Source organism: Mastigoproctus giganteus, chromosome 5 (genome assembly GCF_048544385.1).
Source record: "Mastigoproctus giganteus isolate SK-2022 chromosome 5, ASM4854438v1, whole genome shotgun sequence".
NCBI classification, from domain to species: Eukaryota; Metazoa; Arthropoda; class Arachnida; order Uropygi; family Thelyphonidae; genus Mastigoproctus; species Mastigoproctus giganteus.
The window spans coordinates 42,132,656-42,376,448 of record NC_143579.1 but is presented as its reverse complement, the minus strand read 5'-3'; the positions used below and the strand labels follow the sequence as shown (position 1 = coordinate 42,376,448).

The 243,793-nt window shown below is 38.0% G+C and overlaps 1 protein-coding gene across 1 annotated transcript; it reads right to left on the bottom strand.

Moving 5' to 3' along the window:
* Positions 1 to 1,607: 1,607 nt before the first annotated feature.
* Positions 1,608 to 133,878, bottom strand: LOC150085327 (uncharacterized). The gene is made up of 10 exons (XM_090373152.1): positions 133,669 to 133,878; positions 126,949 to 127,035; positions 120,441 to 120,723; positions 120,103 to 120,206; positions 93,909 to 94,032; positions 82,396 to 82,506; positions 71,399 to 71,513; positions 46,001 to 47,971; positions 12,230 to 12,286; positions 1,608 to 1,826 (listed from the first exon to the last, which is right to left on the bottom strand). Exons 1-10 carry the CDS (start codon positions 133,842 to 133,844, stop codon positions 1,702 to 1,704), a joined length of 3,153 nt encoding a protein of 1,050 aa, XP_090229278.1. The 5' UTR covers positions 133,845 to 133,878; the 3' UTR covers positions 1,608 to 1,701.
* Between the last annotated feature and the right edge of the window lie 109,915 nt (positions 133,879 to 243,793).

The window sequence follows — 243,793 nt, the reverse complement described above, 5'->3', positions numbered from 1 at the left end:
ATAATACCATTCCTTAACTTGAATACTGTGCCATACCCTGGAACCCAGTTTCAGTTTATAAACTCACCCGTGGTTTGCTGTTTTTACTTCTTTTGTGTATATATGTAATCACGAGCCAATAGAGGTTTTGAAACATTGTTTAGTCTATACGTTTCAAAGAATAACCTTAGTTTATTATTTCTATATGAATGAAAGTGCTCGATAGTGGTCTTTTGGCAAGATATAAAAGATTCTGAAATTTCTTATATCAATGTAATTGCTTACATTACATTTATTTATTTTTAAATGCATTAACATTAAAGGTTGTAAACTGCAGGAATGGAGATTTGTGATTAAACAGCACTTTGAAATTTTGAATTATATTTTTAGTTATCAAATATTTAAAAATGATTGTCAATGGTGTAATACAAAGAAAATTAATATGTCAAGACAACCTTTTAGTGAGGCAATATTAAAAGCATTTATTATGTGATTAAAACCTTGTTGTTATGTTTTGGAATTCAATTCAGCTGAATAAAGAAAACAAAATTTCCTTTTAAAAAGTTTCAAATCATATGATTAAACTGAAGAAAGCATTTAACCCATATATTTATTTTATGAGATTCTATTTTTTAAAGTTTGAATGACACATGCAAGCTGAATTTAAAAAATTCTAGAAAATATGTTTGAAATTTTCAACCAACTGATTAAATGAAAAGTGGTTCACAATAACATTTTTGAATAGAACCAAATTTGATTAAATACCCATGGCATTTTTGTAAACTTTCATATAAATGCTCTTATTTCATACACTAATGTACAGTATTTTATAAATACAGAAATGCAAGAGATTTTATTAGAGCCATGCAGAATATTTACATGTAATCAAACAGGAAGCACTCAATGGAAATCAAAATGAGAACATTAAAATAAAATGACTTAAAATTTTTGGGGAAAAAAAAAAAAAGTTCATAAATATTCATGATTTTAAATAAACATTTCAAACTATGCCCATTTCTAAAATCAAAATTTCAATAATTAAGGACTGCCTTTTTACAAATACCATGCTTCAAGAACAATTCAAAACCTGTATTATTTTATTATTATTTTTTTAAAGGCAAGCATAAATGCCTCTAGTAAAAATTAAGACACTGAAATAATAAAATGCAACCTTCATTCAATGAAAAATGGAGATTGTGCCTTATAAAACCAATGCAAGAAAAATTAATTTATTCACAAGAGATTATCTTGTTTTATTATTATTTTTTATATTACTATATCAATTTATGTTAATCTTATATAATGAAGAAAAACACACGCACAATAAAATATTTTAGGTCTTTTTTAAAAATGATATCCAGCCACCAACAAAAATTAAATAGTAGTAGTTTTGCCATTAAAAATTATAGTTTTGAACTTTTGATGGTATAATGATTGAATTATTTATGTAATTTAATTTTTTTGATTGTAGAATAAGTAATATATTATATATCGAAATACACTTTATTTATTTTGAAAATAAACTAGTCAGTTAATTAATTTATACTGAATGGAAAATCATAGAGGTTAAACAATCACCACTATCTGAATCCTGAGGTATTTGAAATTCAATGTATTTTCTGGGTATACAAAGGTGTCTAAACCATAAAACAGTAAGTGCAACAAAATACCTGAAAATCTTTGCACATTATACAAATATATACATATAATGAAATATAAATGTCACTTTCTTGGTAATCGTCTTCTTGCAGTGATTCCTTTCTTTTCAGATTTGCTAACTGTACCAATAGAAAAAAGAGCTCCTGAAGTGGCACTTGGAGTACCTGTTGAACCAAAAGGTGCAGGTGCTGCCAATAGAAAAGAAAAGGGATATACAATAAAACTCATTTAAAGCAACCTCAGAAATAATTCAGTTTTGATTTGGAAGTACAGAAATCAAAGTACATTAATTAAAAAAAATTAAGCCTGTTAGATCTTAATTAAAATATCTTAGATCTAAGATATTTAGATCTTAGTTAAAAAAATTAAGCCTGTTAGTTTGATAACACTGCATCTATGGAATTGTTTTTCTTTTTTATGATAACTCTGAACATGAAAGGAACCAAGGTAAGCAGCAGAACATCCGGCCAAGTTCTTAATGCGCTGCCTGCATCTTTCACTTGAACCAACAAATGCCTGTTTCCGCACCTCTGTATCTCTGAACATGAAAAAGCCAGATTAAAATCTTGGATTTTTGGGAGAATTTATACTTGAGACAAAATATGGCAAATTTTATTTCTCTGGGAAGAACCAACCACAGAGCCTCAAAGATGGTAGTTTTTGCTGTGTGACTAACTGACTCACTCACTACGTCAATTTATCTAGGGGCATCACGCATTAAAATAACAGCACGAGTGATAGTTTTTTTAATTAATACAAATGATCCATTTGTATTAGTTAAAAACTAAGTGCTCAGGTCCATGAGGCTGTCACATCCTCTTGGGTATGTTAAGTTGGGCTTCCTACTTGGGAGTTTAAAATGCTGATGGAACTGATATTTGGATGACACACAAATCAAGTGGATTTAATTTCAACAAAGTCCATTCAGTCTGTGACAGCTAAATCCTCTGTTTGCACCTTCACAATGGTGGTAGGGCTGTTAGTAACCTTGGGTATAACCATGTGCAAACCCTGAAATATGGCATCTAGTATACTGGAGGTGACCACATGGTGCAACCCATTGTAAGCAGGGGTCGAGATGTGGTGCCAAAATGGCATGGAGGAATGCCGCACCTCTGTGTTACCATGCAATACTAGGTGGTAGATAACTCTCATCAACCAGTGCAATATCACTACTTTGCTTACTGGGGGCTTGAAGTGGTGGAAACCATGTACAGTCTTCCAGAGCAAAGCTCTAGCAACCCCACAACACCATTCCTTTCATCGTGCAGAACGACTGATGTCTTTTGAGGTTATGATAGACATCCTGGAGAGATTCAACCTTCCTTACACTTCAAGGGTACAGATTTAAAACAGAGTTAGTAGGATGGCCGCTAGATAGTCCACCGGACCAGCTAGTGTATAACCTCGCTCCCTCTACACTGCCAGATAGTGACTGGAGGGAGTCCTAGTAGTGTGTATATGGGGTGCATTGTAGAGGCCACATTATGTCAAGGAGCTGGGTACATTCTTGCCATGTGTATGTTGTATCCAAGAATTTCATTACTTCATACACAGCATGTCACCCCACCCCCAACCTTTTCTTACTACATCATGAATTGTCAAACTAATAGAACAAACTTATCTGTAAAAAGATCTAATCCTCTCAAACACTGCCTCATTCATTTCACAAATATACATGGTCTCAGTTCTACTCTCGTTGACGTCCATTTCTGCATACAGTCTGCTATATCCCATGTACTCTTTTTGACATAATCTCAATCATCAGTTGATTCAACCACTGTCCATCTCAGTTGTTCAATTATTCACTGTATGATTCTTTTTGCTTCAAAGGTGGTACTTGTGCATATGTTTGCTCTGATATTCCCATTCCCTGTCAAAGACTTGGTAATTTGGAATCTCCTCTTTTCGATCTTCTGTGGCTTAAAACCTCTTTACCCTATTCAGTCAAATTCATCTGTTTCCTCTATTGATCTCTCAATTCCACTAATCACTTGGAACTCCTATTTGAAGCTTGGCTTTCTCCAGTCCAACATTCCTAACGGTGAGGTAATTTTCCTTGGTGGGTTTGAAGTTCACAACTCCAGCTGGCTTCCGTTTTCTAGCCACACAAACTCAGGTGGTGGTCAAGATGCTGTCTTTTACAATTACCAATGACTTGGCATAGATTGTTCATTTACCTAAAAAGAATACCAAACAACCCTTCTAAGTACACAGTCAAGGTGACTGGTCCTCTAGGTACTTCAGATCACAACCTGGTGATGGTCTCTTCTCCAATGGAGCTCTTCTCCAATTTCTCTTGTGGCCATTCTCAGCCCCCATGTTGTTTGGCATTACAAGAATGCAAAATGGGATGATCTGCAAGATTTATTTTATTCGTTTCCTTGGTCTGATTACTGTTTAAAATTTTATGATGTCAACGTTTGCTCAGATTGTGTCAGTGAAATTATTCTTGTAAGGATGAAATCCTTTATTCCACATTTAAATCTCATCCTTTATCTAAACCTTGGTTTTCCAATAAATGTGCTAAGGCTTTTGCAGATAAAAATGTTGCATATTGCAATTGGTGTGTATCCAAATCTCCAGTTTCATTTTCTGCCTAGACCAAAAGCACACAACAATTGTAAAGCAGTTATTAATCAGTCCACACTAGATTTTGAACATGCTAAGAGTAGAAACTTGCTTCTTGTCCAAATTGTAGTCGAGCATTTTGGTCTTTTGTCAAAGCAATTGGCTGCAACTTTTGCCCATCTCTATTCCCACCTTTGTCAAACCAGATAGTTCTATTGCCACTTTAGCTAAAGATAAAGCTGACCTGCTAGCATCCTACTTTTCTTCTAACTCACGTATTGATGATCTTGGTAAACCACCTCCTACCATTCCCAGTACACTCCACTCAATGCCTCCTGTGGTCTTCTGTCAAAAGTATTTTGAATAATCTTGATGCTAAGAAAGCTCCTGGTCCTAATGGTATTTCTCCACTTGTTCTCAAAAGCAGTGCTCCTGAGCTTACCCCTGTTCTGTGTTTCCTTTTTTCACTTTCTTATTCCAAAGGTGTTTTCCCTTCTGTTTGGAAATTTGGTCTTATTCAGCCAGTTCCCAAAAAGGGCAACAAATCCATCCCATTAAATTATCATCCCATTGCATTCTCTACTCTTTCTAAAGTAATTGAGAATTTAATTAACAGTGGTGCCAACTGAAGCTAACTAGAAACCTTTCATCTGAACAATTGCCAGTACAGATTCAGTCGGTGTTGATCCACTGGTGATATTCTGGCTTATGATCGTGTTTGGCATAAAGGTTTTCCAACTATTATGGAATTGGATATCCAGTTTTCTCTCTGACTGCTCACTGCAGGTAATGGTAAATAGCTCTCTGCATTCTAACTTCTCCATTAATGCTTGTGTTCCCCAAGGTTCAGTTTTCTCCCACTCTTCTCAATTTGTATATTAATGGCCTTCTTCCATAGTTTTTCTGATGATAGCACATTGCATTCCACCTTCCAGTTTGAGAAACCTTGCCCTGCACAAACAGCTTCAACTTGCCGAATATCCACTACTAATTCGTTAAATGCCGATCTATCTCCAGATAATTCTCTAGTGGGGCAAAGATAACTTAGTTAATTTCAATCCTTCTAAAACTTGGCCCTGTTTTATGTCTTGCAAAAAGGAGGATTCTTCTCCTCCCGTGCTATCTTCAACAACACTAAGATTTCTGGGAAGGTTCATGTATCTTTATCAGGAATTACCTAGACCTCTAATCCCTTTTGGCATAGCACACCACAAATACTGCTTCCCCTCCATCTAAAAAACTGGATTTTCTCAGTAAGAGTACTTAAACAGTTTTATAATTCAAAGAAATTCCAGACCATGAAACTTCATGTTTTAAGCATATGAATGCAAACCATCACAGGAACAGTTGTGAAGAATGGTGCCCTATTTTCTGGATCACAATATGTTTTACTTATACAACTCAAGTTCCTAAAGTGCCAAACTATGTTTTCTTCTGAGATGGTTAACAAATCCCACTCCACTAGAAGTGTTCAGTGTAGCATAAAGAGTGACCACAACTGGTAGTCCACCCAAAGTTGTTTGTCTTTCAGATCTCATGGCCAAAACCTTTTAACTATTTTGAGGCAACTTCACAATATTTTTTTGTACAAGGAATGGTGAAAGCTTGCTTAGAGGTTAGTAACTAGTAAGTACAGCACCAGGAAAGTTTTTTTTTTTAATCCTTTTTGGTTGGAAGGTAAAAAAAAAAATCCCTCTTTTATTGGTATTCATATCAGGGCATGCTCTATTTGTAAAAATGTCAATTTTACCTCCTTTACCAAGGCTACCAGCAATGCCAACAAGGAGGCAGAAATATCACAGATTGGTTTGTTTGGGGATTTTTTTGGCGCATGGGCGTCTATGGCCATAGTGTGCCATACATAGGTTAGTATTTATGCTATTTCTTTATGGATCGAGAGTCAGGAAACTGATTGTTGACTAGCTAAAGGAGGTGGTATACATTGATCGTTTTGAGAAAGGTAAAAATCTTTGAGACATCTGTTTTATTGTGAACCAAAAGTGAACTAAGCATTAGTGGGTTTTCAGTTGTGGCTGGAGTGAAGTGATTCTGGCGTTCTATTGCAAATTTTGTGCATTCCATAAGGATGTTTCACTGAAAGCACTGTTTTACAGTGATCACACTGGGGGTGAATCACCCCTCTTAAAAGGTAACCATGAGTAATATTAGTGTGACCTATACGGAGATGAGCTAGTATTACCTCCTGTTGTCGAATTGCACTGAGGCTTGAAGGCCATTGCTCAAGATTTGGCTTGATACTTCGAAGATTATTTTCAAGTTGGTTTTGCCATGTTGATTGCCACTGGTACATGCATTTTTCCTGTATTATTCGTCTATAGTCTTGATGTGGAACTCTCCACTGTACGTCAGGTGGTAAGTCGGCCGCTTTTGCGGCATTGTCCGCTAATTCATTTCCCGGAATTCCCATGTGTCCTGGGACCCAACAGAAGTGTATGGTTCTTCCAAGCTCAGATAAGGTATATAGAGAGTTTGTTATTTCTTTTACGACTGGGTGGGTGATGTTCATGGTGTTTTCCAGGGCTTGAAGTGCACTTAGAGAATCAGAGAAAATTATACTGTTTTCAATATTGGAGGTCTCGATATGCTTCAGTGTAACCTGAATTGCCAACAGTTCGGCAGAAAATATACTGAACTCATGTGGCAGTTGGTAGGCCAATGTTATGTTCGGGAAAACTGCGGCGATTCCAACGTGGGTGTCATTCTTTGACCCATCTGTATGAACTACAACAAAGTTTGGAAACTGCTTCACCACTGCATGGTACAATTGCAAGAAATTTTCTTTATGTAGTGCAGATTTATCCCATTTATGAAGGTATTTATCACATAAAGGTGGAGTAATGCTCCACGGAGCAAGGAGTAGTGGAGGGGTATTTGAGATATTATCAAATCTCAGATTAAGTTCTTCTAGAAGATGTCTTATTCTTATACCTAACAGTCTGTTAGCAGTAGGGTGGTTATGGAATAACCTGCTGTGTTGGGGGGTGAAAAGTAATTCCCAATTTGGGTGTTCAGGCATAGATCTTATTTTATATGCATAGCGTAATATAATTTGTTGCCTTCTGATAGAGAGAGGGGGTTCGTGAGCTTCAGCATATAGACTATGTATTGGAGACGTGGGATATGCTCCTAGAGCAATGCGTATTGCACTATGATGGAGAGGATCAAGCCAGCAAAGGACACTAGGCCTTGCTGAGCTATACACTGGTGCCCCATAGTCAAGTTTTGATCTTATTAAAGATCTGTATAGCCGTAATAAGGTAAGGCGATCAGCTCCCCACTTTGTTGCTGAGAGAACCCGGATGATATTTAATTTTTGTTGGTAGAATGTTATGATCTAAGGTGATTCCTAAGAATCGTATGCTGGGTTGAACTGCTATTAGTTGTCCATTCAATTGTAGTTCCGGGTGTGGGTGCAATTTACGTTGTCGGCAAAAATGGATGCACGTTTTTTGAGAACAAAGCTGAAATGTACTGATCTTATTTATTGCCCCTTGTAACTGTCTCTCGATCGTATTCATGTTTTTCCCATGGCAAGAAATACTAAGGTCATCTACGAACAGTGCCTTATCGATAGTGTTTGGAAGTTGTTCAGCAATGGTGTTTATCGCAATTATAAAGAGTGTAGCACTGAGTACAGAGCCCTGGGGAACTCCTTCTTCTTGAAAAAAAAAAAAACAGTTCAGACAACGAAGTTTTAAATCGAACCTGGAAAGTTCGCTTGTCTAGGAAGTTGCGTATGAAAATTGGGAGATGGCCCCGAAGTCCATGGCGATGTAATTCGCGGAGTATTCCATACTTCCACGTGGAATCATAGGCCTTGCTGATGTCAAAGCAAACCATTACATGGTGTTCCGATCTAAGGAATGCATTCCGAATGGAATTCTCTAGTCTTACTAGTATATCTAATGTTGATCTGTTTTGTCGAATGCCAAATTCTGCAGAATGTAAGAGATTGAAATTTTTCAGGTACCATATCAGTCGACGGTTCACCATCTTTTCCAGAATTTTGCAAAGCCAACTGGTCAAGGCAATGGGTCTATAGCTAGTAGGGTTTGTCGGGTCTTTTCCTATTTTAAGGAAGGCAAGGACTGTAGCGTGGTGCCATTGTTTAGGGAATGTGTCTTCCCAGTAGAGCCTATTGAACAGATCAAGAAGTGACTGCAGTGATTCAGCACTTAGTTCCTGTATCATCGAATAATGGATATTATCTGGTCCTACAGCGCTACGCCTAGATGTTGACAAGGCTCTATGTAGTTCGTGGATAGTGAATGGTAAGTTATATTGTTTTTGAAGAAAAGTTTAACTTTTGTTTTTCTGAATTTGCTTTGAATCTTCTGAAGGCCGGTATGTAACTTTCTGTTGCTGATGTTTTAGCAAAAGTTTCCCCTAGTATATTGGCAATTTCGGTAGGGTTAGAAATGTTCTGCCCTCTCCATTCCATGATAGGCTGAGGTGTCGTTTGATATTTACCACTCATTTTCCTGATTGTTTTCCAAATTTTATGTGTGGGAGTTGCTTGATTGATGGTTGAAGTGAAGCGATTCCAAGCAGCCTTTTTATTACTGCGTCTAATATACCTCGCTCTTGCTCTAACGCATTTAAACTGAATGAGATTAGCTGTGGTTGGATAGCGCCTAAAAGTATTCCAAGCTTTATTTTGGTCTCTTTTTGCTGCACGGCATTCGTCACTCCACCATATTTTTGGGTGTTCAGGTAATTTTGAGGAGGATTTTGGTATAGCTTGTCCTACTGCATGTAATATAGTTTTTGTGACATACTCAACCGCTTCCCTGGTTGGGGATTTTTGTATAATTTCAGGGTCCAGTTTAGCTAATTTTTTATACATCTTCCAGTCTGCTTTATCAATTAGCCACTGAGGAATTCTAGTAAGATGATAAGAGGGCTTATTTAGTAATTCAATTGTAATGGGAAAATGATCACTATGCAGTGGATCATTGTTTGCCGTCCACTTTAGGGTAGGATACAAAGTTGCTGAACAGATAGACAAGTCTATTGCAGTATATGTTCCGGAAGGAAGGTGAACATAAGTAGGTGACCCGTCATTTAGGAGGAGAAGGTTGTTATCATCTAAACATTTTTCAATTAGTTTTCCTCTTTGGCCGATATTGTTGTTACCCCATAGTGTGTGATGACCATTTAAGTCTCCCAGAATGAGGAAAGGTGTGGGGAGTTGAGCTATGAGGTTGTTTAGATCATTTTGTTGGATGGAAAAGCTTGGTGGAATATATAAGGAGCAGATTGTAATATGGATGTCAGCAGCTACACGGACCGCTATTGCCTCGAGGGGAGAGTTCAGTAAGACCTGTTTGACAGGAACATATGGGTTTGTTATAACAGCTACACCACCATGTGCAGTATTTTGATCGGTTCTATCTTTTCTAAAGATATTGTAATAAGACAGTTTTGGTGTGTCTTGAATTTTGAAATACGTCTCTTGGAGGCAGACACATATTGGTGTGTATTTAGAGGTAAGGTCGTACAGGTCATTTATATTGGCACGGAAACCACGACAATTCCATTGAATTATTGTGTTCATTGTTCATCTCTAGTTAGACTTTCCGAGCGTTTTCTTGGTGCTGAGGTTCTCTGTTTTTCACTCTTGTTTTTATCTTTCTTTCGAAAGTAGGGCCTTTCTGTTTCCATGTCTTCTACAAAAATATGTAGGACCGGGTCGTCTGGGGGTATTTCCTTAGTATCCATTTCCTGTTGGTGACCAGAAGTTACGATTTGTTTTTCTTTGCATCCTTCGTCCGAGGAGTGGAGATTTTCGATTGGTATAGAAACTGGTGTATTGACTGCCTGAGTTTGAGTTGTGTTGTACAGTGTTTTTAAGTAGTTTGAGAAAGACTCTTTTGGGGGTACTGTTAGTTCAGTTTGCGATGCGGTTGATTGGAATTTTTTGGTGATTTGAGCATACGTAGATCTATTTGCAAGGGTTGGTGGTGAGATGTTTCGCTTTGCTTCTTGGTAGGACACATTATGATCGGTTTTATGAATCTGAATAAGTTTCTCAGTTTTCCAGCGATCGCATGTTCTAGCGTAAGCGGGATGATCTTTTTTGCAGTTTGGGCATATCGGTTGGGGAGCAGTACAGGCTTCGCAGTTGTGTTCAACTGACCCGCACTTTGCACAAGCAGGAGTTCCCCGGCAAGCTATCTGGGAATGTCCGTACTTCTGACATTGGAAACACTGTAGTGGGTTTGGATTATAAGGTCTGACATTACAGACCAGATATCCAGCCTTAATGGATGCTGGGCGATGTGGTGTATTAAAGGTCAAAATTAGATTGCGTGTACGAGTCAGAACTCCTTCTTTTCTGGTTGAAATTCTCTTGACCTGTATAACGCCGTCTTCTTTAAGTTCTTCAAGCATCTCCTCTTCGGACACATCTATTAAATCCCAGTCAGAGATCACTCCTTTAGAGGTGTTCAGTGATCTATGGGGTGTCACAGTAACTGGTATTCCAGCAAAGAGATTAATATTCAAGAGCCGCTCAGAGTGTTTACTATTAGAGGTCTCGATCAGAATATCTCCTGACCTAAGTCTTTTTACAGACTTAGGAGCTCCAGCTCTGCTTTCTAATTCCTTTTGTATTCTAAATGGCGAGATTTTGCCAATTGCACTTTCACCAGTTGAGTGCATGATCAGGAAAGCTGGAGAAGGATAGATGTCAGAGTCAGTTTTCTGCCGTTTTGAAGTTCCTGCAATAGAACTATCTTTCTTTTTTGATGTCTGGGGTGCATCTGGCGGCCTAGATAAGTCCGAGTTCGATTTACTCATGACGTGCTCTTTTTGGCCCCGGGAGATTATCTTTTTCTCCCAGGTTACCAGCCCCGCCACGTGGAGGCAAGAGCGGTGCCACCTAGTGACCCAAGCGAAGAGAAGGTTAGTATTAACGAAAAATAAAAAAGGGGGTTAAAGAAAGGTACTTTCCTTTCTAGGTTATATAATTTGAAAGATCTATTTAATTATAATGCTCAAGAGTTAACGGACTTGCGAAACTCAGGAGAAACGTATTTACAGTAAAGCGTATCAGATAATCACTATGAAAAGGCGCTGTGGTCACTAATATCGCTTGGCACTCGGGGCCAATGTCACAGAAAGGCCAATCAAATAGAGGTTAGTATGCTATGTAAAAGTAGAAAATAAAAGTGATTCTTCACTTTCGATTTTTTGGATAACGAGCTACTATCGAAGTACATTTACTGGCTGTATTTGAATTCCCGCTTCTCTGATTAGTTAGTTCTTTCACTTTGGTTTAACATAGGTTGTATAGGGGCACCAGTGGATGTTTGGCTGCATTTCAGCAGTTCATTATGGAAATACAACCTTATGGGTATTGACAGGTGTGGGTGCTTTCTGAAGAAATCATGCATGTGATAGCCCTATTCTTTCTTAATATCTTATGATTTTATTTTAGATTTCATTTTACCTCTTATTTCGGAGTCTGCTTTGATCTTGGGATTGGTTTTCTTCAGTCTTTTTGGATAATATAGGTTGCAGCACTGTGCCAACCTTGTGAAGATCTGAGGGGCTCTTCCACGGTACAGGTAGGTTTGCCTTGTTTAATTAATTTAGATGGTTTGTTAATTTTTTTTTGTTATGGTAACAGCAATAGTTACCTAATACGTAATATGCTAGAGTTACAGTATTATTACTTTTTGCATGGTTTAAGCAAGATTATTTATTTAACTGTTTATTTATTTGGGTAAATATACCATGTAAGTTTTTTTTACTTATTTGAAGGAAGTAAATTTAAATTTAATAGTGATTTAATTCTCGAGAATTATATCACTTATGAGGAGCTCTTTTAAAGTAAACTGCTTGGATGAGAAATTCTTAACACCCATAACTTCTTAACTCTGTAATGCAATTATGGAATATTTGTGTATATACACAAAGCTGACATTTATATAATAAAAATTCTCATTTAACCAATCTTTCTTAAGTTGTACGAAAAGAAGACACTAAACTTTACCTCTAGAGAAAACAAATGGCTGAGTTGGTTGAGCAAACCCACTGTTTGGAGCAGCAGCTGAAACAGATAATTATTTTATTTAGCCTCACTGAAACAGAATGAACTATTTAACAGATGTATACATAAATTGTATAAATCACTATAAATTAATGGAAGAGTGGAAAATAAAATGAAATACATGAGGATGATTTAATTTTATTCATTTATAATATAAAAAAATTTCATATAATCATTTTAAGTTGGCCTACAAAACAATAAAATTTACCAAGAGAAAGCAAATGGAACAGCTGCAAAAGTTGGAATTAACATTGTTTAAAAAAAAGTCGGAATTTAATATCTTGGTTCAAGCATGGGTGAAGAGACAACATTATGGTTACAGCAAAAGTATTTTTAATCAAACTATAAAAGCATTAAAAGGTGACTGATGTAAATTCTTTTTAATACCCAAATAGCCAGAGGCATTTACACCAGTGAGCAGTCAATGTGTATAATGTTACTATGACCTAGTTTTAGAGTTCTCAGCAACTTCAGTGTGAGAATAAATCAGTTAGCACATGCTTGAAGTTAATAAAAGAAGTTTTTTCTATCAATAATGGAATACAAACATGGATTTCCCGCCCCTCACCAAGGTGGCAAAGTAAATTCAGATATTTTATAATGTCTAAACAAAAGAGGAAAAATCACTGAGAATTATATTAGATCTAATAGTCACCGAATGAAAATATGGCATGACAAAATACTGAAAAATACATACCGAGACATTGTTTACATGGTTGTAAAGCACGTTTTATCAGACACAATACAAGACAATACACAGGCATTTAGGTGCACCAGTGCAAAGTACAAAGAATAGAAATAATTGGTGACAATGGGTAATGCTAACTTGTAAAAGGGTGGTAAAAGTGGCAGTGTCAGTAAGGTTAGCACAAGAATGCAAGATGAAACACTTGGAAAAATGCATAATTTTATTAAAATTCCCAGGATAGTTCTAAGATGGAATATTTAGTATTCTCTTCTTCAGTAAGATACTGGATATATTCATATCAGAATCTCAATAATGGTAGAACTTTTATTCTAAGTATTAAATTGTACAGACTGACCTCAATTAATGTGATTAATTCGACCTGCAAGAGCATCGCACAAAACGGAAATGCGTTAATCGAATATAATAATCAATAGGAAAAATTATAATTGGTCGCCCTTCAGGAATGTCCATAAAGAATTTTAAAAATACCTATTAAATAACTTTTTAACTGTATACCATGTAAAAGATAATGAAAATAATTACGGCAAATGTTTATTGCATAAAACATTGGTTCCCAAACAGTGCGTCGCGGAATATTTTAAATTTTTGAGGGAAACAGCGATATTCGACGTCTGTCGGACACTGTGTTAACTATTAGCTCAAGGTAGTTCACAGTTTCAACATTTCTTATTAAGTTGTTTGGACCTAACTACTTAATAAATGGAACTGTTAGGTATTTCTTTTGGTCTAGGTGTGCTGTGAAAAAATTACTGAGATGCTAAGGGTGCTGTGAACCGAGAAAGTTTGGGAACCTCTGACATAAAATAGACAATGAAGAAACAATTTGTTATTTGAAGGGGAATACAGTCCATTCCGGTTATTTAGGACACATCAGGACTAGTGCATTTTGGCCCGATTAAGCAGCTGCCCCAATTATCCGAAGTTTCACGTAAATAGTTAAAAATACAATGTATCCCCCCACACCCCTTTACAACTGGTTCACTGTACAATCAAATCACGTTACGACGAACTCAACATAGTAAAGTACCGTTCACTATACGATGTGCAGTAAGCAACGGTCATTGCGATCACGTTTGTGAATTGAATTTTAATCCTATCAAACAGCGATTCTAATTAGCGAAAATAGGAGGAATATTATCCACAGGCTATAAAAGTAAAGATATATTAAGCACAAATTTACCCTTTATTACCTTACCAATTAAAAAAATTAAATGATACCTGAAAATCAGAAGAATATATGTGATAATCGGAATAATTAATACATACCGTAATATGTACATACTAACTAGTTGACATTTCTGTTCACAGATATTTGTGGGTGGGGGTTAAAATTTAAAACAGTAAAAAGATAAGCAATCAATAACAAAGAACACAGCACACACAAATTGCAAGTAACACAACACGCGCAAGTGAGAATGGAGTAACGAGTTACAAAGCTTTAATAATAGGAACGAAGAGAAGATCTGAAAATAAATTTTTTTATATGATTGAAGATTTTGTGGAAGTGTAAACACATTTCACCATAATAACCCACAGAATTCCAGCTGTTGGTATTATCGCAAATTCAGTATGATCGAGTTTACTGTCCGTTTATGATAGATTGCACTAACAGAAAAGCCCAATAAACAGGTGACTGCTAATTGTTTTATGGTTGTGACCCCCAGAACTTTGATCGAACCATATGGTACTGTTGGAGACAATCGTAGGGTAATCTCCAGTGCTGCGGTCTCCTGCCCCGATTAAACGAAGTAAACCCTAGCTATTTTCTTGACTGGTTTCTGTTTTTTAAGATTTGCCCCAAATAAACGGTGGCCCAAATAACCGGAATCCACTGTATTTGAATAGAGTCGTTTGAACAGCGTTGACTTTCTCTTTTCATCAATCAATTTCTGATAGCAGACAACAATCTTCTCTGGGCCTGGTGAAATAAATATCGCAAAGAACCTCAAACCTTTTGTTTGAGGTTCTCTGCATTACGAAAGATTTCATCTAGTTCTTTTATCATTATCTCCTTCGTGGTAACATTTTCATCTGGATCATTTAAAAATTAGAATTTTTAAATGCAAGTCTGCATTGACTTTATTAGCGGAAGACAAACAAGTAACAAGTCTTCTTCCGATGGTTGATGGAACACACTGAGGTGGGCAGCAGGCAAACGCTTACTTATTGCCCGTCCGACGCGCGGTTCAAATCTTTTAACGCACGATTCAAATCTTTTTAAACTATCACAAAAAAAAAAAAAAAATAGAATCGCGGTAACTGAAAAACGCGTTAATTGAACTCGCGTTATGCAAGGCCTGGCTGTACTCCATCTAATAGGAATGCTTTACTATTATTGATATTTATCGCATTTTGATAATTCCTTTTCAATCGGATTCCCATCAGAACCTGTGAAATCTTAGATTTTCTGTGTCATTTTTCAGATATTTTATGCTATATTATTTATGTTGGCCTTACTGTCTAAGCCACTTTTTGTTCTTTGGTTAGTCAATGTCAGCAATTGCTGCCAACTATTTCTTCTTTTGGATGCTGGTGTAATTAATACACCAGCATCCAAATTATGAGACCAATTTTTTAATTTTTAATTATTTGGATGCTGGTGTATTAATGTTGCTGAGCTCTGCAACATGACTTCTTAGAATAACATTCCTTGATTTGATTTAATCCTTGTCATAAAAAGAGTGGGAGGAAAGAATTTATTCTCCAGGTCCGCATAAATAAAATTTATAATAATAAAAGACGCGTGTGAATGTGTTGGTCCAGTAGCTGAAACTAAGGGCAAATAAGGGATTTCATTTTTATTTTTTAAATGCATCAATTTTTTTATAAGCTACTAAAATTTATCATTTATAATTAGTGGCATATCAATTACAATTTTAATTAAATGGCATCATTGTAAGCAAAAGAAAACACTATATATTTCAATTTACCAACTTACAAAGTTAAGTGAATAAATAAATTTTCTCAGAAAATGTGATATTAATCAATGGCAATCTTACAAAGGAATCAAGTGAATTACATAACGTACACATATCCACTCTTAATAAATGAAACATTATAATTCACATGTGTAAATTACATGAAACCTTATACAGTGTATTTAATTTGCAAAATTAAATAAACAGACGTTTAATTGATGTCAATGTTGTGAACAAAAGAGTTGTTATTTGGTTTTTAGGGGCATTAGCAATATATAATACCAACGTTCATTTTATCTTTCAAAAATTGAAACATTTGCTGAGGCAAAGCTTCAAATCAATTTGCTGGAAATTTTGCAATTTTAATGTTATCAAATGTGAAACAAAAAAGGATGTCATCAATTAATGCCAATGTTATAAATGAATGAAGTAAAGTAAACGTTTTCTCTTAATAAATGAAACAACCTTGCAGCGGTTCCCAAACTGTGTGCCGCAACTCCTCAGGGCGCTGCAGCGAACTCACACGGGCACCGCGGGATATTTTAAATTTTCGAGGAAAACACAGCGATACTTGATATCTGTTGGACACCGCAAACTACTGGCTCTAGGTAGTTTACAGTTTCAGCATTACTTATTATGTTGTTTGGACTTAACTAATTAATAAATGGAACTGTTAGGTATTTCTTTTGGTTAAAAAATTAATGACACTAAGGGCGCCACGAACTGAGAAAGTTTGGGAACCCCTGAACTTTAAAGCAGTGAATTTACTCTGAAATTTATGATATTAATACCACAGGCGTGCACAGCCTAAAACAAGAAGGGGGCTAGCCACATTTTGTGTCCCCCATAAAAAATAAAATTTTTTATTTTTAAATAAATATTTTTATAAATACAATTTTGTATATATATTAAAACTTTTATTTATTTAAAAAATAAATTTATAATTTATTTAAAAACATATACATTAAAATACATTACAATAGTTTGTAACTAATAAATATTCAATCTTTTTAGGTTTACAATGTTTTTAGGTCTATTTATTTATTTATTATAATAATATTCTACGTTCAAAAAGAACAAAGACGAAGAATTCGTGAATCACTTCTACAGTGACTGCAACAGCTAAATCCTGTTCCACGTATGAAAGCAATAAATAGTTCGACAGTCCTTGTGTCATGACGCTTCTTAATTTTGTTTTTATATGATTCATTTTGGAAAAACTTCGTTCAGAAGTGCAACTTGTAACACCCAAAACCTGAAAGTTCTATCTTACTTTTGTGAAATTTGGATAATTTATATTGATCGGCATCATTAAGCCACTTGCTCTAGGTTAAAAGATTTTTGCAGTTTAGATGATTAGTGGCTTTTAACAATGATATTTCTGTCTGTAAATCCATCAAAGATAACTGAAAACAGTCGCAGAGTATTTCCACATATTCAGATGTAAGATAGATTCCCCATAGCTCTGATTACTAGGATTATTTCTTGATTAAATCTGCTCTCTACAGCATTCATTAGGGTATCAAGAAGTGGGATAAAATTTTATTCATAAATCTTCTAAATTTTCAAAGTGATGTTGAGTATTTCCATTTCCGAGGGCCCCTTCAAGATTTCAGGCCCCTCCCCTGCGCACAAGTCTATGATTAATACCAATGTTATAAATGAAAAATGATGCCATAATTTAAGTTAAAGAAAGTTTTAATTCGGCTGATTACTCACATTACATGTTTGAATGGGACAATCCAGCTTGGTAACCTCTCTGAATAGCACTGCAAATTTGCTAATGTAAAATAAAAGAAAGCTTTAAATCAATGCGATTAATACTTGAATAAAATTTTTAATCCTTCATTATTCAGGTCAATGGTTCCAATTTAAAAAAAAGCAACCTGCCAAAAAGAGATTTCAAAAACCATAGCAAGGGCAGTTGAAGTGGCTACAGCCAGGAACCAGTTATGGAGGGAATAAGAAGTCTGTATTGTGGTTCTGATCCATTAATTGCAACTGGCACAATGTCAACTCTTTCATCCATTGCTAAGCAATAAGGAAAAGGAACTCTAGGTATTTGTTGCAATAATAGCAAAGTGTGGCTGTCTCAAACAAAAGATCTACCCAAGTCTCTTATATGCTATACGCTGGTCAGTAAAAAAAAAAAGAAAAGTAAATTGCAGCCATTATCAACCCACTGCAGGATGGAAGCCTCCTCAACAATTCATGCTGAGGGAAATGGACCATAATTTGCCACGCTGGTCCAGTGCGGGTTGGCAGATCGATCATATTCAGCAGTCAGGGGCTTGAACCCCGGTCTACTCAAAGAGCGTGTGCTACTGCACTCCCGCTCCTGACCACTCAGCTACGGTCAGATGCTACTCCAAATGCATATTTCCAAAACATTAAAAAATACAATTCATGCTTCCATACGGCATCTTTTTTTTGGAACCACAAAAAGAGATCAAAGAATCTGACTACACACACCCACATTTAAAGTTCAGAGCTAGGCTTATCACTAGATTGTCAACTGCAGTCATTACCAAATGAAGGACCCAGATTATTTCAAGTGTGTGAATAAAGGGAATAAATATGCAGGAATCACAAATTACTCACATAATATATTACTCTGCATTAAAATAGAAAGAAACAAATGTATTTGTGTACTTTTGTAAGTGATTCTAAAATCAATTCTTAGTATTTAATACGAAGCACACTAAGCAGCAACATTTTTGCATTATTCACGAGAAAAACAAATATTCAGAGTTTGAAGTACCTACTATGATACTGACCAGCTAACTAAGTGAATACATAAGAAAATTAATCTGATTATAGATCAGATTCATTTTCTTGCTTCACTGTGATGATCAGATAAAATTTTCACTGGTAGAGAAATTTACTATGGGACAAAATCAGTATTCCCCTCCCCCATTTATTTCAGTTCTATACTGCAGAAAAAAAAATAAATCACCTATAGAATTATTATTTGTATCAGCAGGGAGGGTACTAGAAGCATGAATATTCTAGATCTGATTAATATTCACAGTGGTGTCACACCACTAATTAACCATTAGTGGTGTCACTTTTTTGAGATGCATGATAGAGGATTAAGAAATAGCATAGGGAGGATGGCCAAAGTGAATGAATAAGAAACTGGCTAATGATGAAAATCTCTGATGTATATAATAATTGATCTGTAATAGTAACTACAGAAATGGTTAGACTGGGAAAGGCTAAGTGTGAAAAATCACTGGCTAAAAAAAGCAAATAATGACAAGGAATTTTACACGTATTTAAATTCAAAGAAAAGAGCAAATCAGACTGGACCCTTATGTAAAGGATTTGGGAAAGTTATCAATAATTGAGCTGATGAACTGAATGAGTGTTTGGTATCAATCTTTATATATGAAAGCCCCTTCACCTCAGGGAGAAATTGTGCTAGTGAACTGTGAAATAAGTAATATGAAATTTACAGAGGATTGTTTAATTATCTATAAAAACTTGTCTTCAGGCAAGTAAAGCTCTAGGATAGCATATATTTTTGAGGATTACACTGATTTCTAATCTGTCTTGGCACAAGCACATTACAAATATTGCTTCCTCTACATCTAAAAAACTTTTTTCTCTTTTGCACTTAACAGCTGCTTTCTCTGTACAAATCAGAAATCCACCCTATATTGGAATATTTCTCCCAAAACCTCCCTCAGGCTTCTAGATTCCATTCAGAAGAGGGGAGTTAGGTTAATTAATGACTCATCGCTAACAGTCTCTCCACCCTCTGTCTCACAGATGTTCTGTTTCTGCTGCATGCCCCTTTTCTAAAGATACTTCCACGGGCACTGTTCTTTTGAATTGGCTTCTATAGTTCCCGCTCTCTCTCTTCCGAACACATGCCGCCACCGGCCAACATCCATTTACTGTACATCTTCAAACTCACAGAACCAACTTTTCATCTTCCTCGTTTATTCATTCAACTGCCGTTTTCTGGAACAACCTTCCTTTATATGTATTTCCTGAAAATTACAGTCCACAGAAGTTCAAGTCTAATGTCTGAGTCTGAGGACGAGAGTTGCCGGTGCGGACGTGCCTTTCTGCCACTCTTGGAACAGAGAAGTTTTTTCTGATTTATTTTCTGCTTTATTATTTTAAATTGACATATTAACTTATTTTCTAGAGTAGCTTTATATTCCTATTTACGGTTTTTAAGTTTAAAGTAACTTAGATAGAGATTTTGTAGGTATTACTTAGTATCGGAAAGGGTATCAAATCCACGTGTTTACCGTTCGTAAATAGCTGCCATTGTTACGGGAAAATTAATCAGTAAAATCTATTAATCTTGTCGAACTTCATTGGCAATTAAAACACTCGTTATTGAAACATAAATATTTCGTAGATAACACTCGTTACTGAAACATAAATATTTCGTAGATAACACTCGTTACTGAAACATAAATATAGCGTTATAACTGTGTTGGGATACAAGTTTTGGTTTTAATTTTATACTGAAATTGAAATTTTATTGAAAGTAAATCAAAATCATGACTCAAACAAGAGCAGCAAAGCAAAAGGCTCAAGTTAATGGGAATGCTGTGGCTCAGGGGAGAACTGAGGGGGGGGGGGCAGTTGCCCTCTGAATCACAGCCTTTAAAGATGTACTATTTGCTTGATGTTTGCAGAGCAGTCAGGTATGGGACATGATACTGCCATGGGGGATGTCTTTGTATGTGTGCGATACAAGGAGTGTAAGGAAATCAGGCGACAACTCAGCGTTGTTATGGGCCTATATGACAGCTTGAAGGACAGGGTGGATGCCCTCGAAGGATTACAAGTGAGGGGCCCATCAAGCTCTCAGCTGCCCACACCAATGCCAGAGCTTGCACTTGGTCATCGCGCAACACAGCGGCAACCCCCAAAGCAGAATGCGCTGGTCCCAAAGGAACTAGTAGTTGTTGGTGACTCTATTGTCAGGGAAACGGGAAACATGCTTTGTAAAAAGGATAGGTGGAACAGGGCCAGGGTATGTCTGCCAGGGGCAAAGGTTGATGACGTTGTAGAGCGGATATCATCTTTTAAGGGCACAAAAGGTGATATAGTTGTACACGTTGGCACTAATGATATTAAGAGTAGGAGACTGGTGGAATTACTTAACAAGTACAGGTCACTGATGAAAAAAAGCTGTGAATTAGGGTTGAATTTGAAAGTGTCTGCAATTCTGCACAGACACGATAGGAGGGAGTATATGATGAGAGCACTGTCTATCAATTCGGCCCTGGAAAGATTGTGCAGGGCTCAAGGGGTAGAATTTTTTTCAGCCTGGTCTGTACTTGTTAACAGGAGAGACTGCTTCTACAGGGATGGGATACACTTAAATAGAAAGGGTGCAAGAATGTTTGCTGATGCTATCGAGGCAGTGTTAACAGTAGCCACTGACAGAGGAGAAAGTGATTCTTGCACTGCTTCTATTGGAATGAGCAGCAGCCTGGAAAATAAGATGCAGGATATTTCAGAGACTGCTGGGAATCATGGGGGTACAAGTAAACACATGGGTTGTGTTAGGGTGACTAAGAGGAAGAGAAATAGGTGCATGTATACTTGCAAGTACACCAACGCTAGGAGTTTAGTAAATAAATTTGATGAATTTGAGGTATTGCTCAAAACATCAAAGGCAGATATTGTTGGGATTTCAGAGACGTGGTGTCACACAGATATAAGGAATGCAGAACTGGAATTTGGGGAGTACAATGTCTACAGAAAAGATAGACAGGATAGGAAGGGAGGAGGGGTTATGCTATTAGTTAAGAAACACATAAAATCCAAGGAAGTGAAGCCAGTCGACATCGCTGGACAGTGCAGTGTCGAGTCAGTTTGGGAGATCAAAATTGAGAGTAGGAGTGTGCTATACGCCTAATGACTCTGATGAGTATAATAAGAAACTGTACAGAGAAATAGAGTGGGCCAGTAAATCAGAGAGTCTTATAATGGGGGATTTTAATTTCCCAGATATTGACTGGAATTTGGGGGCTGGTCACTCACACACTAGCAAGGCTTTTGTGGATTTACTGGATGATTGTTTTCTACATCAGCATGTTCGGGAGGCAACTAGAGGGTTTGGTTTGGTTTGGTTTTATTGGCGCATTAGCATCTAAGGCTATAATGCGCCAAGACCAGGTAATATATAAAAATTTAACATCTCAGTGACCTAATTAATTAGGCCACCGTGTCCAGATCTAATTACAATGATAAATCAATAAACGAAATAATAATAACATGAATTTTAAATACGATTAAAAACGTTTATTGCTTTCAAAAAGCTAAAAATAGCAGACACATTGTCATTGTCAGATAAAATCTGACTGAGTGTATACGGCTCAGTCAGATGGCTAAAAGCGGTAAAACGGATATTGCTAAAATCTGGACAGTCAACTAAAATGTGTCTAATTGATAAAATTGTGCCACAGGACTCACACATAGGAGGGTCATCAGCCCTCAGCAAAAACGAATGAGTCAAATGACTATGTCCTATGCGGGTCCGGGCGAGAACAACTTCCTCTTTACGATTCCTGCGCAGACTAGACTGCCACGGTTCAATTAAAGGCTTTATAAGATATAATTTATTCGCAGTCTGTCTATTCCACGAATCCTGCCATTGGGAGTGTATCTTTTCGTGTATTATTCGCCTGCAGTCTGTATAAGGGACTGACAGGCAGCGATTATTATTGGGAACTGCTGATTTGGCTGCATTGTCAGCCAAATCATTTCCCTTAATCCCAATGTGGCTGGGAATCCAGCAGAAGCGGATATCATATTCACGTTCTCGGAGGAAGTGAATCTTCTGCTGAATGCTAGACAGAACTGGATGAGAATTATATCTCACAGATATTAAAGCCTGTAACACGCTGAGAGCGTCGGTATACAAAATGAACCGTTGGTATTCGCATTTACTAATGTGATCCAAGGCTAACTCTATAGCGAGCAGCTCTGCAGTAAATATGCTGCATTCAGAGGGAATCTGCTCTGATGTAATGCTGTCTGTAAAGACAGCAGCAGATCCCACATATGATTCCGACTTCGAGCCGTCTGTGTAAACTGGCGCGAAGTCAGAATATTCAGCTCGGTGTGCTGAATAAAGCTGCAGGTAGACAGACGATGGAGTGTCCGACTTTCCCCAATTTCTAAGTGACAAGTCACATGCCGGGAAATGAGCATGCCAGGGTGGAAGGGGTTGCTTCGGTGTTTGGGCAACCTTGTCTACCTTGATATTAAATTCTTTGAGTAGCTCTTGGACACGAATACCAAAAGGTCGGTTGGCAGTCTTACGTGTGTTATACAAATTTTCCCATCGTGGCTCAAAAACGGATAGCCACGTAGGATGGTCTGGCAGGGATTTCAGTTTGAAAACGTAGTTTAGAGACAACTGCTTACGACGAAGCGATAACGGCGGTTCGTTTGCTTCGACGTATAAGCTCTGGACTGGAGATGTTCGATATGCTCCAATAGCGGTACGGAGTGCCAGATGATGGACAGGATCCAGCCACCGAAGTACACTGTCTCTGGCCGAATTGTATACCAGGGACCCGTAATCTAGTCTGGATCGCACAAGTGCACGGTAAAGCCGAAGGAGGGTACATCGGTCTGCTCCCCAAGATGTAGAGGAGAGAGAGCGGAGGATATTTAGCCCTCTTGTGCACTTGGTGCGGAGTTGACGAATGTGATCAAGAAAGGTCAACTTTTTATCAAATACGAGTCCCAGAAATTTTGTATCCGCCGCAACTGGAATAGCATTTTGTCCGAGCCTTAATTCAGGTTCAGGATGAAGATTACGCTTACGACAAAAGTGTACGCAAACGGTCTTCTCCGGCGAGAACCTGAAACCATTTTCAAGTGCCCAGGAGTTGAGGCAATCAATGGCTTTCTGCAGTTGTCTTTCAATAACCCTCATGTTGCATGACTGACAAAATATGCTAAAGTCATCAACATAGAGGGCACCGTTTACGGTTGGAGGAAGTTGTTCTGTGATGGAATTTACTTTGATGGCGAAAAGCGTGACACTTAAAACTGATCCCTGTGGTACTCCCTCCTCTTGGCTAAAGGAACGAGAGAGTGAGGATCCCACACGAACTTGGAAAGATCGATCGGCTAAAAAGTTTTCAATAAAAATGGGGAGTCGTCCCCTAAGACCAAGGCTATGCAGATCTTTTATGATGCCAAATCTCCAAGTTGTGTCATACGCTTTCTCCATGTCAAAGAACACCGACACCAAGTGTTCGCGTTTTAGGAAAGCATCCCGGATGGATGTTTCCAATCTAATAAGATGGTCCAAAGTGGACCGGTTCCTTCGGAAGCCGCACTGGATGTTGGAGAGAAGGTCATTTGTTTCTAAGTACCATATTAAACGAGAATTAACCATTCTCTCCAGGATTTTGCACAGACAGCTAGTCAGAGCTATAGGACGATAATTGGTGGTGACTTTTGGATCCTTTCCTGGCTTAGGAAAAGCAAGGACGATTGCCTTCCGCCAGGAGTCCGGAAACTGCCCTTCAATAAAGATTCTGTTATAAAGAAGGAGCAGATAATCCATAGATTTTGGTGAAAGCCGTTTAATCATTTCATAATGGATGCCATCTGGTCCAACAGCACTTGCATTAGAAAGAGTGAGGGCTCTCTTCAGTTCCTGCATAGTGAATGCCCCGTTGTAGGGATAGAGGCCCTTGGACTTGAAATTAAGTGCCTGCTTTTCAATTTTATGTTTCAGGACCAGGAACTCTGGGGAATACGAAGATGTTGCGGAGATGTTAGAGAATGTTTCCCCAAGAGCATTGGCTATTGCAGTTGGATCTGCAATAGCGCATCCATTATAATCTAGGATTGAAGAAGGGTGGGATGTATATTTTCCCTTCATTTTCCGGATTTTATCCCAGACTACCTTAGAATTGGTAGCCTGGTTAATAGATGATGTAAAACGGATCCATGATTCCTTTTGACTCTGACGGCGAATGTAGCGTGCTTTGGCTCGTGCACGTTTGAAGGCTATTAGATTACAAGTGGTAGGATATCGACGGAATATCCCCCACGCTTTGTTTTGAGCCTTTTTTGCTGCCGTGCATTGTGAATTCCACCAAGGTTTGGGAAATGGTGGAAACCGGGCAGATGTTTTTGGAACAGCATTCGCAGCTGCTTGGACAATGATTTCTGTGATGTACGTTACTGCGTCATTGATAGGCTCCTGACTGACTGTACTGAGTTCAAAATTTGCCTGATGTTGGAAGGCATTCCAGTCAGCCTGATCAAACTTCCACCGTGGTAACCTAAAAGGAAGACATGGTCTCCCACTGTGTAACAAGGTTATCACAGGGAAGTGATCACTTCCGTATGGATTCTCCTCCACTTCCCAAGTGAGTGATGGGAGTAGAGAAGGGGAGCAGATAGAGAGATCAATGGCAGAAAAAGTACGGGTAGGCATATGGAAGAAGGTGTTTGTTCCAGTATTTAGAAGGGAAAGGGCATTGTCATTGAGCATACGCTCTATGACCCGCCCCCTTCCATTGATGTTAGCACTACCCCACAGGGTGTTATGTCCATTAAAATCCCCAAGAAGTAAGAAAGGGGGTGGCAACTGCGTTAGAAGATCATCAAGGTCTTCCTGGGAGATGTCAGTCCCAGGTGGCAAATAAATAGAGCAGACCGTTAATAAAAATCCCACTGTAAGGCGAATTGCAACAGCCTCTATGCTGGTTGTAATTAGCAAAGGCTGAACTGGGGTCTGATTACTCACAAGGATAGCCACTCCTCCATGAGCAGGACCATCCGCAATTCTATCCTTACGAAAGATTGTGATGTTATGCATGGTAGGATCATCATTTGCCTTTAGATATGTCTCCTGCAAGCAAAAGCAAACTGGCTCATGCTTTTGCAGGAGGGCCTTGATATCATCTGTATTTCGCCGGAATCCACGACAATTCCATTGTAGGAATTTAGCCATTATTTTGGCTTGGTGGGTCCATCAGGCGGCTTCCGAGGTGCTGAGGGCTTACTTTTATCAGTCTTGGCTTTATCTTTTTTGGGGAAGAATGGACGCTGTCCGGTGTCCATTTCTTCCTCCACGAAGAGTTGCAAGACTGAATCGTCCGGTACCTCCTTGTCCTCTACATCCATTGATTCTGTTAATTTTGGTTGCTCTTTTTTACCACTTGGTTTTGTTAGTGGTGGAGCACTAGGAGGTACGGATATTGGAGTAGCAGCTGATTGTGTTTTTGTGGTGGGCTTTTGTGAACTCAATAAATAGCGTGCAATCGGCGTGAATGACTCTCTTGGTGGTATAGTCATATCTGTTTGTGTACCGATAGTGCACTTCGCAGAAACCTTCTGAGCATATGAAGGCTTTCCGCTATTTATTGGTTGTATGCGTTTTCTGGCCTCTGGGTAGGAGATGTTTAGCTCCGTTTTTAACTTTTGTATCTCCTTTTCGTCCTTCCACCGCTGGCATGCTCGAGAGTATGCAGGGTGCTCTCCTTGGCAGTTAATACAGTTAGGCTTAGGAGCTATACATTCCTTGCTCTCGTGATCTTTAGCACCACATCGAGCACAGGCAGGGTTACCACGACAAGCTGTTTGTGAGTGGCCGTACTTTTGACATTTAAAACACCTCAGTGGGTTTGGAACGTAAATCCTCACTGGGCAGTTTAAGTACCCTGCCTTGATGGAACTTGGAGGCCTTGGGGTGTTGAATGTTAGGATGAGAACTCGGGTAGGGACAAGATTCCCATCCTTACGCATGGATATTCGCTTGACAGCTGTTACTCCTTGTTCTTTTAATTCAGAGCAGATCTCTTCTTCAGAAACGTGAAGAAGATCCCACTCTGATATCACACCTCTTGAAGAGTTCAAAGTTTTGTGAGGGGTTGTGATGATGGGTATTCCCCCTATAGATGTGGCTTTCAAAAACTTTTCAGCTTGATTTACATTTGATGCTTCTATTAGAATATCTCCAGAACGCAGCCGTTTTACGGATTTGGGTGAACCTGCCATCCCTTCTAATCCTTTCTGGATGAAGAAGGGTGACATTTTCCCAAGTGACTGCTCTCCGGTGGAATGGAGAATGAGGAAAAGAGGTGTCACAGATGTTGTTTTCTCCTCAGTTCTGGCTCTTTTAGCTGAATTACTTTCACTCTCATCTAACGATCGATTAGGTAGGGGCCTTGTTGGGGCCCCAGAAGAAGGATTTAAATTACTCATGAGAGTAAAGAAAAAATGTCTGATGCCTAAGTACCTCACCCACCACGGAGCCCTACGAGGGGGCGCCCACCCGTGAACTAGCAGGTACTGCGTACACGAATGGGACGCCGAGTTCGCTTAGAACACCATACCCACGTTACCAATAAGTCTTTATCCCGTCCCAGGACCAAAGGGAGGGAGACTTATTGGAACGCAGTTGACCCTAGCAGTATAGAACCACCCGCCGATTGATCCCAGTCGAGCCGGTCCGGGACCGCCCGTCTTGTCGAAGCAGGGGCCAAAGTGGTGTATTAAGGCTGGGCCCCTCAACCACCAGGATCCCCCTTTCCGCTTCCACGGGTCGCGGCGCACGGCTGCACACGCCGGATTCCAAAGATGTAACCCTGGAACCAAGGTATGGGCGTTAGATCCCAGTGATGCTAATCTGGAAACCCAGCAGCATCACTGGGAGGTCCCCTCACCACGTACAGGTGCCCACGTTGAGGGGCAACTAGAGGGAGTAATACTCTTGATCTGATTATCAGGAGTGATTCTTCATGCATTAAGAATCTGCAGATAAAGGAACCACCTAGGCGGAAGTGATCACAGTGTGCTGAAGGGGGAGTTACTCAAAGAGGTAACTACCATCAGGGGTAAAGGGAAGGGTTTTTGCTTTTGTAAAGGCGACCACGATGGTCTGAGACAGTATTTAAATTCTATACAGTGGGATCAACTGATGATGTTACCAACAGCAAATTCAAAATGGGAAGCATTCAAAGAACTTATTTGCAAGCTACTAGGCTTTACATACCAACTAAGAAATATTGTTCAAGGTTTAGGCCTAAATGGATGTCAGATGAACTAATGAGGCATATGGCAGAGAAGAAAAATGCATGGGATACATACAAATTAACACGTGACACAGAAGCCTACGATAGATACAAGTTGATCTGTAACAAAGTTACAAAGGAGGTTAGGCAGGCGAAGGCAGATCACGAGAAATCCTTGGCAAGGGATGCAAAGAAAAACAGCAAAGAGTTCTTTACTTATGTAAACTCTAGAAGGAAGGGGATGAATCAGATTGGTCCACTTGATATTGATGGGTCAACTGTTGATGATCCTGCTCAGGTAGCTAACAAACTAAATGAATATTTTGCATCGACATTCACACATGAGGAGTTATTCAGCGAGGGGAATGCCAGAGGTGTATTCAACTCTAGCAGTAAGCTAGAGAATCTTGTAATAACTGAGAGTTAAGTGGAGGAGAAATTGTTGAAGATAAACACAAGAAAGGCACCTGGGGTGGATGGGATCTATCCAGTTATATTAAAGGAGGCAGCAATGGAAGTAAGCAAACCCTTAGCTATAATTATGAGAGCTTTCTTGGACTCAGGGGGGAGGTACCCATGGACTGGAGATGTGCAAATGTGACCCCAATTCACAAGGGAGGATCAAAGGCTGACACAAGTAATTATAGACCTGTGTGTTTAACTTCTGTTCCCGGAAAATTAATGGAGGCACTGGTTAAAGAAGCACTGCAGGATCATCTAGACAAGACTTCAGTTATAGCTCGGACACAGCATGGTTTTGTTGAGGGGAAGTCTTGCCTGACCAATTTGATTGGATACTATGATGCAGTCACAAAGGAACTGGATGCAGGGAATAACTTTGATATTATATACTTGGATCTTAGAAAGGCTTTTGATACTGTTGCACATGGAAGACTGCTGCACAAATTGGAGCAGTGTGGCACTGGAGGCAAATTGCTGCTATGGATAAAGGGATGGTTGAGGCGGAGAAGACAGAAAGTGGTAATCAATGGACACTGCTCATCGTGGACTAATGTTATTAGTGGAGTCTCTCGGGGCTCAGTATTGGGTCCTTTATTGTTCTCTGCATTTATAAATGATATTGATGATGGTATATCAAGCTTAATGTCCAAGTTTGCAGACGATACGAAGGTTGGCAGGGTTGTCAAGGACACTACTGACACTATGGTGCTGTAACAGGATATCTGGAAAGGTTGAGCAGATGGGCTGAGAGGTGGCAAATGAAGTTTAACATTGACAAATGTAAAGTACTACATATGGGAAACAGCAACCCCAGAGCAACATATCAACTCTGTGGTACTACACTGACAGTGGTAGAGAATGAAAGGGACCTGGGGGTGGTTTTGCAGGCAGATATGAAGTTCTCTGAGCAGTGCAGACGGGCTGCAAGAGTAGCTCATGGTGTATTGTCAATGATATATAGGAATTTTTCTAGCAGGGATATGGAGGTGATTATTCCCTTGTATAAGGCAATGGTCAGGCCACAGCTCGAGTACTGTATACAGACCTGGAAGCCTCATTTCAAGAAGGATGTAGAGCTGCTGGAACGAGTACAGAGAAGGGCAACAAGATTAGTGAATGGAACAAAGGGGTGCTCTTACGAAGAAAGGCTTAAGTTTTGCGAATTACAGTGTCTGGAGACTAGGCACCAGCGAGGTGATCTGATAGAGGTGTACAAAACCTTGAATGGTTTGAGCATGCTCAATGCTGATGGGATTCTTCCTCTTGCTCAGAATAATCACCTGAGAGGGCATAAATTCAAATTGAGGAAAGACAGATGTACGATAGATGTGCGGAAATTTGCCTTTAGCCAGCGGGTGGTTGGTAGGTGGAACAGACTTCCATCCCTTGTCGTGGAAGTTGATAGCCTAAATAAGTTTAAGGCTCAGCCGGACAGGTATTTCGAATGAACAGAGGGGTGAAGTGGTAGTGGTTATTTTTTATTTATTTATTTTACTTTTTTTTTTTTGGCTGATGCTGCATAAGCTTGCTTTCTTGCATCAAATGCCTCTACTAATACTAATGCTAATGTCAACAAATATCTTCTTTCGTGCTCTCAACCTCCAACCCATGCACAGTACTAAGTATTATAGGTTCTAATATCTCTTGTGTTTGGGGTTTTCATAAAATACTTACCTAGTTATTTTGAGGGAAGCAGTGAGGAACTGCATCAAACCATTAAGGTTAATTATGAGAGTTTCACTAGACTGGGTGGGTGGGAATGAGTGACTCCTTTGGACTGGAGAAGTACCAATGTACTTCCAATTCATAAAAGTAGCTCTCCAATCCAAGGGAACAGCTCCCACCTCACTCCCGAAATCTAAGGAAATTCTCATGTTTAACTGTGATTACCTACTTTTTCTTAGAACAAAGCAGATAATTACAGATTGATCAGTCTGACATCAGTAGTAGAGAAAACCATGGAAGTAATGCTTAAGAATGGAATATAGGGATACCTGGATGGAAATGGTTTTCCCATGAGAACGCTGTACAATTCTTGAGTGCTGTTCATGAGTTGGATGCAGAAAACAAATGACGTTTTTTGGATGTTAGTAAAAGCATCTGACTCAATCCCACACAAAAGATTGTTATATATGCTATAAGGTTTAGGATCACAAAATGAGATGGGGATCAGAAAAACCAGGGATCAGTGCTGGGCTGACTCCTGTTCCCCATTTTCTTAAATGATATTGATTAAGGGATGCAGGTTATCATGCCAAAATTTGTAGATTATGTGAAGATTGGGAGGGTGGCAATGACCAGTGCCAGACAGCTCTTCTTTAGGATAACTTATATAGGCTTGAGGGATAATCATATAGGTGGATATGATTAATGCTGCAAAATGCAAGGATTTTATGTTTGGAAAATAATAATCCCAAAATAACTTGTACACCTGAATTTGTTGAATTAAAAGCAGTAAAGGAAGAAAGGGATTTTGTGTTATGCCCCAGAACTCTCCATAGAGTGTAAATAGTTGCCAGGGAGGAATCATAGTATGCCGTCAATGATTTATTGAACACTGCTGCTTGTAGAGATAGGGAGGCTATAATTCCAGCATATAAGATAATTGCAAGATTATCACCAACCCCAAACACTATATTTAGCTTCTCGAAAGGACCCAAAGATGGACAACATGCCTGGAGAGACTGGCAAAGGTGAATATGCAACTTTGACTTTGAATATAGAGCTTAGTAACAAGGTACTTTTACAGAAGCCTATGAAGGGAGAGTAAAATAAAGATGAAAGAGTTATAAAGACCAAATTACAGGAAATTTTACTGTATTTAGCAAGCCATTAATTATTAGAATAAGTTGCTTCCACAAGTAGTTGATGCTGAAGACCATCTGGACCTATATCTGAAGGAGGGGAAACAGCAGGTGTTTTATTTTTTTTTTTGGCTGATATAGCAAAAACCTGAATTAGCATTAATACTAAGTAAGAATTAAGTAATTTAAAACTAAAAAGGGTATGAGGAAATTCACTAGACGAACAAGTTGTTGTTGTTATTTGGTTTTTAGGAGCATTAGCAACTAAGGCCATATTGCTCCGGGGATATGTGGTGGTCATTCCCTGACCTTTCCACATCCTCTGTATTTGGTGGGTACAGGCTTGAACCCCGGTCTAAACGAACAAATTAGTGCCAGGCATAATTTTAGTTACATCTCATATAGTGAACAGTTTCACAAGCTGCCATGATATTCTCTTCTTCTTCCAGTCACATAGCTCCCTGAGGAGCTGTTGTGGCCACCAACTGCATCGATGTTGCTCATATAGCACATGATTGTGTGCTATATGAGCAGCATCACAAAGTGTCATGCCCAGAAGTTCACTGATCCCATCCCTCCACCTAGTTGCAGGTCTTCCTCTGCACCTCTTCCCCTCGGTTTTTCCTTCCATTATATTCTTCAACAGAAAGTTTTCCTTTCTTACTATATGACCAAAAAACTCAAGTTTTCTTTTGTTGATGCTATGAAGAAGAATTTTAGGCCTGCCAATTTTATTCAATACTAACTCATTTGTTCTTCGATCCAAGTAAGAAATACGCAGTATTCTCCTGTAACACCACATTTCAAATGCCTCAATTTTCTTCCTGTCAACTCTTTTCAGATTCCATCCTTCACATCCATAAATGGCAACTGGAAAAATTAATGAATCAATGATTCTCAGTTTCGTCTTTAGGGGCAGATCATGATCTCTCCATAATTTTATCAGATCAGCGATCAACGTTTTAGCAATTGCCTGTCCTCTCTTTACATCATTTGAGCAGTCACTATTTTTATTTATTCTTGACCCTAAGTAATCAAATTCAACAACTTCTTCAATATCTTGCCCATTAACCTTCACTTTACTGGAATCAAGATTATCACTAATCACCATAATTTTAGTTTTACACACATTCAGAAACAATCCTTTTTTCTTACTTGCTTCACATACTCTGCTCAGAGTTTCTTTAAGATGATTCTTAGTATTAAAAATTAGCACAGTATCATCTGCATAACAAAGGTTGTTTATCTTCTGTCTTCCAATTCTTCCAAAGCTTCACGCATGATATCTTCGGCATAAAGATTAAAAAGGTGAGGTGACAAAATACAGCCCTGCCTGACACTGTTACCTATTGTGAAAAAGTCCGTGTTTCCCACATTCATTCTCACAGTTCCTTCCTGTTCCTGGTACAGGAAGGAACTGTGATGATATTGTACTGAGGTAGCGCCATGATATTGCACTACCTCAAATAAGCAATGCTTCGCCAGTGGAGAAGACACTTATTCTTGATGGATACCACCACTCAGACAGCACTGTTTCAAAGCTTGTTGGCTTCTCATTGGTGGGCAGGTAGGTACCAGGGCAATATGAGTGACAACCCAGTTAAGAAGTATGTATATCACTCACTGTATCACTGGGGTACCTACCTGCCCACTAACTAGAAGCCCACAAGCTTCAAAATGGTGCTGTCAGGCTGGTGGTATCAGCTGAGAATAAGTAACATAACAGCCTTCTCTACTGGCAAAGCATTGCTTATTCAAGGTAGTGTAATATCATGGCAACACTTTGTTACACCTCACAATATGAGATGTAACAAAAATGCTGCCATTTCATCTACTTTAGTGATTAATACAAACTAAAATGGTGCTTTGCACTAACTCATTTGTCTAGTAATTTAAAACTTTATGAAGAATTATTGTATGACTTATTAGTGTGTGTGCAAGATAAATATCTGATTTTATGTTGTTTATGATTTCAAGAAATCAAACTTGGGGATGTTTATTAGGAAGAATATTTTCAAGTAAAGGCATTATACATTTATTTATTTTTAGTAAGTACCATTACAGAGATGGACTGATTCATGGATTACTGTCCTTCACTGGTGGATAATTAGGTACTCTAAGTGTTAAGAGCTGACAATGCAGTTGCAATCAAGTTCTACAATATGAGAAATGACAAAAGGTGTAGATGATTTAAATGTAAACAGTTTTAAGGCTATAAAACTTCAAGCTACAGAAGATGTATATTTTTAAACAAGTAATTCATCATTCTGTATGTAGCCATAATGGCAAACTATATTTGAAGTTTGCACATAAAAAAATTCCATGTTGTAAAATAATTACAATGGGTTACTTCACTGTTAATTTTTGAACAACTAGCACTTCCCTATAAATAGATGTATATTACGAATTTATTCTTAGGAAGTGTCATTACCAGTCAGATTATTTCAAAGATTGTTCCTTCACTGGTGGGTAATAGGTACCTTCAGTCTAAGAGCAGCCACAACTAGGTTGTGAGATTTTATTTATTTTTTTTTATCTTTTACATTGTGGAAACCCAACTGGGTTGTCAGCTCTTACAGTGAATGTAATCTAGCTGCCATAAACGAAAGGGCATTAATTAGAAATGGCTTGTTCAGGTAATGGTACTTGCTCAGAATAAATAGCAACGTATTCCTCTTTTATTTTTATTTTTTTTACAGAACAGCGTTATTTATTGGAAGGTTAAGGACTAAGATAACCCATTGTGATTTGCTTCACAATATGAGCTGTATGATGCTTTATAAATATGTCCCATAAAAGTTGTAACGGAACAATGTTTCAATAGTGAAGAATCTACTGTAATGGCATCCCAAGGCTATTTGTATTATATCTCCTCTGTTTATTTATATAATATAATTTTTCACAGGATTACTTTTTTTTTTTTTTTATGAAAACCCCAAACACGAAAGGTATCAAAACCTATAGTACTTAGTACCGTGCATGGGTTGAAGGAGAAGTACGGGGGGAGGGGGATGCCGGAAACTTTGCTCTAGAGACTAAACATGGGTTTCACCACTTCAAGCCTCCAATAAGCAAAGTGGTGGTATTTCACCAGTTGATGAAAGTCATCTACCAACTTGAGCATATTGGCTTTAAATTTATTGATACTCAGGACAGATGCTTTCTGAACTTATACAAAGGAAACATTTGGAATTAACTTGTATTTTCTTTATGGTATCTAATCTACTTTAGCACAACCTTGAAATCTTTAGCATGCTCTACTTAGATGGTATGAACGTTGCAATATATTAAGTGCTTTACAACCATGCAGGAACAGTGTCTCAGTTTTATTTTCCAGTAATAGCATATCCTTTAACTCATGCTATATTATTTCTTGTTTTCAATTTTAATGCATAAGAAACACTTTCATTTATTTCAACCTTTCTTAGGTACATTCCGTCCCTTTACTATTAGATCCAATATCAGTTTTATAAATCACGTGATTTTGCATAGCACATACTGAGTTTCATCATTTGCTCTTAACTCTATTAATAATATTTCCATGAACACAAGTATACTGAATTTCTAAATCACTTCATAAATTCAAAATATTTTTCTCTATTTCAATTTTGGTGAAATATTTATTTCATGTGTTAATGGGTTATGCTCACAGATATAACCTTTAAGTAAAACCCATACATTTTTAAGTATAACCCACTAACACATGAAAGATACCATACTTAAAATGTGTTTGCATTTGAGGGCTTGGATGTAAATGGACTATTATTATTATTCTTTATTTAATTTCTTGGAAAGAAATTTAACATAATTATAAATATTTATGAATATACATAGACTAAACTAACACATAACAGTCTAAGAATAGGCACATACTAAAATAACAACAAGATTAATTCATAATGACTATGGATTTCAAGTTGTATGATCTCAAATTGTGGAAATTTTTTTGACAATATTCATTAAAGTAGTATTCAATGTTTTTCTGAAATAACACATTATTTCAAAAAAAAAAAAAAAAAAAAAAAGCAAATATCAAACCATTTTTCTTTATATTAAAAGGCCTCCTTAACTGCTTTTATTAACACTGTTTCAAAGTTATGTTGTTTAAGAATTACATTCCAGACTCAAAATTTGAACCGAGTCCCTGGGAAAATTTCTTGCATGTGATAACAAGACTGTTACATTTTGTTTTTGTCACTGTTACTAATCACACAGTTCAATGTATACAAGCTGTATGTTAACTGAATATCCAAATGGAAAATGCCTAAGCAACTACATGGAATGAGCTAATGTGAACATGCTTGTATATTAATGCTAGGTCTATAATTAATAATGAATAATGATGAATTCATCATTTTCATCCCTTTAATGCTGCCAAACATAAAGTGGTTACATTTTTTTTTGAAGGTCACAAGCCTTTATGTAAATGCAGAGTGGAGGGACTCTCATTCACAATTTTGTAAGTTGTTGCAGTAATATTTAATTGTAGTGTTAATGGTAAGTGCTATGCTCAATTAAATCGACTTTTATTTAAGCGTTAGGCAAAGATCTGCAGCAAGATGTCATTTATCTTGACATTGTTAAAGCCTTTGATTCCATAAATCACATGGTATTATTAGATAAATTACATTCTTATGGCATTCAAGGACTGGAATTTAGCTAGATTAATAGTTTTTGATTTATTTATCAAACCTCAATATCAGTCTAAATTTGAACGTCCAACATTCTTCACTTATAAAATGTGAACGTGGTGTTCCGCAAGGATTTTACTTGGGACCGCTTTTATTTTACATTCATTTGAATGATATCGTAACAATAATAAGCACCTCAATATAAAAATACTGACCTAAGCATATGACGTAAAAATATACTTCAATGCATTCTTTGGATGATTGCTTATTACTAAACATATATATATATACATATATATATACACTAAATATAAGTTATATAATATATATATTATATATATATATAAGATATATATATAAATATATATATATATATATATATCAGGTACAGGTGTACCCTGCTTAACTGCAGGGTACACCTGTACACAAGCATATGACATGAGTGCAATATGGCATTGAAGTCATTGCTTCATTGTAGTCTTGGTTCATCTCATCTCATCACAGGGAAAGCAAACAAAAACCAACTGCCTAAGCCAACAGTTGTGTTCTCTACAGATGACTGATTCTGTTTGCTTCAGTAAAAAGTGTCTACAAATCAATGTGCTATCCAGTTTTTGTTTATGTTAAATTATCATTTTAATGACATTTTAAGTCTCATTCAAAAAACTCTTCACTCAAAATATCAAGTGAGATCATTATGTGTAGCTAACCACTTGTGTGAATATTATCTATAAACATAATAATAATCATGATTTCAGTGGGTCAGTATTTGTGAAAGAAAAATTTGTGTCTGAAAAACAAACTTGAATTTGTACGTGTGTTGGGGGAGGGGTCTCATTAAATTGCAGAGGACAGACCTTTTTTTGTAAATTCTGTAAAAGTTGGTAGGTATGTACAGATATTACTGATTATAGTTTGCTTTTTTTTTTTTTTTTTTTTTTTTTTGTTAGTTGTTGGCACATTGGCTTCTGTAGCCATACTGCACCTCCCAAGGTTTTTGCATTTTTCTACTCTGATTCAAGCCCGAGGCGGAATTCGAACCCGCGACCTTTGGGTTGACAGGCAGGCACTTTACCACCCGGCTAGCCCGGTCGGCTTGCTTATTTGTAGTTTTCCTTTTATTCTGCAGTAGTTCCATCATTTGCAAATGATGCAAGGGGGCAAGCTTGGAGCATCAGCTAAAAATATGCAAACAGGGTGGGGGAAGAGACATTTAAGGCACTTCAAGTCTATGTTTTTTAATCATTACCTTATATGGTAAACAGCACTACTAGGTGTTGTTTAATATATTGAACTAACTGCAAACGTTAGACCCAGTTAGTTCTGTTTCATGAATATATTTGAAATAAATCACCAATAATGTTTAAAATAGCTGAAACTGAATCTTTCTTAATAAAAAATAAAAAACTAAAGCAAACTTCAGAGGTAGCAAAAAGCATATTCCTCTACATGATGCTTGAAATATAAAAATTAGAATGATAATTAAATAAAAATAATGCCAGCAGCATGGCAAGACAGAAGAGCAAAAATATAAATGCAAAGATAATAAAATAATAATCAATTAAATTTTGAATGCCAATTAAATAGAAATTTAACAGAGCCCCATGATAGGCACCATGTCCAAATTTATGTGAAATATCACCAACAGAGATGTAAACCAACTACAATAAAATAAAACAAAAATAGACTGATCATTACGCCAATAATGGTCAGGGAATTGCTGCATTTTGATCACTAGACAAATTGCCGCAAAGGCGAGTTGACCGAATGATCAGTCCATCATCCGATCTGGGGATCCTGATGCAGCGAAAATTAAAAATAGGACAGATACATGAACTCCAATGCAAAGCCACACCACTGACAAAAACGTAACCTTAAGTAACCAGATTATATAGCCGAATAATAAACTATATTTGGCAGCACGGGTGCAGCATTAGTGGAATTTTTTTGCAAAACATTGCAAAATTGCACCTTGAAATGAAATTATATGTAAAATTAACCCCATATAATGAAGTGTTAGTCTCTCTATAATGAATTTTTAAAAAAAAATTAGTAAAAGCATTTTTGAAGATTTTCAAGCATTTACTGCTAAACAGCCACTCAAATATACGGCCCCTCCTAATTGCGCATTAGCATCTGGAATTAATCATCCTTTTAGTGAATACTTGTGGCCATTGACGCCCATAGGATGGTCTTTGTTTCATTTTTGTTATAGTTATAAAACTAAATGGGATTCTTAAAAGTGGTCATAAACTTGACAATAAATAGGGTAGATTTGTAAATTGATGTTGGCTCAGAGGAAAATGAAATTCGCTGCGGTAAACCTTTAATGTGCTGCGGCGGCAATACATAGAATGCTACCATAGTCGGATTTTAGTAATGCCTACTGAGTGACATTTGCTTCTCACGTCAACTGTACCATGTGACCTTCCTGTCAATCATTATATGATATGTCCATTCTCATCTAACTGGACTTCCAGTAGATGGTTTTCATGATTTTTTTTTTTTTTAATTTCGTTCTTTTAGAACAATTTGTCATCAATCACATAGGCTATATGCTCTTGTTTTTTTTTTTTTTTTCCTGAAAAGTAACATACAGCATACATTAACTATAAATTTTCTTTCGTATACATATGAACGAAAGCAGAATAAAAGAAATTCAAAAAGTCGTATATTTCTTCAAAGTGATTGATAGGAAAGGTCACGTGATACTGTTGAATTGGCAAGTGAACATCATTGAGTAGGCAGTACTAACAATTCACTGTATGGCCAGTGCACAAAGTTTGCAGTGTGTGTATCAGCAAGAGCTGCAGTTGAGTAATTTTTACAATTGCGGAAACAATGTTGAAGAGAAAGTGTTTAAGTATTAATGATAAAGTAAAGATTCTTCATGATATTGACCAGGGTTTTAAGAAAAAAGATGTTGCGGAGAAAATGGCATACCTGCAAGCAGCTTATCTACGATTTTAAAAAATCGAGAATAAATTTTAAATGCAATTGAAGGAGGAGCAGACAAGAAGTAAATTAAGTTTTGTATATACCAAGATGTTGATACCAAGCTGTTCTAAAATGGATGCAAATGATACACGAAAAGAATATACAAATATCGGGTCCAATAATTAAGCAACAAGCTCTGAAATTTGCATAGTCCCTTGGACATACAGAATTTAATGTGAGCACTGGGTGGCTAGATAAATTTAAGAAGCACCACAGAATTGTGGAAAAGGTTATTTGTGGAGAAAGTGTTAATGTAAGCGAAGAAGATTGCAACAGTTGGAGGAACAATACCTTAAAGAAGATTTTGGAAGAATATGAACCTAAGGATGTTTTTAATGCTGACGAAATGGGTTTATTCTTTAAATGTTTACCGAATAGAACACTTGCTTTTAAGGATGATAAATGTTTTGGGGCAAATATGACAGGAAGTGAAAATTCAAGACTTTTAGTCATTGGAAAATCAAAAAACCCAAGATGTTTTAGAGGCACAAAATCTTTGGAAGTTGACTACACCTTTAATAAAAAAGCATGGATGGCAAGTGATATCTTTGAAGACTGGATATTAAAACTAGACAGGTGTATAACAAAAGAAAAAAGGAAAATCGTGTTGGTAACTGACAACTGTCTGGCACATCCTGCCAAACTTGTGTGAAGTTGTTGTTTTTACCACCAAACTTAACGTCAAAGCTCCAGCCGATGGACCAAGGCATTATTAAAAATTTTAAATTTCATTATCGAAAGAGAATAATAATGAAGATTGTCATTGCGCTATCAGAAAATAGAAACTTGGAGGTTACAATTAACCTTAGAGGTTGCATCTCTGAACTGGCAAAAGTTTGGACAAAAAATGTCACTGAATACACTATTTAAAATTGTTTTTCGAAAGCAGTATTTGCATTGAATACAGAAGCCGAACAACTCAGCATTGTTATGGGCCTATATGAGAGTTTGAAGGACAGGGTGGATGCCCTCGAAAGATCTAAATTGAGGGGCCCATCAGGCTCTCAGCTGCCCACATCAACGCCAGAGCTTGCACTTGGTCATCACGCAACACAGCAGCAACCCCCAGGGCAGAAAGCGCTGGTCCCTCAGGAACTAATAGTTGTTGGAGACTCTATTGTCAGGGAAACGGGAAACATGCTTTGTAAAAAGGATAGGTGGAACATGACCAGGGTATGTCTGCCAGGGGCAAAGGTTGATGAAGTTGTAGAGCAGATATCATCTTTTAAGGGCACAAAAGGTGATATAGTTGTACACGTTGGTACTAATGATATTAGGAGTAGGAGACTGGCAGAATTACTTAACAAGTACAGGTCACTGTCGAACAAAAGCCGAGAATTAGGGTTGAATTTGAAAGTGTCTGCAATTCTGCCCAGACATGATAGAAGGGAGTATATGATGAGAGCCTTGTTGATCGATTTGGCCCTGGAAAGAATGTGCAAGGCTCAAGGGGTAGAATTTTTTTTCAGCCTGGACTGTACTTGTCAACAGGAGAGACTGCTTCTATAGGGATGGGATACACTTAAATAGAAAGGGTGCAAGAATATTTGCTGATGCTATCGAGGCAGTGTTAGGTGGGTCGGAAAACTGCTAGCTTGGGGGGGGATACAAGGACTAATAGTTTAACAGTAGCCGTAGGCAGAAGTGAAGGTGATTCTTGCACAACTTCTATTAGAATAAGTAGCGACCTGGAGCGTGGGGTGTTGGGGGTTTCAGGGACGGATGGCAGTCATCCTGAAACAGGTGGGTATATGGGATGTGTTAGGGTAACTAAGAATAGGAGTATGTATGCTTGCATGTACACCAATGCTAGAAGTATAGTAAATAAATTTGATGAATTTGAAGTGTTGGTCAAGACATCAAAGGCGGATATTGTTGGGATAGCAGAGACGTGGTGTCACACAGATATAAGGAATGCTGAACTGGAATTTGGGGAGTACAATGTGTACAGAAAGGATAGACAGGATAGAAAGGGAGGAGGTGTTATGCTGTTAATTAAGAAAAACATAATCAAAAGAAGTGCATCCAGTTGATATGGATGAACAGTGCACTGTTGAGTCAGTTTGGTGTGACATAAGCACTGCGAAAGCAAAAATAAGAGTAGGAGTGTGTTATAGGCCTAATGACTTGAATGAGTACAATGAACAATTGTACAAAGAAATAGAGTGGGCTAGCCGAGTGGGTAAAGCACCTACCCGGCAACCCAAAGGTCGCGGGTTCGATTCCCGCCTCGGGCTTGGATCAAAGTACTGCAAAAACCTTGGGAGGTGCAATATGGCCACAGAAGCCGATGCGCCAACAACTACCAAATCAAAAAAAAAAAAAAAAAAAGAGTGGGCTAGTAAATTGGAATGTCTTATAATGGGGAATTTGAACTTCCCAGATATTGACTGGAACTTGTGGGTTGGTCACTCACACACTAGTCAGACTTTTGTGGATTTATTGGATGATTGTTTTCTGCCGCAGCATGTTCGAGAGGCAACCAGAGAAAGTAATACTCTTGATCTGGTTATCAGAAGTGATCATTCGTGTATTAAGAATTTGCAGATAAAGGAACCACTAGGTGGCAGTGATCACAGTGTACTGATGTGGGATTTCCTTAAAGATTTAATTACCACCAGGGGTAAAGGAAAGGATTTTTGCTTCCGTAAAGGTGAGTACAGTGGTCTCCGACAGTTTTTAAATTCTGTACAGTGGGATCAACTGACGATGTTACCAACAGTAAATTCTAAGTGGGAAGCATTCAAGGAATTAATCGTGGAAGCTACTAAAAGTTTCATACCTATTAAGAAATACTGTTCAAGGTTTAGGCCTAAATGGTTATCTAATGAACTAATGAGACTCGTAATAGAGAAGAAAAATGCATGGGATGCATATAAATTATCAAGCGACTCAGAAGCCTATGGCATATATAAGCTAGTCTGTAATCAGGTGACAAAGGAGGTTAGGCAGGCGAAGGCAGATTACGAGAAATCCTTGGCAAAAGATGCTAAGAAAAACAGCAAGGATTTCTTTACTTATATAAACTCTAAAAGGAAGGGGATGAATCTGATTGGTCTACTTGACATCGATGGTTCGACTGTTGATGATCCTGCTCAGATAGCAAACAAACTGAATGAGTATTTTGCATCTACATTCACAGGAGGAATTATTAAGGTTTGAAAATTGCAGAAGGTTATCAAATTGTAGCAGGATACTTAATGATTTTGTAATAACTGAAAGCAAAGTGGAGGAGAAATTGTTGAAGTTAAACATAAGAAAAGCACCTGGGGTGGATGGGATCTATCCAGTTATATTAAAGGAGGTGGCAAAACAACTAAGCAAACCCTTAGCCATAATTATGAGAGCGCACTTGGACTCAGGGGAGGTTCCCACGGACTGGAGATGTGCAAATGTATCCCCAATTCACAAAGGGGGATCGAACGGTGACACGAGTAATTACAGACCAGTTAGTTTAACTTCTGTTCCGGGTAAAATAATGGAGTCACTTGTTAAAGATGCATTGCAGGATCATCTAGACAAGACTGCAGCAATAATTCAGACACAGCATGGGTTTGTTAAGGGAAAGTCTTGTCTGACAAATTTGATAGGATATTATGTTGTGGTTACAAAGGAACTGGATGCAAAAAATAATTTTGATATCATATATTTGGATTTCAGGAAAGCTTTTGACACTGTTGCGCATGGAAGACTATTGTACAAATTGGAGCAGAATGGTTTAAGGGTAAGTTGCTACAATGGATAAAAGGATGGTTAAGTGGGAGAAGACAGAGGGTGGTAATCAATGGGTGCTGCTCTTCATGGACTAATGTTATTAGTGGAGTCCCACAGGGTTCAGTGTTAGGTCCACTGTTGTTTTGTATATTTATCAATGATATTGATGAAGGTATATCAGGCTTAATGTCGAAGTTTGCAGATGATACAAAGGTTGGCAGGGTTGTTAATGACAGTAATGGCAGTGCGCTACTCTAACAGGATCTAGATAATTTGGGCAGATGGGCTAAGAAGTGGCAACTGAAGTTTAACCTTGACAAATGCAAAGTACTGTATATGGGAAGAAGTAACCCCAGAGAAACGTACCAACTGTGTGGTACTACACTTAAGGTGGTAGAAAATGAAAAAGACCTGGGAGTAATTGTGCAGTCAGATATGAAATTTTCTGAGCAATGCAGACAGGCTGCCAGGGCAGGTCATGGGGTTTTGTCAATGATATATAGGAATTTTGCTAGCAGGGAAAAGGAGGTGATTATTCCTCTGTATAAGGCAATGGTCAGGCCACGCCTTGAGTACTGCGTACAGGTCTGGAGGCCTCATTTTAGGAAGGATGTAGATTTACTTGAGCATGTACAGAGAAGGGCAACAAGATTGGTGAGGGGAATGAAGGGATCCTCTTACCAAGAGAGGCTTAAGTTCTGCAAAGTGCAGTGGCTGGAGACTAGGCACCTGCACGGTGATGTGATTGAGGTATATAAGGCCTTGAATGGGTTGAGCACACTGAATTCTGATGGGATCCTTCCACTTGTTCAGATTACGAACCTAAGGGGGCATAAATTCAAATTAAGAAAAGACAGATGTAGATTAGATGTGCAGAAATTTGCCTTTAGCCAGCGGGTGGTTAATTGCTGGAACAAACTTCCATCTGTCGTTGTGGAAGTTGATAGGTTGAATAAATTTAAGGAGGAACTGGACAGGCATTTGGAGGGAATGGCGGTGTGATTTTTTTTTTGGCTGATGCTGCATAAGCTCATACACTTGCTTTCTTGCATCACATGCCACTACTACTACAAGATTAATTGCCCCTTTTACAACTGAAAAACTTTTGGACATTATTAGAACTGTCTGGAAACATCGAAAATGAAATAACACTGGATAGTTATGTTTATGTAGATCAAGATCTGACTACAACAGAACATCCAAATGAAGATGAAATACTGCTAAACAGTGTTAGACACGACCATGATCACGAAGAAATTAACGATAATGCTGAAGATGCATCAGAACAACCTGTAGAAAAGCCAACTCGCGAAGAAATGATTAACACTTTTAAAATGATTCGTATGGGTCTACAATTTGTGGAAATGTTCCTGATAATGTTTTTAATGCTCTGAACAAATGTGAGGTTTTCTTTGAGAATCAGACATTTAATTGTACTGTGCAAACAAAAATTACAAATTTTTTTAAATTTGTGATACTTACAGCCGAAAATTGTGTAAACGTAATTTAAATAGTGTTTTTGAAATAAAATACATTAAAAATAAATGTAGATTCATTTTCATTTTCTAATTAAATAACAATTTTTAATAAAAAAGATTCTCTGTATAACGAAATTTCTCTATAACGAATTTTTTCGCTGGATTTATTGAATTCATCATAGGGAAGTTCGCCTGTGTTTAAATAATGTTAAAATAGTTGAAACTGAATCTTTCATAATAAAAAATAAAAAACTAAAGCAAACATCAGAGGTTGCAAAAAGCACTTTCCTCTACATGATGCTTGAAATATAAAAATTAGAATGATAATAAAATATCAATAAAAATGCCAGGAGCATGGCAAGACAGAAGAGCGAAAATAGTCAAAATTAAACCAAAAAATAAAAATTGGCCTTGTGGTCCTCTGTTGAGATGGGGCGTAATGGCCAGTCTATTTTTGTTTTATTTTATTGTAGTTGGTTTACATCTCTGTTGGTGATATTTCACATAAATTTGGACATTGTGAAAGTCAGGGATAGGAGGGGGGCACTGTTAAATTTCTATTTAAGTGGCATTCAAAATTTAATTTATTATTATTTTATTATCTTTGCATTTAGATTTTCTAAATTATCTTGGAGAGTTTCTGCAACAATATTTTTACTCATGTTACCCTTCTCTTCCCTCCCTGTTGGTTTGATTGTTATGTTCAATTTTGACTATTTTTGCTCTTCTGTCTTGCCATGCTGCTGGTATTATTTTTATTTAATTATCATTCTAATATATATATATATATATATATATATATATATATATTATACTTTTGGTACAGGTTACACAACCCCAGACTGCCCGAGTACTACTACATATCCCTTCTTCCACTTACTTTCTGCTGTTCTTAAACTATACATCTTATATCTCATGCACGATTAAGCTGGCTGAAAGCAATATTCAAGATATTAGTTTTCTGCTATTACTCCTTTTTTCTTCTAAAGCAAAGTTGAGTCTTTTCAATGTTAATTTGTTAGACTAGATCACTGTGCCTCATTTGTTTAATTGCAGATTTCCCCGTCACACGGGTACGGTTCACTCTGACCAATTTACACCTCCTCTCCACACACTTTGGGTTACTTTTGTTGTTATAAATTTGCTGGGAGCTATCAGCTTACTTCTTTGGTCTCCATTACAGCCTTGTTGCTTTTGTTTCCCTTGGTTTGTGAGTAAGTTGTCATTTTTTTTTTTTTTTTTCATCCTGAAATTATGCTTTTTTGTTAAATTTCATATAGGATTGTTTGGCATCTTTAACTGAAATCATATGATTTTAATTTTAGCATAATTTTGCATTTTACTTTTTATTAATTTAATATTATATTTGTTTAGTTATTAATTCCTTTTCTGTCTGGTCTCTGTCGGGTCGGCAATGATGTATACGTGTGCCATATATACATCATAACAGAAACAGAGACCTTGATGTAGTTAAAATCTTAGAACATACAGCATTAAGCACCACTTATATATTTTAATTTAATTTAATTATATAAATTTTTTGTGTAATTTTCCTTTTTATTTTTCAGGCTCTTTTAATTGTTTCCATTGTTGCCACACCTGTCAGGTCAGCACCCCTACCCATACACTTAAAAAAAAAAAAAAAAAAAAAAGGGTAAACTGCAGCCATTATCAACCCACTGCAGGATGGAAGCCTCCTCAACAATTCATGTGGAGGGAAATGGACCATAATTTGCCATGCTGGTCCAGTGCGGGTTGACAGATTGACCGTATTTAGCAGTCAGGGGCTTGAACCCTGGTCTACTCAAGGAACGTGTGCTACTGCACTCCCACTCCTGACCACTCGGCTACGGAGGCCTCTACACTTACCTAAGGAGGCCCATACACTTACCTAATCTATTTTTCTATATATTTATATATATATATATACACACACACACACACACACACACACACACACAAGACAATTCCTTACCAAAATCCAATTTGGGTGTGGCACTGAAGTTAAAACCAGTCGAATTAGGTGAAGTTGCTGAAAAAGAAAATGTCCCTGGATTCTGACTACTACTACTGCCACCACCACCACTGCCAAACTGGAAAGGCATGGAAGAATTACCAATTCTATTTGGAGATGTAAAAAAGTTCTGTCCTGAGGTGGATGGCGGTGTATTAATGCTAGCAGTAGTAAGAACACTGTTAGAAGTGGCATCAAATAAATCTTTTGTAGTGGAGGGCACACCAAATGTAGGTTGGCTTGTTAAGCCAAATACTGTCTGTGTTTGTCCAAAGGCACTATTAGATAAATTTCCAGAGGGGAACCCACTCTGGATGTTAGTTGTACCTGGAGTCTGCTGATCTTTATTAGAAGAGAGCAAACTAACATTTGCTTGATTTCCCAAACCATTTTCTTTTTGAACTGATAAACCAAAAGAAGGTAATTTAAGGTCACTAGATCCAAACAATCTTGTGGCAGATTTCGCTGAACTTGATGTCTGGGAACCAAAAATATTTGATGGCGTAGCTAATGCATGAGTATTAGCACATTGGCTGTTAGAACCAAAAGCATTTTCAGACAAAGTAGTTGCTAATCCCAGTGAAAATGGCTTGGCAGATTTACTTTGCACAGTTCCACCAAATGGTGACAGGCCATCTAATTTTCCTTGATCAAGTGATAATGGGTTATTATTTGATAACTGTGGTTGAATAGGTGTAGAAAAGGGGCTTTGAAATGTTGATCCAAAACTATTGGAAGGGGTATTTACAGTGCCAAAAGTCTGATTTTGAATGGCTGTTGCAAAAAGTGGTGAACTCTGACTGCTATTTGCTAATGAAAATGGAGATGATAGCATTGGATTTGAATGAGTGGGAATTCCTGGTGATGAAAACACTTTCTGATTACTGGAAGAAACTGTAACTGAATTGCCAGCCACTTGATTTGTGTTTTGCACACCTCCTGATGAAAATAAGGATGAGCCAAATTTAGGTAGCTGTTCAGTGCATGACACAACTGTTTTAGTAGTATTCTGAATGACCAAAGATGAACCAGTGGAAACCGCAACTTGAAATGGGGTAGTCACACTTCCTGATGTAGTTAATGTAGACTGCACAGTTTTTGCGACATTTTCTAAAGGCTTACTATTAGTTCCAAAGTTAAACTGAAATCCACCACTAGTAGGCAAATTACTTGAACTAGTAAAAGGTGTAGTTGACCTGGCAAAAGAAAACTGGAATCCACCTAATCCTGCTGAAGAAGTTGATGGCAAAAAGCTCTTATTTTCAATTGAAGTAGAAGTAGGTAATTTATCTGCAGCTGCTGTTGTCAATAAACCTGCTTCTTTACTGTTAGTAACAATATCAGAACCTTGAATTGATACTGGTGCCAAATTTGAATTACACTGAGTCAATTCTCTAACACCTTTATCTGGTGAGACAGACACCACAGTACTTGCTGTTGTAATTTCACTGGAGGAAGACATGAGAATTTCAGTTTGTCCATTCTTAGGTTTTGTGAAAAGACCATGTTGATTAGTACCCTTAGAAGATTCTTGTTCTTTAGTTGCCAAATTCAATGATAATGAGCTGTTATTTACAGTTGAAGAGAGGTCATCTGATTTAGTGCTTGCTAATGCAGGAGCTGAAAATGAGGAGCTGTTACAAGTGCTAGAATTAACAGTAGTTATCCCAGTTGACATGACTGATGAGACAATAGACTGTGTGACAGAAGTGTTCAATGATGATAATGATTCTTCAGCTGTAGTTGGTGATGACACAAGACTGTTTTTAGGCATTGATATACCAAGAGGAGATGACATCAATAAACCTGTTGGAAAGGGACTGGAAGATGATGTAGATAAAGAAACAGGAGTAACTGTATTTTCAACATCTGATCCTCTTTTAGTAATGCCAATGGATTCTAGGACAAATGGTGTCTTACCACTCTGTGAATCTGGAAAATAAAAAATAGGGAAGATAAAATTAAAAATAGAAATTTTAGAGTGATACAAGGAAAAAAGACAAATCAACATGTTATATTCTTGCATAAAATAAAATGATAAATCCGAAAAATTAAATACTGCATGTTAACTTTATCTTGTTTTCTGAAGAAATGTTGAAAATTTATCAAAATAGATTGATCTAATCTTTACATATTAAACTATAATCAATTAGGCACTCTATCCTGTGAATTATGAAACTAAAAATTTATTCTCTTTTGAATAAGAAAGAAAGAATCCAAGCAGTTTTATTTCCTATCTGACTGGATTACCAAAAATCACTAATTTTCTCCATACACACTAGGGTTTTCACATAAGGACATTACAACATTTCCATAGTGTACCTAATATTTCTGCTTGTTAGAACTGATGACCAGGACAAATCATAGTTCTTAAATTATGTTTGCTGTGCATGTATTGAAAATGCAAGACAATAGGTTAATGGATGATGAAAAGCTCTTACATTTGGTGCACCTATGGTATAGCATGAAAGCAGAGACCATACACTGGATTGTTATTTTGCATGTGTGATATTACAGGATACAGCACCAAAAAAAAAAAGCAGCTATACAATATCCAAATCTGCAATTAGCTGTTCATCTCTTGTCAGAGCAAAAATATATCAATTCCAGCTAAACCTGAACATTTGATACTTACAGCACACACTATGATTCTGACTGTTTCCCAAGTAAAACAGTGAATCTAAAAGTATTGATAAGGAGCTGAAGCCAGGTCAAATGTGGTACAATAGGTGACACAAGAAAAATGCTATGATCTTGTACAGGACTTGGATACTGAAGAATTTCAGCACAGATGTTAGGCTATAGGTTGAGTGAAAAAAATCTGTTGGCACTACCTTTGTTTGGTACAGGAACAGAGAAAAAGAATTAATTCCATTCTACTCCTTTGCATTCTGTACTTATGTAAATGCACTTGGATGCACTTGGTATTACATATGGTCTAACAGAATAGAGACTGAGTTTAAAAGAAATTTTGCTATACAATGGGAACATCTTACCTCAGCCCTGGCCAACAATGCCAGAGGTTTTTACACTAGGGTTCTGTGAGAGCTTGTTGGAGTTTTATGAGACTTTGAGTGAAAGACTTTTATAATCTTTGTTATTTTTTTAAATAAAAGATGGGTAGGCAGTATATATAAAAAAGTCTGAGTTAAAAGTTTTTGAGATATAATAAAAATATTTTAAGGTGATTTTTAAAGTGTGTTCCATGAAACCCTAGGGTGCCACAAATGTTCCATTAATTTTTTTAATTTGTAAGCATGTATTGCTGATTTTTATTAATATGTTTAATGGATCTGCAATGGAGTTAGACTTTTATAAGGATTCCAAACGGTTTGAAAAGAGATTTGAGCAATGACCATGAGCCAGTTTTAACAAAGTGCAAAATAATTAATATACTCAGATGACTGAGTATCCAAATTTTTTTTTTTTTGAAATCCCAAACATGAAAGATATTGGAACCTACAGTATTTACTGCCATGAATGAGATGAAGGCTGAGAAGACAAAAAGATTAGACTTGAAATTCTCTAAGCTGTAAATTTTGGAAAATACATGTGGAGGAAGGTTGTTTCAGAGAAAATAGAAGCAGAAGGGATAAATGAGGAAAAGGAAACGTTGACTCTGTAAGTTTGGATTGGACAGCGAATGGATGATGACTGGTTGTAGCAAGTGTTTGTTGGTTTGGAAGGGAATGGAGGAATTACAGATGCCAATTCCGAAGAATGACACCCACAGAAGTACTTATAGAAATGGTGGTGGTTGTTGTTATTTGGTTTTTAGGAGCATTAACAACTAAGGCCATATTGCTCCGGGGATATGCGATGGTCATTCCCTGACCTTTCCGCATCCTCCGTATTTGGTGGTCATGGGCTCGAACCCCCGGTCTAATCAAGAAGTGTGTGCTATGCACTACTGCTCCTGCCCACCTGGCTACAGAGCAGCCTATACAGGGTGATTCACTACCAGTGCGACAAACTTGCAGGAGGTGTAGGGGGCACAAAGACGAATCGGAATCACATAGCATTGCAGGGTCTGAAATGCCTTTGTCATGCGGTAGAGGACGTTGAACGGGAGGTCGCGTGGAAAGCGATCCCGCTGGAAGTCAGCATTTGCGAACTGGTTCCCGAGGCAGTAGGATGGACGAGTATTCAAACGTTGAACTGGCCAACATGCACCTCGCGTACGAAGCTGTGGACTGTAACAGGCACGACGCTCTGCGCTTGTACCAGGAATGTTTCCCGTACAGGCGTGCTCCTCATCATACGATTTTCACACGTGTGCACAGAAGGTTACGTGAGACTGGTTGTTTCATGAGAGGTACCATGAATCGAGAGCAAACGACGAGGATGCCAGACAATGAGGAGAATGTCCTATGTCTTGCAGAAGGCAATCCGAGTAAGAGTACTTGAGCGATAGGCCAACGATTGGTTATTTCCCGATCCACTGTATTGAGGATACTGTCAACAAACCAAATGAGTTCATACCACCTGCAACGTGTCCAATCATTGGAGCCTGCGGATTATCCACTCCGGAGGACTTTTGCTACTTGGTTTCTTCAACAAAAATGGTTCGCAAATGCTGACTTCCAGCGGGATCGCTGTTCACGCAACCTCCCGTTCAACGTCCTCTACCGCACGACGAAGGCATTTCGGACCCTGCAATGCTATGTGATTCCGATTCGTCTTTGTGCCCCCTACACCTCCTGCAAGTTTGTCACACTGGTAGTGAATCACCCTGTATATAGAAATGGTGAGCAGCAGGTTATGTTAGCAGAACTGGAATGTTCTTTGAGATAGAGTGGAGAGGCATAGTAAGAGACAGGCCATTAATTAACCTGACTGCTCTCTTTTGAATAGTCTAGAAGCTTGAGAGGGATTTTAAGGCACACAGATGTGGGAACAATATTTCAAAGTAGGACAGATTTTAGATTTGTACAGAATGAGTAGTTGTTATTTCTTTTCTTCTAAACAACTATGAGTGTTGATAGAAAAGAAACAATGAGATAAAAAAGAAACCCAATTTTTTTGATACAGTGGAAGAAATATTTGTAATGTGCTTGTGCCAAAACAGATTAGCAGTCAGGGTGATCCCTAATAGAGATAGGTGATCTTGCCTATACACAAAACAGGACAGTTTTAGGATTAAAGTTATCCAAGTTTTCTTTGCTCCACTGGAGAATTTCCTGGAGGTCATCGATTAAGGAAGTGATGGTGGTCAAGAAGCTGAAGTTGTTTGTATAGCAAGGTTTTTCTCAATCAACAGGATTACACTAACATTGGTTAAGAAGTTGGAAGAAAAAAAAAAAAAAAAAAAAAAACACCAGATGGAAATCCATAAGATGGGAGTTTGTTTAGAAGATTTTTATGCTAAATACTATCAAAAGCCTTAGACATGTCAAAAGCAACTGCTTGAATTTCAAACTTTTTTTTAATGAATTTGTCCAAAGATGAGTAACATAAGCCAATATACCCAACCACAGGATCAACACTGATGGAATCCAAATTGGGGATAATTTGATCAGATGAAAAGTTTTGAGATAGCTTAAGGGTTGGTGGTTGATGGATTTCTTCAGTCCTTTGGAAAGAGGAGATGAAATGGGGCAATAACTAGAGGGAAGGAGGGAGGGATTTTTCACTTTTTAGGAAATAGCTGAATATGAGCAATTTTCTAAGCAGAAGAAAAACATCCGTTGAAATAAAGTGTAAAAAAGGTAACACAGGTTTTTTAGAATAAGTGGAGAAATGCCACCAGGACATGGAAATTTCTCAGTGAAATAACTATTTCATTAAATGTTGCTTCATTGAGAGGAAAATATACAGGTGAGTTATGTTTTTCAATTATAGCAGCAAATGGATACCTTGTAGGTTTAAAGTTGTATATTATATCAGATTGAATGCCATTTATCATTAGCTCTTTTTACAACCAAACAATGTACTAATATTTTATCTACTCCAAAAGTAGTAGTAGTAGCATGTGATGCAAGAAAGCAAATGTATGAGCTTATGCAGCATCAGCCAAAAAAAAAAAAAAAACATCACACCATTCCCTCCAAATGCCCGTCCAGTTCCTCCTTAAATTTATTCAAGTTCCACAACGACAGATGGAAGTTTGTTCCAGCAATTAACCACCCGCTGGCTAAAGGCAAATTTCCGCACATCTATTCTACATCTGTCTTTTCTTAATTTGAATTTATGCCCCCTTAGGTTCGTAATCTGAACAAGTGGAAGGATCCCATCAGAATTCAGCGTGCTCAATCCATTCAAGGCCTTATATACCTCAATCAGATCACCGCGCAGGTGCCTAGTCTCCAGCCACTGCAATTTGCAGAACTTACGCCTCTCTTGGTAAGAGGATTCCTTCATTCCCCTCACCAATCTTGTTGCCCTTCTCTGTACCCGCTCAAGTAAATCTACATCCTTCCTAAAATGAGGTCTCCAGACCTGTACGCAGTACTCAAGGCGTGGCCCGACCATTGCCTTATACAGAGGGATAATCACCTCCTTTTCCCTGCTAGCAAAATTCCTATATATCATTGACAAAACCCCATGACCTGCCCTGGCAGCCTGTCTGCATTGCTCAAAGAACTTCATATCTGACTGCACAATTACTCCCAGGTCTTTCATTTTCTACCACCTTAAGTGTAGTACCACACAGTTGGTACGTTTCTTTGGGGTTATTTCTACCCATATACAGTACTTTGCATTTGTCAAGGTTAAACTTCAGTTGCCACTTCTTAGCCCATCTGCCCAAATTATCTAGATCCTGTTGCAGTAGCGCACTGCCATTACTGTCATTAACAACCCTGCCAACCTTTGTATCACCTGCAAATTTCGACATTAAGCCTGATATACCTTCATCAATATCATTGATAAATATACAAAACAACAGTGGACCTAACACTGAACCCTGTGGGACTCCACTAATAACATTAGTCCATGAAGAGCAGCACCCATTGATTACCACCCTCTGTCTTCTCGCACTTAACCATCCTTTTATCCATTGTAGCAACTTACCCTTAATACCATTCTGCTCCAATTTGTACAATAGTCTTCCATGCGCAACAGTGTCAAAAGCTTTCCTGAAATCCAAATATATGATATCAAAATTGTTTTTTGCATCCAGTTCCTTTGTAACCACATCATAATATCCTATCAAATTTGTTAGACAAGACTTTCCCTTAAGAAACCCATGCTGTGTCTGAATTATTGCTGCAGTCTTGTCTAGATGATCCTGCAATGCATCCTTAACCAGCGACTCCATTATTTTACCCGGAACAGAAGTTAAACTAACTGGTCTGTAATTACTCGTGTCACCCTTCGATCCCCCTTTGTGAATTGGGGATACATTTGCACATCTCCAGTCCGTGGGAACCTCTCCTGAGTCCAAGGATGCTCTCATAATTATGGCTAAGGGTTTGCTTAGTTGCCTTGCCGCCTCCTTTAATATAACTGGATAGATCCCATCCACCCCAGGTGCTTTTCTTACGTTTAACTTCAACAATTTCTCTTCCACTTTGCTCTCAGTTATTACAAGATCATTAAGCACCCTGCTACAATTTGATAACCTTCTGCCATTTTCAAACCTTAATAATTCCTCACGTGTGAATGTAGATGCAAAATACTCATTCAGTTTGTTTGCTATCTGAGCAGGATCATCAACAGTCGAACCATCGATGTCAAGTGGACCAATCAGATTCATTCCCTTCCTTTTAGAGTTAATATAAGTAAAGAAATCCTTGCTGTTTTTCTTAGCATCTTTTGCCAAGGATTTCTCATAATCTGCCTTCGCCTGCCGAACCTCCTTTGTGACCTGATTACAGATTAACTTATACCTGCCATAGGCTTCTGAGTCGCTTGATAATTTATATGCATCCCATGCATTTTTCTTCTCTAATATTAGGTGTATATGTAATATTAATAATATATGTACTAGTATATGTATACGTATATGTATAGTGTATATGTATTAGTAATATTAGGTGTATATGTAACTTCATTTATTCTATCTTTATATAACCTTTGTTCAAACCCTAACACAATATATAACTTCTCTTCTGAAAAGCCAGTTCCATAACCTTCATCTGTCTGCATGGAGATTCTTAGTTAAATTAAACTAAGAATCTCCATGCGGACAAATTACTGTCAAAAACAATAGGTGCTTTTTCTGAATCAAAATGAAGTTTTAAATAATCATTAAAGAAATCTAATTCATAAATGCCACCAGGAACCATTATTAATTTCCATTCATGACTATCAAAATACTTGAAGTGATCATTATCACATTAAACCATGAATAATATGTACAGGAACTCCCGACTTATGTAATACTCAACTTATGGTGAGTCTGTTGGTGACTCTATTGTCAGGGAAACGGGAAACATGCTTTGTAAAAAGGATAGGTGGAATAGGACCAGGGTATGTCTGCCAGGGGCAAAAGTTGATGACGTTGTAGAGCGGATATCATCTTTTAAGGGCACAAAAGGTGATATAGTTGTACACGTTGGCACTAATGACATTAAGAGTAGGAGACCGGCGGAATTACTTGACAAGTACAGGTCACTGATGAAAAAAAGCCGTGAATTAGGGTTGACATTGAAAGTGTCTGCAATTCTGCCCAGACACGATAGGAGGGAGTATATGATGAGAGCCCTGTCAATCAATTCGGCCCTGGAAAGATTGTGCAGGGCTCAAGGGGTAGAATTTTTTTCAGCCTGGTCTGTACTTGTTAACAGGAGAGACTGCTTCTACAGGGATGGGATACACTTAAATAGAAAGGGTGCAAGAATGTTTGCTGATGCTATCGAGGCAATGTTAGGTGGGTCGGAAAACTGCTAGATTGGGGGGATACAAGGACTAATAGATTAACAGTAGCCACTGGCAGAGGTGAAAGTGATTCTTGCACTGCTTCTATTGGAATGAGCCGCAGCCTGGAAAATAAGATGCAGGATATTTCAGAGACTGCTGGGAATCATTGGGGTACAAGTAAACACATGGGTTGTGTTAGGGTAGCTAAGAAAAAGAACAGGTGCATGTATACTTGTGTGTACACCAATGCTAGGAGTTTAGTAAATAAATTTGATGAATTTGAGGTATTGCTCAAAACATCAAAGGCAGATATTGTGGGGATTTCAGAGACGTGGTGTCACACAGATATAAGAAATGCAGAACTGGAATTTGGGGAGTACAATGTCTACAGAAAGGATAGACAGGATAGGAAGGGAGGAGGGGTTATGCTATTAGTTAAAAAACACAAAAAATCCAAGGAAGTGAAGCCAGTCGACATCGCTGGACAGTGCAGTGTCGAGTCAGTTTGGTGTGACATAAGCATTGGGAGATCAAAATTGAGAGTAGGAGTGTGCTATAGGCCTAATGACTCTGATGAGTATAATAAGAAACTGTTCGGAGAAATAGAGTGGGCCAGTAAATCAGAGAGTCTTATAATGGGGGATTTTAATTTCCCAGATATTGACTGGAATTTGGGGGCTGGTCACTCACACAGTAGCAAGGCTTTTGTGGATTTATTGGATGATTGTTTTCTACATCAGCATGTTCGGGAGGCAACTAGAGGGAGTAATACTCTTGATTTGATTATCAGTAGTGATTCTTCATGCATTAAGAATCTGCAGATAAATGAACCACTTGGTGGCAGTGATCACAGTGTGCTGAAGTGGGAGTTACTCAAAGAGGTAACTACCATTAGGGGTAAAGGGAAGGGGTATTGCTTTCGTAAAGTCGACTACAATGGACTGAGACAGTATTTAAATTCTATACAGTGGGATCAACTGATGATATTGCCAACAGCAAATTCAAAATGGGAAGCATTCAAAGAACTTATCGTGGAAGCTACTAGGCTTTACATACCAACTAAGAAATATTGTTCAAGGTTTAGGCCTAAATGGTTGTCAGATGAACTAATGAGGCATATGGCAGAGAAGAAAAATGCATGGGATACATACAAATTAACGCGTGACACGGACGCCTATGATAGATACAAGTTGATCTGTAACCAAGTTACAAAGGAGGTTAGGCAGGCGAAGGCAGATTACGAGAGATCCTTGGCAAGGGATGCGAAGAAAAACAGCAAAGAGTTCTTTACTTATGTAAACTCTAGAAGGAAGGGGATGAATCAGATTGGTCCACTTGAGATCGATGGGTCAACTGTTGATGACCCTGCTCGGGTAGCTAACAAACTAAATGAATATTTTGCATCGACATTCACACATGAGGAGTTATTCAGCGAGGGGAATGCCAGAGGTGTATTCAACTCTAGCAGTAAGCTAGAGAATCTTGTAATAACTGAGAGCAAAGTGGAGGAGAAATTGTTGAAGATAAACACAAGAAAGGCACCTGGGGTGGATGGGATCTATCCAGTTATATTAAAGGAGGCAGCAAAGGAGGTAAGCAAACCCTTAGCCATAATTATGAGAGCTTCCTTGGACTCAGGGGAGGTACCCATTGACTGGAGATGTGCAAATGTGACCCCAATTCACAAAGGGGGATCAAAGGCTGACACAAGTAATTATAGACCTGTGAGTTTAACTTCTGTTCCCGGAAAATTAATGGAGGCACTGGTGAAAGAAGCACTGCAGGATCATCTAGACAAGACTTCAGTTATAGCTAGGACACAGCATGGTTTTGTTAAGGGGAAGTCTTGCCTGACCAATTTGATTGGATACTATGATGCAGTCACAAAAGAACTGGATGCAGGGAATAACTTTGATATTATATACTTGGATCTTAGAAAGGCTTTTGATACTATTGCACATGGAAGACTGCTGCACAAATTGGAGCAGTGTGGCATTGGAGGCAAGTTGCTGCTATGGATAAAGGGGTGGTTGAGGGGGAGAAGACAGAGAGTGGTAATCAATGGACACTGCTCATCGTGGACTAATGTTATTAGTGGAGTCCCTCAGGGTTCAGTATTGGGGCCTTTATTGTTTTCTGTATTTATAAATGATATTGATGATGGTATATCAGGCTTAATGTCCAAGTTTGCAGACGATACGAAGGTTGGCAGGGTTGTCAAGGACACTACTGACACTATGCTGCTGCAACAGGATTTGGAAAGGTTGAGCAGATGGGCTTCGAGGTGGCAAATGAAGTTTAACATTGACAAATGTAAAGTACTACATATGGGAAACAGCAACCCCAGAGCAACGTATCAACTCTGTGGTACTACACTGACAGTGGTAGAGAATGAAAGGGACCTGGGGGTGGTGGTGCAGGCAGATATGAAGTTCTCTGAGCAGTGCAGACGAGCTGCAAGAGTAGCTCATGGTGTATTGTCAATGATATATAGGAATTTTTCTAGCAGGGATAAGGAGGTGATTATTCCCTTGTATAAGGCAATGGTCAGGCCACACCTAGAGTACTGTATACAGGCCTGGAGGCCTCATTTCAGGAAGGATGTAGAGCTGCTGGAACGAGTACAGAGAAGGGCAACTAGATTGGTGAATGGGACAAAGGGGTTCTCTTACGAAGAAAGGCTTAAGTTTTGCAAATTACAGTGTCTGGAAACCAGGCACCAGCGGGGTGATCTGATAGAGGTGTACAAAGCCTTGAATGGTTTGAGCATGCTCAATGCTGATGGGATTCTTCCTCTAGCTCAGAAAAATCACCTGAGAGGGCATAAATTCAAATTGAGGAAAGACAGATGTAGGATAGATGTGCGGAAATTTGCCTTTAGCCAGCGGGTGGTTGGTGGGTGGAACAGACTTCCATCCCTTGTCGTGGAAGTTGATAGCCTAAATAAGTTTAAGGCTCAGCTGGACAGGTATTTCGAACGAACAGAGGGGTGAAGTGGAAGTGGTTATTTTTATTTATTTATGTTACTTTTTTTTTTTTTTTTTTGGCTGATGCTGCATAAGCTTGCTTTCTTGCATCAAATGCCTTTACTAATGCTAATGCTAATGCTATGCAAATTTGACTTTATGTAAGTTTTTGCCGGCCAGCGCAACCTGAAAAAATATGGAAACTTATTTTGCATCTGTAGGGATAAATGGATGTTCTGTGAAAATACTGTAATGTGAACCCAATAACACTTTTTTTTTTTTTGTAATTCGTTCCAAGTCCTTGGAAGTTGAATATTTTTGCTATATTACTAAGTTTTTTTATCTCTCTAAAAGGTCATATTTATAATGAAAATTGAACTGCTTTCATTGTTTTCATATGTTCCCATTATAGGAATCAATTTTGAATGCCTTTGTGATATTTTTCTAAAGCACGTTTCTGGAGGTCATTACCATAAAATAATAAAAACAATTTGCATGTTCCAGTTTATTGGGTTTTTCGGTTAGTGCATCTAATTATAAACGGGTAGTCAACTCTATCTGATTGCATTTGTGATAATACTGATAACTGCAATTGTGTGGGTTTTTACGTTATTACGGTGAAATGTGTCCCCCTTTACTAAAATCTTCAATCATATAAAAAACAAATTTTCAGAAACTTCTCTTCATACCTAACCTATTCATGTACTACAACGATGAAGGGAAAGTGACCAACAGAAAGTGCAAGTGGTGGTAGTGTCAGAAAACGAAACAAAATTGATTTAGAAATGAAGATGAAAATGATTAAGTACGAAGCAGGACAAAGTTTTGTCATCTATTGCAAGGGAATTAGGTCTCGCTGCTTAAACAGTGAATACTATTTTAAAGGACAGTGCGCGTATAAAAGAACATGTCAAAGGACCAATGCACTTAAGATCAACAGTGACCACAAAACAGTGTTCAGGTGCTATATTGAAGGTGGAACAGCTGTTTAATAATATGGATGGAAAATGAGAATCAGAAGTGAGTGCCCCTGAGTCTAATGACCATTCAAGCAAAAGCAACAAGTATTTATGAAGATATTAAGGATAAGTATGACGAACGCCAACCAAAGTTCGTGGCAAGCAATGGGTGGTTTAACAGGTTCAAGCATCGTGCTGGTTTCCACAATGATAAAGTATGTTGGTGAAGTTGCCAGTGCTGATTCTGCAGCTGTAGAGAAATTTTGTGATGCGTTGGAAAAAATTATTGATGAAGTTGGCTATCCAACACAGCAAATTATTAACGTTGACAAGACTGCTCTGTACTGGAAAAAAATGCCAGATCAAACATACATTGCAAAAGAGGAAAAGACAATGCCAGGTTTCAAGGCTTCAAACGATAGGGTCATGCTCTTGTTTGGGGCTAATGCAGCGGGAGATTACAGATTAAAAACACTGCTTGTGTACCATTCTGGAAATCCTCGTGCATTTAAGGGCATCAATAAAACCACCCTACCCATTCATTTCTGATCAAACCAGACAACATGGATAACAATATCTCTCTTTGAGGATTGGTTTAAATGCTGCTTCATTCCTGAGGTTGAAAAATATTGTAAAGACAACGATGTTCCTTTCAAGATTTTGTTTCTATTAGATAATGCTCCTGGACATCTTATGCATTTAGATGATTTCAATTTGACCCGAGAGTCATATTTCTACCGCCAAACACAACTTCACTCATCCAACCTATGGATCAGGGTGTTATTTCGAATTTAAAAGCATACTATTTACGCACATTTGCTCAGGCATTGTCTGCAGTAGATGATGAGAAAAATTTTATGTCAAGAGACTTTTGGAAATCTTAGTTGTTTAAATGGCGAATGGAAGAAAACATGCCCACAGCATGTAAGAAGCTTCGAAGGATTTGAAAAAACGAATCGTATGAAGAGGTTACATATAAGACCGTAAAGGTTGCAGAGCCACTCAAGTTAGAGGTTGATGCCAAAGACATAGAGGAGTTAATAGAGGAAGAAGAGAAGGAATTATTGACCGAAGAACTTATTGGTTTGCAGGCAGCAATAGCAAAAGAAGAAAATGCTGACGAAGCTCAAGCTGAACCAAATGAGGACCCGAGATGCTTCATCACCAGAGAGATGGCAATGGTAAGGTTTGAGAAGATGGATCCTGACAGCAAACGATTCTTAAAAGTTAACAGAGGGGTGAATGATATGCTTGCTTGCTACAAAGAAATCTATGATGAAAAGAAAAAAAGTCACTATCCAGTCATCCATTAATATGTTCTTTCGTAAGGTTGAGCAGCCAAACCCTTCTAAATCTCCACAGTCCCCAACCTCTGCAGCAGCAGTGTACTTATCATCTGAAGATGTCAATTCTGGCGACGATGCTCGAGAGGGAAAACTTACTGATGCCCATTGCACGCTTTTGTAATTTTTCCTACACATGAGATAAAAAATTGAATAAATACAATAAATAATTCTATTTACATGTTCGTTGAACACTTCTTTTTTGGTTCAATCAATTCAGCGAGCATGGTTGCATGGTGCTGCACAAGAATGGGGAAAATTCCGACCTCCATAGAGTTCCGCAGAACGCAACCCTTACATAAGTTGGGGAGTTGCCATATTTAGCATTAGCAGGGCATATGATGCAAGAAAGCAAGCTTATAGAGCATCAGCCAAACCCCCTCCCCTTCCCATTTCACTCCAAATGTTTGTCTAGTTCTGCCTTGAACTTATTTAAGTTGCTGACCTCCACTAGAAGAGATGGAAGTTTGTTCCAACTATCAACCACCTGCTGGCTAAAGGCGAATTTCCGCACATCTATTCTTCAATTGTCTTTTCTCAATTTGAATTTATGCTCTCTCTCAGGTGAGAAATCTGAGTAAGAGGAAGAATCCCATTAGCATTGAGCTTGCTCAATCCATTCAAGGCCTTATACACCTCAATTAGATCACCTTGCAGGTGCCTGGTCTCCAGAAGCTGCAATTTGCAGAACTTGCCTTTCTTGGTAACACCAACCTTTTGTTACACTCACCAATCTCATTGCCCTTCTCTGTCTCGTTCCAGCAGCTTTACATCCTTCCTAAAATGAGACCTCCAGACCTGTATACAGTACTCAAAGTGTGGCATTATACAAGGGGACAATCACCCCCTTATCCATTCTAGCAAAATTCCTGTATATCACTGACAAGACACCATGATATACTCTTACAGCTTTTTTTGCACTGTTCAGAAAACTTCACATCTGACTGCACAATTACCCCAGATCCTTTTCGTTATGTAGCCGAGTGGTCAGGAGCGGGAGTGCAGTAGCACACGCTCTTTGAGTAGACCGGGGTTCAAGCCCCTGACTGCTAAATACAATCGATCTGCCAAACTGCACTGGGCCAGCGTGGCAGATTACGGTCCATTTCTCTCAGCATGAATTGTTGAGGAGGCTTCCATCTTGCAGTGGGTTGATAATGGCTGCAGTTTACCCTTTTTTTTTTTTTTTTTTATCTTTTCGTTCTCCATCTCCTGAGTATAATACCACCCAGTTTATATGGTACTCTGGGGTCACTGCTACCCATATGCAGTACTTTACATTTATCAATGTTAAACTTCAGTTGCCACCTCTCAGCTCAACTTTTCCAGATCCTGTTGCAGTAGTGTACTGTCATTAACAACCTGGCAACTTTTGTATTGTCTGCAAACTTAGGCATTAACCATGATATACCTTCATCAATATCATTGATAAATACCAAAAACAGCAATGGGCCCAACATCAAACCTTGGGGCACTCCACTAATAACATTAGTCCACGAAGAGCGGTGTCAATTGATAACCACTCTGTCTTCTCCCACTCAACCATCCTTTTATCCATTGTACCAACTTGCCCTTAATGCCATGCTGCTGCAATTTGTACAGTAGTCTTCCATGTACCACGGTATCAAAAGCTTTCCTAAAATCCAAGTATATGATATCAAAATAATTTTTTGCACCAAATTCCTTTGTCACCACACCATAGTATCCAATCAAATTTGTCAGAAAAGACTTCCCCTTAACAAACCCACGATGCGTCTAAACTATAACTGCAGTCTTGTCTAGATGATCCTGCATCGCTTCCTTAACCAGTGACCCCATTATTTTCTCTGGAACACAAGTCAAACTAACAGGTCTGTAATTATTCGTGTCACCCTTTGATCCCCCTTTGTGAATTGTGGATACATTTGCACATCTCCAGTCCATGGGGACCTCCCCAGAGTCCAAGGAAGCTTTCATAATTATGGTTAAAGGTTTGCTTACTTCCTTTGCTGCCTCCTTTAATATAACTAGATAAATCCCATCCATCCCAGGTGCCTTCCTTATGTTTAACTTCAACAATTTCTCCTCCACTTTGCTCTCGGTTATTACAAAATTATGTAGCTCCCTGTTAGAGTTTAATAAACTTCTGGCATTCCCCTGCTTGAATAACTCCTCATGTGTGAATGTAGCTGCAAAATACTCATTCAGTTTATCAGCAAACTGAGCATGATCATCAATAGTCAAACCATCTATGTTACGTGGACTAATCTGATTCATCCTTTTCCTTCTAGAGTTTACATAAGTAAAGAACTCGTTGCTGTTTTTCTTTGCATCTTTTGCCAAATATTTCTCATAATCTGCCTTCGCTTGCCTAATCTTCTTGGTTAACATAATCTCCTTATTTAACTTGGTTAAGGCAATAACAAAATTCTGTTTGATAAATATGACATATTTTTGCATTATTATAGTTTAACTGTTCTTGATTTGAAGGGGATATCATACCTTCTTTAATGCTATGGATTCTAAATACTGTTTTTACATCTTCAACTAACCATTCTATATTTTAGAAGCATCTACAGCTCTGTATAATCTAGGTGCTTCATATTCAATATCATTAATGTATTTTATTTAATAACAGAAACTCATAGGTTTATGTTTTTGATAATTCCTTGTATAGGAATCATTGTTATCATTAGTCTATCAGTAGGTATTTTTTCTGTGTTACAATAAAAATCTGCATAAATAACAAATGGAATTTTTAATGAGTGTTTATATTTTTTGAAAAACACTGAATCAGTTTCAGTCATCTTAACTTTTACAGGTTTGTGTAAAATGAATTAAATTTTCTCTATTCAAATTTGCAGTATTTACAAATATCTTTTAGTCACTAACAGTCATTTGACTTAATACAAAAATAAAAATCACTTAAAAATTAATTACTTGATTTTTTTCAACTTTTTTATGGGTAAAATGAGTAAAAAAATTCAATGATTTTCTTATATTTTTAAAATTAATTAATTTTTCTCATATTTTTCCTATAAGATTCATTCTATGTTGTTCTGATTTTCTATGATTATATATACTTAATTTCCGAACTTTCATTTCACATTCACAACCTATGACATAATTATACTTGTAATGCGATGATATTTTGCACATTCTTTATACACAATACTGTATGATACTTTTCAATCCTTGAATATTTTGGAAATCGTGAAACAGTTTTTCTTTTTGACATTATTTGCATATCTTTCCCCCTTTAATTTCCATAAGACTTCTTACGTGTAAATCTGCATTTCTATGTTCCTCCAAACAATTTTTTGCACTTATCTTTCACATTCACATAAAATGCCTTCTTTGATTTTAAGTGATATTTTGGATTTATAATATTCTTTTTGATATGATTTATTACAATCTCTACAACAGGGGGTTCTTAACCTTTTGCTTTAAGTGAGCAAGATTTTGAAGCTTACAATACATGCAAGCACCATATATTAAAATATAAATTTTCTTGTTTAAAAATTAAAAATGCATTTTTAATTAATTTTTTAGCCGTATTATGCATACAAGAATTAGTTTCCTCCAGCAGTTTCCTCCAGACATTTTTAAGAGTAGGAAAATGAAGCAAATTTCCTTTTAAAACTTGGAAGTTTTTTTCTCAAATGCAATAATCTCCTCATATAAAACTATCACAAATTTATCTTTTCCCTGTAGCCTCAAATTAACTCATTTAAATGACAAGATGTCAACCATGAATGAAAGTGTAATCTTGGAATCTTAGCGACCAACAGAAACATCCAAGGTAATGACTCAACCGCGAGCACCTTTATCCCATACTACCGAAACTTATTACAACAGGTTTCTAGGATCATAAAATCACACGGGATAAAATGCATACAACTCCCAGGCAGAAAGTTACGATCCCTCTTCTCTAAAGTGAAAACACTGGTTCCCACCTTACTACAAAGTGGTCTAGTCTACCGCATCTCTTTCCGTGACTGCACTAGATGCTACATCGGGGAAACTGGGAGACGGCTCGGAAAATGTCTTTTGGAACACGAAAGAGTAATCCGCTTAGCAGATGTAGAACACTTGGCCATTGCCGAACACGTTTGGGCAACCCGCCACGACATTGACCCACACCGCGATGTCGTGATTGTAGATAGGTCCCGCCACTACTGACGACGTGCCTGGCTGGAGTTGTTGAACATCACTTGCTCTAATACCGCGGTCAACAGGAGCAGTGGATGAAGTGTCCACCCTATCATTGAAACAACCATTTTGATTAATGGCAAACGTTGGCAACGTCCACATGCATCACAGCCACAGGCTTCAACATCCAACAATTAATTACGCAGTTCGTGTACATGATTGGCAGTACATGCCCTCATGTTCCACTCTTAACTGTCAGTTTGACCGAGGAAGGTTAACAAATTAACCGAAAGCTTTTTCTGTATGTATCTAATGTAATATATGTATGTGTTTTTCCTATTATTAAACCTGTTAATTTATTGTGTCCCCGTTTCATTCTGTGTCCACAGTAATTCGATATTAACAATTCCAAAAATATTTTTAGAAGTCGCTTATTTAGAGATTTAGCAAAATGGTTGTTGGCTTTAACAATGACTTCAAGATATCCTATAATTTCCTTTTGATCATTCATTCATGAACACACCGCCTCAATATAAATCAAACAGTGATAATGCACAAAATTAGGTATCCTTTCATCTCTATTAAGATAAGCAATAAGGCCTTTGTTTTTGCCTATCATGGAAGCTGCACCATCGGTAACAGTTAGTACAAGTTTACTCACATCAATTTTGTGCACTGTGAGGAATTTCATAAGTGCATCATATACATCTTTTCCAGTTGTATGACCAGTAAGTGGCAAAATAGCCAAAAAATTTTCTTCACAGTTGCCATCCTGTTGAATCAAACGAACAAAGCACGAGTTGAGATATGCCCGAAACATCAGTCGACTATCAAGTGCCAGTGAAAAAAAATACACAACTTTCGATTCTACTTAATAATAATTCATTGTATATTACATCTGTCAATTTTATGAACTCGATTTGAAACTGTATCATTACTCAAACGAATATTTTTGGTAGAGCTAATCAAGGTAGCTTTCTGTTTTTCTGGTAAGATGCTAGCAAGCACTTCGAATGATGACACTACACAATTTTTTTATTATTTCAACCACTAGTGTAAGGCAATGAATTTTTTGCAATTTGCAATTATATTTGATAAAATAAATGAAACTTCATTCGCTAGCACTTTACTACTGTTAGCTTGACCTAAATTTAAAATATTTTTCTTCTTTCAAGTTTCTTTTTTTTCTTCTTGAAGTTTAGCTTTCCTAATATCACTAAATTTGGGAAAAGCTTCATGAAAATTTGTATGGCATGTTTGGTAATGTCTGTCACAATTCAACTTCCAATAGTCAGCCAAACACGCTTCACATAGTAAGCAAATTACACCAGTTCCACTACTATTATCTATTGCCAAATAATCATATTCCCAAGAGGAAGAGACACACACTTAATTTTTTGTTTCTTTGCATTTGAAATGAATGTAAATGCAAAGATTTTTTCTTTGCATTCTAAATCAGACGACTGCGAAGTAGTGTTAATGCATAATTTTTTTCACCATAATGTTCGTTTCGGTATTTTTAAAAAAATACTTATCCAATTTGAAAGGATTTAGTACCTTCAGTTAAATCGGTTAAAAGAAAATACATTTAAGCATTTGCACACAAAATCAAAAGATTTCTTACTATAACGCTTTCATCACCTTTAAAGTCAGCACTATACATATACGGTACCTACTGCAGCAGCGAAACTGAGAATCGAATGAGGCAGTATCCTTGGTCTGTAGCAACACCACAGCAACAATGATCGTACTCTGAACAAAGTATTTTCCAAAATTTTTCTCACTAAATTGAATATGTCCAATGGGAACATTGATAACAGTGTGTTTTAACTATCAAGTTCGCATCACATGTCATGGCAGTGGAGTGGAGGCAAAACAACTTATAAAGCTGTTTTCGTTTTTCTTTCCAAGAAGGTTGGAGAGTATCTCTTACAAAAAATTACAATTTTTTTTATGAGCCTATTATGTAGGCTGAATTAATAAGTGCATTTACAGAGGTTCTTGATAGGACGAAGGTAAATCTATCTGGCAGTCGCTTGCATGTTTTCTGTTGAAGTCGAGTTCTGTGTCCACTGTAGACTACAGAATTCTATGACATCATTATACAATCCTACGCTATTTCGTAGAATTTGAAGTGTTTGTTGGGTAAAAAAAAAAAAAAAAACAAAAAAGGAAGATTTTCTAGCAAAGATTGGCAAGGATTTTTGTAGAATATCCAGAAAGTTGAGAAATTTAAATACAAAAATTTATATATAAAATTTTCAGCTTAAGTGAAGGTGCTCGCAAGCATCCATTTTAGGATTGGTCACAAGTATGACTGATGACTTTTGACTGCAGGATAAAAGTAAGTTTTAAACCACCTTCAAACAAAGTTTTCATTGTTTCATTGTTTCATTGAATGCCAAACAACTGGGAGAGTCTTCTTTGCGTAACTGCTAAGTGCTCGGAGGTTTTCCACATGATACACAAGCATGGGTTTTAATTTAAAATCACCAGATGCATTTCTGTCCAGGAAAAGTGCCAGACAATCTTTTGATACCTTGTAACCTTGAGTTTTTTCATTTTTTGACAGAAAAGTTCTAGAAGGTATGTTTTACCAAAACAAACCAGTTTTCATCATCATCATCGTTCCGCAATTCCACGGATCGACATACGAAGCCTCGCCACCATGCCCTGTCTGTGTACTTCTCTCCATCATTGATTTCACTCCAATTTCCTCTTCTCTTAATGACAGTCTTTATCGTATCCTGCCATCTCATTCTTAGTCTCCTCTTGTTCTTTTGTCCCTTAATTGTAAATCAAACATTCTTCTTGGCAAATGCCTCACTTTCATCCTCTTGACATGTCAAAACCATTTCAAATGGGACCTTTCAATCCTATTCTGGAGTTTTTCAACCTGAATTCTCTCCCTAATCACACCATTCCTGATTTTGTCTTTCCGGTTATGCTCCTCACAAATCTCATCTATGCCCCCTGAATTCTGCTTTCATCCCTTTTCCCCATAGTCCAGGTTTCAGATGCATATGTCAAAATTGGTACATAATACGCCCGATATATATCCTTCTTACACTTCAGTGGTATGTTCCTGTTCCAAATCAGATCTCTTGTCTGCCTATAGAAATTCCCACTCGCCTGTATCCTTATTTCTTCTTCTATTACTCCAGTCTTTGTAATGGTGCTTCCTAGATACTTGAAGTTGTTAACCATTTTTAGCTGTTTCCCTTCCATTGTAATGTATCCGTCAAGCTTGCTACTCCTCTTCAGAACAAATACTTCACTCTTCTCCTGACTGAAAACCAGTCCAAATTCATTAGCCATACTAGTCCATATATCAACTTGCCGTTGCCCTTGTTCCCTGCTCTCTCCCCATATCAGAGGTCATCTGTGAAGAGCATGACTTTCATCTGGTCCTGTCCAAGTTGTTCCACCACTCTACATTGCACATCATTCATGACAGCTGTGAACAGTAGTGGTGACAGGACGCCTCCTTGCCTCAAACCCAATGTTATTTCGAAGCTCTCCGTCAACCCCACCACTGTTCTTACTTTGCTCACTGTATTGGTGCACATATTCTCAATTCTCTCCACAAGATGTTCCTCTATCCCCAAGTTTCTCAAAACCTCCCACACTTTCTCTCTCTTCACGGCATCAAACGCTTTCTTTATATCCAAAAATGCCATCCATAATTCTTTATTGTGTTCACAACACTTTTCCATCAGTTGCCTGATGCAGAAAATTAGGTCCACCGTCGATCTGCCAGGCCTAAAGCCGTACTGTTCCTCGGCCATCCTATTTTCAATTGTTCCTCGTATCTTCCGCTCTAACACTCTCTCATACAGCTTACTCACATGTGATGTCTCTATAACTGGAATACTTTTTCCAGTTCCCCTTCTTGAATAGGATGATCAAACATTCTTTCCAGTCCTTCGGCACCTTTATCTCATCCCAGATATTACGGAACAGTCTGTATGTCCACACTATCCTTGCCTCGTCTGTAGCCTCCAGCATTTCTCCATTTATCTCATCCATACCAGCAGACTTACCTGTCTTGATGTATTTCCATGCCTGTACTACATCATTCCAAGTCAAGTCTGTATGCTCTCTCTCCGTACCTTCGCTTTCATCCCCACTTTTATGATCAACCTGCCTTTGTCCCTTTTGCTGGCTGTGTTCCTCTTATCTCTTCATCCTTGGTTATTAGGTTCTCATTTTCATTCATCAAGTATTTGCTCTGTTCACCATCTCTTCTCCTTTTCCTCACCATACCATACAGCGTCTTTTTATTACCGTTGATATCTTGTCGTAGAGTTTCACTCCATTTCTTCCAACCAGTCTTCTTTCCTCGTTAACTATCCTCTTGGCTTCTCTCTTCACGGTTTCATATCTCTCTTTATTCTTGTCATTTCTGTTCTGAAGTCCTGAATGCATTATTCTTGTCATTTCTGTTCTGAAGTCCTGAATGCATTATTCTTGATTTTCACAGCCTCTCTCATCCCACCATGGGGTTTCTTTCCATCTCCTTCTATTTCTTGTCCTTCCACAAACCTGCTGTCAGTCCTACTATACAGTCTTTGAATGCTTTCCATTCTGATTCCACGCTGTTCACCACTGACTTAGGTATAACCTTCCTGAACATCGCCCCCTTTTCACCCAGCCACGCGGACCCATAACACATTCTAGTCCTTGTCTCTCCACTCCGACTTTTGCGTTCAGGTCACCCACGATAACTATATCTCCACCTGTGATGTTCTCTTTGAGCTTGTCCTCAAACTCCAGCTTCTCCATTTCTTCACAACCGGTTTGCGGTGCGTAACATTGTACTATCTTCAATGTTTCGCTGTCATTCTTTTGCAGTTTAATCGACATGAGTCCGTCTGTTGCTGATATTATTCACCTCCATCAACCCTTCCTTAATCCTGTGATCTATAATGATGGCTACACCCGTCCTTGCTACATCACCCCAAGACTAATATACGAGGAGGTTATTACCTAATAGCCTCCTAATAACTCTACACCCATTTCCTTTCCATTTTGATTCGTTCAATTCAAGTATGCTTATTTTTCTGTCCTTTAGGATGTCCACACACTCCTCAATTTTTCCTGACAATATCATAATAATGAGTGTGGCTAGTTTAATATATATCGTCATCAGCTGATCTTGTTGGTTGCAGATACCACCACGTCTGGGCTAATTAGTCTTGAGGCTTCTTTTTCTATTAAAGGCAATAAATTTAAGCTGCCGACCTGCCAAACCTGCTGCAGCCATATAGATGTGGTAGCTCTTATTCAATGGTGAAGCTTCCTCATGATGTCGCAATTTATGCAGATTTGCTAGTCACCACTGAACAAGCAGGTGGCACTGCTGTAGTTCTTTTATATCATGGATAAATCCAAATGGCTGACTCGGTAGAATCACTGTGACCTTGAAATTTACAAAAATTAATAACTCAGCAACAAGTGGGTATTTTTAAATACAATTTGGTATCCTGAAAACTTCTACAGCAAAGCTATCAGGTAGCAGAACTGTTCTGCTAAGAAGTCCCAGTGACTGATCATAGTTCCTTAAAAATTTATCGACCTTGAAATTTCCCATGTTTTCCAACATTCAAGAATAATAATGGTAGCCATTTTGAAAAATGTTCACAGTCGGAAAATGAAACCACCCTCAGGTCCCAAATCTTAACCTATCACTCACCAACACTTATTTTATCTAAAATATAACTTCTTTTTGAGTAACACTCCCTAAAATCTTCTTTATTAGTTAATTTTATTAGTGCACTAATTTAGCTAGCATACAGCTGGTGCCACCAGCACCACTAGTTTTACCAACATTACAAATTTGGTTATCTTTGTATCCACCATTTTCAATAATTTCTATAAATTCTTTAGGAAATTTTTTGGCAGCATCTTTGTCTGCACTCGCACTTTTGCCTACAATATGGACATTATGAATCCCCCGGGCATTTTTTTAAAACAAAAGAACCAACCACAACTTGCCGAAAATGTTTCATTAATTGCTCCTTCTCCGTAATTTTCTTCTGTTACGTTTTCTTTAAGTGCGTTGAAAAGACTCGTAGCTTTTGTTTTAATTTCCATTTAACTTAACGGGATTCACTTCTGATTGCAATCTTCTATCTATATTGATAGCAGACGTTCCATTTTTACCATTAAAGAGCTCCTTTTCTTTACGATCGTTTTCGAGGCAAAAGAGTCAGTAGTTATTCCATGCTCTTTGTACTGATTCTTTTCTTTTACAATTCTTCTTATAGATGATTCATTTTTTCCTTTGTCTTGTGTGAGTTTGGCAAACAAAGTGCCTTTTCATGGCATTTGATGATTTCAAGTTTCTCTTCTAATTTTAATCATTTACATTGCTTTGGCTTGTTATCATATCACTTTTTTTCTTCACTCATAATAAAGGGATCACTGAGAAATCTGGAAAAAAAAAAAAAAAAAAAAGGGATACACTTGTGATTAAGAAAAAGAAGCGAACTTAGACTACCTTTGGAAATAAGCAACACACACACACACACACACACACACACACACACACACACACACACACACACACACTTTTAAATGAATACCAGCGTAACCTAAACTGACATTTTTGGGTATTTTTTGTTGCAATGCATTTTATAACAATAAAATGCATTGCAATTCCATTGGATGAAATTTTATTGTGTGACAAAGGCAATATCAAGTGTCTTTGCTTGCCTCCTATTATTGCAGCATTCACTACAACCCATGGATGTTATTGTTATTTGGTTTTTAGGAGCATTAGCAACTAAGACCATGTTAATCTGGGATATGTGGTGGTCATTCCCTGATCTTTCCGCATCCTCCGTATTTGGTGGTCACGGGCTCGAACCCCAGTCTAATCAAGAAGCGTGTGCTACACACTGCTGCTCCTGCCCACCTGGTTATGGAGACGCCTACAACCCATGGATCAGACAGTCATTGGCATACACACATCAGAAACAGTTAAAATTATGCCATCAGTATTAAAATACCTGTGCCTAAGATAATTTTTTATGAAGAACTGTTATAATTGTGCTTTTAGCACAATATTTTATTGTAAAACATTTTTATTAAATTTATGTAATTCAGAATAAGAATAACTGGGGGTTGTATGGCAACAAAAAATATGCAAATTACCATTCTGAAAGGCTTCTTTAACTCCTGCCAATAATATCTGTAATCGTTTCTGCTCTCTTTTCTTGTCCTGCTGATGTTCTTCCAAAGTTGATAAATGAACTGGAACAATACTAGCCTAATTTGAAAAGGGATCAAATGGCATTAATACTATTTATGGTAATATCCTGTAAAGTATGCAGAAATTGCAAGAAACCATAATTAACAGTATGTTTATCATGTATTTTAAATTCGGCCTAAAACAGTCACTAACAAAACACTCAAAACCTGTTGGTATTGTTATGTTTATTTCTGAATTGAAAATATGCACATAATGGGGTCAAACATTTTGTAGTATTTTCTTACCACTTCTTCAGTGATTGCAAAGACAGTAACTAAGGGTAATTATTATGGAAATCTTAAATTTTTTAGTAGAATTAAATAACAATAATACGTAAACGTTTAATTCCACCAAAACCTTTAGAACCTTTGCAATATCAGTCACAAAAGATCATGCTGGTCACAAGAACTCGAATAAGTAACTCTTCACCATAGAAGAAGACTATTGTTACTTATTCCCAGCAGATGCCACCACCCAGACGGCACCGTTTTGGAGCTGATTGGCTCCTCTTCGGTGGGTGGGCAGGCACCCTGGTGTTGCAATGATGGCGTGCAGTAATTTGAATTTCGTCACATTTTAGGGAATGTCTCAAGTTGCATAATGAGTTAACATGCTTACAAGTTAGTGCAAATGCATCAGATCTGCTCGCAACTACTAAATAGTTATAAGATTGGCATCATTATGTATACTTCATATTGTGAATATGAAACAACGAGTTGCAACAACACAACACCTTACAACATATTGTGGAGTTATACTTTGCAAATGCCTTGCCATCATTGTAACACCAGGGTGCCTGCTTCCCCACCGAAGAGGAGCCAATCAGCTCCGAATCGGTGCCGTCTGGGTGGTAGCTACCACCAAGAATAAGATGCGAGCAGATCTGATGCATTTGCGCTAACTTGTAAGCATGTTAATTCACTACACAACTTGAGGCTTTTGTCCTAAAATGTGACAAAATATAAATCAACAAGTTATTGTGACTAAAGTGATCTTCTGTGACTTCTGTATTGCAAAGAAGACAGCTGGTGAGTGTTTATATAAAAATAACCTTAAACAAATTTATCCGAACAGATCTAAGAATTACATAATAATAACTCTTAGTTTAACACTGAAGAAGTGGTAAGAAAATATCATGAAATGTCTGACCCCATTATGTACATACTTCTGATTTAGAAATAAACATAATAATACCAATGACACAGTCTTGAGGTTTTGAGTTCTTTATTATCTTCAAACAACACAGTCTACCTATGCATCATGCTGCTCAAGGAATTTGAGCAGCATGATCCCTCCCACCAAACCGAGTTTCACAAATGAGTTAAAAATAATAAATAAGTAAAATAAAAATAAATAAATTTCTACAGGATAAAGATGAAACTTCTGACACTGTAAGCTTTTAACTTCCCTGATTTCTACTGCAGTCTTAAAACATTCCCAATGGTTGGGCAAGACATACATAACATTGTCGCATAATGTCGTGCTCTTACAAAACAGGGATAATAAGAGAATATATAACAATGTATATTGCTGTCAATTAAATATTCATGACTAGAGCAGTTACTATGCCTGTTTTGTACCACAAAATCCATTTTTTGCCTCTATGTAGGCTGTACAGAAGCAATTTTTCTTGATAAACAGAAATACAAGGACCAGTACGAAAGTAATGCCTCCTAATTTTTTGCTTTAAAGTGTGGCACCATAGATCATTTTGTGTGTCACTAAAGGCCTCTAGTTTCACCATACCAAGTGGCGCTGTAATCAGTCTCGTGAGTGCAGCACACGGATAGCTCAAAATGGTGGATGTTACAGATACAGTGAAACTTCTCCTAACGGACACCTCTCGTTAACGGACATCTCTCTACAACGGACATTTTCAAATTCCCCAACTCACCTCCATTGGTTTTAACGTGTTTGCAGCTTCTGTCTAGCGGACATTCTCTGTAACGGACGCAGACAGGCAATCTGCACTGTTTCGTTTAGATTAGCACTTAATTTGATCTCCCCATAACGGACTGCGGGAGAGATCACAGCCCTTTTTCTAGGAACGTTTCTTCCACATATTGCCTCAATCTATTTCTGATTCTCTGAATTTTATCAAGGTTTACGTCGCGGTTGTAAACCCTTTTTCAAGAATTTTTAAGGCACGTGTAAAACTTCTGATGAATTCAGTGCGTGCAGGGGGCGGGGTGAATTTGGTCGGCCTTTCGTCTTTTCAGTTTCAGTTTTCAGTTTTGTTCAGTGTCGTGTGAAGTGCACAATGTCTTCTCGTAAACATTTAACTTTAAAAGATAAAGTCGAACTCATTAATGCATATGATCGGCAAAAAAATAGTGTTCGCAATCTCGCTGCAAAATTCAAAATCGGGAAGACGCAGGTAAGCGACATCCTAAAGAAAAAAAAAAAAAAAAAAATGAACTGCTCAAACAATTTTGGCAACATGGAAATGATCACGTTCAAAAATCATTCCCGAAAACTGTTGGACTTCAAATTGACAATGTTACGTATGAGTGGTTTTGTCGCGCACGTGCTAAAAAAATTCCCATTAATGGGCCTATTATTAGGGAAAAGGCTTTGGAGGTTGCAAAATCTATGGGAGTAAATGAGTTCAAAGCTTCTGTGGGGTGGCTAGACAAGTTCAAAACTCGGCATAAAATTTCTTGGAAAACCGTAAGTGGTGAAGGTGGATCTGTTGATACTGGGGTTGTAACAGAGTGGACCGTCAAATTGAAGAGTTATGTCGTGATTTTGAAGCTAAGGATATTTAAAACTGTGACGAAACAGGGTTGTTTTTTAAAGCTCTTCCTGAAAAAACAATGAATCTAAAAAAGGAAAAGTGCCAGGGTGGAAAAATTTCTAAGGAACGCTTGACTGTACTATTGTGTACAAATATGCTGGGAGACTTTGAACAACCTCTTGTTATAGGAAAACCACAAAATCCTCGTTGTTTCAAGGGCATAAAGTTGAATCTTTTGAATGTTGACTGGAAGTATAATAAAAAAGCGTGGATGACACGAGATATCATGAGCGAATGGATAAGTCACTTTAACCAAAACATGATTCGTCAAAACAGAAAAATTATTCTTTTCATGGATAATGCTGTATCTCACCCGCACATTGAATTGTCCAACATTCAAATCGTTTTTCTTCCACCAAACATATCTGCAGAGTGTCAGCCCTTGGATCAAGGGATAATAGAAAATTTTAAACTTCACTACAGAAAACGTGTTTTAAGACATCTCATTGCAAACATGAACGATGTAACATGTGCGAGTGACCTTGCAAAGAAAATCAGCATCCTAGATGCGATTCAGTGGATTTCCTCTTCAGTAAACGCAATTAGAAAACAAACTGTCGTGAACTGTTTTGTAAAGTCTGGCTTCTCAAACGCAAAAATTGAAGTTGTGAACAGCAATGTGGAGCACCAAGAAGAACAAGAACTTCAACATCTATTGATAATGTACAATACTTCAGCTACAAGTGACCCTGGCTACAAAGATATAGACTCGAACCTCACTACAGAAGATGGTGCTCTAGATATCAACGACATTATCATCGATATTTTTCAAGAAGTTCCTCACGAGGATGAAGAAATGGAAGGAGGTCATTCTGTCGAAGAACATATTAACGACGAACCGCCAATGAAAATAGAAGAAGCGCTCATACAAATCAATCGTTTAAAAATGTTTTTCGCCGCTGAAGAAGATACTGAAGGACTTTCGATGGTTTCTTCACTCCAAACAAATGTTGAAAACAAAATTATCAGCCGGAAGAAGGTGCAGAATAAAATAAGTGATTACTGTATGTATTTTTCTTAAGATAAAGTCATAATATGCATAGCACAATTGTATGTATATTATTTACAAAACTATTGTGCAAAATCTGTATATTATTTACAAAAATATGGTTCAAAATCTGTATATATTTTAATTTAATTTTACATTAAACGTTTAACGATTTTTCTTTCTTTCTTTTTTTTTTTTCTCCCTCAGACTTCTTGTTAGCGGACACTTCTCTCTAACGGACACATTTTCGTTCCCCATGGCTGTCCATTAAAGGGCAGTTTCACTGTATATGTATCAAGCAAAGAGTGGCGAATGAATTTCTTACCAAGGCGGACAGCCAAATAAAAATACACAAATTGTGCAATGTAGTAGACATAGGGAAACCTGCTGTGATATCCACTATAAAGGAACTAGGCTACAAGGTTTGCACCTGGTATGGTAGGTCCTGAAAATGCTGACACATGAGCACAAAGAAGCCTGGAAAGTCATCTGTATGGAACTTCTCCAGCACTACGAAAGTGAAGGGGAGGTTTTTCTTTCATGCATAGTCACAGGTGATGAAACCTTGGTTCACCAGTATAACCCTGAGATGAAGAGACAGTCGATGGAGTGGCACCATCAAAATTCACCACACAAGAAGAAGTTCAAAAGACAGCCTTCGGTCAGTAGTCACAGCGACAGTGTTTTGGGACAAAGATGGGGGTCTTGCTTATGGTCTTTGAGTGTGGCACTACAATCAACTCTGATATATGGAAACATTTAAAAAATGAAAGCCCGCACCTGTAGAGCTCAACCAGACAAAAATCTTAATGAGGTTCTCCATGACAATGTACGACCCCACACCAGTCCGTGCACGATGGAGGTCTGCAAAACTGGGGCGCACTGTTCTTCCTCATCTCTCTTATAGCTCAGATCTTGTACTTTCCGACTATCATCTCTTCGGCCAGCTGAAGAATGCACTCCATGGAACACATTTTGCGGACAACAACAACAACAACCCAAGCACAGTGTTTGTAAAACCCTCCGGAGCAAGAGTAGGGACTTTTACAGGATTGGAATACAGGGTCTGACTCAGAGATGGCGACGTGAAAAAAATAACAGTGTTTATTAATGATTGAGGTTTAACTGATGTAAAAGGCATAGTTGTAGGAATTAAATTTTCTGATGAAAAAAATAGGAGGCATTACTTTCATACCACTCCTCATAGTAACTTACCATCATTGTTTTGGTACACGATCACTGTTCTGTTACGTATAACAAAGACAAATAAGTTTGTTTTTTTTAACAAACTGATTCGACTGGTTCATGATATATATATATATATATATATATTTTTTTTTTTCCCCATCAGACAGTGAAGCAAACTGTCAACAGTTCAGTGGGAAATATTCGCTAAAGACTATCCCAAGAGATGATACTGGGGACAGAAGCACTGATGGCGTTTATAGGAAGACACGGAAAGAAATCCTGCTTCAACATAACAATTAGTTTACTTGTGCACATTTGCAATTCTTTCTTTGGTCTTCACTGTATTTCCTTGTGCATATAACCCAGACACTGGCTCCTTTGGACTGACACCTTTTTAACTGATTTCTTAAAACAAATGTCCTTTCCAGCCAAAAGTTAAAGACAACGGTGATGTTTAACCAAGTGGTGGTCAACTATTATCAACACTATTCCTTCCCTTCTTTCCTCCTAAATGATTCAAATCTGTTTTGCTTTCTTTCCTCCCCAAATTTCTCCAGTGAAATCAAAGTTGCTTCTATGTATAAATCAACTCTAATGTCACAACTTTCACTGTCAACTGATGAAAAAACTGTCCTGCCAGATGTATAGTCATAGGACTGAACAGATGAGAGGCTGAAGGGGGGGGGGGGCTGGACATTCCAGAATCTCCCAAGTGTAATAATAGTGCAGTGTTATGCTATCATGACATTTCATTAAAACAGCTGTCAGAAATCTATGCCACTTCTTTCACATTTGAGAAAGTTAAGGGTGGCAATAATGCCACCCTTAACTTTCTCAAATGTTCAGCAATAGTAGTCTTAACTTGACAGTGGACCCCTTGGACAGAAATTGTGATATTCCCAGAAAACAGAAAGTTGGTTGTTCAGGATTTTTATGGTACAACAGCATCAAAGGTCATGTTGTGCCAGAACTGATCCTCTCAAAAAGTTATAGTATATATATATATATATATATATATATATATATATATATATATATATATATATCTGGTATTTTGTTTTCAGGTGTTACTGTGACACAGATATATCAAATGTCTTCTGGTTATACCATGTGATCTAACTGCTTTTAAAAAGTAAAACTGCTGTTATTTGTTCTTGATCCTCCAGAAGGTCATATAATGTGATGTGTCATTTTCTGTGATAGGAAGCAAACAAGACAGATGCCTAATATATTTTTTTTTGCCTAAATTCTACAATACTCTTGAATTTTCTACAGGCCAGCTGCAGATCGATGATGCTTTCATGTCACTGAATTTCTCTCTCTCTCTTTTCAAGGTAATGTAATTCACCCACTGCATGTACTACTATAAATGTTGGAGGCTCATTTCAATTCATATGCATTTCAGTCAAATTATTTGAACCCCAACACACATACACCTTCTGAATCTAAGGCTGTAATGCCACTCCACCCATTAACACTCATATTTTCATTCTTTTGTTTGTATGAGAGTTGTTCACTAAAAAAATGATCATAATTTTTTTTTCACAACATACCTTTATTTATCATCCATATTTTATGGTCCTTTTCAAAGTACTTCCCATTTGATGAAATACACTTATCTCCAAAGTTTCTGCCATTCTTTAAAAACATGGTGGAAGCCATTTTTTGACATATGTTTGAGAATTGCTTCCAATGGCTTTACAACTTCTTCTGATGGCCGGAAGCATTTTTCTCGTAGCTCCTTTAACTTTGGGGGAGGAGAATTGCAGGGTGCAAGGTCAGGACTGCAGTGTGGATGGGAACACACCTGACATCAATGCTGACTAAGTATTCTATGACAGTATGAGCAATGTGCGGTTTTGCATTGTCGGTACGCAGTATCCAAATGATGCAAACGACCACAATTGCACCTGCATGCAGTTGTGGTCATTTGCAACGAATGTGATTCTATAAGGTGTGCAGTAGAGTTATGCTGGTAAACAATTCCTTGAATGTCGATAAGAAGAGATGACCGAAACCTTTCCTGCAGAAGCCACAACTCCCACCCCCCAGTGTTGGTGATGAGGTAGACTTTAAAATGGAGTTTTGCTGCTTACTCTCTGGGTCAAAATGATGAAGCCATATCTCATCTGCCGTTATCACATTAAGCAGAACTTCATCTCCAGTAACCATCTATTGCAGCTCCTGACAAACCTCCATTTGAACTTGCTGTTGCTCAGGTGTGAGTAGCCTTGGAACCCAACATGAACAAACACGTATTATATGCAAATGGTCATGGAGAATACTGTGCATGCCTCCTACTGATATTCTTAACATCTCTGCCAGTTACCTTACTGTTATACGATGATATTCCCTCATGATTACAGAAACAGTGTTTATGGTTTCTGTGGTGACAGCAGTGGTTAAAGTCCCGGGAATGCAAATTTCTGCGATTGAATCATGTCCATCTTTAAACATTCTAAACCACCCGTGAGCTGTGCTATACGGAAGCACAGATTCACCATAAGCCTTTTTTAACATTTCATATGCTTCAGCGGATGTTTTCTCGAGACAGATACAAAATTTGAGAGCAGCACACTGTTCCTTGCATGCCATGTGCATTGTTACATAGGTGAAACTGAACAGGCATAAACTTGACTGACCACTAAGGTCACACTGTGCGCACAAGTTTAACTGCACAGTTGCTATGTGATGCAGCTTGGTTTGGTCTTAAATTCCACAGCTCAGCTAGCAACAGCAAGCAGTATGGCTGTTCAAGAAAAAATGATGATCATTCTTTACTGAACAGTCCTTGTACTATTGGGAGCCTGGACTTTACTCCATTGTCACCATTTGTTCGTTTTGTTGGTGAACTGTCAATAAATTTTAGATGAAGTTCTTTTTCCATTTAGGAAAGAACCTGCACTTTGCACTTCTGCATTTGTCTATGTCTGAATGGGTGCTGCTATGTTTGTTTTCATGTGTATCACCAGATGGTGGTACCATCTCATAACTGATAACAAAAACTTTAAATTTGCAAATTTTCATATTTATCTGTTCAAACCCTTTCGGGAACTAACACCTATTACTTTTCTTTTGGAACTTCTAATCAAACAAGAAAGCATAAATGCTTACAACAGGACACAACAAAAAAACAACACAGGCGGAAGAATCAAATTCATTAGCAATCTTACATCAGGAAATCAGACAGAAAACAAGTAGAACTGGCCACTTGGGCTAGAGTGGTCTAATATCAAAAAAGATGTTTGGTTTGAAATGCAAGAGCACATACTCTTAACTGTTACATTAATTAAAACAGCCATAAACACTCTAAAAGAGTATATCCTTACTGCGTTGAATAAACATTGATGATAAGTTGATTAAATATTCTTAATCTCAGAACTATTATAACAAACTGCAATATAAAGAATATCGAAGATGATAATAGTTAGATATATATTGATTCATTATGCACTGCACAGCAAATAAAACAAGACCATTTCTTAGTCAGATGATAGATTACAATGTAGCTATGTTATATGGGGGATTCAGAGCAAAACAATGAATATACGAGATATATTTTAGTAAGTGAAAGATGTGCATAATGGTATAATCAGTGTGCCAATAAGTTTTTCTTGGGAGAAAATACTTATGAACACGCAAGATTTATGCATTTACTGCAGTTAAGTGTGCTGCATTCATTTACGGATATATTAGTATTAAAATAGCATAAATGATCCAAGGCAGTAAAATCATTCCCCATCTGCACAAAAAAAAAAAAAAAAAAACACCACCACACTATTATTCCCACTGTCAAATCCACTCTCTCCCTGCATTTTATCAAACTTGAAGACTTGGCTATCCTCACAGGAAACTTATTCCATTCCACCATACACTGACTGAAGATAAGTCATAAGATCTAGTCTACTCACTATGATTTTATATTTGTGCCATCTGGTTCTTGTCTTGCTCACCAGTGAGAACAAGAAACAGAGGACACAAATCCCTAATCCAGCAATTGATTTTCCCTGTTATCCTATCTGCTCTAACTAATACAATAACCTCTCATAAGAAACCATAAAATCAACCGAGGCACATTTAGAATGCCATTCTTGCCAACCACAGATGCCATACTGACTGGTCTATAACTGCCCATCACTTATTTAGCTCCTTCATGGATTGGGAAGTTGGTACTTTTCCAGTCTCCAAGGGAATAATCCCCTGAATGTAATGATGATCTCATTAACATCTAATGGTGGGATGAATTCACATGCTGACCTTTTCAGTATAACTTGATATATGCCATCTGCCACTGAAACTTTATACACTCTGTCTCAGTAACTTTTCTAATATCATTATGTCATTTATTTATAGCAGTTTTAGCTCAGCTTCACTCTTCCCCCATGATACTAACATAGTTTCAATAGCAACGATCACTACAAAATACCTGTTCAATTCTGCTGCCATTTCAGATAGATTCTTGAATATATCACCAATTTGATCTTGTAAATGGTCTATTGAATTTACTCTGTTTTTTTTTTCTTGCAATCATATATGAAAGACTTTTCCCTGTTCATAGTTCTGTCAGCAATTTCTCATACTCAGCTTCTGCAAATCCACCTTGTCAGCGTATTTTTTTCATATTTGCTTACAATTATTGTATGAAGCTGCATAACATGATAGTCTGATCTCTTCTGATGGTCACTGGTCCTACACCTTATTCTGGTTTTGTCAACTGTCTTTCAAGTCAGCTTATTAAGGAATCAATTGCAATTTCCTCTACCTCTTTCAACTGCCAACATGCTCTGGAGGTCATTAATATTAGTCTACTTGGCTTAGGATGAACAGTCACATTACCCACTGTCTTTAGATGCATGGCGTTTCCAGCAGTTGATTTTAGGTGTCCACTCTTTCTGCTATCTGGAAATGGACATGCCCGATATGTGACATTAACGTAACTCTTGTGAGGGGGTAAAGATCCTTTTCTCATTTCATTCTGTTCCATCTACCTCTCACTGAGCACATATGCCTTTCATGTCTAACTTTTTATTGGTACTGTCATCTACCTGTTATTTGATCTCTAGAACTGATTATTATTTTCCAAAGGTGAATATGTCCCAATACATGCATGCATATTTCTATAAAATCATTTATTGCCAACATAGAAGCATTACTCCAGTACAGACTGGCTGGAATTAACATATGCATAAAGATCTGTTTGGAAATTAAGAAAATATCACTGAAGGTGGCAAATATAATAGCAAATGAGGCGTGACTATACCATTATGGTTCAGAGAGCAAACAGCAGAACTCCATGTAGAAGGAAGCCTCTAACACCAAACAATATAAAGGTAGTGCCAGCTGCTGCAAAAACTGTGGTCATAACTTTCTATGACATTACTGAAACGGTGCGTAAGCATGGTGTGCTGTTCCATTCAAAAAGCATTGGTTAGTGCTACATATTTGTGCTTTGACCCTGTGAGAACATATCTGACAGAAAAGTCCTATTTCTATATTGGTGGATGGATGCTCTGCCACAATATACATATTGGTGGAGTTCTTGTCTTTCGTCAAATGTCAAACATATTACATTCTATATACAGTTCAGACAGACTCTAAATTTTTCCATTTCCCTATATAAAAAAACAATGAAAGGGATTTGAACTCTTCAGAAGCAGTGATCAAAAATGGAAATGTGATTATGAAGTAAAAGAACTGATTTTCACCAGTTTTTAGAAAATGGTAACAATATTAAGATAGGTGCATTACATCAAATGGGAGCTATTTAAAAAAAAACAAACTAGTTTATACTCCGGCAAGATCAGGCACCATCAAAATTTGAATTTGCCTTAAAGGCAAATAATTAAAAAATTATTTTCATTATTTTTTAAACAGCTTGTATAAAAACAAAATCATGATAAAGGAGAATGCTTAAATATAATACTTGCCATTTCTGTGATATCATACACAGTGTGCTCATACTGTGATATAACTGGGTTAGAGTTTATTTTAGGCAGCGATGAATTGATTTCTTTATGAGAACTTGGCAATTCATTTTGCTATAAGAAAGTAATCAAGTTTATTAAATATAGAAAACCAGAATAACTGATATCACATTACATTAATATCATATATCTACCACAAAAGCCTTTGCTCAGCACATATACAGGTGAATAAACATTTTAATTCAGAAGGGCTAAAAAAATTTCTTAAAGCTTAGGTAGACCACACCCATTAAAAAAGCTGAGAAATGCTGGGTTATGTAACATTTTATTGTAACAGTGTAATTCAAAGATAAGTTTGTTAAGCCAAGTTTTACCAGGAACTTGAACTTTTCTTTGCATTTCCTGTTGATTCTGAGAAAGTGCACTCATCACAAGGAACATTTCTGCCCTAGTTTTATCATAGGATGAATAAAACTAGGGCAGATATATTGCCCCCCCCCTCAATCTTATTAATCAGCTCAAATCAGCATCCCCCCTACTTCTTTTTCAACCCATGCACGGTACTAAGTACTATAGGATGATACCTTTCGTGTTTGGGGTTTTCATAAAAAAAAAAATAAATATATATATATATAGATAGCTTCAGTCCTTCACAATAGGGAGTGTTTGGCTTTATTGACATAAAGGAATAAAGTAGAGCAAAAATAATATGGAGAGATACAACTGCATTTTGGCTAGTATCAGATGAAAGGAGATGAGTGAGTTACACACAGTATAAAACTTGTAATTTAGAATAGAGAAAAACACTGATATAGCAGAGGCAAACAGGACCCAACTACAGAGGAAAAGCAACCAGGATTGAGAAACAGGAGAACCTCACTTATGGGTCATAAAACTAAGGTCCTCCCTGGTATAAATGCAGCAGATGCAAAGAACCATAATACATTATGTCAAGAGCACTACCAGTGGGAGAAAAATGTAAAGTTCTGAATGGAATGGAAAATTGATTCTTAATTCTGAAGTAAGAGTTGCAAATGTCATATTTGAGGGAAAAAAAGAAAAAAAAAAGTTCATCAACAGAGTGTAATGTAAGACTTAAACCCATTTACTACCTAGTAGGTAGTCATGCAAATAAAATTTGATGTAAAAAGGACATTAAGTCCTTATACCAAGCTTGACATCTCAGATTGCAGAGATTAGTCATTGGTTGTCAAAGCATTGCACTACAAATACAGTTTTACTGTAAGATGCAAAATGCTATTGAAGTGCAATATAGTGCCAATTATACAGCACAGAACCTTACAATTCCGTAATAATTTAAACGATTAGTAAGAAGACAAAAGGCTTTAATCATGTCTTTAAATGAGATGTATTTTCATGGGTGTTATGTATTCAGAAATAACCTATTCACACACTCTGTACACCACAATAAATAACTTAATAAACAAGCAGCATTACGTTACAAACTCTTTATCAAGTTCATATTCGTATGCATAATGAGTCAGAACAAGAATTACAAATTAGTCTTTCTCTAACTGCTGACATATCATATGAGGTGTCCCCAATTCAGTGTCTAATGTTCTCTAAGCCTCATGTTTCTCAGCATGCCCCACCTCATCATTATTTCCTCCGTTTAAAGCAACTTGGTTAAATTACTTAATGCAAAAGGCTTCTTTTATTTTTATTTTTCCGAAGTCTCCCCCCCACACCACTGCAAAGTTCATATCACTATATGCGCGAATGCATTCCAATGCACTTTCTGCCAATTCTGATTCTTTAGTGTTTTCTCGGGCTACGTTTGTTGTGTTCATCTGCATGTGTTTAAAATTTTCTTCTGGTCTCACTTATGTATACTTTGCCACATTCACATGTATTTTTGTATATTATATGCTTTCCATCACTCTGGTGTTAGATCTTTGCACCCCCCCCCCAATCTTATTAATCAGCTTAAAGGTCACTTCACTGTAATCCACAATGTGCGTTGTGCTATTGTTTTTGTTGTTAAAATATTTTTCTATGGTGTTGTTAATTAAATTAGTCGGGTACCTGTTATTTAATAATACAGGCAGTTCTCGCTTTACGAGTTTTTTTTTTTTCAAGTATCAACAAAATTTAAAATATGAGCATTAATTGCAAAAAAAATGAAATGAATGTTAAACATTCATAAATACCGCATTTCAAACCACGCGCGTAGCTATACAATACAGTGTAGCCAGCTTTACGATATTAATCCATTCCAGAGACACCATCGTATCGTGAAAATATCGTAATGTGAACCCAATAACACATTGTTTTTTGGTAATTAGTTCCACAACCTCGGAAGTTGAAATTTTCGCTATATAACTCTCTAAAAGGTTGTTTTTATAGTGCAAATTGTATTAGTTACCAATTCAAATCTCTAAAATGCACCACACTTTCATCATTATCATATGTTCTGTTATAAGAACCAATTTTGAACGTCTTTGTGATATTTTTCTAAAGCACATTTCTGGAGGTCACTACGATAAAACAATTTGCACTTTCTGGTTTATTGGGCTTTTCTGTTACTGCAAGCAATTATAAACTGGTAGTAAACTTGATGTTATTGCATTTGTGAAAATACCGATAGCTGGAAATGTGTGGTTTTTTGTGTTATTATGGTAAAATGTTTCCCCTTTATTGAAATCTTCAATCGTATAAAAAAACAAATAAATTTTCAGAATCTTCTCTTCATTCCTTTTTTTTTTTAAAGCTTCGTAAGCTTGTTACTCCGTGCAAATTGTTATTTGCAATTTGTGCGTTCCATTAAAAAAATGCTTAAGCATGCTATTGAAATTTATAAAGAAAATAGAAGGTTATTTTGGAAACAAACGCCTCTTGAAGCATTTCTGAAGAAGACGACTCCTTGTGCAACAAACCAACAAGTGTCAAGCCAATAATCAACGAGTGTGCATTTAGTCGATGATGAAGAATAAACATTCTTTAAAATTTGTAAGTCATAAATAATTTCTTTGGATAAATCAATCATGGTTTAAACATAAACTAATGAGCTAATTTCACTGTTGAGAAAACGTAACCCCTATTTTTAACCTAACCTATGGGAAATAATTTCTGCTTTTAGAACTAACTAACTCAAAGTCGAGAACTACCTGTAATCCTTTATTAGTGATTTCCCTGTGATGTTTTTGTTATTGCAAATTTTCAAACATCTATTCAATTAACATTTTAATAACACCTTACAGATGTTATTAAAATGTTATTGAATAGATGATTAGCTTTCTGTACACCTGAGCTTTGCATCAGCTTTCTGTACATCTAAGAACATAACCAGTCTTTATCTTTAGTCACTAGAACACCCAAGAAAGGCAAGCTTTTATTGGCTCCAATCTTAAGCTTAATGGTCCCATGGATGCTATTTAGACATTCTTTCAATTTATGTAATTCTTCCTATCCATGTTCCTAAATGATGAAAACAGGCTCCATGAAAGGGACCCATAGGGAACGTTTTAAAGTTACCTGCCAGATGTCTTTCTCCTCAAAGTTCTCCATGAATAGATCTGTGATAATCAGGGATGACGAGTTCCATGCAGCGGCCTGAATTTTGTATGTATATTTTATCTTTGAACTTAAAAATAACCTGGTTCTAAAGATAATATGATGAGATGTATAAAGGTTCTATTACCGGTTATTGGTTTGTGGCACTTCCCAACCTGGATTTTTCCATTTTCTAGTCACACCGACTTACATTTCGAGGGTACAGCTCTAAAACGGTGATTGCAGGCTGGCCGCTAGTTAGTACACTGAACCGAACCTATTGGTAACACTTTAGGAGGCTTCCAGATCAGCTAGTGTATAATCTTGCTACCTATACTCTGTCCAATAGTGGCTGGCGGGAGTCCGAGTAGTGTGTACGTGGGGAGCATTGTAAAGGATCTGGGTATATTCTTATCATATGTACACCATATCCAAAAATTTCGTTACTTCATACAGCATGTCCCCCCCACTTTTTCTTACTATTGAACACACCATGAATTGTCAAACTAATAGAGTAAGCTTATCTGCGAAAAGATCTAAACCTCCTAAACACTTCATAGTTCATTTCACAAATATACGTGGTCTCAATTCTAATTTCAACGATGTCCATTTCCATTTGCAGCCAGCCAAATCCCATGTACTTTTTCTGACAGAATCTCAGTTATCAGTTGACTCAACCACTGCTCATCTCAGTTGCCCAAATTATTCGCTGTATGATTCCTTTCTGCTCAAAGGTGGTACTTGTGCATATGTCCGTTCCGGTATTCCCTGTCAGAGAATTGGTAATTTGGAATCTCCTCTTTTCGATCTTCTCTGGTTTAAAATCTCTCTACCTCACTGTGTCAAATTCATCTGTTGTCTCTACTGTTCTCCCAACTCCACAAATCACTTGGAGCTCTTTGACTTCCTCTCTTTGCAACTTGACTTTCTCCAGTCCAACTTTCCTAACAGTGAGGTAATTTGCATTGGTGATTTTAATGTTCACAACTCCAGCTGGCTTCCGTTTTCTAGTCACACCGACCCAGCATGTCGAGATGCTGAGGCTTTTGCAAAATTACTAATGACCTTGCACAGATTGTTCATTTACCTACAAGAATAATGGACAATCCTAACCATACAACCAACACGCTTGATCTTTTTCTCACAAACAACCCTTCTAAGTACATGGTCGAAGTGAGTGGTCCTTTAGGCACCTCAGATCACAACTTGGTGATTATCTCTTCTCTGATGGAGCATTTATCTCATGGCTATTCCCAACCTCGTATTGTTTGGCATTACAGAAATGCAAAATGGGATGACCTGCGAGATTTCTTTTCTTCCTTTCCTTTGTCGGATTACTATTTCAAAACTTCTGATGTAAACGTTTGCTCAGATTGTGCCAGTGAAATTATTCTTGTAGGAATGGAATCCTTTATTCCACACTCCACTTAAAAATCTTGTCCTTTATCTAAACTTTGGTTTTTCAATAAATGTGCTAAGGCTGTTCAAGAGAAGAATGTTGCACATCGTAATTGGCTTGTTTCCAATTCTTCAGTTTCATTTTCTGCCTACACCAAAGCACACAACAATTGTAAAGCAGTTATTAATCAGTCCAAACTAGATTTTGAACAGGCTAAGAGTAGAAAACTTGCTTCTTGCCCTAATGGTAGCTGAGCATTCTGGTCTCTTGCCAAAGCTATTGGCCACAATTTTTGCCCATCTCTGCTGCCACCGCTGTCAAAACCAGATGGTTCCGTCGTCACTTCAGCCAAGGATAAAGCTGACCTGTAGCATCCCATTTTTATTCCAACTCGTGTATTAATGATTTTGGTAAAACACCTCACACCTTTCCCAACACGCTCCATTCAATGCTTCCTGTGGTCTTCCGTCAAAAGGATGTCAGAAGGATTTGACGAATCTTGATGCTAAGAAAGCTCCAGGTCCTGATGGTATTTTTCCACTTGTTCTCAAAACCTGTGCTCCTGAACTTACTCCTGTCTTTGCTGCCTTTTTTCACTTTCTTATTCCAAACGTATTTTTCCTTCTTGGAAATTTTCTGATGTCCAGCCAGTTACTAAAAAGGGTGATAAATCCCTCCCATTACAATCACTTCTACTCTTTCTAAAGTAATGGAGAAATCAATTAACCACCAACTCTTAAACTACCTAGAAACCTTCCATCTGAGCAACGATCGCCAGTATGTATACCGTCAGTGTCGATCCACTGGTGATATTCTGGCTTATGTTACCCATTTATGGACTAATTCAATGGAAAGGTTTGGTGAAACACATTTAGTTTCTCTTGACATCTCAAAGGCTTTCGATTGTGTTTGGCATAAAGGTCTTCTAAACAAGCTTCCATCTTATGGTTTGCCAACTGTTTTTTATAATTGGTTATCGAGTTTTCTTTCTCTCTGATTGCTCACCGAGGGCAATGGTAGATGGTCCTCTGTCTTCTGACTTCTCCACTAATGCTGGTGTCCTCCAAGGTTCAGTTCTTTCCCCCCACTCTTTTCCTCTTGTTTATTAATGACCTTCTTCCATTTACTGGAAATCCTATCCATAGTTTTGCCAATGATAGCACATTGCATTTCACTTTCCATTTTGAGAAACATTGCCCTGCTCAATCAGCTTCAACTTCTCGAATATCCGCTACCAATTCCTTAAATGCTGATCTCCAGGTAATTCTCCAGTGGGGCAAGACAACTTAGTTGATTTCAATTCGTCTAAACCTGTCTTGTCTTATATCTCACAAAAAGGATTCTTCTGCTCCTATGCTTATCTTTGGTGCCACTCCGATTTCTAGGCAAAATGATATATCTCTTTTGGGGATTACCATGACTTCTGATCTCTCTTGGCACAAGCATATTACAAATATTGCTTCTTCTGCATGTAAAAAACTTGGTTTTCTCTTTTGCTCTCAGCGTTACTTTTCTTCGCTGTTACTTTTCTTTCCCACACCTGGGGCAGTGCCCCCAAAACCTCTCTCAGGCTTCTAGATTCCATTCAGAAAAGGGCAGTTAGGTTAATTAATGACTCCTCTCTAACAGTCTCTCCACTCCCTGTCTCATAGACATACTGTTTCTGCTGCATGCCATTTCTACAGATACTTCCATGGGCACTGTTCTTCTGAATTGGCTTCTGTAATTTCCGCTCTCTCTTTCAAAACAGTCCGAACGCGTGCCACCAACATCCATTTGCTGTCCAACTTCAAATCCACAAAATCAACTTTTCATCTTCCTCGTTTATTTATTCAACTGCCGTTTTCTGAAACAACCTTCCTTCATATGTCTTTCCTGAAAATAACAGTCTACAGAAGTTCAAGTCTAATGTCAACAAATATCTTCTTTCGTCTTCTCAACCTCCAACCCAAGCTCAGTACTAAGTACTATAGGTTCTAATACCTCTCGTCTTTGGGGTTTTTATAAAAAAAAAAAAAAAAAAAAGTTCTATGACAAAAGATAAAAAATACATGTTAAGATGATATATCATCATCATGAAATGCCATATCTAATGTCTGAATATGTCATGTTTCTTGCCTCTGAAATCGAAAAATCACTAGTACAAACAGTACACAAGGCAAACAAATTACCTTTTCCAGATTTTACAATACATGGAAATTTGCATATATGCCGTCTGAAAAACATTAATTAACTTTGCACTACACAAATGAATAATGAAATGAATTCATAAAATCATAATAATAATAAAAAAAAGAATCCAGAGAAAAAATGGGGTTTTTGCAAAAAAGATGAAGAAACCCCTGTCATCAACTATATTATGACAGTGAGTAGAAGGGTCAAACTGGGCAAAAGGTGCTGTAAAGCCAGAGAATTGGCAGTTACATATAAGAGAGAACAGACGTTCCTCATTTATTTTACTCAACCCTTTCAGCGCTTTACACACCTCGATCAGGTCTCTTCTCAGATATCTAGTTGTCAAAATTACAGTCGATAACTTCTAAGCCATTCTTCATATGTGCATCGATTTGTACTCATCACTGATCGGTATCTTTTTTGAACCATCTCTAGAAATGTATTTTTTAGGTGTGGTCACCAGACCCGAAGATAGTTCCAAATGTGGTCTAGCCATAGTCTTGTATAGATAAATAATGACATCCTTCTCTCTACTCACAAAAGTTCTATAAATCATGGACAGGACACCATGTGCTCTCCTAGCCACCTGCTAACACTGCTTGGAAAATGGCAGACTGAATTGTAACACGTCTTTTTTGTCTTGAACCATTTTTAGCTCTTTTATCCCTAGCTTATAGGGAAAAAAGAGCTAAAGTGACTCCAGGATTGCTGTTCCCCAAATGAATAACCCTACATACCATTTGTCAAGGTTGTAGAGTTGGGCTGACTGATTTTCAAAGGTGTTATTGTCAGATGTCACATTGGTGGCCTTTCGACTCGTCTAAGCCTTCAAATCATTAGAAAACTTTGACAGCTTACCTTGGCTATCCTCATCAACATCATTTATAAAAATCAGAAAAAGGAGGGGACCCAACACCAAGCACTGAGGCCCCACTTGTTACAGTGATCCACCCTGAAGACCAACCATTTATGAAAATCCACTGTCACCTGTCTTTTAACCACTCTAAGATTCATTGTAGAAAGTTACCAATAACTCCAACTTCTAGTTTATATAGCAGCCTTCCATGGGACAGTATTCTAGATATATGTCAAAATTGTTACCCTACATCTAACTGTTTAATGACTACATCATAGTAATTTACCAGATTGGTCAGGCACAACCTCCCCTTAACTAATACATGCTGGGATCTATTGAAGATACCACACTTGACAAGATGGTGCTGAATCATGTCCTTAACTATAGACTCCATCATCTTCCATACAGAAATCAAATTTGTTCTGTAGTTACCCAACTCCTCCTTAGCACCACTTCTGTGGAATGGGGAGACATTATCACTTCTCTGGTCCAAAGGAATCCTCACAGAGTCTAACTGATGTCCTCATTAACATTCCCAAAGGTGTGATACACCCACATGCAGCTTTTTTTTTTTTTTTTTTTTTAATTACAATTGAATATATATCATCCTGTCACTGCAGCCCCATCTTCCTTTAACCTCAGCAGCTCTTCTAACAAATGCTTCTCTGAAATTATTATATCAATCATTTTATAACTAGCCAATCAATTGTTGATTCCTTAAAATTCCCCAGATTCAAGCTTTTTGATAGTAAAATGGTCTTAGTTGATGAACGTGGAAATTTAGCCTTTTGACCACAACAATGGCATTTAAGAGACTCCCCCTCTCCATTATTCTGTTGAATTTGGGAATGATGTTATACCCTCCAATCCACTCCTACCATTATTTCTAAATGATGCAGTATTTGCTTCAATTTATTACCGATTGTGAGGGGTTAACTGTTATCTACCTGAGTGAGCACTTCTACCTCTAGAGTATATTTTTTTTAATCACTGGAACATAAGAGATAAACAGCTGTTTTTTTTCTCTTCTTTTTTTCCCCACACCTGACTACTTTCATTATAGTGTGTGCTAGCTCATATAGCTTATCGCATATGATGCCACAGCACTGGCATCTAGTAATTAATTCATAACTGCTGCAAAAGGTATCTGGACTTCCCTGTTTTCATAACCCACTGGACCTTCCCAGATAAACAACTGACTTGAAATGATATATATTAAAGTCGTATTTTTCCACATAAGTTAAGCTGTTCTTGTCCTGGTATGTAGAGCCAAGCTGACTGATTTTCAGAGAGGTGTTATTGTCAGATGTCATACTTCTGGCTAGTCAATTATTGACAGTCTACATCATCCAAAGTCAATTGTCAGCGATATAATGCACAGGAAGACCATGGAAGCACATTTCATGTAACCAGAGGATATTTAGAAGGGTAGTATGGCAATATCATCTGACAATCCCTGTAAAACACCAAGATAAACAAGATATTGTACAAATAGCAGAGCAGTACAAGTTGCAGGATTATATTTCAATGTAGGCATTGAAACATAATCCAGCGACAGAAACTGACTTTCAGACATCAAGGCTTCGGCATATGCTCCAATTTCAGATGGCAGTATTATTAAAAAGTTGATCTAAATAGCTAATATCATTTTATACAAACAGTATCACCCAAAAAGATGAATCCACTATTTGTCTGAAACCCAAAATGATTGTGACAGTTGTTTCAAGACCTACTGGTCTCTCCTCAAAAACAAGCAGAGCACTGAAGAAAAACTTCCAATTAAACACATAATAAAAATGATGTTTACCATTAGCCAAATACTGTTTTTTTTTTTTTTTTGATTTGGTAGTTGTTGGCGCATCGGCTTCTGTGGCCATATTGCACCTCCCAAGGTTTTTGCAGTACTTTGATCCAAGCCCGAGGCAGGAATCGAACTCGCGACCTTTGGGTTGCCGGGCAGGTACTTTACCCACTCGGCTAGCCCGGTCGGCTGCCAAATACTGGACCATGTTTACTCCATACAGCATGGAAGTGGTAAAGGTTATGATGTTACATTTCGACAGAAGCATTTAAATAATTTGCAAGATAATTTAAATAAGCAGCAAGATACACAAAAATATTATGTATCTTGCAGCTACGTACGACCCTTCCAGTTTTGGTCCCTCCAGTGATAGAGAGACTAAAGCATTCCCAAGATGGGAAATGAACGTAGAGATGACTACAGTGTTTGAATTATTACAAATAGGTTTAACATTATTATTTTGGTGCAAAAATTATATATTTTTTTATAATACAACTTAATGACTAAAAATATCTATTAATTATTACTATAAAAGCCCAAATTTTTTTATGTATCCCACTTGACACTGGGCCAAATATTTGCAACAAAAGGAACTTGGTAAGTTATTGTGTTGGCCTTTCACAGTATGAACGTGAGATAACTTGCAATGTCATGGGATGCAACATTCTATTGTTAGTATAATGCAAATACCACTTTATAATTATTTAAATGGGATGAGTGATTATACATTTTTGACTGATCATATTCAGGTATTCTTCTGTTTATTTCTAGTCAGCTTATGGATATTTTTCTTTTCAATATAATACAATTCAAAGCACAAGTTGATATAGTAATTATATGAAAGGTGCATAAAATAATTTGGTATTTTAAAATAATTAAGACTGAAGATAGTGATGAATCGCCCGGGGAAAGAGAAATAAAGAAAGTATTGGTTGCAATATCAAAGTTTGAGCAAGTGACAATGCCAGATGGAGAAATTTCAGATAAAACATGGGAACTCAATATATTTTTACATCATTTTCTCATGCAGCACATAAAAATGCTTATACAATAGTGTCTACAAGGGGAGTGTATTTTGGAAAAAAATTGGAAGAAAATATTAAGTTCTCATCTTTTCTCTGAAATTTCTCCATCCTACTTTTCCATTTACACACCAGAACAACCACATTCTAACCCATCACATCTATATTTTGAAAGAATTTGCAAGGTACAGATACACATAAATAAGAAAGGCCCATCATAGATTGGATTTATACACTAATCCCCATCATTATATGACGGGTTAAATGTAGTAAAAAATAAAAGTGAAAATCAACATACATTAAAATTAATAAACAGCAGGTCATTGCAAAATAAAGAAAAATAAATTTTCTGTTTATATTCCAGGATGAACACAAGGTCAGAGAAGTTCATAAGATAGAGAGATACAAAATCATTACCATATGTAGTACTCAAGTGAGCTTGAACCACAGTCATTCAAAGATAAGTGTACTTCTGTATCCTCACACTTGACCACTTGGCTACAGTGGCCAAAAGTCATGAGCCAGGAATAGCCTCTTTCTGTACATAGCTGTAAACAAACTGGATTTGCTACTAGTTTATCAATCCCATGTCGTGGAGCCACTTTGCCACTGCACAGTGGCAAAGTCATCTATTCAGACAACTACTGCCTATGATAATTTTTTAAAAGACCAACTGAAATATGAAACACAATCAAAGTGGACAATCAAGTTTGCATTATAATTTTACCATTAAAAAATGTTGCAACTTACTTCTAGCAAAATTTCAGATGACAAATTGTTTAGTCTGTTTCTTCTAACAGTTTCTGATGTATCTTCCTTTTCTTCTTTTTGACTATCTGCTTTGGAATTATATTCCACCAGATCTCCTTTGACACTATGAAATAATTAAAAACAAAAATATTAACAAAACATAACTTTTATATTTTATTGATATTAACTAACGAACGAACTTTTGATGTCAAGATAAGTCAATTTGAATAAATTATTAATCTTCTTAATTTCTCTGTATAGTTTTGTGTATTATAACCTGGAAACAAGCAATTTACCACAAGCTTACATAAACCAGCAAAATGTTTGACCAATGGCCGTTATAACAAAGAGTATGTCCAGTTGCTGGCAGAAGAGAATTCATTCTCATAGTATTAAAAGCGCATCTGTCAACTTCGGAAAGCTTAATTTCATATTGATTTTAAAGTTGTTCTGTGTTTTGTTGATCCAGGAGACTCAAAAATGCTGTGCATTCTTTTACACCCATAAAAAGGATATTTCAAGAAACAACTGGAGGAAGATGCACACATAATTAAAAAACAAAAATAAGTATATCTGTAGGGTACAAGTTCATATAGCAAGATAATGTGCAACTCTAAAATTAAGTAAATCATTAAATATAACAAGTTAGGTAATGCATTAGATTTAAGATGTAATCAATACTATTTCTTAAATTAATTTACTTAATTAATCTTTATATTTTTTGTGATGAAAAGAAAACAGAAGGGAAAAGTAAATAACTAACTATATAAAAACTATATATATATATATAAACAAAAACTTTTCATTTTACTGCATGTACATCATATATTTACTCACTTCTATCTGGATTTTAATAAGAATTAAAATAAAATAAATTTTGTGGAACTGCAATTGTTAGAATGAATAAGAAATGATTCTTCATTATGCATATATTTAGCAAATTAACAACAACAACAAAAAAATAATAATAATAAATAAAATTAAAAAAAAAAATAACACTTCAAAAAGCAGTCAATTATGAGAATGACCCGAGAATTTTTTTTTTCTAGACATCTGCCATATTAGTATTGACAAAATGTTGCAAGCTTGTATATATCAAGGAGGAAAGACTTTATCTCCTTCATTTGCTTATTTGTTCTAATAATTTCTCTAATTCTTCAATAAACTTGTTCAAACTGTCTGCGTCATATAATTCTAAGTATAAATTTATTCCAACAAACAATTTTCTGAGGATGAAAACAAATTTCCACATTTATTCTATAAACATCCTTTCTTTAATTGTATCTCCACTTGTGTGTGTGTAAGAGAGAACTTAGAAAAAAAATTGCCATTAGCATTTAGTTTACTTAATTGTTTTAAACCCTTATAGACTTCAATTAGATCACCACACATGCCTTTTACAGAACCTTAGTTTTCCTTGGCAAGAATATCTTTTTGTTCCCAACTGGTGTTCTTCTCTGTACCTTTTCCAACAGACCTACATCTTTCCTAAAATGATATCTCCAAACCTGTATGCAATATTCCAGATGAGGTCCAATCTTTGCTTTATACAATGGGATAACATCTTTGTCTCTGCTAGCAAAGTTTCTGTTTTTCACTGATAGAATCCCACGAACCATTCTACAAGCCTGTCTACACTTCAAAGAACTTCACATTCATTTTTTAATCGATATTCTTTGAAATTTAAATCTACGGTTGTACTCCTGAGAAAGTGGGTTTAACAATGAAAAAATGAACTATCTTGAAATTTTTCTTTTCTATCAAAAAAAAAAAAAAAAAAAAAATTTTTTTCTATTTTAAAGCATTTATGTATAAATATTTCAATTTTAGGAAAGTTCAAAATTCCACAAAAATTCACCCCACAGAGTCCATTGCTATTGAAAATTCACTAGATTCACTAGAGAGTGGGGGCTCCACCGATGTGGTAAACTGACTCACAAAGGGTTAAACTTAGTATTGCAGTAATATCTGGGAAGGAATGGAATTATACTGGGTGATATGGAAGTAACACAAGGCAAATTAAATACATTTTTTTTTAGAATAATACTAATAGCATAAGTACAGCTAAGTAGTCATCAGGGAGTATATCATCTTCTCTTAGTAAAAACAAAATAACATTAACGAATTCCAACATGTTTAAAATTATCACCTTTTCACAAATGCATACATATTCTTTTTCCTGTGTTTGAAGCCACTTTTTCATCAATCACTGCTGCAATGGGGCCTTCAGGATTTCTGAAAAGACCACTCCTTTCAAATATTCCCAGAGGAAAAAATCTGAGGGCAACAAATCCAGTGAACTTGAGGCCACAGCCCTCTAGAAATTAAGTGATTGATGATGAACACTCACAGAAAGTACACGGTTTCAGCACATGTGGCATGTTGCACCAACTTGCTGAAATCAACAATCATATTCGTCAAAGAGTGAAGTGAACTGTGCAATGATATTAGTATTTCTTTATACTCCGGCAAACCCCGGTCAACTCAAAGAATGCGTGCTATTGCAACCACACTCCTGATCACTCAGCTACGTCATTCACAGTCTCAAGGCAAATGGGGCCCACTGCATGGTGACAGGGTTGGACTGGCAGAACACCAGGACATTTCCCGGTGGGCTGGTGTAAACTGGGGCCATGTCAGTGAGGCTGATGAAACCATAATTTTATCATTTTATTATCTGTGAATCAAGTTTGCACTGGTAGCACAGTGGCATCATCACTGTCCTCACACTGGGTGGAAAAGGTCGGGGATTGAATCCTGTTAACGGTGTGAGGAAACCCAAGTTTGAAAGGGGGGGGACCTTCTTCGTCCAGCAAAATAGGCAAATCAACCAGAGATTCGTAAACATAATACACATGGGCAGGTTAATTGATATTTTGAGTGGCTCTAGTGTGACATTTTTTATTATTTAAAATTTTTTCTGTGAGCTGAGATATGGAAGGATACATTTTTTTGCCCATCTATAATAATTTTACCACGTTCCCTTTTCAATTCTTTACCATATCTTCTTCCTCGCGCTCTCCCTTCGACACTGCCTCTTTCTATCTGAACCCCCTTTGTGTAGCTTGTGATGATTCGTTCTTGGTGAATAAGACTAATCACCCCTCTCGACTTTTTTTTGTTGTTTTTTTTATGCTCTATGAAGTGGGGACATTCTTGAGGGCTGTAAACATATAGTGCAAAGAAACAACTAACGTCAATTCCAATTTGAGAATGGAGGACACGTGCAATACTTGAAGCTAAGGAAGTCCCTCTATGATAGGGATAAGCAACCTTTTTGAATTATGCTTTATTCACCTGTAACATTTCTCTATAAAATCCGTATGTTGGCCATCCTTATGATTTGAGAGGTAATGGGACTATCCCTATGTACACACACTCAAGGGAAGCCCTTAACATACTTCAAATCAGACTCAAATCAGCTCTTCGACACCACAAGTAAGTTAATTTATCAATCGGTAAGTGCAACTTACTCAGAAGTGATAATTTAGTCCAATAGTTGGACCTGGTATATAAACAAAAAGCAAAGCATTCACCGTAAACAGGAAATCATTTTATTTGCCATTGTATTGTTTTATCACGTCTCACAATCCTACTTTTTCACCAATTTTCTTCTTGTTCCACCAAGAAAGAACAAATTGCCACAGCCAAGTATTGCTCTATTTTACAATTTGGACAGTGAATTGTATGTCTATTTCCCTGTACTTCATAGTCAACTCTTGACGTTATATATGACTCAATGTGTCACAGTAGGTGTATATTATACTATTATAAATAAATGTATATCAATTTTAGGGGTTAGTCAGATATTTCCTGTGATTAAAATTCCAGGAGAAAAGTTTGAGATTTTAATCTGTTAATTCTGGAATATGCTAAACCTCTTGCCTATAGAAAAATACTTTGAGCCAAACAATTTTCAAGCACCAACCCCCAAAGTTGGGAGACTAGCAACATCTCTAAACATCAAATGTATTAAAATTGAAACACAGATTGCAGATATTAAAATTGACGCATAGATAGTAAGGACTTTTAAAGACAAATTTCTAATTTAATAAATTATTTGTTGTTACTGAATTCTGAATATTGTGCATAATAAAAAGTACATATATGCTGGAAAATCTGTTTAAATAATATGCAAATTTTATTTTTTTCTGCAACTGTATAAAAAGTTTACTTTTATCACAAAAAGAAAGTTTTGTTACGAATTAACAATTACTACAGACTGTTCATTTATTTTTATTATATCTACCTGTACATTGTATTTGAATAAAACAGTAAGCACACTTAATCTCTTCCATACATTTTTTATTCACTACAAAATTTTTATGGCCAATATAATGCAAAATTGGGGGGGGGGGGGAGTGGGCTGTTGACCTCAATTTCCTGGTACATGTTTCCCAGTACAACCCTGTATGTAGGTTTTCAGTGGACCAAATCCTAGTGTTTTGGATATTCACATACCGGTTGAAATGGCCCCAAGTTTTATTATTTAGAAGTTGATAGCTTAAACAGATTCAAGGCAGAACTAGACAAACATTTGGAGCAAGTGGATGGGTGAAATGAGAAGGGTGTGTGTAAGGTGTAAGGTGTAAGGTGTATTTAGTGTCAGACGGCACCAGGGGTTTCCCCCATCTCCGTGTTGCTTTCATTGTGGGTGTACCAGTTCACTGGGAAATGCCAGAGATTTAAAAGTGTGTGGGCTTTGTATCTGTGTGATGTCGTGTACCGTTGTTCATCTGGTCGTTTAGCCGCTGGACCCCTGCTGAGGCCCAACGTTGCCCCACCTTCGCCCCGTGGAGGCAGACCAGGAACCCAGTAGTTTTAGTTTCACTCTGGCAGGTCCTGCCACCTAATTTCCTGAGATTTCAGAGGCTAGGACCTTAAAAAAAAAAAAAAAAAAAAAAAAAAACGCGCGCGCTCTTTTATATGCACGTATGTACAGACAGAGACATATATCCATCATCGTCGGTTTGATGATCGTTAGGTGAGGGGGATAATGCTTGCATAATAAAGGCCGAAAGAATGGGCGAACGGGAATTTTGACATAATTACGTTTTTGTGTGTGGGACATTCACTAGCATAAAGATAGAGTGGGTGGGAGACTGAAGGCTGGGGGGGTTAAGGCAGAAATATGGGGATGATAGAGTAGGCAACCCCAGAAGTCAGTGAGGCATGCCCATGCCTCACCAGGAGAAAGTAGGGGGCGCCGGGGGGACCGTCCCACCACCGGCGCAGGGGAGGGGGTGGAAAGGCACCAGGCAAGGGAGCCCGGTGAGCTGAAGAACAGATGTTCTTTGGTTATAATGGTAGTGGGTTGTGGGCTGCGGCCATTTGGTTTCTCCTCGTCGTCCTCCTCGTGAACAGTGCCTGTGCATAATCCGAGAAGGCTTGATACTCCTCCTTCGTGTCTAGGAGGTGATGTTCTTGTCCCTGTGGTAAGTAGTGGATTCTGGTGAGGAAAACACCACGTAGGTCTTCATAGAGCCTGCAGTCATACATTAGGTGCTGCCAGCTCTCCAGCCCCCCGCAAGTGCAAGTTGGATCAACCTGAATCCCAAGTAGAGACAGTTTGGCATTTATAGCTCCGTGTCCAGTTAAGAGGTACGTTGCTTGTAGACCTGGGGAGAACCAGTTGGGTGAGGTTGGGTAGTTTTGTTCAATATTGGGTAGAAATTTCTTTGTGATCTCTCCCTTTTGAGAGTTGCTCCACCTTTCCTGCCATGCCTGCTGCAGGTGAGTTTGTATCCTCTTCTTTTCCACATTTCTGTTGCTGGCTAGGTCAATAGTGAACCCCAGAAAAGTCTGTGGGGTGCCTTTTTCTAGGTAGTATAGTAGGCCGCGTTGTATGATTTCTAGGTCCAGCGGGAGAGTGCCTGCGAGCACTTGCAGGGCGTGGGTGCTCACCGTGCGGCAAGCGCGAGTGATGGTTAGGAGGATGGATCTGTGAATTTGGTCCGTGATACGTCTGTTTACTGCTGTTGTAGTTTTTTGAAACCATGCACCGGATGCGTAGGTGACGATCGGAGTGAAGATAGCTTTGTAGAACAGTTTGAGGACTCGCTTTTTCAAGCCCCATTCTTTACGCGTGACCCTGGCAACCATGGCTGCGTAGCGTCTTATTTTTTTACGGAGATATTTCAGATGGTCCTGAAATGACAGGTTTTGGTCCAATATCACGCCTAGGTATTTCAGTTGGTTAGAGAATTTGATTGTTTCCTGCCCAATTTTTATTTGCGGAGGCCGCCTAAGATCAAGGCGTCCCTTTAGTAGGATGGAGTTTGTTTTTGTGGAGGATATTTTGAGTTGATTTCGGTTTGCCCATTCTTGGAGAGTGGTCAGGGCCCGATTTGCGAGGACCTCTAACGCAGCTCTTGAGTTTGCCTGTATCGTGAGAATGAGGTCGTCCGCAAATGCCTGAGATTGTACTTCATTGAGATCGATGTTAAGAAAGGTGTCCAAGACAATATTCCACAGTAGTGGGCCAAGGACCGAACCTTGAGGGCAGCCCCGATGGACATGCCTGGAGAGTGTGCCATAGGGGGCGGTGACTTTGATGGTTCTGTTGCTTAGGTAACTTTTGATGGTGTTATAGAGGTTTTCCGGCATGTTGGCTTCGCGCAACCTCGCCAGGACGCTCGGCCACCAAAGTGAGTCGAACGCCCCAGCGAAGTCGACGGCTATCACTAGGAAGTACTTTGTATTACATCTGTTTACCTTGGTCAGGAGGTGAGTTAAGGCATCCACGGCGGAGGTTCCCCGTCTGAAGCCGAATTGGTTTGCGGAGGCCAGGCCTGCCTCATCATAGTAATGTTGGATCCGTGTGTAAAGTAGTCGTTCAAATAGCTTACTGATAACTGTCAAAAGTGCAATGGGCCGATAGGAGTCTGGAAGGTGTGGTGGCTTTGTTGGATTCTTTAGGATGAGTTTAACGTTTGCCATCTTCCAGGAATTCGGGAAGATACCTTCTCTGAGACAGAGGTTATATAGGTTTAGTATTAAGTTCGGAGCGTACTCTACCGTTTTTTTGATAATTTCGGGTTCCAGAAGGTCCGGTCCAGGGCATCTATTTCCCTTTATTAGGTCTGCTGCATTGCTGATCTCTTCCATGGTGAAAGGGTGCTCTTTTGTTGCCGTTTGATGAGTCTCGTTGGCTTGGCAAACTCGGCTCTGTTCTGTTGTCATTGTTTGTATCTCTGGATGAAAGGCAGCGTCAAGGATATTGTTGATGGTGTGTTCCCAAGTGATAGTCAAGTTTCCTTCAGGTGTTTTAGTGGCTTCAACTACTTCCCCTCTGGGAAGTTTGTTGGTGACGATCTTGTATACAAGTCCCCAAGGGTCCTTGTTTCCAGTGGTGGAGACCAGGCGCTCCCAGGATTGGTTTTTGCTTTCTCTAATTTGTGCTGTATAGGCGTTTCTTGCCTCTTTGTAGCTCTGTCGTAGGGTTTCAATTTCCGCCATCGGCCAGGAGCGTCTGGCTCGCTGGAAGGCCTTTCTTCTTTCCTGTGCCTCCTTCCTGAGTCGCTGGAGGTTTTGATTCCACCAGGGCACTTTCCCTGGTGTTGGATTTTTCTTCCTGATGGCTGTGTCGCTGGCTTGTTTTATGATTTCAGTCGTTTTAGTTTGGAGGATTCTTGGGTCCTGGATACGTTGGAGTTCTCTCTGTCGTTGTTGTATGCTATTCCGTAGGGTGGTCTGGAAGAGTTCCCAGTCTGCCTTTGCTATGGCATATCTATGGGCAGTTTGTCTGTTCACAGGTACTGTGGCCAGTGATTTGTTTAGACTGAACGTAATGGCGCGATGATCAGACGTTGTCCAAGCCTCACGGACGGTCCATTTGGAAATGTTGTTGGCAGCATTCCTCGTTGCCATGGTAACGTCTATAGTGGCCTCCCATAATGTGTTGCAGAATGTAGGCAGATTGTTGGGTAAGTTTAGTACAGTTAGTGTTGAGGTTGCCAGGAACTCTTCCAACTTGGTCCCGTTTCTGGTACCCTGTCTATCTGGAGTATGGCTGTGCCACATTGGCGACCGGCAGTTAACGTCTGCTCCCACGATGATTTTTGCATTTGGGAGCATATCACTAGCCAGACTTAGGTACCTTACTGCGAAGTCGATGTCCTCACCCGGACGGCAGTAAAGGGCTATGACATAAAACGCGCCCAAGGCCGTAGTGAGTTGGGCACATGCGGCCCAAGATGTGCATAGCTGAGTGATTTTGGTCACCGTTATATCTGGGTTTCTTACCAAAATCGCTGCCCATGGGGTGTCATCTCCCGTTTGGACTACTTTGTATGTTATGGGATAGCCCCTGACAGCCTTCATATGTACATATGGTTCTTGTAATATTACTACATCAATGTTTTCTTCTTCCGCCTTCTTGCGGATTTGGTCGGCGACCGCCTTGGCTCTATGTGCATTTATCTGCATGAATTTAACCTCTGTGATGTTATATTTTTTAGGATGTGTTCCCATAGTTGAGTCTTGATTGGAATAAACTCTTTGCTTTCAGGTATGTAGGACATTGACCATCTCTGATTGAATGCGCGCTATCTAACTTTAAGCTCTTGCAGTTTGCACAGGTTGGGTCGGTGTTTTTGTTTGGGCAGTCACGGAAGGCGTGACCTTTTGCCGAACAATGCCCGCACGTGGGAATTGTCTGGGTGCATGTGTGGGTTGTATGCCCAAATTTGCAGCACCTGTAGCATTTGGGCACAGTCACATGCTCCCGAAAGCGGTGACTGCCCCAGTTAACATAGATTCTGTTCTGGGTGCTTAAAGCCCTCCATGCCATGGGCGCGAGCTCGACAACCCAGTTTTGGCGGCTTCCGTCTCTTGACTTGGTTATGTACTTGGGAGTCACTAGGTCTTCCTTATTCCTGTCCGGAAAAATGGCCTGTAGATTTCTTTGGAATAGCTCCTCTGATAGGTGATCTGGGGTAAGGTCTTTGGCCAGGTCATATATTACGATTGAAGGGCCTCGGTTTTTGGGCGCAGCAGCGGTTAGTCCTAGTTCAGGTATTTTCGGATTTTCTATTATTCTTTGTGCTTCCTCTCTTGTTTCCGTTTCTATCAGTAGTCCGACATTCCTTGTTTTCCTTACGGCCTTTATTCTTGTTGTTTTAAATTCTTCGTTTAGGTTAGTCATTATTTGGGATTTGAGTTGTTCACTGGACTGGTTGTCGTGGGGTTTTGTTGGTCGTAGGACCACTAAGTGTGGTTGTTTAGGTAGGATCTTTCTTTCGAGTTCGGGTGCTTTGCCGGCCACTATCGAGTCACTTGCTGGTGTCCTCAGCGCTTGTGCATACGACGGAGCGCGCTGTAGCATTTGTTTGTCTCCATCCATGTTTCGTGCTTCCAATATTGCCTCTGCCTTCTGTAGTTGGCCGAATGTGTTCATTAAGATGGCTTCAAGTTTATTCCATTGGTGTACGATTTCTGCTCGTAATACGGATGTTATTTTGCTGCAGTTTTCCTTCATCAGATTTTCTAAGGCCGTTCGCAGCAGTAATGTTTGCTCTGGAACGGTTCCCTTTGGTAGTGTTGGATCGAGTTTAGCATTTTCTGAAGGCTTGGGTTGGTCATCTGTCCCTCCTGGGTGGTCATGCTGATCCTTTATTTGGCTGGTGCTCCGGGTTTTCCGGTCAGATTTTGGTATTGTTCCATTTTTGTTTTTTCTTTTGGCAATTGGTCTATGATCCTCGGCCTCTTCCTGTTTCTCTTCAGTTTGGCTGAGGGTACCAATCTCAATGACTTCCATGTCGTTTTCATGCATTTTATTTGTTTTCCGGATAATCGGAATTTTCTGGTTTATCGAGGTGCTGCAGTTTTCCTACACAGGTCTCTTCGGGAGTCGCTGAAAGATGCCTCACACGAGTCCGTACGTTAATTTGGAGAAGTATACTACTATGTGTGTGTTTTTCCTTCCCCCACCGAAACACATGGGGGGAAACAGCCGAGGGTAGAAATTCCCCTAGGATGATGGGAAATTTTTCCTTAGCGGTTTCTGAGGACGCTAAAGATGATGGTCAGATGAAAAGATCAAAAAAGTTGGGAAATGCACGAGAGAGAAGTTCCACTTCACCATGAAAGTTTATGGTAGAGAGGGGGGGGGAGGGCAGTCACTGAACGCATAGTTTGTAATTAAAGGTTAACTCAGTCGCAAGAAAGTTGGGGCTCTCGTTCAGCCCAGGGTACACACTATTTGGGGGATCCTTCCCCAGTCAAGGGCCAGATCCTAGCGCGGCAGCCGCGTTATACCGGAGCACTTCTCTATTTTCCCTTCGCGAGCCGCATGGTGACCATACAGTCTCGCAAACAAAGGAAAACAGAGAATAACGCTAGTATCTGGCGTAAATCCCAAAAGAAAAGCAAAGGTTTCTCACCAAGGCACTCCAATAAGGTTAGTCTTCTTGTGGAAATACATTGTAGCACTTACACTGTTGATTAAATACTTTTTTTTTTTTTTTTTCCCTAATTTCCAATGTTCAGTTTCTTAGAACGAATCAGGGTGTGTGTGTGTGTGTTTTGGCTGATGCTATATAAGCTTGCTTTCTTGCATCACGTGTCCTTGCTAAGGGTGCTTACACGTAGAACGCAGGTAGCCGCTTACCGGAAACCAGCAGCGACATAAAGTGGAAACTTCTCGCTATCTATAAACACCTAGAAAAGAGTTGACCAATACAACTTCTCGGTATGAACACATAGAAAGCAGTTGACCAGTGCAACTTCTACCTGTAAGCACCCTTAGGGTGCTTACAGATAGAATGCAGTTAACTGCTTACTGGAACCAGCAGCGACATGCAGATGAAGCTTCTCACTGGCTATGAACACAAGAGAAAGCAGATGACCAGTGCAAAACTTTACCCCATCGCATGCCGAGAAGTTGCACTGGTCAACTGTTTTCTACGTGTTCATAGCCAGTGAAAAGTTTCCACTTTATGTTGTTGCTGGTTTCCGGTAAGCAGCTACCTGCGTTCTACGTGTAAGCGCCCTAATGCTAAGTTTCATTAGTGAAGAAAACTATCAAGTTTGTCAATTCAATGTTTTGTCAGGCAATGCCCAAAACCATCCACAGTGTTGTAGGCATCTTTTTTTTAATCTGGCTTCTTTATTCCTGGACCAAGTGAAATGATATTTTCATTGTAATTGTAACTGTTTCAGTTATACCTCTAGCATATGACAATCCAAGTTTCCTGAGACTTTAAGAAGATTGCAGCAGCTTTTTTATAATTTTATATTCATTTTAGTGTCAATGATGATTATCCGTTCCCTTTCTTGCTGTGAACAATTCCACTTTTGTGGTCCGCCAGTCTTTTTTGCTATCATTGTCTTGTGAGGGATTGCAACATCCCAATATTTCCTATTAAATTCCATGGCCCCTAGGGTATATGAATGTTTATTTTTTATATAATGTTATACACAATACTCTTCAATTATAAAAATTGTGCTGTAAACAAAGCACTATTGCTGCCTATATGTCTGGCACCATTGGCAAAAAGGCAACATAACTTTTCCACACCGATATACAGCCACCTAAACCTTTGCTGTTGAGTAACATCTTGATAACCCTGTGCAATTAACACAGTATCAGTTTGCTGGTCTACCTAATCCGATAAATTATTATGAGGTTTCTAATATAAACAGAATGGTCACTTAAGTAACTTAAGTTTGCTGCTGCCTACAATCCAGTCTCATTTAAGTGGGAAGGGGACTTTATGGGCTTTTTCAAAACATGGCTGGGTTAGTCAGTCTCTGGCTAAGGTTACTGGATGAGAGCTCATTTCCCATCCAGTAATCAGGGTGTGTCCAGCAATGAGGGATCTTCATCAAACTGACTGAAAAGCCACCTCACCTCACCCATAGTGTATCAAGTGATAGAAAACATGTTATTATATTTAAAAAAAGGTTTTATTTAAATACATTAATCCAAATATGAAAGCATAATAACCAAATTTTACTGTGGACCTCGTTTTACAGCTACAAATACTGCTCAAAATGACAACACTCTAAATCAGCGGTTCCCAACGTTTTTTGACTCGCAAACCCCTTTCAACACAATATTTTTAATGCGAACCACTAAGCCTATATTCTCTGAAATCTTATATTGCTGAATTTTTATTACAAAATATTTCCAGTACTACTTTTTTTTTATAAGTGACATTGCATAATAATAAAAATTATCATTAATTATTATTTATACCTTCAAAGTAGTTATTAATCAATAGAAACTATATCTTAAACAGGCTAAGAGTAGAAAACTTGCTTCTTGTCCAAATGGTAGCCGAACATTCTGGTCTCTTGTCAAAACTATTGGCCGCGATTTTTACCCATATCTGTCAAAACCAGATGGTTCTGTTGCCACATCAGCCAAAGATAAAGATGATCTTGGTAAATCACCTCAAACCCTTCCCAGTACACTCATTCAATGCCTCCTGAGGTTTTCTGTCAACAGGATGTCAGAAGGATTTTACTGAATCTGATGCTAAGACAGCTCCAGGTCCTGATGGTATTTCTCCACTTGTTCTCAAAACCTGTGCCTGCCCCTGAACTTACTCCTGTTTTGTGTTGTCTTGTTTCACTTTCTTATTCCAAAGGTATTTTCCCTTCTGCTTGGAAATTTGCTCATATCTGGCCAGTTCCTAAAAAGGGTGACAAATCTCTTCCATCCAATTATCGTCCCATTGCAATTACTTCTACTCTTTCTAAAGTAATGGAGAAATCAATTAACCGCCAACTCTTAAACTACCTAGAAACCTTCCGTCTGATCAATGATCGCCAGTATGGATTCCGTCAGTGTCGATCCACTGGTGATATTCTGGCTTATGTTACCCATTTATGGACAAATTCAATGGAAAAGTTCGGTGAAACTAAAGCCATTGTTCTTGACATTTCAAAGGCTTTTGATCGTGTTTGGCATAAAGGGCTTTTAAATAAGCTTCCATCCTATGGTTTGCCAGCTGTTCTTTGTAATTGAGTATCCAGTTTCTCTCTGACTGCTCACTGCAGGTGATGGTGGACGGCTCTCTGTCTTCTAACTTCTCCACCAATGCTGATGTTCCCCAAGGTTCAGTTCTTTCTCCCACTCTTTCCTCTTCAATGACCTTCCATTGACCGGAAATCCTATCCATAGTTTTGCTAATGATAGCACATTGCATTCCACCTTCAGGTTTGAGAAACCTTGCCCTTCCAAACAACTTCAACTTCTAGAGTATCCACTGCCAAATCCTTAAATGCTGATCTCCAGGTAATTTTCTAGTGGGGCAAAGAAAACTTAATTTCAATCCTTCCAAAACTCAGTCCTACCTTATATCTTGCAAAAAGGATTCTTCTACTCCTATGCTTATCTTAGATTATGCTCCGATTTCTAGGCAAGACCTTGGGGATTACCCTGACTTCTAATCTCTCTTGGCATAAAACACATTACAAATATTGCTTTCTCTTCTAAAAAACTGGGTTTTCTCTTTTGCTCTCAGCGTTACTTTTCTTCCAAACAATTGTTGACTTTGTAGAAATCGCAAATTTAGCCTATCATGGAATATTGTTCCCACACCTGGGGCGGTGCTTACAAAATCTCTCTCAGGCTTCTAGATTCCATTCAAAAGAGGGCAGTTAGGCTAATTAATGTCTCATCTGTAACAGAGTCTCTCAACTCTGTCCCATAGACATTCTGTTTCTATTGCATGCCTTTTATACAGATACTTGCATGGGCACTGTTCTTCTGAATTGGCTTCTATAATTCTTGCTCTCTCTCTCTCTCTCTCTCTCTCTCTCTCTCTCTCTCTCTCTCTCTCTCTCTCTCTCTTTCAAAGCAGTCAAACATGTGCACAGCCAGTCAACATCCTTTTACTGTCCAAGTTCAATTCCACAGAACCAACATTTCTTCTTCCTCATTTATTCATTCAACTTCTGTTTTCTTGAAAAACCTTCCTTCATACGTATTTCCTGAAAATTACAATCTACAGAAGTTCAAGTCTAATGTCAACAAGTATCTTCTTTCATCTTTTGAACCCATTCACGGTACTAAACACTATAGGTTCTAAAAAAAAAAAGTACCTATACATAACAAAGATCATTGAGAAAGAAAAAAAAAATTATTATGGAAAACATATTTATTTAAAAAAGGTTGTTTATGCATGGGTAATTCTCACTTCCATCATTTCTATTACCCAGGTAGTATGCATACATTGTTTGATTATATCTCATATTGTGAATACCTTTATGAGTTGCCGAGGTATTGCACTTCCTCGAATAAGTAACGATTCAGCTATGGAGAAGACTAATGTTACTTATTCTCGGTGGATACCACCACCCAGAATGCACTGTTTGAAAAATGGTATGGGATAAGATACTCTGTTATCCACATACTGTCCCTGTTAGACTTTTGAAAGAAAACATGTGTAGGAAAGTGATAGTAGGAGAGGAAGAAGGGATGCTGTTGAAAGAGGAAAGGAACAGTTATTCCTCACACTCAACTGAACTCAAACATTCATGAATCTCCAGAATACGCAACACTTCCCCATTAGGGAAGACTGTTGTTACCTATTCACGGTAATGAGCATCTCTCATATTGTGGAGTTATACTTCATAACTTGGTTGTCACTACTGCTACTGCCCACCACCGATGAGTATGCCAACAAGCTTTGAAACGGTGCCGTATGGGTGGTGGTATCCACTGAAAATAAGTAACATTAATCTTCTCCACTGGTGAAGCATTACTTATTCAAAGCAGTGCAATACCTCGGCAACTTGTTGTGAAGGTATTCACAATATGAGATGTAATCAAACGATGAATGCATACTACTTGGGTAGTAGAAATGATGGAAGTGCAGTACCCATGCATAAACAACCTTTTTCATACTCTTAGACATTTAGTCAAGAAATAATTTTAGATATTTATTTAACACGATATACTGTAAGATAGTAAAGTAATTATATGGAATTTTGGGAGATGTGGTTTCTTTCCTTGGCAATTCTTTACTTTTTATTTAATTTTATTTTACTTTATTGTTTATTATTAGCTATATTTTGTAGTTTACAATAATATACCTATGTAAATCTAAGCAGACGCCATTACAGAATTTTTAGTGCACCCCCCCCATATACTGTAAGATAGTAAAGTAATTATATGGAATTTTGGGAGATGTGGTTTCTTTCCTTGGCAATTCTTTACTTTTTGTTTAATTTTATTTTACTTTATTGTTTATTATTAGTTATATTTTGTAGTTTACAATAATATACCTATGTAAATCTAAGCAGACGCCATTACAGAATTTTTAGTGCAAACCCCCCCCCCCCCAACACTTTTGCAAACCTCAAAGGGTTTGCAAACCACTGGTTGGGAACCGCTGCTCTAAATCAATAACAGATCCAATTTGAGTAATGAAATTATTAAAAGCAGAGGAAACCTGCTCTCAGGAGACTAGCTTTCCTTACTTTTAGATCGCTAGTTGCATCATTTTTTGGTCATGTCGGTAGACAAAGACTTTTCATTCAGCAGAGTTCAAATTTTGACTGCTAGGTGGCTGCTCTTCCAACAAAATGTTTGTAATAATGCGATAATTTTCCTATGAAAATGTTCAGGTGCCCCATTCTGTTGAAAGATCATCTGGTCCAACACTCTTCTCTCACAAATATGGAATTTTCCAACACATTTGTCTGTTCATGGCTACAACAATGAAGTGTAGTACCAACTGTATGGTATTACACTCAGGGCAGTGGAGAATGAAAAAGAACTAGGGTTAATTGTGCAGTAGATATGAAGTTTTCTGAGCAGTGAAGGCAAGTTGCAAGGGTAGCTCATGGAGTCTTGTCAATGATATATAGAAATTTTACTAGCAGGGATAAGGAGGTGATGATCCCCCTTGTATAAGGCAATGGTCAGGCCACACCTTGAGTACTGCATACAGGTCTGGAAACCTCATTTTAAGAAAGATGTTCAGCTACTAGAATGAGTGCAAAGAAGGGCAACAAGATTAGTAAGTAGAACAAAGGGTTGCTGTTACGAAGATAGGCTTAACTTCTGTAAATTGCAACATCTGGAGACTAGGCACTTGTGAGGTGATCTGATTGAGGTGTATAAGGCTTTAAATGGTTTGAGCAAGCTCAATGCTGATGAGATTCTTCCTCTTGCTCAGATTCTGCACCCAAGGGGGCATAAATTCAAACTGTGGAAAGACGACTGTAGAATAGTTGTGCCTTTGGTCAGGGGTCGTTGATTGCTGGAACAAACTTTCATCTGTAGTTGTGGAAGTTGACAGCTTAAATAAATTCAAGGCTGAACTAGACAAACTTTTGGAGTGACCGGATGGATCAAAAAAGATTTCACATACCACATTGTACATTCTTAAGGAATTAACAATGTAAAAAAAAAATGGATTACATGCGTACCTTTAACGCAAACTGCAGTTGTGCAAATTTCTGTGATTCAGTGAGCAATTTCTGGGAAGTGAATAGAAATGTAAAATTTAAAGGTTCCAAATTCTGCATAATAACACCAGATGTAATACACTTGCAAATTTCATTATAAAAATATTTGCCTTAGTTGGTCTTGGCAGTCTTTTTGAATAAGAATATATTCATGAGTTGCTGAATCAGACTTCAAATTTCATTGTAGACATATTATGAATAATCTGTACTAAAACATACATATACCATATATCACTGGTTGGGGAATAGGACTGATTTTTAAATATATTGCATTCTGAATAATCCAATATCAAATTAACAATGATATACTATACAAGAAGTCGAATCAAACTAAGCAGCATTTATACCAGTTGATGCAATGGCATTTATTCAGAGATGTAAATGCTATGGACTAGCAGTTGAAATTTGCTCCATAAGCAAACCATAATGATTTAATTTTGACTAATATCATGCTATTTTTGGAAGTAATTAAATGTTTTACAATCATTTTCCTTTGGTATATACCTTGGCTTTACTGTCAGAAGCTAAGGTAAGAGTCCTAAAATCACTTGATTATTAATCTTTAATTTAAATTTGCAGTGGATGAAGAAGTCAAAGATTAACAAACAAATAATTCTAGACTCAAAGGGTGCTAACACATTATATGCTTAGCATCCTTGGAAGCATTACATTTTCAGAAGAGCTAGCAGAATCTTAATACACACTATCCTTACTCTGACTTTGTGGGTATCACAACTATAGAAATTTTTATATGTAAAAAAATGCCAGAATTTTTAAACCTGCAATATTTTAACAGTGTATAACAGTGGTATGCACTATTCAAGAGGAACTTCTTCCAATGGTCAAGTTTCGCTGAACTTTACCACTGAGTTTCTTGAGTTTCGCTGAACTTTACCACTGAATTTGCCCAAAGATGAGTAACATAAGCCAAGATATAACAAGTGGATTGCAACTTGACAATGGTTGCTTGTCTCCACCACAGAGAAGAGACCATCATCAAGATATAACAAGTGGATTACAACTTGATGATGGTCTCTTATCTCCACCAGAGCTTTCCTCTTGTGGCCAATCTCAGCATCAGTCCTTTGACATTACAAGAATGTGAAATGGTGGGTAATCTTTGTCATTTCTATTCCCCTTTTCTTTGATTGAATTACTGTTTTAAATCTCCTGATCCTAAGATTTGCTTAGGCCATATCAGTAAAATTATAAAGAATGTTGAATGATGAACATTCATTTAAGGTAAGAACATGCACATCATGTTTGGTTTATATCCAAATCTCCAGGTTCTTTTTCCCTTTACACTAAATCTGGCAACTGTTATTTAAATACAAAAGAAAAAGAAAAAAAGTTACTAATCAGTCCAAACTCAATTTTGAAAAGGCTAAGAGTATGGAACTTTCCTTTTATCCATCTGTGCTTCCACCTCTAATACAATTTGATGGCTTTTACATCCTCAATGACTCCCATGGTGCTCTGACCGTTTTGATTCTCCCTTTTTTTTTTTTTTTAATTATGTACCCCTCTTTTGTATTGACTCAATATCTAAAAGGAGTGGCAAATTCTGCTTTTCCAATTATCCTATTGCACTTACATCAGATCTTTCTAACGTAATGAAGAAATCCATGAACCACTAACTCTTACACTGTTTTCAAACCTCCATAATCAAGTTGTATTATGAGATACCCAGAAGACTGCTAACATTAACTGTGTACTTTGAAGGGTTGTTGCTGAAGAAAAGTTCAGGAGTGTTGGTTGTTGTTATTTGGTTTTTAGGAGCATTAGCAACTAAGGCCATATTGCTCTGGGGATATGTGGTGGTAATTTCCTGACCTTTCCACATCCTCCGTATTTGGTGGTCAAGGGCTTGAACCCCGGTAATCAAGAAGCGTGTGCTACGCACTGCCACCTGGCTACGGAGTGTTGGTGTGTGGTTAGTATTGTTTAGCATTCTGGTAGTTAAATGCACAAGTTGTGTAAATTTGTTAGTAATCACAAACACCTCAGCATCTTGAATAGGTTCATAACTAGAAAACTGAAATCAACTGAAGCTGTAAACACTAAAATCACCAATGAAGATTACTTCAATGTTAGAAAAATTACAGTGGAGAAAACTGAGGTGGGCAGTGTTGAAGCAACAAATAATTGAGATACAGTAATACCCCGAAGTTACGCGATAGGTGGGTCCGACGAAAATCGCTTAAGTCGAATTCGCGTAAGTCGAGGTACAACTTTGCATATAAATACATATAAATTTTGTTTAATTGGGACTAAGGATTAACAAAAACACTAGTTTAGAAGAAAAATATTTAATAAAATTGCAGTTATTTATACATATTAATACAAAATATATATTAAAAAAAAATAAATGAGTTACGTAAAAAAGTTATTTCGATGTCTATGGCTTCATAAAATCTAACAAATTCGTCTGACGACACAGCGCCTTCTTTTTTTCACGCAGAATTTCTTCGTAGCAAGTTAATTTTTTTATTCCTTGCTTTGTAGCTATAACGCGTTCTTTGTTGGAGTCTATGTGTTCTAAAATTTTTAAGCCCTTTTCAATTGAGCTGAGACCTTCTGTCAAACTTGCAATTGTCATGTGCTTTTCTGGTGGAACTGGGTCTGAAGTGTCGGATATTTCAGTGACGTTTTGCTCACGCCTCTCTATGAGCTCATTCATTGTCAGCTCCTGACTATGTGAATCCAACAGCTCATTGACATCATCACCATTGACTTCCAATTCTAATTGCCTGGCAAGATTAACTTCTTCTATCACATGAGTGACATGATCTGGTGTTGTTTTCGTCTCGTTTTTGAAAAAAAAATGAACAAAGTTTCTTCCAGAGACCATTCAATGTTTTTTTTTTTTTGTGAATTTCATCCCAAGATTCTTCAATGATTCTTACGGCAACTAAAACATTAAATTGTTTACAAAAGTCTTTAACAGATATCTCACTATTTTGTCTCATACCTTCATTCAGACGTGCAAACGAACGCCTCGTGTAGTAAGCCTTGAATGTTTTGATAACTCTCTGGCCCATCGGTTGAAGCAAGCTGGTTGTGTTTGGAGGCAAAAACACAACTTTCACACGTGCGTCGAAATTAATTAGGGGGGAAGGAGGGTGACCTGGTGCACTGTCAATAAGAAGCATCACTTTAAATGGAATCTGTTTAGACTTGCAATAACGTTCGACTTTGGGTATGAAGTGGTGACCAAACCAGTCCTCAAAAATGGAAGCTGTCACCCAAGCTTTATGATTTGACTTCCAAATCACTGGTAAACTAATTTTAGACATACACCAAACGAAAAAATCAAGAACCACTTAATTCCGAGTTCGCATAAGTCGGGGTTTTACTGTACTGTCAGGAGGGAAAAATTGGAGGAGGAATATGTTATACGAACTGATGCAATTTTTAGATGGGCACAGAAACTGCAAGAATATGCCTAGCTCCTTGATGTAAGGCAGCCTCGGCAGTGAGATTATACACTGGCCATTCCAGATGCCTCCGAAAGTTACCAACAGGTTTAGTAAGGAAGGCTCTATAGCAGCTGGCCTGTGAAAACCATTTTAATGCTGTTTCCTTGAAATATAAAGAATACAAGACCTCACACCATAATAGCTGCCATAACTTCCAAAACATAACCCAAACTACAGAACAGAAGAGATGAAAAGATGATTAAACTTAAAACTAGTAATCTTTTAGGACTTTTACTTATCTGTCAAACAATGGTGTAATCAGAGTTCCAGCTTTTTATCAGGATTTTGATCCAGTAATAAACCCTGTTTGAATTTGTAGTGCTTTCTGATTATTTGAATGGCACTAATATAAATATATGAATTAGTGTTTCATCCCAAAATAATCAAGATATTAGCAAAATAAAAGATGTGGCTTAATTATTATTATTATTATTATTATTATTATTAGCAGTGGCAAATGATGCAAGAAAGCAAGCTTATAGCGTTAGCATGGGGAAAAAAAAAAAAAAAAAAAAAAACCATTTCCTGTTTCCCCTGTCCATCCCTCTAACTAGTTCTTCCTACCACAAGTTTAGACAAATACACAAACCATTTAAATAACTGATTTAATGATAAAATAATACTGAATAGTATACTGAAATGATACAATAAAAACTGTAAAATAATAATTTACAAAAACTGATTTACTTTAAAACAAATAAAAATGAATTGATGAATTTAAAATGCATTAAAAATTATAAATTTAAAAGCGATAAAACACCACTGAAGCTTTTGGGGGCACCCGCCTCCTTTCTCAACAATAATGAAGTTCAAGCGATACAACCTTAAATATCAGGCTCACGGCACACGTCTGACCAGGCGCATGTTCAACGCTCCCTTCACGTGTGCTGGAACCGGAAATGGTCTGGGAGCATGGCAAATTAAAACGTTTGTCTCTGGCAAGGACCACAGCCTCCAAAAGGGAGTGGAGCCGAACTCCCCTATCTCTATTCATACTATTGTTACCAGATGACCCAATCCACAAACTCTCCAGCCACTTGCGGTCTCAGAATCTATGCGCCCGGTCAAGGATGACAGCATTCTCAGGGGATACCTGATGTTTTTCCCAATAATGCTCGGCTATGGCGGACTTATTGAGTTCTGCGGTCTGTATAGCTCTCGTATGTTCCCCCAGACGGTCCTTAAGTCGTCGCCCTGTCTCCCCCACATACCATTTCCCACAATCCAGACATTTGATCTCATATACGACCCCACTACTAGAGTCCCTAGTAATGGGGTCTTTGACCTGTGACACCACTGTGTGCAATCTCCGACCTGGGAGCTGCACACAGCATGTCTGAAAGTCGCGAAGCATCCTCACAATGCGATCTGACAAGCCCGGATAGTAGGGAATATAAACTGTGGTAAGCGGTGCAGGCAGAACTACCTGATTATGCTCCACTTCTCTATTATATTTATCAATGATCCTCTGGGGGTAACCACATTTCATAAGATCCATCATAACTTGCCTAATTTCTTTCTCTCCCTTCTCAGAGGTACAACAATGTGTCCTCACCCTATCCATAAGTGCCCTAGCCACACTATTTTTATGTTGGGCAGTCTGAGCCGACTTATAATGTGTGTACTGGCCCCTACACATTGATTTCTTATAGACTTTGGTTCTGAGAATGCTGTCATCCTTGACCGGGCGCATAGATTCTGGGACTACAAGTGTCTGGAGAGTTTGTGGATTGGGTCATCTGGTAACAATAGTATGAATAGAGATAGGGGAGTTCGGCACCACCCCCTTTTGGAGGCTGTGGTCCTTGCCAGAGACAAAACGTTTTAATTTGCCATACTCCCAGACCATTTCCGGTTCCAGCACACGTGAAGGGAGCGTTGAACACGTGCCTGGTCAGACACGTGTGCCATGAGCCTGATATTTAAGGTTGTGTCGCTTGAACTTCGTTATTGTTGAGAAAGGAGGCGGATGCCCACAAAAGCTTCAATGGTGTTTTATCGCTTTTAAATTTATAATTTTTAATGCATTTTAAATTCATCAATTCATTTTTATTTGTTTTAAAGTAAATCAGTTTTTGTAAATTATTATTTTTACAGTTTTTATTGTATCATTTCAGTATACTATTCAGTATTATTTTATCATTAAATCAGTTATTTAAATGGTTCGTGTATTTGTCTAAACTTGTGGTATGTATAACCCCAACCTTAGAGGCCTTTTTGCAGACATACAACACCAGATGGGAGTTTGTTTCAAAAATCAACCGCTCTTCACTGCACATCCAATACGCTACAATCATTCCTCAACTTGGATTCAAGTCAAGAGGAAGGACTCAATCAGCAATGAGCCTATTCAATCCATTCAAGACCTTAAAACAACTCAATCAGATCACCCCCTGCAGCTGCATAGTTTCCAGACCCTGCAATTTGCAAAACTGAAGCCTTTCTTGGTAAGGGCAACCTTTTGCTCCCTTCATCAATCTTTAATCCCAAAATGAGGCTTCCTGAAAACTGTATGCAGTATACAAGATATGGCCTAAATAACCTGACAATTGCCTTATACAATGGGATAACCATCTCCTTGTACCTGATGGCAAAATTCCTGCATGTCATTGAAAAAACCCCATGAGCTGTACTGGCAGCCTTTTGCATTGCTCAGAGAACTTCCTATATGGCTGCACAATCACCTCCAGGTCTTTTCACTCTGCATTGGCTCGAGTGTGGTATTACAGAGCTGGTATTTTAATCTGGGATTACTGTTTCCCATACAAAGTACCTTGCATTTCTCAATATTAACTTCAATTCCCACTTCTCAGCCATTTGCCTAATATCTCTAGATCCTGTGGCAGTAGCATACCCTGATTACTGTGATCAACTACCCCACCAGCCTTTTTGTCACCTGAAAACTTAGACATTAAAATTGATATGCCTTCGTCAATATCTTTAATAAAGAAAACATCAATGGGCCTGTCACTGAACCCTATGGTGGCTATGCTAAATAACATTACATTACTCTAAGAGCAGTCACCACTGATAACCACTGTCTATCTTCTGCAACTCAACTAACCCTTTATCCATAGCAGCAACTTGTCCCCAATGCCACATTTCTCCAATTTGTATAGCAGTCTTTTATATGCAACAGTATCAAAATACTTCCTGAAATCGAAGTATATGATGTCAAAATTATATTTTGCATCCAGTTTCTTGGCCACTGCATCGTAGTAACCTACCAGATTATTTAGACAAGTCCGCCCCTTGACAAATTCATGCTGTGATTGCGGTATAATTGCATGCCTGCCCAAATGGTCCTGCATTACTTTTTAACCAGTGATTCCATTATTGTCCATGGAACAGACATTATGCTAACAATTCTGAAATTACTCATGTTGCCTTTTAATCCCCCCCCCCTTATGAACTGGGGATACATTAGCACATCTCCAGTCCATAGGGACCTCCCCTGAATCCAAGGATGCTCTCATAAATACAGCTAAGGGTTTGCTTACCTTCTTTGCTGCCTCTCTTAATATAATTGGATGGATTCCATCCACCCTAGGTGCTTTTTTATGTCCATCTTCAAAAATTTCTCCCCCACTTTCTTTTTAGTTACCACAAAGTCATTTAGCTCCTCATTAGCTTTATAAACTTCTGGCATTCCCTCCCCTAAAGATTTCATTGTGTGAATGTAGATGCAAAATACCTATTCAATTTGTCTGCAACCTGAGCAGGATCGTCAACAGTTAACCCATGAACGTCTAGTGGCCCAATGTGATTCAAACCCTTTCTTCTACTGTTAATATAAGCACAGAAGTCTTTGCTGTTTTTATTTGCATTCTTTGCCAGACTTCTCATAATCTGCTTTAGTTTGCCTTTTTTGATTTGATTACTTGGTTGGTTTATATTAGGCTTCTGTGTCACCTGATAATTTATATGCATCCCATGCATTTTTCTTCTCTACCAAGAGTCTCATTAGTTCATCTGACATCCATTTAGGCCTATATCTTGAAGAATATTTCTTAGTTGATATGAAATGCCTAGTAGATTCTATGATTAATTTCTTGAATTCTTCCCATTTAGAATTTGCTATTGGTAACATCATCAGTTGGTCCAACTGCACACAATTAAAAAACTGTCTGAGACGTCTGTAGTTACCTTTATGAAAGTGAAAGCCTTTCCCTTTGATAGTAGTTATGTCTTTAATTAAATTACAGATTAGTATACTGTGACCGCTACCACCCAGTGGATCTTTTACCTACAGATTATTAATGCACGAAGAATCACTGCTGATACCAGATCAAGAGTATCACTTCCTCTTAGTAGTAGTAGTAGCTTATATGATAACATTCCTGAATACTACTCATTTAGAATTTGTTGTTGGTAACTTAATGAGTTGGTCTCCCACTGTATAGAATTTAAAGTCTATCTGAGACCACAGAAAGCTTTACACAAAAGAAAAAGGCCTTTCCCTTGTCTTTGACAGTAGTTACATTTTTTAGTAAATCCCACATCACAATTGGTGATCACTGCCCTGGTGGTCTTTTATTTGCAGATAATTAATGCATGAAGAGTCACTGCTGATAATCAGATCGAGAGTTTTGCCTTCTCTTGTTGCCTCTCTAACATGCTGGTGTAGGAAACAAGCATCCAATAAATCACAAAAGTCTTGCTACTGTATAATCAACCAACCCACATGGTCTAGTCCAGGGGTGGGCAACTTTTTTCGTCAGCGGGCTGAATGAAATTTTCGCATCATGATGCGGGCCGGAATAGATTGAACGATTTAATAAAAAAAAATCAGAACCTAAAAAATGTTATATTACTTGAATTACCAAATTATTAATGTATTTTTAAAAAAAATATCTGAATGTCCAATTATCATTGAAAATGTGGCATTCGGCATCAATTTTTCTTTTTAATTGGCTCATTTTATGGGCTATAAATTATATTAAATTAAAAATTGTAATAATTAGAAAAGGCATAAAACATAAAATATCTCGCACCAATATTATTTTTTTCAATAAGAAGTCAAACCCAAAGGAACTTCGTTTGATCGATGCTACAATAATAATTAGGAAATAACTCTTTGACGCTGTGTAGAATCACTTGGTTACTGTTGTACTGGCCGCGATTCCCGATTGAACCGAATTAAGCCGAACGTTTACGGCGAGTGTAGTCAGGTATGGATTTTTCTATATTTATGCATTTACCGAGGGGGCCGGATTCAACACCGTCGCGGGCCGGATGTGGCCCGCGGGCCGACTGTTGCCCACCCCTGGTCTAGTCAATACCTGGACAAAGTCCCCCATTATAAGACATTCTGATTACCAGCAACGAACAACCGTATATGCCTGTATGGTTGTTTGTTATACTCATCTTAGTCATTAGGCTTAAAACAAGCTCCTACCATTAATTTTGTTTTCCCAGTGCTTATGACACACACTGACTCGACAATGCACTGGCTAACCATGTCCACTGGATGCACTCTTAGATTTTAAGTCTAAGAGTCCTTTATGTACACGTTGTCTGTCCTTTATGTACACTTTATGTCAATGTTTGCATTTGATGATTTGTCCAGTACTTCAAATTCATTAAGTCACAAAACTTTGTTTTCCAGGCTGCTCCAGGTTTCAGCAGAACAGTGTAAGTATCACCTTCACCTCTGCCTGTTGTTAATCTATTAGTCTATGTGTCCTCCCATCCCCATAGAAAGTCTCTCCGGTAAACAAGCATAGATCATGATGAGAAAAATTCTATCCCATGAGCCTTGCAGCCTTTCCAAGCCAAACTGACTGACAAGTCAGTTTAGCTGAAAAGACTGCTCTCATCATGGGCTCCCTCCTATCACATCAGGGCAGGATAGCAGACATTTTCAATTTTGATCCTAACTCGTTACTTTTTCTCAACATTGCTCTGTACTTCTTAATTAAATCCTCATATTGCCTACTCTTAATATCATTAGTGCCAATGTGTACAACAATATCACCTTTTGTGCCCTTAAAAAAGATGATAGCTGCTGTACATCATCTACTTTAGCACTGGCAGACATACCCTTATCCTATTCCACCTGTCCTTTTAGCACAGTATATTTACCTGTTCCCTGACAATTGAGCCACCAAGTATAGCCACTTTCTGTGGGACAAAGGATCTCTACTGTGGAGGATGTCTTTGTGTTATCTGATGCTGGAGAATGAGCTCAAACACTTGAGCTGGGTGGCTGAGCAGTCGATGGTTCTCTATCTTTATTGAATATAGCAAATTATAAAATGAATACAATTAAAAATTAACATATCACATACCTAGCATCAGTGTTGTTTTTACAAATGGTATCACCAAATCTTGATAATTTATTACAGGAAAACAAATTTTCCACTGCTTTTCTTTTCAACGCATTAGGTCTTGGCTGAAATATGTAAAAAAAAATAAAAATAAATAATAATAAATAAATAAAAATGATATAAAAGCAATTACTGCAAAGTTTCAATGAATATAAATAATAAGTATTGCCCACTTTTTTTATGAAAACCCCAAACAAAAAGGCATTAGAACCTATATTACTTAGTACTTTACATGGATTAAATTCTATCTGATTAATCTAGGGATTAAATTCTAGGATGAAAATCAAACTAAACTTTACCAGGCTTTGAACTAGACGAGATGTTGAACTATAAGAACTGAAAATAGCATTATTTTTAACCCTTTTCATTGCTGGATAAACAGACGCTACTGATCCACCTGGTGATGATGGCCTTTTTTGTGAAATTTTTTCATAAGCTGAAGAATCCAATAAGCGGCATCCAAGATAACTTGAATTTGCTGCAGTAAATGCTGATCCACTACTGGAACTACTATCATGCCTCTGCCTTTTATTTTTCAATTCTAAATCCAAATAATCTTCTTTATCTTTCACATTGCGTTTCCTAAAAATATTCAGAGTATAATAAATATAAAAAAAAATAAGAGTATAAAATAAAAATATTAGAAAACAGAATCTGTAGACTTCATCTCTGCATATGAAATCATACTCTGGTCCACACTGGGATAAATAGTCCACTTTAATACTTGAAAAGTATTAAAGTGGACTAAATCTTTGAAATATTTGCATATCCTGCAGATTATTTATCTTCAAAAATTTAACACAGTATTATTTCATCTCTCATAGTAAATATACTATATAGCACTGGTACACTCAACGTACAGATTTTATCAGTACAATGCTGAGTTATTTCTACTTTTAGAATCAAGCCTCAACTCCATACATGCATCTAAGCAGGAGTGATCTCTTCTAATAAGACCAATTTTCTCTAGAAATTGTTATCCTTGATACAAAAACGTACTGCCTCATAAAAAGTGGTTTCATTTACTTTAATATGGATAAACAGAATCACTAGAGTAAGGCAACAATAACGATACAATAAATCAGGATTGGCCAAATACAGGCTTGGCCATACCAATTATGTGGCCTACTAGGTATTATTTTAGAAATGACATTACACTTAAAAGACAGAATTTATTATGAGTGATTTGATCTCTAAACTAATTAACCTAGTTTTTTTCTTCTTTTTTTTTATATACATGCATACCTCGGTTAACGTTACCTCTGATAACGAAGCTTCGATATAACGAAGTCCGCAATTTCAAGCCCCATTTAACATAAAAAATATTCCAGTTTAATCACCTGAAATCTAAACAAACTGAAGAAATTACGGAAACCTTTCGGGCTTCTCGTGGTTGGTTCGAGAAATTTAAAAAACGGGCCAGGATTCATAGTGTAAAATTAACAGGAGAAGTTTCCAGAAAAACTAAAGGAAATAATTGAACGTGAAAAATTTCCACCAAATTTGGTGTTCAATGTTGACGAAAGCGGTTTGTTCTGGAAACGGCTACCAACAAAAAGCTTCATTTCTATTGAAGAAAAATCAGCTGCTGGGTTCAAAGCAGCCAAAGACCGTTTAACGTTACTCTTTGGATCAAATGCCTCTGGCGATTATAAATTAAAATTGTTATTAGTTTACCATTCAGAAAATCCGAGGGCGTTAAAAGGTAACATAAAAATGAATTTACCTGTAATATGGAAAGCAAATAGAAAAGCGTGGGTTACCAAGGAGTTATTTACTGATTGGTTTGTTAACCACTTTTGTCCTGAAGTAAAACGGTATTGTCAAAAAAACAACTTTGAAGAAAAAGCTCTTTTGTTGTAAGACAATGCTCAGGGACATCCTACTGATCTTAACACGTTGGACACATGCATTCCTGTCAAAGTTGTGTTTCTTCTAGCAAACACAACTTCCCTGATTCAACCATTGGATCAGGGAGTAATAGCATCATTTAAAGCTTATTATCTGCGTCGAACATTAAGCAGTTTAACTGAACTAGAGGATAAAGAGGAAATGACAGTTAAAACTTTTTGGAAAAACTACACCATTAAAAACGCAATTGAAAACATTGATAGTTCTTGGAAAGAAGTCACTAAGAAATGCTTACATGGAGTTTGGCGCAAAATATGGCCAGAAGTTGTACTAGAAGAAGAAAATAACATCCAAGAAATTAGAAATGAAGTTATCCAGATGGCTCAATCAATAGGTTTCGAAAATGTCGATGAAGAGGATGTTAGAAATTTATTGAAGGCAGAAGATGGTTTTTCAGTGGAAGATTTAGAAAACCTTGTTAGCAACGAAGACAAAGATAATGAAGGCGAAGTTAAAGAAGTTCCTGCTGAAAAAGTGTTAACAACCAAAGATTTAAAAAGGTGCTTAAATGACATTGAAAACATTTAAAATTTTTTTAGTGAAAATGATCCTGATTTAGGAAGAAGTTTTATTGTTAAGCGATCAGTGTTAAATGCAATAACTCCGTATAGGCAATTGTTAAATGAAAGAGAAAAAAACATAAGCAATCAACTTTAGACTCATATTTTAAAATGTGATTTCACTTTGTATGTAAGTTGACTGTTTATTTAATAAAACTTTTCTTTGTTCGAAAAAAAAAGCTTTTCATTTTCTTTACGTAGGAACGTATCCCTATTCTGGCCATAGTATTTTTACCTCTGAAAACGAAGTTTCGCTTAACGAAGTAATTTTGTGGAACGCATCCTATTCGTTATTCGAGGTATGCCTGTATATTTTTATTTTAATTTGTTGACAAAGAATTATGGAAGAGTAAATACAACGGGTAAAGTCCAATTTAATCTTCTATCTGCATATGATGTCTCTCAGCGACACAATAGCCCAGTTTTCATATGAGTCAAAAAGTAAAATTATTTTTTCTTATCATAACTTGTATTCTTATTATATTTCAAATAAATTTTCCACAACAATTTAAGCATATATCCCATGTATATACATACATCAGATACCTTGTTCATAAGTCTTTTGAAGACTGCTGTTGGCCGCACTGTTTGATGTCTTCTTTCACTTGATCATCAATGTGCAACTGACATTCTGTCAGATAATTTGTCTTTCAAAAACATGGAAATCAGACTGGGACTGTCCAGGCTGAAAGGAGGATGGTAAATCATTTCTCAGTACAGTACTGGATATTCGTTATATTATGCTGAGCACACAGCTCAGAATTTAATAGCAATGTTGCACATTATCATCAACAAATGATGCAATCAGTCAAATATCTGACCTCTTATTTTAAAGGTTTGTCATAGATAAACTAACTTTGTGGATTTGTGTGTAATTTTGTGAGTCGGCTGTTTCATCTCTACATATGAAACAGCATAGCAGCAGTCCCTGTGAATCAAAGAACAGCATGTGCAGACTTGAATTTCTTTGGCTGTGGTAATGAATCATGTTTTGCTGCATGCTGCATTACTTGCTCTGTGATTTAAAGTGCATATACCATATCTCATTCAGAGTCACTATGAGATCCAAAACGTCATTTTCTTTTTCTTCATATCAAGTTTGGGGGGAACTGAAGATACAACCTTAGCCATAAATTTTTTTGTTTTGGGTAGGCAGACCCACAGCTGAGCAGCAATCCTCCGACCACACCAAATGTCATACTGTAATCCACCTTGCTGATGTTGTCTGATAAGATAAAATTTTCTTTTGTGACAATTGTGTGAGTGTTCTTAGTGAGGGTCATCCTCCACAGTAATGATTTGTCCACCTGTATTGCAGACGTGACAGTTGTTGACACACCTTTTCTATATGCTGGCAAGTCGTTGCTGGAAAAAAGTTTTCCATTGTCACTGCATGTTCCTTAACAAATGGCAGATCCATGTAGCAAAGAATGTATGATACAAAATGTAATGTTATTTCAGTTTCTTCCATTGTAAGAAACAATAATAGTGAGATTAGCCTGGATACACCTATTGTTACAAAAGCCATATTCTCTCTCTGTGGTGCATAATTTCTTGTGCATTGTTATCCCTATTGTTCAGTTAAGCCAGAGGTTCCCCCAAACTTTCTCGGTTCACGGCGCCCATAGTGTCCCAGTAATTTTTTCACGGCACCCCTAGGCCAAAAGAAATACCTAACACAGTGGTTTTCAACCTTTTAATATATACCTATATAATAATTTTTTTCTTTATATAGAGGTACTAAATAAAGATCAATTATAAATCACCACAAAATTAAAGATAGGTATAATGGATACCGTACACCTTTTTATAATGAAATAAATATAGAAATTCAAAAAAAATAAATAATAATAACTTTAAGTGACATAAACCATAATTACACAGCACCCCACAAATGTTGTTGTGGCACCCCGGTTGAAAACCACTGAGTTAAGCACTAGTACTAATCCTTAAATTTATGCCCTTTGGTGGTGGCATGTAGTCTGAATTTATTCAACTGCACTCACTCGGTTAATTCACACCAGTCCAATGTCATTAAGAAACCATTCATTTTAAAAAATGCCTCTATTCTGCAGTCTCATTAACAGTGATGGTTGATTATTTGTAGTGCATCAATTTCTAATTTTTCAACATTTACTACATAGTTCAACCTAAGGATTTAAATATTAACAGTTTAGGCATTTCATTTTCTTGGAAACAGTTTCTTTCAACAAAAATTTTGAAGTTATATGAGACTTATAAATTAAAGAACGAATTCAGTATATGAATAGTGAAATTCAAAGTTACATAATTTTGAATGGACATAATACATTAATATGTAGTAACTATATATATAAAATACTTTAAATTACTGTATAAACGTTGTACACTTAATGTGTGACATTGTTATAACATTCTTACTGTGTGCCCAGCACACTATGGCAAATATCAAGGTACTGTACTGAGAAATGATTGACCTGGACAGTTCTCCTTCCAGAAAAGAAGAACTGCACTTGGAATGAGTACTGGAACAAGTTGCCTCTGCAGGTAATTGAAGTGATAGCTTGAATAAATTCAAAGGTCAACTTGGATAGTTACCTATGCAAGGACAGAAGTGCATATTTTGTTTTGTATTTTCTTATCTACTTTTCTTTCTTTTTTTTCTTTTTTTTTTAGTCAGTGTAGAAAAAAAGTCTGTGGCTTCCTTGCACTATATACCTAATACTAATAATTAACTCATGTAATTTCTGGGCAATTAAGTTTATTGAAACTTAAAGTGAAAACAAACTGTACCTAGGCAAAGCCCTAAACTAAATCAATCAAGACTGAATACAGGTTGCTGACATTTCAGACTAGGGTACTCTTTTTTAAATAACTGTAACCCTAACACAGAGGTACAGGTGAGTTAATATTTGATAAAATCAGCAAAAATATGATATAAATTGAAAAAAAAAAAAAAAAAACAAGAGTTAAAATCTCAATTAAATATCCAAACCTTTTTAATCCTTGCTTAATCAATTTATGTCATCTAATTTGACCAAATATTAACTTACTTCTCTCTTTCTGTTACTGTTACAGTTGTCTTGCAAACAGTATCCAAAGTGGTTCTAAAATTATGTAGTCAGGTTTGATTGATTTAGTTTAGGGCCTTGCCTAAATGCAATTTATTTCACTTTAAGGTTCAAGAAACTTAATTAATTAGCCAAAATTAAGAGAGTCAGCATACTTCATTTATCTATTTAGCAATACTACTTAGCCTCATGTATCTTTCAAACAACATATCAGTGGATAGGTTTATTCTCAGACATTGGGCATCTTGGCTAGATAAAGCAGATTTTTGTTGGCATTTTGCTTAAACTAAACTACTTCAAAAGTGCGCGCGCGCACGCACACACACACACACACACACACACACACACACACACACACACACACACACACACACACACACACACACACACACACACACACACACCGAATGAACTGCCAGATTATTTTGGCTGATGAGATGGTATTGCATTTGTTATTGGGTTAATTTGAGCAGTTTTTGACCTTGTGCCAATTTAAATTTGTATTAAGGATGCAGTTTTTATTGCATTTATCGCATACATATTTTATCTATTTAGCGATACTGCTTAGCCTCATGTATCTTTCAAATAACATATCGGTGGATAGGTTTATTCCCAGAAGTTGGGCATTTTGGTTGCTTTCAGATGCTGTTTCAAATCCAAGGTATTCAACTGGATTAAGGATTTTTAAAATGCAACATAGTTTAATGCCAGCAATAAAATATAAACAGTGATTTTAATATAAATATCATATACTCTTAATATTCCACGTAAATAACATTTTATATAATAAATTATTTTTCATTCATCAATTTATTTTCATTGTGGTCAGCGTACAAAATAACTAATGAATTTCCAGTGCCTAATCTCAGAAGGTTTTCCATTACATATTAACTGATCAGCACAATTTATTATAGTAACATACAATTAACATATTACAAAGTATGTTACAATAGTTTCTTTTTTAAATTTTACAGTAAAATATCTCAAACGGCAAAGACCAAATGAGTAAGGAAATTTGCAGTTAAAAAAAAAAAAAAAAAAATTCAACTGCAAATAATCATAACTTGTTAGTCTGCATCATTTCTAGAATGTGTGGGTTGAAGTTGGTTACACTAGTTATGATCGTGGAATTGGATTTGCCCAAATACTGTCTTTTATACCATTTACAATGGTGGTTAATTTCCAGGACGTGCGAGTTGTAAAGCAAGTTCCTCCCCACTTCATGTTGTTAAGAATCAATGATTATTTCTTAAAGATAGAAGCAATAGGCATAAATTAAAATTCACCTTTTTTCCTTTAGAGCTGCTATAACTGTTTTAGGGTCACATGGATCATTACGCTTCTCTCCAGATGATGGATATATAAAATTCCAGCTGTAGAAAGGAAAATAAATATTAGAAATCAAAATATTAACAACATATTTGCAGCTGAATATTTAGAGTTGAAAGGTAATTAAAGGATTACATTTGTGGGATTATTCAGAGTCAAATTTGTTCAACCATACATCTCGGTAGCTATCAATCAAGTAATGGAAAAATTAATTGGGCATGAATTTAACAAATAAATCAAATATATTCAAAACTGCTGTCATGCAAACTTGTATAAGTTTGCATGATCAATCCAGTTTTTTCCTCACTTAGAGAGAAGGCAATAACTGAAGATTAAATAACTGACTGTTATTTGACTTCCATAATGGGAGCGGGGGAAGGGGGATAACAGAGTCGGATCAGTTTTGTACTCATCTCCTAAATTAATCCAGAGTAATTCTTATAAAGAAATTAAATTTAATTTTTGGAAGAATTCCCAAGAAAGAAAACTAATATTAGCATTTCTGAAATGTTCCAATGCTTTTCAAAGACATGAAAAGACAGCTATCCAATTTGTAAGATGCCTCACATTTATGAAATATCAATCTCGGACAATAAAATGCAAAAAGTGCTTGGAATATCATGTGTGTAATTTAGACAACATTGAAGATATACATCTTGTTATCCTAAAACATTGAATTAAAGACTTGTAATCTTCTTTAGACAAAGCAAAGGAAACTGAGAGGTTAAACGCTTTTGTAAGATTAACAAGAAACGGCAAGATAATGAAGTAGCTTCCTTTGACTTGACAGGTTTGAACAACTGCAGAACACTCTTACATAACTTAAAGCAATTCAGAGTACCAATAAGCTCATTGTCCCTCTGTATAAGGCAATGGTCAGGCCACGCATTGACTACTGCGTACAGGTCTGGATGTCTCACCAATATTTAGCCTGCTGTAAGTGTAATTATACTTACAGCAACTGTGTGATTCTACACTTAAGGTGGTAGAAAATGAAAAAGACCTGGGAGTAATTGTGCAGTAAGAGAAAGTTTTCTGAGCAATGCAGACAGGCTGCCAGGGCAAGTCATGGTGTTTTGTCAATGATATATAGGAATTTTGCTAGCAGGGAAAAGGAGGTGATTGTCCCTCTGTATAAGGCAATGGTCAGGCCACGCATTGATTACTGCGTACAGGTCTGGATGTCTCATTTTAGGAAGGATGTCGATTTGCTTGAGCGTGTACAGAGAAGGGCAGCAAGATTGGTGAGGGGAAGGAAGGGCTCCTCTTACCAAGAGAGGCTTAAGTTCTGCAACTTGCAGTGGCTGGAGACTAGGCACGTGCATGGTGATCTGACTGAGGTGTATAAGGCCTTGAATGGGTTGAGCACGCTGAATTCTGATGGGATCCTTCCACTTGTTCAGATTACGAACCTAAGGTGGCATAAATTTAAATTAAGAAAAAACAGATGTAGAATAGATGTGCGGAAATTTGCCTTTAGCCAGCGGGTGGTTAATTGCTGGAACAAACTTCCATCTGTCGTTGTGGAAGTTGATAGGTTGAATAAATTTAAGGAGGAACTGGACAGGCATTTGGAGGGAATGGTGTGATTTTTTTTTTTTTTTTTTTTGGCTGATGCTGCATAAGCTCATACACGTACTTTCTTGCATCACATGCCACTACTACTACTACTTCCTGGAAATAGGCAAATATTACATAACTGCCATAAAACGGATAGAGGAATAATGTTTAGATCATTTTAATCCTAGTTGCCTCTTGTAACATCTGATAACATATTGGAGAATAAAATGGAAGTAAAGCAGTATTGCAGTAGTGGCATGTGATGCAAAAAGCAAGTGTTTGAGCTTATGCAGCATCAGCTAAAAAAAACAAAAAAAAAAAAAAAAAAATCACACCATTCCCTTCAAACGCCTGTCCAGTTCCTCCTTAAATTTATGTGCACCTCCGTAGCCAGGTGGGAAGGAGCAGCAGTGTGTGTAGCACACGCTTCTTGATTAGACCGGGGTTCGAGCCCGTCACCACCAAATACAGAGGATGCGGAAAGGTCAGGAATGACCACCGCATATCCCGGAGCAATATGGCCTTAATGCTCCTAAAAACCAAATAACAACAACAACTCCTTAAATTTATTTAACCTATCAACTTCCACAACGACAGATGGAAGTTTGTTCCAGCAATTAACCACCCGCTGGCTAAAGGCAAATTTCTGCACATCTATTCTACATCTGTCTTTTTAAAATTTGAATTTATGCCCCTTTAGGTTCGTAATCTGAACAAGTGGAAGGATCCCATCAGAATTCAGCGTGCTCAACCCATTCAAGGCATCCCTACTTTTCAGTAGTAATAATCAATTATATTGATTTCAGATGAATTATATAAACTAGCCTGTTATTCAATCCTGTGCAACCTAGTCACTGTCAAAGCATGTTGATGATATGAAGGAAGGGAGGGAGGGTAGTTAACAATTAGAACTTCAAGTAATGGCTTCCACACCGATCTGTACTTATTGTAGAACTCTACATCCTGTGACAATTTATAATCATCCTATGTGGTTTGTTTCGTTTTTTTTCTCTGCTACTAAGTTCATTAGTTCACCTGGCATACATTTTAGTTTAAATTGGGAACATCTTTTAATTAGTAAAAATAGTTAGTGACCTCTGGTTACCTCTCTAAACATTTCATCTGGCACTGATATTTTTTAACATCAGTTGATTCTACTGAAAAGAGTTTAAAAAACATCTGAGCCCATTTTGATCACCTCTGCAAAAACAAAATCCTTTCCTTTACCACTGACTGCAGTAATTTATTTGAATAAATCCCATATCAATATGTAACAATTGCTGCCACACAAAGTTCCTTAACCTTATGTTGTAGTGATAGCTTTTTAATCGAAAGCACTTTTCAGAGAAATGTGCTTTTCCATTAAAAAACATATAATGGTTCAGAAGTCATATGTTAAAGTTCAAAAGCCTTCTAGTGATAGTTCAATCTTTTGGAGATTGCATAAATTCACTTTACTGGAGATTCAATCATGTATCAGTGGTATCTATACCACTTTGTTCACTATTGACCACTTGTTTGCATATTCTAAAGTCCATCTTAAAAGAGAGATTCTGCATGCAACATGTTTGATGTGATGTCATCTGAAATTGTTTGTAACAACTTTATGTTACAGATGGAGATATCATATCTTATCTTATCTTTCCTGTTTATATGTGTTAATCTAGCTTCTTTTATAATATCTGTTGTTACCAAGTTAAAGTCAACCATACTTTCTTAAGAGTTCTGATTTTCCTTTGGGAAATATTAGCATTTGGTTCCCATAAAAATATGGGAGGGGGAGAAACATTCTTACTTTTAGACTACTGTTCAGCATGTGCATGAAAACTTACAGACACACAAGGAAATTATTTAATCCTACAATCTGATTTTAATACAGATCTTTTACAATTTTAAAAGATAAACTTTGAATTTATTAAATATCTAAAGCTACATGGGCCTAGTTCCTATTTTTAGAAACCGCAGAACAAACTTGTCCTTTATTTTTATTTTTGGCATGCACAGTTTAAACTGAATAGGAAAATGCTTTGGGCTTCTGTTGCACACGGAAACATAAGATGTCTTGGTACTGTCCTATTTTCAAACAAATAGCATTTACTGAGAGGTTATTCTGCCATTTGTTTTAAATACAAGACACTCCTAAGATGACCTGTTTCAGAACTTACTGTTCCCCCATTGGATATTAAGTAGTAGTAGTGACAATTCAAAGACAAAACAGTTTTTGTCCAGTGTGGAAGCCATCATTTGCAGACAATGTACTATCATATGATTGGTGATTTTTCTATTATAAAATAATCTTTAACTATATAAAGGTGAAGGTCCCATGGTAAGGGTTAAAAATGTGTGTTTAAATATTTAATATATTCATGTAATCTTCAGTTCTCATATTTCTCATCGATACAGTTGTCCTCTGCTATAGTGTGGTTCACTCAGTGCTCTGTATAGTTTGATACCCCCCCCCCCACAGCTTTGGAATAGTGCCATATTCACTCCAAATGCCTTGAGAGGAGTTACCCGTTAGTAGGTGTTTGAATAACTAAGAATTGAAAAAACTTCAATGCTCTCACACCTAATTTTCCAACCCAACTGTAATTCATAGTACATGCCTACAATGGTGTGTTAAATTGCCTTGTTTACGAAAGGAGAAACCAAATGCTGCCTGTTTATTGTCCCAAAAGTTATTTTTCATTTCCCACGAGTAATTTACACTTCTGTTAATTTTCTATAGCTGTTTGTACTGGCACAAGTTTCCTGTGCCCACAGATGTAAAATGCTATGGTTATGTGCACCATTTCTTGCATATTACAAAAATACACACTTTATACATCCTCCCACCTGGCAGTGTTATGGAAAGAGGAGCATTTCCTCTGGGATCTATAATTAAGAGAAGTTTAATTAGTGTTGTTCATAAAACTTCTCCTTGGTTACTGTCGTTTCCTGACAGGGAGTTGTTTTTTAGCACTATCAGTAATGCTGTTTTCAGCTGAGTTCTGATTTCCAGTCGGTTCTGGTTTATGCATTTTGTGTCCAAGTGGCTGATTTTAGCATACCATATAGGTGACTTCAACCTCCCTCTCTCTTCTTTTTTTTTTTTTAAATGGCCTCAAAGAGATCAATTTTTTTTCCAGTAATGACTTTAGTGAAAAAAAATTGGACACTACAAAAACACTGGATTCAAAAGTGCTAAACATTTACACTGCTTTTTGGCAGATTGGAATGATCTAAAAATTAATAGTACTGCAAGCCATTAATGTAAATACAGCATGTATGCGTGTGTACATGCATATGCGTGTGTGTGTATATATAAGGTTCCATAATTTTAAGGCAAGTTTTCTTGCTTTAAAAAGAAAACCCCCCTGAACATATACTGTATTTATGTTTTATTGTATAATTTATATTAAAAAGGTTTAAATGTTTCTGCTACACTTAATACTACTATATACAGGTAGTTCTTGACTTTACGAGTTAATTCGTTCCTAGTGCGTGCTCATAAAGGGGGAATTTATTTCCCAAAGACGTAGGTTAAAAATAGGGGTTACATTCTCAACAATAAAATTAGTTAGCTAATTAGTTTATGTTTAAACAATGATTGATTTATCGAAAGAAATGAAAACGTAGCCTGTAAAATCAAACAAATTATAATAATAGAGATATTATTTATGACTTACAAATGTTTATTCTTCATCATCATCATCGACTAAATGCTCACTTGTTAATCACTCATTATTGGCTCGGCACTCGTTGGTTTGTTGCACAAGGTTTTTTTTTTTTTTTTTTTATTTGGTAGTTGTTGGCGCATCGGCTTCTGTGGCCATATTGCACTTCCCAAGGTTTTTTGCAGTACTTTGATCCAAGCCCGAGGCGGGAATCGAACCCGCGACCTTTGGGTTGCCGGGCAGGTACTTTACCCACTCGGCTAGCCCGGTCGGCTTGTTGCACAAGGAGTCATCTTCTTCAGAAATGTTTCAAGAGGCGTTTGTTTCCAAGATACTCTTCTCTTTTAATTATCAATTTCACGATTGCATGCATAAGCATTTTTTAATGGCACACACAAATTTCAACTAACACGATTCACATAGAGTAACAAGTTTACGAAGATTAAAAAAAAAAAAAATAATGAAGAGAAGATTCTGATAATTTATTTGTTTTTTGTACGATTGAAGATTTTGGTAAATGGGAAACACAATTCACCACAATAACGTAAAAAACCCCACAATTCCAGCTATCGGTATTTTTGCAAATGCAAGATCGAGTTTACTATCTGTTTATAATTGCTTGCAATAACAGAAAAGCTCAATAAACCGGAAAGTGCAAATTGTTTTTATTCTTTTATGGTCATGACCTCCAGAAATGTGCTTTAGAAAAATATCACAAAGGCGTTCAAAATTGATTCTTATAACAGAACATATGATAATGATGAAAGTGTAGTGTATTTTAATGATTTCAATTGGTAACTAATACAATTTACAAACCACGCTCAAGACCTTTTATATGGCCTTAAGGTCACGCTCGTGACCTTAAAAATGACATTTTACAGAGATAAATAGCTTAGTTATAACAGCGAAAATTTCAACTTTCAAGATCTTGAAACGAATTACAAAAAACAATGTGTTATTGGGGTCATGTTACGATATATTAATGATACGATGGTGTCTCTGGAACTGATTAATATCGTAAAGTGGGGTACACTGTATTGTATAGCCACGAACGTGGTTTGGAAAGCGGTATTTATGAATGTTTAACATTCATTTTTTACAATTAATGTTCATATTTTTGATTTTGTTAATACTTGAGGGAAAAAAATTCATAAACCCAGGAACTCGTAAAGTGAAAACTGCCCGTATAGAGAAATGGCACCTTAAAAATAAGCTCGAAATAGTACTACACCAACGGATTAAAATTTACATTATTTCTTATGAATAAATTTCTCCTGCTTAATGCAGATACACTTAATGATCTGCTTTTATGACCTGAATTAAAGTCAATTAAATTTCTAAATTATGTTATTAAAACAAAGTGCAGTGTACATTTTAATCAATTAGTCATTTCTAAGTACATAACTATGTCCTACAATCACTTCATTTTGAAAAAGCATATAAAACATCATCTATACTCACTTTGTTACTGGCCTTGTATTAAAATCAGGTAGGGCTACTTTTAGGGCAGAAGAATTATGAGTTGACCTACTTTCATTATATACTGGTATATTAGGTTTCTTTAATTTTACTACTGGAAACATTCCCACGCTTGCATACTGTGGCTGGTGGGTCGGATAACGTTTACGGGCAATCATTATCCTTCGTGTTGAATCCCGTTCTCTACTTTGAGCCAAAGTATAAAAGTATAAAAGTATAAAAGAATTATATATTATCAATTTTAGAATACATAAATTTAATTTTAAACATTTCCAAAATAAACTACAAAATAACTTTAAAAAATGCAAAAATACATTATCTTCTGTTATTATTACATATCTACTTATTCTCAAATACCTTTTCTGGCAGCAACCAACTAGTTGGTATTCATGTCTAGATAAAATGCAATGTTACATACATCTGTAAGGTAATTATTTCTGGGTTTTAAGGACTTATATCTCTCAAAGTTTTTGTTAGAAAGTGTTGAAATTTGGAATATTCCAGATGACTAATATTAGGATAAATAAACAGACACAAAAATGATAACCAAATGACTGCCAGAAAAGTTTACTACTGGTAAAAACTTTAAAATATTTCTTCAATATGACAACTGCCAGTGCCAACAACATACTGCAGATGAAAGCATTCCCAGGATTTAAGCCATTTTCAGTTCTAGTAGTGCTGTGCGTGTGGGGGGGGGGATGCTGCACAAACTAGCCCCTAACAATACTAGAATGTATTATGATGCTGACAGATAGTCCCTAAAGGGGGGGGGGGGAACTAAGGACCAACACAAGATGTTGAAACAAGATGTCACATGATGAGTGGAATGTGGGTTAAATTCTACCAACAGCAGTGTGCTTCATCTGCCCACTGGATCTTGGGCTATTCCTTGGCAACAAAATGTGCAAAGTTAAGACAAACTCAAACAGTGTTTTTAACTAGCTATGCAGCCAACAGTACTTTGCTGCAGTGATAAAAAAAAAAACTGTATCAGTTAGAGGAATAGTAGTTCGAAAAAACAGAAATAAATTTGATGATTCTGATATAAGTAATTTTTGAAAAAAAAAAAAATAATAATAAATAAATAAATAAATAAAGTTCAGACCAACATGATCCACCCTCATATATTTTTATTTCTTCTCCTATTTAGTACAAGGGCAAAAAAGAAAAAATGCACCTCACTTATAGCCCTCACCAGTTTGTGTTATTACGGATTTTGAAAAAACCCAAAAAACACATTGTCAAGTAATAATAAGAAACGAAACTATGATAAATGTGAAAACCAAATGTAAATTAATGAAACTTGAAGAGATGGCTATGCCTGTCTCTAGATTGCAAAAGTACACACTTGTCAATCAACCAATAATGATTACTTTTGGATTCCACATGCAGGACTTGATTAATACTCCTTGTAATTTTAAACCATTTTTCCTAATAATATGTACTATATGTAATACAGTATGTACTATTTCAAATAATGCTACTATGCCTCTACCACACACACACACACCCACCCACCCACCCACCCACCCACCCACCCACCCACCAGAAAATAGTTTTAAATGGGCATTATGGTGATTTTAAGCTTAATCAAAATTGTTTTTAGCTGAAGCACATTCCATTTTATAGCTAATACCTTTTATCTATAAAATGAAATAGAGCACAGAAAACTGTATGTGAAAATATAACAAATATGATAAAACCAGATGTTTCCTAATACCAAACCACAGTAGATTATATTAAATTTAAATGTTTCATCATACACATACCTTCTTTTAATAACACCAATACAATAATGCCTATCTAGAAAAAGGTGTGTTAGCCAAATTCATGAAAACTAAATAACTATTTACCATAAACATTTGTTATAATGGAAAGTTACATTCTTGATGGACTTCACAAAAGCACATTCTTTTTCATAAAACTGGAACTGAACAGTAAATTAGGATGTAAATAATATAATATGAAAATGTAAACGGAAGTCTAAGTATGATTTAATATGTGATCACTTTTTAAAAGTAGTCAGATTACCATGTGATCTGACTGCTTTTAAAAAGTTAAAGACTGCTGTTATTTGTTCTTGATCCTCCAGAATGTCATATAATGCGATGTGTCATTTTCTGTGATAAGAAGCAAACAAGACAGATGCCTAATATAAAATGCTTAAATGTCCATCTCAAAAGATGCTACTGTAAAAAGCAGTCTAGGAGATAGATCTAGACCAGTGGTTCCATAACTATTTTTCAGACATGAATCACTTTTATATATGAAGGGGAAACCACAGACTACCAAAAATATTACTCTATAGGTACAAATATATTAATATCTATCTTTTAAATACAGTAGAACAATATGTACTCTTACTTAATACAAATAGTGGATGTCAGGTGGTTATAGGCATACCTCTATCACTCATCAATGTTAATTGGGGTTGTTGCCTAGCACAGAAAAGGCTCTGTTTTATTGTCAGATACCATGGACCACAGGCTGAGAAACACTGTTCTACACAGACTATACTTGTTAAAGTTTAATTATGTTAAACTATTTATCATTTACTTGCACATCAGTAATTCACATATTTAAGGCTACTAAACAATATATATTATTTAGTAGACTTAAACTACTAAAAAAAAAACTGGGAACTACTACACCTCTGGACACAACCCTCCCATTTATGTGAATGAAAAAAAAAAAAAAAAAAAAAAAAAAAGATCACTGTTAAAAACAGAAACATTATTTTCATTTCTCTAATGCATGGATTTTTATAACATAAGTCAAATGAAGGAATAAGATGATTACATTTGAATACCAGATACTATAAAGTTTAAGCAAAAATTTGTAATGCAAATTCATAATGTAACTTGTTCAATATTTCAAAGTTGCTCACATTACATAATTCTTACAAAACTGGATGGCGGGAAGAGAATTCAAAACAAAACTTCAGTATATTATTAAAAGCAGTGTTCTTCCCAGAAAATTTTACTAGCCGATTGGGGAAGTGTAATACTTTGCAATATTATAAAGTTTTCTGTTATTTATGTGACTTAAAGTGTCTAGAGCAAAACTTGATTGCATACTTTAACATTATATGCTCCTGTTGCATTGACTTCGATTGCATAGTACGTTCGAATTAATATTGATCAAGATCAGTGAGCAGACCATATGGTACTGTGAGAATCAATTAAAATTTAATTGATTCTCATAGTACCAGGTGGTCAGTTAAATTCACCGGGCAGTGCGCCCATTCGATAGGTCCTGAGGACCACACTGAAAAGGATCTACTGAGTTGGATATAGAATCGTTAAAATATATCTTTGCATTATCTGACTAACTATGATGAAATGCAATAAATAACCAATACTACAGATACTACCTTAATATAAAAACAAAATACGGCATATATACTAATAAAACAAAACTGTGTAAGGAGTTTTGATATTTTACATACTTATTTTCATCAGTATATAAGTTTTATTTTTTTTTATATTAAATTAGAGTCTATAACATTAGTTATTTATTTAATCATAGTTGAAAAATATTCTGTAAGGACATTTTATTAAAATATGCATATGTATTAAATGTTTGCTGAAATGTTAAATTCTTTATGTCATTTGTTGAAGAGAATCTGTCTATGCTATCAAGTTCATTTTATAGCCTTGATCTGAGTACCAGGAGTAACTTATCATGCATTAAGAATATCCACATAAAGGAACCACTAGATGACAGTGATCATAATATAATTGATGTGGGTTATACTTAAAGACATAACTACTGTCAGGGTACAGGAAGAGATTTTACTTTTGTAATGGTGACTACTGTAGTCCTAGACAGTTTTCAAATTGCTCTGGGTGGGACCAATTGCATATGTTACCAACTGCAAATTGTAAATGGGAGACATTCAGGAAAGTAATCACAGAAGCTACTAAGCTTTTTATACCAACTAAGAGATGCAGTTCAAGGTTTAGACCTAAATGGATGGCAGGTGAACAGATGAGAGCAGTGGTAGAAAATTAAAATGCATGTGATAATTATAAAATAGCAGGAGACATGGAATCCTACAGCAATTACAAACTAGTCTCAATAAGGTCACTAAGGGTGTTAGGCAAGCTAAGGCAGATTATTAGTCCATGGCTAAGAATGCAAAGATAAGTAGCAAAGAATTCTTTACTTTATTAGAAGGAAAGGGATGAACATTAGCACACTAGATATGAATGGCATAACTAGTTATGATCCTGTTCAGGTTTCTGAAAAACTAAATAAATATTCTACATCAACATTCGCACATAAAGAAGATTTTAGGGAAGGGAATACAAGAAGTATATGATTTATCACTGGGAGAAAAATTATTTTCTTATAACTGAGAAAAAAGTGGAAGAGAAATTGCTGAAGCTAAAAGTAAATAACGCAACTCAGACTGAAGGGATTTATCCAGTTATATTAAAAGCAGCAGCAACAGAGGTTAGCAAGCCCTTGGCCATAATTATGAACATGTCCTCAGATTCAGAAGAGATTACGATAGATGGGAGGTGTGCAAATGTGTCAAATATTTTCAAAGGGGTGGGGGATCAAAGGGTGATGAGCAATTATAGATCTGAAAGCTTGACTGACTTCTGTTCCTGGGAAAATAATGGAATCAGTGGTTAAAGAAGTATTGCAGAATCATCTTAACATGAATGGAATTATACACAAATAACAGCATGAATTTTGTTAAGGCACAGTAACAAAGGAACTGGATGCAGATAAATCTAACTTGATATATTCAGGTTTCAGTAAAGCGAATTCTGACACTTATACACAAAAAACTGCTGCACAAATTGGAGCAGTGTGGCATTGGGAGAAAGCTACTGCTATGGACAAAGGGATGGTTTAGTGGCAGAAGGCCGAAAGTGGTTATAAATGAGCACTAATCTTCTTGGGATTACTTCTGCCCATATTCAGTACCATGCATTTACTAATGTTTAACCTCAATTGACACTTCTCAGCCCATGTGCCTAATTTACCTAGGTCTTGTTGGATTCCTGTCATTAACCACTCAACCTTTATATCATCTGCATAAAATACTGGGTTCAATGCTGGGCCCTTACTGTACACAGTATTTTATGCAGATGATATAAAGGTTGAGTGGTTAATGACAGGAATCCAACAAGACCTAGATAAATTAGGCACATGGGCTGAGAAGTGTCAATTGAGGTTTAACATTAGTAAATGCATGGTACTGAATATGGGCAGAAGTAATCCCAGAACAGCATACCAATTAGGTAGTACCACATTCAAGGTGAAGAATGAAGAGACCTAGAGTTAATTGTTTGTTTGTTATTTGGTTTTTAGGAGCATTAGCAACTAAGGCCATATTGCTCTGGGAATATGCGGTGGTCATTCTCTGACCTTTCCGCATCCTCCGTATTTGGTGGTGACGGGCTCAAACCCCGGTCTAATCAAGAAGCGTGTGCTACATGCACTGCTGCTCCTTCCCACCTGGCAGCCTGCCTGCACAGAAGTGCAGGCAGGCTGCCAGAGAAGTTCATTGGATTCTGTCAATGATACACAGGAACTTTTCCAGCAGGGCCAAAGAGGTGATTATCCTATCGTATAAGGCAATGGAGAGGCCATATCGATCGCAAGTACTGCATACAGGACTGAAAGTTTCATTTTAAGAAAGATGTGGATCCCTTGGAATAGGTGCAGAGAAGAGCAACCAGATTAATCAAGAACACAAAGGGGTATCTCACAAAAAAGACTGGTTCTCTAAATTGTAGTGCATGGAAACTAGGCACTTGTGAGACAATTCTCCAGAGCTAAGTTCCTAGGTGGTAGATGACTCTAAAACGGTACAGCTCTAAAGCAGTATTCGTAGGCCAGCTGTTAGTTAGTACATCAGACCGAACCTACTGGTAACTTCTCTAGGAGGCTTCCAGATCAGCTAGTGTATAATCTTGCTACCTCTACTTTTCCAGATAGTGACTGGAGGTAGTCAAAGTAGTGTGTGTGCATGGGGGGGGGTGCATTGTCGAAGCCACGTTATGTCAAGGAAATTAGTATATTTTTTTCATGTGTATAGCATATCCAAAAATTTCATTATTTCATACAGCATGTCCTCCCCCAACCTTTTCTTACTATTGAATACACCATGAATTGTTAAACTAATAGAGTAAGCTTATCTGCAAAAAGACCTAAACCTCCCAAACACTTCCTAGTTCATTTCACAAATATACGTGGTCTCAGTTCTAATCTCAACGACGTCTACTTCCACTTGCAGTCTGCCAAACCCCATGTACTTTTTCTGACAGAATCTCAGTTATTGGTTGATTCAACTACTGCTCATCTCAGTTGCCCAAATTATTCACTGTATGATTCCTTTCTGCTCAAAGGTGGTACTTGTGTATATGTCCATTCCGATATTCCGCGTCAAAGAATTGGTAATTCGGAATCTCCTCTTTTCGATCTTCTCTGGTTTAAAATCTCTCTACCTTATTATGTCAAATTCATCTGTTGTCTCTACCGTTCTCCCAATTTCACTAATCACTTGGAGCTCTTTGACTTCCTCTCTTTGCAACTTGACTTTCACCAGGCAACTTTTCTAATAGTGAGGTAATTTTCCATGGTGATTTTAATGTTCACAACTCCAGCTGGCTTCCGTTTTCTAGTCACACCGACCCAGCTGGTCGAGATGCTGAGGCTTTTGCAATTACTAATGACCTTGCACAGATTGTTCATTTACCTACAAGAATACTGGACAATCCTAACCGTATAGCCAACACACTTGATCTTTTTCTCACAAACAACCCTTCTAGTACACGGTCGAAGTGAGTGGTCTTTTAGGCACCTCAGATCACAACTTGGTGACTGTCTCTTCTCCAATGGAGCCTTTATCTCAGGGCTATTCCATACCTTGTGTTGTTTGGCATTACAAGAATGCAAAATGGGATGACCTGCAAGATTTCTTTTCTTCTTTTCCTTGGTCGGATTACTGTTTAAAAACTTTTGATGTCAATGTTTGTTCAGATCATGTCAGTGAAATTATTCTTGTAGGAATGGAATCCTTTATTCCACACTCCACTTTAATATCTCGTCATTTATCTAAACCTTGGTTTTCCAATAAATGTGCTAAGACTGTTCAAGAGAAGAATGTTGCATATCATAATTGGCTTGTTTCCAATCCTTCAGTTTCATTTTCTGCATACACCAAAGCACGCAACAATTGTAAAGCAATTATTAATCAGTCCAAACTAGATTTTGAAAAGGCTAAGAGTAGAAAACTTGCGTCTTGCCCTAATGGTAGCCGTGCATTCTGGTCTCTTGGCAAAGCTATTGGCCACAATTTTTGCCCATCTCTGCTTCCACCTCTGTCAAAACCAGACAGTTCTGTTGTCACTTCGGCCACAGATAAAGCTGACCTGCTAGCATCCCATTTTCCTTCCAACCCATATATTAATGATCTTGGTAAAACACTTCCCACCATTCCCAACACGCTTCATTCAATGCCTCCTGTGGTCTTCTGTCAAAAGGATGTCAGAAGGATTTTGAAGAATCTTGATGCTAAGAAAGCTCCAGATCCTGATGGTATTTCTCCACTTGTTCTCAAAACTTGTGGTCCTGAACTTACTCCTGTTCTTTGCTATCTTTTTTCACTTTCTTATTCCAAACATGTTTTTCCTTCTCCTGGCCAATTTGCTGATATCCAGCCAGTTACTAAAAAGGGTGATAAATCCCCCCATCCAATTATCGTCCCATTGCAATTACTTCTACTCTTTCTAAAGTAATGGAGAAATCAATTAACTGCCAACTTTAAACTACTTAGAAATCTTCCGTCTGATCAAAGATTGCCAGGTGATATTCTGGCTTATGTTACCCATTTATGGACAAATTCAATGGAAAAGTTCGGTGAAACACAAGCAGTTGCTCTTGACATCTCAAAGGCTTTCAATCGTGTTTGGCATAAAGGTCTTCTAAACAAGCTTCCATCATTTGTATTATTTTGCATTATCATGAAAAAAATAAAATAAATAAATAAATCAGTCAACTACTGAGTGCCGGGCGCTCACGATGAGGGGTCCCTAGTCACGAATGGTCATTAGTGTAGTATTCTCGTACCTCGGCTTGGCGTAAAACTGAGGAACCAATGAAAACATTGCCTATTTGAGTCTTTCCAGTTGTTGTTGTTGTTATGTTTTTTTTTTGTTATTTGGTTTTTAGGAGCATTAGCAACTAAGGCCATATTGCTCTGGGGATATGTGGTGGTCATTCCCTGACCTTTCCGCATCCTCCGTATTTGGTGGGCACGGGCTCGAACCCTGGCCTAATCATGAAGCGTGTGTTACGCACTGCTGCTCCCGCCCACCTGGCTACGGAGGCACCAGTTGTTGTTGTGAATGACAAGGGTGGGAGAAGCGACTCTGCCTTCTTCCTGGAGAAGCGAATGGCAGGTGAGTGCCGTGCAAGACTCCATGCAAGTGCCTCCCCACCACTGCCACCTCAACACTGGCTCTCTGAGCTCCTCCTTGCCGGGACAACTCCAGCTTTGAAAATTGTTAAAAAATACTTCTCATCGCAAAATTTATAAATGACCTTTATAGAATTATTAACTAACTATTTAACAACCTTTTTGTCACCAAAAGGGGAGTTACTTAGTACAAAGAAGCGCGCTATCGACGTGCAATAAAAAATTCAAAAAATCGAAGTGCAATTTTTTTTATTTCACCACAAAAAGTAAATGATAGATTTCAATCGGAATCGTTTTCCCTTGATAAGCATCGAATAACGCATAGCTAATGTGAGTTTTAAATTTTTAGCTCCATTAGCAACGGAAATAGAGGGGAGGGGGACATGAAAATTACTCACAATTTCCTGTCTGGTGCCGCCATTTTTAACCAACTCATTAAGCTCTTTCCAACAGTGTATAATAAGCTATAGGTTGTCGAAAACATTTTTGTTCCCCCCCCCCCATTTCTCAGACAAATTTTTGTCAACAACGATCAATATGCCGTTATGTTGGCCCACATGATGTACAAACCCATGTAAAATTTCAAGTCAATAGGTTGAGTGGCTCCAGAGATACAATGCTGCGACAGACAACCGAGTGACATTATAAATAAGGGTCCTTCGTTAGACTACGGATCCTAAAAAGGCCAACAGTGACAGCTGTCTTGTAATGACACCATACATTTTAGAACAAAATCTGGTGAATCTTATTTGGAACTTTAAAGCAAAGCATCGGCTATTTTAACTGCATTTTCTACAACTTGCTTATGTAAAACAAAATAAATAAATAAATAAAGAAAATAAAATTAAATAAAGGCTTTTTCAAGACATGTAAAATCTAAATATAGGAATCAGATGAACATGAAATGACTGCAGATTCAATGTTCCTGTACCAAACTAAAGACCTGTAAATTTTAATCAGCTGGACAACATCAACATTCACATCAGACTGTACATAATTCATTTTGTGTGCAGAGATTATTTTGTTTTTTAGGTGTAAATCTATTGCTAGCTGATTTGGGATCACAAGCAGAGAATAAAGCTACAACTCATTAGTTTCACAACCTCTGAAAAAGGGATATACTACAGAAACAATACTGGTAAGCATTTATTTTTGCTCCTTTCCTGTGCTGTACACATATATGTATGCTACCAAAGAAATTTCCTTTATCCTTAATCAACTGTAACCGTGGTTAATTATTTTTCTCATGGAATGATGTAATTGGGTGGGCAACAACTCTGAAGGTCAAACTCTCCTTTCCCACTACTTATTGCTAATGCCAATAATGCTAATAGTGTATGCCCTCAGAATCTTCCCATCTGCAAAAGAAAGATTCTCGATTCTTCAGTGAAATTTTTGGAGCTATCCCTGTAATTACAATACTAAAAGTCCACCGAACTCAGTCGATTAAAACGTTATCAGTAGTGGCTGTACTAGTGACTACTAGTACAGCCACTAGTAGCCAAAAATAAAAAAAAATAGATTCCAGATTCATCAAACCAGACTTCTACAGCTGCTTTTGGCTGTTCATTATATTTGAAATGAGTTCCATGAGGTTTCTGTACAAATAATAGTGACTTGGGGACAGATCTGGCTGTGTGGATCGAAGGGAGGGTAACTGTTCAAATCCATATTCATGAATTTTAGCCTGGGAATCCTTGTGTACCAGTGCACTTTGTACCAGTGCACAGTGCACTGTCTGCCAAAATTAATAAAAAGTTGCGTGAAAAATTAATTTTTTTTTGTGATTTTTGAAGAAAGGTGAGGTGATTGAAACACACAGAAATCATTTTTGAAATTAGAATGGAAAAATAATTCAGAAACACCCTTTTGTGAGAGGACATCATTAAATTTTTCGAAATGCAGAAGTGTTACAGGTCTCACTTTAGGAAGTGATGTAGATCTGCTGGAATGGGTAAGCTGAATGTTAATGGCATTCCACTTACTAGACTACACACATAAGGGGAAGTATAAATTCAAGTTGAGGAAGGATGGTTGCAGGAAAGATGTGCAGAAGTTTGCCTTCAGCCAGAGGGTAGTTGATTGTTGGAACAGGCTTCTATGTAGTAGTAGTAGTGGCATGTGATGCAAGAAAGCAAGTGTATGAGCTTATGCAGCATCATCCAAAAAAAAAAAAAAAAAAAACACACCATTCCCTCCCAAATGCCTGTCCAGTTCCTCCTTAAATTTATTTAACCTATCAACTTCCACAACGGCAGATGGAAGTTTCTTCCAGCAATTAACCACCCGCTGGCTAAAGGCAAATTTCCGCACATCTATTCTACATCTGTCTTTTCTTAATTTGAATTTATGCCCCTTTAGGTTCGTAATCTGAACAAGTGGAAGGATCCCATCAGAATTCAGCGTGCTCAACCCATTCAAGGCCTTATACACCTCAATCAGACCACCAATGCAGGTGCCTAGTCTCCAGCCATTGCAATTTGCAGAACTTAAGCCTCTCTTGGTAAGAGGATCCCTTCATTCCCTCACCAATCTTTTTCCACTTCTCTGTACACACTCAAGCAAATCTTCCTAAAATGAGGCCTCCAGATCTGTACGCAGTACTCAAGACGTGGCCTGACCATTGCCTTATACAGAGGGACAATCACCTCCTTTTCCCTGCTAGCAAAATTCCTATATATCATTGACAAAACCCCATGACCTGCCCTGGCTGCATTGCTCAGAAAACTTCATATCTGACTGCACAATTACTCCCAGGTCTTTTTCATTTTCTTTTTCACGCTCTAACTCATGAATAATTTCGAGAGAGAGACTTTCTTTTGTTAGTAAACATTTTTCTGAAGGAAGGATTTGTTTCTAACTGATTTTCTTTAAAGTAACAGTAAAGTGATCTGTATACAAAGTTCTCAGAAGTTGCAAAATGCATACAAAGTTCTCAGAAGTTGCAAAATGCATACAAAGTTCTTAGAAGTCGCAAAATGCATACAAAGTTCTTAGAAGTCGCAAAATGCATACAAAGTTCTTAGAAGTCCAATTTCCAAAATTTCGTAGAAGTCCCAAAAGAAATTTATGGTTTAGTGAATACAAGACAATCTGTAAATAGGGTAATGCAACAACCGGAATGCCGATGTGCTATTGTATAGCCCCCCATCCCCGAAAGGACAAGGTCATATGCCGGCCGCTAATCCAATGCGGGTGGTCATAAAAGCTAAGTCCCCCTTTTCATTTTTGTCTATTCCAAGAATTCGGTTTTTTCGACTACCCGAGCAATTAAGAATGTTTGCATAGTAATCAAAATTTGTACAGTATATCTATGCAGTATGCCCGTTATAACAGTGAATGACTGTATGGGAATACGCATAAATTAAAATCATTATGGTTTTTGCTCATTACAGCAAAATTTCAAAATTTGTACAGTATATCCATGTAGTATGCCCGTTATAACAGTGAAGGACTGTATGGGAATAAGCATAAATTAAAATCATTATGGCTTTTGCTCATTACAGCCGTGATCTTGTTATTTCCGTGCTAGTTATAACCAAGTTCAACTGTATTCTGCTTTCCAAAAGGTAATAAAATTTTTGAATATACATTGCTTTGCAAATACGAATACATTTTAAACTTTCACCAAAAATGTTAATATTTACAAAATGATTTTCCATCATCAAAAACCTTCTTTTCTATATGACGATAAAAAGGCTATTTATTTTAATTGCAGTCATTTCTCTAATGATGATAGAAAAATTGCATTTCACTGAAGTAAAAAAGCCCCCCTCCACCTTTAAAGTGGATTTAAAAGTTTTTGTTTCTAGCTTCGCTATATAGTTTTGAAGGTGAACTACCTTCTTTCGTATCTTAACTAATTTTCCTTTTTTTTTCAGCAGATTTTAAAATTCAGTCATTACCATGTTGAAAACACTAATCAGCAAAAAGTGGCTTAACTTCATTAAGATGACTTTAAAGCAATTCCTGTGATGAGTTCAAAAACATGTGAAGGTAAATGAAACTTTACTAAAACATTTATACATCTCTCCCTTAACATCCTTTAATATCTGGGTATCAAATGAACTAGGTGAGCAATCTAAGCAGCAGTCTTAACTGAAACACAATGGTAGTCATTTAACAGTTGTTCATGCTAACTTTTTTTTTTTTAAATACAATAAAAACTGTATTCACTTTTGTCTTGTTTTCCAAGTTAGCCAAGGGAAAAACTCAACAGTGAAGTCAGTACTACCAGGCATATAACAATTGGGTTTTAGGCACATCAGCAACTTAGAGCACATTGCATGTATTCTCTATATAAGCAGCAGCCATTATCAATCCACTGCAGGATGGAAGCCTCCTCAACAATTCACGTCAAGGGAAATGGACCGTAATCTGCCATGCTAGTACAGTGCAGGTTGGCAGATTGACCGTATTTAGCAGTCAGGGGCTTAAACGCCGGTCTACTCAAAGAGCGTATGCTACTGCACTCTCGCTCCTGATGACTCGGCTATGGAGGCCAAGAGATTTCTCTATATAACTGTGTTCAAAGGCTGATCTGAATGTTGAGTAGGCTGAAAAACTCTGAATAACTCACAGGGGGCACCCTACTCCCTTCCTCTGATTTACTTTCAGCAGACAACAGCTCCAAATTTCTAAGAACCTCTGAAGAGGCCCTCAGATATTTCTCCAGTCTACAAAACCACTACACTGTCATGGAGGACTCATGTAACAGTTAATACAAGTAAGCAGCCTATTGCTATGTAATGGTAAATGAAGGAAATTGTAATGAACACTTTTCTGTTTCTACTTAGAATTTCCTCTTACTAAATTATATTTAGATAGAGTACTATATTTAAAGGTGAGTACCATATTTATTACCAAATGCCTTTCCCCTTTTCATTTTTAATATGAGTCAGATTGTTAACGATCTATTTACAGAAATCTCACTATGAAAATTCAGTGGTTAAAGTCTGTTTTTATGGTACAAGAACAAAAAAATTCCCAGATCTCGACATGTAGAAACTAGTATAACCATAACAAGCAATAAAATCTCTTTCCACCAGCTGATAAGAGATGAATGGCAGTCTCTACAATCTGAGGTCTGAAAGACAGAAAAGGGGCAAGAACTTAACTCCCCCCCACCAATTTCACTGGCTCCTGCTGTAAGACTTGTTGGCTTATCATCCCCACCCTCTAGTGGTGAATATGGTGGCCTTCGTTATAATGGTATTCACAAACCGAGGTCAGGCAGAACTGTTGAGGATAGTTCTTCAAATCTGATTTGAAGAACTATCTCAACAGTTCTGCCTGACCTCAGTTTGTGAATCTCAGGACCTTATAATGTGCTCTACTCATTGCATGTTTGTGAAGCTTTCTATTGCAAGGCATAACATAGCCAAAGGGGATGCCTTCATATGTTTTCATTGCAAAAGAGTGTGAGCAGGTTAAGTGCAAATTTAACATTCTGATGAGCAAATAGAAGAACATGAAGAAGAGGTATGATGCTCTTGAATGAATTAAAATGAGGAACCTACCAAGAACTCAACTGCCTGGCTCAATGCAAAAGCCTATGCTCAAGCAGCAGAGAACAGAAAAGCATCCCTGAAAGCATACTGCAACAAAGTAGCTATATTGTTAACGATTCTACAGTCAGGGAAATATATTGTATTAAAAGGTAAGTGGCACAGGGCGATGGCATGTCTGCAAGGGCTAAAGTTAATAATATTGCAGAATATCATCTTTTAAGGAGCATATATTGTACAAGTTGTGACTAATAACATTAATAATAGGCTATCTGAGAATTTACTTAGGTAATGGGAAATGTTGGGAAAAAGCCATGAGTTAGGATTGCAACTGAGTGGTTGGAATTTTGTGAATTTTGTTCAGACATGATGAGAATCCTGTTAATCAATTCAGTATTGGAAACATTGTGCAAGCCTTATGTAGAATTTTTCTCTGTATAGTCTGTGCATGTACAGACTGTTGTTTTTGCCAGAATGGGATGCACTTAAATAGAACGGGTGGAAGAATATTTGCTGATGCTATCTCGGGAGGGGGGTTGATACACAGACTAATAATTTGACAGCAGTTGCAAGTAGGGGTGAAACTGATTCTTGCATTGCTTCTACTGGGATGTGGTGCAATGGAAAACAAGGTATGGGGATCGTAAAGCCTGCTGGGGAATCTCATAGGACAAGCAAGTATATGGAATATGATAGGATTATCAAGAGACTATCTGATTACTTGTCAATATGCACAAGAAGTATAGTAAATAAGTTTGTATTTGGTTAAGTCATTATGTGGACATTATAGGACTATCAGAAACATGGTGCCATTCAGACATAGGAGATGTGATATTTGAATACAGAGTATACGTACAGAAAACACACAGGATGGAAGTGGGAGAGAGAATTATGCTCTTGGTTTAAGAAGAACACAGAATGTAAGGCAGTGCACCCACCTGAAGTACATTGTTGCCTCAGTTTTGTGAGACGTAAGCACTGAGAAAAAAAAAAAAAAATTGAGTAGGGGTGTGTTATAGGCGAAATGACTGTGAGAAGTATAACTAGCAATTAAACAAAGAGTAGGCCAGTACATCAGAATATCCTATGATTACTCAGATAATGATTAGCAGCATGTTAAACAGGCAACAAGAGAACACAATACTCTTATTAGCATTAGCCAAAAAAACCCCTCCCATTTCACCCATCCATTCACTCCAAATGTTTGTCTAGTTCTGCCATGAACTTATTTAAGTTGTTGACCTCCACTACAACGGATCAAAGTTTGTTCCAACTATCAACCAACTGCTGACTTATTTAAGTTGTTGACCTCCACTACAACGGATCAAAGTTTGTTCCAACTATTAACCAACCGCTGGTAAAGGTGAATTTCCGCACATCTATTCTACAATTGTCTTTTCCCAATATGAATTTATGTCCCCCTCAGGTGAATATTTTGGCAAGAGAAGGAATCCCATTAGCAGTGAACTTGCTCAAACCATTCAAGGCCTTATCAATATGGCAGACTAGGCATCTGTGAGGTGTTCTAATCAGACAATTAGATCACCTTGCAGATGCCTAGTCTCCAGAAGCTGCAATTTGCAGTATTTAAGCCTTTCTTGGTAACATCAACCCCTTTTCCACTCACCAATCTCGTTGCCCTTCTCTGTGCTTGTTCCAGCAGCTCTACATCTTTCTGAAAATGAGGCCTCCAGAACTGTATGCAGTACTCAAGGTGTGTCCTGACCATTGCCTTATACAAGGAGACAATCACCCCATTATCTCTGCTAACAAAATACCTGTACAGTGAAACTTCCCTTTAACAGACAGCCATGGGGAACGAAAATGTGTCCGTTAGAGAGAAGTGTCCACTAACAAGAAGTCTGAGGGAGAAAAAAAAAAAAAAAAAAAAAGAAAGAAAAATCGTTAAACGTTTAATGTAAAATTAAATTAAAATATATACAGATTTTGAACAATATTTTTGTAAATAATATACAATTACATACACAAGAGATAAAGAAAAATCGTTAAACGTTTAATGTAAAATTAAATTAAAATATATACAGATTTTGAACAATATTTTTGTAAATAATATACAATTACATACACAAGAGATAAAGAAAAATCGTTAAACGTTTAATGTAAAATTAAATTAAATTATATACAGATTTTGCACAATATTTTTGTAAATAATATACATACAATTGTGCTATGCATATTATGACTTTATCTTAAGAAAAATGCATACAGTAATCACTTATTTTCTTCTGCACCTTCTTCCGACTGATAATTTTGTTTTCAACATTTGTTTGGGGTGAAGAAACCATCGAAAGTCCTTCAGTATCTTCTTCAGCGGCGAAAAACATATTTAAACGGTTGATTTGTATGAGCGCTTCTTCTATTTTCATCAGTGGTTCGTCGTTAATATGTTCTTCGACAGAATGACCTCCTTCCATTTCTTCATCCTCATGAGGAACTTCTTGAAAAATATCGATGATAATGTCGTTGATATCTAGAGCACCATCTTCTGTAGTGAGGTTTGAGTCTTTGTAGCCAGGGTCACTTGTAGCGGAAGTATCGTACATTATCAATAGATGTTGAAGTTCTTGTTCTTCTTGGTGCTCCACATTGCTGTTCACAACTTCAATTTTTGCGTTTGAGAAGCCAGACTTTACAAAACAGTTCACGACAGTTTGTTTTCTAATTGCGTTTACTGAAGAGGAAATCCATTGAATCGCATCTAGGATGCTGATTTTCTTTGCAAGGTCACTCGCACATGTTACATCGTTCATGTTTGCAATGAGATGTCTTAAAACACGTTTTCTGTAGTGAAGTTTAAAATTTTTTATTATCCCTTGATCCAAGGGTTGACACTCTGCAGATGTGTTGGGTGGCAGAAAAATGATTTGAATGTTGGACAATTCAATGTGTGGGTGAGATGCAGCATTATCCATGAAAAGAATAATTTTTCTGTTTTGACGAATCATGTTTTGGTTAAGGTGACTTATCCATTCGCTCATGATATCTCGTGTCATCCATGCTTTTTTATTAGACTTCCAGTCAACACCCAGAAGAGTCAACTTTATGCCCTTGAAACAACGAGGATTTTGTGGGTTTCCTATAACAAGAGGTTGTTCAAAGTCTCCCAGCATATTTGTACACAATAGTACAGTCAAGCATTCCTTAGAAATTTTTCCGCACTGGCACTTTTCATTTTTTAGACTCATTGTGTTTTCAGGAAGAGCTTTAAAAAAACAACCCTGTTTCGTCACAGTTGTAAATATCCTTAGCTTCAAAATCACGACATAAATCTTCCAATTTGACGGTCCACTCTGTTACAACCCCAGTATCAACAGATCCACCTTCACCACTTACGGTTTTCCAAGAAATTTTATGCCGAGTTTTGAACTTGTCTAGCCATCCCACAGAAGCTTTGAACTCATTTACTCCCATAGATTTTGCAACCTCCAAAGCCCTTTTCCTAATAATAGGCCCATTAATGGGAATTTTTTTAGCACGTGCACGACAAATTTGAAGTCCAACAGTTTTCGGGAATGATTTTTGACCCTGATCATTTACGTGTTGCCAAAATTGTTTGAGCAGTTCATTTTTTTTCTTTAGGATGTCGCTTACCTGCGTCTTCCTGATTTTGAATTTTACAGCGAGATTGCGAACACTATTTTTTTGCCGACCATACGCATTAATGAGTTCGACTATCTTTTAAAGTTAAATGTTTACGAGAAGACTGTGCACTTCACACGACACTGAACAAAACTGAAAACAAACTGAAAAGACGAAAGGCCGACCATATTCCCCCCTCCCTGCACACACCGAATTCATCAGAAGTTTTACACGTGCCTTAAAATTCTTGAAAAATGGTTTAGAACCGCGACGTAAACCTTGATAAAATTCAGAGAATCGGAAATAGAAAATAAACACACGATTGAGGCAATACGTGGAAGAAACGTTCCTAGAAAAAGGGCCGTGAGCTCGCCCGCTGTCCGTTATGGGGAGATCAAATTAAGTGCTAATCTAAACGAAAGAGTGCAGATTGCCTGTCCGCGTCCGTTACAGAGAATGTCCGCTAGACAGAAGCTGCAAACACGTTAAAACCAATGGAGGTGAGTTGGGGAACTTGAAAATGTCTGTTGTAGAGAGATTTCCGTTAACAAGAGGTGTCCGTTAGGAGAAGTTTCACTGTATATCACCGACACCATGAGCTACTCTTGCAGCCTGTCTGCACTGCTCAGAAAACTTCATATCTGACTGCAAAATCACCCCCAGATCCTTTTAATTCTCCACTACCCTGGGTGTAGTATCACCCAGTTGATATGTTATTCTGGGGTTACTACTACCCATATGCAGTACTTTACATTTGTCAATGTTAAACTTCAGTTGCCTTCTCTCAGCCCATCTGCTCAACTTTTCTAGATCCTGTTGCAGCAGTGTACTATCATTAGTGTCATTAACAACCCTACCGACCTTCGTATCGTCTGCAAACTTGGATGTTAAGCTTGATATACCTGCATCGATATCATTGATAAGTACACAAAACAACAATGGACCTAGCACTGAACCCTGCGAGACTCCACTAATAACATTAGTCCATGAAGAGCAGTGTCCATTGATAACCACTCTCTGTCTTCTCCCACTTATCCATTGTAGCAACTTGCCCATAATGCCATACTGCTCCAATCTGTACAATAGTCTTCTATGTGCCACAGTACCAAAAGCTTTCCTAAAATCCAAGTATATGATATCGAAATTATTTATTGTATCCAGTTCCTTTGTGACTACATCACAGTATCCAATCAAATTTGTCAGACAAGACTTCACCTTAACAAACCCATGTTTTGCTGAACTATAACTGCAGTCTTGTCCAGATGATCCTGTATTGCTTCTTTAACCAGTGACTCCATTATTTTTCCTGGAACAGAAATTAGACTAACAGGTCTGTAATTACTCATGTCACCCTTTTATCCCCCTTTGTGAATTGGGGACACACTCTGCTACGAGTCTCATTACGTCATCTGACATCATTTAGGCCTAAACTCTGAACAATATTTCTTAGTTGGTAAGAAAAGCCTAATAGCTTCCAAAATTAATTCCTTAAATTCTTCCCATTTAGAATTTCCTGTTGGTAACACTGTATAAAATTTAAAAAAATCTCTGAGACAACTATAGTCACCTTTACTAAAGCAAAAACCCTCCCCTTTACCCTTGATGGTAGTTACATCTTTAAGTAAATCCCACATTGGTACACTGTGATCACTGTCACCTAGTAGTTCTTTTATTTGCGGATTCTTAATGCATGAATAATCACTGATGATAACCAGATCAAGAATATTAGTCTCTCTCTCTCTGGTTGCCTCTCGAACATGCTGCTGTAGAAAACAATCATCCAATAAATCCATAAGCTAGTGTGTGAGTGACCAACCCACAAGTTCCAGTCTATATCTGGGAAGTTAAAATCCCCCAGTATAAGACAAAGTTGTTCATTGTACTGATCAGAGTCATTAGGCTCATAACACACTCCTACTCTCAACTTGGTTTTCCCAGTGCTTATGTCACACTAAACTGACACAACAATACACTATTTACCCATGTCAACTGGATGCACTTCCCTAGATTTTGTTTCTTAACTATCATCATTGGAGGGCGCTGAATCTCTATAAAAATTACAGCTGTGAATTACAAGCTCCGAAAAAGCGTTACGCTGGTTATTTTAATTTTCAATTTAGATAAAGAGTTTTTGTAGATTACTACTTAATAAACGTAAAACTGTTATTTCGTTCGAATCTTGCAGCCATTGTTTTTTGTATAGAGTAGTAGGGAATTCAAATTTTTAATTGTGGTAACTAGGTATCTTTAACGTATAATTATATAGCGTAATATGCATCACTGTATTTAGGATTCTATTAGATAGCGTAGTATTGGCAATTAATTAATTAAATTTATTGATCTTATTAATTTAAAATATCATGCCCCAGACTAGGGCAGCAAAGCAACGGGCACAAAGTGGCAGGAGTCCTGTGACTCGGGGGAAAACTGAGGGAGTGCAATTCTCCAACGCATCACAGCCTAAAAAAATGTGCAACTTGTGAAATGTTTGCCGAACGCTCTGGAACAGAACATGATCTAGCCAAGGAGGATGTCTTTGTGTGTGCCAGTTGCAGAGAGTGTCTAGAAATTAGGCATCAACTCAGTATTCTACTGGGCGTCTATGAGAGCTTGAGGTGTAGGTAGATGCCCTCGAAGAAATTAATATGAGGGGCCCGTCAAGCTCTCAGCTGCCCAACTCAATGGCAGAGCTCACTCCTGGGCATCAGGCAACACAGCAGCAACCTCCAAGGCCGAATGCGCTGGTCCCAAAGGAACTAGTTATTGTTGGTGACTCTATTGTCAGGGTGAAGGGAATATATTGTGTAAAAAGGATAGATGGAACAGGACCAGAGTATGTCTGCCAGGGGCAAAAGTTGATGATGTTGTAAAGCATATATCATCTTTTAAGGGCACAAAAGGTGATATTGTTGTACACGTTGCCACCAATGACATTAAAAGTAGATCTGTAGATTTACTTAACAAGTACAGGTCAATGTTGCAAAAAAGTCGTGAGTCAGGGTTAAATTTGAAAGTGTCTGCAATTCTGCCCAGACACTATAGTAGTAGTGGCATGTGATGCAAGAAAGCAACTGTATGAGCTTATGCAGCATCAGTCAAAAAAAAAAAAAAAACACACCATTCCATCCAAATGCCTGTCCAGTTCCTCCTTAAATTTATTCAACCTATCAACTTCCACAACGACAGATGGAAGTTTGTTCCAGCAATTAACCACCCACTGGCTAAAGGCAAATTTCCGCACATCTATTCTACATCTTTCTTTTCTTAATTTGAATTTATGCCCCTTAGGTTCGTAATCTGAACAAGTGGAAGGATCCCATCAGAATTCAGCATGCTCAACCCATTCAAGGCCTTATACACCTCAATCAGATCACCGTGCAGGTGCCTAGTCTCCAGCCCTGCAATTTGCAGAACTTAAGCCTCTCTTAGTAAGAGGATCCCTTCATTCCCCTCACCAATCTTGTTGCCCTTCTCTGTACACGCTCAAGTAAATCTACATCCTTCCTAAAATGAGGCCTCCAGACCTGTACGCAGTACTCAAGGCCACGCCTTGAGTACTGCGTACAGGTCTCCTTCTCCCTGCTAACAAAATTCCTATATATCATTGACAAAACCCCATGACCTGCCCTGGCAGCCTGTCTGTATTGCTCAGAAAACTTCATATCTGACTGCACAATGACTCACAGGTCTTTTTCATTTTCTACTACCTTAAGTGTAGTACCACACAGTTGGTACGTTTCTCTGGGGGTTACTTCTACCCATATGCAGTACTTTGCATTTGTCAAGGTTAAACTTCAGTTGCCACTTCTTAGCCCATCTGCCAAAATTATCTAGATCCTGTTGCAGTAGCACACTGCCATTACCGTCATTAACAACCCTGCCAACCTTTGTATCATCTGCAAACTTCGACATTAAGCCTGATATAACTTCATCAATATCATTGATAAATATACAAAACAACAGTGGACCTAACACCGAACCCTGTGGGACTCCACTAATAACATTAGTCCACGAAGAGCAGCACCCATTGATTACCACCCTCTGTCTTCTCCCACTTAACCATCCTTTTATCCATTGTAGCAACTTACCCTTAATACCATTCTGCTCCAATTTGTACAATAGTCTTCCATGCGCAACAGCGTCAAAAGCTTTCCTGAGATCCAAATATATGATATCAAAATTATTTTTAGCATCCAGTTCCTTTGTAACCACATCATAATATCCTATCAAATTTGCCAGACAAGACTTTCCCTTAACAAACCCATGCTGTGTCTGAATTATTGCTGCAGTCTTGTCTAGATGATCCTGCAATGCATCTTTAACCAGTGACGCCATTATTTTACCCGGAAGAAGTTAAACTAACTGGTCTGTAACTACTCGTGTCACCCTTTGTGAATTGGGGATACATTTGCACATCTCCAGTCCATGGGAACTTCCCCTGAGTCCAAGGACGTTCTCATAATTATGGCTAAGGTTTGCTTAGTTGCTTTGCTGCCTCCTTTAATATAACTGGATAGATCCCATCCACCCCAGGTGCCTTTCTTATGTTTAACTTCAACAATTTTTCCTTCACTTTGCTCTCAGTTATTACAAAATCATTAAGTATCCTGCTACAATTTGATAACCTTCTGCCATTTTCAAACCTTAATAATTTATCATGTGTGAATGTAGATGCAAAATACTCATTCAGTTTGTTTGCTATCTGAGCAGGATCATCAACAGTCGAACCATCGATGTCATGTGGACCAATCAGATTCTTCCCCTTCCTTTTAGAGTTTATATAAGTAAAGAAATCCTTGCTGTTTTTTGCAGCATCTTTTGCCAAGGATTTCTCGTAATCTGCCTTTGTCTGCCTAACCTCCATTGTGACCTGATTACAGACTAGCTTATATCTGCCATAGGCTTCTGAGTCGCTTGATACTTTATATGCATCCCATGCATTTTTCTTCTCTGTTACGAGTCTCATTAGTTTATTAGATAACCATTTAGGCCTAAACCTTGAACAATATTTCTTAATAGGTATGAAACTGTTGATGATCCTGCTCAGATAGCAAACAAACAATGAGTATTTTGCATCTACACGAGGAGTTATTTAGGTTTGAAAATGGCAGAAGGTTATCAAATTGTAGTAGGGTGCTTAATGATTTTGTAATAACTGAGAGCAAAGTGAAGGAGAAATTGTTGAAGTTAAACATAAGAAAGGCACCCGGGTAGATGGGATCTATCCAGTTATATTAAAGGATGCGGCAAAGCAACTAAGCAAACTCTTAGCCATAATTATGAGAGCATCATTGGACTCAGGGTAGGCCCCCACGGACTGGAGATATGCAAATGTATCCCCAATTCACAAAGTGGGATCGAACGGTGACACGAGTAATTACAGGCCAGTTAGTTTAACTTCTGTTTCGGGTAAAATAATGGAGTCACTGGTTAAAGATGCATTGCAGGATCATCTAGACATCTTGGAAAGCTTTTGACACTGTTGCGCATGAAAGACTATTGTACAAAATGAAGCAGAATGGTATTAAGGGTAAGTTGCTACAATGGATTAAAGGATGATCTAGTGGGAGAAGACAGTGGGTGGTAAAAATGGGTGATACTCTTCGGGGATTAATGTTATTAGTGGAATCCCACAGGGTTCGGTGTTGGGTCCACTGTTGTTTTGCATATTTATCAATGATATTGATGAAGGTATATCAGGCTTAGTGTTGAAGTTTGCAGATGATACAAAGGTTGGCAAGGTTGTTAATGACAGTAATGGCATTGTGCTACTGCAAAAGGATCTAGATAATTTGGGCAGATGGGCTAAGAAGTGGCAACTGAAGTTTAACCTTGACAAAAGCAAAGTACTGCATACGGGTAGAAGTAACCGCACAGAAACATACCAACTTTGTGGTACTACACTTAAGGTGGTAGAAAATGAAAAAGACCTGGGAGTAATTGTGCAGTCAGATATGAAGTTTTCTGAGCAATGCAGACAGGCTGCCGGGGCAGATCATGGGGTTTTGTCAATGATATATAGGAATTTTGCTAGCAGGGAAAGGGAGGTGATTGTCCCTCTATATAAGGCAATGGTCAAGCCACGCCTTGAGTACTGCGTACAGGTCTGGAGGCCTCATTTTAGGAAGAATGCAGATTTGCTTGAGTGTGTATAGAGAAGGGCAACAAGACTGGTGAGGGAATGAAGGGATCCTCTTACCGAGAGAGGCTTAAGTTCTGCAAATTGCAGTGGCTGGAGACTAGGCACCTGCATTGGTGGTCTGATTGAGGTGTATAATGATTGAGGTGAATGGGTTGAGCACGCTGAATTCTGATGGGATCCTTCCACTTGTTCAGATTACGAACCTAGGCATAAATTCAAATTAAGAAAAGACAGATGTAGTATAGATATGCGGAAATTTGCCTTTAGCCGGTGGGTGGTTAATTGCTGGAAGAAACTTCCATCTGCCGTTGTGGAAGTTGATCGGTTAAATAAATTTAAGGAGGAACTGGACAGGCATTTGGATGGAATGGTGCGATTTTTTTTTTTTTTTTTTCGGTTTATGCCACATAAGCTCATACACTTGCTTTCTTGCATCACATGCCACTACTACTATTACTACCTCTCCTATCCTTTCTGTGCACATTATACTCCCCAAATTCAAATTCTGCATTCCTCATCTGTGTGTGTGATACCATGTCTCTGATATACCAACAACATCAGCCTTTGATGTCTTTACCAGCACCTCAAATTCATCAAATGTATTCACTATACTCCTAGCAATGGTGTACATGCAAGTATACATTCACCTATTCCTACTCTTAGTTTCCCTAACACAACCCATGTACAGGTAGCCCTTGTTTTGAGCTGGTCTGATTTGCACCGATCACTAACCACGGCATTTATTTATTTTTGCAATTTTTTTTTTTTGCATTTTTTTTATAAATCGAAAGTTTTAAATTGTCCAACAATTTATTGGCATCATACTGTGCTATGTATCGTGCACTGTTCACATGATTTAGGACAATCTGAGCCAATCAGCAATTAGCGCATTCGTATCAGAGACGAGAAAGATTCCTACACTCAAAGTAACCACTCGTGATGCAGTAGTAAAGGTACAAACAACAACCAACTTAATGCGGTGAAGCATTCAGTTGGTTGTTGTTTACGCTATTTACATGTGTTGGAAGTTTATTACACTAACATTTTTTTATTAATTGTGCTATTAATAAATTAAATAATAATAGTGATAGCTGTGTGCAGTTTTTTTCCAAAGGTGTTATAAAGTTTTTAATTTAATAGAATAAAGACACGCTATGTCTGGTAAAAGTAGTTAATTGAATCCTAGTGTAATATTCGGAGGATAGAATCTGATGAAAGCCTCCCTGATGTGTATAGAGCTATGAATATGTCCCCATCGACTATTACTACAACTCTGAAGAATGCTAATGAAATTTTTGGTGCGCGGAACCTAACCCTGTGATTTCCGATTGACTCCTTTATATAAAAGGTTCCGTTTGCGCAAGTCCCCCCAGGAACTTAATCCCAACGTAAATAGAGGGCTACCAGTATTTACTTGTTCCATGATGACTCCCAGCAGACCTTAAAATTCCCAGTACCTCGTTTTCCAGGCTGCTGTTCATTCCAATAGAAGCAGTGCAAGAATCACTTTCACCTCTGCCTGTGGCTATCATTAATCTATTAGTCGTGAATCCCCCCAAGCTAGCAGGTTTTCTGACCCACCTAACACTGCCTCAATAGTATTTGCAAATATTCTTGCACCCTTTCTATTTAAGTGTATCCTATCCCTGTAGAAACAATCTCTCCTGTTAACAAGCACAAGGACGAATTGATTGACAAGGCTTCTATCACATACTCCCTCCTATCGCGTCTGAGCAGATTTGCAGACACTTTCAAATTTAACCCCTAACTCACAACTTTTTTTTTTCAGCATTGACCTGTACTTGTTAAGTAAGTCCGCAGATCTCCTACTCGTAATGCCATTAGTGCCAAGGTGTACAACAATATCACCCTTTGTGCCCTTAAAAGATAATATCTGCTCTTGATCAGCAATGGCTTTTCATGCATTAGGAATTTCCAGATTAAGGAACACTAGATAAGGAAAAATTAGACAAACTATTAGAGAGGATGTACAGACGGGTTTATTTTATTTTTGGTGGAAGCTGTTTATAAGCTTTCTTCCTCACATCATTTACCACAATTACTACTAATTCACAACTGCATAACATATTAAATAAAAACACATACAGCCACTCCCACAGGAAAAATTACAAAAAGAGAGAGGAGATAGGCATAATGTCAAGTTTTACCTTTCGAGCATCATTGCCAAAATTAACTCTCTAGCTGATAAGCACGCCGCTGCAGAAGTTGAGGGCTGTGTAGATTTAAAAGGGTTTTTTTCCAACACATCACAAAATTTCTCTGCAGCTGCAGCAGAATTGGCGCTGGCAACTTCACCGCATATGTTAATGTTTTGGAAACCAGCACGATGCTTGAACCTATTAAACCACCCGTTGCTTGCCATGAACTTGGCTTGGGGTTTACCATAGTTATCCTTAATATCTTCATAAATACTTCTTGCTTTTGCTTGAATGGCCATTGGACACTTGCTTCCGAATCTGATTTCCCATCCATATTATTAATAGCTTTTCCATCTTCAATACAGCACCTGAATGCTGTTTTGTGATCACTGTTGATCTTAAATGCGTTGATCCTTTAACATGTTCTTTTATATGGGCTCTGTCCCTTAAAATAGTATTCACTGTTGAAGCAGCAAGACCAAATTCCTATGCATGCAATAGATGACAAACTTTGTCCAACTTCATACTTAATCATCTTCATTTCTAAATCAATTTTGTTTCATTTCCTAGCACTGCCAACACTTGCACTTCCCATTGGTTCCTTTCCCTTCACCATTGTAATAAGTAAATAGGGATGAAGAGAATATTCTGAAAATTTATTTGTTTTTTATGTGATTGAAGATTTCAGTGAAGGGGAACTCATTTCACCACAATACTATAATGTAAAAACCTACAGAATTGCAGTTATTGGTATTATCACAAATGCAATAAGATAGAGTTTACTAGCCATTTATAATAGATTGCGCTAACAGAAAAGCCCAATAAACCAGAAAGTGCAAATTGTTTTTATATTTTATGGTAGTGACCTCCAGAAATGTGCTTTAGAAAAATATCACAAAGGCGTTCAAAATTAATTCTTATAACAGAACATATGGTAACGATGAAGATGTAGTGCAATTTACATTTATAAAAATGACCTTTTGGAGAGATAAATAGCTTAGTTAGACAGCGAAAATTTCAACTTCCGACGTCTTGGAACGAATTACAAAAAAAAAATAATAATAATAAAAAAATATTATTATTTAGTTCACATTATATTTTAACGATACCTCCATTTATTCCTACGGGATGCAAAATACGTTTCCACGATTTTTTAAAGTTTGCACCTGCTGGCAAAAACTTACGTAAAGTCGAATTTTCATAAGTCAAGTATTATATAAACTGGGGAGTGCCTGCATAATGTTTACTTTGTGATATTTTATGTTTTTTTTTTCAGTGTGGTTGGTTTCACTACAAAAGTGGCATTGATAATCTACCTAGCCTGCCTGGCTTTCTTTTCATAGTTATTTCAAACTTTTTTTTTTTTTTTAACACACCTTAATCTTTAAATTTATAGTCCATCAATATTGCTTTTCATAAACAAATAAATGGGGATTTTATCTTTGTCAAGTTCATTTAAATCTATAATAAATTCTTTGGACATTTTAAGAGCAATGCACAAAATTAGCACTGGCATTAGTTGAGGCATATGATGCAAGAAAGCAAGCTTATAACAGCATCAGTCAAAAAAAAGCGCAAAAAAACTTTCCATTTCACCCATCCAGTCACTCCAAATGTTTGTCTAGTTCAGCCTTCAACAACTCAATCAGATCACCTTGCAGGTGAAACGGAAAGTTCTAGCAACTCTACATCCTTACTAAAATCAGGTCTCCAGACCTGTACACAGTACTCAAGGTGTGGCCTGACCATTGTCTTATACAAAGGTATAATCACCTCCTTGTCTCTGCAAGCAATATTCCAATATATCAGTGGTTCTCAAACTTTTTAATGTGAAGACAACCTAAATCCATTATGAAAAATTCCTGGCACCCTGAGCACTGGGTGCATGGGCACTGGCAGAATATTTTGTAAGGTGGTGCATGTGGAAGGGCAATGAGGGAATTTTTTTTGAAAAATGCATGAAAAAAACATTTGGCTTTTGGTACAGGATTTTTAAACAAATTTTTTTTATTTAAAAATTGGCCTCATACTGCATTTTATGCACAATTTCTATATCTCTAAGAATAACAAATTGTATGAAGAAATTTTAATTAAAGAAATAATATTCAACTGTTTTTTCATACTTGTTTTAATGTTTTTAGAACAATAAGTACAAGTTCTAATTCATATCCAGAACCTAAAATAATTAAAAAAAAAAAAAAAAAAAAAAAAAAATTTACAGTTTATTGAAATTTTATTAATTTTAGGGTTAAGGGCTAAGATCTACTAAGCGAGTAAGAGAGTTCGCAGTAGCACTGTGCTGTTTCAAATACAGTGTACGAGACGGACGGCTCGGCTGTTCTGTATATGCAGGTGTATGTACATAAACACTGTGATGCAGTCAGCAATTATTTCATGATGACTTCAAATTTACACAGTTGCATGAAAACTAACGAAATTTTGTAGCGACGGCCACAATGTAAGCCGATGCTAAATTTCACATTGCAACACCCACTTTGAGAACCACTCCTATATATCATTGACAAAACTCCATGACCTGCTCTGGCAGCCCGTCTTCACTACTCATAGAACTCCATATCTGACTGCACAATTACCTCGTCTTTTTCATTCTCCACCTCCCTGAGTGCAGTACCAAACAGTTTGTACATTTCTCTTGTTACTGCTATCCACATGCAGTACTTTACATTTGTCAATGTTAAACTTCAGTTGCTACATCTCAGCCTATCTACCTAACTTTTCTAGATCCTTTGCAGTAGTATACACTCTTTACTATCATTAACAATTTGTATCATCCGCAAACTTGGACATCAAGCCTGATATACCTTCATCGATATCATTAATAAATACACTAAACAACAATGTGACCAGCACCAAACCCTGGGGAACTCCACTAATAGCATTAGTCCACGTAGAGCAGTGTCCATTTATTACCACTCTCTGTCATCTCCCACTCAACCATCCCTTTATCCATTGCAGCAACTTGCCCTTAATGCCATACTGCTCCAATTTGTACAGCAGTCTTCCATGTGAAACAGTATCAAAAGCTTTCCTGAAATCTGAGTATATGATATCAAAATTATTTTTTGCATCCAGTTCCTTTGTGACCACATCATAGTATCCAATCAAACTGATCAGACAAGACTTTCCCATGCTGTGTCTGAACAATTACTGCAGTCTTGTCTAGGTGATCCTGCTTCACTTCTTTAACCAGTGACACCATTATTTTCCCCAGAACAGAAGTTAAACTAAGAGGTCTATAATTATTTGTGTCACCCTTTGAACCCCCTTTGTGAATGGGCATACATTTGCACATCTTTAGTCAATGGAGATCACCCCTGAATCTAAGGATGCTCTCATAATTATGGCTAAGGGTTTGCTTACTTCCTTTGCTGTCTCGAATATAACTGGATAGATTCCATTTGCCCAGGTGCCTTTTTTTGATGTTTAACTTCAACAATTTTTCCTCCACTCTGCTCACAGTTATTACAAAATCATTTAGCTCCCTGTTAGTTTAGTAAACTTCTATCCTCCCCTTCCTTACAGAATTCCTTATATGTAAATGTAGATGCAAAATACTTGTTCAGTTTGTCAGCTATCTGAGCATGATCATCAACAGTTGAACCACCAACATCAAGTGGACCAATCTGATTCATGCCCTTCCTTCTAGAGTTCACATAAGTAAAGAAGTCTTTGTTTTTCTTTACATCCTTTGCCAAGGATTTCACATAATCAGCCTTCACCTGCCTAACCTCCTTTGTGACTTGATTACAGACTAGCGTATATCTGCCATTGGTTTGTGTCACCTGTTAATTTGTATGCATCCCAAGCATTTTTCTTCTCTGCCACAAGCCTCAGTAGTTCATCTGATATCCTTTTATGCCTAAATCTTGAACAGTATTTCTTAGTTGGTATGAAAAGCCTAGTAGCTTCCAAGATTAATTCCCTGAAGGCCTCCCATTTAGAATTCACAGTTTTTAACATCATCAGCTGATCCTACTGTATAGAATTCAAAAACTACCTGAGACCACTGTAGTCACTTTTATGAAAACAAAACCCTTCCCTTTACCCTTGATGGTAGTTGCATCTTTAAGTAAATCCCATCAGTAGACTGATTGCTGTCACCTAGTGGCTCCTTTATCTGCAAATTCCTAATGCATGAGTCATCACTGCTGATAATTAGATCAAGAGTATAACCCCCCCTGGTTACCCCTCCAACATGTTGCTGTAGAAAACAATCCTCCAATGAATCCACAAAAATCTTGGTAGGGTGCAAGTCATCAACCCACAAGTTCCAATCAATATCTGGAAAATTAAATTTCCCCCATTACAAGACATTTTGATTTATTAGCCCACTATTTCTCTGCACAATTGTTCATTGTACTCAGAGTCATTAGGCCTATAACGCACTCCTACTCTCATTTTCCCTTTCCCTGTGTTTATGTCACAAATTGGAGGCAAAGCATAAATTGCACATGTTTATGATTCAGGTTATTGCTTTTTGACAGATAGAGACAATTTCACCACTAAAATCTAACAGTAACAATTATTTTGATGCTGTATAAGAATGTACAATATATAATTATTTAAATACATACAATAAATAATTATATATAAATAGTCAAAGCATGCATATAATATGTAAATAATAAATGCAAATCATTCTAATTTAACCCTTTTTTTTCTGCTTCCTTCTTATATGTAGATAGAATCTACTTGGAATAGAGAATTTGGGGTAAAAAAAAAACAAAAAAAAACATGACTATCCAAACAGGTTTCAGATAATGAGGATTCTACTGTATATCATTTATAAATGTTTAAGTAAAAGTTTAAATATTTTAAACATAAATGTTTAAAATAAAAGTTAATCATGCAAATAAATTGTTTTTAATTTTTACAGAGTTTAATTATCAACAGACCATCCAATATTATCATGTGAACGTGGCTGATATCATCTGCTTTGAGAAGTCGATAAGGTAAACGTACAAGGAAAATGCCAATATTTTCAACTCAAGTTATTAGTATGACCTTCTCCCCTGTCAGATGACCAACCTCTGGCAATGGTGCCCAGATTTTTGTTAAGGATTAGCTTGAAGCATTTCTCTAATAACAAGGAGGTATGGTTAACAGTTATGATAAGCTTTGTTTATTAAGAGTGGAATCTAATTCTAATAGTTTTCAATTTAACTATGACAAATTCTACATATGCATCAGAATATAAAATTAATTTATGGAAAGCAAGAATATCATCTGTTTTTAACTGTAATTCTTGTAGTCAAAAAATATACAATCACTTACCCTAGAATAGAGTGCCAGTGGAGAAATAACATTAACCAAAAAATGGCAAACCCGTGAAAGGTGAGGAATGGTAGGAAACTACAGGTCAGGTTGGACATTCAGGCTTGTGAATTTTAATTATCCCAATGAGGACAACCAATTAAATATACCTATTTGTAATGTTCTGAGACACAGTTATAATGAAAGTGGGCTCTATGCAGTTCAGGGTGGCAGTGCTGGTTAAAGAGTGCAGCATTTGCATATTTGTAAGTACACTACCTACAACCACAGCTAACAACTTAGAACCTTACATGTTAAAACCTGGCATATTTAAGAATTACTGTATTAGTACCTTACCATGCAAACCTTATAAATGCAAAAGGGAAACTTTCTAACAAACCTCAAATCTGTCAATTTGTTTTCTGCACTAAAGTATCCTCTGCCATCCTATATCATTATGTAAACTCTGTCTTCTAAGTATAACACTTTTAAAAACCCAAAAATGTTCTAAGATGTGATACTTATTTTACTCAGCAAAGTTTGAACTATACAGAAATTTGCTTCCATATAAATTCTTCAGAGCTCTTTCAAATAACATTACAACAGGTCCATGATTGGATAATTATTTTATTTAATTTTTCACTTTTGAGTGTCTACTTCAAAGCTTTATGAAAATTTTTCATGTATTTCCATACTTAGATACATTTTTCCTATTGTGTAAATGCTTTAAATTTATATATATATAAATTGTTTATACAAAATTTCTTATATACATATTTTCAACAAGAAATTTTGGACTAATCACAATAGGTTATGCAGAAGGTCTAGATCTGAAATTTATGTAGTACTGTCACTTCTCAACCAGTACTGTTAATGGGAATGGCCTGCTGCCAGAAATGCCAGAGTTCTTTCCAATCAGGGGGGCAGGTGTGCTGCACCTGCTGATCTTCCCTCTTAAGGTTGAACCCTCACAGCATATTATGTAAGAATCTATAAACTCAAGAAAGGATAAAGGAGTTAAATATCTTACTTGAAAGATTTGGCTAAGATGCTTGCAAAACCTGGCGAAGATGTAAAACTTGGGTTCGAATGATGGTCCTTTCCTTTTCCAATTGTAATATCAGATGGAGATTGGAGGAAGGTTTCGTTGCGGTGCCGCGGTCGTAACATGGATATACTCTGATCGCGTTCAAAATCCTTCTCCCATACATGATTACTGGGTGATTCCTTAGTACTTTTAAAAATAGTCACATGATTACAATCAGAATTATATGGTTTGGTACCAACACTATTAAATTCACAAGATTTGAGAGAATTAGAACTAAGGTCCTTGTTTCTAGAGCAACGTGCAGATCTAGATTGTTTGCTTAAGCCTACTTGAAGAAGACGATGTTTAGCAAGATTATGACTTTTCTTTAGTGTATACACTATACGAGACACACATATAAGGCTAACAAAAATCAAAACAGCACCAAAGGGAAGAAAATACAAAATTAACATTAAGAAAATGCCACCGATACAGAATAATCGGCGGAAACCACGAAGCAACATTTTCACAAATCACACCATTTTACATAAAGCTTTTTGAAGACTCTAACATTGATCACATCGCCACCTCTTAAGCAGAAACCGAAATTTTAAATTAAACTTTTATTAAGCGAATACCAAAAATCATATGATATTCCTTGCTCCATACGGAAAAAAAAGATAATAATAACAAAAAGAACAAGAAGGTACAAGAAGCTCACTTGCACACACACACAAGCACCTTTCACAGCAGTTCACTCGAATGATAAGGCACCCGGAGACAATCCTGAAGTCTCTCACTGAATATGTAACTCCTTAGCATTAGCATTAACATTAGCATTATCATAATGCTAATGCTAATGCTAATGCTAATGCTAAGGAGTCACATATCTGAAGTCTAAAGACGAAGATACAAGAAACCCGGTGAAATACAGGCCAATCGCTTGCCTTCCCACGATGTACAAGATCCTGACCAGCTACGTAACCAAGAAGATATCAGACCACTTAGAGAGTCAGCAAATAATGGCCGAAAAGCAGAAAGGATGAAAGCAAAGGATGCAAAGAGCAATTAACCATAGATGCCGCAGTTATTGAACAAGCCTAAAAGATGCGCCGCAACCTATACACGGCCTACATCGATTACCGCAAGGCCTTCGACTCCGTACCTCATAGCTGGCTAATAGAGACCCTGAAGATCTACAAGGTCAATCCGATAGTGACAAACTTCCTAGGAACAACAATGGGGAAATGGAGTACCACCATTAAGGTCGAGAACATCACAACCAGGCCAATCCCCATTAGAAGGGTAATCTTTCAAGGAGATGCTCTGAACCCACTGTGGTTCTGTCTAGCACTCAACACGCTATCCACCATACTTAACAGCAGCAAGTGTGGATATAACCTCAAAGAAGGAAGAAAGAACCTGTACACCTTCACCCACCTGATGTACATGAATGACATCAAGCTCCATGCACCAACCGAGAAGCAAATACTCCGGATCACCGAAGAATTCAGCAAGGACATTAGGATGGAATTTGGTCGAGACAAATGCAAGACCCACACACTGCACCAAGGAAAATTAGTTGGCCGAAACTACCAGCTGCTGACTGGTAAAGACATCGAAGCTGTGACAGAAGGAGAGACCTACAAACGCCTAAGCATGATGCAGGCTCAGCAGTAAGAGCAAAAGGAAATCAAGAAGTGCCTGACCGAAAAATATCATAAGAGACTCAGAAGCCTGCTGAAAGCAAAATTGAACGGAGGGAACAGAGTTAAAGCCATAAACACCTATGCAACTCCAGTACTAACATACACCTTCAGCGTCATAGATTGGACTAACACCGAACTAGAAGATATCATGCGAAAAACAAGGACAATGATGACCAAGAGCCGCCAACACCACCCAAAGTCAGCAGTGGAGAGACTAACAATAGTTCGGAAAGAGGGAGGAAGGGGCCTGATAGACCTGACAGAGCAATAGAAAACAGCGATTGTTAACCTGGAGGATTACTTCGAGAACAACACGGCACCACTCCACAAGGCCATAAGGAAGATAGATAAGTGGTATACCCCACTCAACCTAAGCTAGGAACCACCCTCCCGCCCAGACGGCACAAGAAACAAAGTTAAAAAGAGGGACAAAGAAGACACTCCAGGGCAGACACTACAGAGTGTAGAGTGTGCTTAGTATCAAACGGCACCAGGAGTTTCCCCCATCTCCGCGTAGTATACATTGTGGGTGTGGAACAGAACACTGTCAATGCTAGAGGTTTAAAAGTGTATGAGTTTTGTAAATGTGTGATGTGGTGTACCGATGTTCCTCAACGTCATTTAGCCGCTTGTTCCAACGTTGTCCACACTCTGCCCCGTGGAGGCAGACCAGATACAGCAGTATTATAGTTATTTACTCAGGCAAGTCCTGCCACCTAATTTTCTGAGATCTTAAAAAAAAAAACGCTACAGATAGGGGTGAGCCAAAAGGATAACTGATTATGCAACTGATGTTGTTATTACGTTTTAGGGTGTAGGGCTGAGGCAATTTAGAAATGGTTCAGACGCTAGTTATAAGTTAGAGAAGGGGGAGGGAGACTGAAGGCTGGGGGGAAAAGACAGAAATCAGGGGTCCATAGAGAAGATGACCCCCAAATCAGCGCAGCAGGCCCATGCTCCACCAGAGGGAAACGAGGGATGGCGAGGGGGCAGGCGACCAAGGGTAACCTCCCCCTGCCTGGGTGGTGGAGAAAAAGAACCACGCAAGAAAGTTTAATGGCGGCAGCTGAGCTGTGCTTTGGAGTGCCAAAGCTGGGACGAAGGTCCCATTCCATCTGGTCTTTTTTCAGAGTCTGGCAAGGCTGTCACACTTGAGACTGTACGTAATGTGTCCTGCCCGATGTATACTTGTCACTGCGAGTTCGGAGCTTTCAGGTCTGGTCGTCAAGTGTGTGGTTATCATTGGACTGTGTCACTAGTACAGATCTCACCGGGGATTTGTCCCTTTTCTTAAGTCAAAATTAGAGATGTATGTTCACTGCAGTCTGACTTGGGGGCGGTTTCAGGGCTTCTGTCCATTTGGTCACTGGGTAAGCAGAGCTGCATAATATATCACAATTTGTAAAGAGTCTAAATCAGGAAGGTCCAAAACAGTGTTGTCGTTCATGGAACAGAGGTCCCATCCCAATAACGATGGAAGGCGTTGAGAGTCCAGCTTGAATTTGAGCAAGACGAGTTAATCAGATGTACGTTCGTTCCAGCGGAAGGGATCTTCTTCTTGTGAAGAGCACCTGGCAGTATTACGAAAAGGCCTTGTACTCTCTGTCGCTGTCAAATAAGTAATGCTCCTGGAGTTTTGGAGCCACTACAATGATCTCCATCAAGTTCACATCAATAGCATTAGCATTAGCAAGGGCACATGATGCAAGAAAGCAAGCTTATGTAGTCAGCCAAAAAAAAAAAAAAAAAAAAAAAAACGCTTATTTCACCCATCCCCTCGCGCCAAATGTTTTTCAAGTTCTGCCGTGAATCTATTTAAGCTATCAACTTCTACAACGACAGACAGAAGTTTGTTCCAGCAATCAACCACCCACTGGCTAAAGGCAAACTTCCGCATACCTATTCTACTACCGTCTTTCCTCAATTTGAATTTATACCCTCTCAGGTGATTATTCTGACCAAGATGCAGAATCCCATCAGCATTGAGCATGCTCAAACTATTCAAGGCTTTATACGCCTCAATCAGATCACCTCGCAGGTGTCTAGTCTCCAGACACTGTAATTTTCAAAATTTAAGCCTTTCTCCGTAAGAGCAACCCTTTGTTCTGTTCACTGATCTTGTTGCCTTTCTTTGTACTCGTTCCAACAGCTCTACATCCTTCTTAAAATGAGGCCTCCAAACCCGTACACAGAACTCTAGGTGTGGTCTGACCATTGCCTTTTACAAGAAGATAATCACCTCCTTATCCCTGCCACAAAAAGTCCTGTATATCATTGACAAGACACCATGAGCTACAATTGCAGACCGTCTGCACTGCTCAGAAAACTTCATATCTGCCTACACAATAACCCCTAGGTCCTTTTCATTCTCTACCATTGTCAGTGTGGTACCACAGGGTTGATATGTTACTCTGGGGTTGCTGTTTCCCATATGTAGTACTTTACATTTGTCAATGCTAAACTTCATCTGCCACCTCTCAGCCCACCTGCTCAACTTTTCTAGATCCTGTTGCAGCAGTGTACTGTCATTAGTGTCATTAACAACCCTGCCAACCTTCGTATCGTCTTGGACACTAAGCCTGATATACCATCATCAATATCATTTATAAATACAGAAAACAACAGTGGAACCAACACTGAACCCTGAGGGATTCCACTAATAACATTAGTCCACGAAGTGCAGTGTCCATTGATTACCACCCTCTGATTTCTCCCACTTAACCATCCCTTTATCCATAGCAGCAATTTGTGCTGCTATGGATAAAGGTCTTCCATGGAGCAGTCTTCCATGTGCAACAGTATCAAAGGCCTTTCTAAGATAAAAATATATGATATCAAAGATATTCTTTGCATCCAGTTTCTTTGTGACTACATCATAGTATACAATCAAATTAGTCAGACCAGACTTACCCTTAACAAACCCATGCTGTGTCCGAGCTATAATTGAAGTCTTGTCAAGATGATCCTGCAGTGCTTCTTTAACCAGTGCCTCCATTAATTTCATTGGAACAGAAATGAAACTAACAGGTCTGTAATTATATGTGTCTCTCTTTGTCCTCCTTTGTGGATTGCGTCACATTTGCACATCTCCAGTCCTGGGTACCTCCCTTGAGTCCAGGGAAGCTCTCATTATTATGGCTAAGGGTTTGCTTACTTTCTTTGCCGTCTCCTTTAATATAACTGAATAGATTCCATCCACCCCAGGTACCTTTCTTATGTTTTTCTTCAAAAATTTCTACTACACTTTACTCTCAGTTATTACAAGATTATATTGCTTACTGCTACAGTTGGATACACCTCTGGCATTCTCCTCCCTGAATAACTCCTCATGTGTAAATGGAGATGCAAAATATTCATTTAGTTTGTTATCTACCTCAGCAAGATCATCAACAATTGAATCATCGATATCAAGTGGACCAATCTGATTCATCGACTTCCTTCTAGAGTTTACATAAGTAAAGAATTCTTTGCTGTTTTTCTTTGCATCCTTTGCCAAAGATTTCTTTTAATCTGCCATCGCCTGCCTAACCACCTTTGTACCTTGGTTACAGACCAGCCTATATCTATCATAGGCTTCTGTGTCACATGTTAATTTATATGTATCCCATTCAGTTTTCTTCTCTGTCACATGTCTAGTTAGTTCATTTCACATCCATTTAGGCCTAAATCTTGAAAAATATTTCTTTGTTGGTATGAAAAGCCTAGTAGCTTCCAAGATTAATTCTTTGAATGCTTCCCATTTTGTATGAGTTGCTCCCACCCATCATCATGAGTCGATCACCACCTTCCCATCATGAGTTGGTCCCACCGTATTGAATTTAAATACTCTCTCAGACCATCGTAGTCGCCTTTACGAAAGGAATAACCCTTTCCTTTACCCCTGACGGTAGTTACCTCTTTGAGTAAATCCCACTTCAGCAGATTGTGATCATTGCCACCTAGTGGTTCCTTTATCTGCAGATTCTTGATGCATGAAGGATCACTACTGATCTACTGATAATCAGATCAAAAGTATTACTCCCTCTGGTTGCCTCCCGAACATGCTGCTGTAGAAGACAATCATCCAATAAATCCACAAAAGCCTTTGCTAGTGTGTGAGTGACCAACCCAAAAATTCCAGTCAATCTCTGGGAAATTTAAAGCCCCCCATTATAAGACACTCTGATTTACTGGCCCACTCTATTTCTCTGAACAATTGCTCATTATATTCCTCAGATTCATTTGGCCTATAACACACATTTACTCTCATTTTGCCCTTCCCATTGCTTATGTCACACCAAAGGGACTCAACATTGCATTGTCCACCAACATCAACTGGATGCACTTGCTTAGATTTGATGTGTTTCTTAACTAACAGCATAACCCCTCCTCCCTTTCTGTCTTCTCTATCCTTTCTGTACACATTGTACTCCCCAAATTCCAGTTCTGCACTGCTTATGACTGTGTGGCACCATGTCTCTGATTTCCCAACAATATCTGCCTTTGATGTCTTGACTAGCATTTCAAGCTGATCGAATTTTTATTAACTATACATCTAGCATTGGTGTACTTGCAGTATACATGCACCTGATTTTACTCTTAGTTACCCTAACACAGCCCATGTATTTACTTGTTCCACTATGACTCCCAGCAGTTCTGGAAATCCCCATTGCCTTGCTTTCCAGGCTGCTGCTCAATTGCATTTCAATAGAAGTAGAAGCAATGAAATTGTATTTCATTGCTTCAAATGCATGGCCTACAAGCGAGATGCTCTTCCCCGAGACTGGAGGATTCATGCTGGCCATCCAAGACCAGGTAATCAACACCAGAATCTATAGAAAAATACATCGCAAAGGAGCCCGGAATGTCAGATGACACATGTCGACGATGTCACCTGGCCTCAGAAACAATCCAACACATCATTCCGGGGTGCAAGGCGATCACCCAGACTGAGTACACCCATAGACATGACCAGGTAGCCTGGATAATACATCAGAAGCTAGCGAGGAAATACCAGTTGACCAAAGAAAAGTGTACCATACTACAAGTACGAATTCCAGGCAGAACTAGAGACCGGAACCCACAAGCTGTACTTGGATCGCGCCATAATAACGGATAAGACCATCTGGCACAACAGAAATCTAAAATATACTGGGACACTAAGCCTGATATACCATCATCAATATCATTTATAAATACAGAAAACAACAATGGACCCAACACTAAACCCTGAGGGACTACACTAATAACATTAGTGCACGAAGCTCCAGTCTCTTTCCCGAGACTGGAGGATTCATGCGGGCCATCCAAGACCAGGTAATCAACACCAGAAACTATAGAAAAATACGTCGCAAAGGAGCCCAGAATGTCAGATGACACACGTCATCTGACATCTAAAATAACCACAAATTCCCCAGGGGGAGGTTCACACGGCAACCAAGATGCCACAAGGTACTATAACAACAACATGGGAGGACTCAACAACTAACATACTGAATACAATTCTATGCGAACCACCGAGCATGCTAACACCTGATGAACATACCATCTGTCAGGCAAACGATGCATATCAGAGGATATACTATGCATATACTAAGAAGTATTTCTTGTTCCAAGAAATACTTCCTGGTCCTTTCTATTGACTTTGCCGGGGCGTTCGACTACCTTTGGTGGCCGAGCGTCCTCGGCAGACTCTGGAAGGCAGGCCTACCGATGAATCTATACAACACCATAAGATCATACCTACACGACAGAAAAGTGGAAGTTATAACACTGTATCAGAAAATAACTAGATCCGTACACCAAGGCTGCCCGTAGGGTTCAGTGCTGGGTCCGCTCCTGTGGTTTGTAGTTCTAGATGATATACTTTCGATGGGCCTGGGAGAGGTGAAGAGTCAAGCGTTTGCAGATGACCTCATCCTCACTGTGGAGGCGAACTCAAGAGCCAGCTTGGAAATCCAGGCAAACAGGGTACTGAAAAAGCTACTGGAACGGACGAAGCTGTACTCATTGACATTTTCGCCGACAAAGACGGGCTCAATCTTATTAAAAGGGACACTAGACACTCGTCCGCCGCCACAGATTAAAATTGAGGGTGCAACCATCAAGCTTAGCATGCAACTAAAGTATCTTGGAATCATTTTAGACTCAAACTTATCCTTCAAGCAATATCTCCTCTACCGGAAAGTGAAACTCAGAAAATACACGGCCATGATTGCAAGAATCATTAGGAAAGACTGGGGACTAAAACGAAGAACTCTGGCACTCTACTACAAAGTGATTTTTATCCCAGCAATAACCTACGGCTCGCCTGTATTGTTTACCAAGGCAGTTACAGCCGTTAACAAAAGAATTCTTGACACCATCCAGAGAAATATTCTACTAATTATAATTCGTGCCTGCTGTACGGTGAGCACCGTGAGTGGAGAGCATGTACATTAGCCCACAACACACCACCTCTAGATCAAGGGGAAGCACGCCTGCCAGAGTCTGTAAGGAACCAAACGACCTTCATAGGGTACACAAGAGATCCGGTGAATAATCGGAATTAGGAAAACACGCGGCTGGTGCTGCACCTGCGGCAGGTATGTCAAGGGAGATGGTCAAACTCCTGTAAAGGAGAAATCACAACAAAATTCATACCTCAAGTAAGAAGAGTCTACCCCAGAACCCCACATTGGTTCTTCCCAGGATTATACACTACATACCTACTGACGGGTCATGGTGCCATAAATGCCAAGCTAAATAAGATGAGAATTGTAGACGACCCAAATTGTGGATTTGGAGAGTACGAGACTTGGCAACACATAATGTATGAATGTGAATATTATGAGGATCTCCGAAGCATCCTGATAACCAAGACTACATACTTTCCTCGTAATCAGGAACATCTTTTACTGGACACGGAAGAAGATATTTTCGCAAGGAGGAGGACATTGATTGCGTTGCACAATAACGCAGGAGATTAACAAAGTAGACCATAGACCCGCATCAAATGAGCAAGAAAAGAGCAGCAGGGAACCTAAGTAAGGGAATGGTGCCCCTCTCAACAAATCCTTACTGATTGAATACCGAGAAATGACACCTAAACTTGACGCTATTAAATAGAAAAGACAATGAACAAAGAGGAGGAAGCCTATGGCGACACGACACCGATGATGGATGTCCCAAATTAGCCTCATGTCTGATGGACCAGAATTGACTACCCGCAATGCCCCATGTAGTAGTACAAGATTCCCTACCAAAACTGAAACTAGCAAATGGAAGAACTGGGAATACAACTGAAGTATAACAAATACCAACTAATGGAACGATCTTATAGTCCCCCAGTCGGGGTGTTATGAAGAACCACATCCCGAATCTGATCTTCTGCCATTTGGCGATCTAAACTGAGTGCCCTAACCTGGTTTCTTCCAATCCCCATTCCCTGCCAGTGGGAAGTGACATGGCCTATTGGCGACCCAAAATCGCACTCCCTTGTGCGGATCTGTTTTTCCTATTACGTGGGGGGAGAGTTTTTTCTCTCTTCTCCCCTCCTCGCCTCCCCATATTTTCACTCTGGTGGGGCATAGGCATGCCCCACTGGAAATGAGGGGTACCCGTGCAGACTCCTTTAAATAAAGTGTAAAGTGTTCGATGTGTAACGACTCCAGAGGTTTCCACCATCTTCGCGTTGTATATTCTGTTTGTGTATCACAGAAATCTGTGAAGGCCAGAGGTTTAAAAAGTGTAATGTGTGTGTTAGTGTTGTGTAATGTGTGTGCTAGTGTTGTGTAATGTGTGTGCTAGTGTTGTGTAATGTGTGTGCTAGTGTTGTGTAATGTGTGTGCTAGTGTTGTGTAGTGTCGGGTTATGTAGTTCCTATGACCATTTAGCCGTTGGGCTCCTAGTGAGATCTCCCGTTGACCACACTTAGCCCCGAGGAGGCAGGTCAGGCAGTAGAGGGACCGCTTAAATACTCTGGCAGGCTCTGCTTGGCGGGTTCGAATCCAGCCTCGAGCTTGGATCAGAGTAAAATGCAAAAACTTTGGGAGGTCCATTATAGCCACAGAAGCCGATGCGCAAAAAAAAAAACAGGCTCTGCCACCTAATTTCCGAGGATTTTAGTGGCAAGAGCTTAAAAAAAAAAAAAAAAAAAAAGCGACAATAGTAGGGGTAGAGTCTGAAAGACCGGGAGGGACAGATAGAAATATGGGAATGATATGGAAGACAACCCGAACTGGTCAGTGGGGACAAGCCCCACCAGGAAGGTAGTGGGAAAATTCCAGGGGATTTCAGGAACTGCTGGGAGTCATCATGAAATAATTAAATAAATTGGCTGTGTAAAAGTAACTAAGAGTAAGAACAGGTGCATGTATACGAATTCTAGGAAAATAGTAAATAAATTTGATGAATTTCAAGTGCTGGTGAAGAGATCAAAGGAGGATATTTTGGGATATCAGACATGTGGGGTCACACAGATATAAGGAACGCAGAATCGGAATTTTGGGAGTACAATGTGTACAGAAAGTATACACAAGATAGGAAGGGAGGAGGGGTTATGTTGTTAGCTTAAAACACATGAAATAATCTAGGGCAGTGCTTCCAGTTGACATGGCTAGCCAGTGAAATCCTGAGTCAGTATGCTGTGAAATAAGCACTGGGAAAACAAAAATGGGGTAGGAGTGCGTTATAGAACAAATGACTCTGATGAGTACAATGAACAACTGTACAGAGAATAGCGTGGGTCAGTAAATCCAAATGCCTTATAATGAATTTAACTTATATTAATTTTTACTTATAATTTTAACTTTAACTTATAATAAATTATGGATTTTAACTTGACAGATAATGACTAGAACTCGTAGATTGGTCACTCGCATACTAGCAAGACTTTTGTGAATTTATTGGATGATCATTTTCTGCAGCAGAATGTTCGAGAGCCAACCAGATTGAATAAGACTCTTGATCTGATTATTTGCGGATTCTTAATCTGCGGTGGTGACAGTGATCATAGTGTACAGATGTGGGATTTACTTAAAAACGTAACTACCATCAGGGGTAAAGGTACGGGTTTTTGCTTTAGTAAATGTGACTACAGTGGCCTCAGAGAATTTTTAAATTCTGAAGAGTGAGAGCAACTGATGATGTTACCAATAGTATATTCTAAATGGAAACCAGTCAAGGAATTAATCTTGGAAGCTGCATGTCTTTTCATATCAACTAAGAAATACTGTTGAAGGTTTAGGTGCAAATGAATGTCAGATGAACTAATGAGACTCGTGGGAGAGAATAAAAATGCATGGGACACAAATTATCATGGGGTCTTGTCAGTGATATACAGGAATTTTGCTAGCAGGGATAAGAATGTGATTATCTCCTTGTATAAGGTAATGGTCAGCTCATTACCTTATGTGTAAATCTTGAGTACAGCGTACAAGTCTTGAGGCCTCATTTTAGGAATGAGGTAGAGTTGCTAGAAAGAGTACAAAGAAGTGCAAGAAAACTGGTGAGGGGGAATGGTTCCGCTTAACAAGAAAGGCCTAAGTTCTGCAATTTGAAGCATCTGGAGACTAGTCATTGGCGATGTTATTTGATTGAGATGTATTAGGCTTTGAATGATTTGAGCAAGTGCAGCGGTGATGGTATTTTTTCTCTTGCTTAGGTTACAAACCTGTTGTTTAATCTAATCTGTGTGTGATTGTTTGTGCAATTAGCTCAGTGGAATCGTTACCGTCCTCCCCACACTGGGTGGAAACGGCTCGGGTTCCAATCCTGTCGATGGCTCGTGGAATCTTTATGGGCTTTATTCACTCCGCGGCTCAGTTAGTCATTCTCAAGTGTAGATAGCAATTTTTTTCCCCGAACAGGGGGTTTTTCGTTAAGCAAAACAGGCAAATCCACCAAATAACACACGCAATTTACAGACACATGGGTAGTAGTTGAATTAACATTCTGTGTGACCCTAATGAATAAATAGATTTTAAACCTAAGGGGCATAAACTCAAATTTGAGGAAACACTGTTGTTGAATTAATGTGCAGAAATTTTCCACTAGTCAGCGGCTAGTTACTCGCCGCAATAAACTTCTGCATGCCGTTGTAGAAGTTGATAGATTAAATAAATCGAAGGGAGTGAATGGATGGGTGAAATGGGAAGTTTTTTTTTTTTTTTTTTTTTTTTTGGCTGATGCTGTATAAGCTTGCTTTCTTGCATCATATGCCTTTGCTAATGCTAATACTCCTCCTCCTCATCATCAGCTAATTTCAATCCACTGCAGGATTAAGACCTGCCAGCAACTTTCCAAGTTCCTTCCGTTTTGTGCAATGCTCATCCAATTACTACAAACACACACAGACTCGTGAATTTCATCTGCCCATCTCCGTTTTTGTCTTCCAGGTTTTCTTTTAGCTCCTCTTGAGTACCATTCTGTTATTTTCTTAGTACATCTGCTGTCATCTCTCCGAGCTGTATGTCCCACCTAAGACCATTTCAATTCATCAGTTTTGATAAGAATGTGCTTAACTTGAGTTTGCTGCCTAATCCATGTGTTTCTCTTCTTATCTAACAGTCTGATTCGTAATATAATTCGTTCCATTCTTCGCTGTGTAGTTTTCAGCTTCTCTTCCATTCTTCGCTGTGTAGTTTTCAGCTTCTCTTCCATTCTTTTGATGAGTGCCCGAGTTTCACTTCCATAAGTCATGGTGGGGAGCGTACATCGGTTCACTTTTTTAAGTTTCAGACAAATTGGGATATTGCTCCTCAGTATGTGACTATATTTCCCGAATGCCATCCATCCAAAATTTATTCTTCTCTAGACTTCCAGCCATTTATCATTATTACAGCTGATGGCTTGTCCCAGATAGGTATATGAATCCACCTTTTCAATTACTGCTCCTCCAATGATTATATCCCTTTCTTCGGCATACTTTTTCATTTTTGCTTTTGTTTAAGCCATATTCAACTCTAGTCCAAAATCTTTACTAACTCTGCATGTTGATTAAGATTTACCTGTAATTTTTTGGGATCGTGACTTATGATCACAATGTCATCTGAAAATGGTAAATGGCTTAGCCAGGCCCGGATTTAAAATTGTAGTGCCCCTAAGCTATAAGATGTATGAGGCCCTTCTCTTTCTTACAGTTCACCTGTGACAATATTAAAAAAAAGATTTTTTTTAAAATGGAGGGAGGCCCCTTGTAATGTGAAGTCCTAAGCTGTAGCTTGTTTAGCTTATGTGTAAATCTGCCTCTGTGTTTAGGTACTCTCTATTCACATTGACTCCTTTCTGCGACCAGTATAATCTTCTAAAAGCTTCTTCAAGGACAGCACTAAATAACTTCAGAGATTAGCATTAGCATTAGCATTAGTAGAGGCATTTGATGCAAGAAAGCTAGCTTATGCAGCATCAGCCAAAAAAAAAAAAAAAAAAACCCGCTTCCACTTCACCCCTCTGTTCGTTCAAAATACCTGTCCAGCTGAGCCTTAAACTTATTTAGGCTATCAACCTCCACCACAAGGGATGGAAGTCTGTTCCACCAACCAACCACCCGCTGGCTAAAGGCAAATTTCCGCACGTCTATCCTACATCTGTCTTTCCTCAATTTGAATTTATACCCTCTCAGGTGATTTTTCTGAGCTAGAGGAAGAATCCCATCAGCATTGAGCATGCTTAAACCATTCAAGGCTTTATACACCTCTATCAGATCACCTCGCTGGTGCCTAGTCTCCAGACACTGTAATTTGAAAAACTTAAGCCTTTCTTCGTAAGAGCACCCCCGTAAGAGATATTGTGTTTCCTTACCAAACTCCTCTCTCAATTTTAAATTTGCTACTGTCTTTGTCTAGTCCAATAAAGGAGGTAGGGTTCTAATATATTTTCTTCAAAAACCATAATGTGTGGGAAGTCTATGCCTTGTCTTTCCAGTGCTAGAAACATTGCTTTATGCTGTATGGAGTCAAATGACTTTTTATTATCTACAAATGCCAGAGATAATGGTGTTTTATATTCATTTCCTTTCTGCATTAGCTGCGATATTACGTGAAGGTGATTCTAGTTGAGAATCCTGTCCTAAAGCCAGCTTGCTCTTTCGGTTGATTCTCGTTAAGTATTTTTTCTTAATCTGTTAGTAATGATCCTTTTGAATAACTTGTAGATGTGGGACAACTAGTTAATTGGTCTATAATTTCCGATTTCTGATTTATCTCCTTTCTTATGTAGCAAGACTATGGTTGCATTATTCCACTCCTTAGGTGTCATGCCTTTTCTTATGCATTTTGTAAAGAATCTTGCCAGTTTCTGTGTCATGTCTCTTCCTCCCAATTTTAACAATTCTACAGTAACTTCATATTCATCTGAGGCTTTCTGATTGTTCATTTTCTTCAATGCATGTTCTACCTCATCAGGAAGGATATCGGGTATGTCGTATGTATTATTAAATTGGTTTCCATCTTCCCACTACTTGCATCATTTCCTCGCGCCTTGTATAATTCTTTAGTAGTTTTCTACGATTTGAATTATGCCTTCTCTGCTAGTTATAAGTACGCCATCACTATTCTTCAGATTCGTTCAGTATCATTTGTCTTTCTCTGTTACTGCTGATTGTTTTCCCTTAATGCTTGTTCTGCTTTTGTTGTGTTAGATCTCCTTATGTCTTATCTGAGTCTCTTTCTAATTTGTCCCTGTCAGTGTTTATCGTGCTCTTCATTTGTTTTCTTCCGTTCATCGTGACAAGTGTGTCTTGACTAATTTTTTCTTCTTTGGATTTCTTTTTATCTATAGATTTCTTGGGCTTTATAATTTTCGGAAAATTGTCGTATTCCTCGTCGATATCTTGGTCCTGAAAGGTCTTCAGAAGCTCGAACTTGTTCTTAAGTTCCAGTACATACTGGTTTTCTCCTCTTCTGTTATCTTAAAAACCTTTGTATTATTTATTTGAGTCAGGTTTTTCCTTTCTTTTCTTTCATCTATATCAAGTGTGGATCTTACCATTCTGTGAGCACTTCAAATATTTGCCTTGTTCAGGACGGTAACATCATTCAAAATATATCTTCTATTAGTGAGGATGAAGTCGATTTCATTAGTTTTTAATCCATTTGGGCTCTTCCATATACACTTTCTGTTTACCTCTTTCTTGAAAAAAGTGTTCATTACTGACAACCCTGGAGATTCTGCAAATTCCACAAGTGTTTCATTAGTTTTCATTAGATTTCATTAGTTTTTAATCCATTTGGGCTCTTCCATATACACTTTCTGTTTACCTCTTTCTTGAAAAAAGTGTTCATTACTGACAACCCTGGAGATTCTGCAAATTCCACAAGTGTTTCACCTCTTTCATTTCTTTTGCCAATTCAAAAATTTACTTTAGTTTCCCTTTCTGCGCTGTTTTGTCTCTTTCCAACCTTAGTGTTGAAGTCCCTCATAATAATGGCGTATTGAGTTTTCTGTTCATCTGTAAGTATAGGTGGTAGATGACTCTCATCGACCAGTGCAATACCACCACTTTGCTTATTGGAGGCTTGATGTGGTGAAACCCATGTTTAGTCTCTAGAGCAAAGTTTCTGGCATTCCCCCCATACTTCTCTTTCAACCCATGCACGGTACTAAGTACTATAGGTTTTGACACCTTTCGTCTTTGGGGTTTCCATAAAAAAAAAAAAAAAAAATTCTCAATTTCGGTGTACACTTCTTCAACCGCTTCATTATCATAGCTCGATGTTGATGCATATATCATTATAAACTTTGGTTTATACCTCTTAGAAATCCTGAGTAGTAGTCTTTACACTCTTGGTGACGCACTTTTGAATTCCAAAATGTCGTTTTTTTATATCTTTATGGACCGAAAGCCAACTCCACCTTCGCTCTTTTCGCTGTTTCCATTGGTGTACAGCAGATTTCCACTTGATAAACTTATATAAGTGATTCATTTCTTCTTCTTTTTTCAAAGCCAAGCCGATGACATTCCAATTCACATTTTCTGATTCCTTTTCCAGTTCTAATATGCTATCTTCACTGATGAGCGATCTTACGTTGTAACAGGCCAAGTTCAGTTTCCGTGCATGGCAACCTGGTCGTACCCAGAGATTCTTAGCACCCTCTGCTTCCACTGTGATTCTCTCGCTGCCATACGAGGGAGTGTGAAAGCCACTGGGGACTGAAGGCCATTTGTGTTTTCATGTGATGGAGGGTTTGGTCTTTTCTTCTTCACGCTGACCAGGCGTGTTGAAGAGAACCATTCTATACATTCCTTGCCACCAAAGTGACGTAACAGGACTTACCATCGAGAAGGTGTGGATGAGTGGATTTTAGGAAGGCAGGTCAACCGGACTTCTAAATCTTCTAAAATAAAAAGATATTGGATCCATCAGTGTTTTAGACTGAGTGTCTGATAAACATAATGCCTGTTCCCCTCTAAGCCCCTAATGCTAATACTAATGTATTCCAATCCCCGGAGTGCAACGAAAAATGATGCAGCTGCCCAGGTATGAAATCCTTGCACTTTGGACAGGTTCCTTTACAAAAAAAAAAAAAATTAAAAAAAAAATAAAAATAATAATAAATAAATAAAAATAAATAAATAAAATAACAGTAAAAAATAATTAATAAATAAATAATAATAAAAATAATTAATAAATAAATAATAATAAAAATAATTAATTAATAATAATAAAATAATTAATTAATAATTAAAATAATGTAATCACCTTGTGATCGGTCAAAATCCAATCTGGCTTCACAGACCATCCTGAAGCCAACTGGAATCTAGGAATGTACTGCCTATGATGTCAATGTTTGACTCTCTTTTAACTATCCACAAGGTCGTATACGCTGAGGCCTTTTATGGAGAGCTAGATCGCAGTGATTCATTAACTCTTATAGCGCACATCCTATATAATCGGCTGACTATGCTATAGCTTATTAGAATTGCTATCCATGCAAAAGAGCCCTCGTAGGTAGGTTTGGTAGAATCGCCTTTGCGCGGGGACCAGAGTTGTCACCGTCCTCCCGACACCAGGTGGAAAAGACCCAGGTTCGAATTCCATCGGTAACGCGAGGAACTATTTTCAGCTTTTTTTTTTTACTCCATGGGTGAGATAGTTTGTCTGAGGAATAGATAGCAAGGTTTTCCTCCCGAAAATTTGGGGGGTTTCGTCCTAAAAAGCAGACAAATTGACTTGAGAACACACAATTTACAGACACTATACACATTGGGAGTTGAAAGTAAATTTCCTGGTGACCTTGTTATAATAGTTCAGTTTGTAGAATCACCGTCCTCCTCACACCTGGTGGGAAAGGCTTCAGTTCGAGTTCTGTTGGTGACGGGAGGAATTTTTATGGACATTTTCACAACCTGGCTGAGTTAGTCGGTGTTAGATAAGGGTGTCATGGTTTTTTTCTCCTGGAAACTATGATTTTTAGTCCAGCAAAACGGAAAGTCGACCTCAGAACACACTCAATTTACAGACAATATTACACGGAGCAATATGACCTTAGTCGCTGATGCTCCTAAAAACCCTACGACAACAACCATTGCAAAAGATAACTCTTTCCCACTTAAGATATTCTGATAAGCTACTTTTGTAATTAAGATGGAGAGTGATCATCATTGTCTGCAGTATTCACATATAAGTAGAATTTCTGTTTTTCATTTTCCACACAGACACAAACTGTACAAAACAAGTCTAGCTGTCACTGTCAAATCAGCTTTGAATATAACGATTGCAGTTCAGAGCTATATATATAAATAAATATATATATATATAGATTACACAATACAATCCTGTTGCCAGTGAGAATCCCTGTACTCTTCCCTCAAGCTCATATGGGTCTTGCACACAGACGTCAATCTGACTGTTACAGTTTATTCCCATGTCATCAACCATTTACTTTAATTAAGCGCGGCATCCTATTTTTACCTAAATTACTTATTCGTTGTATTACTTGATTAATGAATTCACGTTCACAATTTCTTCCACTGTACCGATGTTCCCCCTCGCCTAGCAGTTAATCCCGTCATGATAATCTAGTTTAAGAAAAAAAAAATAATAATAAAAAAAAAAAACTGTGCAATGAGAATTGGTTAATCAATGAAGTTCCAGAGTAAAAGCTGTCTTCTCTTTAAGAATACTAAATTCGCAAATTTTTGGAAGGCAGTAAAATTACTGACATTACTTACATAATTAGATTCATTGCCATTAGATAAATTGTGAATAACATTATTCAACTGTGTTCTATAATTCGAATACATACGAGGGAAAATTATAAAGTATGTGGCACCATGTTTCTTCTTGACCACACAAACAATTAGGATTAGTTTTCAAACGAAAATAATACTTTTTACTATTTAAAGACCCATGGCCTGTCATTAGATAAGATGTCTCCATGCTTGAAAAAAAACCACTTATTAAACTGACAGCTACTAGCAAATGGAACATCAGGAATATATAAACGAGTAACAGTTCCATTCACCCTTTCAGACCATCTGATTTGCTACAAATCCATCATTTTTTGAAATATCTTCTTCCTCTCAGCCTTGGGATCACCTTCAATGTCATAAGTAATATTCACAGAAGTAAACGGATTCTTTTTCCTAATATGACAACAAAATGCTCTGTAAGTTACAAATAAATCTAATGGCATATGTCCTGATATTGCTCGCAGGGCATTTGTTGACACGGTTTTAGTTACTCTCTGAGTTGCCAACAAAATGTTCTTTGTAAAGAATACAACTTAGCTCTAAATTTGACCTTGTCACTAATACAAACGAAACGACACATAGGTCACTATTGGTATAAACACAACTTTATAATAAAGATTCAAACCGGTATACGCAGCCCCATTGAGATCTAGAGACTCTAATTATGGCTGCACTAAAATTCTTTACTTTACTAATCAAATAATTTAAATTTGGAATAAAACTCATTCTAGAGTCTAACAATACACCAAGATACTTAGTCTGCCTTAAAAGCTACCTGCCTACCATTTGAAATCACCTTTGGAGGGCGATTAATGTCCAAACTACCTTTCATTAGCATCATAACAGTCTTAGTAGACGAAATTACTAATTTATTTAATCTGGCCCAAGATACCAAGCTATGAACAACCACTTCACCCCTATCCTCAACAAATTTCCTAGATTTACCGGACACACATAATACTAAATTATCTGCGAAGGCAATTTTGTGACACCTAGCTGCTCTTAACTGAAGCCACTGAGTCAGTACTAAGTTCCAGAATAGGGGATCCAGCACTGAACCCTGTGGGCATTCTCTGGTCACAAACGTCTTGTGAGATAGATGCTGTGACTGTATAACAACCTGCCTGGAACATAAATAACTAACTATTACACGATATAAATTACCAGGGCAATGCATTTTCCTTAATGAATGAAGAATGCTCTGATACCAAACGGTATCAAAAGCTCCTTCGAAGTCCACGAACAGAGCTAGGACATATTTACCGTTAGAGTTATTGACATATCCTAAGAGATAATTAATAGCGTCCTCTATAAATTTGGTCTTCCTAAACCCGTATTGAAAAGGCATTTACAATTGCTTATTAACCATGAAATCATTTAAACGCAAATAAATTAGCCTCTCAAAAAACTTCCCCAAGTTTGATAATAATAAAATTGGCTTAAAACTACGAGGATTAATAACTCCTTACCAGGCTTTCGTAGCAACTTTAGGAGAGCAAACTTCCACATCACCGGGAAGGTATCTTCCAATATATATTTGTTATACATATTTACCATAACATTTGGATATAAATCCAATCTTTAAAATAACATTATTTTCGACCAAATCGATCCCCGGGTTTTATCTATATTCACCTGCACAGTAACACGTTTAATTCATGCACTGTAAAAAGTAGAAACTTTTCGTCCCACGATACATCCAGGTGCCATCACTTCTCCAGGTAAACAACGCGCATGTATCCGGCCGTCCACATGATGCAACAGGAAACGTGATTCACCAGACCAGACGACCTCCTTCCAATCACTCAAGATCCAGTTTCGATGCTCGCGTGCTCATTGTAAGCGCTGTCGCTGGTGAGCCGTGGTTAGCATGGGCACTTGAAGTGGCCTGCTGCTACGCAGCCCCATTTTTAGCAGGATTCGATGTACCGGGTTTAATGGGTTGAGCACGCTGAATTCTGATGGTATCCTTCTACTTGTTCAGATTACGAACCTAAGGGGGCATAAATTCAAATTAAGAATTTGCCTTTAGCCAGCGGTTGGTTAATTGCTGGAATAAACTTCCATCTGTCGTTGTAGAAGTTGATAGGTTAAATAAATTTAAGGAGGAACTGGACAGGCATTTAGAGGGAATGGTGTGATTTTTTTTTTTTTTTTTTTGGCTGATGCTGCATAAGCTCATACACTTGCTTCCTTGCATCACATGCCACTGCTACTACTACTACCGTGTGTTGTGACACATCACTCTCGTGACCAGCATTCCAATTAACGGCGAGTTGCGCCACAATCACCCTCCAGTTGCCACGTACCATCCGGGAGAGCCTTCGCCCACCTCGAGCATCGATGAGCCGTGGTCGTCCAACACCTCACCGGCGGTTCGTAAGTTCCCCCTCCTCGGACCACTTTTTTTGGTTAGGTACTAACCACGGCTGACGTGAGCAACCCACCTGCAGTCCCGTTTCGGTATGCTTTGACGCAGTCGTCTGGCCATTACAATTTGGCCTTTGTCAAACTCGCTTAAGTCCGCTGCCTTTCCCATCTGAAGAACAAGAATAACACTGATTAATGGAGCTCAGTATCAGGTGTTTTTTACACCGTGTCCCGACCCGCGCACGCGTCGTAATTCACCTACAATTGTTTCGATTTGAATAACGACTCGCTGGTCATAATGTTTTGGCTCATCGGTGTATTATGTCTGATAAATTTTTACCACGCTATCAAGGAGCTCTCCTTTTTCATCATGGACAGCCAGATCAATAGCTGCACCTTCCAAAATCCCCCAAAACGAGAAAATATATTTCATCGCCCTTCTACTCACACCATTTTCTTTATCGAAAAGAAATCCTGGATGCTATAATTAGGCATAGTAGTAATCTCTGTCGCAGTACTGAGATATCTTACCACAGCCGTCTCGACTACTAGGACTGTAGTAGTAGTAGTGGCATGTGATGCAAGAAAGCAATTGTATGAGCTTATGCAGCCTCAGCCAAAAAAAAAAAAAAAAAAAAATCACACCATTCCCTCCAAATGCCTGTCCAGTTCCTCCTTAAATTTATTTAACCTATCAACTTCCACAACGACAGATGGAAGTTTGTTACAGCAATTAACCACCCGCTGGCTAAAGGCAAATTTCCGCACATCTATTCTACATCTGTCTTTTCTTAATTTGAATTTATGCTCCCTTAGATTCGTAATCTGAAGAAGTGGAAGGATCCCATCAGAATTCAGCGTGCTCAACCCATTCAAGGCCTTATATACCTCAATCACATCACTGCGCAGGTGCCTAGTTTCCAGCCACTGCAATTTGCAGAACTTAAGCCTCTCTTGGTAAGAGGATCCCTTCATTCCCCTCACCAATCTTGTTGCCCTTCTCTGTATACTCTCAAGTAAATCTACATCCTTCCTAAAATGAGGCCTCCAGACCTGTACGCAGTACTCAAGGCATGGCCTGACCATTGCCTTAAACAGAGGGACAATCACCTCCTTTTCCCTGCTAGCAAAATTCCTATATATCATTGACAAATCCCCATGACTTGCCCTGGCAGCATTGCTTAGAAAACTTCATATCTGACTGCACAATTACTCCCAGGTCTTTTTCATTTTATACCACCTTAAGTGTAGTACCACACAGTTGGTACGTTTCTCTGGGGTTACTTCTACCCATATGCAGTACTTTGCATTTGTCAAGGTTAAACTTCAGTTGCCACTTCTTAGCCCATCTGCCAAAATTATCTAGATCCTGTTGCAGTAGCACACTGCCATTACTGTCATTAACAACACCGCCAACCTTTGTATCATCTGCAAACTTCGACATTAAGCCTGATATACCTTCATCAATATCATTGATAAATATACAAAACAACAGTGGACCCAACACCGAACCCTGTGGTACTCCACTAATAACATTAGTCCACGAAGAGCAGCACCCATTGATTACCACCCTCTGTCTTCTCCCACTTAACCATCCTTTTATCCATTGTAGCGACTTACCCTTAATACCGTTCTGCTCCAATTTGTACAATCGTCTTCCATGCGATCATCTGAATCTCGGTTGATCCTCTCTGGTTTGATGTTTGTCTCAAAGTTGGCATTTACTTCCTCCACTGGATATTAGTGTTGTTGAACGGGTTCAAAACCGCCAACTCGTTCTGAACCCGTGAATATCAGCGTCTGGCCAATCAATATATTAACCCCTTTCCAATAGTGGCAAGTCCATTTCAATGTTTTAAGCAAACTTCCCTAGATCAGCCCACTTATTCTTTGATTGAGTTTTCTACGTGCCATATTTCTAGTGCTACGCACCAGATTGAAATTCACATCACTCGACACCCTGCTCATCTGAAAGTCTGGAGTACAGGCAAACACTATCACCATCCAACTCAACTTGGACATTTCCTTTCATTGTTATAAGTGCTCTGCAGTTCATCCTCCTTAATCTTTTTGTATGTAGACAGAAGGCTGTCCTCCAATGCTACACCACAAACGTCTTTCCAATCTTTACATGAAGTGGGTATTTCATCAGCCACCATGACATCAGATGTGCCAATCTTTAGCGTTGTGCTCTTATTTTGCTGTCATCCCTATGCTTGTAGTCTCGTTTCCTCCTTGACATTTTCTTCATAAGCATGTCATTATTGCTGTTCTGTCAAGATCATCAATGCTCTGGAGTTCAACAGAGAAATCCGTCTCGCGATGTGGCTTTTGTCTAATTTGAGACGCCATATTGCATAAAAATACAAACTTCTATACATGAGACATGCGTACAGTATACATGTTGTTTATTGGAAGTGAAAATCTTGTTAGAAATGAAACAGTACATACACAATATGCGATTCTATGGATAATTAGGCCTGACGTAGCGAAGTGGTCAGGAGCGAGAATGCATAGCACGCGTTCCTTGAGTGGACTGGCGTTCAAGCCAGTGACTATTAAACACGGCAAATATTTGCTTTGACGATTTATTGTAAACTCTACTGATTTGGTTGTCGTGCCGGAGTATGAACAGATTTTTTATTTTTTTTTTATAAATAGGAGAAACTTTTTTTTTTTTTTTTTTTTTTTTTAAGTAGTTCAGGCGGCACTGGCTTCTTCCTAAATGCTATCGTTTATGGCTACTTATTATTATGGATACTCATTGTTCTATATGAGCTGTATTGACTCTGAAAACCTCATAACTGCTACTAGTAACTCCTTCCCTATAGGAGAAGCAACCTCCCCAAATGCGTTGGTCTCCCACTTTCAAATTATTAAATAATAGAGCCCAACGGACTCCCAATACGCAGCCATTAACCAAAGATCAATTAAAATCTTCCAACCGTTAAAATATTCTTTCAATTATACTATCTATATAAATATCAATTTCAATATAAAAAATATCACCATAGACGTTATTCCTCTTCACGAATTATATCCATATACTTGTTCTATCTTTTAATATCACTTCAATCTTTAATTTTACCTTTAAAGCCAGACCTGAAATAAGCAAGAATGTTACTGTGAAGCGCCATCTTTTCGCCCCGGCATGTTTTACCTGGTGAGCTTTCTCAGGCATAAGCAAGTAGCAGTATCATTATATATTATAAAACAATAACTTCCTGGGGAATTTTATTCCCATCACGCCCCAGTGTTTGCGCTTGTATAAAATCCGCATCATACCCTTTAATAAAAAAGAAAGAATCCAATAGCGAACAAAGCATATAAGAATTGGAAAATTCAAATATAGGTATCAAAATATCAAAGAAATCTGAGTTCTGCACACCGTTTCAATCGAAAGCTACAGTGCACGAATTTTATCATGGTGATTAGGAACGATACATTGAGATTAAGGTTTGTTTTTTAATTTTTCCTGTTGGTGGCATACCTATATATTTTTTATTTCTTGTGTTTGCGGAACAAACTGTAGCAATTTTTATCAACTTGATCGTGAATTATATCAAGATACCATGGTGATAAAGACCAATTATTATAATGACGTTTTTTTTTTGGTAGAGTTGTGTGGTGATGCGTTTGTGTTTGACTGGTAACTTAACCCGCTGATTGGAGAGTATGTACTCACCTAGGTGCCGTCATTGGCAAGAGAATTTGGGCCAGGATCTACTTTCTAAGCTCCCGTCTATTTATTTCTGACAAAATCTATTCCTCTGCCTGCCGACTCAGTTGGTATGAGGAATGATTGTCACATTTCTGAGACACACCTCAGTTAGAGTTAGTAAAAAAAACCAATTCAACTTTTTTAGGTCAGTTGTTTAATGCACTTAGTCCACTTCAGAGTCAACTTCAGGAATGAATGTTATAAATGAGTAAGTTATTTAAGTCCGTTTCAGTTTAAACCCATTACTAGCTTTTGTTAGGCTGCATCTTGAGTACTGTATACAGATCTGGAGGCCTCAATTTAGAGTGGATGTACATCTGCAGAGAAAGGCAACCAGATGGTGAAGGAAACAAAAGGGTGCACTTACCAAGAAAGACATTAGTTCTGCAAATTACAGGGTGTGGAGACTAGGCACCTACGGGGCGATCTCATTGAAGTGTTTAAAGCCTTGAATGGATTGAGTAAGCCAAATGTTGATGGCACTCTTGCTGATTACACAAAAATTAAGGGGCATAAATTCAAATTGAGGAAGGACACTTGCAGAAAAGATGTGTATAAGTTTGCCTTCAGCCAGTGGGTGGTTGATTATTGTAACAAACTTCCATTTGTTGTTGTGGGAATAGGTGGCCTGAAAAAATTTAACGAAGAACTGGTCAAATTCTTGGAGGGAACGGTTGGGTGAACTGTATAGATGGTTTTTTTTTTTTTTTTTGGATGATGCATATATAAGCTTGTTGCTTGCATCGCATCATTTCCCACTACTAATACTAAGTTAGCCGATTTGTTGTGATTAAAGAAAGAAGGTTTCCACCAAGAAAGATGGAGAGCAGAAAAGAAGCTAGTGAGTGCCAAAAAGAAGTGATTGCATTTTGCAGGTCTAAAGGACATCCTGTTAAAGAAGAATCTGAATTTCCTATTATTCCGGAAAGAACAGTAATAAGAGTTTTTCAGGAATGGTGGGAGTCTTAATCAACCAGAAATTAATGGAAGAATTGTGGTAGCAAGTCTGTTCTAAGTAATTATTATCAACGATAAATAATGCTTCTAGTAGTAGTAGTAGTAGTAATAGAGGCATGTGATGCAAAAAAGCAAGCTTATGTAGCATCAGCCAAAAAAAAAAAAACAAAACATATCCCACATCCAGTTCCCTTAACTCTAAAAGTTTGTCTAGTTGCTCCTTGAATTTATTTAAGCTATCAACTTCCACAATGACAGAAGAAACTTTGTTCCAGCAATCAATTTCCCGCTGGCAAAAGGCAGATTTCCGCGCATCTATTCTACAACTGTCTTTCCTCAATTTGAATCTATGCTCCCTCTCAGGTTCGTAATCTGAGCAAGAGAAAGAATCCCATCAGAATTGAGCCTGCTCAACCCATTCAAAGCCTTATACATCCCAATCAGATCAACTCGCAAGTGCCTAGTCTTCAGATGCAGCAATTTGCAGAACTTAAGCCTCTCTATTGGTAAGAGGCACTAATCTTGTTGCCCTTTTCTGTACTTGCTCAAGCAACTCTACATCCTTCCTAAAATAAGGGCTCCATACCTGTACGCAGTACTCAAAGTGTGGCTGGCCATTACCTTATACCAAGGGATAATCACCTCCTTATCCGTGCTTGCAAAATTCCTGTATCTCATTGACAAGACCCCATGATCTGTTCTGGCAGCCTGACTGCATTTCTCAGAAAACTTAAAATATGAAAATACATTTTAAACAAGACAAGAACTGCTGCAAACAGTTAACTAATGACATTTTCAGCTGATTTCTGAGAGAACACTGAAGAGAATTGAAGAATATTGATCTGTACTAAGAACCCCAAAATGAATAATGTTAATAGCTGCGCATAAAACAACCAAGCTAATACAGATTAAAAGAGATAAAAACTGGACTCTCTACGATTTAATAGCTATGATATAATCAAATAAATTCAGATTTTACTAGGTGGCAGATGTCTACTAGGTGGTAGGTAATTTTACTACTAGGTGGTAGATGACTCTCATCAACCGGAGAAATACCGCCACTTTGCTTAGTGGAGGCTTAAAGTAGTAGAACCCATGTTTAGTCTCCAGAGCTAAGTTCCGGTCAACCCTTCCCCATCTCTTAGATCATGAAGAATGATTGATATCTTTTGAGGTTATGATGAACACCATGGCAAGATCCAAATTTCCTTACATTTCGAGGGTACAGCTCTAAAACGGTGTTCGCATGGCCCCTAGTTAGTACACCGGACCGAACCTATTGGTAACTGTCTAGAAGTCTTTCGGATCAGCTGGAATATAATCTTGCTACCTCTTTTCTGCCAGATAATGATTAGAGGAAGTCCGAGTAGTGTGTATGCGGGGAGCATTCGGTGCGGATTCCGTTAGTGTCCATCCACTGGTGATATTCTAGTTTATGTTATACATTTATTGACAAATTCAATGGAAACGTTCGGTGCAACACAAGCAGTTGCTCTAGATATCTCAAAGGCATTCGACCAGGTTTGGCACAAAGGTCATCTAAACAAGCTTCCATCTTATGGTTTACCAACTGTTTTTTGTAATTGGTTATCCAGTTTTCTCTCTGACCACTCACTGAGGGCGATGTCTTTTAACTTTTCCACTAATGCTGGTGTCCTCCAAAGTTCAGTTCTCTTCCCCACTCTTTTCCTTTTGTATATTAATGATCTTCTTCCATTGACCGAAAATTCTATTCATAGTTTTGCTGATGATAGCACATTGGATTCCATTTTGCAGTTTGTTAAACCTCGCCCTGATAAATCTGCTTCAACTTCTCGAATATCCGATATCAATTTCTGAAATGCCGATCACTAGGTAATTCTCCGGTAGGGAAAAGAGAACTTAGTTGATTTCAATCCTTTTAAACTCAGTCCTGTCTTATCTCTCGCAAAAAGGATTCTTCTGCTTCTATACTTATCTTTGGTGACACTCCGATTTCTAGGCAAGATGATGTATCTCTTTTCGGCATTATCCTGATTTCTAATCTCTCTTGGCACAAGGACATTACAAATATTGCTTCCTGTACACCTAAAAAACTTGATTTTCTCTTTCGCTCTCGGCATTTTCTTCCAAACAGCTGTTCACTCTGTACAAATCGCAAATCCACCCTACCATGGAATATTGTTCCAACATCTGGGGCGATGCATCGAAAATCTCTCGGGTTTGAAGATTCCATTCAGAAGAGGGCAGTTAGGTTAATTAATAACTTATCTCTAACAGAGTCTCTCTACTCTTTGTCTCATAGACTTACTGTTTCTGCTGCATGCCTTTTGTACAGATACTTCCATGGGCACTGTTCTTCTGAATTGGCTTCTATAATTCCCGCTTTCTCTTTCAAAACAGTCCGAACACGTGCTGCCACCAGTGAATATCCATTTACTGTCCATCTTCAAACTCGCAGACTAACTTTTCATCTTCCTCTTTTATTTATTTAACTACCGTTTTCTGGAACAACCTTCCTTCATACGTATTTACTGAAAATTACAGTCTACAGAAGTTCAAGTCTAATATCAACAAATATCTTCTTTCGTGTTCTCAACCTGCAACCCATGCGCGGTACTAAGTACTCTAGGTTCTAATACCTCTCGCATTTGAGGTTTTCATTAAAAAAAAAAAAAAATTCCGTATACTCTTATGAAACCATGAACCGAGTTCATCGCTGAAATAATGAAGCATTTCATACAGGAAGTAAGAAAACTATTCATGGATCCATAATATTTTGGGGGTGTTTAAAATGGGTTTTCTATTTGAAATACCAAATGGGATGAATCTGGCTGGCTATACTAATATTCTGGATGATAAGGTTGAGCTTTTTTCTTAACATTTCAGGGATACTCATGATTTCCGTATTCGTGTATTTCAGGAATGACAGCTGTCTGTTTAACAAGGCATCTACTCTTTAAAATTAGAACAGGGAACATGGCAAAATGACAGGGCAGTTAAATTGTGCAACCAAGATCCCAGATAATAAAGATGGTTTTAATTATGTTTATTTTTTATGTTTTATTTCCAAATCGGAAATACGCTTAATTGAAACAACGTACGTTTGAGTTCTTTATTATATTTGAATAACACCTTTTACCTTAGCACCGTGTCGTTCATTGAACATCCAAATAAGCAGATTTAAACCCTATAGGGACTGTATGAAAAATCAATCTTTTTAGAGAGTAAAAAAAACATAACTGCATCCACGAAATCTGTATGAATTATGGGGTTAAATTTTTTTGACCTAATTAATTCATTTGCTTTCACCGAATTTATTAAAGAAATTTTAAGGGTTTTGTTGATCCACACCAACAAAAAATCATTTGGTGATTCATGCTAAAACGGGGGGGGGGGGAGTTACGCATTATCAATTAAAAATTACACAGGCGACTAATTTTTATCCGCACTGTGTGTCTGTCTTGACTTCCACTGGATGCATTTTATAATTTTATGTTTGGGCCTTTCAGAAATATTTATTGAGCAAACTCAAATTTCATTAAAATCAGACAAATAAAAATGCAACCATTATTATTTTTTTAACTGTTCACTCTACATGTTTAAAGTTAGGCACGTGTAAGCCTGCTTTAGAGTGAAATAGATGATGCAGACGTTATACTTTTATCAAATAAAAATAATCTCACATTAATTGGGCATTATTATATGCATTTTTTACCCTGGTGTGCTAAGTGCCTAGAGCAACTAAGGCTATGAGGCAGTATGTTCTGTCTCTAATCGTGTGTGTGTCCTTGGATCACTTTGCTAGACGATCAATGCAAGAGTATGGATTGAAAATCATGGATCCATCTCCTAGGATAGACTAATTCACCACTTTGTGAATAAAGCTGTGAAATACCTCCTGTCATTGACAAAATTCGTGCTTAGGCCATTTACACCTCTTTGTGGGAGGACGATGATTGTACACATTACATTATCCGTGAGGACCATAGTCTGCTATACATGTGTGTGCTGTCTAGGAACATGTGTGTGTTCATGCGGTGGTGTGTGAGTGCGTGCGTGCGCGCGCTTCTGGAACAAAATGACAAGAAAGATGCAATCCTTGCCTTACCCATTAACTTAGACACGTGAAATAATTACATAAAGGTTCCAAACATCATCCACGACATTCGAACCCAGACCTTTTCCCTACAATGTGAGGAGGATGGTGACTATATCCATATACTACCCGCGAAGGCGTCTAGTATTAGTATTAATAGTGACAAATGATACAAGAAATTGTTCCACAGGGGTAAAGCCTGGACATCATTCTTGAAATGGAGATTAAGACAATCGACTGCTAATATTATTCAAAATGCAATGTGTACAATGAGGTTTTTGGGCAAATTTATTCACTAATATTGATGTTCCAGAAAACGCCTGTGTTTTATATGATCGACTAGATATTAGGACAACAATCTCATGTTCTCAAGATCTATTCTGAAACGTGGAGAATAGATTCGCAACATCAAAATCGGCGTTGTGTTTATTCACTCTGAAATCCTCCCATAAGTTAGACCTCAGAATGCCGCAGAACTATGGCTGTTTTACTATAAAACTCGTGCTGTGGGTAACATGTAGCAAAAGAATGGCTAAGAGGCAAGGATGGTTAAACAAAACATGGTTTATTAACTCTAGCATACAAACAGGTGTAAATTAAAACGGTTATATACTTTTATATGATTATATAAGAGCTCTATCTCTTATCAAAAGAGATAAAAACGATATAAGGCTAATGGTACATGTCTGTGTTCTTCACGTAATCTTCAGTTGGCACTGCTGCTCGTACTCTCTGAAGCCAACAATCATCCTGCAGTTCAAGTATCTGGGTGTATACGTACTATACAGGTTTAACAGTCATAACTTACTATATTCCATTAATACAAATGGATCTTAGTAACCTTAAACTCTAATTTCTAAATGTTGTTAGATAGACGCTACTTTAGTGAGTGTTCCTATGAGGAGGGTTGTTTCTCAGTGGACTCTATTAAATAAAGGGTTATGTATTAGTGTCCGACACTTTCTTTCTATTAACTATCATGTTGTAAATATAGGGTGAAACCTACCAGAATAAACTTTGCAATATTCAGGAATAGACATCTAGGAACAGGAGTCAGCAGCAAAAGATTCTCAAGACGTTTTGACTAGATAGCCTCAAGAAAAAGAAGTGCTTCGCTCAGGACAAGACTCTCTTCGTCTCTTTGTCTCCTTCTGAGTTTCTCTGTGTCTCGCTGTGTATCTTTCTCCGTTCTCTCTCTCTCTCTCTCTCTCTCTCCCTCTCTCTATCCTCCTGTGTGTGTCCGTCCTCTCTTCTCTGATTTTTTCGTTCTGTCCGTCCTCACCGACTGTCCTCTCTTTGTCTCCAATCTGCATATATATATGTCCGCCCCTTTTAGAGTTTCCAATGCTTCTATTGGTCAAAAGGCTAATTTCGTGGGGAAATGAAAATCCCAGGGACTGTTATTTTGAAGACCTGACACAGTAAAAATGGAATTTATGAGGAGAAAGAGGAACTTCATATCTGCATGGGGTGGAATTTCCAGACTGCCCAGCGGTAGTCACTAGATCTAAAGTCCGTTCGTTCCTACACAAGGAATTTCCAGACAACAATCATCCTGTAGTTATAAGGTTCAGATTTCACCCCGAAGTATGCTTCTTAATTGTCATTACTCTCTTTTCTCCGACGAAAGTCATATACTTTCTCACTGTTTAATAAATATTATATCCACGATGTTCGTCCGATCGGATCGAGTAACGATTTCTAGCTGTGAATCAGCCGGACTCTTAATGATGGAACAATATTTCGACTGCTGTTTTCCCTAGTGCTGCACCAACGGGCGTACGCTAAAAAAAGAAACAGCCTTCTACACGGAGAGAATATCACACTACAAGTATAGAAGTGATAAAAAGTATAGAGTGTAGAGTGGAGTGTAGAGTGTGTTTAGTGTCAAACGGCAGCAGGGGTTTCCCCCATCTCCGCGTGCTATACATTGTGGGTGTGAAACAGAACACTGTCAATGCCAGAGGTTTAAAAGTGTATGGATTTTGTACATGTGTAGTGTCGTGTACCGTTGTTCCTCTGGTCATTTAGCTGCTGGGCCCCTAATGGGACCCAACGTTGTCCACACTCTGCCTCGTGGAGGCAGACCAGGTACACCGCTATTATAGTTATTTACTCTGGCAGGTCCTGCCACCTAATTTCCTGAGATTTCAGTGGCTAGGACCTTACAAAAATAAATAAATAAAAAGAAAATAAATAAAAATAAAAAAATAATAATAATAAAAAGAAATAATAATAATAAAAAGAAATAATAATAATAATAATAAATAAAAAAATAAATAAAATAATAAATAAAATAAATTAAAAAAAAAAATAAATAAATAATAAATAAAAAAAAAAATAAAAAAAAAAAACGTTATAGTTATGGGTCAGCCAAAAAGAAGTACTATTTATGCAAATAAATGTTGTTACGTTTTTGGGTGTAGGGCTCAAGCAATTTAACAATGGTTCAGACACTAGTAATTATAATTAAAAGAAAGAGAGAGAGGGGTGGGGAGACTGAAGGCTGGGGGGAAAAGACAGAAATGAGGGGTCCATAGAGAAGATGACCCCCAAATCAGTGGAGCAGGCCCATGCCCCACCAGAGGGAAGAGAGGGGCAGCGAGGGGAGGAGGAGCCCAGAAGTCACCTCCCCCTCCCGCCCAGGGAGTGGAGGCAAAGGGCCATGCAAGGGAGCGCGGCTTAAAAAAAAAAAAAAAAAAAAATTCTATAGAGTCCCAAAGGAAGGTCTTGTATCTGGGTGAGAGCCAGCTTCGTTGAGTCCAAGGATGGTTACTTTAGTCGTGGTGCCTGTTCTTGATCCCTGTAGATAGCAATAAGTGTCCTTCTTTGGGTGAACAGTCCGTGGGCGAATTTTGTCAGCTCCTTATACTTCTCTTGCGAGTCCAACAGGTTTGATTCCCTATCGCGAGGGAAGTAAGTGAGCTTTGTCATCAGGAGGCAGCGGAGATCCTCATACTTTTCACAGTTGTACATTATGTTAGACCATGTCTCCACTTCCCCACAGACACAGCGGGGATCGTTTACTAATTTAAAACTGTTTAGTTTGGCATTCAGGGCCCCATGACCTATTAAGAAATACGTAGTGTACAGTCCAGGGTGAAACCATGATGGTGCTTTTGGGTATAATCTTCCGACATCAGGCAGAAATTTCCTCGTTATTTCCCCTTTTGTGGATTCTGACCACCTATCCTGCCAGATCTGCTGCAGGTGGGTGGCGAGTTTTGTTTTCTCTCTTTTCAGGTTTCCTGTAGGGTCAATGGAGTGGCCCAGGAAGGTGCAGGGAAGCCCTTTTGCAAGATGCTGCACCATGGCACAACGCACCACCTCGAGGTCAAGGGGGAGTGCTCCCGCCAGAACCTGCAGAGCATGTGTACTCACAGTGCAGCAGTCCCGTGAAATAGAGAGGAGTATTGTCCGCTGGATGGAATCTAGTGTCCGTCTGTTAACTGCAGTAGTTGCTTTCTGGAACCAGATGGGTGACGCGTAAGTTATGGCTGGTATAAATGTCGTTTTGTAATACAGTCCCAAGGTGTGCCTCTTGAGTCCCCAATCCCTTTTAGCTATTCTTGAGACGAGGGCAGAATTTCTCCTGATTTTCTCTCGGATATGTTTCAAGTGTGGGTTGAAAGATTGGTTCCTGTCCAATATGATTCCTAGATATTTCATCTCACTGAGTAGTTTGTACTTTAATTTTCTACTTTAATTTGCGGTGGTCTACGGAGATTTAATGTTCCTTTCAGTAGCATTGAGTAGGTTTTTCCCGGTGAGATCTTAAGAAAATGGACCTTCATCCAGTCTTGTAGAATTTGAATTGCTCGATTTCCGGTTTCCAATTGAAGTCGGTTGTCTGCGGCAACAGTCAGTATCAGGTCATCTGCAAATGCCTGTGAGTGGACTTCCCCCAGTTCGAAGGACAGAAACTCATCCAATACCATACTCCAGAGGAGCGGTCCCAGTACCGAGCCCTGGGGGCAGCCCCTGTAAACAGGCCGGGTCAGTTACTTGTACGGAGTCACTACTTGTATATTTCTCTTGGATAAACATGACTTCATTATTTTGTAAAGGTTGATGGGTGTTTTTGCCTTCCGCAGTCTGGCCAGGACGCTCGGCCACCAGATGGTGTCGAACGCCCCAGCAAAATCGACCGAAATAACCAAGAATTACTTCCTATCATAGGCAGCAGCCAAACTTAGGAGGCTGTTGAGAGCATCCACTGTTGAGGTTCCGGGTTTGAACCCAAACTGTGTGGGCATCACGAGATTTGCAGCTTCATAGTGGTGCAGAAGTCGCTTGTGAAGCATCTTTTCAAGGAGTTTACTAGCAACTGGGAGCAGGGCAATTGGCCGGTATGATTCATATGGCCAACGTCAAAATTAATTTGACGTTGGCCATTTTCCAGTCAGATGGAAAGACTCCAGTCTTCAGGCATGTGTTGAAGAGGTTTAGCAAAGTCTGCGGATAGATGTCTACTACTTTTTTAATAATCTCCGGCTCCAGAAGATCTGGGCCTGGGCATTTTTTATTCCTTATTTGTTGCGCTGCCTGTTGTAGTTCTTCTAGGGCAAAAGGTGGTTCCATTTGGTCTATGTGATATGCTTCATTTCCATCGCAGATCTGCAGTTGTTCTGGTAGTTGCGGGTGTGCTGGGGTTTGGAAAATCACATTGAGGATGTTGATGATAGACTGTTCCCAGGTGGTGGCCAATGTTCCCTGTGTGTTGCGGGTGGAGGTCATGACCTCACCCCTGGGGAGCTTATTCGTAGTGACTTTGTACACCCCCCCCCCAAGGGTCGGCATTTCCAGTCGTGCTGACTAATTGCTCCCAGGCCTTCTGCTTACTTTTTCGTATTAACTCAGTGTATCTTTGTCTGAGTGCTATTACTTCCACTTCCGGCCAGGTACGTCTTGCCCTTTGGAATTGTTTTCTTGCCTTTATGACTTCTCTTCTGAGGTTCTGGATGTCCTGAGTCCACCAAGGGACTGCACCAGGTGTGGGCAATTTTCGCTTCATCGCAGCCTCACTGGCCGCTATTATGGTCTTGGTAATTTTTCTCTGGGTGTCGTCTGGGTCTTCTTGTCGATCCGCTTCAATGCGGTGTTGGCATAAGGTTCGAGTCAGCAGTTCCCCAAAGAGTCTCCAGTCAGCTTTGTTTACTGCAAAGCGGTTAAGCATCTGTTTGGCTATTGGCGTTCTATAGAGAGATCGGTTGATTTGGAAAGTAATCATTCTGTGGTCAGACGTGGTCCAGGAGTCTTGGACTGTCCAGCCATTGATGTGTCCTGCAAGGTTTCCGGTGGCAAGGGTGACGTCAATTGTTGCCTCCCACAGAGTGTTACAAAACGTAGGTAGGTGGTGAGGCCTGTTTAGGACTGTCAATCAATGGAGAATTCGCCACGAACCCCTCGAGACGCTGCCCATTTCCAGTGCCCCTTCTGTCCGGTGTTTCGCCGTGCCAAGCCGGGGAGCGGCAGTTTACATCCGCCCCTACCAAGATCCGTTGGCCTGGGAGGGTGTCCAACACAACCTGAAGGTATCTCGTGGCAAATGTTAATTCTTCCCCCGGCCTACAATATAAGGCAATCGCGTAGAAGGATCCCAGGGGTGATATTATATGGGCACAAGCAGCCGAGCCTGTGCAGAGTTGTGTGATACGGGTGGCAGTAATGGCTGGATTGCGGATCACTATGGCCGCTTTTGGGGTCTCATTCTCAGCCTGTATGATTTTATATGCTATTGGACAGCCCCTTACTTTTTGGAGTGGGTGTAGGGTTCCTGCAACAAGAGGATGTCGGCATTTTCCTCGTCCACTATTTTTCTGAGTTGTTCAGGCACTGCTCTGGCATGTGTGCGTTTTGTTGTAGTATTAACAGCTTGGTTGTATTGAACTTTTTAAATTGTATTGCCATAATCAGTCCTCATTTGGTATAAACTCTTTATCTTGTTGTACGTCGGACATTTTGGGTCCCTGATGGAATGGATGTGTTCCAGCTTTGAGGATTTACAATTCACACAAACCGGTTCTTGCTCCTTGTTTGGACAGCTGTTGTATTCATGCCCTTTGCTAGAGCAGTGTCCGCAAGTTGGTGTGATCTGAGTGCATGTATGGGAGGTGTGGCCATACCTGCAGCATTTATAGCATTTAGGTACGGTCACATGCTCCCTGAACCTGTGGCTATCCCACTCAATATAGAGTCTTGTCTGGTGTTTTAGTATCTGCCAAGCGACAGGAGCCAGTTCCACTATCCAGTTGTTTTCTCCGGACTTTGATTTTTTTGAATATCTTGGTTGCACAAGATTTGTCATGTCTTTATTTATCCCTTGTTGATTACGAGTTACCACTTCCTCCGCAAGTTGGGCAGGTGTCACATCTTTGTTGACATCGAAAATTAATATTGATGGTCCTCTTCTCTTGGGTGGCTCTGCAGTGATACCCAGTGTGGCTATCTTGGGGTTTTCCACGATATTCTTGATATCCTCCCTTGACTCTGTTTCTATTATTACTCCTACATTTCTCGTCTTTCTAATCGCTTTTATCTTTGTTGTCTTTAAATCATCCTTCAGTTTTTTCATTACTGTGGTTTTAGAATCCTCACTTGTTTGTGTTCCTTCTATCTCTGCTGGTCTGAGGACCACTAGGTTTGGTGTTCGAAGTAGCGGTTGTTTTCTAGGTTGCGGGGCTTTTGGGTTTGACTCTTTGTTGTTTGGAATTCTCAGCGCTTGTGCATATGTGGGAGTACGCTGTGGAGACTGTGGTGTAGGAAGATTTGGTAGACTGTCCAGCACCTTCTCAAGGATGGAGGTTCTTGTCTTAAGTTTCTCGTTAGTGTTTTTAGTTTCTCGCTGTTGATGAGGAGGGCAGTGGTAATAGATTCAAGGGTGGCCCAGAGTTCCTGGACATAACTTGCCGCTTGTCTGGTGAATCGACTATTATCTTGATTAAGAAAGGTCACAAGATTCCTACGTAAAGCAGATATTATTTGATGGGTTGGAGAGTCTTCATCTATAGGTTTGTGAGTTGTAGGGTATGCAGAAGGTGTAGTTGCTGTGACGGTTAGTTTTCTGGATTGGGGGAGGCCTTCTGCCTCAGTCTGATCGAATGCTGTGCGCGGTCCCTCTGGTTGTTTGACAGAGGAGGTCTTAGGGGCCCCTGATGGGGTAGGAAGATTAGTTGATAGTTTGGCTGCAGATACTGTTCTAGGATTCTCGGCTAGGCTAGATTGGGGGAGGGCCCTGAAGCTGCCTGGGAGGCAGGAGCACTTATAGCTGTTGGAGAGAGAGTAGTTTGTAATTTCCCAGTGTAGGGAGAGCTTGCCTGTGAAGGTTGCAGATTAGGAGGGACACAGGCTAGGCGATCTGCTACTGGCGTTGAGGTGTTAAATTGAAACTTAGATGAGATCACAGGGTCAGATTCATCAAGAGGCACTTTGTTGAGAAATTCTAGTATGGTTTGAGGAGACTGGGGTGTTCTGGTTTTTGCTCTCCTCTTACTTTTCTGTTTCTTTTTCTTGGACTTGACTTTGGGAGGCTGGAGGCCAACTTGGTCTGAATCGTCTGCTACAGCATTCTCGTCAGCCGACGATGAGGATGCTTCTCTTGAGCTCATGTCTAAAGGTTGTATGGTTGGGGTGAAAGACCAATAAAGTTATAATAAAGCAATTGTAAGGGGTTGCTCCTGAGTAAATTTGATTTCTTCTGAAAGGTCTACAGAAGGAGGAACAAAGCTCCTGAATTTTGTAGTTCTATGGAAATCAGTTAGGGAGCACTATTTGTCCACACGTACTAGTAAACGTGTGCCACGTACGAATGACGTCACAGTAGGCAATATACACAACACACTTTAGACATACTAATCAGATTATTATAGCTAAAGTTATTAAGGATGGAGTAGCTATTGCGTCATAATTTCCTAATACTATCATTAATTAATAATCCTCCTTAATAATTCATTCCTCATTTGCATATTATAGATATAAAGACACTTTATTCACTTGAGCAACGTCACTGAGTTCCGTTAGTAAGCAAGAGTCTTCCCCAGCCAATCAGGCTGATCATGTGACTGGTCACGCGATCACACTCTGGGAACAAACGCCTTTGTTCTCAACACTCAAGGAAGAGGGTATGGCTGCCACTAGGTAACTGAATTATTATACACAAAAACATAGTGAGCCATAACTCCAAAATAACCAAGTTATACATTTCAAAAATTATATCTTTTAAAATCGGAAGTCCAGTTGAAAGTTCAGGGAACAATGTTCATTACCTACATTCAACTACAAGGAATATATCACCAATAGAAGAAAGTAAAAGAATCCTATAATACACAACAGACAAACCTATATGGCGTTACAACGCTGGCGTTCGTGAGTGACCACGACAACAGCAAGAATTTGAAAAATAGTCATAATTTCAAAATGCCTTAGAAGTTTGGCAATATAAAGATATCTGGGGACTCACCATCACCTAAGGAATCCGAAGAACACAATTTAAGTTCAGTTGGAGCACTTAGAACTACAGCCGTCTGACCAACGGTCACCGCAAGGACCGTCGATAAAAAGTATAAGGTGACTTGGCGAAGTAACAGCGCTCAAAGGAAAATGAAAAGTAAAAATGAAGACAATTTTACAAAATCAAAACTTATAAAGCGCCAGAGCTGGAGCAAAGTATTGCTGCGACCCAGGCAGAAACATTTTTTGGCGCCCTTTTACTAAGGATATATATATTTCTTGCCTTATTGTTCTTCTGTTTTTGATGCCCCTTAAAAGAATGGTGCCCCGGGTAGCGGCCCTACTAGCCCATGCCTTAATCCCGCACTGTATTGATTTAAAAAAAAAAAAAAAACTGTTCACCTCATCCATCTATTCGCTCCAAGAATTTGCCTGTGTCTTTCTTGAATTTATTAAAACTACCCGCTTCCAGCCTTGTGGGTAGCATGTGGTACATACATGGAATTTTGTCTAGGGTTCTCAAAATGGTCATGTAGACATGTAGCCATGTGTAGCATCTTATCTAAAGTGGCTTCAGAACTTTAATTCAACTCCGCCATGGAAGACTGTTATGATACTGAACTCTGTAAACTGCCAGAAAGGTGTAATGTGTGGTGAACTATTATATTTAGGCTACCCAATAATTAAATTCATCTGCCGTGCTGTGTCTTATGACTGTTAATTCCGTGTGTTCTATGATTTGTCTGTTTTCTGGACGAAAACAGACAAATGAGCTCTTTCCCCCAGTTTCTGGAGGAAAAACCTTGATATCTACGCCTGAGACCGACTAACGCAACTACGGTGTGAAAAAAGCCCATTAAAGTCCCTCGCGTCATCGACGGGATTCGATCCCAGTCCTTTTCCACCTGGTGTGGGGAGGGCGATGACGATACCACTTGTTTCTAGCTACTTAGTCATCAGGAAGGCGATACCTGGAAAGCCTCTCCAGTATATGTCTACACCACAGGGAGGACTGCGCGAGCAGCATAGTGATATTGTCACCGCTCTCCCCACACCGGGTGGAAAAGGCCCGAATTCGAATCTGGTAGATAACGCGAGGGACTTTTATGGGCTTTTATCACTCCGTGGCTGAGTTCTTCAGTCTCAGGCTTAGATAGCAAGGTTTCTCCACCAGAACCCAGTGTTTTTCGTACAAAAAAACAGGAAAATCTACCAGAGAACATACGCAATTTACAGACACAATACACATGAGTAGATGAAATAACTTTCTGGATGACCCTAGTAAATAGTTATTTTTTACTTCGCAGGGAGGTGGGCAGCTATGTATGTTCCAGAGCCCATCTTTACAATCTCATACCAAATGCTCAAGGCGAGCTTGGAATCATTCAAAAAAAAAAAAAAAAAAAAGGCAAAATGTAATCCCACTTCAGAAACCTGAGGCCAACTCACACATAGACTCTCACTCACTCAACTATCCTCTAGTACACACCTGAAAGCTAGACGAAAATAAAATCACAAGGTTAGAAAATCAAAAGATACGATTAACCTCACACAAGCAAGCCTGTGCCATCAATAGTTTCACCTCACAGCTAGTCTGAGGCTAGCAGTGATATTCGAGAGAAGCGACCTGAAGGAGTCAATAGAATTCAGCAGATGGATTTGTAGCTCAGCAGCAGACAGCAGGGTAGATTTGCCGTTTAGATAATTTCTTCAGCTGGGAGCATCAGTGGAGATCGACGCCAGAGTAGAGAAACCACTGGAGTCTCGAGAAAACATAATCTGTTATGGCCTTTAAGTGTCTTGTAAGGAAAATCCTGTAGAAGGATAAATGTTTTCTGTTAAAAAATGCTATCATTTTTATCCCTTTCGCCCGCTTTTAAGAAGCATTTATTACTCAAAGTGCCCTATACTTTTTCCGCGGCCTGTATAACTAAAATAGCGTCACTCCACATCGGAATTAGTTGCATTTCACTTTCGTTTTCGGAGCCCCAGGGGATGTGGTCGTTAAAACATTATGCCTCCGTTGGGTGTCCAGTCAATTAGTGACGTCAGGCTCCTCTCCCGATAGCAGTCAGGCGGACAGCAAACACGTAATTGCCCCAAGAACGACCAGGGGAGGACGCGACTTTTGTCGGAGAAAGGTGATTATGCAGAACACGAGACATGATATCTTACGCAATCGAATTCGATAAACATTAACTGTCATTTCGACATTCAGTGTGTGGTAGTGAATCAATTTATGTCTGACAACCCCCCCCCCCGAAAACGACACAGAAACTGCCCTATACAAATATTGGATCTTTTTTCTTCACATAACATCATTTTTAGTAGTGTCTAGTCGCAATAGGGGACAGGGTCCTAAGGTTTGTTCTTTGCCCCATGTGGTTAATCCGTGAAACCAGAACGGGTTTTGGGACACACAGGAAGGGGGGTGCAGAGGTATATATATATATATATGAAAAAGGGGATAGGAAGAGAGAAAAGAACTTTTGGGTGAGACTTGTTAGAAAGCAGAGATCAGAGAGGGATTTGGGACATTTTTGAGCGTTTGAAAGCTAGGAACAGAAGATAGAAGACGATTCAAAATAACTGCTGGTCCAGAACTATGGCCCCCGAGGCGGTGCAGGGTTATTCAGGTAAGTCAACCCTTGTTGCTTAATAACAAACTATACTAAATTGCCCAGAGTCGAACCTACCCTCCTCTTATTGTATTCGCATTTAATGACATCTCTCCTCGTGGATACATCCAGACAATTGTTGTATCAATTCTTAGTACTCAGGTATTTACTAGATAATGTGACTTATCAAGCTAGTTATCAAAATACTAATTATACTATTAAGTTGACATATTTTCTTGTTCTAGCATTAGAACAGTTGTATGTTATGACAGACACCAATCACTTTGGATACTTGTGAGAACAATGAGGAAAGAGCCCACATGAAGAATACTGTTCATTTGTTACTCACTAGCAGTAATGTTATAACCTGCTATCTAGTTTGTACCCAACCAGTCTTATGCAAGTGTTACCCAAATCATGACCAATTATATAACGATTTATTGAACAATTTAGCATGTTTAATAAACCTTGTTTTGTTTTTGATTTTGCCTTGTGACAATTCTCTGCTACACAGAACTCACTGAACAAAGTGTGGAAAAGAATTACAGTTATGCGGTGCTTTGGAGCCCAATCACATAGAAAGGAGCCCAAAGTAAAATCACAACGCAATCCTCGATGCTGCGAGCTTGCTCTCAGTGACAATCTGATTGAGTCTTGAGGGCACAGGATTTATTATCCTAATATACATTGCTAAATGATCATATGAAATCCAGGTTTTCTGGATACACATAGTAGCATGCAGTTTTGCCAGAAGCCGAGTGATTCACAAAGAACGTTGATTGGCAAGCATACACTACAACAGAAACACCTGTGGAACATTTCCTTGATGCCAGAAGAGAAGATTCGTCTCCAGCCGAGAATGAAGTACAAGAGAGAAGAATAGACGAAGATCACTATAAAGTGGTCAGTTAAAGAGGACATGGTCCCAATCCCTGGGAGAGAAACATAAAGATGAATCAAGTAGATTAACATATAGGTCATAAGTTTAGGTGAAGTGAGTTATGACCAATTAGTAGCGAAAGTTTGTTTAAATTTGGGAAAACAATTTTAGCACTTTTTTTTCCAAAGCGAAAGTAACCAAAGGAATAAATTTTTGTATGACCAGACTGTTGCAAGAACTGAACCAATAATCCTTCCAATTTTGAACAAATTAGTCCCAACAGCCTTTATTTTCAATTTTAGAATTCATCGAAAAATGGTAATTGTTTTTCAGTGACAAACATGGAAACAAAATACACAGAAAGCCATCTGGAGGTCCATGGAAGACAATCATTTATGACCTGAAGTGCAGATGATGAAATTCTATAGAATGTTCGATTCATTACTAAAAGCATGTATCGTTGAATAGATGATAATTTTTTCTGAAGATGAACCTTTTTAATGTACCAGAATCAGGCGCCAGCACCGTATGTATAGACAGGGTGTGTTGTAAAATAACTTTATTTTACCTCTTGGACTTCTTTAATAAGTAGTCTGGGTAACTCCAATACTTTGCCAGCGCCTGTATAAGTAAAACTTCCTCCCTCCCCAACGGAGAAGGTTGCGTCGCTGCCCGCTCTGGTGTGCAGGTGACGCCGCGCGAGTGAAACAGTATCGCCCCGTCATGTGCCGCCCGCTAGCGGAGAGTGGTCATTCTTTCCCCAGGCAGCGTGCTGACGCATGTTTACAAAAAAGAGAAAGTGAGATGTGACACTCTGCAGAGAGAAAAGTTGCCCCTGTAAGAGTCATACTACTGATGCCGACTGAATCACGTATCAGCGGAATGTTTGGTAGTGGGGAGACTAAAAAGGGGAGAGGTGAATGTCACATAAACTTCTCCAAAGCAGCCCTGCACGAATATGCAAGCCCCTTCATAAATATCGTCCCTGGGTGAGTCAGGTCCTAAAAGTGTCAAGCAAAAACCCTTTTTGCCTGGCCGTCCAAATGAACACCTGCATCTGAGAGGGAAAAGCAGAAAGGGGACAAACTTATATATAGAGATTGAGAACAAAGGAGAGTGGTCTAGGAGTCCAGGGAGTGGTCCAGTTAGTTGGTCAGAGAGTTGTCGAGTTGCTGTCTAGTAGTCGTGGTCCAGTGGTCGTAGTCTAGTTGATTGGAGAGAAGTAAGAAGAAAGAGGCAGAGAGCGCTATTTTCCCGATTAGAAGTGAGACGAGATGATGCCAGAGATAATGAAGTCCTCGCTCCGACGTGGCTCGGAACTGTGTGGTAAGTTCATTCTATCTTACCAATAGAATTGCACATGATAGAAGGCTATATTTCTCTATACATTAATCAAACATATTGCACCCACCTTTCTTCTCATTAAAGTAAGCTTCAAGATGTATTTTGATGTGATTGTAACAGTAAAGTAACGTTATCCAGTGATACTATATTGCTTTTATATTATTACCTTGGCTACTTACTTAACACGAAGATAGGAGAACATCTATGTCATCATTTAAAGGAAAGGAATCGTTGTTCGCCTAACCACATGAAGATACACAGACTTAATGTACCAACCAAATTCCCCTTAAACTAAATTAACCATTATCTTGATACTAGACACTATTATATTGAGTTTATTGTACATTTATATGTAATGTTGTTATGTAATGTTGTTGTTTAATAAACCATGTTTGTTTGCTAACTTTGCCTCATGACATTCTCTGGTTACACACGGACCACGGAATCCGAATTAAGAAAGAACCTTTATTTGCGGCCACTCTCAAGGCTCTGTTAATCCAATAGAGAATCGGGATGGAGAACACAACGCCCTCCGATGTTGCTGACTTTATTCCACGAATAAGATTGAAGAACACGTGAGGTTTATGTCCTAATTCAAACTGGTAGACGAACACATTAAAACCCGACTCTCTGGACATTCATTTTAGTGTTGAGCATGCTTGAAAGTTGTATGGATATTGGTGAAAGTTACACAGCATGCCCGCGCTATAACGGAGAGAAAAGGCGGCGTTACAGTGTACAACAATTAATACTCCAAGATTGCTGAGAAAGGGGGAGAATCCTAGATGGATATTTTATAATTTTATCATGAAGGTGCGAAATGTGTTTTTGGAAACTGAGTTTAAGGTCTGATATGATGCCTAGAAATTTTTGAGAATCAACCATGAAGGGAGATCGTACGTAAAGCCTTATAACTGTGTTCGTTTCTTTACTAAACGCGTGCATCTGAATAGATGATAATTTTTTCTGAAGATGAACCTTATTAATGTACCAGAATCAGGCACCAGCACCCTAGGTACAGAGAGGGGGCGTACAACGATTAAGACTCCAAGATTGATCAGAAAAGGAGAGAATCCTCAGTGGATATTTTATAATTTTATCATGCAGGTGCCAAATGTGTTTTTGAAAACTGAGTTTATTGTCTGATATAATGCCTAGAAATTTATGAGAATCAACCATGAAAAGGGGATCGTACGTAAATCCGTATAACCCCTGAAGTACTACCATACTACCACTGAAGTCAGACTAACCGGTCTGTAGTTACCAACTTCACTCTTAGAAAAACGTTTCTGTATTGGCGATACGTTGCACTTCTCCATTTCAACGGAATCTCCCCTGAGTCCAAATGTTAATTAGGTGGGCATTTTTGCACTCAGGATAGATTCCTTTGGATTGGAGTAGTGCGAATATATTGCCAATACATAAAAGCTGTTCCAAGAGTGAAGTTGGTAACTACATACCGCTAAGTCTGACTTCAATGGTAGGAAAATTCTTTAAGGCATTGATTAAGAGTGCAATCCAGGGAGGACACACATCATGGCTTTGTTAAGGGTAAATTATGCTTAACTAACTAAATAGGCTATTTTGACAAATTTTCTCATGAGCTGGATTTAGGGAATAATTTCGACATAGTTTATAAATAAGATCTTTATTGTACAGTTCACTTTGGATTTTATTTGGATTTTGCCAAAGCATTTTTACTCAGTTTCTCATGAGAGGTTGCTGTATAAGATTGAACAGGCTCGGATTATTGGTAAGATTCAAAGATGGATTCCTGGGTGGCTGCAGAGTAGAAGTTTTTGACTAATGGAGATTAGTGTAATGTCAGGAATTAGGTACCTCAAGAATCGGGAAAACGAGAAACAACAGTGGTTCTTGGACCACTGTTGTTCCTCATTTTCATAAATGATGCCGACGAAAGGATAGAAGGCGGGACGTCGAAATTTGCAAATGGAAAGATTGGCACTGTCGTTAATGACGACACGCAGCACTCCTTCAGGATGACCTGAATAGACGTCAGAGAAGTTCCATCTATGTTTAAATGCTGCTAAATGAAGGTCTAAGAGCAATCCACAAATAAATTATACGCTTGGTGGGGTTGAACTAAAAACAGTGAAGGAAGAAAGGGATCTGGGAGTTATAATACACAAGGCCGTGCGAAAGTACTTGGATGGGCGATGCAAAAACGCAATAAGGGGCCTCGCTTATTTATGTTGAGCCTTTGATGGCTCCCTCGATTGGGGTCCCCTAGATAGGGTGTCCTGGTGTGGCACATCCAATGTACCCCCCTACTCGCACTGCCCTGACAATATGGGCAGATATGAAGTTTTCTGATCAGTGTGAATAGGCCGCCAGGAAAGCCCAGTCGATCTCCATTCAGCTTGGAACATTCCAATGCGGAATGTTTTTACACGACACACACTGGCCTTACCTTGACAGAATTTGTAAAAACTGAATAGAGGAACGAGGCGGAGATGAACTTTAGTTCTAAAAAATAATTGCAACTTAACAGGTATTTTAATCAAATTTATCCCCTTTTAAATACAGTATATAGGAAAAAAACAAATTAAAGTAGTTTTACACAGAGTAATCAAAAATAAATACTCTTAAATTGTAATGCAAAAACATCAGAGTTTCCCCATTTTCAGGACATAGCCTATTTCTTGCAGGTTCATACAAATTTCCACCAGTACTAAATTAAGGCCTGATGTAGCCGAGTGGTCAGGAGCGCGAGTGCAGTAGCACATGCTGTTTGAGTGAACAGGGGTTAAAAGCCTGTAACTTCTAAATATGATTAACATTTGTATTGATTGATTTATTGTAAACTCCACTGACCTGGTGGTTGTGCCGGAGTGTAAACAAGAGCAGAAACACACACACACACACACACACACACACACACACACACACACACACACACACACACACACACACACACACACACACACACACACACACACACACACACACACACACACACACACACACACACACACACACACACACACACACACACACACACGCACGCACGCACACGCACACGCACACACACGCACGCACACACACACAAAAGCAAAACATAAAAAAAACGCTGGTATCCTTTAGATGATATGTTGAATTATACTCTTACTCTAGGGATACTGTGGTCACAATCCTTCTTTAGATCACAATCCTTCTTATAAAAGGGTACCTTATGAATATCTTATCTGAAAAATGATTTTAGGCAACTCGAATGGTAAGATCAGCAGAAGGACGACCTTATGAGGAAAGACTCCGATCATGTAGACTACACAGCTTGGCAACCTCAGGGTTAACCTAACTGAGGTTTATAAGGCTCTGAGAGGGATTAGTAAAATGAATGAAGGTGGATTTCTTACTGTTCTAAACAATTCCATAACTAGGGATCATAAATTCAAATTATAGAGCTTGATGTTTAGGTTAGATTGTGATAGCCAGCGAGTCTTTGATAGCTGAAACAAGTTGCTGTCGCAAGAAGTTGAGGCTGAAAGTTTGAATAAACTCAAAAGTCTTCTGGATATTTACCTGTGTGAGGAGGGAAGCATATAATTTGTGTTTTCAGTGCAGCGATGGCCTGTGGCCTCCTTGCTTCTAAGTTTGGACAGGCGGTGCAAAACCTGCATCGACATTAGGGCTGACCATATCTCCTACTGAGGACCACCTCTTCCCTTTGCTCCATCTTTGGCAGTGATACATCTGTATCATGGCAGCCAGTGCTATGTTGCCATTTTTGAATAAAGTCCCTTTGTACCGTTTTGTTTCCATTGTTGTGTCGGTGTTGTTTCCTTCATCATTTCTGTATCTCGCGAGGTTTCTTTGGTGAGCTTTTCCCATATCCATGCCACTCCTATGAGAAGCTACAGGTGAAAACCTGACTGGTGCGTAAATTTTGCACACCAGTGTATAACAGGAGGTCTAGATGCAGATAGAGTTCATTTGAGATATAGAAGCTTTGTTTTTACTGAGAAAATGGAAAGTTTATTACAGGTAATTCAATAACATAAATCGCGCATAATTTTGTTAACAGATAGTTCTGGTGAGCCACGTAAGTTTCCATAAACCAAATAAGTAAAAAAAAAAAAAGCAAAAGAAGTACCTATAAAGTCAAATACTTAAAATTGGTCCTGTAGCTAAATATATATATATACTGAATTATGACCACCTACCTAATACTTCATAGATCCTCCTTTTGCCGTCAGTACAGCAGCTATCGGACGTGGCATTGATTTAACAAGATGTCGGAAGCGTTCGTGAGGTATGGCCATGCATGTGTGGAGGTAATTGGTGTATCCAGATACCTGATATGCCTTTCCATAGTGTCCCACAAGTTCTCTATGGGATTGATATCGGTGGAGTTCGGAGGTCAATCGATATTCTGGAAGTCAGAACTGTATTCCTCAAACCATTCCTACAACAAGTGCCCTTTGGCTCAGCGCATTGTCATCTTGGAAGACACCATCATAGCGGGTTGTACACAGTCATCAAGCTGTTGACGATGGTGGAGACTACTGATACGTTGTTTCACATGCACCAGGGATCCAAGTTCTTGCCCGTGAAATATGCCGCACACCATACAATCGCCTCCACCGGCCTGCACTTTTGGTACTATACATGGTGGATGAAGAGCCTCATGTTGTTGACGCCAAATCTGTACACGACCATCCACGGTGTGGAGTAAATAACGTGAGTCATCCGACAGCACACTTTCTTCCAGTCTTCCAACGTCCAACTTGCATGCTCTTTGCACGAGGCGAGTTTTAAGCCGATGAACCTTGGTTAGGAGAGGATGCCATAGGGTCGTCTGCTAGTATAGCCCATACGTGCGAGCATTCGACGCACGTTCATGCCAGATATTGTTCCGTGTCGGCCCATGTGGTATTGTGTAGTCAACTCTTCAACAGTGCTGCGCCCGTTCGCTTGTACGAGTGGTCGGACCCGGAGCTCACCTCTGACATCAACCTTTTGCTGACCTTGGCAGATTTGCCGTGGGGTCGTTGTTTGACCGTTTTGACGCCACTCCTGGTGCACTTTAACTATGGCAGCTCTCGAACAACCCACCAGTCAGCCAGTTGGGAAATCGAGGCGCCAGCTCGTTTAGCACCCACAATCTATCCTTTATCAAAGTCCAATAAATCCTGCATTTTACCCATCACGCTCGGAATTTTACTACCTACTGAACCACTGGCACCTTATCTTACTGGCACTACATAGGTCGACTTACTCCGCCCTCTGGTACCTCACGTGGTCAACGAGTCGCATTCAGTTTTCATAGGGGGTGGTCATAATTCAGTGATTACTCTGTGTATATTTATATCATATTGACAAGTCCGCCATCACGCATAGAAGATTTAGAGGGCCCTTGGTTATTTATTAAAAGAGTGTTAGGGCAGCCGGGAATTGGAGTAATTATTTGGGCGGACCGAGAATTTGTGGTTTAGCAGCTGATCAAGCGTCTCTAATTTGACAACATGGAATATGTTTACAGAGAATCCTTTATTCTGTTTATTTTTATCATTTATATCAGTGGTCTCAAACTGAAATTGCATGCGGGCCGAATGCACGATCTGAAAGCAGCGCCGGGCCATACGTTAGTTTGTCTCCATCTATATAGCAATATGAACTGCGCAGCTGTGCATCCAGCTAACCAACTAGTGACTGACTCAAGGAAAATATATATCAGAAGTACCAACTCAATAGAAAAAATCGGAAACACCACAATACTGAAGCGCCACCAACTGTCGGCTGGCGAACTAAATTTACTGATTGTACCGACGTGGGAAGTTCTTTCATCTTACCCCAGTCATGTGGCTTGGCATACAAGCATACAGTGACAAAGACAAAGCCCCAACCTATTCATTCTATCTCTTTTGCCTTCAATAGCAGTCGTGCACATAAGCTCAGTCCATATCTCTATGTCTCTAAAATTATAAGCACCGTATTTACAACAAATACATAATTGAAATGTATTCGCGGGCCGTGTAAAATTGCTTCGGGGGCCGGATGCGGCCCGCGGGCCGCCAGTTTGAGACCACTGATTTATATCGTGATTTCGAACTTAATTGTTCCCCTTTATGTATTTTGTGATTGTGAGGTTTTCGTTCTACGAAATAAGTTATGTGCTCACTAAAAGTTGGAATGACGTTGTATAGCCCGTTCTACAGAGAAGTAAGATAGGTTACTACTCTGTAGCCTGTTCTATACGCTGTTTATTTCGTCTAGTTTTCTGAAATGCAATTTAATTATCGAAGGACGTGATATAATATAATATCTATAGTACTGTATATCTATAAAAATACATAATACCAAAATACGTAATATAATCTTATCTGAAATGCGTTTTTCCCGCCAGAGAGCGGTGTTGTCAAATGTTATTTTTGTTTTATTTTTATATTTTTATCCGGCATGCTCGCTTTAAAGTAATAATATTTGTTGTTACACATGTAGTTTTAAGTCGTTACGTGTGTGTAATGGCTGGGCCTTGCGTTCTGTCTTCTGTTACGTAAAATGCAATAACTGAAGATTTCATTTTTTATAATTAACCGACTACGGGTCGCCGTTTTAGTGCACCAGCTGATTTTGTGTCAAATTTAAGAGAAATATTGTCCTCGTGGCCATGTGTATCATATAATCGAAGATGAACAAGGTGAACTTGACCTGTTTTAAATAACATTAAAAATTATCTGTTTGATAATAATCGTTTTTCATAATTCAGTACGAATAATTAAAGCATAAGAATATTAAAATTCCTCTGTGTACATGTATATCTTATATATAATTAGAAAACTGTTTGCAATTTTCGTGGACTCCATTGGAGCCAGTGCAACCAAACTTTGAATGGCCTCCCGTTTGATCCTATCGAAGATCAAGCTGTGTGTTCGAATCCACAACTTTTATACCTGGGGACAAAACCGGAATTATCGTGGCGCGTTGGTGTAGTAGTAGTGGCATGTGATGCAAGAAAGCAAGTGTATGAGCTTGCTTTCTTGCATCACATGCAGCATCAGCCAAAAACAAAAAAAAAATTACAAAACAATCCCCTCTAAATATTTGTCCAGTTCCTCCTAAATTTATATATCAACTTCCACAACGACAGATGGAAGTTTGTTCCAGCAATTAACCACCCGCTGGCTAAAGGCAAATTTCCGCACATCTATTCTACATCTGCCCTTCCTCAATTTCAATTTATGCCTCCTTAGGTTCGTAATCTGAACAAGTGGAAAAATCCCATCAGAATTCAGCGTACTCAACCCATTCAAGGCCTTATACACCTCAAATACACCACGTGTAGTTCCCCCAAAGTCGCGGGACTCCGTAGCAGTGAAGTTATTGGTCCAGTTCCTCCAGCTACTGCATATTTAGAGGGGTCGCAAAATGTGCCATGGCCCCAAACCATCTAAAACTGGCATTACTTGGGGGACTGGTTTATTACATCAGCTCATTGTCAGTTGAAGCTGTGTTGTTTGAATTAAAAATTTAAACATGAATGTAAAGAGGCCATCTTCAAATTTCAAAAAAAAAACGAAAAAAAAAAAAAAAAAAAAACCCAGAAAATTTTTCTTCCTCTCTCGTCTTTGTTTCTTTTGCCTTTTCAGCATATGCAGAAAAACTTTGCTTCCTAGCATCATTTAGTTATTATAATACTATCATGCACTCCTTGTCATTGGATCATACTTTGTCACCATCCTTTTGATGCAGATCCTGTTAGGCCATCTTTTAGAGTTTTGTATAAATATCTCATAAATATCATTGACAGGAGAGTGGGGCAACTTGCCATTCATGCTGCTGATCAGTTTTCACACTGTCTAAGGTGCTGGTCACAATATTCTATACACATTGATTAACCAAATTCTTATTTTAAGTTATTTTCCCTTAGATTGGCCACGTTTGAAAGAACAAACAAGCTACTGCATGAGATGCTCACCCTATTGCCATCAGTACCACTATGCTTAAAATTCTTAAAAAATCCTTTACAATTTTTCAGATTTTGGTTGGTTTTCCTGCCTTTGTTCATTTTGGCATCAGCATCATGTGCCGGCGTATTAGTTATCATACTGATAGTAATAATACCATTTTGTAAATAGCTGTATAATTAATTTAAAGCAAATGATATTTGCATAAAATACATGTCTTTGTGAATCCCTTCATGGTGAGCTGCCCTATTGATGCACTACAAGGTGGCACTTTCCCCAGGAGCATTAGATGTCTATTTGTTCTCCCTTGCACATTGCCGCTCAGACTGCACAATTTCAGAGACAATAGTAGTGAAATTAATTTGTCTAATTCATTGTAATCTTTTTCTCTCTTACACACGCAGGATAATTTCTGTGCCTGAATATGTATTTGCTTGGATGAAGGTTGTCTGGTGTTTTTCCTACTGGAAAGATGGATTTTTTATCCTGTTAGCAAAGCAACAAGGCTTTGTTAGCATCAATAAGGAGGTTATTATCCCCTTGTATAAGACAATGGTTAGGCCACACATCTTGAGTATTGCTTTCAGGTCTGAAGGCCTCATTTTAGGAGGGATTGAGCTGCTGGAATGAGTACAGAGTGGGGGCAACAAGATTGATGAGTGGAGAAAATGGGTGCTCTTACCAAGGAAAGCTTGAGTTCTGCAAATTGCAGTATCTGGAGACTAAGCACCTGTGAGGTGATCTGATTGAGGTGTATAAGGCTTTGAATGGTTTGAGCAAACTTAGTGCTGATGGAATTCTTCAGATTATTCACTTGAGGGGTCATAAATAAATTCAAATCGAGTAAAGACTGTTGCAGAATAGATGTGCAGAAATTTGCCTTTTAATCAGTGAGTGGTTGATTGTTGGAACAAACTTCCATCTTTCATTGTGGAAGTTGATAGTTTAAATAGATTCAAGGAAGAACTGTACAAAGTTTTGGAGCAAATGGATAGGTGAAATGGGAGGTTTTTTTTTTTTTTTTGACTGATGCTGATAAGCTTGCTTTCTTGCTTCATATGTCACTACTAATGCTAATGTTCTGTGTGATTTGAACTCTCATTACAATATTGTTTATTAACCTGGCCGTAGTAGTATTGCCCAGTTTTGTAACACAAGCAATACGCGTAGTCTGATTGACCTAGAAGTGCCTAGACCTCCTGTTATAGTAATAGCATTTGCTGTATAGCAAGGAAGCCACAGGCTTTTGCTGCTGGCAAAAAAAAAAAAAAAAAATGAGTAGATAAGAAACTGTCAGACTCGCTGGTTAAAAGAAAACTTCCTACAATCTAATGTAAACACAACCCCTATAATTAGAATTTTTGGCCTGTAGTTAAGGAATTGTTTAGAACTGAGAATTCCACCTTCATTCATTTTAATAATCCCTCTCAGCCTTGTAAACCTCAATCAGGTCATCTCTGAGGTGCCTCGTTGCCAAGCTCTGTAGCTGATATAATTATAGTCTTTCCTCATATGGCCATCCTTCTACTGATCTCACCATTTGATTTTCCTGTCTTTGGATCTTTTCAAGAAGCTCAATGTCTTTTTTCAGATGAAGTCTCCATACTTGAACACAGTATTCCAAATGTGGTCTTACAATTGTGTTATACAGTGGGATTATGACCTACAGGATAATTCCATAAATCATCGATAGGACACCATGGTCTTTCCTGGCTGCCTGTTTACACTGATCAGAAAACTTCATATCTGTCCATATTTTAACTCCCAGATCCTTTCCTCCTCCGCTGTTTTTAATTAAATCCAACCAAGTGTATAATTTATTCGTGGGTTGCTATTCCCCAAGTGTAAGACCTTGCATTCAGCAGCATTAAAACATAAGCATGAAGAGTCACTGCCAGTAATCAGATCTAGCATTCCTTTCTCTTGTTGCCTATCCAACATGCCAGTATAGAAAACAGTCATCCAATAAATCCAGAAGCGTTCTGATACTGTTTGTGTGATCAACTCAAGTTCTAGCCATTATCCAGAAAGTTGACATTTCTTCATTATATGACATTCTAATTTTCTGGTCCACCCAGTTTTTTTTATTACTTGTTCTTTATACTTGTCACTGTCATTTGGCCTATAACATACTCCTACTTTCATTTGTGTTTACTAGATTTTATATCACACCAAACTGACTTGACATTCCACTTGCCACCCACATCATCTGGGTCACTGCCTTGGATTCCATGTACCAAGAGCATAACTCCTTTCCTCCTCCTAACCTCTCCTTAAACATTCTACTCACTGATTCAAATTCTATATTCCATATGTCTGAGTGGCTCCTTGTTTTTGATAACCTTATGTCTACAGTTGATGACTTAACATGTTCACTGATTCCTTATGCAGATATGAGGCATTAGGGTTTTTAATTCATTTGGAGTTAACCACCCTACTTTTCAAACTTTTTCTTCCGGTTTTACAGAAGAAAAACAGGGTATTTTTGTCAAGCAGCCAGAGGCTGATTAATTAAGTCATAGTGAGAAGAAAGCCCAAAATTGTCTCTGTCCTGTTTGGAAATGCCTCTGATTGAAAACAGTCCAGATTGACTCGTTCCTGTGATTTTCAATCCCTAGTCAAAAAAAAGTTGTCAGAAAAAACAGCAGCAAAAGTGTTAGCCAGTGCTTCAAATTCATCAAATTCGTTTACTATATTCTTAGCATTAGTGTACAAGCAATTATATGTGTGCCTGTAATTTCTCTTAATAACCTTAACACAGTCTCTATATTATGATGTTCCACAAGAACCCCAGCAGTCCCTGTAATAGTGCATACCATGCTTTTTGGGCTGCTACGCATCTTAGAAGAAGCATGGCATGTATAAATTTCATGTCTGTTTGCAGCTGCTGCAAAACTGTGCATCTTTCCCCTCCCATATTGTTGTGTACATTGGTACCAACAATATTAACAGTAGGTTATTTGAGGATTTACTTTACAGGCATGAAACAGTGTTGAGAAAAAGCCATGAGTTAGGGTTGAATTTGAAAGTGTCTGGAATTTTGCAAGCATGATAGCAAGAAATATTAGCCATAGGAAACTAAATTCTTTTGCTGTACTTGCCACAAAAAAAAAAAAAAAAAAAAAAATTAAATAAAATAGATAACTAAACATAAATAAAAAAATAAATAAAATGTAAATATATAAAAAAAAAAAAGAAAGGAAAGAACCTACGTGTTTCTCCTCCTCACATAATTATATAGCTGTCAGCCTGAACTACCTGTGGAGGTAACTTATTCTAGTCAGGGAAGTGGAGAATGAAAAAGACCTGGGGGTGATTGTGCAGTTAGATATCAAGTTTTCTGAGCAATGCAGACAGCTTGCAAGAGTAGCTCATGGGGTCTTGTCAATGATATACAGGAATTTTTTTAGCAAGGATAAGCAGGTAATTAACCCCCTGTATAAGGCAGTGGTCAGGCCACACCTTGAGTACTACATAAAGTTCTGGAGGCCTCATTTTAGGAAGGATTTAGAGCTGCTGGAACAAGTACAGAGGAGGGCAACCAGATTGGTGAGTGGAACAAAGGAGTGCTCTTACGAAGAAAGGCTTAAGTTCTGCAAATTGCAGTGTCTGGAAATATGCGAGGTGATCTAATGAGATGTATAAGGCCTTGAATGATTTGAGCAAGCTGAATGCTGATTTGATTCTTTCTCTTACTCAGATTACACTGAGGGGACATAAATTCAAATTGAGGAAAGGGAGTTGCAGAATAGATGTGCGGAAATTTGCTTTTAGTCAGCAGTGTTTGATTGTTGGAACAAGCTTCCATCTGTCATGGAAGTTGACAGCTTAAATAAATTCAAGGCAGAACTAGTCAGAACTTTTGGAGTGAATGGGTGCGTGAAATGGGAAGGTTTTTTTTTTTTTTTTTAGGTTGATGCTTGCTTTCTTGCATCATATGCCTCTACTAATACTAAATGGTAATATTGTTGGTTGAGTTCCATAAGGTTTACTGCTGGCCTCATTGTTATTTTCTGTATTTATTAATGATATTGATGAAGGTATATCAGTCTTAATGTCCAAGTTTGCTGATGATGTGAAGTTTGGCAGGCTGGTCGATGGCAGTAATCAGAAAAGCTGCTGCAACAAGATCTAAACAGATCAAGCTGATGGGCTGAGAAATGGCAGTTGAAGTTTAACATTGATAAATGCAAGGTACTGCATATAGGTAGCAGTAATCCCAGATTAACATTCCAACTGTGTGGTACTACAGTCAGGGCATTTTCCACTAGCCTGGACAATGCTGTCTAGGCTAGTGGAAAATGAAAAAGACCTGGGTGTAATTGTGCAGTTAGATATGAAGTTCTCTGAGCAGTGCAATGCAGACAGGTTGCCATGACTTCTCATGGAGTTTTGTCTGTGATATATTGGAACTTTGGTAGTAGAGATGACGAAGTGATTAACCCTTTGTATAAGGCAATGGCTAATCTGTGTCTTGAATACTGCATATAGGTCTGGAGGCCTCATTTTAGGAAGGATGTAGATCTGCTGGAATGGGTGCATAGAATCTCAGCGAGATTGGTGAAGGGAATGGAAGGGCAGTCTTAACGAGACAGGCTTCAGTTCTGCAAATTGTAATATGTTGAGGCTATGTACCTGTGAAGTTATCTGATCAAGGTTTTTAAGTCTTTGAATCGATTGAGCAAGCTCAATGCTGATGGCATTCTTTCTCTTACTCAAACTATACACATGAGGGGGGCATAATTCAAATTGAGGAAAGATGGTTGCAGTATAGATGTTAGGAGGTTTGCCCTCAGTCAGTGGGTGGTTGACTGTTGTAATAGATTTCCATGTGGTGGTCTGGAGGTGAGCAATTTGAATAAATTCAAGGAAGGACTAGACAAATTATTGGAGAAGGTGGATGTGAGAGGGTTTTTTTCTTCTTTTGGCTGATGCTTTATAAGCTTACTTTTTTGCATCATTTGCCACCAATAATAATAATAATATAATAATAATAATTGCTTAAATTATCAAATATGGACATTACTGGGATGGCAGAAACATGGTGTCACAGACACAGGAGCCGCTAAATTTGAATACACTGAATACATGTATAGAAAGGATATATGTTTGTGTTATTGTCTAGGCTAGTGGTGAGTAAATTTTGGCTCAGCTACCTTTACAATGCTGCCTGCAATATAATTTCAGGAAAAAGAAACAAATAATAAATACCAATGAACAATTACTGTATTCATATAAAATATAAAGTATTATTAAATGGTTTTTTATGTTGTATTACTGTAATATAAACTAATACTTTTAATATGAAAATATAAATAAAAAAAAATCTCTCATGGTTTCTTTTGGTTTAGGTTCTAGACAACAGCATGACACTGACAAATGTCAGAACTTTCATTGTGTTTTAAATCTTATTTTATATACAGGGTGTCCCAGGAGTAAAGGTCAATATTCCAGGAGGTGAAAGGATAGGTCATTTTAAGAAAAAAATTCATATAAACATGTGCCCTATCCCGAATGGTTTCCGAGATAGAGCTATTTTAATGTACATTTGTTTTGAAATTGGCGAGCAATATTTTCCTTCCCTCCCATCAGACTGCGCCATTTGATTGCCAGTTGACTGTTGTGACTGTAGAAGTGAATCAGACTGCAAGTGAATCAGTGAGTAGCGTTGGTTCTAATTGTAGAAGTGTTTGCTAAAAATGCCGCACATTTTTACTAATGCCGAATATGCAGATATACTGTATGTTTACAGCTTCTGCGATGGTAGTGCCCCTGCTGCTGTTGAAGAATACCGTCGGCACTTTCCTACACGTTGAATTCTGGATCGTAGTGTTTTCCAAAGTTTTCAACACATTGCGTGAAAGTAGTATGCTTCCCAGTGCTCATGTTTCATCTGAACGAGGATGTCAAGAAAATGTGCAGGAACGATAACACATTCTGAACATGGCTCAGCGTAGTCCTACAGTTAGCATGCAAAGACTTTCTGCATGTCTCGGTGTTTCACGAACACGTTGTTGTTATTTGGTTTTTAGGAGCATTAGCAACTAAGGCCATATTGCTCCAGAATATGTGGTGGTCATTCCCTGACCTTTCCACATCCTCCGTATTTGGTGGTGACGGGCTCGAACCCCGGTCTAATCAAGAAGTGTGTGCTACGCACTGCTGCTCCTTCCCACCTGGCTACGGAGGTGCCCTTACGAACACGTGTATGGCGAACACTACATGAAGAGAGCTTGTACCCATTTCACCCACAGTGTGTGCAAACTCTTCTCATAGGTTATAGTGCCACGTGCCTTGAATTTTTGTCATTGGTTAAATGGCAATTGTGAAGTGCTTCCATCATTACTATTTACTGATGAAGCCACTTTTACCTGGAATGGAATCAACAATACACGTAACACTCATCGATGGTCGTACGAGAATCTACATGGTACATGGAAACAAATTTCCAAGTTCGTTTCTCAATCAATGAGTGGTGCGGTATGATCGATAACCTGTTGATAGGTCCTGTTATTTTAGAACATTGAATGACAGGACACAATTACCTTCAATTTTTGCAAAATACATTAGGTGAACAACTAGAGGACGTCCCTTTGGCCACATGGTGTGCTACGTACTTTCCAGTTACTTTTGATCTGATTATAAGTAACTTTCCAGTTACTGATAATCAGATCAATACTCTTGATCTGATTATCAGTAGTGATTCTTCATGCATTAAGAATCTGCAGATAAATGAACCACTAGGTGGCAGTGAACACTGTGTTGAAGTGGGATTTACTCAAGGAGGTAACTACCATCAGAGGTAAAGGAAAGGGTTTTTGTTTTCGTAAAGGCGACTATGATGGTCTGAGACAGTATTTAAATTCTATACAGTGGGACCAACTGATGATGTTACCAACAGCAAACTCAAAATGGGAAGCATTCAAGGAACTAATCTTGGAGGCTACCAGGCTTTACATACCAACTAAGAAATATTGTTCAAGGTTTAGGCCTAAATGGTTGTCAGATGAACTAATGAGACATGTGGCAGAGAAGAAAAATGCATGGGATACATACAAATTAATGGGTGACATGGAAGCCTATGATAGATATAAGTTGGTCTGTAACCAAGTCACAAAGGAGATTAGGCAGGCAAAGGCAGACTACGAAACATCCTTGGCAAAGGATGCAAAGAAAAACAGAAAAGAGTTCTTTACCTATTAAAACTCAAGAAAGAAAGGGATGAATCAGATTGGACCACTGGATATTGATGGTTCAACAGTTGAGGATCCTGCTCAGGTGGCTAACAATCTAAACGAGTATTTTGCATCTACATTCACGCATGAGGAGTTATTCAGGAAGGAGAATGATGTAGGTAAAGTAAACATTGGCAGTGAGCTGGATGATTTTGTAATAACTGAGAGGAAAGTGGAGGAGAGATTGTTGAGGATAAACATAAAAAAAGGCACCTGGGGTGTATGGGATCTATCCAGTTATATTAAAGGAGGCAGCAAAGGAAGTAAGCAAACCCCTAGCCATAATTATGAGAGCTTCTTTGGACTCAGGGGAGGTACCCATAGACTGGAGATGTGTAAATGTAACCCCAATTCACAAAGGAGGATCAAAGGCTGACACAAGTAATTATAGACCTGTGAGTTTAACTTCTGTTCCAGGTAAATTAATGGAGGCACTGGTTAAAGAAGCACTGCAGGATCATCTAGACAAGAATTCAGTTATAGCTCAGACGCAGCATGGTTTTGTTAAGGGCAGGTCTTGCCTGACCAATTTGATTGGATACTATGATGTAGTCACAAAAGAACTGGATGCAGGGAATAACTTTGATATTATATATTTGGATCTTAGAAAGGCTTTTGATACTGTTGCACATGGAAGACTGCTGCACAAATTGGAGCAGTGTGGCATTGGGGGCAAATTGCTGCTATGGATAAGGGGATGGTTGAGTGGCAGAAGACAGAGAGTGGTAATCAGTGGACACTGCTCAACGTGGACTAATGTTATTAGTGGAGTTCCTCAGGGTTCAGTGTTGGGTCCGTTGTTGTTTTCGGTGTTTATGAATGATATTGATGATGGGATATCAAGTTTAATGTCCAAGTTTGCAGATGATACAAAGGTTGGCAGGGTTGTTAAGGACACCACTGACGCTATGCTGCTGCAACAGGATCTGGAAAGGTTGAACAGATGGGCTGAGAGGTGGCAAATGAAGTTTAACATTGACAAATGTAAAGTACTACATTTGGGAAACAGTAACCCCAGAGCAACGTATCAACTCTGCGGTACTACACTGACTGTGGTGGAGAATGAAAAGGACCTGGGGGTAATTGTGCAGGCAGATATGAAGTTCTCTGAGCAGTGCAGATGAGCTGCAAGAGTAGCTCATGGTGTCTTGTCAATGATATACAGGAATTTTTCTAGCAGGGATAAGGAGGTGATTATTCCCTTTTATAAGGCAATGGTTAGGCCACATGTTGAGTACTGTATACAGGTCTGGAGGCCTCATTTCAAGAAGGATGTAGAGCTGCTGGAATGGGTACAGAGAAGGGCAACAAGATTAGTGAATGGAACAAAGGGTTGCTCTTACGAAGAAAGGCTTAAGTTTTGCAAATTACAGAGTCTGGAGACTAGGCACCGGCAAGGTGATCTGATAGAGGTGTAGAAGGCTTTGAATGGTTTGAGCATGCTCAATGCCAATGGGATTCTTCATCTTGCTCAGAATAATCAGCTCAGAGGGCATAAATTCAAATTGAGGAAGGACGGATGTCGGATAGATGTGCGGAAATTTGCCTTTGGCCAGTGGATGGTTGGTTGGTGGAACCGACTTCCATCACTTGTTGTTGAAGTTGATAGCCTAAACAAATTTAAGGCTCAACTGGACAGGTATTTCGAGCGAACGGAGGGGTGAAATGGGAGTGGTGTGTTTTTTTTTTTTGGCTGATGCTGAATAAGCTTGCTTTCTTGCATCATATGCCTCTACTAATGCTAAGATCCAAATATATGATATCAAAATTATTCTTTGCATCTAGTTCCTTTGTGACTACATCATAGTATGCAATCAAATTGTATTGCACACTACTCTCTGGTTTCAAGCTGTACAGAAAGGATAGACAAGACAAGAGGGGCAGCGGAAGTTACACACTTGGTTAAGAAGCATATAAATTCTAAAGCAATACTCCTAATTTACACGGGTTGCCAATATAATGTTGAGTTAATGTGGTGTAACAAACCCTCCAGCATGAGAGCACAACAATACAAATGGCCCTCAGTCCCCAGCAGCTTTCACTCTCCCTCTTACGGCAGCGAGAGGATCAGAGTGGAAGCAGAGGGTGCTAAGAATCTTTGGGTATGACCAGGCTGCCATGCACGGAAACTGAACTTGGCCTGTTATAACGTACGATCACTCATCGGTGAAGACAGGATATTAGAGCTGGAAAAGGAATTAGAAAATGTGAATTGGAATATCATCGGTTTGGCTGAAACAAGAAGAAATGAATCGCTTATAAGTTTATCAAGTGGAAATCTGCTGTACACCAATGGAAACAGTGAAAGGAGTGAAGGTGGAGTTGGGTTTCTGGTCCATAAAGATTTTAAAAACAACATTTTGGAATTCAAAAGTACATCACCAAGGGTGTCAAGGCTAATACTCAAGATTTCTAAGAGGTACAAGCTAAAGATTATAATGATTTATGCACCAACATCGAGCCATGATGATGAAGAGGTTGAAGAAATGTACACCGAAATTGAGAGTCTTCTAGATGAGCAGAAAACCCACTACACTATTATTATGGGGGACTTCAATGCTAAGGTTGGAACAAGGCAAAACAGCGCAGAAAGAGGAACTATAGGAAACTTTGGAATTGGTGAAAGAAATAAAAGAGGTGAAAGACTTGTGGAATTTGCAGAATCTCAAGGACTGTCAGTAATGAACACTTTTTTCAAGAAAAGGGTGAACAGAAAGTGGACATGGAAGAGTCCAAATGGATTAACAACTAATGAAATCGACTTCATCCTCACTAACAGAAGATATATTGTGAATGATGTTACCGTCCTGAATAAGGTAAATGTTGGAAGTGATCACAGAATGGTAAGATGTAGGAAAGGAAAGGAAAAAACTGACTCGAGTAAATAATACAAAGGTCTTTGAGATAACAGAGGAGGAGAAAAAGCAGTATGTACTGGAATTTAAGAACACGTTTGAGCTTCTGCAGACTGCTCAGGACCAAGATATCGACGAGGAATATTACAACTTTCTGAAAGTGATAAAGCCCGAGAATAGAAGTTTAATCCGTTCACGACTAGATTATGGTTGTCCAGTGTATGACTCTGCCAGGAGCACTACTTTAAAACGGCTAAATATGATCCACCACAGTGCTCTGAGGACTGCGCTAGGAGCTTTCAGGACTTCTCCTATCCAAAGTCTATATATTGAAGCGCATGATCCCCCATTACATCTGCGTAGAAAAACACTATTGCTTCGCTACGCTGCTAAGATCCAGAGTCTACCATCGCACCCAAGTTGGGAGTATGTCTATAATACCCGTTGGGACGCCTTCTATGAGAGCAAACCAAATGAAAATAGACCCGCCTCTATCAGGATAAAAGAGCTTGTTCAGACTTGGAATATCAATTTAAATGAAATTTTCCAAGACACAACTACACCCGTTGCTCCGTGGACATATGTGTCTGTCTCTCAAGATACATACTTCCTCCAGTGGTGCGAAAAATATACCTTCCTGCCATATCAAACAGTTACATTCAGCTCATGCTATGAACAACCATGCCTGTAAAATTTATACGGATGGTTCAAAAACTGAGAGTACGGTAGGTGCTGCGGCGGTTTTCCCTTTATGTACAATTTCAGCCACTCTACCGCTTGCCTGCAGCGTCTTCACAGCCGAATTATATGCCATTAAGTTAGCGCTTAGTAAGATAATTGAGCTTTCCATCTCATCTGCCATAATTTACACAGATTCTCTTAGTGCTGTCTCTGCCATAAGGAAGAATTCCTCCATTTCTCACCCTACAGTGAAACAGATTCATTCCCAGCTATTCGTTTGCAGTGTGTTTAATCAGTCAATCAGATTTTGCTGGATCCCTGGCCACTCAGGCATTCCGGGAAATGAAAGTGCTGACTTTGCCGCTAAACATCCGGAAACCACTCTCTCACAACATCCTCAGGTTCCTTTCTCTGATTTTAAGTCTGTCATACGCAAAGCCTGCTACAATAAATGGTCACAGACCTGGAAAAGTGACACTAACAATAAACTATACCAAATAAAAGAAGACCCAAAGCTGTGGCTGTTTTGGCTTCCGAAGAAACAGACGAGAGGAAGTAGTACTGGCAAGACTGAGAATTGGACACACTCACCATACTCATCTCTTCCTATTATTGGGAGAAAGCCCACCACAGTGCTCATCCTGTCAGACGCAACTTACAGTCCGTCATTTCCTGGTTGATTGTCCCTTGCATTCAACCATCCGGTCAAACACTTTTCAATCACTGTCTACATTGAATATATCACCTGATTTATCTCGCATCTTAGGAAATGAAGCAAATATTGAAGAACTTTTATTATATCTAAAACATATTGGTTTGTACAGAAGTATATAATTTAATCTCTCTAGCAATACATATTTTGTAAATTAACGATTAGGAGACACAATTTGGCCGTAGTAGCCCTTGTGTCGTTAAACCGAACTACAACAACAACAACAAAGCCCGAGAAACCTATAGGGAAACAGAAATCCAAAGAAGAAAAAATTAGTCAAGAAACACTTGTCATGTTGAACTGAAGACAACAAATGAAGAGCAAGAAAAACACTGACAGGGAGAAAATTGAGTATACTGAGTTATGCAAAGCCATTAGAAAGAGACTCAGAGAGGACATAAGAAGATTTAACACAAGAAAAGTAGAACAAGCATTAAGGGAAAACAAAGGATTTAAATCAACAGCCTTGAGCAGTAATACAGAAAGACAAATGATACTGAAACTGAAGAATAACGATGGTGTACTTATAAACAGCAGAGAAGGCATAATTCAAATAGCAGAAGACTACTATAGAGAATTATACAAGGAGCGAGGGAATGATACCAGCAGTGGGGAAGATGGATTGCAAAGTAGCAACACATATGACATACCCGATATTCTTCCTGATGAGGTAGAACATGCATTGAAGAAAATGAAGAATCGGAAAGCCCCGGGGGAAGATGAAGTTACTGTAGAGTTGTTAAAATTGGGAGGAAGAGCCATAACACAAAAACTGTCAAGGCTCTTCACAAAGTACATTAGAAAAGGTGTGACGCCTAAGCAGTGGAATAATGCAATCATAGTTTTGCTGCATAAGAAAGGAGATAAATCAGAAATTGGAAATTATAGACCAATTAGCTTGTTATCCTACATCTACAAGTTGTTCACAAGGGTCATTACTAACAGATTAGAAAGAATACTTGATGAGAATCAACCAAAAGAGCAAGCTGGCTTTAGGACAGGATTCTCAACTATGGATCACCTTCACGTAATATCACAGCTAATGGAGAAAGCAAATGAATATAAAACACCATTATGCCTGGCATTTGTGGATTATGAAAAGGCATTTGACTCCATACAGCATAAGGCAATGTTTCGGGCGCTGGAAAGACAAGGCATAGATACACCATATATTATGATTTTGAAGAAAATATATGAGAGTGCTACCTCCTTTATTAGACTAGACAAAGACAGTAGCACATTTAAAATCGAGAAAGGAGTTCGACAAGGAGACACAATATCTCCGAAGCTGTTTACTGCTGCCCTCGAGGAAGCTTTCAGAAGATTAGACTGGTCGCAGAAAGGAGTCAATGTGAACGGAGAGTACCTAAACCATTTACGATTTGCAGATGACATTGTGGTCATAAGCCACGATCCCAAAGAATTAGAGGAAAATCTTAATCAGTTATGCACAGTTAGTAAGGATTTTGGACTAAAGATGAATATGGCTAAAACAAAAGTAATGATGAACAAGTATGCCACGGAAAGGGAAATAATGATTGAAGGAGCAGTAATTGAAAAGGTGGAGTCATATACTTATCTGGGACAAGTTATAATGATAAATGGCTGGAAGTCAAGAGAAGAATAAATTTTGGATGGATAGCATTCAGGAAATATAGTCACATACTGAAGAGCAATATCCCGGTTTGTCTGAAATGTAAAATAATGAACCAATGTATACTCCCCACCATGACTTATGGAAGTGAAACTTGGGCACTCACCAAAAGAATGGAAGAGAAGCTGAGAACTGCACAGCGAAGAATGGAACAAATTATATTGGGAATCAGACTGTTAGATAAGAAGAGAAACACATGGATTAGGCAGCAAACTCAAGTTAAGGACATTCTTATCAAAACTAAAGAACTAAAATGGTCTTGGGCAGGACACATAGCTCGAAGACATGATGACAGATGGACTAAGAAAATAACAGAATGGTACCCAAGAGGAGCTAACCTGGAGAAAACCTGGAAGACAAAGGCAGAGGTGGATAGATGAAATTCATGAGTTTGTGGGTAGTAAATGGATGGCCAGTGCTCAAAACAGAAGGAACTGGAAAGTTGCTGGAGAGGCCTTCATCCTGCAGTGGATTGAAAATGGCTGATGATGATGATGATGATGAACATAAACATGGAAAAACAAAAATGAAAATGGGAGTATGTTATAGGCAGAAGGACTGTTGAGTATGATAAACAATTATACAGACACATTCAGCAGGCCAGCAAAATCAGAATGCCTTGTCGGAGGAATTTAACTTTCCAGATAGATTGGAACTTGAGTTGGTTGCTCAGTCATTAGTAGAATATTTTTTAATTTACACAATGACTGTTTTCTCTACCAGCATGTTAGAGAGGTAACAAGAGAAAGCAGTACTATTGATCTGAATATCAGCAGTAACTCTTCATATATTAAAAGAACCTTCAGGTGAATGAACTACTAGGTAGCAGTGATCATAGCAAAATCCTTGCTATGATTCTAGATTAAAGGACCAGCCCATGCTATGATCTTAGGTTAAAGGGTTCTGCCACCATTGTGATCATATTAATATGTAATTTTTTTTTTACATGGTGATTAAGGCTTAATGATTCCCTGGAACACTGCTTTCCTCCTTCCCTTTAGAAAATCTTGAGACTGCCCCTGATCATAGTCTCAATGGCCTTCTGAAATGAGAACCTATATGTAATATTTCAGGTGTGGCATAACCATCACCTTAGAATGGTATGATCAGCTCTTTGTTCCTATTGGCAAAGTTCCTGTATATCATTAACAGAACACCCTGAGCTGCTTTAGTTGGTTTGCACTGCTTATGAAATTTAATATCAGATTGCGTAATCACTCCTAGGTCTTATTCCTTAACTGCCTTGAGTTTGATGCCCCCCAAATGGTATTTGACTCTAAGATTACTGCTGCCCAATAGTATCTTGCATTTATCACTGTTAAACTGCAATTGCCATTTTCTGTTTAGTTTACCTAGATCCTCTTGAAGTAACCACCCCTGACTGCTGTCATTATGCACTTTGCCCAACTTTTTATCATCTGCAAACTTAAGACATTAAACTTGAAACACCTGTATCAATATCCTTAATATATTAATATGCAGCAGGCATGGGGAAAATTTGAAATTCCTCTGTGCATGCAAAAATTCAAAGTTGTTAATTTTTTTTTTGTTTTTTGATGCCACTTATATTTTCATTCTTTTCTGAACACAACTGTAAAAAATCCATGATCTATATTAAAAACATATATTTTTAATTAATTTTTGAAAATTAAAACTCCCTTTAGACCAGTTATCAAGCAAATGTAAATTTGAACATTGCACCCTTCAATCTACATTTTGATTAGACCAGAGCATGTCACTAACAGGAGCATTCTCTTCATGAAACATGAAGTGCATGTATAAACAATTTGATTCCAGGTGATGTATCAATGTCACAAAGCCAGAGAATGCCTGGAGACTAGGCACCTGCGAGGTGATCTGATTGAAGTGTATAAAGCCTTGAATGGTTTGAGCATGCTCAATGCTGATGGGATTCTTCCTCTTGATCAGAATAATCGCCTGAGAGGGCATAAATTCAAATTGAGGAAAGACATCCATCTGTCGTTGTAGAAGTTGACAGATTCAAGGCAGAACTAGACAAACATTTGGAGCGAGTGGATGGGTGAAATGAGAAGGGGGTATTTGGGTTTTTTTTTTTTTTTCTATATAAGCTTGCTTTCTTGCATCATATGCACTTGCTAATCTACCTATTGTAGAAAAGTGTGTGGCAACAAAGTGAACTTACTGTCAATAATTCTTCATGACATTTGTTAATCAGCATGTGTATATAATTAGGTTTAACTTAGTCATGAATTTTTCCTAATTATGCAATAATTTACACATTTCTGGAATTTTTTTTCAGAGGATTCAAAGAAGACATTTTCAATAATAGGTATTAATACATTTGTTTCCACTTAAATGTGAGAGAACCTGTTCAATGTTCCATAATTTTCTCAACGTTGGAAAAAAACATTCTGACATTTCCAGAATTCTGAAAATTCGTAGATAAGGGTTGAAAATTAAAAGTTTGGAATTTATTACTAAAAGCAAACACTTATTTTTGTGCTGAGCTGAAAATCAAGACAAATCTTAATATTTTATAAAAAGTTTTTCATGTACATAAACTAACATCAGTGCAAGCAAAGAACAAAATAGAACTTGCTAAGTCTAAACAAAAGGCAAGCTACTGCAAAGCATTAATTAATGTGGTAATACTGAGTGGTTGTTAATTTCATGTGCCTTTATGTTTGCAGCACTTGTTGGTTGACTCCTTAAGAATGACTGCTCATATCTGTTATGGCACAGCTCTTGATGCATTTTTAATGCATATGTGCATTGTGGCACATCACTCCTAGCTGTTTTATGCTTGTATGTATAAAGTCATTAAATGTGTTAAGAGGCTGTGTGGATAAATTAGGTGAAGTGCAAATTGATGAACTATTGTTAGGGTTGAATTAACCCCATGTGAATAACACAGAGCTAAAAACAGTTAGAACAACACTGACCCCTGTGGAATATCACTCATAATTAACCCAAGAAGAGTGGTGGCCATTTATAACCACTCTGTCTTCTACTATTTAACTATCCTTTTATCCATAGTAGCAATTTTCCCCAATGCCATATCGCTACAATTTATACAATAGTTGTATATGTGGTATGGTATTAAAGGCTTTGCTGAAATCCAAGTATCTGTCAAAATTATTCTTTGCATCTAGTTCTCTTGTGACAGCCTCGTAGCAGTCAATCAGATTGGTGAGGCATGATTTCTCTTTAACAAACAAACTCTACTCCCATCAACGTGATCTTACATTACTACTTTCTACTAGTGATGCCATTATTTTCCCTGGCATAGAGGTTAAACTTACTAGTCTGTAGTTATCCACTGAATCCTTTTGAATAGGAGACACATTTGCACATCTGAAATCAGCAGGTACTTCTCCTATATCTAGGAAAACTCATTATTATTGCTTAAGGTTTAGCTTACTTCCTTTGCTGCTGCTTTTAATCCAATTGGATAAATTCAATCAGTCCACATGCATTGTTTATCATTACCTACAGCAATGTCTCTTCCACTTTACTTTTTGCTATTATAAAATCATTTAACCCCCATTTAGCTTTAGATATACTTCTGTTAACTCCATCTCTAAAAATTCTTCCTCTGTGAATGTTGATACAAAATATTGGATACTATGATGTGGATATTGATTGGATACTACAATGTGGTCAAAAGGAACTGGATACAAAATATAATTTTGATATCATATCCTTGGATTTCAGGAAAGCTTTAATACTCTTGCACATAACACTGTTGTACAAATTGGAGCAGTGTGGCCTTAAGGGCAAGTTGCTGCTATTGATATAGGGATGGTTGAGTGAGAGAAGATAAACAGTGGTAATCAATGGACACTACTCTTTGTGGAATAATGTTAATAGTGGAGATCCCCAGGGTTCGGTATTGGGCCCATTGTTGTTTTCTGTATTTATCACTGATATTGATTAAGGTATATCAGGCTTAATGTCCAAGTTTGCAAATGATAAAAAGGTTGGAAGGGTTGTTAATGACAGTATGCTACTGCAGCAGGATCTAGAAAAGTTAGGCAGATGGGCTGAGAAGTGACAACTGAAGTTTAACATTGACAAATGCAAAGTACTGCATATGGGTAGCAGTAACCCTAGAGTAATGTACTAACTGTGTGGCATTACTCTCAGGGCAGCGGAGAATGAAAAAGATCTGGAGGTAATCGTGCAGTTGGATATGAAGTTCTCTGACAGGCTGCCAGGACTGCTCATGGGGTTTTGTCAATGATATACAGGAATTTTGCTAGTAGATAAAGAGGTGTTATTCCTTTGTATAAGGCAATGGTTAGGCCACACCTTGAGTACTGCATACAGGTGTGGAGGCCACATTTCAGGAAGGATGTAAATCTAGTGGGATTGGTACAGAGAAGGGTAACAAGATTGGTGAAGGAGACAAAAGAGTGGTCTTACCAAGAAAAGTTTCAGTTCTGGAAATTGCAGCATCTGATTGAGGTGTTTAAGGCTTTCAATGGTTTGAGAAGCTCAATGCTTATGGGATTTTTCCTATTGCTCAGATTACCACTTGAGGGGGCAGAAATTCAAATTGAGAAAAGTTGGTTGCAGAATTGATGTGTAGAAATTTGCTTTTAGCTAGCAAGTGGTTGATTGCTGGAACAGACTGCCATCTGTTGTTGTGGAAGTTGATTGCTTAAATAAATTCAAGGATTAAGCAAGCTGTTGGAGGGAATGGATAGGTAAAATGGGAAGTTATTTTATTTTTTGACTGACGCTGTAAGCTTGTTCTCTTGCATTATATGCCACTACTAATTATAATACTAATATTTATTTAGTTTATGAGCAATCTGTGCAGGATCATTAGTAGTTGTAACATTCATATCTGCATGTCTGCAAGAGTAGCTCATGGTGTCTTGTCAATGATATATAGGAATTTTTCTAGCAGGGATAAGGAGTTGATTATCCCCTTGTATAAGGCAGTGGTCAGGCGACACCTTGAGTACTGTATACAGGTCTGGAGGCCTCATTTTAGAAATGATGTAGAGCTGTTGGAGTGAGTGAGTGCAGAGAAGGGCAACAAGATTAGTGAATGGAACAAAGGGTTGCTCTTATGAAGGAAGGCTTAAGTTTTGCAAATTACAGTTTCTGGAGACTAGGCACCTGCGAGGTGATCTGATTGAGGTGTATAAAGCCTTGAATGGTTTGAGCATGCTCAATGCTGATGGGATTCTTCCTCTTGCTCAGAATAATTGCTAAGAGGGCATAAATTCAAATCGAGGAAAGACAGTTGTAAGATAGACGTGCAGAAGTTTGCCTTTAGTCCGCATGTGGTTGATTGCTGGAACAAATTTCCATCTGTCATTGTAGAAGTTGATAGCTTAAATAGATTCAAGGCAGAACTAGACAAACATTTGGGGTGAGTGGATGGGTGAAATTAGATTTTTTTTTTTTTTTTTTGGCTGATGCTATATAAGCTTGTTTTCTTGCATCATGTGCCTTTACTAATGCTAATATCCAGCAGAACAATGTGATTTAACCCTTTTTGCTCCTGCTAACATATGCCAAGAATTGCTTGCTGCTTTTCTTTGCACTTTTGGCAAAAGCCTCTCATGATTAGCCTTAACCTGTCTAACCTCCTTAGTAATTTGCTTGTGTACTAGTTTGCATTTATTGTGAGGCTTTGTATTCTTTTATAAGTTCTAATCATCCTAATACATTTTCTATTCTCTGTTACTAAGCTCATCATTTCATCTGACGAAAATTTTGGGCTAAATCTTGAACAGTACTAGCTCTTAGTTGGTATGAAACGCTTAGTGGCTTTTATGATTATATCTCTGAACACTTCCCATTTGGCATTTACATTTTTTAACAACATAAGTTAGTCCCACTGAATAGAGTTTACAAAATGTCTGAGCCTATGGTAATCACCTTTGGAAAAAGAACACCTTTTCCCTTTAACCTTGATAGTTGCTATTTCAGTGAATAACTTCCAAATTAATATAATATGATTGCTGTCACCTAAAGGTTCCCCAACCTGAAGATTCTTTATACTTGATGAATACCTATTGAGAGCCAGATCAAGGAAAAGATCTTGTCCGACCAGCCTGATTAGCTATTACGAGATAATCATAAAGGAACTGGATGAAAAAAAGTAATTTTGACATTATGTATTTAGATTTCAGTGAAGTTTTGATATTATTCTGTATGAATGACTTCTGTACTAATTGGAGTTGTCTGACCAGCCTGATTAGCTACTAATGAGATAGTCACAAAGGAATTGGATGCAAAGCAATAATTTTGCATTATATGTTTAGATTTCAATAAAGCTTTTGATGCCATTCTATATTAATGATGCTGTACAAATTGGGGCTATGTAGTATTAGGTATAAGTTACTGCTGTGGATGAAGGGAGAGTTCAGTGGTAGAAGACAAAGTGGTTATTAATGACCTCTTCGTGGACTCATGTTATGATTGAGATAACTCGGATTCAATGTTGGCCTCCTTACTGTTTTTAATATTTATTAATGATGTTGATCTAAGCATATCAAGTTTAACGATACAATAGTCCTGCTAGGGACCTTTGTATCATTGAACCTTGTCTCTGCTAGGTGGTTAATGACACAATCAAACTGTCAGTTGAATTTTAACATTAAGAAATGCGAGATACTTCCTTTAGTATAGCAATAATCCCAGAACAACATACCACTTGGTAGGTACTAAACATAAGGTAGCGGGGAATGAAAAAAGATGTAGAGATAATTGTACATTCCAGCATGAAGGTCTCTGAGCATTGCACACGGACTGCTAGGACAAAATGAGCCAACGATATATTGGAATTTTAATAGCAGGGACGAAGTGATTATCTCATTGCATAAAGCAATGCGTTAGACCACATCTTGACTGCACATTTGGAAGCCTTATTTTAGGAAGGACATCTGTTGGAAAGGATGCGAAAAAGAGCAACAAGATTAGTCATGGGTAAAAAAAAAAGAGGATACTCTTAATGAAGAAAGACTTGTTCTGTTGGTTGCAGTGTTTGGAAACTAGGCATATACAAGGAGACCTGATTGAAGTGTTTTAGGCTTCGAGTGCACTAAATGCTGAGGGTTTTTTCTTGAGTCATGCACGCACGCGTGCACACACACACACACACACACAGCTATAAATTAGAAAGGGGTGGTTGCTGGATAGACACATAGAATTTGCTTTCAGTCAGAGAAGTTGTTGGAAGCATGTATTTTGAATGTTTATATATAAGAAAATATTAGACAAATTATTAGAAGGAATGGGCAGATGAAGTGGTTAATATATTCTTTTGATGAAGGTAGAGAAAGCCAAACAAGAACCATGGTAAACTTCAGAAAACTTACTGGACAAACTCATTTCCCACTACCGCAGTTTCTCCGTGCATTCTTGGTGATGCATGTTATTGGTAGTGGCAGTAGAAATCAATAATGATGTATTGATTAGTTTTTTCTCATTATTAAAAGCAGATTATTGGAGTTCACAAGTATAATGCCTTTGTGGCTGAAATTTACTTACGGCTACGCCCTCCACACACTGCCTCAATCTTAGGCTGTTTATCTCCCCTTCCCCCTATTTTAAAATAGGAAAACAACTTCTACAGACAATGTGTGTTATCGGTAGTAGTGGCAGTAGAAGTCGTTTTCCTATTTTAAAACAGCGGGAAGTGGGGGGTAAACCCTAAGACTGAGGCAGTCTGGAGGGTGTACCTGTAAGCAGTGGTGAGCTCTGAATATTTTAACAATGGGCTCACAGTATTGCCGACTTTTTGGTGTGAAACATCCTTGGGGTATCTACTAAGTAAATCTGATAGGTCACGAAAGTGATTGCATCCGTATCATCCACCAGCGGCGTTTCCCATGCTCACACCACTAGTCTGCCAAGAACTCACTAGTCATGATTAGAGTGCGATGTATTTTTTATGACCAGTATGATATCTCGAGTTCTAACTTTTTAGAATTTTTAAATAGTATGACATCACAATATATGAACATCACAACAGAATGTATGAAGTATGATTGCAACAATACAAATATTTGTCAAATTTCTTTTTCGTCTCGCATTTTCATTACATTCTGTTGTTAGGTGCCCCCAAAACTGCGTATGTCATTTCAACTACAAAATTGGGTACCTCAATCGACGCTGTTTTCCACAGACGTTTAGATATGTTGTAGCCACAAGTATATGTCTTATATGTCTCTTACTTTAGTTATCACAAATCCATCGTATCTTGTCTTCCAGAAATTATGGAAATTTGTGAATGATCAATAAAATATTTACAATGCAAAAGTTCTTTCATTTCTTAATTAATATATATAAAACAAAATAAACCCTCATTTCCTCCCTCCAACATCGCTACTGTCACTAGTTCTTTGAATATTGTCCTAACTGTCGAAATCACTCAGATATTCAGCTACTGTGACCCTGTAAACTTAGGAGAAATTTACTGAAAGGCATGAATCACTCACTTCTCTGAAAAACAGATGACTGCTTTCCAGAGTAAAGGAGAAACCATAACACAGGTTGACCAGAGGCTATTATCCGTGTCGGGAATATGACTTCTTGGTAGGTGGGATAGGTGGCTGCATTGGTTTTACAGGCACCACTAACATTACGGAATGGTAATCCCTTTAACGCTTAATTCGCACTTTCTAATTGTCTAAAGGCCAGATGTGCGAACAATATGTACAAAGTTAAATCTTTTGTAATCCGTTCATTATATGGAAATTTTCTTCATTCTATGGAAACTATTTTAAACGTAATTACCAAGGGGAATTAAAAAAAAAAAATTCGCTATAAAGAAGAGATTAGACTGTAATTAAATCAGATATGAAGCAACTTTAAAACACATAACTGGTCGATTGTGCCATTAAAATGCAGGGATGGGGCCCTGCTTGCCCCACCATAGTTCCTGCTCTGGATACTCAATAATTTACAGGATTTCGTTTGTAAAATAAATGATCGTTTCAACAACGGGCTCACAAAATTTCCAAAAAAATAACAATGGGCTCTCGTGAGCCCATGCGAGCCACTATACCTCACCACTCCGATAATCTGCTTTTAATAATGAGGAAAAACTAATCAATACATTGTTATCGACTTCTATTGCCACTACTGATAACACTCACCATCTGTTTACTGAGTGATTAGACCGGGGTTCGAGCCCGTGGCCACCAAATACGGAGGATGTGGAAAGGTCAGGGAATGACCACCACATATCCCCAGAGCAATATGGCCTTAGTTGCTAATGCTCCTAAAAACCAAGTAACAACAACAACTGTTTACTGAGATTGCAGGGAGAAACTGCGGTAGTGGGAAATGAATTTGTCCGACAGGTTTCCAGAATTTTGTTGTTGTTCTCATGTTGGCTTTCTTTACCTTAGCCATTTTTTTTTTTTTATGGCTGATGCTGTGTAAGCATGCATTCTTGCATAATTTTGTTTATCAATAATAAAAAAAAATGCTCTTGTTTATACTCTAGCATGACCACCAGGTCAGTGGAGTTTACAATAAATCATTAATACAAATGTTAATCGTATTTAGCAGTCACAGGCTTGAACCCTGGCCTACTCAAAGAATGTGTGCTACTGCACTCGTGCCCCTGATCATTTGGCTATGTCAGGCCTACTAATACTATATAAATTTTATACTTATCAGTAACTTCTGCATAATGTGAAAATTTAAAAATTGAAAGAATTTAATAGTTTAAGAAATATATTTTCATAGGACCATTTGGAGTTAGTATTAGTAGTGAACCTCATCTCCACATCCCTTCTATAATAACTTGTGTACCCCTTCCATAAATTTATTCAAGCTAACTTTCACCAAACCAGATGGAATATTTTTCAAAAATCAGTTACTCTGGCTGAAAGCAAATTTTTGCTCATCTGTCCTGTATCTATCCTTTTTCAATTTGTCTCCTTATGTACATTTTCTGAGAAAGAGTAGGAGTGACATCAGCATTTAGTTTACTCAGTCCATTTAAAGCCTTCTATACTTCAGTCAGTTTCCTTATAGGTACCTAGTTTCTATGCTCTGCAGTTTGTAAGTTTTTGTGTCCTTGACTAATGTTGTCACTCTTCTTTGCACCCGTTCCAACAGAAACACATCTTTCTTAAAACAAGGCTTCCAGACCTGTATGCAGTACTCCAGGTGTAGCCTAACCATTGCCTTATACAGTGGGATAGACACCCTCTTGTCCTGCTGGCAAAATTCCTATTAGGGACAGAACCTCATGAGCTGTCCTAGTAGCCTATGTGTACTTCATGATGGACTGTACAGGTACTCCTAGGTCAAAAGAACTGGGGGTAACTGTTCTCCACCACAATGAGTATGGTGTCATCTAATTGGTATGCTGTTCTGTGGATTCCTGCTGCCCATATGCAGAACCTTCCATTTGTCAATGTTAAACCTCAGTTGTCACTTCTCAGTCGCCTCCGTAGCCAGATGGGCAGGAGCAGCAGTGCGTAGCACACGCTTCTTGATTAGACCGGGGTTCGAGCCCGTGACCACCAAATACGGAGGATGTGGAAAAGTCAGGGAATGACCACCGCATATCCCCGGAGCAATATGGCCTTAGTTGCTAATGCTCCTAAAAACCAAATAACAACAACTTCTCAGTCCAGTTGCCTAATTTTTCTACATCTCATTACAGTAGTATGCCATGATTATTGTCATTAATCACCCTTCTAACCTTTGAATCACCTGCAAACAGACAATAAGTTTGATATGCTTTCATCAGTATTGTTAATAAATATTAAAAACAGTAATTGACCCAGCACCAAACCTCCAGGGACTCCACTAATAACATTAGTCCGAGAAGAACGGTGTCCATTAAAAAGTCCAACATTTGCCTTCTGCAATTCAACCATCCCTTTATGCATAGCAGTAACTTGCCCATAATGCCACACTGCTCCAATCTGTGCAGCATTCATTTAGGTGGAACAGTAGCAGAAACATTTCTAAAATCTAAGTGTATGGTGTTAGAATTATTTTTTGCATTTGGTTCCTTTGTTACTGCATCTTAGTAGTATTATAAAAGCCTGGATGTTTATATTCATTGCCTTTTTCTTCAATAGGTTTTAGTGTGAGTTTTATTCATCAGTCTATTAAGATTCCACAATAATTTAAAATTAAGTGATTTGCCATTGTTATTTTTGTGTTGTTTCTTTGCTATTTGGATACCTGAAAATCTGTACAAATATAATGGGGGGCACTCTTCTGGGCCAGAAAACAAATTGATAAGTGATGACCAGACTTTATTTGTTTTAGTACGTGCAAAGTCACACCACATTTCATTTATTAAGCAGTTCTGTATGGCATATGCAACTCATTTGATGAACTGTATATTTCTTTGCAAGTTGATGAGCCTTTTGATTTCTTTCTGAAGAAGGGATCAAAAATATAAGAAATTCCCACATATGAAGTTTTTTCCTGTACTAGTTTGGTTTCTTAAGTCCCAATTTCAACTCTATATATTGTAATGTATTATTTGCCTGCATAAGAAGTTTCCCTGGTAAAAAGTTTTCCAGCATAAAAAGTTTGTGATAAAGAATGCACAGTGTATTATTATAATGACATTTTACCACTTAATACATTTTTTAAATATAGAAATTCTTTGTTTTTTATATTAAACAATATAAACATTTTGGTAATCTAACAAGTTTGTGCATAACATCAGTTTAGTTCGTAGTAAATCAACAAAGTAGGTGAAATGGCATTGTTTTTAATATACTGTATCTCATATTGTGAATGTCTTCGCAATGAGTTGCCCTGATATTGTACTACCTCCAATAAGCAATGCTTTGCCAATGGAGAAGACTAATGTTACTTATTCTTAGCTGATACCACCACCCAGGGGTGACGGTATCCACTGAGAATCCAGTGTCGAAGTGTTGAGTATTCAAAGTAGTTCAATATCATTGCAACTCGTTGCGATGGCATTCACAATATGAAATATCACAAAAACGATGCCATTTTATGGTGATTTTCTACAAGCCTACTATGGTGATTTTCTACAAACTAAAATGATGGTATGCACTAACTTGTTCAATTAGTGATTTTCCATAGTCTGAGGCTTTCAGCGCTAAAACCTTTTTAGTATAAACATTTTGATATAATGGAAGTGACATATTGCAATTGTTTTCATTGATACCCATAATTGGATAGCGTCGACCATGTGAAGCACAGTGAAGCATTTGCCGTTAAATTGTGATGGTTGTGAACAGTTCTCAATTACTTAGTGGATTGTTGCTCTGGCTTATTGTAATTGTCACCTTTTAAGGTATGTTGAAACTCCAAAGGAGCTCATCCTTTCACTTGGTAGTGATTATTTAGTAATGAGTTTAATGAATGAAATATTAAGCAATTAGAAATCCTCAGTTTAAAAATGTTTCCCAAAGGCATAATAAAATATTTATAAATTCTGAAATAGCACTTAAAAATGATCTTTAACTTATGTATGTGTATGTTTTCATTTTTATTTGTGTAGTTAATATTCATACCCTTAGGTAATTTTCCCTTCTAAGAAGTTTTCCCCTGTAGGAAGTTTTAAACCTCCAGTCCTTTGGAAAACTTCTTTTGGGTTCTACTGTAGTTATCAGTTGTTTATTACTTAGTTTATACTGTTCTAAATTATTTTGCCAATGATTTGTGTTTACTTATCTGCAACTGTGGAGTCCTTTTTTATCATGTCTGTAAATTTTCTTTGTGGGAGATATCCATCAAGAAATAAACTATTTCAGTGCATTATACATCATGGTAAATACAACTTATCAGTTGATTTATTTATTGTAGTATGTAAAATGGTTTATCAGTAGGAAATAATCAACTGATAAATCATGGTATTTATCATGTTGAAAGTGTTGAATAGTTTATTTCTTCAAGGAGGCACCCTCTGTTGTTAAACATATTTCTCAGCCACTGTAGAACTGTTATAATATGTATGTAGTTAGTGTGTGTTTTTTTACTGGAACAGCACTAGTTTATTTTTTCCATGTTAGATGTAAACCTTGAAAGGATTATATATAATGAACCATAGAATTTGGTTCCTCATTTTTTTCTGATTAATTGTTTGCTTCAGAGATTTAATTTTTCCATTCGAGTTTTGCATTCTAAGTTTTAATTTCATTATAATTTAAATTGAATTACTGATATTTAGCAGGAGTATATATTCATTACCAGTTAGAGGAGCTGTTAATAATTTTATTCTTTCTGTACCATTTACATCATATATTTTGCTTTTGTTTTGTATATAAATGCTCTGATTTAGTTACACTCATGCATAATGCGAAGATTATATTATTTTTTAGAGTATTCTTCATTATTATTCATAAAATCTTTGGTTGTTCAATGATTTATTAGAGGCTAAAGTTATCAATGCATTTTAATTTCTTTGTTGAAAGTGAGAATACCTCTTGCCTTTACTTTGTGTTGTTGTGGTATGAGTTGTCAATATTGTTGCTATAGCAACTCTTAATAGATTAAAAACAGTCCCTTTTCAAATGAGAATATGAATAATATATAAGTATGGGCCAGCAAACTTGTGATTAAATATGTTATGATAAAAGCAGTTGTATTTTTATTAAGTATTTCTTTTATCTGATTCACATTGGTTTACAAGATCATTCTGAAATATACTCATTTGTTGTTACAAGAAGATTCCTGATTATTTTATTGATTTGACCTCTATTCCCATAAAACAAGAGCTTGAATGTTCTGCTTCTCAGTTAAACACGATGACCTACATAATCTACTTAGAATGCTGTTTCACACTTTTTTTTGTGTGTGTATGTGTATTTCTAATGAAATAAACTTCAAGTTTTGTAGATATTGCAGAAATCTCTGTTTATAGCTGATTTATGTTATAATTGAACATGATTGAATAATTTTTAATATGATTAAATAATTAAATTAATACACTATATTCTTGTATTTAGGATAGCATGATAAGCTTTGAGAGGAAACATAGCCACTTTGAATTAGTAAGTATGTTAGACTTGTTTTCTTTTAAGATTGACTTAATATAGCAAAAATACATTAATCACTTCTGGGAGATATTGAATATTATTGTACTGAAAAAATCTGTTGGAAGAGTTGAAGGCTGTTTCACTTGAGTTGCAGTTGTATTAAGGTCTAAGGACAAGTTTCTGAATCTGATGAATAATTGTCTCAGTGACTCGTAAGATAATTTTGTTTTGTATATCTTGCAGAGAAGTTGAACTTTTCTCAGGATGTGCTTTATCTTAATATGTAATTGAGAACAGAAACATAAGTGGATTTAAAGGTTGAGTACTGGAATCTCACATTCGGCATTGCCCCTAGTAGAATAGCTATTATTCATCTGGCCAAATTAGCTTTTGTGTACATTAGCAAACGAAATAGGTACTACACAGATAGCACTCGTGTGAGTGTGTTCGAGCTGCAGAAAGACAAGTAATGGGTACAAGATAAGCAATAAATGAAAATGATACGTGTTAAAAACCATAATTATTTCTTCTGATATCTGTTCCATTTTTTTTTTTTTTTTAAATTTGTGATATAAGGTGTCCAACAAATAATTCTGAGCACTGCCATTAAACTTTCATTAACAGTCTAGCTGGCTCTCTGGCATATTTGACACATCAAAAACAGTAAAA

What these genes read in the sequence shown, in the direction of transcription:
- LOC150085327 (XM_090373152.1), bottom strand. Translation starts at nt 133,844, where the DNA reads ATGATTGCCCGTAAACGTTATCCGACCCACCAGCCACAGTATGCAAGC. An exon ending in AATACAAGGCCAGTAACAAA is followed by an intron (nt 127,036 to 133,668) that starts GTGAGTATAGAT and finishes TCCTTTCTACAG; the next exon opens with CTGGAATTTTATATATCCAT. An exon ending in CTCGTCTAGTTCAAAGCCTG is followed by an intron (nt 120,207 to 120,440) that starts GTAAAGTTTAGT and finishes TACATATTTCAG; the next exon opens with CCAAGACCTAATGCGTTGAA.